At 41.7% G+C, this 288358-nt stretch overlaps 11 protein-coding genes across 28 annotated transcripts in view; 6 read left to right on the top strand and 5 right to left on the bottom strand.

The window, feature by feature from the left end:
* Positions 1–251: 251 nt before the first annotated feature.
* On the bottom strand, positions 252–9595 carry tab3 (TGF-beta activated kinase 1 (MAP3K7) binding protein 3). Of its 3 annotated transcripts, none has more exons than XM_061778874.1 (7): positions 9385–9595; positions 8628–8820; positions 5455–6700; positions 4375–4508; positions 4135–4228; positions 3303–3386; positions 252–1153 (listed from the first exon to the last, which is right to left on the bottom strand). In XM_061778874.1, exons 2-7 carry the CDS (start codon positions 8727–8729, stop codon positions 1008–1010), a joined length of 1806 nt encoding a protein of 601 aa, XP_061634858.1. In that variant the 5' UTR covers positions 8730–8820; positions 9385–9595; the 3' UTR covers positions 252–1007. The 3 variants fall into 3 exon arrangements, with proteins under 3 accessions (XP_061634858.1, XP_061634856.1, XP_061634857.1); XM_061778872.1 differs by having other exon boundaries at positions 4348–4508; positions 9385–9594; XM_061778873.1 differs by lacking the exon at positions 9385–9595 and adding an exon at positions 9168–9316 and having other exon boundaries at positions 4348–4508.
* Positions 9596–14821: 5226 nt separating this feature from the next.
* Positions 14822–39826, top strand: nexn (nexilin (F actin binding protein)). Of its 3 annotated transcripts, XM_061778869.1 has the most exons (15): positions 14822–15028; positions 16123–16455; positions 16544–16741; positions 18636–18720; positions 18794–18942; positions 25190–25390; positions 25463–25636; positions 27010–27201; positions 28894–29085; positions 30986–31030; positions 32358–32552; positions 32700–32921; positions 38347–38535; positions 38619–38976; positions 39115–39826. In XM_061778869.1, exons 1-15 carry the CDS (start codon positions 14837–14839, stop codon positions 39126–39128), a joined length of 2739 nt encoding a protein of 912 aa, XP_061634853.1. In that variant the 5' UTR covers positions 14822–14836; the 3' UTR covers positions 39129–39826. The 3 variants fall into 3 exon arrangements, with proteins under 3 accessions (XP_061634853.1, XP_061634852.1, XP_061634854.1); XM_061778868.1 differs by lacking the exon at positions 39115–39826 and having other exon boundaries at positions 38619–39011; XM_061778870.1 differs by lacking the exons at positions 30986–31030; positions 39115–39826 and having other exon boundaries at positions 38619–39011.
* Positions 39827–40726: 900 nt separating this feature from the next.
* On the top strand, positions 40727–60991 carry mindy4 (MINDY lysine 48 deubiquitinase 4). 3 transcript variants are annotated; one of them, XM_061779758.1, is made up of 19 exons: positions 40727–41010; positions 43672–43791; positions 44507–44736; positions 44809–45073; positions 45156–45358; positions 45429–45478; positions 48043–48221; positions 48299–48415; positions 48489–48580; positions 48772–48873; positions 49014–49077; positions 52956–53021; positions 53652–53719; positions 53831–53894; positions 55756–55917; positions 56328–56508; positions 57216–57294; positions 58136–58151; positions 59202–60991. In XM_061779758.1, exons 1-19 carry the CDS (start codon positions 40951–40953, stop codon positions 59232–59234), a joined length of 2151 nt encoding a protein of 716 aa, XP_061635742.1. In that variant the 5' UTR covers positions 40727–40950; the 3' UTR covers positions 59235–60991. The 3 variants fall into 3 exon arrangements, with proteins under 3 accessions (XP_061635742.1, XP_061635743.1, XP_061635741.1); XM_061779757.1 differs by lacking the exon at positions 59202–60991 and having other exon boundaries at positions 40728–41010; positions 58136–58212; XM_061779759.1 differs by lacking the exons at positions 43672–43791; positions 59202–60991 and having other exon boundaries at positions 58136–58212.
* An 8881-nt stretch (positions 60992–69872) lies between these two features.
* alkal1 (ALK and LTK ligand 1) lies at positions 69873–96250 on the bottom strand. Its single transcript, XM_061780253.1, has 6 exons — positions 95995–96250; positions 95542–95796; positions 86754–86807; positions 86082–86165; positions 83291–83364; positions 69873–70472 (listed from the first exon to the last, which is right to left on the bottom strand). Exons 2-5 carry the CDS (start codon positions 95792–95794, stop codon positions 83300–83302), a joined length of 456 nt encoding a protein of 151 aa, XP_061636237.1. The 5' UTR covers positions 95795–95796; positions 95995–96250; the 3' UTR covers positions 69873–70472; positions 83291–83299.
* On the top strand, positions 80879–105321 carry zgc:153738 (uncharacterized protein LOC558115 homolog). Of its 4 annotated transcripts, none has more exons than XM_061780250.1 (22): positions 80879–80951; positions 88280–88371; positions 88477–88574; positions 98109–98175; positions 99268–99595; positions 99676–99795; positions 100422–100601; positions 100668–100739; positions 100875–101080; positions 101155–101239; positions 101306–101404; positions 101518–101593; positions 101697–101803; positions 101917–101994; positions 102092–102153; positions 103116–103198; positions 103637–103744; positions 103813–104012; positions 104351–104437; positions 104538–104715; positions 104799–105037; positions 105126–105321. In XM_061780250.1, exons 4-22 carry the CDS (start codon positions 98165–98167, stop codon positions 105240–105242), a joined length of 2436 nt encoding a protein of 811 aa, XP_061636234.1. In that variant the 5' UTR covers positions 80879–80951; positions 88280–88371; positions 88477–88574; positions 98109–98164; the 3' UTR covers positions 105243–105321. The 4 variants fall into 4 exon arrangements, with proteins under 4 accessions (XP_061636234.1, XP_061636233.1, XP_061636235.1 ...); XM_061780249.1 differs by lacking the exon at positions 80879–80951 and adding an exon at positions 87997–88201; XM_061780251.1 differs by lacking the exons at positions 80879–80951; positions 88280–88371; positions 88477–88574 and adding an exon at positions 96221–97343.
* A 4283-nt stretch (positions 105322–109604) lies between these two features.
* Positions 109605–163337, top strand: obscna (obscurin, cytoskeletal calmodulin and titin-interacting RhoGEF a). The gene is made up of 81 exons (XM_061779184.1): positions 109605–109760; positions 112247–112338; positions 112419–112685; positions 112875–113036; positions 113132–113236; positions 114382–114648; positions 114865–115134; positions 115232–115498; positions 115585–115848; positions 115951–116217; positions 116295–116564; positions 116644–116910; positions 117108–117374; positions 118400–118672; positions 118751–119014; positions 119124–119390; positions 121076–121342; positions 121418–121687; positions 121900–122166; positions 122657–122932; positions 123052–123318; positions 126041–126307; positions 133453–133719; positions 134337–134603; positions 136019–136285; positions 136365–136631; positions 136705–136971; positions 137247–137516; positions 137619–137897; positions 137969–138226; positions 138300–138566; positions 139132–139398; positions 139467–139733; positions 139882–140148; positions 140268–140531; positions 141903–142169; positions 142313–142579; positions 142677–142943; positions 144429–144695; positions 144942–145208; positions 145309–147417; positions 147488–147560; positions 147629–147723; positions 147800–147912; positions 149452–149652; positions 149757–149839; positions 149957–150130; positions 150276–150435; positions 150518–150619; positions 150717–150881; positions 150979–151137; positions 151223–151400; positions 151508–151621; positions 151700–151867; positions 151977–152079; positions 152728–152857; positions 152925–153030; positions 154528–154633; positions 154905–155041; positions 155127–155239; positions 155968–156136; positions 156232–156319; positions 156401–156601; positions 156702–156762; positions 156825–156902; positions 156975–157147; positions 157259–157285; positions 157389–157541; positions 157739–157784; positions 157880–157957; positions 158071–159799; positions 159884–159985; positions 160068–160190; positions 160308–160475; positions 160566–160671; positions 160760–160999; positions 161455–161678; positions 161766–161780; positions 162003–162099; positions 162184–162333; positions 162724–163337. Exons 2-81 carry the CDS (start codon positions 112299–112301, stop codon positions 162902–162904), a joined length of 18738 nt encoding a protein of 6245 aa, XP_061635168.1. The 5' UTR covers positions 109605–109760; positions 112247–112298; the 3' UTR covers positions 162905–163337.
* On the bottom strand, positions 163093–173219 carry guk1b (guanylate kinase 1b). 2 transcript variants are annotated; one of them, XM_061779182.1, is made up of 9 exons: positions 173114–173219; positions 171240–171354; positions 169744–169785; positions 169331–169450; positions 167890–167986; positions 165777–165915; positions 164294–164378; positions 164116–164201; positions 163093–163988 (listed from the first exon to the last, which is right to left on the bottom strand). In XM_061779182.1, the coding sequence occupies exons 2-9, from the start codon at positions 171349–171351 to the stop codon at positions 163956–163958; spliced, it is 714 nt and encodes a 237-aa protein (XP_061635166.1). In that variant the 5' UTR covers positions 171352–171354; positions 173114–173219; the 3' UTR covers positions 163093–163955. The 2 variants fall into 2 exon arrangements, with proteins under 2 accessions (XP_061635166.1, XP_061635167.1); XM_061779183.1 differs by lacking the exon at positions 169331–169450.
* Positions 173220–173528: 309 nt separating this feature from the next.
* Positions 173529–213404, bottom strand: rnf220b (ring finger protein 220b). 6 transcript variants are annotated; one of them, XM_061779178.1, is made up of 17 exons: positions 213101–213404; positions 211572–212186; positions 205941–205979; positions 190921–191050; positions 189272–189314; positions 189089–189181; positions 187150–187192; positions 186800–186889; positions 181897–181940; positions 181496–181583; positions 177414–177510; positions 176338–176397; positions 176173–176231; positions 175983–176067; positions 175292–175400; positions 174198–174272; positions 173529–174115 (listed from the first exon to the last, which is right to left on the bottom strand). In XM_061779178.1, exons 2-17 carry the CDS (start codon positions 212164–212166, stop codon positions 174044–174046), a joined length of 1722 nt encoding a protein of 573 aa, XP_061635162.1. In that variant the 5' UTR covers positions 212167–212186; positions 213101–213404; the 3' UTR covers positions 173529–174043. The 6 variants fall into 6 exon arrangements, with proteins under 6 accessions (XP_061635162.1, XP_061635159.1, XP_061635160.1 ...); XM_061779175.1 differs by having other exon boundaries at positions 176173–176234; XM_061779176.1 differs by having other exon boundaries at positions 176173–176234; positions 213097–213404.
* Positions 213405–253279: 39875 nt separating this feature from the next.
* dmap1 (DNA methyltransferase 1 associated protein 1) lies at positions 253280–264146 on the bottom strand. 3 transcript variants are annotated; one of them, XM_061780027.1, is made up of 10 exons: positions 263718–264146; positions 263410–263501; positions 262549–262744; positions 262301–262459; positions 262019–262186; positions 260040–260225; positions 259220–259291; positions 257924–257996; positions 256900–257240; positions 253280–253918 (listed from the first exon to the last, which is right to left on the bottom strand). In XM_061780027.1, exons 1-10 carry the CDS (start codon positions 263811–263813, stop codon positions 253859–253861), a joined length of 1443 nt encoding a protein of 480 aa, XP_061636011.1. In that variant the 5' UTR covers positions 263814–264146; the 3' UTR covers positions 253280–253858. The 3 variants fall into 3 exon arrangements, with proteins under 3 accessions (XP_061636011.1, XP_061636012.1, XP_061636013.1); XM_061780028.1 differs by lacking the exon at positions 259220–259291; XM_061780029.1 differs by lacking the exon at positions 263718–264146 and having other exon boundaries at positions 263293–263426.
* Positions 264147–264841: 695 nt separating this feature from the next.
* Positions 264842–272999, top strand: hnrnpm (heterogeneous nuclear ribonucleoprotein M). The gene is made up of 16 exons (XM_061779551.1): positions 264842–265060; positions 267029–267210; positions 268679–268731; positions 269421–269428; positions 269539–269632; positions 269713–269931; positions 270029–270182; positions 270295–270344; positions 270432–270489; positions 270630–270734; positions 271292–271336; positions 271419–271490; positions 271573–271668; positions 271768–272348; positions 272437–272488; positions 272584–272999. Exons 1-16 carry the CDS (start codon positions 264987–264989, stop codon positions 272745–272747), a joined length of 2007 nt encoding a protein of 668 aa, XP_061635535.1. The 5' UTR covers positions 264842–264986; the 3' UTR covers positions 272748–272999.
* Positions 273000–274933: 1934 nt separating this feature from the next.
* timm44 (translocase of inner mitochondrial membrane 44 homolog (yeast)) overlaps positions 274934–288358 on the top strand; it is a 15231-nt gene continuing 1806 nt past the window's right edge. The window contains exons 1-12 of the mRNA XM_061779909.1: positions 274934–275164; positions 275614–275718; positions 275907–276110; positions 276197–276277; positions 276371–276520; positions 277325–277461; positions 277591–277676; positions 280827–280919; positions 281338–281462; positions 284816–284866; positions 286645–286734; positions 287396–287506. Of these exons, the coding sequence (XP_061635893.1) occupies positions 274949–275164; positions 275614–275718; positions 275907–276110; positions 276197–276277; positions 276371–276520; positions 277325–277461; positions 277591–277676; positions 280827–280919; positions 281338–281462; positions 284816–284866; positions 286645–286734; positions 287396–287506 (1449 nt within the window). The 5' untranslated portion in view covers positions 274934–274948. The remainder of the gene's footprint in view (positions 275165–275613; positions 275719–275906; positions 276111–276196; positions 276278–276370; positions 276521–277324; positions 277462–277590; positions 277677–280826; positions 280920–281337; positions 281463–284815; positions 284867–286644; positions 286735–287395; positions 287507–288358) is intronic.

Here is a 288358-nt window from a genome sequence, read left to right on the forward strand (position 1 = left end):
GATGATTGTAGTGGAGTAAAAGTACAATTTATTCTTAACATAAATACTCCAAGTCAAAAGTATGATGCATTAAAACTACTATGACAAGTTACTTGAGTAAATGGAACTGAGTAAATGTAGCGCGTCCTACCCACCTCTGGCTATCACTGACCTACTGACAGATAATAAACATGCACCAGGTGGTGAAGTATGTCTTTGTGTGGAAGGAGCACCCACTCACTCAAACAACTGTATGCAGACATGGCAGCTGATCATGGTCAAGTCACGTAGCATCCGCTCCTTTATTAAGTACAGCAAGTTGAGGCATCCGCACAAGAAATTATCTTTTTATCACGTAACACAGGGTGACAATATGCATAAAAGTACAAGGAATATACTCATATCCATGTGTTTTTAGTGTTCTTTTTTCAGCTCTTACACAGAGCCAAATACAGTGTAAAGTCTACATTTGCATTAGTCAGACCTTTTATAACGTTGCTTTCATTATTCCATTATCAGAAAGAGAGAAATAGACACAATTCCTGGATTTAAGAGCATTTAGAGTTCAGGAATGGATATGGTCACGTAAACAGGGCAGTTACTCTTTCTGCGTGGAATGTTTGCAGGTATAGCACAATTTCTTCTCAGTCCTAATTTGCTTTGACCTTTTGGATGCCCCATGACAGCCACTGTCACAGTCTTAGCTTGTATGTCCTTTTATTTCATTAGCTATTGGATTCACCAACCCCCCTGAAAAAGAGTTTTTAAAATCAAAGTGCACAGGAGTAGCAGATATAAGAGCAGGATGAGTGGGCGGGGAGGCATGGTGGCTCTTCCTCAGCAGGTAAAAGGGTCTTAAATATAATATGATTGAGGCGAGGTCCTCTGGGCAGGGGCAAAAAAATAAAAATAAAAACAATAAAAAAAAAACTGCAGATTCTAGAGGGTTGGGCCTTACGCTAGCCAAGGACCAGCAGGGAATCTGATGGGGTGGGGAGGTACTGGCGCATGACAGTGCGGCGTTAAGCTCAGGTGTAGCGCGGCATCTCGCATTGTTCACAGCGGTTGAGAGCAGGGTGGTTGAGGAAGGTGCAACTGTCGCAGCTCCACTGAGCGCCTTCAAAGTCTTCGTCCCTCTGTGGCCCCAGCACTGGCTTGGGGCAATGGTCCCCTTCTGATAAACATACAGGGAGAAACACACTATTAAGAATATTTCCAGTTATATATGAAAAAGAAATAGTGGTAAATTGACTTAAGAGTGCCCCAACTTCTATTGTTTTTTAAGTTACAAGCCTTTGCTAGGTAATTTTTTTGCTTTGTGATGCGAACCAAAACGTGATATGAGTTGTAAGCACAAATGTACTTACGCAGTGTGAAATTTGGACCTTTTCAGTCAACCACAAAGGAAATGAAAAAAGACACACGAAGATCTTAACCTGCTCGGATTCTTTTTTGTTGTTGTTATAGATGGGTCGATACACAGGTTCACTGCACCTTCTGCCATGTAGTGGTAGAGTATTTAATTGTTCTGCCTGTCAGTACATGTTGCTGGCATAGATATAAATGAACATAGATACAGGGGTACCTTGAATTCTGAGTGTGTTCTCAGAGTTACAAACCATCGCTTGGTCGACATTTTATTTTGTTTAGTGAGCAAAAACTGAAGCTAAGCGATTATCAATAAAACTAAAGCCCAGTTTCATCAAGGAGTTCAAAAGTGTATTGCCTCACCTGGAGAAAGTGAATATTTTATTTTGCACTTTAACTGTGTAATTTGTATTTATTATTTGTTGAGGTTATTTTTCATGGTTTCCTAATTAATTTTTATTTCAACTATTCAAATATAGAATGCGCTTACATTTAAGGTGGTTATGTTGCAATTGAAATACACTTTTACAGATGCGCGGGCGCGCACACACACACACACACACATTACAAATGTCCAAAATATTAGCCCCTGAGCTCCAGTGAAAGGAATGGAAAGGAGGAAGGAATGTTTCAGCATACCAAGAGATTTTGGACAGTCAAACAGTTTGGGGATTACCCCTTCCTGTTCAAATATGTCTGCGCACCCGTGCACAAAGCAGGGTCTATTCTATGGATAAACTTGACTGGCCCGCACAGAGTCCCGCCCTCAACCCGATAGAACACCATTGGGTTGATTTCGAGTGGACAGTGAGCCAGGCCTTCTGGTCCAACATCAGTGTGTGACTTCACAAATATGCGCTTGGAAGAATAGGCAAACATTCCCATTAACTAACTCCTAAACCCTGTTGAAAGCATTCCCACAAGAGTTGAAGCTGTTGCGGCTGCAAAGGGATTTGCAAGATGGCTTTAGAATGTGATGTCACTTAAAATCATATGGGAGTCAAGGCAGGTGATCAAATACTTTTGGCAATATAATGGATATATTTTTTATTTGTTTTATTTGTTGCATTCAAGGAGCGAGTCCGATTCCAGCTCCCTATGTCACTCACTAAACCACGCCCTTTAAAGGCACATATCCAACACCTGAATACTACAGTAGGAAGAGTAGTTACACTTTATGAAACCAGTTTATTTCATTACATACTCTTTTATTAAAATGTATTACGTGCGAACGGTGCCCTAAAGGTTAGCACATACTCATCACAGTTCTGAGTTTGGGGTTTGGATTCGGGCTCTGACGTTCCTGCAAAGAGTTTGCGTGTTCTCACCATGCTTGTGCGGGGTTTCTCCGGGTACTCCGGTTTCCTCCCACAATCCAAAAACATGGTTGTTTGGTTAATTGAAGACTTTAAATGGTCCTTAGGGGTGAATGTGAGTGAATGGTTGTTTGTCTATATGTGCCCTGTGATTGGCTGCCCACCAGTCTCCCAAATTCAGCTGGGATAGGCTCTAGCTCACCCAAAAACCTAATGAGGATAAGTGGTGTAGAAAATAGATGGATGGATATTTATTTTTTATAAAATACAGTGCCTTTTCTTTTTATTCAAAACGTAAAGAATTAAGGTGCTTTTTGTGCGGCTGGTATGAGCTTGGTCACGGAACAAATTAAACTTGTAAGGCAAGGTACCACTGTATAGGGGGTTGTCGGTTTACGATAGCATTCCGGCAGTGAGGTAACCAAAATTTGTACGTCAATCGGAACTCGCCGTAGTCCATCACTAACCTATACTAACGCAGTAGTAAAGTCGGTTTTACAGTAAATATTTGTGTGAAACTGGACACAAAGTATCGCGTCCAATGTTGCAATAATTTGTCATCAAACTATTACAAATACCTGCACTAACTCACGATAAAAAAAAGTCTACGTTTAATGTACAGCTTAGCAACTCGCTCACCTTTCTTTCCTGGCTTGGGTGGCACCACCGGGCCAGGCTGAATGTTGTCATAGAAGTTGTTCATTGCTTGTGGGTCGAACTTCCCTGTGGACGAAAGAGATTTCAGGGACATTTGTAGGCAGGTCACATGACATGTTGACGTGAGTCTAAGGTATTTTAAATAAATACTTAAATAGATTTTAAGACCTCTGCGGGGCAACCTACATGAATGCAATAATGTTTATCATCATATATTGTGACCTTCTCTGAGGTTTGAATTGATTTTAGAATTGCAAGGTGAGATGGATCAAATTTTCTCTCAGACAGTAGGTTGAAGATTAAGTTGGTAATGTCTCCATAAGCCCGGTGAAAGCAGTTTTATCTGGACAGCAGAACACTAAAAAAAAAAAAAATAAATAAATAAAATTCTGTTGGAAATGAAAAGTGCTCCCTTCGGGGAAGAATTAATTTGAAGAAATACATTATGGAATGTCGTTAATCGTATTCAAATGGGCTGCTCCTTACACAAAAATTGCTGCAGTTGATCTTTCTATGCCCCACTCTTAGGAGACGACGGAGGGAGTGGTGACACACAGCAGCTACACACTCGTCATTGACCCAGTAAGCAATCACCCGTGGACCAGACTAATTCCTGTTACGGATCATCGGAAGACTTTCGAACGCTGCAATTGCATGAGGATGAAGCTTCATCCATCACTTCTGACACAAGTGTCTGCTTCTGGGCTTGGCTGTTTAAAATGCCATTACTTTCAAACAAATCAGAGTTGTTGTTCAGTGTTATGGGTGTTGTTGCATATTTGGTTTGAGCGGTTGTGCATGTGTGTCTGTATACCTCTTGACTGCAGCAAATCTGTCTCCTTCAGGCTGCAGTCAATATCAATCTGAAGCTGTCTGTTAAGACTTCGCAATCGAGTCATCTCCTCAGGCTGCAGTGGATATTGCAAAGACACGACCACAAACAGATATAAATTATATTCAAACATTCATTCTCGACACTCGGGAAGCTCCTTTAAACACAGCTGGAATAAGGTTCTCAATCACGCACTCTCGGAATAAGGTTGGAAGAACTGACTCTTCGGAAGCGTCTCTGTAGGGCGTCGTATTCCATGTTGTTGACATCGGACTTGAGCTGCTCCAGTTTCTGCCTCTCGAGCAGCAACTCCTTCAGAAGACGCTCCATCCTGGCCCGCTGGTGGAGCAGGAGAGCTAGAGCGAAATAATTAGATGGGAAATACATATTTATATATTTTTTTCCAATATTTATTTTTGGACAATAATTTTATATAGGTTACTAGCAGCTTGCAGGTGGCAGCATTTACATAAACTACTTAATTTTATTCAGATCTACTCAATAAAATGAAGCACTTAAACACAAAGTGTTAAAAAAAAACTAAATAATTTCATAGTCTGATAACAGCCAATTCTCGCTCAAAGGTTTGAGATGTGTAAAAACTAATTACATTTAATATAAAACTCAAGTTTAAGTTTGGTGTTATTTTAATGTTTTACTTTTCTTTTTCTTTCCAGGGTGAGGAATAAGATTTATGCTCGAACACGGTCAAACAAGAGTATATGCTGCGTGCATTTGAGGTCATTAAAAAAAACTGGAAAGCAGATTTGGCCATGGCACAAAAAATTCAAAGGGGTAGTCAAAAAGCAAAACTTGAGTCGTGTCACAGGCGGTACACATATTGAACATTTGTGAAGCTTTGTAAAATCCTTTTGAACGTGTTGTTGGAATTTTAATTATTAATATTTTAGTTTTCAACATGTAGCCTATTTAATTTGATTTGCCTAGGAGAAGTAGAAATGCAAATGTTTACATTACAAATTACCCTGTCATTACCAATTAAACAAAAATAGATGGTTGTGATTTTGTTATGCTAAAACACAAAATACAAATTTGTCAAACTCCACAATTATTTTTAAAGAAACCAGTGTTGTTTATTTTGTCTGCAGTGTTTAAAAAAAGCACATTAGAATCAAGGATTATGTTTAGGCCTTCATTTTGGAACATCAAATTTAAGCCTTTTTAAGGATTTACAGACACCCTGTTTGCACTCACTGTTAAAGTTAATTCTCCATTAACTCCAGTCAAATCCAATAACAGCGCACATCAGCGGTTTCACAAATGAAACAACCAGTCCCATACCTTGAGTGTAGGCATAGTCATCAGAGCCTGAGCTGGATCGTCGTGGTATCTTTTGCAACTGACTGGCTACTTTCCCTGGTAGAGCCGAGATTGGGAGGATGGGTGGAGGGGCAGCGCTGCTGGCCCCCTGGTCGACGATGTTGAGCAGTGATTCCGCCTCTGCCACGGGAGGCGAGCTGAGTGTTCTCTGGGCCTGCCCTCCAGGGGACACTTTGATTTTGAAGGTGTAGGCCGACTGGCCCGGCTGAGGTGAGGAGGTGGGCCGAGGTCTTACGGGGACCTGCTGAGGCAGGTAAATTCCGGGGTGGAAGGATGATGGTCCTGTAGGTCCGGTCATTGAGACGCCCCTCGAAGGGGAGCCGGGCGACGGACTGGTGGCCATATAAAGTGCTGCCTGGCCATGGGGGGTGTGAACGGGAGAGTTGCTGCGAGGCCGTGGGCCCTCCAGAGTAATCTCTATCTGGTTCTTATGGGAGCTTTTTGGGTGATAGGGCCTGTAAACAGGGGGCTGCTGCTGGGGTTGTTGCTGGTGATGGTAGGGCATGCTGGGAAGGGTTGGAGAGGTAATGGGGAGGAAAACATATTGCTGGTGCTGGGATGCCTGCTGGGGTTGGGGCTGATGCTGAGGGGAGCTGTAAGGCGAGCCGTAAGTGGGGGTGCTATATGGAGACTGCTGATGGTGATAAACAGAGGTGCCTGAGGAGGACCACGGTGACGGCTGTGGGCTCTGGGAAGGTGAGGGTCGAATATAAAGAGTGGTGTTGCTGCTGTTAGCATAGTGCCCGGGGGGTATCTGCAGAGCTTTTGGAGCATTGGGTATACTTTGCGAAAGCGTGACAGTGATAGGGTTCATGGTATAGCGTGTGACAGGGGAGAACGTGGGGGACATACCCTGAATTGTGGGCGGAGGAGTGGGAGTGCTGGCTGAACGGCTCTGGTCATTGATGAAAAAAGGATTGTAACCCGGGGAAGGGGCCATGGTGGCGGGGGCCGACAGTGGCTCAGGGTAGCTGTGTCTCTGGGGATCGATGTGACTGTCACTAGTGCTGTGAACGATGGATCGCCCCACTCCGGCGGCTCCTCCATTTGGCTTGCATGCTTCCGAGCCCGGGTAGCCCAGGCTTATGTGCAGCATGTGATTTCGACCCAGGCGCAGTTCTTCTGGACTGTGATGGAACTCTCCATAGAGGTATCGATTACTCTCCTGGGCCAGAAGGTGGCAGCAGAGATCCAGGTTATTGTTGTTCTAGAACAGACAGCACAAACGAAACCATTTAGTTTAAGTCAGTCTGGTGATATTTACTACAGCGTGGCACTGCCGAACATTTTCCCTCCCAGTATGATACTGCCTCTACCAATGTCTCAACTAGCTGAGACCAACAGACAATGAGACAAAATAGCTCCTGCATTCCCTTTATTGTTATGTATTTATATCTCCACAATTGCTACTGAAATGATGGAAGTTTCCTCATTGAAGGACTAATAAAGTATATCTTACCTTATATTACAAATATTTAATATAAATAATAAATTACTTTTAACCTGACCCCATTCTCAGATAACGTCTCCAGTGACGTTTTAATTAATTTCCGGTTCAGAGTGCGTCTTGTGAGGCTGTGAATTATTTTACAGTTTTATTTCCACATGCATATTATTTGGCTTGCTTTTTTGTTGTTCAAACTTGGTTACGCTCTCCTTTGAAGCGGTGCCAACCAGACCTATGTGACAAGTGGACTGGAAGAACCAATCACTTATTTTGGCGTTTTGCTATTTTATGACACGATACCTTAGCAATTAGCATCATGCTTTCCCGTCTTTTCCTAACCACTCCCCGCCCTCCCCTCGTGATAACGTAAATGATACGTGTAAGTGTAGTTTATTCGCTACTGTGGAGGCGATGATTAGTGACTTAAAATGCATTGACACTGGACCCGATCAAATTTGTTGTGTTGAACCATTTAGATGACGTTCCTGACGACATCAGTTGTGCACAAACTGCAAATAACTTGTCTGTTGTTTTTCTGAGACACCGCCAAATACTCCCACACTGACGACGTGTTTTTTTCACCGACATGATTGAAAAAAACTTAATTGGCCGTCAGATAGTTACAGTACAAGACATGGAACAAGGCTAAAAATAAACTAGCTTTTGGATTTATACACGACGGCGATGCGGAGTAAATGTCTTTTGCGGAGCCGACCAATGACGTCATTGATCGGATCGGCGAATTATGGCATGAAAGCCAATCGGCCGATAGCATAAAATGCTGATTGTCGGCCGATACCGATCAGGCCGATCAGATCGGTGTAAAGTCTAGAAAATACACACTATAATGGTAGTGTGTTAATGTTAATTATTGATTATGCCACATATATATTATATTCCAAGCAGCCACATAGACAAAAACGGAATGGATTAGACAACTCTGAGGGTACAGGATGAGCAAATATAACAGGTCGTGAATGCCTGGCCAGATTAGAAACCTTGTCGGCCATAGCAAAATGTGGTCTACGCAATAAAGTGGATACAAGGGCATAATAAAACTTGGAGGCAGGGTAGAGTGGGATGGAAAGAATATGTATTTCACAGGCATCTTGTGGTCCTTTCAGGTTTTGTCACGTTTCTGCCACATTCAGTACGCGTTTTGTCCCATTTCGCACGGCAAGCTTGGGCTGCCGAAGCCACCGGGAACAGAGTGTAAATGTACTTCCATGTTGTCACTGCCCAGTATTGACTCGTGTGGAGGAGTTTGTCACCTTCTGCCACGTTCAGTATGGGTTTTGTCTCATTTCTCATGGCAGGCTTGGGCTGACGAAGCCCCCTGGAACTGAGTGTAAATGTACTTTCATGTTGTCACTGTCCAGTATTGACTCGTGTGAAGTTATTTACATGCAAGTTGGGCATCAGTGCACGTGGGCAGTTTTGTGTGTTTTGCCAATATAAACACAGCTATATCTGGTATGTGTCACTTGAAATGTACATGGAATTAGAAACTCTAAAAAATGGAAATAGGCATGATGATTGGAATTGGGCATTTGGACCTGCAGTGGAAATCCAGCCTGAAATACTGCAGGTGTACCAAATAACGTGTTCAATGAGGCCATGCTTCTCAAAGTAGAATGAGCTACATGGATACATGGTTTCTTTACACGTTTAAGGTTTATGCATGTACCTGCAGAAGGTATTGCGACACCACTCCTTCTGGGATCTCGGGGAAGCGCTGCTTGAGGTCCTGCAGGATGTGATAATCCAGCTGAGATCCCCCCTGCGCCATCCTGACCCAACACACCCGCCAATCCACCGAGTCAACGATCCCACAGCCGCAGACACTCAAATGGCCGATGTCCTCTCATCCCCTAAGGAGGCTGAGATGGCGAACAAGAGACAAACACTGTCACTGGGAATGCGTGCAGAAATCATCTTAAAACGAGTTGCCTCTCAAGTGTTGTACCACACAGTGAGTCAGCTGAGACTGCGAAGATCATAGACCAACTTAGAAGGCCGAAAAGCAGGTTTTAAATTATTTGAGACTCAAAAAGGAGTAGTTTATCTCGTCTCATGATCCCACAACTGCATTAAAGTGTACCTAAAATTAGCTTGTTGATGGTTTGACTACCTTGTCGCACCAAGCAACAACGACATGCCACGGCTAGCGAACCAACCGGATCAGCACCAGCTCGCCTTCGTTTAATATCCCCGCAAATAAAAGTACCGTGAAACTGCAAGCGAACAACCGCAAACCACAGACGTGAATTGTGAAGTTTTTCCTCAGTGGTCTAGCAGCTCGAATGGGATTAGCCTACTGCTTCTACTTGACTCGAATGCTAATGTTAGCTCGGTGTGTTGCTCAGCTGTCAAACGCTCGGCTTGTTGATAGACTGGCTAAGCTACATGCTAATACTAGCTAGTGACTACATCGTGAAACGTACCATTCTTAAAGAGCTTCCTTCATGCGTCGAAACATGGGAGAGTTCTGAGTGGGAGTTGTGCTGTCTCGAAAACAGTGCAGAGGGTGTTGTCAAAAATAAGTGGAGGCAATACAACTTGTAGTTTCACATTCCACTAGGCCCCTGCCACTGGAAAGCATTGCATACGGGATGCTGTCCTCTCGCGATAATTGGCTTTCCCGGACTAGGAAGTTGTTCAAAATGCTTGCTGTCAAAAGTGTGCATGCGTGATGTGCTTGCACTTACATGCTAGTACAAGGTAGCAACTTTTACATATATTTAGTATTGGGAACCTTTTTGGTATTGTTACTGTATCATTGTATGTAAATTGTATACAAGTAGGTTTCTAACTGTCAAACTGTATTTACATTTGTGTATATAAAATTTTGCCCTTGTTATTAACACATTAGTTATGAAAAATTCATGTTATTTAACATGCTTTCTAAAATAATAATAATAATAAGTTTACATTTTAAAGAAGTCTTTGTAAAGAAGCATTATGTCAAATTTATTGAAATGTTTCCAAAAAGAGCGGCACGGTGGGTGACTGGTTAGAATGTCTGCCTCACACTTCTGAGGACCGGGGGTTCAAACCCTAGCCCCGCCTGTGTGGAGTTTGCATGTTCTCCCCGTGCCTGCGTGGGTTTTCTCCGGGCACTCCGGTTTCCTCCCACATCCCAAAAACATGCATGGTAGGTTAATTGAAGACTCTAAATTGCCCGTAGGTGTGAATGTAAGTGCAATTGGTTGTTTGTTCCCTGCGATTGGCTGGCAACCAATTCAGGGTGTACCCCGCCTCCTGCCCAACGATAGCTGGGATAGGCTCCAGCAGTCCCGCGACCCTTGTGAGGATAAGCGGCTTGGAAAATGGATGGATGTTTCCAAAAACTGTGAACAGATCCAGAAGAGGTGTTGAACTGTTTCTGGGTGGCTTCCACAAAAAGAGCAATTTACATCGATGTCCCTTTAAAATGTAGTTATGTTATGGTTGGCAGGATAGTATTTATGTTAAGTCTCTTCTCTCACTTTGTTTTTAATCAAGTACTTATTTGGTGTAAACCAATTAATATCATTTGCAAAGCTATTCCAATCATTCCACAACATGTGGAATGCAGACAGCATCTTTCTGAAACAAGGCATGAATCTTCTTGTTACAGTCTTTACATTGAGCCAAACAAACATTACCAATCTCTGGCTCTAAAGAATTTGGGAAGAAACAGGATGGCTTGGTGGCCTATGGCCGCAACCTATGGTCTGGTCATGATGCGGAAGGCTCCGTGAGATGGTGTTTCCTCACCGGGATGCTCTGTACTCAGCCTCAGGTTATTAGGTCATTACGGTATCGTTTTTAACCTGTATGTGTGGGTGTGCCTGTGTCCTTGTGGCCAAGCGGCAGGCGGGTTTGTTTGACTTTTATATTTTACTTAAGGTAAAGCGCTTTGTGTTGCATTCCTTTGTATGAAAAACGCTTACAAATAAAGTTTTATTGATTGACTGATCGATTGTTTGAGTAACTGAATAATAAGAGGTATTGTATAAAGGTCACAAAGCAAAGGCAAAACCGATTAATTAGCATCCTCAATGTTTTGCTTGAAATAAATATGCAATTAATTTTGAAAAAGATACGAAGGAAGATAAACGCCTGCGTTCACTTCCGGGTTAGTCAGATTTATGCTTTAACATTAAAATCAAACTAATTTCCTCGTAAAGGGAAACCACGTCACTTTTTGTATGTATAAATTAATTATTTAAAGAAATCTACGAGGGATCTATAAGGAAACACAAAGAGGCTAACTACAGGAAGAAAAATAAGACTAATACTAGTGAAAGAAGAGAAAAATAGGAGTGGAAAAAGGGAAATTCATGTGCTGCTGGGCTAAAAATGTGAATGTGAGTGTTTAATGCGTTGAGTCAGAGGGAGAGAGCAAAGTTGGGCTTTTGTGTGACACTAGTAATTTCCCCCAAATTAATAAGGCACTAATATTGCACATCCTGGCGACAATTGCAGAGTCTACTCACAAACGTATATCAGCTGGTCGGTGGGGTGGTCTGTCTCAGTTGTCTCGGGAAGCATGGAGACAGGTTTGGTCAAATGAGAAAAAGGATCCAGAAGAATGAAACAAAAACAAAAGAGTCAGAAGAAGAAAAATTGTTGTTCGTCACGCCTCGTTGGGAGAATATGACCATCTCTCTCCCCGCCTTTTTCCGGGATTTGCTCGAACTCACATTTGGCTGGGAGCCTATCTGGTAGCTCAGCAGCAACTGTTCTGGAGGCTTAGCAACGGTGATCCACATGGGCTAGGGAGCTGGATCTCCATCCCCAAGGCCCGCGGTTACTGAGCCGTGTGCCCGAACAAAGAAAGGGAAGGGGCGGCCATAGCTACACACGTAGCTGGGGAGCTGATAGCAAGAGCCGGAAGCAAGACAAGCATGTAGAACCAAGAGCGTAATTTGGCGGTGGGAGTCAGGTATTAAATACCCAGGGGGCGTGTTCACAGAGGACTGAGGACCAGACAAGACCACACCCATCATCTTGAATCTAATCTACAATTTTGACCCAGAAAATTGATTTAAAATCATATTTTAATATAAAATACTCCCAACTTTGTATGCTTTACTCATAGGTCAAGCATATAAAATGACTGCTTACACTTTAGCCTTGGCAAATAAACTGCTTATGGTTCAAGCCACATTTCATGCTGCTTGGGGGTTTCAAATCAGGACAAATAGTTCCCAAAGTCTTGCAGCTGCACCGGTATAGTTGACATACTGACACAGACCTCAAGGCACACATTTGGAATATTTCTGCAGAGTTCGTGAAATATCAAAACAAGTATTTGGTTAACAAACAACTGAATGGAAGTTCACGGGTTGCAGTACTCTCAAACGCCAGTGGGTGGCGGCTTGCGTGCACATTTGTCACTCTGTCCCTTTTGGCTGCTGTCAGTTCAAACGAAGAAAAGGACTCTTTGATGACTGTAAACCAAGATTTCGAGCGCACCTGCTAATTACTTTAGGGTCCAGTAGGCGTCTTCTTGTGGTAGTCTCACAGCAGGGCCGCTTGGAAGAAAGCAGTTTATCAAGTCGTGGGTGTGACACCTCAGGTTGCGGGGAGCATGTCCACTACATCAGTGTTGTTGCCCAGACTCTGGATGGTTATTAATGATGATGGAATGTCTCCAAAGACATACAGTGTCGTTGAAATAAATGACAACATTTGTCTATTAGAGGATATTAGGGACGTTATCGTCGTAAACTATATCCAAGTATCCAGGATCTTCATCATGTATGATGGGATCATTCTTCGTTAGTCCTAGAGTTGGAAAAGTCATGTTTTTTGACAAGAACAATGAGAAGATATCTTCATTTTACGGTCAAACTAAAGATAAAACGAAAAGAATTACACGTATATTTAAAACAACCACATACCGTGCCTTAAAGTGCGGTAGCGTTCTGCTTACACATAATGGAAAACGTCATAGACGGCTATTAAATAGCAGGGGTGTCGTGGTGTTATAGCCCTTTAAACAACGGATATTTAAACACAAAAGGTGGAGCAACACAAAGAAACAGATAATATAACAATACTCACAGCACATATAATTTATCCTCTGCGAAGAACAACTAATATTACTGCAGCTTACGGAGGCGCTCCATGTACAGTATATCTGTATGTCTGTATTAAACTGGCCACAGGTGGCCCTGCTGCACATACCAGGAGTTGAAAAATGTCCACTGAATAGAAGCAAAACGTGTCAAAAGCTGTTTCATTTCTTTACACTTTATTTAATTGTCATTACCCTATGCTTTGACGTACGATATTATATAGTGTTATATTCATTCATTCATCCTCTGTACCGCTTATCCTCACTAGGGTCGCGGGCGGGCTGGAGCCTATCCCAGTTCTCTTCGGGCGAGGGTTTACATTACAAACTTTTCTGTTTATTTATTTTTGCCAGGCTGGAACAGATTAATAGCCTTTCCAACTTTCAACTGTGAGTGATGATGAGTGTTTTGAGTTACAACCAATTAAACTCCTAAGTCAAGACACCACTGTATATGGACCAACCAAACCCTTAAGAATGTTGAATATTGCAGTTCTGGTTCCATGGTCATCATCACACATACAGTAGATAGATCACAAATAAATGAATATACACTATTGCATCATCTATCCAGATAAAACAAATGTATTTTTGAATATTACATATTCATGGGCATGTAACATGTTGAATGTTGTATAATTAGCATTGAATTGATGGATATCCTTATTATTACTGCGTGATTATGTGCAAAGTCGCTCTCTAAGAGCCTCCTGTATACTCACTGAGTCAGTGTGTGTGTGTGTGGGGGGGCACGCGGGGTGGCTGTACCACCATAAGAAGAAGACAATGTGAGGCTGCCGCCTGTTGGTGTTGTCCTCCAGCAGCTGAGAGGTAGAGCCCCGTCTGATTCAGTTTAGCTGTCGTACAGTGTTGATTTGCTTCCACAGCTGTGATGCTATATAAAGCCGCAGCCTTTTTGTCCCTTATGCCCCCCGGCACAGTGGAAGACGGAGCCAAGTGTAAACTTTCAAACACACTGGGGAAAACCTCAAAAACAGTATGTGTGGGTTTTAGGTACATCTACTCAATTGATTAAGTTTCATTACAACTGATGTCTAAAAACTGTTTCAAAATGGAACAGTATCATTTAATGGATACTTCATTAGGTATACAGTACTTGCACATTATGTGCAATCTCATGAAATCCTATAATGAAGTCTAACGATAATGATGCTCAATTTGTTTGACACTGTCAGAAATGTATCCATTGTATCTGTTCATTGATGTGGCTATAGTTAGGGATCATTATGTGCATCACATAGGTTATTTACCTATATGCAATGGTCAGTGTATTAGAAATAATTCACACCACTGTGTGCACTGCAAACTACAACCCCTATAATAAACATATTTTTAAATCAATATCTCTGACAGTGTCAATTCAAACTGAGCATATTTATATTTAGATTAACTCTTGTGTAGGATTTCCTTAGCTTGTGCAAGTAGACCTAATAACATGTCTACTAAACTGCTATATTGTTCCAGTTATGAAAGGTAATCCATCTCGGAAAAAGCTTTTAATTCACAATAATTTTGCACAGATTGATTTTCTCACCCGTATGAACTTTAACTGCAGACACTGCATTACGGCTAAAAGTAAACTAAATTTGTACTCATACAAAACTAATGACAACATTAGTAAGACACTTAGCCAAAATAATGATAACGTGAATATTAAAATAAACAACATACAATCCAAGGGTGCAGATATGTGGATTTTGTATTTTAGGCTCCATGTATTTTTGCAGCTGCGACTGCATGCAATCGGGACGAGCGTGTGTGCGCGTTCACGCGCGCGAGGCAACAGCTGAAACGGGCACGAGCGCGGAATGCGCATCCACGAGAAAGTCACCAACTTTTTTATGGAAAGTGCATGTCACCAACAGCGGCCATTCCACTCTTCTGTGCACCAGCGGACTGGACGCCTTTGGCTCCCCACGGACGCGTTCGAGGATTATAATTTTTTTCTTCTTGAAAAAAAACCAAACAAAAAAAACAAAAACAAAAACAGCCACTTAGAGGTAAATCCGCTATTTTATCTTATCCCAAATATGTTGGAAGCTACATGTATATGTATACGGCAAAAGAAAACTACAACACTAAATTTTAACACTAAATGTAGCTTGTAAATGTTATGCAGGTACAGTTTTGTGTTATTATATTGAGGGGAATAACTGGAAAAAAAAAAAAAAAAAAGTGTTGATTTGAATGAAAAGGCCAATTATCCAAAAACAGGCCTTCTTAGTGGAATTTTATAGCTTATGGTTGTACCTGTGTCTCAATGTAGCGTTTGGAAGGTTGTTCTGCTACAATAAACAATAATGTTCCACTTAGAAATACTACAGGTTTGACTGCAGACAAGTGTAAAGGTTATACAAAGTTAATATATTTGACCCTTTATAGCGCAATAAATCATATTTGGTAGCTCATGAATGGATTCCACAGGCCTCACTATATGGAAAACCATATGAAATATCCTAGCCAATCAGTAATGATGACGCTGAAAATGTTATTATTTATAGATATGAACATATCCCAAAGATTGAAATAAAGTTATAACACAATAATTATTTTAAACATTGGGCCTTGAGTCTGCAGTAACAATAGTTTAGTTTTTATGATAAATTGTTTACCAATTAACCGCATCCCACCACACAATGATCCTCCGACTTGGGCACAAAGTAGTTAAGGACATTAATAAACAGTGGCGGTTTTAGTGATGGCCGACTGACGGTCCTCAGTCCATCCAGTAGTCTGGGCCTTAGTCTGGCCATTTTGTCAAAGGCTTGTGGGTGCCAGTGTAAGCTCTGTGCAACTGCCTATCACTCAGCAGAAATAGCAATGATCACATGTCACCCCAGCCCCCAAAATGGGCTATAGATAGCAGCCAGCACTATGCTACTATTGAAGTCTTCCCCAACATACTCGGAAATGGGGCAGTTCTCTTTGCTGAAATGGTGGAGTTTCCATGAAAAATCATGCCCCACAAAAGAACCTGGAAAAAAATTGTATTGTGGACAAATTAGTAGCTTTTTATTGTAGCATTTATGTCGAATCATATTTTTAAAGGTTTCAAATTTTTTTATTTTTGTTTTGTTCTCCTTTTGTTTTGCAGCTCACATTAAAACCAACTTGTCACTGTGGTCCAAAAATGGCTGAGGTGGCACAAGTTGAGGCTGTGGTCGACATGAAAGCTGTCCGTCTTAAAAATGAACATGCGAGTGACGCAGAGGCCAAGAATGATGAGCAGAAAAGTAAGGAGACGCCAAATGCGCAGGACAAAACGACTGGTAAGGGACAAATGAATGGCATGGAACAGAAGGGAAGGGACAAGGCTAGTGGTGATAAGAATAGAAGAAGGAAAACCGCTAAGGCTGCGGAGGAGGAGGAAGCCCCACCTGACACAACTGAGAAAAATCATATTTCTGATGTTATGCTTAAAAAAGAGGTGAGACAACCATAAAAGCTATTACCATTCATGTTCACCAATCACGTAGCTTCACCAAGTTTCTTATCGGTCCATTTTTATACTACAGAAACTGCTCAGATCCAGAAAGCTCGTGGCCAGAAGCTACGTACCCAACACGAACAAAGACAAGAGCGACGTGACGGGAAAGTTTGAGGCTATGCAGAAGGCCAGGGAGGAGCGCAGCCGGCAGAGGAACAAGGACGAGCAGCAGAAGAGGAAGGAGCAGCACATCAAGGAGAGGGAGTGGAACCGTAGGAAGCAGCAGGTCAAAGCCTGATAAGCCCATTAACCTGCGAGTGTGACCTGCATGGCATGATGGATGGCACGGCCCAACCAGGCCGCCACTACCCGTGAGACCCTGCGACATATAACACACATTGTTTGCTCTCTGTTAACATTATAATTGTATGTGTTTTTGTGATACACTCACATATGCCTGACTTAAAATCTGTCGTGACTTTAAGTCCCTATGCACTTCCTGTTTTCTGTCTCCTTTAAGGTATCATTCGGAGAGACGTGAGGCCATCAGCATTTGAATAGCTGGGGATTTGCAATTTTTTAAAGCTTATTATTCCCTTGCCCATGGCTCAACAATTGACATTGGTGCAGGGTTCCAAAAAATGTTTTTCTTTTCCCGAATGCAGTCCAACACCAATTTGAGAAGCTTTGTGGCAGTACGCTATCCATGGCTATTTTCTCGCTTCAAGTGTAAGATTATGATGCCGGACAACCTGAAGTAAGCTTTATCACACTCTGTAGCATCCCCTAAATGGGGCTTTTCTTGATGCAGTTCCATTACAGCCGTCTGGATATACTTTTCCTGGCTGTGTGAAAACGGTTGCTGCAGAAGTTCATGCCTTCCACTACATGGTTTGTCAAGACCAGATCCTGCAATGAGAAACTTGCCAAGGATGGCATAAACTTTACAATGTCTTGGAGCAGTGTGACAACCATAAAGCTTCTCAACCTGCCGCTGAACTACAACAGGGACAGAAAAGCGTCTTGCCAGGCGGCAATTTTGCAGCACTAATCCATATACTTACAAAAACTGCAAAGCCTAAACTGTCAAATGTTGATGGCCGATATAGAAAACCAATGTGTGTACAGTAATCCTTCGTTATATTGTGGTTCAGGCTTCGCGGTCCTGCTATATGGCAGATTATTGTTATTACAATTGTTGCTCTGCTTTTGTATCCTGTTAAATATTTTTCATTTTATCCATTGCTTTTGCTATCTCTCAATATAGTTTATGCGTTGAAATGTGTTTGTATTGTTTTAAAAGTGTTTTTAAAGACCTTTAAAAAATTACGTGCTGTAAATGCTATAAAAACAAACCTAGGGTGTATTTAAATAGGGTATTTCTTTATTGTGGATTTCATTTATTGCGCGCGTGGTCTGGAACATAAACCCAGCAATTTATGGGGGATTACTGTAGTGATTTGGGACACCCTGTACAGTATAACCCTTGAAAACACACACAGAGTGCATGATGCCGAAACTGAGATTCGAGGCACTAACGTCACAAATGTTTGACAGACATGCTAACCACTACACCACTGTGCTTCTTTCTGCAAAACCCAATTATCTTATTTCTTTGAATTTCCAGTGTTTAATTAAAAAAAAAAAAAGGGTTAAACATTGATTATTAGGTCACAAAACAAGAGGCCGATTCCAGTGGAACCAAGATTCATGAGAGGTAAACAATGCTGGCTGGTGGCCAGCACAAGTGCAATAGAAAATGGAAGGATGGATATTGGCATAACAGACCAGCATACAATGTTGAATAACAATTTTCTAGACTCAAAATTAAAATGCCAGAGATACAGATGTCCTGTTGAGAAAAATTGTTTCCGAGATTGATAGTGGTGAAATAAAAGCATTAATACTCTGGGATGAGAGCAGATTAGCAGTGATACTCAAGCAGAACAAATGTTCATGTCCCCTGCCCTTCACTAACTGGCCAGGCTGGACACACACAGTATGCTCATCTGCTGTCAGCACAACAGCCCAATCAAAAGCCTACCTGCAGGTCACATGACCCACTTATTATCAGGGATTAGGCCTCTTCTTGCGGAGAGCAGCATGGCTCCTGAGCGATTGAGGAGATGATCCCGTCTAAAGTGTAAACACTCACTCTTTTTCCAACTGATCCTCGGCAGATAAAAGAACTTCTTGCTTCCAGCGATGAGGAGGAAGAGGTGAAGCCGGCAAAGGTGGAGAAATCCTACGTCCCCAAAATCACAGGTGAGACACTTAGTTGCCAAAAGAATTGGAACACAAAATCTTAAAATGTGAACTTGTCTTATTGAATCCTCAGGTAGTGTGAAGGGGAAGTTTGCCGAAATGGAAAAGCAAAGGCAAGAGGGGGAGAGGAAGAAGATGGAAGGTGAGAGAAAGAGGAGGGAAACCCAGGACAACATGGAAAAAGACAAAATCAAAAGGGAATTGGCCAAGAAGGCAGCTGAGGTAAGTACAAATTGAGAAAGTGGATCTTTGTCCAAGGTCGGAAGTAAAATCTATAATGATTCACATAACCCTCAGCTTTTTTTAAGACAGAAATGGTGTACTGAAAACCAAATGCCTTGTCATCAAACGCGAGTTACGTGTGTTTTCATGCCTTCAGACAGTCTGTAATGGTTATGTAATGTTGCCAGACAGGTGATTAGAACCCATCAACATGCTACGTCTTTACCCTCATTCTAGTCTTATATTAGACTACAGTACACAATATTAATAGCAAGTTCATGAGATTACCTGCAGTAGGTTCTGTATCAAATAAAACATTTATTCTCATGGTTAACTGAAAAAAGGACTTCTTCTAATTTGACTAGCTTGACAATCTGTCCGGTAGTTTTTGTTAAAACTGTTAAAACAACCTTCTTTTTAGAGGTAGTAACACCAACAATAGTGTTTTTATTCACCAAACCAGAACCATTAGGGCACAGGTGTCAAACTCGTGGCCCGGGGGCCAGATCCGGCCTTCCACATCATTTTATGTGGCCTGCGAAAGCAAATCAAAATCGCTAATTGTGTTCTGGTGGAATACCATTGAGATATTTGAAAGCATTTCTTTGTTACCAATCCCCCTTTAAAAACAAATGTAATAGTTGAAAAACATGTTTTTATAGGCTTCTGATTTCAAAACTGGTTATTCATCAATGTGTTATGTATACTGTAATTACAGTATATGAGGTTATCTTTTATTATTTATGGGTCCAAAGTCGTACGGACCTCTGAGGGAAGTCATAACTGTGATGTGGCCCGTGACAAAAATGAGTTTGACACTCCTGACGAAAGCTGTTTGGTTAACAGACCTCTGTATTTGTTTACTTTTTCATTCAGAGAGCCGCCATTATGCGGCGTTATGCAAGGCTCAAAACAAGAGGATTAAAATACATTGAAAAGCAAAACGGTGAAACACTGAGGCAGTGACACAGACCTCGCCGTGGGCTTGCGGGGAGATCTGCTGCCGCCCTGGCATCAAGTTCTGCCGCTGACCGGCTCGATTCCGCTAAGGGGCAGAGGTCCGAGCCCAAGTGGGCGTGTGCGTCTTCCTCGGCCGAGGCTGAGGGGTGTGAGGCTTCCAAACACGATCTTTACATTTTCCCACTGAGTCGCACTTGGTGGACAAGGAGCAGGGTGGACAAACTCTGTGCTCGCCGAGTTTACGTCACCACTTCGGCCCGGCGATGAGCTGTGGCGTTGGACCGGAGGTCCGCCACTGCCACGGGCTCAGCAGTAAGATCCGCTGCCGCCCCGGGGGCAAGGTCCACCGCTGGCCGACCCAGTCCCGCTAAGGAGCGGTGGTGCGAGCCCAAGCGGGCGTGTGTGTCTTTCTCAGCCGGGACAGAGGGGCTGAGGCTTCCAAACGCCGAGCTTTATGAATTCTTGCTGAGCCGCACTTGGTGAACAAGGAGCAGGTTGGACAAACTCTGTGCTCGCCAACAGCAAGGTCCACCGCTGGCCGACTCAGTCCCACTAAGGAGTGGATGTCCTGGCCCAAGCGGGCGTCTGTGTTGTTAGAGATTAGGAAAAGAGAACAAAGAAAAGTTGTGGTCCACGTTTAACCTGCTGATCGTGCAAACCTCTATTGCCCGGTTCTTTTATTCTGCTCGAGGTAATACTTCAATGATTTAGGTCGGATGAAAAGTTTAACAATTTATTCGAAAATAAAAAGTCAAACAATAAGGTTGGTGAAGGTTCAGCGCTGGGCTCTCCTGGGATCTCCTCAGATCAGCGTGGAGGCAGAAGAGACCGAGCAAGCTTTCATACGCGTGTTTTGTGGCCAAAACTGCTTCCTGTGGTGATGTCATGCAGTCTCGGACCAATCCTAGCTTCGTCTCGGTGTTTGGGGTCCGGAAATTCAGTCAGGCACTACCCCAGCGCCCTGAGATTGTGGCACTCAGAGACTGAGCATCCTCCATTTTCTATAGCTATACTAATAAACGTGTTGGCTATTGGTAGGGATAGGTCAGTACATCCGCCATATTGAATGTGTCAGTTTTGCCTGTATTAAGCGGCACACACACACACTAACAACACACTGAGTTACCGAGGTTTCCAGGGTGCAGTGAACTTCCCAACGCACCGTATGTTGATATGTTGTGCATTTGTTGTGTTAGGGTGTGTATCTGTAATGGGATGTATCAAACAAAAGTGTATGGAGTGTTGTGTAAGCGTGCAGCCAGTAATTTCTATCTATCGATCTATTTCTATTGTGTCCGGCTAAGTTTTAGAGTTGACCTGTTCATGTAGAAACAAGTGCGGCAGCACACTCCCAGAGCTGCGAGGTGTAGACAGCATATGACTGCCAACAGTTTACCACACTTCCTGGTGGCTGAAGACCTCCTTACCGTGTGACCGAATTAGACTGTCTTATCTTTGACTGTCACTCACATCGACACACTGCAAATGGTCACACTGGTTCAACAGAGTTACTCTCTCTCCCTAACACTCTCAGCCACACAACTATGTGTGTGACTGACATGACATTTTCCAAAGTAAAGGAACATTTGTAGGAAAATGTTGTATGTTTAAATAATTATTAGTCAAGTAGTAGTAATGTGATATGACAGCTATGTCAAAGTTCCAAGGCTCTCCACCATCAGTGACCACTAGGCAAAGACTATTCATTCATTCCTTTTCCGTACCGCTTATCCTCACGAGGGTCGCGGGCGTGCTGGAGCCTATCGCAGCTATCTTTGGGCGAGAGGCAGGGTACACCATGAACTGGTCGCCAGCCAATCACAGAGCACATATAAACAAACAATCATTGACACTTGCATTCAACCCTATGCATTTATCCGGGCTTGGGACCGGCCTACAGTTTGCATTGGCTTGTGCCCTCCATAGGGCTGCATTGGAGACAAGCTATTTAAAGATGCTAAACCATCCATCGCAGTTTGTTCGTTTTGATAAATCCGATTACGGTTGCTAAATGTATCTATTTGCATTTTGCATATACTCCTCCCAAAATGCGCAAAATGAACTGTGTAGCAAGTTTGCACATTTGCAGACGCAATCCTGGGTGCGCCCGGACAGTAGCTCAGCTTCTATCTATTTTTATGAGCAATCAAGTTTGCACCTATTTTTGAAACTAATATACCTGTAGTAATTCAGACCCTTAGTCCGTAAAGGGTCTTACTTGCCGTGGCCACGGTCTCTTAACTGGAAGTCGGCTCCACAACTGGAATCCTCGGGTGTGTTGACATCCGGCTCGAAGGACCAATTTAATGTTGGATTTATCTTACCCAACATTATAAAAAATAGACACAAAAGGAATGAAGACGCTGGTTTCTTTTTCTCATGAGGAGGGCGTATGGGAGATTGTTCAGATCACAGCCTCTCAACACGCTCTAAACAATCCCCCCCCCCTCGCTCCTGCATTTATTTGAAATAGGAGGGATTTACAAATCATAATGTTCTAAGCAATAAGACACAACACAAAATATTTGATACTAAGAGGGTTTTTCCCAGACATAGTATTCTAAACAATAAGACACGACATATATTGGACCAACACTTGTCCCGACCCGACCACATCCGATCACGTCCTTGGTCCAGGCGCCCTTCCATCGGATGATGCTGAGTCATCTTTTCGAAGGCGAGACATCTAAAATCGTCCATAATACTAATGCAAGCTAAGCAAATAAATGATAACTTCTACAATTTATCTAACACTTATATATTTGTGTAATTAAGTCTGGCTTGTTGTTTATGTTCTGACATTTTCAAAGCTATTGTGAAGTCTATGCTAGCTGATTTGCAGCAAATAATCAATTGCTCACTTCCGTCAGGCGAGTTTCCTAAAGCTCTGAAAGTAGCTGCCATTAAGCTTCTTCTAAAAAATAGAATGCTGGACGCTTCCATGTTAACAAGCTATAGAGCCATCTTAAATCTCCCTTTCATAGCCAAGATTCTTGAGAAAGTTATTTTTAATCAACTTAGCCATTTCTTGAACTTAAATTTTTGACAAATTTCAATCAGGTTTTTTAACTCACCACACTATAGAATCAAATCAAAGTGCTAAATGATATAAGGTTGAATACTGACTCAGGAAATGTGTCAATTCTAGTCTTGTTGGATCTCAGTGCGGCTTTTGATACGGTAGATCATAATATACTGCTGAACAGGTTGGAAACGTGGGTAGGACTAAATGGAACAGTCCTTAAATTGTTCAGGTCCTACCTGGAGGAAAGGCGTTATTTTGTAACCATTGGAAGTGTTCAATCTCATCGAATGGCAATGAGCTATGGGTTCCCTCAAGGTTCAGTTCTTGTACCCCTCCTGTTCAGCCTGTATATGCTATCCTTGGGTCAAATTCTTCAGAACTTTAATTTTGACTATCATAGCTATGCAGAGGCGGCACGGTGGATGACTGGTTGGAGCGTCTGCCTCACAGTTCTGAGGACCGGGGGTTCAATCCCCGAACCCGCCTGTGTGGAGTTTGCATGTTCTCCCCGTGCCTGCGTGGGTTTTCTCCGGGCACTCCTGTTTCCTCCCACATCCCAAAAACATGCATGGTAGGGTTTAATTGACAACTATAAATTGCCCGTAGGTGTGAATGTGAGTGCGAATGGTTGTTTGTTTGTATGTGCCCCGCGATTGGCTGGCAACCAGTTCAGGGTGTACCCCGCCTCCTGCCCGATGATCGCTGGGTTAGGCTCCAGGAATTTTAAACTTCCCTAGTGAAGAGAAGCGGCACAGAAAATGGATGGATGGATAGCTATGCAGATGACACACAGTTATATCTAGCAGTGTCTCCAGATGACTACAGTTCAATTGAGGCGTTGTGTCACTGTCTAAAAGAAATAAATAACTGAATGAGCCAAAATTTGCTTCAATTAAACCACTACTAAACTGAGATATAGTTTTTTTCAATAAAGAAAAGAGGATAGCTGTTAGTAAATACCTGGAGTCACGCTCTTTAAACACCAAAGACCAAGTCCGATACCTTGGTGTACTGATAGATTCCGACCTGACTTTCAACAGTCATATCATATCAATGACTAAAACTGCCTCCTACCATCTGAAGAACATATCCAAAGTGAAGGCTTGCACGTGCCAAGCAGACCAGGAGAAGCTCATCCATGCTTTTATCTCAAGTAGACTTGACTATTGTAATGGTCTTCTGACTGGACTGCCCAAAAAGAGCATTAAACAGCTCCAACTCATTCAGAATGCTGCAGCTTGTGTTCTGACCAGAACAAAGAGGTCAGAGCATATTACTCCAATTCAAAAGTCTTTACACTAGCACCAGTCAGCTTTAGAATATATTTTAAACTTTTGCTACTGGTCTAGAAATCACTAAATGGTTTAGGTCCTGAATACATGAAAGAAATGCTAATGGAATATAAACCCAGTAGGGCTCTGAGATCAACAGACTCAGGTCAAATAGTGGAGCACAGAGTCCAAAGCAAACATGGTGAAGCAGCATTTAGCTGTTATGCTGCACACAAATGGAATGAGTTGCCAACAGAAGTGACGTCAGCCCCAAGTGTGAATGTTTTTAAGTGCAGGTTAAAAACTCTTCTTTTTTCTCATGCTTTTTAGAGCATCTCCACTTTTAAATATTTCTTGCACTGTACGCTGTTTTAATCGTACTTTTCCCCACTCTCTCTTTGTTTCAAATGTTTATAAGCTGTTTTTTTCTTTTTTTTAAATTGCTTTTAATCATGTAAAGCACATTGAGTTACCTTGTGAATGAAATGCAAAATATAAATAAATTTGCGTTGTGTTTCAAAGACAATAATTGATGGTGCAACAGAAATTAACAGGTTGATGGCAAGACAGAGTTCCCTGTTATTGGTGTTTGTTTGTGGCTTCACAATTAAGTCCATTCAATGGCATCTCTTTTTTGTTAGTGTGCTGCTTATTGTATAAACTGCCGCTCTCGCAAACACTTTTGTCAATAGTTCAACTTTAGCAGAAGTCTGCGCTTGAGTGATATTCTACTGTAGTTTTTCCTCTTTTGTTAACAGTTTAACTTTGGTGGAGGTCAATGTAGAAAGAAGCGAGCATATATATAAAGAAAATTCACACTAGAACATGTTCGAGATTCGAACTGTGAGGTAGACGTGTTAACCGCTAGGCCAATATGCCTGACAGCATTATGGAAAATGAAATCACTCAGTAAAATAGTGCCATGTTCAATTGATAAAGCTTTTGACTCATGGCTGACACAGGATTAATGATAAAAAAATGTACATTATAGGAAGGAGATGACACCATCCTGGTACGGGTGGTTCCTGCTAAGCCATCGCGAGCTCCAGGCAGAATTAAAATGAACTTTGAGGACATGGAGAAGAGTCGAGAAGAGGAGCTGAAGAAGTCGGCTGAGGAAGAAAAGAAGAGACGCTATGATGAAAACAGACGCTCTTTCAGGGAGGCCAAGCGGCGCTCGATTGTCCCAGAGGTTAAGACATAAAGACCAATTAATAATCAAGCTTTAGTATTAGAACTAGCTTCAAACCTTTTTTCCTTTTAGGAGGAAGAGGAGAAGACTGTGGAGAAGGCGCAGATGTCTCCGGGAAAGCTGAAGATGACGTTTGAGGAACTGGAGAGGGAAAGGCAGGAGCAGAGAAGAAAGCAAGCTGAAGAGGAAGCCAAGCGTCGCCTCCAACAGGAGAAGAAAGCTTTTGAAGAGGCCCGATTGGGATTGGTAAATTTAAATTTAATACAGTTTTTTTGTTTTTTGGTTCCACAGACCTGATAAAATAAGCTTGGACAAAATCTAATGTTATCAAAGATTCCATTAGTTTGCATTTGACTATAAAAATAATGACTGTTTTACCAATTGAGATATGAATACAGGGCATATTAAATAAAACGGGTTTGTCTTTTTGTGTGTGTTTTTGTTAGTTGTTTGTCCTGTTCGGCTGTTAGGTCAAGTAGATAGGAGGATCTGTATCCCTTTCATGCCGGAACTGTTTTACTGTGCCACAGTGGAGTTTTTAAGATGCCACTGTGGCTCGTTGTATTCTGATGCATTATTATTGACAATTTAGTCGGACAGAACAAAGTTTTATAGGGGAGTGACAGAAAAAAAACAAGTGAGAGACAGTGAAAAGATAACTAAATAATATAGGACGAGAAGACAACAAAAGACAGGACATTAGAAAGAAAGATAAGGAAAGGCAGGGGCCCAAAGCCACCCCTCTCGCCAACCAAACCCCACCGCCCTATGTGCCCCACCACCGCCAACTGGCAGTCAGTGGCCCTATCCTCTGAATAAGTGGCCCCTTAGTGGTGTAGTGCTAAAAAATCTGGAATGGCCCATGAGGATGGGGGGAAGGGTAGGGCTGTCGGGCATTGCTGCTCCACAGCCAAACCTTCCCAACCCAAATCCCACCACTCCACAAAGATCTGTGCATTAAAAAAAAAAAAAAACGGTGGGGGGGATGGGTGTGTGTATTGCATTTAAAAGATCTGGGGGGCAGGCAGGGCACAGGAGCAAAGTGTATAGATCGGGTTTGTTGATGTGGTTGGAGTTTGGTGTAGAACCGAACTACACACACAGTTTTAACTTCTATCCAATCATCCATTTTCTGAGCCGCTTCTCCTCACTTGGGTCGCGGGCGTGCTGGAGCCTATCCCAGCTATCATCGGGCAAGAGGCAGGGTACACCCTGAACTTTTTGCCAGCCAATTGCAGGGCACATACAAACAAGCAACCATTCGCACTCACATTCACACCTACGGGCAATTTAGAGTTGTCAATTAACCTACCACGCATGTTTTTGGGATGTGGGAGGAAACCGGAGTGCCCAGAGAAAACACACGCAGGCACAGGGAGAACATGCAAACTCCACACAGGCAGGTTCGGGGATTGAACCCCCGGTCCTCAGAACTGTGAGGCAGACGCTCCAACCAGTCGACTACCGTGCCGCCCTGTTTTAACTTCTTAAAACAAAATGTTACCACAGTTCAGAAGTTTTTGTACTGGACCTTATCAAGTTGGTGTGCCTAATGTTGTGGCCAGTGAGTGGATCTCTTCTGCATGGTTAGTACATGCAACCTGTTTGTGTCTTTCCAGGAAGAGGAGGAGGAAGGCACTCAGGCACCATCCCCGGACGACAAGGAGAACTTCCGACCTGGAAAATTGAGGTTGAGCTTTGAAGAACTTGAAAGGGAACGGGTCGAGGAGGAGCGGAAGAAAGCTGAGGAGGGGGCCAAGAAACGAATGGAGGAGGAGAGAAGAGCTTTCGCTGAAGCCAGAAAGAGCATGGTCAATATTTATTGCAATTGAATACAACTAAAGTATCATCTGCGTGCAAAGAGAATTAGATTCTCTCTGTTATTATCTAACACCTTAGAACAGTTGTTCCATGTTTTTAAAAATACAATTTATACTCTAGACACACTTCTTAAGCAATACTTGAATCCTTCATGACCGCTTACTTTCCTCTGAATTGGGATCATGTCATTTATTTTAACATTTGGGACAGTTGTATGCTTTCAAGGCAGCACAGTAGCGTAACTGTTAGCACATCTGCCTCACGGTTTTGAGGTTCTAGGTTTGAATCTCGGCTCAGGCATTTCTATGCGGAGTTTGCGTCTTCTCCCTCTGCCTTTGTGGGTTTTCCCTGGGTACAAAGGCTTCCTCACACATTCCAAAAATCTGCACGTCAGGTTCATTGAAGACATACACCAACTATATTGCCGAAAGTATTCGCTCACCTGCCTTGACTCACATATGATTTTAAGTGATATCCCATTCTGAATCCATATGGTTTAATATGATGTTGGTCTACCCTTTGCAGCTATAACAGCTTAAACTCTTGTGGGAAGTAAAAATGTTTTACAGTGATTTATGACCATTAAATATGGCTAACGTTGCCAGATGTACTGCCAAAACAACAACAGAGACATCGGCAACTTACCGCAAGGTATTTTCTCAAGTTATAAGAAGGCTGAAAAATCTATGCAAGTTTGCACTGCATCATTAAACTGTTGTTTTTGGAGTCTGTAAAGTTAACAATCGCGTAGGTGATTTTTTTTTTTACCAAAAGGAGTCATTTTGATTGACCCACGAAGGCTTTGCGTGCGGTCATCTGACTGCCTTGTGCCTTCTGATTGGTAAATTGGAGTCAAATGACACTAGATCACGTTGGATCGGCGCAACGGCGCCCTATACGAAAGTCAAATTGAAGTCTAAAAATAGATCATGCACGCAATAATGGAAAAATAAAAGTAGCGAGCGGCATGTCGATCATTTTAACCGAGTAAAAGTATCTTATTCTTTTTAACATAAATGCTCAAGTAAAATGTATGGTGCATTCAAACTACTCTGACAAGTACAATTTATCCAAAATGTTACTTGAGTAAATGTAACGGAGTAAATGTAGCACGTTACGATCCACCTCTGGTGCCCGATGATTGTAACCAGCTGTAGGTGTACCCTGCCTATCGCCCAAAGTCAGCTGGGATAGGCTCCAGCTCACCCAGGAGCCTAATCAGGACAAGCGCTATAGAAAATGGATGGATCGATATATGCTTCAAACTAAGGCAACAGTTTAGGGGGGGGGGGGGGGGGGGGGGGCTCTTGTCTGTTCCCGTTGCACAAAGCCAGGTCCATAAAGGCATGGTTAGATGAGTTTGGTATTGAAGAACCTGCCCTCAACTCCACCAAACACCTTTGGAATGAATTAAAACAGACATGGCAAGCCAGCAGCAACACTCGGGAAAATATCAGTTCCAATTTATTCCATTGTGTTTGAGGGGTTTGGCTGGGGCTCTGTGGGTCTCTTCACTAAAGTTGTGTGTATGTGACTGTCAAATACAGTATATCTTGGTAAGCTAAATGATGAAGATAGAGACGGTGATTCATAGTCAGTGACCAATTCAGAGGTGTGTCCCAAAACTTTAGTCCATATGTTGTAGAGTAGACTGTTAAAAGTTGTTTTTTGTTGTCGCACAGCTTGTCGACGAGGATGACGAGGCTTTGATGGCCTTATTGAACCTAGAGGGCAGCAAACCTGGAAAGATCTGTGCCAGTTTTGAGGAGCTTGAGCGCCAGAGAAGAGACGAAGAGCAGAAGAAGGCAGAGGAGGAGGCAAAGAAGAGACTGGAAGAGGAGAAGAGGGTCTTTGCCGAGGCACGCAAAAGCATGGTAAGTCCTCACGACCAAAGACTGTGACTGTGTTTGGAATCAGTCACTCATTCCTTTCTCTCTAATCACTATAAAATGATTTTTATAGTGTGGACTAAATAGTTCACTCATCAGTCAAATGGAAATAGCTTTCGAACACTATTTGAGAGAGCTGTTAATTCCGTCCTTGCTTTCACAGTGTACAATGTAACTTTATGTCCATCCTTGTTGTGATGTGTTGCTCTACATCAACTACTTTACAAAATACATTGGAGGATACATTTAGGGTACATCGTGGAATAACCTGCTTTATACTCAATACACATTCGAACAGCACTACAAAATGGCAATTTCACTACATAGGGCGCTGTATAGTGGATAGGGAGGGATTTCGCACACAGCCTATTGGTCTATGTGTTTGGTTGATGCACTTGCATTGTCCTTCTCTGGCCTTAAACTGAAACAGGAAACAAGCAAAACCTAATCTTTTTTTCCATTTCAAGGTCCCATTCCATCAGAATCAATTTTTTCTACTGTTTTATGCATAACATAGGTCAAAATGAGTCTGTGACATGTTTTGAGTTTGACATCTATGCGGTTTGATGATTAAATGCAAAGGCAATAAACGCAATAAGGCTTGCAAAACGGGTGGATTTTAAATCGCTGACGGTGTGACGTAGTTTCGTCAATTAATATTCAAATACCTGCCCACTCCGTGGTAGGTACCCACCCACTCAACTCAACTGAACGGCAACACAGCCTTTTTAGGTTTTAATTGAACAAGTCTCAGCTACTGCCAAGCCATAGAAATACAGTGTATAAAGTTTACATACGTTGTGTTTTGCAACAATACTTAACTATATTCATAATTTATGATGTAACAATGGATGAAATAGCGACGCTTGCATTCATTGTCGGCAGCGATGATCATTGCAGCAGGTTCATTTCAAATGAATAGGAGCGGATGATGAGCATGAAGTCAAAATATCTCCCTCTTTTTTAATTTTCACCCACAACCCCTTTCAGATCACATTCCCTATTGGTGGGCCAACAATCCAACGCTTGGTGAATTGTGCTTCACAACCATAGATCGCTATAAATGTTTGGCAGCGCCAAGCCTCTAGATGCTATCAGATGCTGTAATGTGGACCAAAAAGAGGCAAGCTGCTTTCCATGTTTAAGTTGGGGAAGATGAGCGATCCAATCAGAGCAAAGGCATTAATGAGAAACCCAGCCGAACAAGAATAGCTTGAAAAAGGACATTTTGGGCATCCATCCATCCATTTTCTGAGCTGCTTCTCCTCACTAGGGTCGCGGGCGTGCCGGAGCCTATCCCAGCTATCATCGGGCAGGAGGCGGGATTCACCCTGAACTGGTTGCCAGTCAATCGCAGGGCACATACAAACAAACAACCATTCGCACTCACATTCACGCCTACGGGCAATTTAGAGTTGTCAATTAACCTACCATGCATGTTTTTGGGATGTGGGAGGAAACCGGAGTGCCCGGAGAAAACCCACGCAGGCACGGGGAGAACATGCAAACTCCCCACAGGCGGGGCCGGGGATTGAACCACGGTCCTCAAAACTGTGAGGCAGATGTTCTAACCAGTCGGCCACCGTGCCGCCATTTTGGACATTTCCAACCTAATTTATTTCGCAAACCCGATAAAAGGACATCAAAAATTATAAAAATGATGGAAGGGGACCTTTAATTCTCGAGTAATTGTTATGCACTGACACATAAGACACTCAATATCTGTCACGTCACAATGAACCTTGACAGAAGCAACTTTAATCAAGCTTCAAGCTAATATCTGTCTCAACCCTTCCAACTAACTATAAACAATTGATGTATTTTATTCTGATGGGCTCATATGGCCCACTCTGTGTTGTTCCCTTGTCCAAATTATTTCTTTAAGAGCCCCGGCCTGGATCATGACAACTCTTCATATGGAGATGAAACAGTAAGATATTTTTTTTCAAACTTCAAATGCATTTTGGCCCAATGAACGTAAATGGAAAGGTTTTTCTAGAGAAAAACACATTTTATTTTATAGTATACAGCGCATATTTACACAAAGAAATGAGGATGATTGCGTTTAGAATGCTTGATGACTATGAATTATAGGGATGGGCAAGTACCGATACCAGGTATCAGTATCAGGCCCATAAAGGGTATCCGTGAAGGCTGCAGATACCAGCCAGCGATAGTTAAGGCAAAAAAAAAAATCTGAGATCGAGTAAGTCCTCCTCACCAGTAGTTGGCGCTACACTGCAGCAGTTGGACACATCAGTGAATTATCATGCGCGTCAGAAAGAAAGAATTTAAGAATGGTCTTTGTTCAAAATTATCTGTCATAGTGTTAATTGAAATATTATGTATCAAAAGTACTAGTGGTACTCGGTATCAGTGAATACTGAGTGAATAATTGTACTGGAGCGGCACGGTGGCCGACTGGTTAGAACGTCAGCCTCACAGTTCTGAGGACCCGGGTCCAATCCCCGGACCCGCCTGTGTGGAGTTTGCATGTTCTCCCCGTGCCTGTGTGGGTTTCCTCCGGGCACTCCGGTTTCCTCCCACATCCCAAAAACATACATGAATTGGAGACGCTAAATTGCCCGTAGGCATGACTGTGAGTGCGAATGGTTGTTTGTTCCTATGTGCCCTGCGATTGGCTGGCAACCAGTTCAGGGTGTACCCCGCCTCCTGCCCGATGACAGCTGGGATAGGCTCCAGCATGCCCGCGACCCTAGTTAGGAGAAGCGGCTCAGAAAATGGATGGATGGATGGATAATTGTACTGGAATCGCTCTGAAAAAGGTCTGAAAAAGGTGGTATATGAATTATTTGACGATGATGGTTTAAACATGCAGCCATTTTACTTCACTCGTTTTTCGGTACTTTTGGTAATGCTACTGCCATGTTAGGCCCACGAAAGACTGGAAAAACATAACAATATGTATAATTTTATGCAACAAGATTTCACGTTTGCGCTACCAAAACAACAGGTGCATCACAATAAAAATATCGTTGCAGTAGTTCACTTCAAAGAGGAAAACCTATATATTAAACACAAGGCCCGAGGCTAGTTCTGACCTAGTTTCTATGTTAAAAATTATTTTTTTTTTTGTTAGCTGTAAGCTATAACTATCAAAATTATATTGTAAAAAATCATGAAAAATCTTATTTCAAAACTATCATGTCTATTATCATATGTATTTGTTGGTAGAAATTACAATCAAATGCAGGGACTCTGCTCTCTGACTTTAGACATTTTATCTATGTGTGCAGGTTCTAGATGATGAGGGTGAATTGGTGAGGACCGAATCGCAGGAGGCACTGCACCCGGGAAAACTGGAGATGAACTTTGAGGAGCTGTTGAAGGAGAAGGAGGAAGCCGAAAGGAGACGCAAAGCGGAGGAGCGCAAACAGAAATTAGAGCAGGAGAAGCAGGAGTTTGAGCAACTCCGACAAGAGATGGGCGAGGTTAGCCTCAATCAGATTTGAAAATGTACACTTAACAACTCCATATTGTCTTCCATTTCCAGTAGGTGTAATGGCCAGCTGTCCCAATACTTTTGTACAAAAATGAGGTATAGGGAAAGCAAATTAATATCTTTCTCTATTTCACAGGAAGAAGTGAATGAAAGCTCCAACGTTGTAAACAGAGAGTATGAAGAGTTGACGAAGCTCAAGAGGACGGGCTCCATCCAGGCCAAGAACCTGAAGTCCAAGTTTGAAAAGATCAAGCAGCTGACTGATGAGGAAATTCAGAAAAAGATTGACATGGAGCGAGCTCGAAGGAAGGCCGTCGATGATGAAATTAAAGAGCGAGAAGCTGAACGGTTCCAGGAGGTAAGACAACCCACAAGCTCAATAATTTATTAGGGTGCTACAGATGTTTGTGGGGTCATTTCACGAACATTGTGTGGTGAATTGATCCCAACTGGACTGTTCTGTCTGTCTTAGAAGACATTTTGCCTCTCATTCGAGCAGGCTTCATCAGTTCATGCAACAAGGCTTAGATATGATGTACGAGCCAGTGTTTGCACTGGCCACCTATCTTTGAACAGAGCAGGGGGCTTACGACATCACCTACAGTGGGTACAGAAAGTATTCAGACCCCCTTAAATATTTCACTCTTTGTTATATTGCAGCCATTTGCTAAAATCATTTAAGTTCATTTCCCCTCCTCATTAATGTACACACAGCACCCCATAATGACAGAAAAAAACAGAATTGTAGACATATTTGCATTTATTAAAAAAGAAAAACTGAAATATTACACAGCCGTATTCAGACCCTTTCCTCTGTATTTAGTAGAATCAGAATCAGAATCAGAATCAGAATCATCTTTATTTGCTAAGTATGTCCAAAACACACAAGGAATTTGTCTCCGGTAGTTGGAGCCGCTCTAGTACAACAGACAGTCAATTTACAGAACACTTTGGAGACATAAAGACATTGACAAAAAACAACAACAAACAACAATTGTGCAAAAAGATGCAGAGTCCTCAGTTTGAATGGCTAAAAGAAGCACCCTTTTGAGCTAATACAGCCATGAGTCTTTTTGGGAATGATCCAACAAGTTTTTTACACCTGGATTTGGGGATCCCCTGCCATTCCTCCTTGCAGATCCTCTCCAGTTCTGTCAGGTTGGATGGTGGACATTGGTGGACAGCCATTTTCGGGTCTCTCCAGAGATGCTCAATTGGGTTTAAGTCAGGACTCTGGCTGGGCCATTCAAGAACAGTCACAGAGTTGTTCTGTAGCCACTCCTTTGTTATTTTAGCTGTGTGCTTATGGTCATTGTCTTGTTGGAAGGTGAACTTGAGCATGCTGGAGAAGGTTTCCGTCCAGGATATCCCTGTATTTGGCCGTATTCATCTTTCCCCCGATTGCTGTCACTGTATGTGGTGTGGGGCATACCTCCAAGTTGGAGCATAAATAGTTGAGTCTTCAACTCAAACACTGGCTAATGCTTCCGAACTAAGCCTTGTTGCTGCTCGGATAAGAGGCGAAATGTTTTCTAAGACAAACAGAACAGTCCAGTTGCGATTGAGTCAATGCCCTTAGAATTAAATGACCTGGATGAGAATATTCACAGGCATTGTGTGGTGAGGCACATGTTAAATATAGATTTAGCATGTGCTTCTGCAGAAATATCCTACTGTAATTCAATCAATCTGATACGTCTTTTCAATGCAAACTACCGACCAGCTGCACTTGTCTTGGTTCGGGACGGTTAGTTTTCCACCACAAAGTTTTACCACTTAAAACCATGCATCAGTCGAAGTAAGATGCACAAAAATATTAAAGCGAGAATGGATTTCTAATATATACTTTTCATCATGTTTTGGGTTTGGGGGTAGGTGGGGGGGTGATCACACCACACTGATAGACAAATGTTCCTCCCGAAATCCAATCGTCGACGGTGTGGGGGTGGAGTTTCTGAATGAAATGTTTTGGTCCTGAAAAAGGGCACTGTGGCGGAGAAAAGGGGCACATCACACACATAGAAGCACATTGGGTAAAAAGTGTGGTTGCACGTGCCCCCAGTGCCCTTCCGGTTCCGCCGCCTCTGCTTATTTGTTGTATGAATGGCAACAGGTGGATACACAGGTTTATTGTACTTTGTGCCATCGAATGGAAGAGCATTTAATTGTTTTGCCTGTCACTATATGTCGCTGGCATCGATAGTCACGTTAAGTCAAGTTTATTTGTATAACCCTTACTCACAAAAGAGTCTCAAAGGGCTTCACAGGCCCACAGTTGGCAATGATTGACGACATTCCCTATTTTAAATGCCCCACTATAGATAGCTAGACAAGCAAAGATTTGTAACTAATAAATAATTTTAGGATAAATTAAATTAAACTGGATAGTTTATCCCCTGATGATCACTCAAGGCAGAATACGAGTGTGCCACGGCATCTCGCTTGTGAATCACAGGTGTAGACCGTAGACAGTGGCATCCAGCATGTGTTTATTTTTGTCATATCTTAACCATGCATCCTTAAATGTTACAATGACACAGCAATGAGGAATTTGTTCTCCCAATTAGTGATAAACAATGGCTTATATCACAGGTGTCAAACTCAAGACAGAGGGGCAGATCCGGGCCGCCACATCATTTTATATGGCCCGCAATAGCAAATCATGTGCATCAACTTCATGTTTTTTGCTAAAATCTGTTCCAAAATTGCAAATTGTCTTCACTCTTAATAATGAAGACGTAATGCAATGATTTCTTTTTACAAATAACCCTTTTACAATAAATAGAGTAGTACTTGAACAAACATTTTTGAATGGCTTGCAACAGAGGTGTGGACTTGAGTCACATGACTTGGACTCGAGTCGGACTTGACTCATGAATTTGATGACTTAAGACTCGGCTTGACAATACGTCACAATTCTTGGACACGAACAGCAATAACTTAATAACTTGTGACTTCACTCAGACTCAAGACTCACTGACTTGAAAAGACTTACCCCTTTTACCTAAGTATTGAGAAACAAACATTCTGCAGCTCTCTTTCAATAGCTCAGCATGCCAAAGTTTGTTTTATTACAGGAATTTCAGAATGATATAACCATTAAATTGATGCTCTCAACAGATATCACACAGGTGAAAGTGTGCCGCCATACTAAACTTAAATAGAGTTTATTTCTTTTAACAGTTAAGATCCTATTGGGCACACTCAAGTACAGTAATTGACCAGGAGGTCACTCTTTCAAAGACTACCTAAAGTAATGATTTTATTAATTATAAAATGTATTATTATTATTATTATTATGAAAACAAACAAACAAAAACGGTGCAACATAAATCAACAATAAATGTGGCAGTTACATAAGGTACATATTCCACGAAGAACTGGTAACATTAACAGAAATGACAATCAACGTAACAATAAGCACATTAATTATTACGGAAAAAAAATCCACATTGCATTGTGGTAATCGTGCAGCTTTGACGTCACATATGCTTGTTCGCGTTAGCATTAGCAGCTAGTTTTATGAGTGCTCACGCAACTATAGTGCTGTGAAAAAGTATTGGCCCCCTTCTCAAATTCTTATATTTTTGCATAGTTTCTCCACTTTAATGTTTAAGGTCAAACAAATGTAACTATAAGACAAATATAACCCAAGTGAATTTAAAATGCTGTTTTTAAATGGCCATTTCATTTATTAAGGAAAAAAAAAACTATTCAGTTACCTGGCCCTATGTGAAAAAGTCATGTTGAAATTTTTTTAGACCTTTTGTCCGACTTGATTTTGTCGGTACAAGTTCTGTTTAAGTGATTTCCTGATTGAACAGGTCTGTAGGTAATTAGGCTTGGGTGTGATCAGTGAAAATGAACCAAAATTGTGATTAGCCACAATTAATTAATGATTTAACAAAGGGTAATAATTTTTCACACAGGGCCAGGTAAGTTTCCCTTAAGAAATGAAAGCACCATTTAAAAACAGCATTTTAAGTTCACTTGGGTGATATTTGTCTGATATTTATATACATTTTATGATCTTAAACATTAAAGTGGATAAATGATGCAAAAATATGAGAATTTGAGAAGGGGGGCAATACTTTTTCACGGCAATGCAGTTACACGGCGGGCCGGCCGTGCGCTGTCTGGGCTTCCTGTTCATGACAGTCTGGGTTTAGTCAGTGTGGTGTTCTGAAGAATCAGCTTTGTATTTCTTTTTAAATTCACTTTATTTACCGATCAGCACAGAGCTAGCAACTATTCGACATGAAGCGACATTCTTCTTCGTGTCCGTTTCTTCTTCGCCTCTTTTTGATGTCATATTTTTACCCAGTAACCCTAGTGTTATGACAGCGCTACCACAGTTGGATAAAAGTGTGCCTTTATAACAAGATGACAAACTTGTGTTTCTCTTTTCTAAAGTAATTCCTGATGGGGTTTTTTTCACAAGAAATGCCAAGTTTAAACTGAAATCTATTTATTTTAGTATTTAATTTATTTGTATTTGTGTTTGAAATTGCCTCACTAGAAATGTTTGAAGACAAAAAAAACTGCAGTTTCTTGCTATATGCACAATGTAAATTTAAGAAAAATACTATTGATTATCTAAAAGAGGAAACCAATTGGACATTCATTATTAAGTGAAATGTTTCATTTTCTCTTGTGTAATAATAATTGCTCTTTAACCAAACAAAAATATATTTTATCTGAATACTTGATAGAATTGTCAGTAGGATACTTGATTACTAATTGCAGCACTACTAGATGCAAATTCTCATTTCTGGCAGGTCTGTTTAATGTAACTTCATAAATAGAATGAGAAAAAGTAAATCGTAGCATAGAATTTTCATAGAATAACTGAAAACATACCATCTATCGGATTTGAAGGGGCAAAAACTATTACTACTACTACTCACTTTGATCAGCCCCCTAGTTTTGTTATACAGGTTCAATGCACTTGTTTATCAAATTTGTTTTGATAAATGAATATGGATTTTAAAATATATTAAATATATAAATATATACGTACTTGAGGGTAAAGACTTGCAATGAGACTTAATTGTGACTTGCAATGCAATGACTTGGTCCCACCCATGGCTTGTCATTTCAAAAGTAGTCGTCCATCAATTTGTTGTGTATATGTAATAATATGAGGCGATCATACTTTTTTATGGGTTCACAGTGTCACAGGATTTAACGGACCTCCGAGAGAAAACTGTAACTACGATGTAACCCGCAACTAAAATGACACCAATATATGGTATTGACCCAGAGTGCTTGGAACCCCTGCTGGAACCTTCTTTTGCCAATGAAAAAACATCAGTACTTGTAGTAGAACCATGCGAAACTGAAAACCAAGCTGCATTGAGTGCGTCAGTCGAAATGAAAAATGCTAAAAAAAAATAAAAAATAAAAAAAAAACATTTAGAGGGGTTTGGGTTAGGGTTAGGGCTCAGGTTGGGTTTATGAAGAAGGCGGATCTCCTACAGTTACTAATTGTCAAATAAGAAACTAAAGGTAGCATTAAGTGGAGACTGTGGTGTCTAGCATGTGTATTTACTGTACTTTTGTTAATTCTAGTCATGCATCCTCAAATCTTAAAATGACAAATCAGTTTGACCAATGATGGATCAGCATTGATTTACATTGTCCTTACGATAATGGCTTGATGCCCTTGGACATCCGGCTAGTACAGTACCTGCATTTACAAATGGAAAAGTGTTTATATTAGTGGAAGGTGTACCATGTATTGGAAAAGGAGTACAATAATTTTCCTGTTTGCTGTTTTTTAGGAAGAAGAAGAAAGCCAAATGACTTCAGCAAGAGGTGAGGAGTCTCCATTCAAACAGAAGGTGGACATGCGAGCCAGGTTTGAACAAATGGCCAAAGCCAGAGAGGATGAGGAGAGAAGGCGGATAGAGGAGCAGAAGCTACAGAGAATGCAATTTGAACAACAGGAGATTGATGCTGCTCTCCAAAAAGTATGATTTTTACATTTAGAAATTAAGGTATCAAGAATGCTATGGTAGTCGATGATTTATTTATTTTTTTCATCCACTCACAGAAAAAGGAAGATGACGTAGAGGATGAGGCAAGCATTGTTAATGGCTCCTACGAGGACGACGAAGATCATGCCAGGTCGGGCGCCCCGTGGTTCAAAAAACCTCTCAAAAACCAGTCAGTGGTGGACTCGGAGCCCGTCCGCTTCACCGTCAAGATCACTGGGGAGCCCAAGCCGGAGGTGACATGGTGGTTTGAGGGAGAGATGCTCCAAGACTGTGAAGACTATCAGTACATCGAGAGAGGGGAGACATACTGCCTCTACCTGCCAGAGACCTTCCCTGAGGACGAGGGCGAGTACATGTGCAAGGCAGTGAACAGCCGAGGCACGGCGGCGAGCACCTGCATCCTCACAATAGAAAGTAAGACCACCCTGGTGTGATTGCATGCCTGCATGAAACATCATTCTGGCACTCCACCCTCCTTTCAAAGTGGACCACTTGCTCCTCTTCTTCGTTAAGTGAGCCACAGGTAACAGCGCCTCTCTTTCTGTTTTACAGCTTATGACTACTGAGGCTCTTCCACTTGCTGGAAACTTTCCCTGTTGTCTGTCCTTTAAAAAAAACATCAACTCATTTGTCCTTCATGGTCAAAAAACAGAGGAAAGCAAGTAACGGTATGCTCGGCATTCCTAGGGGAGGGATACACAAAAACACAAAATTGCAGAATGTTTACTTGTTAATCAGTTGGAAAGCTGCACTCCCTGTTAATATAGGATATGACCTGTGCCAAAACACCCAATAAGATTCTTGTATAAGTCAGTAGTCCCATAGGTTTGCCATGTTACTTTGATCTTCTGACATATCATACCATTTAATTCATGATGTGGTTGTGTCTTTTTCAACATACCAGCAGATGTTGTTGTGATGCTCACCTGAAGTGTCAGTGACATGATAGTTATCACTTACAGTAAATATAAATCCACAGGAGTGAGCCTCTTGACACGGATGTGATGACTTCGTCAAGCCAGTGGCATGCTGTAGGAAAAAATGGTATCATTATTTTAATCAAAAGAGTTCATTTATACATTCATCCTCTGTAATGCCCCTTAAGTTATTTTTAAGTGTAATACTCTTGTTACATTTGATATGCTGTTGTGCTGAACGGTAGGTAACTATTTAATGGTTTGATAATAAAGCAAGCATAGGCTCGTATTCTTCTTTGTGATACATCATATGAGAAAATGTTTTAATAAATTAAACAACAATAGCAGCACTTGGTGTCTTTTTTTATATGAGCAAGGTCTGCAGACCTATATTTTACTTTAGTTTGCCTTGGAAATCTTTATTTTTTTAAAATTACATTTATTTAATGTTTTGTGATGTACTTTTTCCGACCTGCAGAAGCAATGCCTCTTAATCACTCACTCAGCACGCTCTTACACCTTTCACTGTAAATATTACTCTCTTTTTTTCTGTAGTCACATACACATATTCAGGGTTTTCTGGGGGGGGGGGTGTCAGAGAGGGGGATTCAGTATGTCAATGCTGGTTCCCGCTCTTGGAGCTCTGCCTCTCCGCCCTGCCTGTCCCCTAAGATTTTAAGGCATTACACACATATCACATACATATGAAACATATCACATTAAAACAAAGTGAAAGTGATAAGTTACACGTTATAACGTGATTAATTTCACGTTAGAACGTGAAAAGTTTCACGTTATAAAGTGAAACGAATTACATTATAACGTAAAACTTTTCACGTTATAATATGAAATTTTTCCCGTTAGAACTTGTAATTTATCACATTATAACGTGAAACATATCACGTTATAACATGAAACGTATCATGTTATAACGTGATAGTGAACTTTTTTTGTTGTTGGTGCGGCAGCAATACGCTTCCGTAAATTTACACTACGCATTAATATGCCGTCTACAAATTTGTATCATCACCATAGTAACCGAGGTGGGCGTGCTTTAGCCGGACGGAGCTGCGCGCGCTCGTTTACTAGCAGTATTCCGTTCTCTTCAGTACATAGTAATGTTACTATTATACGTATTAAGATATGTAGCCTGAGACATTTAAAATTTTCCAAAGCGCGGAAAGGTGACAGACAGAGCTGACAAGGACGAGGACGTGCTATGACGTAGTACGTAAATTCTGCGTCATCACAGAAACTCCGCCCATGGAACGTTTTGCTCATCGCTTTTTTTTTTTTTTTTTTGGTGTTCACGGAGTTTTATCGTGGATGTTTTCTCCATTTTGTAAAAATACGTAAAATTTTGCGCGTGCGTGATTTAGCACATCACACAACTTGGCATTGAACGCCTAGCAAGTCGGCCGCATCTGGTGTGCTACATCGTAGCAAAGCTGGCTCAGCTTTCCCCACAACGATGGCCATTTGTGTGGAGGAGGTGTCCGCGTCCCTCGTGCGGGAATATCTGAGCAGAAAGGTACGTTCGCTCCGTCCAGGCGATAAACAAACAAAACAAAACAGTTCTACACTACCAGTAGCCACGAACGGTAGCCATGCAAAAGAGTTGTGATGCTAGTTGAAGTCTGTGTTCGCTTGCTGCTCTCAACTAGATCCCGTTTTCTATCTGTCATAAAATATTACTGTTAATTGAATAGGCACTAGTATCCGCATTGCCAATGTAAATAATAAATAACGTTTTTGTCAAAGGTTATGGCTATGTAGATGCTGTCAACTGTTCATTTCACATTGATCTGTCCAGTTTACCATACCATTGTTTACTAGCCTTTGAGCCAAGGCTCAATCTCATGGCACACCACCCAACAACAATGTCACCAAAAGCATTTACCCAATCCTGAAATCATACTGAGCTCCTCTCAATCACACATTTCTTTACAAAGTATGAAATCAGGGCCTCAAAAGTTCAACACAAAGTTGATACTTGCAGGAAATATAGTCACACGGAGATCTTCAACAGCTCTGTGTATTTGTCTTGTCGTACTTATTATGGCAGTCATGCTGACAGGTAAATACACAGGTCAATTGTACCTTCTGCCATCAAGAGCAATTATTTGTTCGGCCTGGCGTGTCATAAAAGATGTGTTTAAAATCCAAGCTATGAGTTTTCCCCTTCAGTGTGGGCCAGACGATCAACTAGCACATCTACAAAGAGATCCTGCGGCGATTGCAACATTCTGTGTGCGCGAAGTTGTGAGAGTTGTGGTACGACAACTTGTGGCTGCTTCACCATAACAACACACTTGCTCACAACATCCTCAGCATCTGACAGTTCCTGGCCGAGAAGAACATTGCCGTTCTGGAGCAAGCTCCCTGGCTCTGTGTGATTTTCCCCCATTCCCTCTTTTCCAAGCTCAAGGGGATCATCAAGCGGATCCGTTTTGAAGACGTGGACAGCATCAAGAAGGCCGTGACGACGGAGCTATGGAAGATCCCAGAAGAACTGTTCCCGGAGAGTATGAAGGTCTGGCATCGAAAGCTGAAAGGGGAAAACCTTTTTTTGTTCTTTGGAGTTTGGATTTGAACTATATCTTTTGTGACACCAGTCGTGTAATTTTTCTGACACACCTACTCGTATCCTGACTTACGAGTGCTCCAATTTACAAGTTTTTGGAGTTATGAGCCGTTGCTTGGTTAATTTTGTGAGCCAAAATTTGAGTTTTGAGTGATCGTCAGAAACGGAAGTGAAAACAAAAGGAAAGCAGCAGTCGCCAATGCACTTACAGGGTGATTAATTGAAATTTGATCATGATTTTGGCTACTCATGATCATAAAAACATTATAGTCGAAGAAAAATGATTAAAATGCTGAACGTTCCTGCGTGGTAAAAGCACCCTAAATGTACTTTTGTTGCTTGCAGCAAGCGTGTGACTTATTTGATTCTGCCCTCCCTGAGCGTGCTTTAAGCTGTTTATTCATAGCCCGGTTGGCCTTCACTGTAAAACTAAACACACAACAAAAATATTTACACCCATTGTATATTTAAATATTTGTTTTAGAAACATTGTCAGCTAATTGCTAACACTCACTGTAAAACCCTGTTGACGGGGTAACAGAAATTATCATAAGTTGTCATGGGAGGGATTTACTATCAAATAATGAATATTCACTCACAAACACTGTAGTAACACACACAGACAGGTAATATAACAATACTCACAGGCATACAGTAAATTCTTCCTAAACTGTGAAAAATGAGCTATAGTAATGAAGTTCAATCGTGACTTTCTTCTCCTCCTCATGTCAATGTGTATCACCACACTGCCCCTAAGAGGCCAAGGCGTGCACTGCAGGAAAAGCAGGTGTTTATTGTTATTGATATTATTTTAATGTACTATTTTACTTAATTTTCTGGTTGTTCTTTTAAGTTATTTTTAAAAGTTTTGGTAATTAAATAAATAGAGAGTTTTGAAATCAACGAATCATCTTGTTTATTAATTGTGTTTCAATATCAGTCAAAATAATTGTGATTTTTTTTTTTTTTTTTTTTTTTTCGATAATCGCCCAGCTGGGCGAACAGGACAAACAGTCAAACACACAAAGACAAAATGAAAACTCTTGTAAGGAGCATGGAGGAGACGCTCACACTCGCCAACCCGACATAATTCACCCACTAGGACTAGGCCATGCCCTCTCAAGGCTCACATACACGCATGAATGTAGTGTTCTGTGTGTGACCTTCGGCATTACACTTTAGAAAAGCAGTTAATTTCGTTACGTTCTGTTTTTTTTTTTTTATTATGTTTTTATATTGAGCTACATCACTATTTTTCTTGAATCAAAACGTAATCAAATAATATGTAGAATATTTGGGAGCTTGTATGGATCGGTGTAATAGCATTTCAATTAATTTCAGTAGGGAAAAGTTTTTTGATTTACTGGTACATATAAATTAAGTTTACAGCTTTGTCACGGAACAAATTAAATTTGTAAGTCAAAGTACAACTGTACTTTATTTGTAGTCAATAAATAGGATAATTTCCCACGGCACACCTGATGAGCTCTCATGCAGAATCTTGCCCACCATGTCCAGAGGAACAGTGGTTGGGAATCATTGCTCTATATACATCAGCAGTCAATCCTGATGTTCAGCTGTAACGGTATACATATCATCAACGCTCAGGGACTCAAGAGGACGATTGCCTGCATGGATGATGAGCGTCCACGCACACAGTCCAGCATCAACAACAGATCCCACTTGAGACAAGTCCTGCACATTGAGGATCTGTATAGGGCAAATAAGGTAAAGAAAGCAAAGCAAAAGTATTTTTATAGCGCAATTCATACACAAGGTAACTCAATGTGCTTTACATGATTAAAGCCCCCAGTAGGTATATAGCGCCGGGGTGTGCATTGTGGAAGACCGGTCTGGACTGCAGGCAGGCCAGTCTAGTACCCATACTCTTTTTCTACAAAGCCACGCTGCTGTAACGTGCAGAATGTGGTTTAGCATTGTCTTGGTGAAATAAGCAGGGGCGTCCCTGAAAAAGACGTTGCTTGGATGGCAGCATATGTTTCTCCAAAACCTTTCAGCATTAATGGTGCCTTCACAGATGTGTAAGTTACCCATGCCATTGACCCCCATGCCATTGGCACTAACACAGCCCCATGTTTAACACAACGTCCCAACTTCATTGAAATTGGGGTTGTACATATCAAACATTAATGAGAAATCCATCCGCCTCAAATGCCAGATGTACAAGACCAACTAGAATAGCTTGAAAAGGGGCATTCTGGGCATTTTCAACCCATATTTTCTTGTAAACCCGATAAAAGGACATCAAAGATTAGTAAAAAAAAATAAAAATAATAATAATAATGGCATCTGACCTTTAAAGTGTAAACTGCTAGGTTTACATAAATCCCCATATCTGATGCCTCTAATTGCAAAATACAGGTTGAATTCATTTGAATCGTTTTACCATCATTACCATCTAATGACATTTGTGTCACTACAGGTTCATAATTCACCTCTGAGGACTTTACTGGAGATCATTGTCAAGTATCACATTGAAGGTCACAAAGATGATAACATGGCCTGTAAAAGTGATGAAAATGATTCTCTGCAGTCTGCTTTTGTAATCAGCTCACTCCGTCTTTCTCCTGCAAAAACTCCATCGGAAATCAACGAAAGTGACTCAGGACACAGCACACTGTCCTTTGTTTCTGGTGACCGCCTCAAATTAAGGTAGTCCATAACCAAGTTTCTTACAAACTTATGTTTTGTTTGCCTGAAAACTAAATGGAATTTTGCTCAAAGATCACAGGACAAGGAATTCTCCACCTCTCAAATGGCAGTATTGTCACTTGATGGAGAGAGACTCATGGACCACAGTGAAACAAGATCGTGGTTATATACATCAGTGGATGAAAACGGCCACTCTAAGATGACGTCTATGCATGATAACGGTTGCCTTGCTGAAAAACCTGAAAAAAAGCCTCCTGTCAATGAACTAATTCAAAGAAGACAACCAAATCGGGTTAGACGTGGCATGATGGCTGGACCGATAGCCAGCACCCTTCAGGTAGCACCCAGTTGGACAAAAGCAGTCGCCTTTTCTCATGGCGACAGCTTGATCATGATCTTCTTTTATTATTGTGTCTTAGGAGTCAACCAAACAAAGGCAGAGTCGAAAAGTGGGCACGCCTCAGATGCTATTCAGGAAAGAAGAAGAGGAGCATCGGCAGTCTCGGGATGAACTGTCAGGGAACAGTTTACAACAAAAAGTCTTAGAGAAATCCCCAAGCAGTGCTATAGAGAAATTGAAGAACTTGGAGAAAGAGGGACAAGGCAGAAATGACAGAAAAATGTAAACCCGTTCAACTAAATTGCATGGAGTCAAACTATTTTTGTGCTCATAATTCTGTCCTTTCTCTTAGAATTGAGTCCAAGATGCAGCCAAATATGATATTGTCTGAGATGGTGTTAGGTAAGTTTTTTATTCCTCCGCATCTTTTTCAGGGACAGCACATAGGTTTAACGGTTAGAAAGTCTGCCTCACAAATGAGAAGTTCTGATTCAAATCTTGGCTCTGGTCTTCCTGTGTGGAGTATGAATGTTCTTCCCAAGCTTGTGTGTGTTTTATTCAGTACAATGGTGCCTTAAGGTATTAGTTTAATTTGTTCCCTGACCACGCTTGTAACTCAAAACACTTGTATCTCAAATCGTCTTTCCCAATTGGAATGAATGGAAATGCTATTAATCGGTGCCTCACAAAAAAACTATTGTTTCTTTTAATAAGAAAAATAGCAATGGGTATAATAATATTATATTTTATTAAAAAAAATCATACATTACTGACAATTAAATAAATAAAACAAATAGTTTTTGCACAATTTTGTTTATTCAATGGACATTGTGCTGTTCCTTCTGGTGTGGACACCTTGCTTCCTGTGGGCAGTATAATACAGACATAAGGATGTACATGGAGAGGGAGGGGGCGATCACAACTCCTCATTAAGGTGCAGTAATTATAGTCTTTCTTTGCAGAGAATAAAGAATATATGCCTGTGAATATTGTTATATTATCTGTTTAAGTGTTGCTCCACTATGTGTTCAAATATTCATTCCTTAAAGGGTTATAACACCGCAATACTGCTGCTATCCGTAAGTCTGTCTGTGGCGTTTTTCTATGTTTGTTAGCATTAAGCTCGCAGATAATTCTAAGGGAAAGTTATGTGGTGGTTTTAAATACACAAACTGTCATTCTCAAACTCCAGTTGGGAATGACAATAAACACCTTGAAGCCTCTTTTTTGAAGAGTTGATCTGCCAAAATGTTGCTTGATTTGAAGTGAGTTGAGTTTATTGCCACTAAACAGTGCCCTTATCTAAAATTTTCTCTCAAGTCAAACCAGAACGTTGGCCGAACGAAGGCTCGTATCTCAAAAGGCTCGTAAGTCGGGTCACTCGTATCTCATGGCACCACTGTACTCCAGCTTCCTCTCTCATTTGAAAAACATACACGTAAGGGTACCGTATTTTCAGGACCATAAGGCGCACCGTATTAAAAGGCGCAGTCTCAGTTACGGGGTCCATTTCTGCATTTAACGCATCCATAAGGCGCACCGCATTATTGGGCGCAGGCATGGTAAAACATACGCTATCTTAAAACATACGGTAGCATGCATGCACGCTAAAACAATCTTTTTAAAAAGGCAGCGGGAGCCAAACTGAGTTGGGTTGCACTTTATTGAAGTATTTAACAATGTACTCATGTTATTTTTTGATCAATCCTCATCCACAAATTCATCAAAGTCCTCATGTTCTGTATCCGAAATGAACAGCTGGGGAAGTTCTCCATCAAACACGCCAGGTTCGAGTCAGTCTCGTTGCCGTGCGGCTCCTCAGAAACGATGCCCGGTATTTACAAAAGCTCGAACAACAGTGCAAGCAGACACGTTAGCCAAGGCATCCACAATCCATTCACATATGGTGGCGTAACTCGCCCGGCGTTGCCTCCCAGTCTTAGTAAAGCTGTGTTCTCCATCTGTCATCCATCACGCCCACGCCAGCTTTTCCTTGTAATCCGCCGGAAGTTGCTGCGCCACGTTAGTCCTTGCCCGGATGGATAAATGGCACCATTTCATAAAACGAAAGCACCAAGACGGACCTCCTTGAAAATGTTCGATTTCCATTTCTTCTGCATGCATTATTCCCTCAGTCGAATGGTGACTGTAGATACGCTTCTCCCGGCTGTTGTTTGCTCATTAATCCATTGCTCGAGTTGGTCTTCCAACTCAGGCCACCTCGCCTTGTTTCCGCGGAAACTCAGCTTCGTCTTCTTGACTTGGCGAAGCTCGTTTTCCTGCTTCCTCCACTTGCGAACCATGGATTCGTTGATCTTGAATTCTCTCGCGGTTGCTCGATTCCCATGTTCCTCCGCGTAACTGACAGCTTGCAGTTTAAACTGTGCTTCATAAGCGTGTCTTTTCGAAGGTGCCATTTTCGGGGGTCCTTAGCCAAACCGTTTTGCACAATGCACACCCCGGCGCTATATACCTACTGGGGGCGTGGCTTTAGCGTCATCCTTCACACACCCTTCCCCCTATACGTCCGCATGCTGTCTTCAGCCACATCCGCTTTCCTCTGTATAAGCAGCATGTCGGCAGGAATTGCTCCCAGTCAGTCAAGCGGTCAAAAAAAAAAAAAAGTTAAGCGGAGCGCTCATCAGACAACAACATTTATAGATGTTGGAACCCGGTGCACACATAAGGCGTGCCGCATTATAAGGCGCCCCGTCCATTTTGGAGAAAATGTATGACTTTTAAGTGTGCTTTATGGTTGTGAAAATACGGTAATTGAAGACTCCTAGTTGTCCACTGGTGTTCGTGTGACTGGTTGTATATGAGTCCTGCGATTGGCTGGCGAGCAGTCCAGGATGTACCCCTATTGAGGGCAAGTGCTATAGAAATTGGATGGATGGATAAATCCTCTTGAAACACTTTTTCAGCAGCCATAGCTGACGGTGCGTGTTAATTTATTTTATTTTCAGATGACATTGACGATGAGCTGCCAGAAATCTCGAAAATGTCCTTCGAGAACACCGCAACTGCAGGGAGCAGCCACACAGCACGCCCAATGGACCAACACACCGCCCGCCCAATGGACCAACACACCGCCCGCCCAATGGACCAACACACCGTCCGCCCAATGGACCAACACACCGCCTCGGTTTTTGTTTTACACCAGTCTTTAGATAAAAGCTGGAGATATATTTGTTAATTTATTTTGTTTTTGCCTCTCCTTAGGAATTGAAATTAGTTCTCCTTGGGTCAAGTCTCAAATGTTTCACTGCTGAATGGAGAAATCAGGGTTTCACATTCTCCGAAACGCATGACCTGAGATACGGAATGGTGCAGAAAAAGGTGGCCATAATTGAGTTTGATTTTCGTTGAGTTTCGTTTTGTGCTGTGTTCTTAATATGTTGTCTTTTCTTAGGCTGGGCCTTGTGGAGTTCTAGCTTCCATCCAAGCTTTCGTTTTAAAGAAACTTCTGTTTGAAAACAAAAACAGTAGTAATGCAAGACTTCAGTATGTTGTTCTTCCCTTACATATTTTCCATTGTGTAATGTATTATGTGTAAATCACGTCTTCGACTCCTAATGCATGTCTAGCGTAAATAAGCCTGCACTCGGTAGCCACTTGACCTTTTAAACTTAGGTGTTAACAGTACAATGACCCAGAAAAGCTTGCTTTTCACTCAAATGCTGCTTTGTTCTCAGGCGTTTAAGACCAACAAATGCAACCAGAAGAAAATGTCTGGTCTTAGCTGTGGCCGAAGTACTGTGGAGGGCTGGTGAGGAAAAACAAGCCACTGTAGCAATGTAAGGGCCTACTTTTGAATCCTCTTTAATCGCACCCTGTACCTATTGTATCTCTAATGCACAGCGTAGAGTCGTCATGCTGATGGACCACCATCTCAGGCAGTGCATTGAGCTTTACATCCTGTTTTGCTTTCAAACAGAAATACGGGACGTACACTTTTCACTTCAAGCAGACACTACAAATCCGAAGGAGTCCTTGAAAAGGTATAAATATGTTTGTGACCTCAGTAACTATTTATATACAGTAGAACCTTAGAAGTCAAACACAATGACACTGGGCAATTTGTTCATTGACAAAAATTTGAATTGATGTAATCATTTCTAGTGTGAAAACTGTTACCCTCATAAAACCTTTTTTTAACTTGCAATGTTTTAAATATTTTACATTTTTATTATTTTGTGATTCACCTTTTGCAGAAGATTTACTTGATCTATATGACATTCTTAACTGTCATAAACAAGAAAAAGATGTTAATTTCTGTTCAAATCAAATTTGGAAACAATTTCTGTATTCGCCCACCTGTTTGTAGCTGGGAGGTGAGTCTTCATTCTTTCAAGTTGACTTTGCGTACATTTTGTTTATCGGCTTTTATTAACATTGATATCAACTTATTCTCACTTAGCTATAGAATACTGAACAGCCAGGACTGGACAGAGATGTGTGTACGACTGTCCTAAATTGCAGCGCTAAGTTAAATTTCTGGTTCTGTGGTCACCATCACACAAAAAAAAAGAAAAAGAAAAAGTAAAACACACATCTAATCCTTGATCCTCCTCACCAAGAATAAGAAGACTCCCAAGACAGGGCGATGAGATATATGATATATAGATGAGATAGATATGAGAGTTGTTGATCTTGTGTGAATGCAACTCAAGAGGTGTGTTTTGTTGTCGTTGTTGAGAAAATTATTTCTATTCCAAATTGTACAACTTGGGGTGCAATCACACGATTAGAAATATCTTTACATCGTCCTTCACCTTTATATTTCTTAACATGCATCCTGGGTGTTCTGATCTTAAATCGACAGGAAACATTATGCTTCAATTGGATCACACGGGGCTTAGCTTTATAAACTTAAAAGTATTGACTCATGTAATAGTCATTCATGACAGCATATGTAAAACATGAAGACATTGACTTCTTATGTTATTTGGTTTTGGAGGACAGGAAGCATAACCTCTTGTCTTTGAAAAAGATTTAATATCAGCAAATGGAGATCGATGTTCATATTTATTTGTGGAGCCAGATGTTGAAAAGTGAATGGCAAAGTTTTGGCTCAATCACCAAGGATGTCTCTTATTGCAGGTCTGAAGAGGGTCAAACATTACTCAATGGAAACATTATTATTAAAAGTTGGATTTAATATTATTGTTGTAGCTGTGTAGCCATACCTGGACAATTAGGACCTAATTTACTAAAGGTTTACACATGCAAAAGTGCTATGCGAACTGGTGTGGAAGCTGATCTTCTAAAAAGAAAAACAATTGCAGAGTGGCCGAAGCGCCTGGGTGACGTTGCTTGCCACGCGCTCAGAGAGAAATTGCGCACGCAAATTCTTCCTGCCTGATTACTCTCGCTGGTGACTCGCCCTCACACAAAAGTGTAGTTGGGTAGTTGGCTGAATGTCTCTGCGGTCAGCGACTGTCGGAAGATTTGGCCGGTCCTAGCCCATCTTGGTTTACCCCCCCTAGTGGTGAGGAGTAGGGCTTTGGCTGGGATCCAGCATCTTCGGCGGAGCAGGAAACAAGTGAAAGAACGGGCGGCACGGTGGCGACTGGTTAGAGCGTCTGCCTCACAGTTCTGAGGACCGGGGTTCAATCCCCGGCCCCGCCTGTGTGGAGTTTGCATGTTCTCCCCGTGCCTGCCTGGGTTTTCTCTGGGCACTCCGTTTTCACCCTGCCCGATGATGGATGGGATGGGCTCCAGTACGACCGCGACAATAGTGAGGAGAAGCAGCTCAGAAAATGGATGGATGAATGGATGGCTGGGAGGAAACCGGAGTGCCCGGAGAAAACCCACGCAGGCACGGGGAGAACATGCAAACCCCACACAGGCGGGGCAAGGGATTGAACCCCTGTCCTCAGAATTGTGAGGCAGACGCTCTAACCAGTCCACAGAAAAAGGTCTTTGTTGGAGAAGCCATTTGAGAATGGCCTGGAAGAGGACTTTGAACCAGTTTATGGCTCAGTTGATATAAACCAGGTTTCCTGTGTCTTGTGGAAACAGACCAGCTGGTTGTGGGTCAGGAGGCAGGAATGCAAAGGTCAACAGCTCTTGGGGAGTGCCGTTGACAAATGTGCTTCATAGTTACATATGAAACAACCCTCATGCGCAGCCAATCAAATTGCACATAAAACTTCACAAGCGTTAATATTGGTGACAACACAGAAGTAAACAATAATACATGAATTATATGAATATTAAACATTACATAGCATTTAGTTGGCCCAAAACAGCCCCACCATTGATTCAAATAAGGGTAATCTCCACATTACTCCACAGTCAGCATTTATTTATCTTATTTAATGACACAATGAAATTAACTATATTTAGACTATATTTAATTTTCTATTCTTTCACTGTAGCTAAGATTTAGAGCAGGTATTGTTTTTTCTGTGTGTCCATTTGTGTTGTTTGAGCCGATGTGGGTGTGTCTAGATCATGAATCTGTGTATCTCGATAACGTGAAGCTCACATTGATGGGATGAATCTGATTTGTGCTTTTTTGCGCTGCACTTGCTTTTGCAGATGTTCCATCTTTAGATATCTTTTTATATGCTGTTCTGGATTTCTTAAATTCAGCTAGCTTTTCTCTAAGGTCCTTTGACAGTTTTTTTGCTTTCCCCATGATTCAGTATCAAGCAAAGTCAGTGCATCACTGGATGAAATGTGCTGTGGTCTCTCATGAGCTCAGAAACTCATTGAGTCTTTATACACAGCCACTAATTACAATCAAGTCCAAGTGTGGAAACTTACCCTTAACAGCCATTTAAACCGATGTGTGTCAACATGTGTGTATATTCCCTGAATAAAAGAGAGGTTTTCTGCATGTTCATTAATATGATCCCCATAAATTGCCAACATTTTAGAAATTACAACTCTATGTATAACATTCTCAGGAATACAATTTTAATCAGAGGCACCTGAAAATGTCAGTGGAAAAAAACAATACGGACTCAACATTTTCCCCACATTAACAGATAAATTATGGGCAACTCATAATCTTATTCAACATTAAAGACCAACTTGACTAAGAAAATCAAATTCCAACATCTTTAAAATGGCCTTTTCATTAACAAGATTTTCTGAAAAGTATTTTACGTCTTATCTCTCACTTTGGTAAAAAATCGATACATTTTTCCTTAAACACAAGATTTTAAAATATTTACATATTTATACTTCTAAAGCAGTTGTGCCTCCCATGAAGTCCTGTGAAGCGTTGAAAAACACTGGTCTATAGTTATAATATTGGGCCACCATGCAAGGCTCATGTTGTGCATGACACGTCAGCACTAACTTGGTGAATTAACTTGATTTAAATGACAGTACTGTATCGAAAAATAACTGTTTTAAGATACATATGACGGTGTAGTGGTACACTCGCCTGACTTTGGTGCGGGCAGCGTGGGCTCGCTTCCCACTCAGTGACGATGTGAATGTGAGTGTGAATGGTTGTCCGTGTCTATATGTGCCCTCCAACTGACTGGCAACCAGTTCAGGGTGTAGTCCGCCTTTCGCCCGAAGTCTGCTGGGATGGGCTCCAGTGCCCAGCGACCCTGAGCAGGATAGGCGGTGTTGAGAATGGAAGGATGGAAGATACATATGATGATTTCTTTTTGTACATATACAAATTAGCTTGTATTTTTAATCTGATGACCATATCTTTGTGGTTTAAAAATTCTCTGTGAAGTTGCCTTTGCAAATCAAAATGAAATTATACTCCATGACCAATGAAGACAAGGGGTATAGAAAATGGATGGATGAAACTATAGGGGGAGCATGGGAGAACTTTTGCTTTAACATGGTTTCTACCGTGTGTTTACTTTTAATGGGCATCTGTTCTTTCTCTCTGTTTTGTTAGATAAGCTGTTTTACAGTGGACAGTATCAAAGACCTGCAGTTGCTACTGGAGCAACACATTGAGCAGGTGAGAGATATCCCGTTTTGTCTCCCTTAACTCAATTCACCTTTCCAATTAAAGGGACTATATGCCCTTTTTTCACAATTTAAAACAATTCCCAGGTGTCTTCCTAAAAGTAAAAGATCCCTGACATTCTTCCATCAAAATACACAGCAAATAAAGAATTACAGCAAAGTTGTAATCCTTTGGTTCACATCACACAGTTTTGGGGGGCAGGCACGGGGAGAACATGCAAACTCCACACAGGCGGGGCCGGGAGAACCCCGGTCCTCAGAACTGTGAGGCTGACACTCTAACCAGTCGACCACCGTGCCCCAACTTACCCAATAATGTTATAATCATAATCTTCTTTTTCTTCTTCTAATGGGAAGACACAGAATGTGGCAGATATAAACAAGCCCAATTGTTACATTACAGTGGAGCGGAATTGCAAAATGGCTCACTCATAAACACATTTTCAGAAATACTGTTGGTTAATAAAAGATGAACTTGTTTTTTTAACTTCACACTTCAAAGGTGGGCAGGCTGTCCAGAGACCGAATTATTTGTGCACAAGTACTTAAAAGATCATTTGTCCATAATGTGTCCACTTCAAATATACTTATGTTCTGTTATTACTGTGTATTATTCATACAGTTTGAGACAGGGGAGCTGGGATGTCTGTTGCTGACCATATCTGCCGTCTTGTCTCGTTCAATTGATAAGTATGGAAAGGCCAACGTGCATACATTTAGAGTATAAAAGACACCTCTTTGTATAAAAGTGTCCGTTTTAATATATATATTTTTTAATGAAATGTGTTTTTCTTTTGTCAGAATGAGAGAGGATATGGATGTGGCTGCCACTGCACTCATTGGAGCTCATGGCTACTGTACTCAGGTATGACAAACTATTAGGAGGTTTAGTGAATTTATACATTCATTATATATTGTTTTATTGCATCCCTACTCTAAATTTGGACTTCTAAAATCTTTATTGCCTAGTAACTCTTTCAATGGGCAAATAGCATCTTGCAAATATATTGGTGTTTATTTTGTAGACCAAATAATATGGTGCAACAAACAGATTTGTGTGTAGGTCACGAAAGGCGATTGACATATTCAGTGGGGAAAAGAATTGTTTCATCCCCTGCTGAATTTTTAAGTTTGCTCACTTAAAAAAAGTACAGTCACTATTTGTATGGTTATTTATTATGGTAACAGAAAGAATATGTCTGTTATGCGCAAATAACACATAAACATAAAATGTTGTGCATTTTATTGAGTGAAATTATTTGATCCCTAAGCAAAAGTTAGTACAGTACATGCTTGAGAAATCCTTATAGGCAAGCACAGCAATAAGATTTTGTAGTTTGTCACAAGGTTTTCACAGAGCTCAAGAAGGATTTTGGCCTACTACTATTTACAGAAAGTCTCTAAATCCTTCAACTTACTTGGCCGACGTTGGAAAACTCAAAGCTTCAACTCCCGAAATATAGGTTTTCTATTGGGTTGAGGTCTGGAGTCTGACTAGGCCACTCCACTTTTTAATGCTCCTTTTTGAGACACTCTGTTGTTGCACTGCCAGTACTGTATGTTTTAGGTCACTCTCATGCCATAAGACCCAACCATGGCCCACATTCAGTGTTCTTGCTAAGGAAAGGTTTTCATCCAGGATTTTATAGTACAAGGCTCTGTTCATTTGACTCCCAATGCGGTGAAATTGCCCTGCAGCCTTGGCAGAAAAACAGCCCCAAAACAATGTTTCCACCTTCATCCCTTAATGCGGGGATAGTGTTCTATGAGTCATACTCCATTTTTGTTCTTTCTCCAAACACGATGTTTAACAACTTTGGTCTCATCCGACCATCCAAGCCTTCTGACTTTCAGCCCGGCTTAAGACTCATCATCTGTTTTATCCATCCATCCATTTTCTGAGCCGCTTCTCCTCACTAGGGTCGCGGGTGTGCTGGAGCCTATCCCAGCTGTCATCGGGCAGGAGGCGGGGTACACCCTGAACTGGTTGCCAGCCAATCGCAGGGCACATACAAACAAACAACCATTCGCACTCACATTCACACCTCCGGGCAATTTAGAGTCTCCAATTAATGCATGTTTTTGGGATGTGGGAGGAAAGCGGAGTGCCCGGAGAAAACCCACGCAGGCACGGGGAGAACATGCAAACTCCACACAGGCGGGGCCTGTGTGGAGATTGAACCCCGGTCCTCAGAACTGTGAGGCTGACGCTCTAACTGTTTTAGTGTTTTTTAAAATAGTTTTTCCGTTTTCTGTTTTACTGTAATTCTTTTTACTTCTTTAAATTGGATTCATATCTGTGTACAGCACCTTGTTTTCAGCTGTGGTTGTATTTAAAGTACTTTATAAAGTTGAGGTGAAATGTTCATTGACAAACTCAGTGGTCCTGTACTTGTCCACATCTTATAACTTTTATATCGTTTTATAAATGACTTTATGACTTATATTCTGTCTGTTATCACAATGAATGAACAACCATACAAATTTGAGACTTAGTGCATTAATTTACTAATTCAGCATTGGATCCAAAAAATTATTACCTTAACTGTATTTTTGCCATATCTAACAAACAAAACTACAACAAACTTTTTTGCACCACATATACTACTATACAGTATTTTTTTCTCAATCAAGCTGCTGTCACGTACAGTACATTCCCCTGCGAGGGACCATTGAAGTCCCATTTCTAGTTTGACTATTTACCTTTGTGTTTTGTGTTTTGCTAGGAGCTTGTCAACCTGTTGCTGGTGGGACGGGCAGTTTCTAACGTCTTTGATGGCGACGTGGAGCTGGACTCTGGCAACGGCAAATCTACACTGCTTATGGGAATCAAAGCTCATTGTAACATTGGCCTTCTGTCTCTGTTCGAACATTATAACGTCTTTAAGGTGAGCCACATTCACTCAACCACTGCCTGTCACAACAAAGTCCTGAACATTACAGTGAGATTCAAAATGTAGTTGTATGGAGAAATGTTCCCTTGACATTTGAGAATCTTACAACTCACCACTTTCCCTTTTTTTTTTCCACTTTCAGTTATAAAACTCGAAATATTTTCCCTATCATGAGCGTGTTGAAAGAAAGATATGATATAGTGGCCAGTTATTGTTGGCTCACTGTAATCAAGCAATGAACGATGCCAGAATGCGGTTTGAGATAACATAAGATATTTCAATTACTGTAATCACGTCTGTGATTGCCGTAATCTTCACATAAAAGGTTTCATAAGAGCAGCACTTTTCAAACATAACGTACTCATCTTGATCTATCTGGCTGTGTCTTGTCTATTTTCTTCCAGGTTGGAGACTATCTCAAGAACCCCCTTTTCCCTATCTGGGTTGTGTGCAGTGAAAGCCACTTCAGTGTGCTGTTTGGCCTCCAGGGAGAGCTGTCAACAAATCCGGACAAGGGTCTGGAGTTTGACCTCTACTACTATGACGGACTGGCCAATCAGCAGGAAGAGATCCGCCTCACTGTCTGTGAGTAAACATCTTTTGTTTTCAAGTTGAATGTGTCTTGAGGTACAGTGGAACCCAACATATTTGTGGTTTGGCATTCGCAAATTCACCTATTCACTGATTTTTTTTTTTTTTTGCGGGGGGGGTTCTATGGCAAACTACTGTTCGTAAGTATTAGAAATACTAAGAGCCTTTTCCAAAGTGTTTTGGGATCATAGTTTGTGGTATATTTATGGTTTAAACTATTAGGCAATTAGAATTATATTCAGTTTTTAGGTGACGTCCGGTATTCGCGGATTTTCACTATTCGCAGATTTTCACTATTGCGGTTGGGCTCTGTCTCTATCCCACATCATATTTACAGAAGAATTGGGACACCTGGTTATTACAGCTTCAGGGTGTGACTATATGGTTGACAAGCCCTTTAACAACTTTAACATTTACCTCTCGGAAGACTTTCTACAAAATGTTGGCATGTATCTGAGGGAATTCTTTTTTATTTTTGAGGTCATGAGAGAGGCGAGTGCTCCTCAGCGTAGTTATTCAATACCAAATTATCCAAGCTCCCCTTTATGAGGGATTTTCATTTCTCTATTCTATTTTTTTATTCTTGAAACACCAAGTATTCTTGGATTGTGCACTGGGGCTTAACACATACAGTACTTTGTTTTCACAACAGTTTTGCGGGAGGGGGGAAAAGGTAACGTTTAATTTGTCTCTGTTTCTAGCTCTCGGCAAATCAACCGTCAGTTGTCAAAATGTGAACGCTGATTTAATTCCTCCTCTGGAGCTCTGTATTCGAACAAGGTGAGCCTCTCTTTGCATTTAAAGCAGAATACACACCTACCGGTTTTTAAAACGTGTGAGATCCATGCACCACGTGACGAGGAAAAAAATCTCTTGCAGCTCTTAGACTGTGTGGTGTACTCGAGATGACCACCACAGCACACCACACACATAACAATGTCTGTTGTAGTACCAGGACTGACCTCTTAGGGGCAGCATGGTGCCACAGGGCATCCACACTGCTGGAAACTATGGAATAAATCAAAGAGTAGTAGTAGTAGAAGAAGAAATAGAAGAAGCAAGGATAACTGCTTGTCTCGGAACTACATTGTGTTTGCAAACTCTTCACCTTGACCTTTTTGTTGTCGTGAATGCCTTGGGCGACACATTGTACAAACACTCAACAGACCCACTTGCACAAACTTTATGTTTCTTCCCAATTGGCTATTGTTCCGTTTCACAATCACAGAGTCCGTGGATAGACCGTAGTCTGTGTTGACCACTCAAATCAGGATTTGTGATTGGAAATATTTAACGCACCCCACACCACAGGATAATCTCTTCAAGACATCCGATTACCGGGCTCGACACTGGTGGTAATCCAGGGTTACATTGACTAACATCCTGATTACCTCAGTGAATTCAACTATTTTTTAAAAGCATACTTAGAGAAATGAAGTAGATAATGGATGAAGATGCACAGATAATGAAGTAGACCCGTAATGAAGTAGATTGTCAAAGCTTCAGTTTAGTTGTTGTGGAATCGTTTCAACGTCCAAAACGGCAGACAATGGAGCTGTAGGCAGAATGTGTTGTCGGATGTAAGGTCTTGAGCTAACTTGCTGTAACTTTTGTCTTTCAGGTGGAAAGATGCATTTGTGAGTTGGAATGACACAGAGCCTATTCTCTGAAGTGTTATAAAATGAACAAATATCAATACATTTTTTGTCTTATTTTGTTCTGCAGCATGGATTATTAGTGAGACTTAGTGGGGCCTGTAGTTTTCCCTTTTCTCAATGCCATGGTTATAATTCATCATATGATGAATACCATCCATCCATCCATTTACAACACCGCTTATCCTGGTTAGGGTCGCAGGTCGCTGGAGCCTATCCCAGGTGATTTTGGGCGAAAGGCGGACGACACCCTGAACTGGTCGCCAGTCAGTCACAGGACACATAGACACGGACAACCATTCACACTCACATTCACACCGTCGCTGAGTGGGAACTGAACCCACGCTGCGCGCACCAAAATCAGGCGAGTGTACCACTACACCATCAGCGACTATGATGAAAACATAACTCATAAATACTTGGATGGCATGGTTAATGAGAAGACCCCAAACAAAACAAAACCAAAAAAAAAACTCATCAAGATCTATTTCAAGTGTATTAGCGTATATCAAGCGTATTATTATTAACCTGTTGCATCAGAAGGAGCCTTATATTAAGTATTTAAATATTAAATATATACTCTGATACAAATCTACTTTAATCTGATACAAATGTACTTTTATTTTCTATTTATATAAAGTCAGTTAGCAGCTTTTAAATGTTTTATTGACCTCAGAGGCCTTTTAGCTAGTTGTTATTCTGCCCAGATAGTTGTTTATATTTTACTGTAAAATAACTGAGATGAAAAAAATTTGATAATATTGTCACATGTTCTCTTAATGTACACAAAACTGACTGACTATACTGTATGTATTGACTAAGAGTGAGAGCGAGAGATGATATAACTTTTAGAAGTATTCTAGTGTGATGATGTTCTCACTTCATTTTCACTTCATTCATTCATTCTGGAACGCATACTGTAATTAAATGATTTAATTACATAATTCTGTTTGTGCATCTCCATCAATGCGCTGTCTCCGAAAATAATCATCCATCCATCCATCCATTTTCCGTACTGCTTATCCTCACTAGGGTCGCGGGCGTCCTGGCACCTATCTCAGCTGACTCTGGGCAAGAGGCGGATATCCTGATGCAAGTGGCAATTATTCTTCACTGATATTGTTTCACATAATAGCTAAATAATAAGACACAGTAGATGAGTCACTGTTTAAAATTATTGTAACATACACCTACCAGAAACCTGTGCAATCTAATGCGATTCAGTACAAGAGTTTTATCAACACTTCTGTCTTTACAGATATAATAATGCTCAGTCTTTATTGACAGTGTCAGAGAGGGTGCAATACTATCTGTTTATTTACTGTGCTGTAAAGAGTACCAGGTATACTTTGTATATTAAGGTGTTTTTTGGAGGTGGAGTTTGGGGGGGCGCGAGGACTTTGCTTACTTTTTTTGTTCTTTTTTATTTTTTTAAAGGGGACATTTTGCCGAACCAACTTTTCTAGTATTTGGGATGTAATATTTTCTTTATGGTGCCTCAGTAAACATGTGAAATATTCATTCAAATCATTCACGCTTTCCTGAGTTCCAGGCGTTTTTCCTGCCAAGAGGCCTGAAATCAGGTGATTCGAATTTCTCGAGCTTATCTATGTCACTAGCTAAGATCTCCCTCTATCTCTCCGCTCCCAAGCCAGCGCTGTCAACATAACAAACGTGTGCTCTCACAAGTGGGTCTTCTACACGGAGGCAACCAATCAGAGGAAAGGGGGCGGTCTTTGTCAAATATGGACAAAGCAGAAACAAAACTGGGTCAAACAGAAGTAGCTGTCAGAGGGGCCTTTTCTGGACACTCGTATCTCAAAACCAAGGTGTTTTTTTTTTAATGAAATTGACACTTTTATACTAAGTCCATGTTAGAGAGTCGCTCTATGGAAGTCTAAATAGCCAAAATATGTTTTTTGTTGGCGGCACGGTGGACGACTGGTTAGAGCGTCAGCCTCACAGTTCTGAGGACCCGGGTTCAATCCCCAGCCCCGCCTGTGTGGAGTTTGCATGTTCTCCCCGTGCCTGCGTGGGTTTTCTCTGGGCACTCCGGTTTCCTCCCACATCCCAAAAACGTGCATTAATTGGAGACTCTAAATTGCCCGTCGGTGCGACCGGTTGTTTTTTTTGTATGAGCCCTGCGATTGGCTGGCAACCAGTTCAGGGTGTACCCCGCCTCCTGCCCGATGACAGCTGGGATAGGCTCCAGCACGCCCACGACCCTCGTGAGGAGAAGTGGCTCAGAAAATGGATGGATGTTTTTTGTTTTTACAAACAATTACAGTTAAAATTACATAAATTTCAACTATGGCGGCACGGTCGTGGAGTAGTTACCACATCCATCTATGTGATCTTTCTGTGTGGCGTTTTCATGTTCTTCCCATGCTTGCATGAGTTTTCTCCAGGTATTCTGGCATTCTCCCACATTTCCAAAACATGCTTTTTAGTTTAACTTGAGACTAAATTATCTTTAGCTGTGAATGTAAGTAATATGAATGGTCGTTTTTCCATATGTGCGGTGTACCCTGGCGGTGTACCCTGGCTCTCCCATGAAGTCAGCTGGGATAGGCTTCAGGTCACCGGCCACCCTAATGAGGTTAAATTGTTTCTCATTAAATAACTGTCCTCCCAATCCTATATTAAGGAGAAGTAATGCTGTAATGCAATGCATTATAGAAATATGTTACTACAGTATATCACATTGTACAGTTTGTTTTACATAACTTTTGCTTTGTTTTGCTCTGCTGTCTGCAGCCAGGTCAGCATTGGAAATGAGAGTCTGTTTTCCATTGCCTTACCTCAATAAATGAATAAATAAGCTTTGTAGAAAATGGATTAATAAATGGATATACTTTAGTTACTTTGGGGGTAAAGGCTGTCAACAAGGGACCTCCAAAGTTGTGCGACCAGGTGCATCCCATTTTTTTTAGGTCTGACTGTAGATCCCTTCGCCAGGTGTTTTTGGGCTGACCATTCTTCAGACTCCCTTGGGGATTCCAGGTCAGGGCCTTTCTGGTAATGTTTGAAGTAAGTTTTTGAAGGCTGTGCCCAATCCACCACCATCTTTGTTTTCAAATTTTACCTGCAACTGGTGCTTGCTGTGTTTTTAGCTCAAAGCTCGTCGTTTGTGATTACCAAATAGACTGTATTTGCGTAAATAGAACGTTCAGAACATCACTTCAGGACATCAGCATTAAATGAGGAGCAGATGTGGCATCAGACACCATCTGCTAACAGCTAAACCGAAACGTTAATAAAAAAAAATACAAAAAAACAGCTGGACATAGATGATGGCAAACAGGATCAATCTACTGAGTGAACCAATAATTTGCAGAGTCCCAAGTTTCCAGATTGTAAGTCCTACAGGAACAGCGTTAACAATCATTTGAAATCACATGAAAGAAACAATCAAAACAAAATGTTATGGATACAAAAAATATTCCCATAAATAATTATACAGGTAGATAGACAGAAGGTGAGTCTAAGGAAGGAAATAACATCTGTAATAAACAGCCACAGCAGAAAATCAAAGGCAAAAGAAGAGTATAGTGAAGACCACAGAGCAGTGAAGCGGAGCATCAAGGTTCCATCCATCCATTTTCTGAGCCGCTTCTCCTCACTAGGGTAGCGGGCGTGCTGGAGCCTATCCCAGCTGTCATCGGGCAGGAGGCGGGGTACACCCAGAACTGGTTGCCAGCCAATCGCAGGGCACAGAAACAAACAACCATTCACACTCACAGTCATGCCTACGGGCAATTTAGAGTCTCCAATTAATGCATGTTTTTTTTTGGGATGTGGGAGGAAACCGGAGTGCCCGGAGACAACCCACGCAGGCACGGGGAGAACATGCAAACTCCACACAGGCGGGGCCGGGATTGAACCCGGGTCCTCAGAACTGTGAGGCTGACGCTCTAACCAGTCGGCCACCGTGCCGCGCATCAAGGTTGACAAGTTTAAAATGTTTTCAAAAACCGAGCAGACAAGTCAGGCAGCAGCAAAAACTGGCAACATGAAGCAGCTCTATGCCACAACCAGGACGTTGTCAGTTATCCTATACTGTAGCAGGCCAGAAGGACTAGTTTGGACAACGATGCCTTAAAAACAAAAGATGTCTTCAAAAGATGGGCAGAACACTGAAGAGCTGCACACAAGACCTCCACCAGAACCAACCCAGGTATCTAACCTGTGCAAAGAGATCACTTTGCAGAGTGGAGATCAGGAGAGCTGTGCCGAAGCTGAAAAGTGGAAAGGCAGCAGGGCCAGATACACACTTGCAGAAGCTGTAGCTAAAAGCAGACATTGACTACCACATTGGAACCGCTCTATCTGTTCTTCTGTAAGATCGGAAAAAAGCACAGCTGTCATCTAGCAAGATAGCATTATCTGTACTATAAGAAGGGAGATCTAGCACCTTATTCTCTCTGCTAGCTGAGATTCTAAACAGGATAATTTTGGATAGAATCAAGGATTTATTGGGCCAAGAAATTGGAGACCAATAAACAGGATCGAGAAAGAACCTTTCATGCACATATTGGGTTGCATATTACTTTTGAACAATCCATAGAGTGGAATTTAACCTTATTCGGTGAAGTCTTTGACAGCGTCCACAGAGAGACAGTCTGGAAGTTACTGAGGCACTAAGGAGTACCCATCATGTTGGTGAACATACACTATATTGCCAAAGGTTTTCGCTCCAACATGACTTTGCATCAGTGCACAAATCAAGGTTCATAAAGACACAAATCAGAGACCTTTATGTGGATGAACTTGACTGGCCTGCACAATCCTTACCTAAACCCTACAGAACACGTTCGGATAAATTAGAGCAGAGACTATTTGTAATAGTTAGTTATAGACTAGGTAATGACAACCACTGCCTAAAGGAAGAAGAATTGGAATCCAATGGGCTTTATGCATGACAAGACTGGATGACTTAAACTTTGCTGTTCCCAGATTGACTGGGTCCCTCTCAACTGCTACAATATATTTGATTCTGCTACTTGGCTTTCCAGCAAATAGTTGGTCCTTTTTTAGTGTGTCAGCAGTGTCTTCCTTTACCATTCTCAAATGTACAGCTGTCTTTTCCGGGAAGAAGCGGGAACCCCATCGATTCACTACAGGGACAGATGCAGATGTCAGGGCAAGGATAGATAAGGTAAGGGCTGCACTTCTTTTATCCAAACAGATAAAACAGCAAATCAAAATAGGCATATTCAACTCCAATTTAAAATCAGCCCTGCTATATGGAGCCGAACAACAAAGGCTGCAGCACAAAAAGTAGGCTACAAGCCTACTGTTTAAGAATCCTTAAACCCTTCTGGTCAGACAAAATCACAGGGAGGATATAGGTGCATAAATGAAATTGCGCATTAACTCACATGCGCAAAATTAAACAAACATACTCAGCATTATTAAAAATGCAACGTTTGTTTTGATACAACTCTTGTATTGCATCTCATTAGATTGTGCAGGTGTACTTAACTTGGATGGTAAGTGGCTCTGTAAAGTCATTTTCAACATTTAGGGAAATTGTTGTCTATTTCCAGAAAAGAGAAAAAAATAATATAATTACTATGCATAGATGCTGGCTATACTGTATGTGCCATGGGGGGCACACAGAGGGGGTGGTGAGGAGACCCTGTGCCAACACCTCCAGCTCAGCGGATCAAAGTCAGTGCAGCTGGCAGTTGCACAACTGCAGCAGCATTTTTTATTTTTTATTTTTTTTCTGTACATGAGCTTAATGAGTGTGTTTGAGATGACAAAGGTGCTGCTCATCTATTTTCATTCATCAAATTTCAAACTGAGAGTAATGTTGAGTGATTGTATATTATTGGTGAGTCACGCTGACATTCTTTGTGCTAAGAATTTTTAATGAGAACTGCTGTATATCAATGAATTTACAGCCATCAGAGCTGTAATAGGATTGCCATAAATAAAAGTGGCATGCTCGAAGGAGTCCTTGGGCACAAAGAAATTGGATTAAAGTGTTTAGCTTTGCCTCAGAATTTCTGGTGCATATTGCGGGGAGTAGAATATACGTCATGAGGAGCCATGTTTAGGTTTGAAGTCATATGTTAGTCATAATCTTCCCAGAAACGTTGGAGTGTGCAGTGTTTCAGTGAGAGCCAAAAAGTTTAACCAAATTCCAAATGTTTGTATGCTTTGGAAGCCACTCGACACCAATGTTTCATACGTGTGAAGAGATTCTTTGACAAGCTGCAATTGTCTCTCATTTACTGTATGTACCGACCTCAGCCTCCATCCATTTTTCATAGCGCTTTTCTTTGGCCAAGAGGCAGAGTAGCACCACCCCAGACTGGTATGGGTCTATGCTGGGATAGTTGGTACTGGGCTGCACAATATTCACAATTTAGAGTCTATAATTACCCTAACATGCATGTTTTTGGAAGACCAGAGCCCAGGACCGAACCCCCAATCTTAGAATTGTGAGGCAGATGTGCTCACCACTCAATCACCGTGTCACGTGCACTGAATACCTTGCTTTTATTTTCAACATTCTACCATTGTGAAGCGGTATTTTCTGCATTAACGGCGACCAGAGCAAAATTTGGAATAGACTGGAAGTAACACACTTTCAAGTGGCATAGACTCCCATTACCCCAAGATGGAAGGGGAACTAGCGCAGGAGTGCTCCCACTAATAACAACCACTACATTCAGAGTCATCTGTTTTTATTTGTGTCTATGTCCGTCTGTCAGAATATTGCTTTACTTGAAACCAGTCCATGGCACAAAAAATGTCAATTGAACCAGCATGAATGTTCTTTTAATGTGGAAGCAAGTGCCCGGAGATGCACAAGCAGGCACCGAGAGCAATGTTATATGCAGTTGTTAGTGATTGGTGGGTGGGAGTAAAGATTTGGTGCTACATGGTGCAGCCTGACAGGAAGGAAGTGGTTTCTCTGGACTGTTTATTGTGGTGGTATTTCTCAGCAGTACCAGAGGAGGCTTGGTGCTTGTGTGTAATTGTGTTACAGCCCTCCCACATGCTGTCCCCAGCGCATCTTCTGTCTGCTCTCCTAATCCGGGCCGTTTGTCTCCAGATAAGCGATATCCTCCTCAGATTACCAACGTGCGTCCGTGCCCCGGCCACCTAGAGGGGAAAGGGATCCCGAGTGTGTCCCCGTGAGGAGCGAGCTGTATTTTTAGCTGTCTAATCCTTTTATAGCTGGAGCAGAAGCCATCACTGCTGCCTGCCTATGGTCCCAGGTAATTATCACGTGTCAGAGAAGAGCTTTGATGGAGCTTAAAGTTGGGAAACACGTAGTCAAAACTTTGCCGACTGGTACTCTGCTCAACAGTAGACAATATTCCACAAAATGATCATCCACATTAGATGACATGGGGAAAAAAGTCTGTCTAGGACAGTGTTTCTCAAACTTTTACACCAAGTAACACCTAAAAAAAATACGTAGCTCTTTAAGAAGCACCATCACGACCAACTTTAAAATACAGTAGTGTAGTATATGCTTAATAAGTGTTAATCAAAATAGAGACAAAGATTTTACTCGTAAAAATCAGATTTATACCTTTGTAAGACACAGCAACATTATGCACTGTTTGAACATTTCCACTACTCTTAAATACAGGGGTGGGGGGGAACTATTTAAAGAATGATTTGGTTAACATGTATCACACATAAGTCACATGAAAATTTGACCTAAATGAATGATAGCTGGGATTGGCTCCAGCACGCCCGCGACCCTAGTGAAAAGAAGCGGCTCTGAAAATGGATGGATGGAATGTTTAAAAACAAGCGGTTCTTGACGATTAAATACAAATGAATTAACTTAAAAGTTAAATATAAAAGAACTGTACTCAGGCTGTGATTCCTTTGCATAACACTAGAGGAAGACCATGCACCACTTTGAGAATCACTTTAAGACATCTGCGTCCAATTTTGGCTCATTTGGAGGAATTCCCCAGAAGGAGTTCTTCAAAGTACGAGCCATAGAATTTGCTCAAAACGGCTGCTTCAAACCAAAATGCCCGACTTCCGCTGCAATTTTGGGTACGAAATGTATTTATTTGGTTGTCCGACCAGGATGAAGATGCCAACTAAAGTTTGTGTTGGTCAGTGGGCTCATTTGTTCTAATTTTTCAGAAAGCGTGAGTTTTGAAGGTTGTGATGGGGACCCCTAAATTATATACATTTTCACCAGGACACACACGTATGCAAATATTGTTGAGTTTTCGGGGATTGTTGAAGCCCCCCAAAAGGCGCTTCATTTGTTGAAAGAATAACAAAGTGATTCCAAGAAGGTCTTTGCCTGGTGCTCATGCCCAAGTAATAAATAATTTGGCAGCGCAGTGCATCGGTGTTGAACACGTCTGCCTCACATTTCTGAGGTTCTGCGTTAAAATTTTGGCTTTGTTCTTTTTGTGGACTTTGCGTGATCTCCCCGTGCTTGCACGGGTTTTCTCCCGGTACTCTGGCTTCCTCCCCCATTTGAAAAACATGCATGTTAGGTTCAGTGAAGACTAAATCGTCAATCGGTGTGAATGTGAATGGTTGTTTGTCCATATGTGTCCTGGCCAGGGTGCACCCAGTGGCAGTTTTGGATATGGGCCGTATGAGCAGCCGGCCAGGGCAGCATCCCCCCACCCCGCTGACGATCAGGCGTTTTGCTGTTTGTCGACTTTGTTTAACATTGTGATACTGTGGGGACATAATCTAAACCGAAACACACTTTCGACAATATGGACTTTGTTTATTTAACCTCAATACATTTCAACACTTAGCCTTGCTCTATTAAATTTTTGGGAAGCTTCGACGACAGATGCTGGATTTGCGGTTTGTGAAAACAAGCATTTTTCAAACTTGGGCCAAATTTAAGACATTCACCTCCAGTTTTCTTCGGTACACATTGATAGTTGTGAGGCTTCAGCTGTGGAAAGTTAGACGTGCTAATAATTGCAGGACACAGATGAGTGAGGAGGAACAAAAAGTGGAATCAAACAATCTGTTCAGGATGGTGGTTGACCTCAGAGTTGTTGTTTCAAAATATTTTTCCCTCACAGGAAATAATGTAAATAGAGTCAATCTCATCAAACCTTAATTCATTGTACAGGCAATGTTTGAAGTAAGCGTAAAACTAAGCTAGCCTCTGTAGGCTACAGTAGTAGACGCAAACAGCGAAATGTGTATTGCCTTTAATGACACAGGGAGGACCTAAAGAGGGAGGGGGATTAGTGTGTGTGTCTGGGAGGCGAGTCTCTTCCCATAAAGCGGCTGTTTTTGTGGTGCACACACTGGTGTTTTATTACCGATGTTGCTCTATTGTCGCTTTAGCCATTTTGTACTGAGCAGTCACGGCAGAGACGTGTGCAGTGCATCACTTTTCTGTCCCAAAACAAGTTGAAATAAGTAAGAACAATTTTCTGTTCTGTGGTTATCAGACTTTTCATACTACCATGCTCTGGTGGCATCACGAATAAGCCACAGAAAAACATACACTTTTGGAGTTAACCCTTTAGATCTGGAGTGGGCAAGCTCTCGCCCCGATGGTCCATTCTTGAATCTGGTACCTGAGCATTTACATTATCATAAGTCCTGTAATATTTATTGCATCCATTTTGCCGTTTTTCCTCTAAAATTGGTTCATTAAAATGTATGTATTCATGTTTTTATTTATTTGAACTCCTTAATATATTATATATAATTTATTTTATTGTAAATGTTATAATGAAAAAAGGAAAATCATTTCTCATATGCACGCAACATATTCTTTTTTTTGAACGATTGTTAATTATTACAATTAAATAAATGTCAAGAAACGCCAACTAGATCAACCAAAATTCATTTTGGGTTAATCAGAGGCAGTTGTGTGCTGACTCCCATTCAACAGGAGTTTGACTGTGTTTGGGTAATTCTGAACACAGCCTCATCCCCAGTTATAAGAGGGTGTGCACACTTGTTCAATCACATTATCTCCGGTGTTTATTTTTACTTCACCTCTCGAAAATCCCCCCCCCCCCCCCCCCCCCCCCGAGTTGTCACATTAACACTAGAATTTTTATTTATTTATTTAGGTATTGTTTTAAATAACACAAAAACCTAGCTTTTGAACAGGGGTGTGTAGACTTTTTATATTCACTGTGTATCTTGATACGATTCAGGGTGAAGGTGTCCAGCCAAGCTGCTAATGAATTAAGTCATAAAGATGTGTGTTCTTCATCCAAGAGTTTGCCAAACCAACATTCTGCTTAAGTCAAATTGCTCACCCCCCTCTTATTTCAACAGGTTCAGTGTCGATGACATCTAATATTGAACACTGCCAATGATAACAACATATCTGCCAGTATGTTTTCAGTGAAGAAGAGGAGTGGTTCTGTTTTGGGTAACACCTGCTCCGCCAGGTTACAGGAAAGGTGCTGAGACAGTAAGCAAAAATTGCAGAAAGTTGATGTTCAAAGTCGCATTCTTTAACACAGATGAGCCTGGATCCTTTGTTGAAACCACTGTAAATAAGCTAAAATACTACACTCTTTATACAGTGGAACTCCATATGTAGAATGCTGCTGAGGTAGAACGATTTGGAGTTCGGCACAAAAATGTCTGGAAAAATATTCCTTTGATGTTGGGTAACACTTCGCAGCTCCAACAGCTGTCATGCATAACATCACGAGGTGTCAACATAACTCGTCAGATCGACCATCATCGGATTGCACGGTAAAAGTTGAAGTTTGGATTCAAAATATTCTGTATCTTTTGTGAACAGTCCTGGAACCTTTCTGACACACCCCTTACTTTGGTAAGCTTTTATATTGGCAATGTCTTGCGATTCAAAAGACCTGACCTACAAGTTGTTCGAGATACGAGCTGTCGTTCAGCCGATTGAGAGCGAAACCCTGAGATACAAGCGCTGTATGGTGGCAGGGAACTCACTTCACAAGCAGCAGTTTGTCAATAAACACATCTAAAGCTATTCAATGCCAAACTAAACAAACATGAGCGCGGGCGGCGACTGCGCTAACGTCACTGCGGCTATCCCGCGCGCAGTTTGCCTTTATACTCGAGCGCAACCCACGCGCGCTGTTCTGAAAATGTTAGCTGGGATAGGCTCCAGTGTAGATGTGACAGTGCGACCCTGAATAGGATAACCGGTAGAGAGGATGGATGGCTCGATTAATGCTAACACACAATGGGAAACGGCATAGACGGATCTATGTGGTGGTGTTACACTACTTTCAGGAATGGGTATTTGAACACCAACGGTGCAACAACACTTGTAGACAGACAAAATAACAATACACACAGGCATATATTCTTCATCCTCTGCGACAAATGACTAATATTACTGCAGATTACTGAGTCACTAATAGTAGAGTGAAACGTTTCTTCGGGTGCCTGCAACTGTATTATACTGCCGCTCGGTGGTCAGGTCGTGAACACCGGTGGAAGCCACAATGAGACACATTTAATTTTGTTATTAGTATATGTTTTTAGAAAATACAATATTACAATACACTATACAATAGAGTGTCATTTTCATTATTTAAAAAAATACATTACAAATATTTTTGTTGTTGGGGGGGTGGCATTTTCATTCATTTCAATGGTGAATGATTTGAGATATGAGTGTTTTGAGTTACATGTGTGGTTGTGGACCAAATTAAACTATGGGAAAAACGATGGGAGTGGATTGTGTTGGACCTTAGAAAATTTGTCATCAATAACAAGTACATCAGTACCTTGAGTTCCATTTGCAGTCCCACCTACGACATCATCAACTGGATTTCATTTGCAAGAAGCTCAATGCACTGCATATGCTCTGCTTCAATAGTCTTTATTGTTCAATAGTGTAGTGTGGTAGCACACCTTCCGCACGTTCTCGTAGTCAGCAGTCACTCAAGTGCCAAATAAAAGGTAATTAATAAAAGAGCATGACAATTGCTTCAATACAAGGAAGGCTTCTCGTTTCACAACAATAGAGGACTTCGGTCTTAAGGAGAAAGGGAGAAACCTCTTTTCATCATCAAAGTCAAAATAATACAACTCAGACGGAAATATTATATACAATATACACCTTCTTAATACAGTATGTGTGATATTAAATAAATGTCCCCTTAAAAATATAGACAGTACATGTGCTGTATAGTATACTGCAGAAACATCCATGTGAAAATAATCAACATATCCAAAAGCATTTCTGGTAATGTCAAGAAGAGTAACAAAAATAAAAATATCATAATCCCCAACAATGTTCATACATATATAACCACTGTGGATTGGATGGGACTTCCTTGGCAACGCGTTCTTCCGTCAAGATGGGACCTGGCCGAACAAAAAAAAAAAGTTCAATTTAAGCACTTCGGAATAAGCAAATCTGTCGTAAATTTTCCCATTGGTCTTACTGATGATGTTGCCTGAGCAAAGATCGTCACGACGGGTCGTCCATTGCCAATTGCATTCGCAAATGATGACTCCACTACAAATCACTTAAAAGTCCTTCAAGTGTGATATATGGTACATTTGACAGATTTGTACAGATGAATGTCAAAGGCGCCTCATTACGTGATTCACTCGAGGATCTGTCATTTTCTCATCACACTTCCATCAAATATCACGTTAAAAAATATATATATTAAGTGAAGTACTATGGAGATGAACTCTTGCAGCAATCACTCATCAGTGGCTCCTAATTACATCCTCTGAGAGCACTTAATTGAGTCACGACGGATTCAGGACCAGACTGCAATGAATGTGAATCTAACCCGCTGTCATCACACATTGCCTCCACAAAGAACCAACCAGATTCTCAATTATTCTTCTTGCTCCCAAAACGTTTGCCTTTGACGTAAAATAGCTCTTGTAAAATGTTGACATGATAGGCAAAGTGTTCACATGTGTAGATTGTGATAAAGCTGTGTCAAAAAATGTCTATACAAAGATATAAATTGTTTTTTTGCAACTGACACTGATACTATAGTATGTTTATGACCACCTGTATAAAACAAATCTCTAGAATCAAAGCTCATCTGTCCAAATAAGACTCCAAAAGCTGGTCCAGCATGCTGCTACTCAAGTTCCTTCAAGTGCTAGGAACACTAGGATCACGCATACACTAGCTGCCTGTGAATGGTCTTGGCCAGAAATATATTCGAGAGCTTTTAGATCCCTAAGACAGTGTTTCCCAACCATTATTAGAGAAATGGCACATCACAATACAAACATGTCTTATCTCGATTTACTCATACACTGAGATGCTCAGTGTGAAATCTGAGAATGAATAATTGAGCACAAAGCCATGAGTTATTCTGCTATATGAATGACGACAGGTGGATGGATACTCAGGTTAGTTGTCCCTTCTGCCAACCAATAGAAGAGCATCTAATTGTTCTGCCTGTCACTATACGTCGCTGGCATAGATAGCTGAACAACGATATATTTGTAATGAATACAAAACAATTTTCAGACGAATGAAGTAAAATTTGATAATTTCCTGTGGCACTCCTGATGATCTCTCATCACACACTAGTGTCACAGCACACCGGTTTCACTGCCCAAAGAGACGTCCAGCCCCCTAAAGCTTGTCAGGTGAGGGATTGTGGTGTTTAAAGAATCACAACTAAATAAAGCGAAGCAGCATTCTTTCTATGCTCCTCGATGATGGAACCAACCTTTAGAACGCCTAACTGCTCAAAGTATCAGCACATTTAAATCTGCCCCTGGTTTCGTTTGATCTTTTCTTTTATCGTGCTTTTATGTTTCGATTTTATCTTGAGTTTCATCTTTTCATTTAATCTTGTTTTTAATCATTTTCTTTGCCTCTGTAAAGCACAATGGATTTGCCTTTTTTATGAATGTTGCTATACAAATAAACTTGCTTTGCCTATAATATAATACGACCTACTTTATAATATAAAGTAATCTTATACACATTGTACTGTATTATTGTACAATGTGTGTAAGATCATGTATTATGCATAATACTGAGAGGTGTTTCTCATATTTTGTACCATCAGAATATTATCTCACAGCATGGTGCAATGCACTTGTGCACCACAACTACAAGCACCATCATAAAATCTACTGTGAAATTAACACTTCTCTGTTAGTGCCATTTAAAAGTGAGCATCATTATTATATAAAACGCTGATCTTTTGATGCTGGATCTGCTCCATTGGATCTAATTTGACTGTGGTGTCATACCTAATCAAATGTTCAGGGAGTGCATAAGAATAGGGTCAATGAAAATAACAAAACAATACCATAGAAATTGTTCAACAAAACTGTCAGGTTCCAATTGTAATGTTAACTTCAATCTATGGGAACCATGTCATGTTGACAACTCAGGCACTGTAACAATTAAATATGTTGGAACATGTATAGGTCACAATAAACTACAGTGCTGTGAAAAAGTATTGACCCTCTTGTCAAATTCTTCTATTTTTGCATAGTTTCCACACTTTAAGTCCCCATTTGAAAACAGCATTTTAAGTTCACTTGGGTTACATTTGTCTGATATTTACATTTGCTTGATGATCTTAAACAAAGTGGGCAAACTATGCAAAAATATAAGAATTTGAGAAGGGGGCCAATACTTTTTCACGGCACTGTATTATGAACATATTTCTGTGATGGGTTGACAGTCAGTAACCAAGTTCCATATTTTGATCCACCACAGGTCTTTAACACGCCAACATCCAACAGACTGAACCACGAGCGTGACAGTTATCGCATGTAGCTTCTTTCTGCAAATAGTGACTTACTCAACTGCAGATGGGGCCAGCCTTTATCAGTATACATGCAGTTTTAGAATAATATCCATCCATTCTCAGTACCGCTTATCCCGTTGAGGGTAGCGAGGTGCTGCAGCCTATTCCAGCTGACTTCACGCACCTGAACTGGTCGTCAGTCAGCTGCATATAGACGCGGACATCCACTCGCACTCACATCAACACTGTCACTGAGTGGGAACTGAACCCACGCTGCCTGCACCGAAGTCAGGCAAATGCACCACTACACCATCAGTGACATGTTTTACAATAATAGTCAATAACATTACTAGTATATTACAATATGTATATTACAACCAGGAAGAGCTAATGCTTTGGATAGCTTCCCGGAACATAAATGTGGATGCATCTAACATTGGAGAGCAAACACATAGTCTTCTGAAATGATAATGGTCGCCACATAACATAACATCAGCATGTATACCATGTAGGGAACTTGTTTTTAACATACAGTAAGTCCCCACATTTATCGACTGTATGTGCTCCAGTGCTGCTGTATAGGTACTGTAAGCATTGGTGTTGGAATTTGATGTCATCTATGAATTGAGGTAATTACAGTTACTACACCCCAATACTTCTCTCATTGACTATCATTATAATATCAAGTGCCAACTTTAGATTGAAATTATAAGAACATGCTATCTGTTTTGCACCAAATTGAATATACCTCTGGGATAGTTTCACCTCAGTGACCACAGATAATAGCATGTTTTGGTCAGCTGAACTTGAGACTACATTGGAATTAATTAGACTTTCCGGGCTGGCTAAAAGTTAAGGATATCTCTTCTTTTGTTTTTGTGTTTCCTACATTATAAAATACCGGTACATTAGGCTTCCTGCCATGCCCTTCCACCAACTTATATTTACCTTCGCCAAGGTGACACAACAGCTCAGAATTTTTTGGGCCATAATATGAGGAGCGGTGTATAACTGGTTAAAGAACACTGCCTGGCACCATGGGGTCCAAGTTCAAACCCATGACTGTGGTGCCTTGAGCAAAGCACGAAACCCTTGAAAAAAGTGCTCCTTAGTGCTTAAGGTGCAAGTCGCTCCCTGCTCCAGTGTGTGCTACTCTGGGGGTTAAATGCAGATGACAATCCATCCATTTTCTGAGCCGCTTCTCCTCACTAGGGTCGCGAGCGTGCTGGAGCCTATCCCAGCTATCATCGGGCAGGAGGCGGGGTACACCCTGAACCGGTCACCAGCCAATCCCAGGGCACATATAAACAAACAACCATATGCACTCACATTCCCACCTACGGGCAATTTAGAGTCACGGGGAGAACATGCAAACTCCAGACAGGCGAAGCCAGGGATTGAACCCCGGTCCTCAGAACTGTGAGGCAGACGCTCTAACCAGTCGCCCACCATTCCGCCTAAATATTTACAAAGTGTATAATTCATAACACCCATCCATCCATTTTCTGCACCGCTTATCCTCCAGCTCCAGCTCACCCGCAACCTGAGTGAGGACAAGCTTTTTAGAAAATGGATGGATGGAAGGAGGATGATCCCCGAAAATGCTGTGAACATTGGCATTTATTTTATAGTTCTGGACATAGAAATAATTTCTGCAAAAAGAATCCCCCTCAAAAAATGTTTAGGCTTATTTTCTGCTGTTTTTTAACAGGTCTTGGCCTGCCCACATTTCAGTCAAAAACCTGTTTGAGCTGTGACGTCAGCACAAGAAGCTGATGTGATTCTCTCACACTAGTTAATGTGGCTCACAAGCAAGCCTGGGGGATAGTCATCACATATATTCAAAGTCTGGATGTTTTTTGTTTTTTTTTAGACAATAATAAGTGAAAATAGTGAGGTTAGATAAATTTGTGTAGACCGTGAGGATAAGCGGCTCAAAAAATGGATGGATGGATGTTTAAATCGATCGCTGTAATGCATCCTTAAGTGATTTATTTCTGCCTATTTTCATGAGTTTTGTGTGCTGTTTCTTGGGTTGATTGCATCGCTCACCTTGAAAAACAGCTCGGTAAGATGACATAACAAAGACATTTTCTTCTATGAAGTTTTTTTGTGTGATCGGCGGCGTCATGTACCCACAGACTTTGATGGGCATGGCTGGCTGTCACAACATGGCGGACACCTGCCTTCATGGCGCCGTGTTCGTTTTATCAGGCTTAACTGCTTGAAAAAAAGAGATTTGGGCGATGACATAATACTGGAGTTTGCTTTTGTCACATATGAAAGGCATTTTATATGGTCATGGGGCTCGGCTGACCGTGACCTTGATGTGCACGGCTTGGGGACTTTGATGTGCACGGCTACTCATCGCGACTTGTTAGTACCATTTTAATCAATGACGACACAATAAATTTGCAGTGTTTTAGCACGTTAAATTAGCGATTGAACATGCTTTTGAGGTGGTAGTTGTTGGGTTCATGTGAGTGTGCAGTGGTATAGGATAGCAATGTAAGGTTTAATACCAACTTGAATAAGGTAGTGTTAGGAATCTCAATCTTTATTATTATTATTTTTTTATTTCCTGAGAAGTTGTCATTTTGGAGGTGGGAGATTTTGCTCTACAGCGATGATAAATAAAATTACTAAATACTGCCACTTTACATTATAGTACATTCCTTTGTCCACACCGGCTATGGAGTGAATTTGGTCACACACCAAGACGTGTTGATTTTGGCATGAAAAAGGGGCGTTCCAAACTAAATTATTATTTAACAATTGCTCTGAAATGGATTGGTATTATTTGAAATGACTGCCAGTTTCATATTCTTAATCAATCAATTCCAATGAAGTTAGGATGTTGTGTTAAACATGAATAAAAACAGAATACAATGATTTGCAAATCATGTTCAACCTATATTTATTGAATACATCTACAAAGACAAGATATTTAATGTTCAAACTGATAAACTTTATTGTTTTTAGCAAATAATCATAAACTTAGAATTTTATGGCTGCAACACGTTCCAAAAAAAGCTGGGACAGGTGGCAAAAAAGACTGAGAAAGTTGAGAAATGCTCATCAAACACCTGTTTGGAACATCCCACAGGTGAACAGGCTAATTGGGAACAGGTGGGTGCCATAATGGGGTATCAAAGGAGCTTCCTTGAATTGTTCAGTCATTCACAAGCAAAGATGGGGCGAGGTTCACCTCTGTGTGAACAAGTGTGTGAGAAAATAGTCGAACAGTTTAAGGACAATGTTCCTCCTAAACCGCTCATGTTCAGCTGCATGGCCATGCAGAATGGTGGATCTGTATGCCTTTTGTGCTGGAACAGTTTTGCTGTGCAACAGGGGAGTTTGAAATACTTCCTCTGCTTATCTTTAACAAAAAATATATTATTTTGATGTTTATTGAAACGATTACAATTGCAAGGAATTTAGGGATTTCATTATCTACGGTCCATAATATCATCAAAAAGTTCAGAGAATCTGGAGAAATCACTGCATGTAAGCGGCAAGGCCGAAAACCAACATTGAATGCCCGTGACCTTCGATCCCTCAGGCGGCACTGCATCAAAAACCGACATCAATGTGTAAAGGATATCAGCACATAGGCTCAGGAACACTTCAGAAAACCAATGTCAGTAAATACAGTTCGGCGCTATAGCCATAAGTGCAACTCAAAACTCTACTATGCAAAGCACAAGCCACTTATCAACAACACCCAGAAACGCCGCCGGCTTCTCTGGGCCCGAGCTCATCTAAGATGGACTGATGCAAAGTGGAAAAGTGTTCTGTGGTCCGACGAGTCCACATTTCAAATTGTTTTTGGAAATTGTGGACCTCGTGTCCTCCGGGCCAAAGAGGAAAAGAACCATCCGAACTGTTATGGACGCAAAGTTCAAAAGCCAGCATCTGTGATGGTATGGGGCTGTGTGAGTGCCAATGGCATGGGTAACCTACACATCTGTGAAGGCACCATTAATGCTGAAAGGTACATACAGGTATTGGAGAAACATATGCTGCCATCCAAGCAACGTCTTTTTCATGGACCTGGCCTGCAGTCCAGACCTGTCTCCGATTGAAAATGTGTGCCGCATTATGAACCGTAAAATACGACAACGGAGACCCCGGACTGTTGAACAGCTGAAGGTGTACATCAAGCAAGAATGGGAAAGAATTCCACCTACAAAGCTTCAACAATTAGTGTCCTCAGTTCCCAAACATTTATTGAATGTTGTTAAAATAAAATGTGATGTAACATGACCCTGTCCCAGCCTTTTTGGAATGTGTTGCAGCCATACAATTCTAAGTTAATGATTATTTGCTCAAAACAATAAACTTTATCAGTTTTGAACATTAAATAGTCTTGTCTTTGTAGTGTATTCAATTAAATATAGGTTGAACATGATTTTCAAATCATTGTATTGTTTTTTTATTTATGTTTAATGCAACGTCCCAACTTCATTGGAATTGGGGTTGTACATCAAATCAACTTGTTAGTGAAATAGGGACCATTAAGACTCCATAGCTCATCAGAATCAGAATCAGAATCATCTTTATTTGCCAAGTATGTCCAAAACACACAAGGAATTTGTCTCCGGTAGTTGGAGCCGCTCTAGTACAACAGACAGTCAATTTACAGAACACTTTGGAGACAGAGACATTGACAAAAAACAATTGTGCAAAAAGATGCAGAGTCCTCTAGCACTTAGAGCAGTTCGAATGACTAATATTGCAATAGACCGGTGCAATGACCATTGTGCAAGGGGCGCTGAGACTTCAAGGAGTGTATGCGGTTTAAAGTGACGAGTAGTGCGATAATCTGGGACAATGTTGGTTGTGCAAATGTTACAGATACTCTTCAATCAGTGTGCAAATGGAGCAGATGCTACTCTGGCATGAGTGGCCAGTATATGCAAATAGTGCAGCATGGCGAGACAACTACAGTGAGTGCACGAGTAATACATAATTGGCCCCACAGAAATGTGACAACGAACGCAAGTCAAAAAAATTGCCAGCTTGTTGTAATGGAATTATAGGTTAGGTGTTTAAGAAGTTGATCGCAAGAGGGAAGAAGCTGTTGGAATGTCTACTAGTTCTAGTTTGCATTGATCCGTAGCGCCTACCTGAGGGAAGGAGCTGGAAGAGCTGGTGACCGGGGTGCGGAGGGTCCGAGAGGATTTTGAAGTCGCCCACTTCAGGTCCTGAGAGATTGTAATTCCCAGGAACTTGAAGGTCTCGACGGTTGACACAAGGCGGCTGGACAACGTGAGGGGCAGCTGTGGCGAAGGATGCCTCCTGAAGTCCACGATCATCTCTACAGTCTTGAGCGTGTTCAGCTCCAGGTTGTGTCGGCCGCACCACAGCTCCAGCCGCTCCACTTCCTGTCGATATGCAGACTCGTCACCGTTCTTGATGAGGCCGATGACAGTGGTGTCATCCGCAAACTTCAGGAGTTTGACAGTCGGGTTCGCTGAGGTGCAGTCGTTCGTGTAGAGAGAGAAGAGCAGCGGAGAGAGGACACAACCTTGGGGCGCCCCAGTGCTGATGCTGCGTGTGGATGAGGTGGCCTCCCCGAGCCTGATCTGCTGTGTCCTGCCCGTTAGAAAGCTGTAAATCCACTGGCAGATGGCAGGTGAGACGCTGAGCTGGAGAAGCTTGGATGAAAGGAGTTCAGGGATGATGGTGTTGAACGCTGAGCTGAAGTCCACGAACAGGATCCTCGCGTAGGTCCCTGCACTGTCGAGGTGTTCTAGGATGAAGTGCAGTCCCATGTTGACTGCATCATCCGCAGACCTGTTTGCTTGGTAGGCAAACTGCAGGGGGTCCAGCAGGGGACCTGTGACACTCTTGAGGTGGTCCAGCACGAGACGTTCAAAGGACTTCATGACCACAGATGTCAAAGCGACAGGCCTGTAGTCATTCAGATCCAAGATTGCAGGTTTCTTGGGGACTGGAATGATGGTGGAGCGTTTGAAACAGGATGGAACTTCGCACAGTTCCAGAGATCTATTGAAGATCTGAGTGAAGATTGTAGCGAGCTGGTCCGCGCAGACTTTGAGGCAGGATGGGGACACATGGTCCGGGCCTGCCGCTTTGTTAATCTTTTGTTGTTTGAAGATCCGTCTCACATCCTGTTCATGAATGGTTAACGCAGAAGTCAGAGGTGTGATTGTGGTCGCGGGTGCGGCCGGGTGGGTGTGTGGTGTGAAAGTGTCCTTTTCAAATCTGCAGTAGAAGGTATTCAAGTTGTTGGCTAGTGTGCTATTGTTCTCAGCTTGGAGGGATCGTCGCTTGTAATTAGTCAGCGATTGGAATGCATGCCAGACTGATTTAGAGTCGTTTGCGCTAAACTGTTTTTCCAACTTTGCTGCATAGTTTCTTTTTGCAATGTTAATTTCTTTAGTCAGCTGGTTTCTAGCTCGATTATACAGGGCCCTGTCCCCGCTCTGATATGCGTCCTCCTTAGCTTGGCGAAGCTGCTTAAGTTTAGCAGTGAACCACGGCTTGTTGTTGTTGAATGTGCGAAAAGATTTTGTTGGTACACAAACCTCTTCACAGAAACTGATATAGGATGTGACAGTGTCCGTATATTCATCCAGGCTGCCAGCTGAATTTTCAAAGACACTCCAGTCTGTGCAGTCTAGACAGCTTTGAAGTTCCATCTTGGCTTCATTGGTCTACTTTTTCAGTGTTTTCACTGTAGGCTTCGCGCATTTAAGTTCTTGCCTGTACGTCGGTATTAAGTGAATTAAGCAGTGATCAGACGAGCCCAGGGCTGCACGAGGAATAGCACGGTATGCGTTTTTTACCGTAGTGTAGCAGTGGTCTCAAGTATTATTTTCCCTGGTAGGACAGTCGATGTGCTGCTTGTATTTAGGGAGTTTGTGGTTGAGTTTAGCTTTGTTAAAAGTCCCTGAGAATAATGAGGGGTGAGTCCGGGTTTTTTTTTTTCAATTTCGTTGACTTGTTCGGCGAGCGTTAGCAGTGCGGCGTTCGTGTTAGCTTGAGGCGGGATGTAGGCTGCAGTCAGGATGAATGATGCGAACTCACGTGGTGAGTAGAATGGTTTACAGTTTAAGCCTTGGTAGAGGTCTGCAATCCTGAGAACTCATATTCACAAGTTTGTTTTAACGTGGGACTGTGCTGAGGCGAAAGTATGCCAAGTATTCCTTGAAAAATCTTGCAGAGTTGTGATCAGGAATAGAGGAGCCAACAGACAAGTCGAGAACTGTCTTAAGTGGCCTGACTTCTTCCACACGTTTGCGGTGTCCCCTACATGGCCTGTGGTAAACTGCAAACAGGACTTCTTATGCCTTTCGCTCAGCAATGACTTTCTTCTTGCCACTCTTCCATAAAGGCCAGGTTTGTGGAGTGGACTGTGAAGCTATTTTAATTTGTTTTAAACCTCTCATGTTCAGCTGCATGGCCATGCAGAATGGTGGATCTGTATGCCTTTTGTGCTGGAACAGTTTTGCTGTGCAACAGGGGAGTTTGAAATACTTCCTCTGCTTATCTTTAAAAAATATATATTATTTTGATGTATATTGAAAATGCAGCCAGACAGAAAAGGGTTTTAGGGGACAGACAGAGGAACAGAACGGACAAAGGGAATAGGGGTGCCAACCACAGCAGAATAAGAGTTAGTCTAGATATCTGACCAAAAGTAACGTTACAAAAGTCAAATAGTGTTCTTATTTGTGGACGAGAGGGGAACACCCGGTGAGGACATGCAACAACTAACCAAGAGAACAAGATGAGAGAGGAGCGAAAAGGGGAGGACAGGACAGGATGTGGGAAATGAGCAAGGCAGTGCTACTGATGAGCGGTGCGGTGGGATGTAATGTCTAAACACATGTAAGAACCTGTGTGTTGATATCTTAATATAACCTGTGTTATTATTAGATGTCCCAACACAAGCAATTAAAGCATATAGCGTGTCTTAACGTATTACTGTGTCTGAATTTATTAGTGAATAAAGTGGACTGTGAATTTCTGCAGCGCCTCCAGGTGACCATGGGCCTTTTGGCTGCTTCTCTGACCAGTCCTCTCCTCTCTCACTCTGTCAGTTTAGATGGATGGCCATGTCTTGGTAAGTTTACAATTGTGCTATACTTTTCAATTTTTGGATGATGGGTTGAATGGTGCTCCTCAAAGTTTGTGATTTATTTTTTTTTTAATATATAACCTAACCCTGCTTTAAACGTATCCACAACTTTATCCCTGACCTGACTTGTGAGTTCCTTGGTCATCACTTTGCTGTTGTTCATTAGTGTTCCCTAACAAACCACTGAGGCTTTCACAAACCAGGTGTACCGGTATCTATACTGAGAGTAAATTACACACAGGTGGACACTATTTATTAATTAGGTGACTTCTGAAGGCAATTGATTGCACTGGATTGTATTTAGGGGTATCAGAGTACAGGCGGTTGAATACCAATGCGCACCACACTTTTCAAATTTATATTCGCTTCAAATTTGGAAAACCATATAGTTTTCACTCCACTTCACTGTTACAGCGGCTGAAATAAGTATTTAACAAGTCACCATTTTTCTCACTAAATATACAGTCCCCTCCAAAAGTATTGGAATGGCAAGGTCAATTCCTTTGTTTTTGTTTTATACTGAAGACATTTGGGTTTCTGATCAAAAGATGAATATGAGACAAAAGTTCAAAATTCCAGCTTTTATTTCATGGTATTGTGTTAAACAACTCAGGACAGAGCACCTTTTGTTTGAAGCCACTCACTTTTTCAAGTGAGCAAAGGTATTGGAACAGACATGATTAAATTAACTTAAGGTAAATAACATTTAATATTTGGTGGTATAACCCTTACTTACAATAACTGCATCAAGTCTGGGACTAATTGGCTTCACCAGACTGTTGCATTCTTCATTTGAAATGCTTTTACAGGCCTTTACTGGAGTCTCTTTGAGTTCCAGTTTGTTTATGGGGGTTTCTCCCTTCAGTCTCCTCTTCAGGAGGTAAAATGCATGCTCTATTGGTTAAGGCCCGGTGATTGAATTGGCCAGTCTAAGAGCTATACAGAAAAATGCATCCAAACTAATTAGGAGAAGCTTCATCATGCTACAAGACAATGACCCAAAACACACTGCCAACACAACAAAAGACTTCACACCCCTGCTCCAGTGTGTTCCACAAACGTGTATGTGTTCATTGTGATGGGTAAAATGCAGAGAACAAATTTCGTGTGCATGCATGCATGTTCATGACAATAAAAGGTGATTCTTCTTCTTCAAAAAGGCATGGAAAGCCAAGACAACACCTAAAATCTATCAATAATCAAACAGCAATCCAGCCAGCAATTATTACACACAACTTAATTTCTGAGTTTATTTGTTCTACTTTCTTTGTATTTAAGGATTACTTGGGTTGTTCCCAATATCTGGTGAATTTTTCAGGTTAATAGCACCTTTGGAAATATATTTAATGAGACAAATGGTGACGTGTTAAATACTAATTTCAGCCGCTGTATGTGCTACTTTGTGTTGGTCTATCACAAAAAATCTCAACAAAGTACATTCAAGTTTGTCATTGTAAGGTCACAAAATGTGAAAAGGTTCAAGGGGTATAACTGCTTTTTCAAGGCTGTTAGCGTTAAATTGTTTTTCACCATTTCAATTTTTATTTTGGATTCCTTTTTTTGGGTGGGGGTGGGGGGTGCATGGCTAAAACACAGGTGAGTGATGCATTTGGGCGTCCGATATTAGTTGCCCCTCCCCCACTATATAAGAGCTAGAGCTGCCCAGTGACAAAGTTTAGCATCTGTCATAAGTCCCCTCTCCCCCACTACAAAATTTCTACCACCACACTGTGTAGTTAGCTAGCTAGATATGCCTACACCCCAGAATATGCTTCTTCCCTGTGTGCCACAATTTACAGAACAGCTTGGTGTGTTTATTTAAATTCCCAAGCGAGGAATGACCCTGCAAACGAGCCCACCGCTCATCCGGAGCTCCGAAAGCCTGTTGGCTCTCTCCGTGACGACCCAGTGGGATATATTCCACCTACCGGAGGTTTTTAGCGGGTTTATTTTTGTGGTTCAAACTTGTTGGGATGTGTAGGCATAAGTTGCCAGATGAAGTATTTTATATACTTGGCTATTTTTTTTAATCATTCAAATTTGGCAGGGTTGTTAACAACACTTTACTCTGTGATATGTCAAATTTATGAGGCATATTTATTTCAACTTTACAGAGACTTTAAGATGATAAAAATAATTAGAAACTGTGTACCCCGCTTCATTTGCTAACGTGGAAAGACAACACAATGTTTTCTGGGCCTAAACCTGCACAGGTTACTTTCCAAACCTACTGATAAACGGAGATGCTATTGGCAGCACTAAAACAAAAGTGAATGTACCAATTAAGAATTTTGTATTATTATTATTTTTTTTTTGTAACTTACATATGAAATCTATGATTGCATGCAGAGTGGACTCATTGCTAATCGTGTCAGCAATCTTGCACATCTTTTATAATCTGAAAAACAAAATGGACAAAAGTCATTAGTAAAGAGCACATTTATATACATATACAACACATACACACGCTGTACTGTACTGTAACTATATATTGCAGCTACAGTACATTGTTCAAACTCAGAGCTTGATGCTAAAAATCAAATGACCTTTTCAAAGTTGAACCTCTGAAAATGCCTCTACAACTGCCCTACCATTACGAATTTGACCAATATTTGTTAAGAATGTTATCTTCTTTTTATTTATTTATTTTCCTATACAATGCATAAAGGTCACCATTATTACCCAAGGGAACATTGATAAGGAAATCTGAACAAATCTTGAGTCGACCAGCATCAGGATTGTGTCCAACATTATTGGTTCCACAGTAATATAATCTCTTTCGAAGGATGTAACACTAAAATATAGCTCAGTGCAAATTCCAAATTTACATTGTAGACAATTATCGCAAGGTACAATCTCAGCAATAGTTTTCACTATACATTTTTTATTATTATTTCCACCAAGTATGAAGGCCAGAGGTATATTTTTGATTGCCATTGGTTTGTCAGTTAGCACAATTAAGCAACATATACAACCAAGTTGCATGACATCAAGTACAGAATACAAATGGTAGAACTATGGTAGCTTACTAACTAATGGATGGAAAAGCAATTTCTCTCACTTTTCCTACAGCATTCTTTTGTTCTCTTGTTGCTCTTTAGGTCACAATTGAACTGCCCTTTAATAGAAAAAATGGCACAGTGCTGTGGTTTTACATTATGCTCCCTAAACTCGTAAGTGGCACTTTAAATTAACGGTTCAAACTTGGTTGAAAGTCTATGCTTTACTATGTGCTAATCTATTTCATAATTATTAAAAGTCTTTATTATTCTAACCTGAATGGTTTGAGACAAATCACACTGATAGTGATGCAGTTGAAATCTCATTTAAGTTCAGGTAGAACCTTTTGATAACTTTCACCAGTACAAAAAAAATAAATAAAAAAATTAAAATAAATCTTCCAAGTATCAACAAGGCTCTAGATTTGAATGTTCATTTGACCATGCTTGGATGTCACTGGGTTGATACCTACATTTAAACTTGTGATTTTCCATTCAAGTAAAAGTATGACAAATATTCCTTAATTTCAAGGTCAGGAATAATTTACAATAAAAGAACCTTAAGGCTGTCATTCAACAAGACCTTTAGTGACCTCCATCCTGCATCATGTGTCCCAAAACTGCTATCTATCAGTTAGTATTCCAACAACTTTGTCCTGATGCTTTCATGATGGAGAATCATCTGCAAGGACTTTCAGATGTCATTGCCTTCGGTCCCAACTGTAAACATCCAGAAGAAGAAAACTTCTTCTGGAAACTAAAAAGGCTGTTTCAATATCAGTGGTTTCGTAGCAGAAATCAGAGTTTAACTTGAAATAATGACAGATTTTGTGGCACAACTTATGTTTATTTTTGGGGACATTTATTTATTATCAAATGCTGGGTTGGCTTACATCAACAGGATGCTAAAAACAATCTAGGTATACTTGAACCGTCTCATTGCGAGAGCTGTATCACAAATTATCGTATGCCTTTACAAAGAAAGAAGCAATGTTCAGCTTCAGCTCAGCTAACAATACGTTTATTATTGAGGTTGCAGAAATGCATGAAATCGTAGCTTGAGAGGTGTTTCTGATATTTTACTCATCTCATGTAGCTAAAAATAAACAAAGAAATAAATATTAGGAACAGTTCACAATGTAATGCAGTGCAACTCTTCACAATATCATTAGCTTGTGCAGCCAATACATGTACCTAATGTTATGGCCAGTTAGTCTCATAGCTTCAATTGATGCTGCATTATATCCTGCTGAGTGAACATTCAGTATGTTGTTTTTGTAGTTTATTTAGTTATTACAAATAGCTGCTTCATTAGAAACTGAACTTATTACTTATACTTATTATTACTGAATTTAAAATAATTCGGATGTTGGCTATGGGGAATTGAGCTGCAAACTTCTAATGAACATTAGTCTACTAAATACAATACAATACAACACAATACAATACTACAATACTGGCATTGTTGGGCTAAAACACAGTTTCAGAACATTCAGGAATATGCCTGTCCATTTAAAAAATCAAACACACAAAATAATTGCAATTATAATTTATAGAAAATTAAAGTTATCTATAATTCATCCATCCATCCATCCATTTTCTAAGCAGTTTCTCCTCACTAGGGTCGCAGGGCGTGCTGGAGCCTATCCCAGCGGTCATCGGGCAGGAGGCGGGGTACACCCTGAACTGGTTGCCAGCCAATCGCAGGGCACATACAAACAAACAACCATTCGCACTCACAGTCACACCTACGGGCAATTTTAGAGTCTCCAATTAATGCATGTTTTTGGGATCTGGGAGGAAACCGGAGTGCCCGGAGAAAACCCACGCAGGCACGGAGAGAACATGCAAACTCCAAACAGACGGGGCCGGGGATTGAACCCAGGTCCTCAGAACTGTGAGGCTGACGTGCTAACCAGTCGTCCACCGTGGCGCCAGTATTTATACATCTTTTATGAAATTTAAAGGACTCAGTTAAATTTGGGAAACATTCAAATTATTTGTTAGGAGTTCAACAGGCTGCTTTCAATTGCTGCGTGATGGCAATTTTAAGAAAAAAAAATCATTTACACATTATATGTTCTGAGATAGTGTGAAAAGAGAATGGAATACATACATGCTGGTCTTGAGCAATCTCTTGTATTGTGATAAAGTCTGTCAAAGTGTGTTCTGCATTCCGATGAGAACTTCACTGGTCCTGCTGTATATAAAAAAAGGTTTTATCAGCCAAAACAAATCAAGTTTATGGGCCCCATGATTTCTTCTTAAACAGTTCATAATCAAGCCTAAAGTGACTTTTTGTAGATAAAAAAATTTGGTACTGTGAAGGTTTGATGGTTGTAATCGTTTTAGTGACTGTGAAAGGTTGATTGTTCTAATAGATTAAGTGAATCGTCAATGGCAATACAAATTTCATTTAAGATCACAGATTTTCACACCACTAATGAAGTCTATCCAGGTCCTGAGACAACTAATGAGCTTAACCACGTGTCGCTGTTAACTTAAATCTCTCAGCTTCAGACCATGTGCCGGTGCTCTGCATTACTGCCTTATAATCCTCAAAAACACACAACAAAGCAGCTCACATGTTCTCAGTCATATAGTATATTGGCTAAGAGGAACAAAAAACATTTCTTAAAACATGCTCCAGGCTATTCTTGCATGGAAAAAGAGCCACGTATGCACCGCTTGATCTGTGTGCCAAACAAAATCATTTTGCAATATTTTCAAAGGCAGCAGTGCGCTTTAGTAAAGTATTAAACTGAACTCTTTGGTTTATTTTTCTTACCTGCAAAGTGCTGAATAAACTTGCTTTTCATGTTTAGATCGCGAGGAAGAATTTCTGGAAAGGATAATGTGCATTTGTTAGTTCACCCATAGTTCTTCTTTTTAAGAAATAAAAGGATGCAGACAACCGCAACAGGGTTAATGGTTTAAATGTGCTATAAAAACACCATGGCATTCGTCATGAGAGAGCATTTTGAATGCCACTGGAAGTTGTATTTGCAACACGCTAGTTTTCTTTCGATCTGCACTGATACTCAAATGCATTTGACGCAGCATATTTCAAAATATTGAACTTAGTTTACCATTCCAAAAATGAAATAGTTCATTGTTTTTGTTGTTGTTGTTGTTGTTTTTCTCAATATGTTGCTGATGTGTTATCCCCCTTAAGACACTGGCATTACATTTCCCCATTGTTGCCATCCATTCAGTCCACACCAGTAGCCAGCTGCAGCTTTCGCCCGACAATCTCAAAAACATGAGGAAAAACGTGTTCCTTGAATGGTCTGAGAAAACAAAAATAGGACTTTTGTCCTTCAGGTGCAAACAAAAACACACAACACAGTATGACAGGAACGATGGTCTAAGGACACTGATAACTTGGCATTCCTCACAGCTCTGGCTATATGAACAAAATATTTTGTGTTATAGTAATTACAAAAAAAATAAAAATAAATCCATATCATGAAAGTGTGATCATTCAGAGATTTAACTAAAGCATTGTGATACAAATCATTTTCCAAGTAATCAATTTTTACAATTATGTACTGCATTGGCATGGTGAACGACTGGTTAGCACATCTGCCTCACAGTTCTGAGGAGCGGGGTTTAATCCCCGGCCCCGCCTGTGTGGAGTTTGCATGTTCTCCCCGTGCCTGCGTGGGTTTTCTCCGGGTACTCCGGTTTTCCTCCCACATCCCAAAAACATGCATGGTAGGTTGACGGAAGACTCTAAATTGCCCGTAGGTGTGCATGGTTGTTTGTTTATATGCGATCGTCTGACGACCAGTTCAGGGTGTACCCCGTCTCTCGCCCGAAGATAGCCTCCAGCACGCCCGCGAACCTAGTGAGGATAAGTGGTACAGAAAACGGATGGCTGGATGTACTGTATTACAAAAGAACTACCAAAGAACACATTCAGTCCCATTTACGCAGTGTCCCTGAACGCACCTCGCGTTCCCGCGCAGCTGCGACGTGCCTGCCATGAATGGTGGTCGTGGCCGCACTGAATCGGGCGCCAAATACAGCGTTTGTCCGCGAACATATGAAGGTTCGTGTTCAGAAGGGTTTGTCCTGGAAGTCCCTAACAAAACCTGGCATTCTTAAATGAAAATTAACTTTCGTTCGAAAACTGTTTTTTTTTACGCCACCATGAACGCTTTCCGCAACCCACTTTGGGTGCCCACCCACCCATTGAAAATCACAGCTGTAAAGTATTAGAGCCAGTATAATGTAAATACACAATGTGCTGCAGCATTGCAGTAATAATGTATTTTTTTTTAGTAATAGTTGTATTTCTAAACTGCACAGGTCGTGCTTGGAGCAGAAGTAGGGACTGGTTTCAAGGACAATGGCAACCACACAAGAGCCCATTCGCCACCACTAATGAATGAAATTCAGATGTGGGTAAAATTACCAATTCTTTCACTTCAATATGTATTGTATATTTGAAAATATTGTGTTGAAATGAATTGATTGTATAATCATTACATTTTTATTGTCCTTAGTGTGTGTCTGACTTCCAATTCCTGCCATAGTCCCTGTACTTTCTCTGCCGTTTGGGGCAGGAGAGCCCGATACCCCAAGTTGTCAAGGAAAAAGTATAGTGAGTGGAACCAATTTTTTTTCAACTGCTCTTCGGAGCAGTTGCGAACTCTGCCTACCAACAAGTGACCATTCAAATAATGCATGTGACATGACCTTGACAAAAATAATCTGAGCAATTCTGTTGAGCAACATTTATGATAGGAAGTTAAAAATGCATTTCTGTGATGATTTACAATGATTAACACAATTTATGTTATCTGTGCATTTAAGTAGATTTAAAAATAGAGGGAGCAGAGAGCTTTGATGTGTTTCTTCTACCTTTATTTTAACATCAAAAGATTTAGGGCTCTATTTTCGTAACTCGCTTGAATCCGGCGTGGCATGTGGCATAATTCTGCTTGGAGGACGGTGTTGGTAATTTCGTGGACCAGCGTACCCCAGCGCATTTAAAAGACGCACGTCAGCGCTGCTGTGGGCGTGATCACAGCCGACTTCAATCCTGTCCAATCAAAGTGGCTCCTCTTGTACCCTTTAATTGTGGCATTGGACATGACAGAAAATGAAAGTTATTTTCTCAAGTCCGGGAGGTTGATGCGAGCAAAGAACGTTTATATGGAACTGCAAGCAGACCTCCATGGGTAGATAATGTAAAATTGGCTTGGAAGGAAATAACAAATCTGCGATCTGAAGTGGGCACTTGGAGACCTGACAACCCCCCCCCCCCCCCGGCCCCCGACCCACCCCACCACCCACTCCCAATCGTTCGTGTGCCCTCCAACCCCACAGCTGTGCCGCCCAGTGAGATGATTTGACAATATAATCCAGCCAGCCATCTTCCATACCAATTATCTCACTAGGGCCGTAGGGAACACTATATTAATGATGATATTAATAATAATAATGAGTTCAATGGATTGATTTCTACAATGATTCAGAGGAATTTCTAGGGAAATTCTTGGAGGACCATGTGCAGTGCCACCCAAATTCTTATGATACCTGATAGGCCTTTACTCTGTTATGTCAGGGCCACATACGGCGATTCTTACAGCATTGAGGTGCAATTGAATGTCGAATCTTGAACTCCAGAGTCGTGCAGTACTGTTGTACAACAGACTTTTCAGAGTAATCCACAACATATAATTAGTCACCTGTGAGACTTCGCGGACCCTGGATTGTGTCTGGATTTTGGCCAAGAGTTGCTCACATTCATCAGGAAGGATGCAGCTACTGACATTTCCCGCTTTGAAATTTGGGGATTGCTACAGAAAGGTAAAAATAAAGACTCCACAGTGAGTCCAATGATCTGGAAATCTTATAAAAGGAAAATGATGAAACTGCTGAAAACAATCCCAAATTGGGCTGATTTTGAGTTGTTAAAATCTGCTTTGTAGTATCGTAAGTGATCGATGTTGGTTGTGTCGAGATTGTGATATAGATGCCTAATTCGTATCAGATACTCTCAATGATTCTCACAGTGTGGTATGAGTACCACTATTGGTACGCAGGCTCTCCCTAGTGGTACATGAAAGAATGACTGCCCAGTAAGCACAGTTCCGTTTTAGTACCATACATTTGCATTTAGATAATATTGATGTTTTTTTTGTTTGGAATACATTTTTATTTCACTTTTGAGCAATAACTCATTTGAATCCTTTAAGTAGTTTTGCTGATTTTCCTATATTTAAGCCTAGTGTTAAAGTTCAATCTGCATAATGTTTCAATGGCTTACATCCATCCATCCATTTTCTGTACCGCTTATCCTCATGCGGGTCGCGGCCGTGCTGGAGCCTATCCCAGCTATCTTCGGAGGAGAGGCGGGGTACACCCTGAACTGGTTGCCAGCCAATCGCAGGGCACATAGAAACAAATATCCGCACTCACATTCACACCTACAGGCAATTTAGACTCTTCAATTTACGGACCATGCATGTTTTTGGGATGTGGGAGGAAACCGCAGTACGAGGAACCGGTGGGATATATTTAAGCAGGTATATTTCCATGGTTCAAACATGTAGGAATGTGTAGGCATAAGAAAGTTGATAGATGAAGTAGCATCCATTTTTCAGTGGTGCATGGTTTCACGCATTCAGCAGACAGTCCCATAACGTTCGAGAGCACATACGATGGGTTGATTTTTCAGGGTTTGAAGCGTTATTTTTTATATACTTGGTAATTTTTTTTAATCATTCAAATTTGGCATGGTTGTTAACAACACTCTTCTCTGTGGTGTGTCAAGAAGACATTCCACTTTACATGGACTTTAATTATTGCACAAATATAAAAAAAAAAGAAATTGTTAACACAAGTAAAACCCAAGATGCTGAGTGATTAGCATATAATGTACTGTACGGCTGGCGAAAGCTAATTTTTATTTGGGCTCTGGGGCAGGGATGATTGTCCCCCATGAATACTGCCTAAGTGGCCATACAAAAGTTGCGGCAATAGGAAAACAAATCTAAGCTATTCTGTTGATCTACATTGCTTCAAGCTTACCACTCTTGTGCTACATGGTCGGTTCCTGAATCACCCCAAGTAAATGTTTTGAATCTTCGACTGAATCAGGACTCACGAGTCCGAGTCGCCATTAGGATCTTATGAGTGCTCTGGCTGGCTACTGATAAGTATACAAAGCGAGTTAGCTGACTCATCCTAAACACCACAGAATCTGATGTATTGTTAAATATGTTTATTGACTTTTAATTCGTGGATTCTCGAGAGACACAGCAGACGAAGATAAATCTCTGAATCTCGTCACTGACTCAAGGGAAAGAAATCACTTTATCAAGTGACTCAAAGTAACCCGAGTCCATCTAATTAGCCCAGTTTATCGCCTTTTCCTAACACTCTTATTTTGGAAAATCTCTTACTCTCTAACGTGGTTGTGTTCAGAATTAACCAATCACATTTGTCAGCACATACAGTACCTGCTACCATGCAAAGTACGTCCGATTAATCCCAAGTATAGTTCAGGTGTTCTAGAAGGCTTTTCCTGTCATTTTTGTAGACAAATCTTACATCACAAGCCATGGTCTGCACAGCTTCAGTAGCAGTAGCAATTTTTGGCAGGTACTTCATGGTTAGTATATAGTATGTGACAACAATCTTACATCTTCTTATGTTTAGCGCAGACATACAGTATGAAGAAGGTGAAGATTGGGTCGGGTGACAAGAGAAAAACATCCAAGCCTAGTTACATTTTTCAAAAACACACTTCAAATCTTCCAAACGTGGGAAAACTCCATGAACTCAAGATTCAACTTTTGCGATATTATTTCAAAAGGTTTGGTGAAAACACAACACTGCTCATCACCAAAAGAACAACATACTGTTCAGTGAAAAAGGATGGTGGCTGCACAAACCCTATCTTGTTTTTCATCTCCTGGAACAGGGGCCTTAGTAGGGTGGAGTGAATTATGAACCGTTCCAAATAGCAGTCAGTGTTACCACAAAACCTTAAGGCATCTGCTAGAACTTAACTCTAATTTATCTATACAGTTCTTTAAAAAGAACCACAGCTGGAAACCAAGTGCTGTACACTGATAAAAATCAAACATAAATAAAAACATCCATCAATCCATCCAGCCATTTTCCTCTTGTCCTCATTAGGGTCATGGTCGTGCTGGAGCCTATCCCAGCTGATTCTGGGCGAGAGGCGGGGTACACCCTGAACTGGTCGCCAGCCAATCCCAGGGCACATATCAACAAACAACCATTCGCACTCACATTCACACCTACGGGCAATTTAGAGCCTTCAATTTACCTACCATGCATGTTTTCGGGATGTGGGAGGAAAGCGGAGTACCCGGAGAAAACCCACGCAGGCACGGGGAGCACATGCAAACTCCACACAGGCGAGGCCGGATCTGAACCCAGGTCCTCAGAACTGTGAGGCACTCACCCACCGTGCGCCCATAAAAACATTTAAGATATCACAATGGATACAAAACAACAATATATATATAGCAAAATGTCAGGAAAAGCCTACTAGGACAGCTGGAATTTTTTTTGGGGGGGTAATTAGAGGCAATTTAAATGCTGGCAGGTGTGTGCTACTCCCATTTAACATGGGTTTGAATGAGATTGGTTAATTCTGAACAGCCATATCCCCAGTTATAAGCAGGTGTGCACACTTGTGCAACCACATTCCAACATTTAAGTTGTACACATTATTGGTCGCATTAGTGGTGGGAAAAGTTGTGTAATGAGTTATCTCGGTCTCATTTTTTATATCACAAAAACCTGGCATATGAACAGGGGTGTGTAGACCTTTTATATCCACGGTAGCTGATGTTGTTGTCTACACCCACACACCGTAACTTATAGTCGCTAGTTCCTTACAGAAGTTTATTTTCCATCAAGGCAACACAACTTGATCCAAGCACCCAATTGTTAGAGTTCTTCTTATTCTTTCATTATTTTCAAAAACATCCATCATTGCGTGACCGCCGCGCTTTGGTAGCATCACATGCATCATTTGCTGATATGCTTAATTTTGTGTCCTCAAAAGATAAATTCCATCCACCCACTGGTCTGAGAAAGGTGCTTTTCCATTTGCGCAGGCTGATGAGAGACTGAGCTGTGTGCCTGAGCAACACCTCTCCAACACGAGCAGACTCACTGGCATGTTGGGATAGAATCTCCACGGTAGACAAAGTATATTATTTCCAGTTAATAAACCCCAACTGCACATACTTTGCCAATGAGGTTTATCATAGTCACTCAGGCTATATTCGTCTGCAGTTCTAGTTTGTTTCATAATATCAGGGCAAAGCCGAACTGGCCAGATGTCCATATATGTAAGTAAGGACATGAATAACACAATTTACCTGTACCCTATATTAAAAATACCCCACCGACAAAATAAATGACCCAAAGGCACAGGTGTCAAACTGGTGGACCGGGGGCCACATCCGGCCCGCCACATCATTTGATGTGGCCCGCAAAAGCAAATCATGTGTGTCAACTTCATGTTTCTTGCGAAAATATCAAAATTGCAAATTGTCGTCACTTGTAATAACATTGAAATATAACAAGCATTTTTTATGTTCCCAATCCCCCTTTTAAAAGAAGTTTAATAATAGTTGAAATGTTTTAGACATGTTTTTAGAGGCTTGTGATTTCAAAACTAGTTATCCATCAATTTGTTGTGTATATATGAGATGGTAATTATTTTTTATGGGTTCACAGTCATAACAGGCATCAGAGGGAAGTCAGAACTACGATGTGGCCCGTGACAAAAATGAGTTTGACACCCCCCTTGATCGATTATTAAAAGAATTATGTTGATTGTGTGGAACTGATTGTGTGGAACTGATCGTTGATGAATCGCATCTTAAAGCAATCAAGGCAAAATTGAGTGCACTGCTAGGCTGCAACCTGTAGAGGCGCTGTTGACTCAACTAGTTTGAGATCTAACAAAGAAGTATTCCAGGCAGAATTATCAAGCAATATGAAACTGTCATGGAAACAGGAGATAAGATTATTCATCCGATTAAAGACATTTACAATTACAATGAATCAATTAATTTAGACCAATGCAGTCAAAGTAGTAATTGATTAACTAGTCAATCGGGGATTAGATTTAGACTCCTGAGCATCTTTACAGACCTCAGGTTTCGTGACTGACGCATTTATGTACACACCTGCTTAAAATACCAGGCCTTTATTTGTCTTTTTAATTAATTGGACGAACCCCCGGGCGACTTTTTAATAGTTTTTCCTAGTCAGCCACTAAAGCTAAGAAGGCCGAATACAGAAATACTTCTTCTGCCCAAACATTTTGGACAATTCTCCACTTGTAGCTTTGTGGTAACAGTTTGAAGAAGGCCATTTTCTGTTCCAGCAAGACAAGGCGAGATCCAAAAACACTTGCTCGGGCGAGTTTGGTGTGGAAGGCCTTGATCTTAGCCGCCTGAAACAGGCCCTATGTGAGGTCCACCCTCAATAACATATGACCTCATCTGGACAAAAACCTTTGCATGGAAAAAAAGGAGTCCATGTGTCTCCTTTAAGGTATCCTTTAAAGGTACCCTAGAGCTAAGGTAACAGTTTTACAGGTGGGCAGCATGGTGTGGAGAGTGGTTTCCGCATCTGCCTCACAGTTCTGAGGTTCGGGTCTGAATCTGGGCTCAGCTTGCGTGGGTTTTCTTTGGGTGCATCAGCTTTCTCCCACATGTCCTACAAGATTCCTCAAAGACTGAATTCGCCACAGGCTCGAAGGAGAATGGTTGCTTGTCTATGTGTACCCTGCGATTGGCTGGCGACCAGTCCAGGGTGTACATCCGCTCTCACCCAAAGTCAGATGGGATAAGCTCCGGCTCACCCGCAACCCTAAATCAGAACAAGTGCTATGGAAAATTAAAGGATGAAAAATGTACAGGTGTGTTTCAAAACCATCAAAAAATCCATGCTAAAAAAAAAAAAAAAAGCATTGCCTTTGAAAGTAATTTAAGGGAGACTTCACCCCAACTTTCACTTTTTCATGCAAACACTAGTCTTCTTGTAATTATCATCAGCAGAATTATTTTTTTGTCATCGCTCAAGAAGCTCCAGCATGAATGCAGCGACGGTCATCATTCATGCTTTCGGATTCCTCACTGAATCACGGTGAATGAGTCATTCGCCTTTGGCAATGTGACACTCCTCCTTGATGGTGTTACGCTTCCCATCTTCACTCTCTCCATCCATCACTAAAGCCCAGCTGGAATGAGGGTGAAATTTTCCACTGACAATCGGTGGAAATTTGAGAATATCGCAAAGAAAAACACGTTTGCCTTCAAGTGCATCAAATCCATTCTCAAATCACTTTAAGTCGATCGTTACGATAATTTGGCTCACTCAAGGCAAATGTACTCTTCTGTATATGCACAAGAGATGTCGTCCATATTCCACACGAGCTTTCAATTCAGCCAAACTAACTCCGGCTGTAAATTGGACAGACGCTGACAATGACAGCTGTCTCCCACGCTAAAATGACGGATTATGCTTTGATCATCACAAACTAAAAATAAATCTTATCAGCTTACCGATGAGTTTACTGTTATCCAGCCTGGGAACGTACCAAGGCTTTTCACGGGAGGGCATCTTCAGATCTTGAAGGGAGCCAAGGAGTCCCCGACTGCTGCGTCCGGAAATGTGTTTGTCCCGTTGCTGGCTCTCTCTGATCACCTGCAAGATTAAATCCATCAGGGTCTTCTCCTGCTTGACCGCACACTGGCTGGAGGTGACGAGCAGAAGGAGGACAGTCAGGACTATGTGCCATTTCCTCTCCACCTGCATGACTTGGGGTGCAAACAAGGCAACAACAACAAAAACAAGTTACTAGTCCATGGAATCTCAGAAGCAAACACGTCTAACCACTTTCAATCATGTCATTGAATCCCGAAAATGTTGACTTTCTATAAATGTGCCCCAAAAAAAAAAAAAAAAAAGTGCACTGAAGTGGAAAATAAATGAAAGAAATGTGACAGCACACTTACTAGTTTTGAGAGTGGACGCAGTTGACTTCGTCAAATGGTTTGAAGTCCTGGTCGCAGCGAGCTCTCCTTGTTCAACGCGGTCTTTGGAGCGATATTCTCCCGTCTCTACTTATAAGTGGTGCAGCCGGCTTGTTGGGGGTAATACAATCGATTTGGTGTGGGTGGCAAAGCAAGGTTGACATCTTTGGTGCAGTTTCCTCCGGCGGCGTTCGCTCACTTTGGCACGCTGCGCCCCTCCTTTGCGCAAATCACAACTTCAACAACTCATTAAAAAAAAAAAGAAAAAAGAAAAAAAAAAGGGCGTCCCCGTGCGTGAACATCTTACAACTTACATCATTCCTCTTGTATTTGAACTCAAGAAAATAAGCAACCGGGACCAAGTAGCCTTTATAAAGACGTTGTTGTTGTTGTTGGGGTTTTTTTTGTTTTTTTTTTACCTGTTGCTTGCCAGCTTGACAATAGCTCCACGCAAAGATGAGAAGGAACGAAATTAATATTTTTCACCTGAATGAGAGGTATTGATTGAAGAACACTGAAAATGATAACTTATACTTTTTATTGCTTTCAAGTGTGTTCTGGGGATTCGGAGGAAAACTACAGATTTCGAAATTATCCTGTTGGCAGTTGCAATTCGCGTTAAAAAGAAAAAAAAACTTTTACTACTGTACATCAACGGTGGGAAAGTACATAATATTAAAACATTTTTCTCGAATCAAACACTTTAGCAAGTGACATAATTCTCCCTAATGACTCGTAATTGCCCATTATCACTCTCATCTATTTATTTTCTTTTTCTATTATTATCTCGAGTTTGGAATAGTGATATGATATCGATATTTAGCGAGTTATTGTTTTTCGTCCAGCATTCATTCAATTGTATTTACTAAGTTATCCTGCTGCATTGTCATGAAATGCTATTATAAACGCCAACGTTTGATTGCTTTTTTTTGTTGGAGGAACTCCTGTCCTACGTTACATTCCGGTTCAGTAGGTGGCAGTGTGACACCTTTAAGAAAATTGCAAATCCTTCCAAAGAAGAGCTGATGTTGTTTGCCGTGTCCATGGCAACGTAATCTCGCGGTAGGCGTTTTGACTTTCCAACGTTAGCGTAACGTCAGAACTCATGGTTGCGTGTAGGAACGGCGGTTAACAATGACTTCGAATCCTACTTTCCTTTCACTTAAATGAATTTCCTTTGTATGTTCTTAACTTTAACGAAGCAAACAACGCGGGCGTTCAGCCTACTCGCGTTGAAGATGAAGAGAAATTAAATGCAATTCAACATCCCTGATGACGTACGGGGTAAAAAAAAAAAAAGAAAAAAAGAACAACAAACAAAAAAACATGGCGTAAGTAATCGTTCCAAGATTGATCATTGGGCGGCATTTAATTCATGGAGATCTCTAACTAGGGAGGTGATGGGAGGTGCAAACATTGGATGTGAGAGTTACACATATGAAAATATCAATTCTGTGTATCCTAATCTGCTTGCCGTGGTCGTCTCTCTGGTTGTAATGGCTCGACTGTAAATACTTGTTTTGGGATTTAAAGGGCTCGGATTTAAAGGGCTCTGCTCCATTACTCTGCTGCATTGGTGTCAAACTCAAGGCCCAAGGCCCGATCCGGACCACCACATCATTTCATGTGGCCCGCTAAAGCTAATTATATGCGTGTACTTCACGTTTCTTGCTCAAATCTGAACCAAAATTGAACATTTTCATTTTGAAGATATTGCAAGCATTTTCATGTAGAACAAACTCGTTTCTTTGTCTCTAATTTCAAAACTAATAATCCATCAGTTTGTTGCGTATATGTAATAATATGGTGAGGCGGCTATACATTTACGTGGTTTCAGTCATAACGGCCCTCTGAGGAAAACCATAACTGCAATGTGGCCCGCACCAAAATTGAATTTGACACCCCTGCCTTCTGCTTATATTTAAATGTGGCCTGTGTTAATGTAGAATCATAATATATCATCATATCTGTTGTTATGTATTATTCATATATCTTTCAAAAAAAAAAAAAAAGTGAAAATTGAATCTTCACTCTGGGGAACAATTAAATGTTGTTTTCTTCCTTAGATCCCAGTTTTTAATTACTTTTTCTTACAGCTCCCACCCACAGGAGTCTTGACTAAGAGTTAGCCCACCTCTGCCACGGAAAAGAAATGTCGCAAAGGTAAAGTTGCGAGCATATTCCTCATTTACGCCAATACAGTAAACCAGTGATTGTCAAACTTTTTACACCAAGTGCCCTCTAAAAAAATTGCTTAGCGCTCCAAGTACCAATTGGATCACCATTACGAACATCAGTATTAGTAGTAGTAGTAGTGCAGGAGGCCTATGTGTTCATTCAAAAATGAGAGACATTTAATTCCCAAGTATATTATTATGAGCCTCTGTAACATTATGTGCTTAAGTATAAGAAAATAACAAAACTGTACTTAAATCATGATTAAATTAAATTGTATTGCACAAGCTATATAAAAACTGCACGCAGATAAATGCTGCAAAACAAACCGTTTTTTTTTTAAAGATTGAATACACATACATTTAAGATAAAAGTTAAATACAACTGAACTGTACTGAGGCAATAATTCTTTCAGGTACACCTGAGAGAGAGCCGGCGTACTGTTGGGGCCACAAATTGGAAATCACTGCTCTAAGCCAATGGGCTGGCAAAAGTTGGATTTAATAAGGAAGAAGAAATTCAACACTGAATTGAAGTGTGTTGCATGGTGGAGCATTTTGGCAATTTGCTTCATATATTTGTCAGCTAGCTGCAAGCAATTTTGTGAGTTAAACAAAACAAATTGTCTTAATTTTGGATCAGTTTAGTACCTTTTACGTAACGAGAAAAATGCGTGTAACCTACAAAAATAAGTCAATATTTAGTTCTGATTGATGGCTCTTTGATACTCTTTTTGTTTGACCAAGTCCAAAGAAGACTAAATACGCATTAATCATTATCTGTAACACAACTGTTTTTTGTAGTTTTTTTCTATTTTTCTTATGATTTCTATCATGTCTTTCGTTTGGGCCAGATGCCAACAGTATGACCTGGAATCATAGAAATATGTAAACTTGCAAAAAAGATGCTCAGTTACATTACATTACCTGAATCTGGATCCTACTAATTAAAAAATGAAGGCCGTACATTACAGTGTCAGAATGGTGTCATTTTGCTCGTATCAAAACACAATATTTCCGACATTAAACCCATTGTCTTGGCGTTGGGCGTTTTTTCCTTATGACTGAATTTGCATCCCAGGACATACAACGAACTGTGGGCCGAGGCCCAGGTAGAGTTGAGTCGTCTGCTAGTCGAGGAGCTTCCCGCCCAACCTGTTAAGCCAGAAAAGGACCGAGCGGTGTTCTTCCAGAGACTGGCCATGCTGTACGTGCGCTATCTGCAGATCCTCAGACAGCTAGAGAAGGTCTACGACCAGGTGGTGCACCCGCAGAAGAGACGGCTTATTCTGAACACCCTTGAGGGTGTGATGGGCCGAGTCTTAGAGCTGAAGAATGAAATGGTGGAAAAAGAGTTCTCTGAGTACCATTACATGGATGATGTCCTACATGACCTGAAGCTCACACCTGTAAGTTGTATTCCCGAGAGCTCGATTTACTGAAGATCCAGTCGATTTGTCTTCCGCCAGTAATGAACTTCTCTCTCCAGGCCGACCTCGAGGTTCCGATCCCTCAGTATTTTTTGAGTGAACGCAGCAAAGGCATCCGAGAGCGAACGTCAATGCTCACAAATATCCTTCAAACGATGGAGACTACAGTAACGGAAAAAGTGAGTATCTTTCAAAACTCCATTGGAACATCTCCAGACAGTTTAGAATGCCGCCACTAGGGTTTTGTCGAGATCCCGTAGGTTCAGCCACGTCACTCCCATTGTGTCATCTTTCCACTGGCTCCCTCTTCATTTTGGGATTCAGCACAACATTTGAAGTCACTTCGAGTCAGAGCCCAGTTGACATTCCAGTAAGACTAGAATGTTTCACTTGTTTTTAATTTTTTATTTTCAGTAGAGTTTTTATTTGTGTTCTTTTTTAACTGTAAAAGAGTCTGTTTTTTATTTTATATATGTATGACAGTTAGAGTCCCCTGTGAAAAGTGAAATCACATTTACTAACTTACTTACAAACACTCACCAACGTCAACATTAGGCATACTCGCACAATCTATGGAGATTCAATTCAAGGATAGGGGAAGGAACGGCTCCACAATCGGCAAAAAGAAAATACAAGTCTCATTTCTAGTTTCACAGAAACAGGTTCTGTAATTTTTGTTGATTTATTTATTTCGTTTTTTTTATACAGCCATTGTATTGGACTCTGTAGATTGTACCAGTCCCGAATGATGTTTCCAATGAGCTTAAGTCTGTATTGTGTGTGTCTCTTTCAACTGGTCCGTTAGCGTGTGACAAAGAACATGAGTCAAGACGAGGCCATCAGAATCATTCAAGTGGCAGAGAGAGCGCGCCAAGGCCGTCTGAGGGCAGCCTTGAATGAAGCCAGCAGAAGGTTGAGCAAGATACCCGTGACCGAGGCCCCGAAGCCCGCTGACATGGACCGAGCTGCAGTCCGCATTCAGAAGGTGCTTTGTCGTCAAGAGATCCCCCTCAAACTTGGTGCTGAAAAGACTGCTGATTTTCATTTGCAGGTTTGGAGGGGCTATGTCGAGAGGAAGAAGGCAAAGGCTGCTCGAATTGAAGATATGATTTTCCTGGGAATGGTAAGCAAAATGCCATCTATGATGCAGACTGAATGAGCTCTGTTGGCAGAAAGTTCTGCTTTTCTCGTTCTGTGCAGTCACCCAAACTGCTTGACAGTACTGTATGTTGTTTTATTTTGCAAACATTTCTGTCAGGCCCCGCATCCAAAATACCAGGCGCCGTGCGAGGCCATAGTCACTGCCCACGCAAATGAAAGAGCCACACGTAACAAGCAGAAGGAACATGAGGACGACTACCAAAAGTCCGTGACGGCAATCGCAAACCACCTCCTAGAGGTGGAGGGTCACGACTTAGGCAACAACATGAAAGAACAAATCAGGCAGTGGTTTATTGAATGCCGGTCAGTTGGACACAAAGGTCTTGTCATGATTTGTGTTAAAATAGTTTAGGAACTTGTTCTCCTTCGTCTTTCAGCAATCTAACAGGGGTTTTCCCAGACTTTCCAGACGACGATGAGGGAGGCTCGGCCATCCTTTTTGCTGAAAAGGATTATCTGCAGGTAAAACACACTTTCAGTCAAAAGAGGATTTGCTTGCAGGCATCACGTGTGCTGTCTTTTTTGTAGTTACTGGAAGAAATGGCTGAAAACGAAGACGATGGCAAAAATAAAAAAGGAAAGCCAGAGGAGAAAAAAGATGCTAAAAAGTCCAAGGGGAAGGATGCGGTAATGGCTGTATTCATTCATGTTTACTTCCCAAACAAATCAGACAATGCAATTATTAACTGTCCACAAAATAAATCCATCAGAATGCACAATAATTGGTTGCTCAACCACAGGAAGAAGAGGAGGGCTTAGTGATGCTACCTTCGGCTTTTTTGGCAGACTTGGAAATGTACAACAAAACCTTTGTTGGTAACTCAACTTCAGCTGCTTTCAAGTCATTACACTTTGTATGGAAAAGACGAGAGAATCACTTATTCGCAATGAACAAAAAAAATGTGAATGTCCCCACAAGATTTCTGGGAAACCCGCACTGAGTCTCGAAATTTCAACCAGCGGCACGAGGTGGAGCTGATCAAGGAGGAGAAGAGGGTGGACATTGAGTCAGAGATTCGAGTGAAGGTGAATATTTAGGAATGCGAAACAAGATCTCAACAAAAGCAATGATTACATTTGCTCACATTCACAATCATTGGAGATGGATGCCATTGGCAACACTGTTGTGCTTTCCTTAGGTGGATGAGCAAATGAGACAGGAACTGGCGGACTGGAGACTTGCTGTGGAAAAAACCCCAGCCAAAGTTTATGCGAAGGTGTCTATGGCTAGTAAAGACAAAATCCATGCGTCGCCTCATGTAATACTTGGTCGCTCTGCTTGGATTCAGGCCAATTGTGTCACTATGTTTGCAGAAAAAAGCAGGCAAGGGTGATAAGAAGAAGAAAAAGGGGGAGAAAGATTTGACAGCTGATAGGTGAGACCAACAGTGTCATGTATGAGGCGTAGAACTCAAGTCAAGCGGTCGATAACATTAACAGAGGAATAAGAATACACAAAGTGGATATAAAAAGTCTACACATCCCTGTTCAAATGCCAGTGATTTGTGATATCAAACAATTAGAACAAGATAAATCATTTTCATAATTTTCCCCTCCATTAATTTGAGCTTAAAACCTGGACAACCCAATTGAATTATATAAAATAATAAAAACCCTCTGACAGGCAATATAAATAACAAAGAACTGAGATAATGTGGCTGCATACTTTATAAAAGTTGACAGTGCAACCTTGGTTTCATTAAACCCCAACAACACCACAAATGGGAAAAAGTGTTACGCTTCGAAGAAATCCAGGTTGAACTTTTTCACCGTAATTCCAAAAGGTATGTTTGGTGCAAACACAAGACGGCTCCTCACACCATCCCTACAGTGACGAATGGCGGTGGCAGTACTTTGCGGCTGTTTTTCATCAGCTGGAACTGAGGCTTTAATAGTGGTACTTCTTCTGAACCGCAGTAGCAGTCATGTTTGCACAAAACCTTCAGGCTTCTGCTGAAAAGCAACAATAACAACAAAAAACAGGAAAAGCCTACTAGAACATCTGACATTTAGCTGTGGTTAATGTAGGGGACATTGAATGGTGGCAGTTATGTGCTGACTCCCGTTTAACCTGAGTTTGAATGGGATTGGTTCATTTTGAACAAAGCCAAATCCTAGTTATAAGAGGGTGTGCACGTGTGCAACCTCATGATGAGTCGTTTATTTTTACTTCTACATTCTATTGGGCTGTACAGGTTATAGGTTAACATTGGATTCTTTTTTTTTTTTTTTTTTAAAGGGATTTATCTTGGTTTATTTATATCATTAAAACCTGGCATTTGAACAGGGGTGTGTAGACTTTTATATGCACTGCATGTAACTCATTCCTGCCTTGTAGGACTCTTGAGTCTCTGTGTCAGGAGATGGTGGAGGAGGGTTTGTTGAAGCAGGCAAACACTGTGCGGTTGCACGACTACCTGGGTAAGTCAAAGTATTTATTTTTTATTTTTTTCAGCCAAAATTGACAATTATTTATCTCATTCTCATTATTTTTTTCAAGAATTAATGTGACGCTCAGCACTACATTGTACGCTCACTGACCTGACATAAAGTACACCTTCCCAATCTAACGAGAGTGTACAGACAGTTTGCTGAACCTGTAATAATCTGGTCAATTTATTTCCCTACACAAGAAGGGTAAAACATGACAACGTTTAAAACGTAGGAACTATTGCATTAATAGAGCTATGATCAAAACTGAGCATTAATAAATGCTAATGTTTTGACCAATTCAGATTAGGTTGTCCACGAGCACCTAATGTTGTGACCATGAGTGCATATTTTTAGTGTATAGCAACAATGTGCTGCCCTCTTCTGGTATGAAAGTTGATAACGCCAAGTTGTTGTTTTCTTTCAAAGGTGACTTCAACTATCTCGGAACCACGCTGAGACAGAATGACATTGAACCCATGCCATCAATGGCAGATGTGCGGCAAATCATATCTCTTTATGGAATTCTACCTTTAGGTATGTGACTCACACGTACAATAGACACTAATAGTTTCAAGTGATCATGAGTTGTTTGCGCTTTACAGGCTCTCATGCGGTCCATGAGAAGGCCCCCCTTACCAAGGCCATTCTACTAGCGGGGCCGGCGGGGGTTGGTAAAAAGATGTTGGTCCATACAATCTGCCAGGAGACTGGTGCCACCCTGTTTGACCTGTCTCCTCTCAATATTGCTGGAAAGTATCCAGGCAAGAGTGGCCTCACTATGATGCTCCATTTGGTCTTTAAGGTAACATAGCACATGGGAAACATTGCTTACGTTTGAGATGTTTTTTTTTTCTACCACACACACCTACCTATACCTATCCTATGTCTGCCTACTGTATCAACACACAGTACGCAATTGCCAGCCTGCCTACTAATACCTGCTTGCTTATCAGCGGTGGGAAGTAACAAAACTGTACTTAAGGAGAGTTTTCCCGTATCTAAACTCGTCCTGAATGTGTGCAAATACGCAGCTCGAAGAGCACTATATAGTGGATAATGTCTGCAGGCAATCGCTATTTCAAAAGGTCTGTTTTATGTCTCGGCAAACAGTGAGTCCTTAGATGATCACTTTTCACACAGGTCGCAAGACTGATGCAGCCTTCAGTGATATGGGTCGATGGCGCAGAGAAAATGTTCTACAAGAAAGTTCCCAAGGAAGAAAGAGCAGTATGGCTGATGAATTTGAAAAAAAAGAGCTCCTAAATACAGCATATAATTCATTTACTCTATCTGCCATTGCTAACAAAATTATGTTCTACATGTCCAGTTAGAACCTAAACGCTTGAAGAAAGATTTGCCAAAATCACTCAAGCTGATCAAAGAGGAGGATCGTGTTCTCATAATAGGAACAAGTAAAGATCCCATTAGTGCGGATGTCAAGTCGCTGTGTAAGATGTACACAAAAGTCATCCTCATCCCAAGACCCGACTATGGATCCAGATATGGTATGAAAACACACTAACACTAAGATAGCGCAAGCATATCTATTGTAATCTCCAGTGTTTGTATGAATCGGAAATGATTTCAGTTTTGTGGAAGCAACTGATCCAAAAACATGGAGGGGAGATAACTGCAGCCTTGGACCTCAGCTCCCTGTCAAAGATTTCAGATGGCTACACCGCAGGTCACATGATCCAGGCAATTCAGCAAGTTATTACCAAGCGACGAATCCTGCTGCAAGAAAAGAGGCCTTTGACTGCTGTTGAGTTTGTGGCCCCATTAGCCAAGTTCAGCCCTGTGTTTCAGGACGAAGAAGAGGCCTTAAAAGTACATTGGATGTTTGATTTCATGGGAAAGTAATACATTTAATACATTTCTTTATCCGATTAAATTGTGTTTGTATTTGTGTGTCTAGAAATGGTATGCAAAGACTCCCTTGGGGAAGAAGCGGAGTAAGGCTGCTGCAGAAAGGGAAGAGGCACAGCAGGCTCAAGCTAAAGGAAAAGGTGCACCAAAGAAAGGAAAGAAATAGTGTGCATTGTCAAGAAAATGCTAATTTTATATGTAATCTAGGTATCATTTTACATTAAAGAAAAAAAAAAAAAAAAAAACATCCCCAAAATAATAACAATGTTTATTTCTTCATTTAGGAAGAAATAAACATTGTTATTATTTTGGGGATGTTTTTTTTTTCTTTTTTTTTGAGACACTGCACATTGAGAAAGTCATTTTGGCCCTATGTATATTCCACAAAGTGTATATTGAAGGTTCACAATACAAGCATAAAGTAATCATAATCATGACGTGTGCATCTCATTTTAGCCACTAGAGGGCAGAAAAACGCTTGCAGCTGCAGTCTGAAAGCGTTTTGGTGGCACTCATGGAAGATGGTTGGGCATGACAATCTTTCATACCTTCCCAAAAGTTAGCGTCATAAATAGCAATGATACTTGCTCTTACCACTAATAAATGTGAGTGTGGGCAGCACAATAGAACAAAACATGTAGGTTTAAGACTAAATCCTCCGTAGGATGAATGTAAAACGGTTGTCTGTATGTGCTCTGTGATTGATTGGCAGCCAGTCCAGAGTGTACAAGTAATATGCAAAATGGATGGACGGTTAAGATGGAAATGTAATGACTAGAGAGGTTAAATGAGTGGTTAGGCTTTTAACTAGTTGTCAGCTTCAAAGCTGTGTTGTAATTAGACATGCAGGATTGTTGACCTGGTTTAAGTCAAGGACATCAAATGTTATTTTGCTGCACGATGCAGCTGCCTGGGTATGGCACACAGCAAAGTATGTTATTACATCCACCTACAGGAAATGACTTTTAGACCAGCTTCTCAGGGCTAACAATTCTAATGGTACATGTTTTTTCACTTGAATATCATCTGCTTTTAGTTCTTGTTAAAGCCACTGTTATGTCTCTAAGGATGGTTGAATGCGAGCCAAACCATCGGCTTGTTCTCTTACGTGTTGGACTGAACCAAACCTACTATTTATCACATAACAAAACCAACCTTTGTATACCTGGGCTGGTGGAACTTTGGAAAGCGAGACTGGCTTGTAGGCTACTATTCCACTCTTGGTGATGACAAGTTGTTGTTGTTGTTTTTTCTTTGGGTTTTTTTTAATACCACAGCAGGACTGCAGAGAATACCGTGTCGATAAAGTTTCACTGGATTAAGGAGTGCTCAGTACCACATGGAGCTGTCTGTCAAGTGGAGCAAACACAATGCCGGGCTGCCTGTTTGCCTGTTTCTGTTCTGTCTGCCAGTCTAAATTAGGAAACACATATTTAAGTTTGGTGTAAATCTCACTTTTTAATAGGATGTCTGTTGAGGTACTATTATCTTTAGCTTGGACACCATACAGGGGTAATCATATCTATCCTTTGGACAAAATACCAAATGACAATACCCTGTGTAAGTGTTTTTGTGTGTGTGTGTGCGTGTGAATGATGACCCAATGAAATGCGAGCTCATTATTGCATAATCTTGTCATGACCTTTCAACTGTGACGGTGGAGGAGGATCCCTGAGGGGTGACGCGTATTATGAAGTGTCAAACAACGGACAAAGGACAATGACAGATTCCCTCATCACAAATCAAACAGTAGATTGCAATGATTTGCAAATCATTTTGGACCTGAACTAAACTGAACGTTGACACTTGTACAGTGGAACATGCTGCTGAACCCAACTGTACAACTGAAGTGTGGCGGCATTAACTATGTGAATTATAAAAGTCGACAGGACGAGAGTATAAGTGAGGGGATACACACGCGATTTGCATTTTCATGATTTATTTGTCGCAGTAAGTGAGTGACCCCACACCCAGTGAAGAGTCCTAGGGGTGTGTGTCTGCGGATACATGCAAGTGAATTGATACCGTTTTACATGCACAAAGACTGACAGAAGTGTCCTGTAATTGCTGTGGCCGCACCGCGCCGGCTGAGGACCCCACCCAATCAATCGAGGGGCGGGATCGGGCCCAGGGGTCCACCCGAGTGCAGCCCGGCGGAGGGGACACGTCCCACACCGAGGAACCCAGGGCGGTCCGCCGGCCCCACCGAGGCGCCCCGACAACTGGCCAACCTGTGGGTGCCGCAGGGACCCAATGCCACCCCCACCAGCCAATCCCCCTACCCCACCCGCTCTCTCTCTCTCTCTCTCTCTCTCTCTCTCTCTCTCTCTCTCTCTCTCTCTCTCTCTCTCTCTCTCTCTCTCTCTCTCTCTCTCTATATATATATATATATGTTTTGGGGTTTTTTTCTACCTCAATGCTGCAAATTGTGAGATGCCTAACTGATATTCATTGTTCCTGTGACAATAACATCAGCATGCTCCCCTGTGCTTGTGTGGGTGTCCTTCATGAGGTACTCCCACATAGATTAAAAATAAAAATAAATAATGAGTGTAAATGATTGTTTGTCTATATGTGCCGTGTTATGGACTGCCAACCAGTCCAGGGTGTTGCTGCAGCTGGGAGAGGCTCCAGGTCACCGAATGCTCTCCCCTGAAGATGATAAGTGATAGAAAAACAATGGGTGGAAATTAATTGAGGAAAAATACATAAGAGCATATACGTAACAATCCCCAGAAATAGGATAGGCATGCATGATGTCAGAGCTTCTCTGCCTACTACAGCGGCTGAAAGTATTTAACACGTCAGCATCTCTAAATATATTTCCAAAGGTGCTATTGACATGGAAATTTCACCAGATGTTGGGAAAAACCAAAGTAATTCATACAAACAAAGAAAGTGGAACGAATAAGCTCAGAAATTACGTTATGTGGAATAATGTGAAATGACACAGGGAAAAAGTATTGAACACGCCAACTGGTATTTATTTCATACTTTGTACAAAAGTCTTTGTTTGCAATGACAGCTTCAAGGTGCCTCCTGTATGGAGAAACGAGTCGCATGCATTTCGCTGGTGTGATTTTGGCCCATTCCTCCACACAAGCAGTCTTCAAATCTTGAAGGTTCCGTGGGCTTCTGATCCTGCTTAAATTGCCACCTTCGTTTCATTTTCATCATCCTCGTGGATGGCAGCAGATTTTTGTTAAGAATGTCTCGGTACATTTGCCCATTCATCCTTCCTTCAATAGTGGGAAGTTTACCAGTACCATTTGCTGAAAAGCAGTCCCACACCATCATGCTCGCACCTGCGAACTTCTCTGTTGGCATGGTGTTTTTGGGTGATGTGCAGTGCCATTTCTCCTCCAAACGTGGTGTGCATTATGGCATCCAAACAGTTCAATTTTGCTCTGATATTTTCCCAGTATTTCACTGGCTTGTCCAAATGTTGTTCAGCAAACTTTAAATGAGCTTTGACATGCTTTTTTTCCCCCAGCAATGGGGTCTTGCGTGGTGAGTGTGCATACAGGCCATGGCGGCGGAGTACATTATTGACCGTTTTCCTTGTGACAACAGTACCTGCTAATTCCAGGTCTTTTTGGAGGTCTCCATGGATGGTCCTTGGCTCTTGGACAGCTCTTCTGATGATTCTTTGCATTTCTCTGTCAGAAATCTTGTGAGGAGCACCTGATCGAGGCAAATTTATGGTGGTATGATTGGCTTTCCACTTATTACGTATTACGGCCCCAACCGTGCTCACTGGAACATTCAGAAGCTTAGATATGCGCCTGTAACCAATGCCATCGTTATATTTTGCAACAATTACTTTGCGATGGTCTTGAGACAGCTCTTTGCTCTTACCCATCATGAGATGTGTCTTGATTCACACCTTGGCAATGAGACCTTTTTATAGGCCATCAATTAGGACTGAACCAGCTGTTATGCATTTGCACTGACAAGACAATGGACTGCTGTTTTATTATTGCTAGATTTTGCTGTTGTCTTGGCTTTCCATGCCTTTTTGCACCTCGCTTTTGTCATGCGTTCAATACTTTTTCACATTTTTACACACAACTTAATTTCTGATCTTATTTTATTCTAGATTCTTTGTATGTATGGATTACTTTGGTTGTTCCCAACATCTGGTGAAATTTTCAGGTCAATAGCACATTAGGAAGTACAGTCTCCTCCAAAAGTATTGGAACGGCAAGGTCAATTCCTTCATGTCAATAGCCCCTCTGCAAATATATTTAGTCAGAAAAATGGCAAATGCTTATTTCAGCCGCTGTATCTGACCAATACAATATTACTACATTTTGGCTGAATATACTGATTCTATTGATGCCAGTCGCATTCTACTTAACACGATTGAAGCTATCTTTGCCTACATGCTGACAGAGAGCTATTTGGAGGTCAGTATGTGGGGAGGGATGTGTCAGCTGTTCACTAAATCACCCCATCACAGCACAGGGAAAAAAAAGTTCTGGAAGCTGTCTCCTTCAGGGAGTGAGACTCATATTCTGAATGTATGCATGCTGACTTTGTTTGTTAATATTGTAGGCTTTGTTAAAAAGGACATTTGCAATTTTGTGTGAGAGTGTTTTTTTTAAACTATATATATATATATATATATATATCTCAAGCCAGTGTGAGGACGGATTTCTCTTAGAATACATCTGATTTAAAGGTACGTACATCACTGCTGGTGTTCTGTTTCTTGGCATGTGTCTTGACATAATTCCACAACATCAGGGAGGGACAAATTCTATTTTAATAGTGTAAGATAAACATATGGTATATATTTTATGGTATTTGTTAATCATAAAGACACTCTTGGGAATATGGTATTGCTCTTGCGATGTTAGGCCTAAACGGTGAGTTGAGCCACATTGACTCCAAATTCAGAAGGTTTTGCTCTGTGATGCTGTCCGAGATGGCAGCTAAGAGAGCCTTGTAAACATCCCGGTTCTACCGATAGTGAAGTTAGATAGTGAGTTCGTTTTTTTTTTTTTTTTTTTAGCTTCCCTTTCTCAATTGAGGGCATTCAGTCTGGTAGAGACAGCATCACAGCTGAGTCTATATCGGTGGTGATGATCTAAGTCAAACGAGGTGACAGAGATTAAACTGCTCGTCATTACCGGGGAGGTCAGGCATGCCACTGCGGCGATCTGCCATACAATACTGAAGCCATAAGTACTGATTTTTACGCAGCCATCTTCGATTTTGTAACATTCTTAGCAGAGTCAATATCACCATAAAGTGCCTTTTAGACTTCCCCATTTCACCCCCCATAATTGCGATTTTTCAATTTACTTCATATTTATTGTATTAGGTAGCTGTTATGCTGTTAGAAATGCATACTGGTCAAGCTCCCACACCATCTTTATATATTAACTGCAAGCAAACCATGTACTGTACATGCAAACTGCTGATAGGGTGGACAATGACATGATGGATATTTTCAGCATTTCGAATTTCCAAAAGGTATTCCAAATGATTTTTCACTTTGAAAGAGTTAAACTTGGCAAGAGCTACACTAAATATGATGCAAATGATTAAAAATAAGTATACATATTTTTTCTGCAACTATCACTGTTTCAGCCTGAAGAAAGACAAAATGCTGGTTATAGTGTCAGTGAAAACAGAGGGTTTTTTGTTGTTGTTGTTTTTTTGTTTAAGGGGCAAATACCCCATAATAATACCCCATAGGGTGGAATCATACAGCATGTTGGACTTTCTTCCTTCTCTTGTGGGATTTGGAAGCCAGTCCTCTCAGCAGCTCCTTATCAAACCGGTTCTCACCTGTTCTCAGCTTGAATGTTAGCAGTATGTCTGTGGTGCATGTGTGTGTGTGTGTGTGTGTGTGTGTATTCATAACATACAGGTAGTGTGGTCAGTTTTAACAAACAAAGGCTAGTGTGTGTGTCCTAGTGTCCTGTAAGCAGCAGCATAGGAATATATTTAACAATTTCTACACCAAATGCATAGAAACTGTATAAACATTCCAACTAGTCAAGATCTGTAGAGCCCTTGTTCTCAAACCGGGGTCCCTGGACTCCTGGGGGTCCACGAGCCGTAGCTTGGGGGTCCATTTTTATGTTGTATCAAATAAAAAATTGTGTACCTACATATGGGGACTGGTTACATATGGTTAAAACAAACGTACTAAATACATTTCTCCTCCTTCCTGTAGCTTTGGGCCAAATATAAGCTCTGTTATGATTGTGACGTATTACGTAAATCCAACATCCCTGCATGCACACAGCATTTTTCAATAGCGGTGAGGGATACATACATTTTTATGTGGTTTTTTTATTGTGTTTATTTAATGTAATGTTTAATTCGGTGAAGTTCCTTTCTACTAAACTGATCATGGACATGAGTTGAAAAGTAAAACAATAAAAACAAAAACAATTGCTATGGCATTTAGGGGTACACATGGTGGTTATGTGGACTGTAATTGCCACTACGATTAAGAGGGGGGATCCTTGGCAAACTATTCCCCTGTAAGGGTTACCTGTACCACTGAGGTACAACAGATGCAGATTGAATTTGTGGTTACTTGAAGTTTTTACAAGTAGGCCTAAGCTAGTGGTTCATATTTCCTCTCACCCATGACAAAATACTTATTGGTGTGGTTGTCGTGCAAGATGGCTCCAAAATACATTTTGGAAGGACCTCTTGGTATGATGCATTACGGTTTTACAACTCTGCTAACTACAAAAACAACAATCTAATAATATAACATTTGTGTGTGTGTGTGTGTGTGGGGGGGGGGGGGGGGGGGGGCTTGGCTGATATCACAAAGTGCTCATCTTGCCACTGAATGGGTTTGAGGCTAGGTTCCCCCTTAAGTCTAATAACCTTGAGCAAGATGTGGTTCCGCTAGTCAAACAAACCTGACAATGTCAATCAGGTATAAGCATGATTAGTTTTGTAAAAACAGACTTTTAACACAGGTCCTGTATTGGATCTCCTTAGTAGTCTAAGTAGATGATGTAGGTCAGGTGTTCATAATCGTTATAGTTACTATTTTGTAGAGCAACTCAGGTACAATGATTAAAGTTTGCTCGCTAATTTAGCTACTGGCAAAAGTATAATGAACTGTATGTACAGTACATCTTTGTCGCCACATTATCCACAGATTTACCAGTAATCCATATGTGATTTCAGAGCCACACTGAAAGGCTTCAATCAATCAGAAGCCATCTGGATTGCAAGAAGTATGGCAGACAATATACCTGGTGGAATAGTAGCAGCTGCAAGTAAGTTCTTTATTTAAAAGCAATTGCCAACATCTGTTATGGAGTGCATACACCAAACCATTTTTGTCTTCATGGTTCAGAGAACCGTCTGCAGGTGGTGAGAGGCTTAGAGGATGTGGAAGTGTCAGAGTGCGAGAGCTGCTCCTTTGAGGTGACCCTTAATCTGTCATACATCGAGGGAGTGTGGACCAGGGATGGGATGCGGCTCAAGTCCAAGCCCAACTGTCGCATCAGCACACACGGGAAGACGCATTCTCTCATATTAAACAGAGTGGCTTTGGCAGACGTGGGCTTGATCTCTTTCCAGGCCAATGGCATTCAGACCTCCGGCAAACTCACTGTTAGAGGTAGGCTAGGACAACCGACTGCGACCTCTAGGGTCCAGGACAATGATGTGATCAAGTTCAGGATTTAGGTTGATTTAAGACTGCTGAACAGAAACAACATTATGTGGCTTTAATATGGACCATTCATGAAAACCTCATTGATTTTAATATGGGATTAGTTGTGGCTTGTTTCTTTTAATTTCCTCCTAGCTAAAGACATCCACATCATCAAGGAACTAGAGGATGTTGATACTGTGGAACGTCAGTCCGTTAGTTTCCTGTGTGAAGTAAATCAAGTGGATGTTGATGGTCGGTGGTACAGAGATGACTGTAGGATCCGACCCGGGGACAACATTAAGATCAGACATCAGGGTAATATATATATGCATATATGATCTCAACATATTTAATAAAATAGCCTTAAATAAGGCTGAATTGTATAACTTCTGTTCTGAAACTGGTTTCAGGTAAAACCCACACCCTCTCTTTTAAGTCGGTCAGGCCAGAGCACGCTGGAGAAATCAGATTCACTGCAGAGCGTGTCTCATCTTATGCAAATCTTACAGTAAAAGGTGAGTCTGTTGGTGGCTCAACAGTTGTAGCATTAAAGTGTAACCAAACAGGAGAAACTTGTAAATTTCACACATCACAGAGAAGAGTCTTGTGAACAAGCCTGACAATGAATGAATGAATGAATTAATTAATTTAAAAAAAATCGCAAAGTATGTCAAATCAAGCTCCAAAAATTGTCAAGAATTGAGACAGGCTTTCAGCTTACAGACGCTGTCGGTGTGTCTCTGAGAGCTCTGAAAATCCTGCCTCTCCTGTCAATCAAATGCACGTACCACCTTCTTTCTCTCATGGAAATGGGCGGCGGGGAGGCGGCTCTCGTCCATTTTACTGCTGAAACACAACATGCTTGGGTCCAAGATGGCAAGACATGTTGCCCAAATAACACAAAACACATTACAATTCAGGGAAGATGTATGTTTTCAAGTTGTGGGCATAGTTATACTGGTAGAACAGGATGAAGTTATTGATGACCAAGGAAGTCGAACTCCACTGAATGGCCACTGCATGGAATAAAGGCGCTTGGTGTTTATATAGGGGGTATAGACCCCAGCCCTGTGATGTCACAGGGCTGTTTTCTAGCCCGCCCACAAAATCAGAAACATTTAGAAGGTGAAAACGAGTTTTAAACCATATCTCAACAATTCAGTACTACAGTATATTGTTCTCAGTCATTGCACATGTCTCCGAACATATTTAATGTATTTAGAAACAAAACATGAAAATGAGCTTGGTTGCACTTTAAGTCATAGGTTTAAGTCAAAGGTTTAGTGCATTACATACAAAACCATTTCAGAGCTTCATGAGTGCCACTGCATCTAAGCACAGTCTGTGTATATGTGGAAATTCAATAGTGACAAACTAAAAAATGCTGAGTTGTTTGCAAATTTGGTGGACATGCCACAGAAATAATGTGGAAAAATCATTACATTTTGCTCCTGTATATATATTTGCTTAGCAAGTTAGGCAAATTATTTTCACAGTATGTAAGTAAGACAAACCAAAAATTATGCAAATTCTCTACTATTTTGTAACAAATTCTAGTTAATTCCAACAGGCAAACAGTTTCGAGATGCTGGTTCTTTGATGTACACTAACACATACTGCGCCGAAAGCAATTGCCTGAGCCTGTTCTTTCAATCGTCAGAGCTGCCAGCCCAAATAGTGCGTCCCCTGAGAGTCAAGATCGCCATGTACCACCACAAAGGACTCCTGGAGTGCCAGGTTTCTCGGGCCAACGCTCAAGTCAAGTGGTACAAGAACAAGAAGGAGCTTGTGTCTAGCAAAAAGTACCAACTTGTCAGCCAAGACGTCTACAGGCAGCTCACCATTGATGACATCTGCTCCTCAGACGAAGACACCTACACCTGTGACACAGGAGATGACAAAACCTGTTGTCAGCTTCTAGTTGAGGGTGAAATATACACAGACATTGTAATGCACAACATTTGCAAGTTTGCATATATAGACAAAGTGGAAACGCTAAGGTTGAAAGCCATGTTAGTTTTGTTCTGGATTTCAAAACAGCTGTTCCCAGGAAATAACAGAACTAATCTTAAAGCATTTATTATCTTAATAGTAAATTGTGTCAGTAACAGAATTGTACTGTATATTATGACTGTCCATGCAGAGCAGGCTATGAGCATAGTTCGGGGCATGAGCTCAGTGGAAGTGACAGAACCAGAGCCAGCACTCTTCCAAGTGGAGACCAGCTTGAAGTCAGGGAGGCCACCCAAATGGACCCTGAATGGAAAGGTGTTGGAGCCTAGTGAAGAGGTGGATATCTACAGGGAGGCCACCATCCACAGCCTCTGCCTCACCTCGACAGACAGCTCCATGTCAGGGCCTGTGGTTTTTGTCGCTGGCAAGAGCCGTTCTTCTGCTGAGCTTACGGTAAAAGGTGGGTAACGCAGCCCTCCCCCAAATACATCCTCTCCGTGATCGTGAGAAGGTTGATGGTATCGCTTTCAACTGGTAAACTATCTCTCTCCCTGTAGAGCGGCCCCTCCAAGTTGTCCGCAATTTGGAAGATGTAGAAGCCAAGGAGAACAGCTCTGTCACTCTGAGCTGTGAGTTTGCCCCCTCCCCCAGGGTGGTGAGGTGGTTTAAAGGTCGTACAACTCTAAAGACTTCAAACAAGTACAGAATGAGGAGAGATAGCAAACGTGCAGAGCTGACAATCCATGGCTTGGTAGGAATGGATACTGGGCAATATCGCTGCACGGCGGGGGGTTCACAGAGCACGGCACATGTTAAAGTCAAAGGTATGTAAGTTAAGGATGATTTATTGTGCTCAAAGCTGAGCTGAATACGCCATTTGCATTGGATTCACTCCCTTTTTTAATCATAGTGCGAACGCTCAAGCTGGTCAAACACCTTGAACCAGTGGAACTTGAAGAGGATGGCGTCGCCAATTTCACTTGTGAGCTCAACTATGTGGTTCCCAACGTGGAGTGGCTCCTCAACAATGTCCGCCTCTATTTTAACGCCATAAACAGAATCCAGCACATGGGTACCATGCACAGCCTCACCATTAAGAAACTGAGACCCCAGCAAAGCAGGGTCACCTTTAAAGCTGGCCTTCTTTCAGAGACAACAACTTTAAAGGTCAAAGGTCAGCTACAATAAGACGTTTTCTGATAGTTTTATTTATTTCAGAGAAATATTCTGATTAATCCAAAAATTTTGTTTGTACTACTGCTACTATTACCTTTAGAGCGCCCTGCGGTCTTCCTTAGACCTCTGGAGGATGCAGTTGGGGAAGAGCAAGGTGAGGTCTGCCTACAGTGTGAAATTTCCAAAGAGTCTGTGATTCCAGTCTGGAGGAAGAATGGCATTGTCCTGACACCTGATGAAAAACACGAGTTGTGTCAGTATGGAAGATCCATGGCACTGATTGTTCATTGCTTGAGCAAAGATGATGCTGGACAATACACCTGTGATCTAGGAACCAGCCAGACCAAGGCTAAAGTTTCCGTACATGGTTGGTTGAAGAGCAGTACACATGAAATACCTGGACAGTGCATATTTAAATGATTGTATAATTTAATGTATTTACAGATTTACATATCACTATTATCCAGCGCTTGAAAACCACATCCGTGCTGGAGGGTGAAAGCTGCACTTTTGAATGTCACCTGTCTCACAATCTTAGTGATGAGCCTTTCTGGACCATCAACGGTCAAGTGGTTGTCTCCAACAGCCACTTCCGGGTCGTCAACAATGGTCGCAAGTACAAGTTGAGCATTAAAGATGCAGTTTTGTCCGATGCTGGAGAAGTGATATTTACAATTAAAGATTTAAGCTGTAGGACCATGCTCTTTGTCAAAGGTGAATACCCAGTATTGTAATGAATTGACTGTATATTAAAAAAATTAAGTGTGCCCTAATGTATTTTCTGTGATGTTAGAGAGGCCAGTGCACATTTTTAGGGATTTGTTGAATGCCAAGACAGTGCCAGGTGAAGACGCGGAGCTCAGTTGTGAGATCACCAAACCTGAGGTCAGCATCCACTGGCTGAAAAACGGCCATTTAATCAGGCAGAGTCACAAATATAGGATGAGTGTGGAAAAGAACCTCGCAAGGCTGATAATCAAGAACACCACAATCAGAGATTCAGGAGAGTACTGCTGTCAGGCTGATGGGGTTGCCTCCCGTGCCAAGCTAGAGGTCAGAGGTAGGAACTGGAGAAAAATATTCTTCTGGATTATTACATTTTCCCTCATGAAGATTTATTTAAGATTGATCACTGACAGAAAATAGGTTGATAAGGCAATGATGTCTTGGCAAATTTACCCTACTCAAGGCTGCAAGATTGGTAGGATTGCTATGTTCCGTATTCACACACGATTTCCAAAATGTGTATCATTCCAGAACTGCAGCACTCATTTGCAAGGGAGTTAAAGGACACCCGAGCAGAGGAAAAGGGTAAAGTGACCTTGGAGTGCGAGACCCGACAGCCAGCCAAGCGAGTGACCTGGCTGAAGGGCATGATGGAGCTCAAGTCTAGTAGGAAGTATGTCATGAGGCAGAAGGGTGTGGTGCTGTCACTCACCATCACTTTTCTGGAGAAGTTGGACTCAGATATCTACACATGTGATGTTGGGACCATGCAGAGCCGTGCACAGCTGACTGTGCAGGGTGAGGAAAACACGAGACACTGCATCACTGTGGCTCAGTGATGTTCATTTAGACCATGGCAGTAATTTAGCTAGGACTGTCCAGTGGGAATAAATCTCAATTAGCAAATTCTAGTCTGAGAATGTAGCTTGCATGACTCTTAAGCCTGCCGCAAACCAAGCGATGCAGCCATAATAGACGGAACTGGACGATTGCAAACAAATTGCCCCTCAAGTACCTATGCCAACTTGCTGCAACAAAAATTGCACCCCTCATGCCGTTCTTATCAGGAAACAACCTCTTGAAGCCTTTTGAAGCGTCATTTAACCACAAACAACGTGGTGCGATTGTCAAGGAAAAAGAGGATTCCCCCAGCCACTGTATATATATTTTTCTGTTGCAGGAGAAGAAAAGAAGAAGAAAGGAGAGACGAAATATTCGAGTGGCTGCTGGCAATGAAGGCTTGATTCATTGACTGCATGAATGCAAACTTTCGTACCTCCATTTCAGGGGCAGAAAGACTCTCTTTACTTTCTATACAATATATTGGTACGGCTTTGCAGCAGTGGGCTGGATCTCACTTGGTACTCGCAAACATAATTTCTGTCGTGAAAGATTGTGTGATATAACCTAACATTTTGATTGGCCTCAACATCTATGCTGCTATGACACCATTCATTTGCGATTTGATATTTTAATTCAGCCGAACTAGTTGCACACGGTCGGCAACTTATGAACGCCAGTTGCAGTACCCAGCACACTGCACGATGCGACTGAATTATTCAGTGGTGTTCGTCCGTGTCACTTGCTGTGCAGTTGACTGTAATCTTCACAGTAGGAAACCGTTGTAGAGGTTTGGGGTTTGGGGTTTGGGGTAATAAAATGTAGTTTCAGATCAGGACATCGATGTGAATTCGTATTTAAAAAAAATATGTATCATTGATCACTGATTCCTGTGCTGCCTCACACTGATAGTTTCTAGTACTTTGATAACCTTAGCATTGGAGCAATGTGAGATTTATAGTCCATTTTTCTGTTTCTGTCAGGCCAGAGAGTGGTGATCCTGGATGAACTGGAGGACATCGAGTGCCTTGAAAACGACACAGTCACATTCAAGTGTCAAATCTGTCCCAGTGACTACACGGTGGTGAAGTGGTACCTGGACGAGACTCTGCTGTACAATAATGAACTTAATGAGATCCAGATGCTTGCGGGAGGCTACCACACGTTGACATTTAGACAGCTGGCCCGCAAAGATACTGGCACCATCTCATTTGCAGCTGGTGACAAACGATCATATGCGTCACTGTTGGTTAGAGGTGAGGTTTTGTCTTATTCTTATTTTCTTGTTCCATTTAATTAGGTAATTAGTGGGTTTGACTTGTTCACATTACTAGAGAGACGTCCAACCATTTGTAAAGCGCTTGAGGACTGTGAGGCTATTGAAGGAGGGGGTCTCGTTTTGTCCTGCGTCACCTCAAAGCCATGTCACATCCTGTGGTACAAAGATTGCTGCCTAATGTGGAACTCCTCAAGGTATTTTGCAAGTCGTTCGGGGTGCGAGGCTCGGCTGGCAATTCGGGAAGTTTGCCAAAGTGATGCTGGAGTGTATGAGTGCAGTGCTGGATCTGTTACAACAAGGGCTGTTGTAACCGTAAAAGGTATCATTGGGAATTCTTTATCAAAACTACAAATGGAATATTGTGGCGTTATAATGATAATGAATTTGCTTTACAGTGTTTGTCTAATTATGTTGCTGCTTCCTTTTAGGTATCCCAGCGGAGTTTACTAAGCCTCTACAAAACATAGAGTCCCGCGAAGGTGAGACTGCTACCCTGACATGTGAGTACTCTCTGCCGGGGGTCCAGTTCCACTGGAGAAAAGGCATGGAGAGCCTCAGGCCTGGAGACAAGTATGTGATGAAACAGAGACAGACCGTCAATTCACTCATAATCCGAGAACTGAAGCCGGAGGACTCAGGGGAGTACACCTGTCAGTGCAGAGGCCACCACACTACTGCAAGGCTCAAAGTACAAGGTAAAGCCATGCTCCTGATTTTGGTCTACGTAGTTTCTTTAACAGCCTACCCCACAATACGTTAAAACTGCACATTTTAGCGTGGCCTTTTATCGTGGGCAGCCCAAGACACAACTTTGCAAGAATCATGCTGTCTAATCAGCATCTGATCTGCCACACCTGTGAGGGAATGGATTATCTCGGCAAAAGAGATGTGCTGTATAACAGAGATTTTTACAGATCAGTGAACAATATTTAGGAGAAAGGGGATGTTTGATGGTGGCACAGTGGATGACTGGTTATCACATCTCCCTCACAGTTCTGAGGACTGGGGTTCAAATCCAGCCTCACCTGTGTGGAGTTTGCATGTTCTCCCCGTGCCTGCGTGGCATTTCTCCAGGTACTCCGGTTTCTTCCCACATCCCAAAAACATTGCCCTATGACTGACTGGCGACCAGTTCAGGGTGTAGTCCGCCTTTCGCCTGAAGTCAGCTGGGATAGGCTCCAGCATGCCCGTGACCCTAGTGAGGATAAGCGGTTCAGGAAATGGATGGATGGATGGATGGATGGATCCCAAAAACATGCATGGTAGGTTAATTGAAGACTCTAAATTGCCCGTAGGTGTGAATGTGAGTGTGAATTGTTGTTTGTTTATATGCGCCCTGCGATTGGCTGGCAACCAGTTCAGGGTGTACCCCGTCTTCCGCCTGCAGTTAGCTGGGATACGCTCCAGCATACCCGTGACCCTAGTGTGGATAAGCGGTGTAGAAAATGGATGGATGGGCTGTTTGTGTAAATTAAAAAGTCTTTCTTTACATCTTTGAGTTCAGCTCATGAAAAACAAGTGTTTTACATTATATTTATATTTTAGTTCAGTTCTAGTTATGAAGCCATCCTACCTCAAACACACTATGACTGTTGTTGTTAACTGTGTGTCAATATTTGCAAACTTGAAAAGTAGTTAATAGGTTGTTCTTTTTAATAAAATTTTATTTTAGAGGTAGTGTCATATTCTCACATATTGGACATAAAGCATTTTTTTATTTATTAGGTTTTTCTCACTAAAACTCAGTCAAAGACTATCACTATTGTGTAATAATTGATGTACAGTAGTTTGTAGTGGTGTAGAACTGAACCAACCCATATTGAAATATGGGTCTAATCTGTAATTATTTCAATATTGAGCTATAAGAGATGTGGAAAATGAAAAAAAAACACTTTGATGCAGTGCAGTTGTATTGTACACATTTGTAAACTATAACAAAAGTAATGCTACTAGATCTATTTGGTCATAGATGACCATGATCTAGCTCACCGGGCATCCCCCAATTATTTAAGCTACTGGTACTGTATATGTAACATAAAAAGATGTACAACAAAACAATCAGGTTTTAGCAAAAAGCCCTGTTCAAATGAAATGGTTAATAATTTTTTTATGGATATTGAATTGGGAATAACATAAAAATAAGCATACCGGGTTCCTCCATTGGAATAAAATATTGTTGAAATACATATTTTGGAATTAATTAATACCTCTTGAATCATCATTTAAAACTGACCATTATTATCTTTCCAATAGATTTTTGTATTCCTCTCTTCATTTGAATCTTATTATATTGTGCAGGTGTACATATTGAAGTGTCCAATGAGAGTAAAGATTTCCCCTTTAACTGACCTCCTATCTTTATTTGTTTCTTCTTTTCCAGCTATTCCGATTACATTCATCCAGCAGCTGAAGAACATGCATGCAGAGGAAGGGAGCAATGTCATATTACGCTGTGAACTCTCCAAATCTGGAATACCAATAGAATGGATGAGGGGGCAAGAAGTGTTGAAGAATGGAGTGAAGTACCAGATGAGAAGATGGGACACAACCGTGGAGCTTTTGATATGGAAAGCTGTTCCTGAGGACAGTGGGTTCTACAAGTGTTTGTGTGCTGATCAAGTCACATCCGCCACTGTCAAAATCAAAGGTAGCAAATAGTCAATTGATAAAATACCATAAAATCTTGATTCATTGGTTCTAAAAGTTTCTGAACCTTCCACAGCTCTGCCGCTCACCTTCAAACAGAAGCTGCGTAACATGACCTTCGAGGAGGGCAGCACTGCAACTTTACGCTGTGAGCTTTCCAAAGCATCTCTCTCTGTGGGGTGGAGGAAGAGGGGGGATGAGCTCATCAAGAACGGCGACAAATATCACATTCGCCAGAGGGACACACTGATTGAACTGAGTATCCTGGATGTGACGCCAGAGGACAGCGACATTTACACATGCATTTGCGGGAGCATAGAGACCACAGCGACTCTCACTGTGAATGGTACAGTACTTAGTTAAACTGTTGTCAGTTTACTGTCTGCAACAATGGTACTAACATTAATTTATCAAAATACAGTACAATATACATTTTAAAGACCTTTGATGCTTTTATGTTTCCATTATGTTTTAGTGAAGATAGATATAAAATACACTTTCTTGTGCAATTATTTATTCTTTTTTTTTTAATTTCTATTCATACATACACATTTTTAGCATTCCCAATCACGTTCAAACAAAAGCTGAAGAACCTTCAGGTGGAGGAAGGACACAACATCATGCTATCTTGTGAGATCTCTAAGCCTGGCGTCGCTGTGGAGTGGAGGCTGGCCGGTGAGCTGCTAGAAGATGGTGAGAAGTACCAGATGAAGCAGAGGGGCTCGATGCTGGAGCTGACCATCAGAGATGCAATACCAGAGGACAGTGGCATCTACACCTGTGTCTGCAGAGACCAGAAGACAAAGGCCACTGTTAAAGTCAGTGGTATGTTACACAGTATGCAAATGTTGTTTGTTCTGACGAGCTTGATACATTGGTTTTAAGCATAGAGTTATCGTAAGTGCAAAAGTTCTTATGGCTATGATTGCTTAGAATGATATCATGTCTGTTGTAAAAACGACATGTATTTCAAGAGACTTTAATAGTCTGAAACTGGGATTTCAATCCTTTAATTTTGGGGAGAAGCTCCTCAATGTGAAAACCACTGGTCTAAAACATTGCATAGATCCCTGACCTCACAAATGGACCCACAGGCACACCCCAAAATCTTATAGAAAGTCTTCCCAGAAAGGTAGACGCTGCAAACGTGATACCAACTCCATATACAGTATTTGAATCCAATGCACCTCTTGTTGGTGCTAGTGCTGGGTGTCAGTGTGACGGTACATTATGTCCATATAGTGGATCATCGGTAATTAGTGCTTTTCCTTGACTATATGCCACAAACTGAAACATCTATTTTGTTCTTGTGAAGCTGTTCCCACCACGTTTAACGGGAGTCTGAAAAGCCAGGAGGCAGAAGAAGGCAATAGTGTGACACTGCGCTGCGAAGTGTCAAAAACAGATGTCCTGGTAGAGTGGCAGAAAGATGGAGAGTTGCTGCCTGAGGAGATGTCTGGAAGAAAATATCAGCTGAAGCTGGAAGGGAAGACAGCTCAGTTGACCATTGTCAATGTTCAAGCGGAAGATGCGGGGAGGTACAGCTGTATTACAGGAGATGAGAAAACCACTGCTGAACTCAAAGTGAAACGTAAGTCAGTACATACAGTATAAGAGTAGAAGATATACAGTACAGAAGTACAGTACAAGATATGATATTGGAATATTTCTGGATTGACGACATAAATCTGTGTGTGCGCTGCCAAACAGCACTTCCTGTCACATTCAAACGTAAGCTCCAGAATTTGGAGGTGAAGGAAGGTGGCAGTGGACTTTTCTGCTGCGAGCTCTCCAAACCTGGAGCTCCAGTGGAGTGGAGGAGAGGTCGAGTGCTTCTGAGCAGTGGAGGCAAGTATGAGATGAAGCAGGAAGGGCCGTACACAAAGATGATCATCAACAACGTGCAAGATAGCGATGCTGGGAAATACTTTTGCAAGACAAAGGACAGCCAATCAACTGCCGAGCTGTCGGTCCAAGGTGACTTGACAAAGTCGGACACAACCCAGTCACGTTATTACATTTTACTTTACTTTTGTTTTCCTCATGAATTATCAAGATAATAAATGTCATTAATGTACTAATCTAATATGTAAAACTGAATGCAGCAGATGGACAAATGATTTTACATTTTGCATAAAATCACAGCACAGCAGTACCGTGCCCTTGGAATATTTGTTGTGTTCATTGTCATTCTGAAGAAATAATATCAGATAATGCAATGCACATTTGGAATATTACAGTCAGAATGGAAGTCTGGAAGCCAAACCTCAGATTCAGGAGGAGCAGTGTGGTTTTCATCCTGGCCCTGGAACAGTGGACCAGCTCTACACCCTCAGCAGGATCTTCAAGGGTGCATGGGAGTTCACCCAACCAGTCTACAAATGCTTTGTGGACTTGGAGAAGGTGTTGAACTGTGTCCCTTGGGGGGGCGGGGGGGGGGGTGTCCTGTGGGGGGTGCTCCGGGAGTATGGAATACCGGAACCCTTGATAAGGGCTGTTCGGTCTCTGTATAACCGGTCAGTTTCCAGTGAAGGTTGGACTCCGCCAAAGCTGCCCTTTGTCACTTCTGTTCATTACCTATAGACAGAATTTCTAGGTGCAGCCAAGGTGTTGAGGGGGTCCAGTTTGGTGGCCTCACCGTTGCGTCTCCGCTTTTTGGTTCTTTTGGCTTCATCAAGCCGTGATCTCCAACTCTCACTTGAGCGGTTCTCAGTCGAGTGCCAAGGAGCTGGGATAAAAATCAGCACCTCCAAATATGAGGCCATGATCCTGAGTCAGAATAGGGTGGATTGCCCTCTCCGGGTCAAGGAAGAGATCCCGCCCCAAGTGGAGGAGTTCATGTATGTTAGGGTCTTGTTAATGAGTGAAGGAAGAATGGAGAGGGAGATCGACAGGCGGATTGGTGCAGCCTCTGTAGTGATGGAGACTGTATCGGTCGGTCATGGTGAAGAAGGAGCTCAGAAGAAAGGCAAAACTCTTGGGTTACCAGTCCATCTATGCTCCTACCTTCACCTATGGTCACGAGCTGTGGGTTGTGACCGAAAGAACAAGCTCACGGAAACAAGTGGCTGAAATGAGTTTCCTCCGCAGGGTGTCTGGGCTCTCCCTTAGAGATAGGGTAAGAATCAGAATCAGAATCATCTTTATTTGCCAAGTATGTCCAAAACACACAAGGAATTTGTCTCCGGTAGTTGGAGCCGCTCTAGTACAACAGACAGTCAATTTACAGAACACTTTGGAGACATAAAGACATTGACAAAAAACAACAACAAACAACAATTGTGCAAAAAGATGCAGAGTCCTCAGTTCGAATGGCTAATATCGCAATAGTCCGGTGCAATGACCATTGTGCAAAGGGCACTGAGACTTCAAGGAGTGTATGCGGTTTAAAGTGACGAGTACTGCGATAATCTGGGACAATGGTTGTGCAAATGTTACAGATACTCCTCAATCAGTGTGCAAATGGAGCAGATGCTACTCTGGCATGAGTGGCCACTATATGCAAATAGTGCAGCACGGCGAGACAACTACAGTGAGTGCACGAGTAATACATAATACAGAAATGTGACAACGAACTCAAGTCAAAAAATTGCCAGCTTGTTGTAATGGAATTGTAAGTTAGCTGTTCAAGAAGTTGATTGCAAGAGGGAAGAAGCTGTTGGAATGTCTACTAGTTCTAGTTTGCATTGATCGGTAGCGCCTACCTGAGGGAAGGGGCTGGAAGAGCTGGTGACCAGGGTGGGGAGGGTCCGAGAGGATTTTGCACGCCCTTGTCTTAGTTCTGGCAGCGTGCAAGTCCTCAAGGGTGGGTAGGGGGGTACCGACAATCCTTTCCGGAAGCTTGGTCATCCGGGAGGGGCTCAGACTCGAGCCGCTGTTCTTCCACATAGAGGGGAGCCAGATGAGGTGCCTCAGGCATCTGATTAGGATTACCCCTGGACGCCTCCCTGATGAGGTGTTCCGCGCACGTCCCATTGGAAAGATGCCCCGGGGACAACCCAGGACACGCTGGAGAGAATACCTCTCCCGGCTGGCCTGGGAGCGCATGGCGGGGAAGATGGAAGTTTGGGCTTCCCTGCTTAAGCTGCTGCCCCTGCGACCCAACTCCGGTTAAGCAGAAGAAAATTGATGAATGGATGGATGGATTCACAGTCAGAATGGATAAGAATAATTTGTTTCCTTCCATGTATCCTTAATCTAATTTTACATCTTATTATCCATCCATTCATTCTCAATACCGTTTATCCTGTTCAGGGTCGCGAGGAGCCTATCCCAGCCAACTTAGGGTGGAAGACGGACTACACCCTGAACTGGTCACCGATCAGTCACAGGGCACGTATTATTATCCCTTAAGGGAAAATTCAACACACTCTTGGCTGTATTTGTCTTGCACACCACACAGAACCAGATCACATACACAATTGTGTCCAGTGCTACACTTCTTAAGGTGCCTCAATTCTTTCCTTATATTAATTCAGGTATTATTCAGGCATGGGCAGTGTAAGGGGTGCAGAGTAGGGGAGGGATTGGGGAATGTTTTGTGGTTGGTGCAGTGGTGACAATTGAATATTGACTGACAGAGTCCCTGTATATAGAATTTTCAATTGGCATTGATGTGGAGGGCCCAAAATTCCTGGCAGCGGCCTGTCTTCCGGTATTCTTGTGCCTTACTTTTTTTAACAGTTTTCCTACCCGACAGGTTTACCATCACATTTCACGCTCATGCTTGCCAACCAGGAGGTGACTGAGGGCAACAGTGTGTTTCTGCGCTGTGAACTTAACAAACCTGCCCACTCTGTCGAGTGGAGGAGAGGAGGGCTGGTGTTGAGGCAAGGAAACAAGTACCAGATGAGGAAGAAGGATTTGCAGCTGGAGATGACTATTGGCGAAGTCACTCTCGAAGACGCTGGTGATTACACTTGCATTTGTGGTGAAGAAAGTACTACAGCTCGGCTCGCAGTGAATGGTGAGTATACAGGAGTTCATGAAATTAAAAAAACATTAAAGCTAATCTGGTTAAACCTATTGCCCCCAATTTTGGGCAGTGTTTTCTCTTGTGAGTACCTATTACGTAGTAACCTGTGAATATTCTCATTCATCCAGGTCATTTTATTCTCAGGGCATTGAATCGATTTCAACTGGACTGTTCTATTTGTCTTAGAAGACATTTCGCCTTTCATCCGAGCAGGCTTCATCAGTTCATGCAACAAGGCTTAGTTAGGCAAGAGTGTTTGGGTGGAAGACTCAACTATTTATGCTCCAATTTAGAGGCATGCCCCACACCATATATGGAATCTTTCTTTTGGAATGCAAAAAAGGGGGAGAGCAGTGCAAGCCTTCACCGAGCACATTAACTCAGTAGACAATAACATCAAGTTTACACATGAGGATATCAAAGACAATAAGGACTCACACCACCCTCTGGAACACAAATTGTGCATTAATCTGAATCCTACAACCTAGAGCTAATAACGTTCCAACCAGTCCACAGGCCAAAGAGAAAGCGTACAGAGATGTGAGGGAGGCCCTCCAAACCTGTGGTTACCACAGCTGGTCATTTGTGAAAAGTGCATCCAATTCCAGAAGGGGCAGGAGCAAGGTGGATGAGACAGAAAAGCGTGACAGACACAACAATATTGTCATTCCGTATGTATCAAGTCTGTCTGTGAAACTCTGTGAAATTTTCAACCAACACAACATTCCGATATGCTTCAAACCTGGTAACACCCTAAGACAAAGGCTGGTACACTCCAAAGACCACACATTCAGAAAAGCAATCTGATGTAAGTGGTCAAGTGCAGTGAGGAATGCACAGATACATACAGTACATTGGGGAAACCAAGCAACCACTGAGCAGACGCATGGCACAACACAGACGGGCAAACACCTCAGGTCCAGACTCAGCTCTCCAGCTGCACCTCCAAGAGAAACAGCACTCTTTTGAGGACAAAAACTGTCATGAAAGGAACAGAGGATAGGACCCAAAAATGCACGACTCCAAAACAAATGGACAGTTTCCAAAAAGAGAGGTTTAATAGACAGGCATAGGTCGGTACACAGGCAGGCAATCCAAGAAAGGCAACAGTATCCAAAAACATGAGGCAAAGAGGCAAGGTCGATAATCGGAACAGGGTCAAGTCTTACTGTGAGTCTGTGACGTGGAAACAAGGAATGCTGGAACGCGACGACAAGGTACAACGAACTGGCAACGAGAGGGAATAAGACATGAGGTTAAATACAAGGGGTAATTAGGTTGAACGAGGCACAGGTGGTGAAGATGCTCACAGGAGCAGGTGTGTGAGGACAAAAATCCGGAACACACACACATGACAGTACCCCCCCCCCCTTAACGGCCGGCCCCAGACGGCCCTGGAGCCCCTGGATGCGCAACGTGGAAGTCCCGAATGAGTGAATCATCCATGATAAACGCAGACGGTACCCATGAACGTTCCTCAGGCCCATAGCCCTCCCAGTCCACCAGATATTGAAAGCCCCTCCCCCTCCGACGAGACGACAACAGCCGCTTCACAGAGAACACAGGGCCCCCATCCACAAACCGGGGGGGAGGAGGGGGCCTGGAAGGCAGGACCAGAGGGGACTCCTGGGCTGGCTTGAGTAGGCTGACGTGAAAAGCAGGGTGGACCCGCATCGACCTTGGGAGCCTCAGCTTCACGGTGACAGGGTTGATGATCTTTATGATGGGGAAGGGCCCAACGAACCTGGGAGCGAGCTTTTTGGACTCCACCTGGAGTGGAATATGTTTGGTCGAGAGCCAAACTCGCTGACCCACTTTGTAGTTCGGGGTCGGTCTCCTCCGACGGTCAGCAGCGGCTTTGTAGGACCGTCCCTGGCGCAGCAGCATCTGGCGGGCTCGCTCCCAGGTCCTCCTGCAGCGTCTCACCAAGGTTAATGCCGCTGGAACTGTGGACTCTGGGGCTATGGCAGGAAACAGAGATGGTTGGTAACCATGCACAACGTGAAAAGGCGATAGACCAGTGGATGCAGAGGGGAGGGAATTGTGGGAGAATTCGACCCAAACCAGTTTCTGAGACCAGGATCGCGGCTCCTGTGAAGCGAGACATCGGAGCCCAGTCTCCAGGTCCTGGTTCAGCCTCTCGGTTTGGCCGTTGGTTTCAGGATGAAACCCAGATGACAGACTGACGGTAGTACCTATGAGATTGCAAAACTCCTTCCAAAATTGCGAAATGAATTGGGGACACCACATTCTTGGGGATACCATGGAACTTGAAAACGTGATTAATCATTAGCTCGGCAGTGTCTTTAGCTGAGGGGAGTTTTGGAAGTGCAATGAAGTGTGCCATCTTAGAGAACCTGTCAACAACTGTAAGAATGGTGGTATTGCCTTTAGAGGCCGGTAATCCTGTCACAAAGTCTACGGAAATGTCTGACCAAGGACGTTGTGGTATTGGCAGGGGTCGCAACTCCCCAGGAGGACGTTGATGAGAGGGCTTGTTAGCAGCACATACCTGGCAAGCATTGACGTAATTGATAACATCCCTCCTAACATTAGGCCACCAAAAGTGCTGTTCGACCACTGATTGTGTCTTGGCAATGCCTGGGTGATATACAGTTCGGTTCGTGTGAGCCCAGTGGATGACTCTTCCCCTTAAGGTCGGAACCACATAAAGCCTGTTTTCAGGGCAATCTTCAGGGCTAGGAGTATCTTTCAGAGCCCCTTTAACCGCAGTTTCAATGTCTCAAACAAAAACAGAAATGAAACATGACTTAGGCAAAATAGTCTTAGGGTCGGACAAAGAATTCTCTTCGGAGAAAATACGTGACAAAGCATCTGGCTTACCATTTTTAGAATCAGGTCGCTAGGATAACGTGAAATTAAATCTAGTGAAGAACAGAGCCCATCTAGCCTGCCTCGCATTTAATCTTTTAGCAGTTTTAATATACTCAAGGTTCTTGTGATCTGTCCATACTAAAAACGGAGTCTGTGCCCCCTCTAGCTAGTGCCTCCACTCCATCAAAGCCACCATGACTGCCAACAGTTCACGGTCACCAATGTCATAATTTTTCTCAGCTGGGGTCAGTTTTTTGAGAAAAGCACAAGGATGTAATTTATCATCCTTGAGAGATTTCTGGGAGAGCACTGCTCCTATTCCGGCAACAGACGGATCGACTTCTACCACAAACTGCTGTTTGAGATCTGGCAAAGTAAGGATGGGAGCGGAGGTAAAGCTCGACTTAAGTTTTTAAAAAGCTGCCTGACAAAGCGGGTTCCATACAAAAGGTTTGTGTGGCGAGGTAAGATCATGCAAAGGAGAGGCTATATAAATTTCTGATGAATTTTCTGTAGAAGTTTGCGAACCCTAAGAACCTTTGTACATCTTTGCGTGACGTGGGAGTAGGCCAATTAATAACTGCATCGACTTTGCAAGGGTCCATCTTGACTTCACCTTGAGCCAGGACGAAACCCAGAAAAGAAACGGACGCCTTGTGGAACTCACATTTCTCACCCTTGACATAGAGTTGATTCTGCAGTAACTGCTGCAAAACAGAGCGGACATGAATAATGTGAGTCTCCTCATCCGGAGAGAATATCAAAATGTCATCTAAATAAACAAAAACATAAACATTCAACATGTCACGCAGGACATCATTGACAAGGTTCTGGAAAACAGCTGGAGCGTTAGTAAGCCCAAAAGGCATTACCAAATATTCATAATGTCCCGTTGGTGTGTTGAATGCTGTTTTCCATTCATCCCCCTCCCTTATCCTGACTAGATGATATGCATTTCTTAAGTCCAGTTTGGTGAAAATCTTGGCTCCCTCCAGGAACTCAAAGGCGGTGGATATGAGAGGAAGAGGGTACCTGTTTTTTACCGTGATCTCGTTGAGACCCCGGTAATCGATACAGGGTCGAAGGGTCTTGTCTTTCTTGTCCACAAAGAAAAATCTTGCTCCCGCAGGGGATGAAGATGGGCGGATGATCCCGGCTGCCAGTGATTCCTCCACGTATTCCTTCATGGCCTTGTGTTCCGGCCCTGAAAGAGAGAACAACCTCCCTCGTGGGGGTGTGGTTCCAGCAAGTCAACAGCACAGTCATAAGGTCTGTGGGGTGGAAGGGATTTGGCCTTGGACTTGGAAAAAACGTCTTTAATATCCTGGTAACAGGTGGGCACTTGAGATAAATCAGGATCCCCAGATGGGGTCTGTGGATTGTCCTTAGAAACATGACCCTGAACATCACATGGCGGTTTGAAACAGTTCCGGGCGCAATTGCTGCCCCATGAAATAACCTGCCCAGAGGACCAGTCAATGTGGGGGTTATTTAATTTCAACCATGGGTTCCCTAAGATAAGGTCATGATTCATGGCGTCAAAAACATGAAAACTAATGCGTTCCGAGTGAGAATCAGGCAATGTCAATGTGAGTGTTTGGGTGCGGTGAGTGATTTTGCCCATAAAAGTGCCGTCTGCAGCATAGGTGTTGCGGTGGCGTTTTATTTCAAAGGTTCTAAGGTGCATACGTCTAACAAGGATGGAGTTGAGTAAGTTTGCGTCAGAACCAGAGTCAATTAATACAGGTGTATGAATTTCTTGATCAGGAGAGCATAGTGTCACTTTAGGAAGAACCCGTGTAGGGTCTTCCTTAATGAAATTCAGACTCACCTCTCCCGTGCCCTTGCTACCGGCACCGGCAACTTTGACGTGACAGTTGCTCACGGAATGACCCAACTGACCGCAGTAGAAGCACCGCCCTTCCCTCAGCCGGCGTTGACGTTCCTCAGGGGAGAGACGGAACCTGCCCAGTTGCATGGGTTCATCCGTGGGGACGCTACCCAGTGGATTGAGACCGGAACCAGGGGATCTGCCTTGGTTTGGGTGGTCACCGAGGCTCATCCTCCAAGTGCGCGGTGACCCAGCCCTCCGCCGATCTCCATCTCGCTCGCGATCCAAAATCCTCTTGTCGATCTTTACGGCGAGAGCGATGAGAGTGTCCAAGTCGGTCGGCAGGTCTAGCGGGACTAAATGATCCTTGACGGCAGGGGATAGTCCTTGAAAAAAGGCATCGAGTAGCGCCCGATTATTCCAATGACTCTCAGCTGCTAGAATGCGAAACTCAATCGCGTAATCTGACACCCTGCACTTGCCTTGTTGTAAGTGTCCATAGTCTTTACGAAAAAAGCCCATGAATGACACGCGGCGGAATTGCGGCTCCATTCAGCAGTAGCCCACGCCTCCGCACGACCAGTCAGGTGGGAAATGACGAAAGCAATTTTTGCCTGCTCGGTGGGGAAGGCAGCTGCCTGCAGCTCAAAGTGGAGTTCGCACTGCGTGATGAACGGCTTAATGTTCCCAGAATGTCCAGAGAACCTCTCCGGTCGAGAGAGCTGTGGGCAGACAGCATCGGAGGTGGCTGCATGGTGACTACTTCACATGGAAATGCCGTGGCGGTATTGGGTGTGGTGCCAACTGGTTCCTTCTCTTGAATAATTTTCATAAGAAGTTCAAACTGCGAGGCCACCTGTTTCATCATATTGTCCTGATGCCTTGACACTCCCTCTAGATGAAGGTGGAGGGCAGCAATCTGCTCATCCTGCTTCCAGAGGCGTTGACCCTGCGCTTGAAGGGCTTTGCGCACCGGATCTGAGTCTGCTGGGTCCATGTTATGGCCAGTTCGTTCTGTCATGAACGGAACAGAGGATAGGACCCAAAAATGCACGACTCCAAAACAAATGGACAGTTTCCAAAAAGAGAGGTTTAATACACGGGCATAGGTCGGTACACAGGCAGGCAATCCAAGAAAGGCAACAGTATCCAAAAACATGAGGCAAAGAGGCAAGGTCGATAATCGGAACAGGGTCAAGTCTTACTGTGAGTCTGTGACGTGGAAACAAGGAATGCTGGAACGCGACGACAAGGTACAACGAACTGGCAACGAGAGGGAATGAGACACGAGGTTAAATACAAGGGGTAATTAGGTTGAACGAGGCACAGGTGGTGAAGACGCTCACAGGAGCAGGTGTGTGAGGACAAAAATCCGGAACACACACACATGACAAAAACGTGCATATTCTGGACAGGGAAGACAGATGGTTTGAAAGAGGGGAGCGAGAGGTCATATACACAAAGGTGGAAAAACCATCACTGAACACTGAGGGGGCTTACGACATCACCTCATCATCTCCTACTTACAATGCCATCCCTTTGTACATTCCAAAGAAACTCAATAATTCTGCCTCCAACAAAAAGCACGGCCTCCTTGATCATTAGGTAACTCCACAACCAATTCACAACTGAATGGAATATCGATGAGCGAGTTTCCACCCAACAACTCTGGTGGACTGACAATGCCTCACGGCCAGACGGCTTAACGGCTCCCCCCTTTTTTGCATTCCAAAAGAAAGATTCCATACGTGGTGTGGTGCAGGCTTCTAAGCTGGAGTATAAATAGTTGAGTCTTCCACACAAACACTGGCTAGTGCATCCTAACTAAGCTTTGTTGCATGAACTGATGAAGCCTGCTTCGATGAGAGGCGAAACGTCTTCTAAGACAAACAGAACAGTCCAGTTGTGAGCGAGTCAATCCACTGAGAATTAGCTACTAACCCACTCTATATGGAACATGCACTCCAAATTCTTGAATGACAGCCCATAGTTCTAGCTGAATTAATCCATTCTTTATCTCAAGACTTTTAGGATAATTATAGGCGTCCAAATTTGTGGGAAAAGTTTGGACACTGGCCATTTTTGTTCCAGCATGGCAGAAGTGCAAATGTCTATAAGGCATGCTTGGATGAGTTTGGTGCAGAAAAACTTAACTAGGCCCTCTCATCCAACACTCTGATACAATCAGGTAGAAACATAGCTACAAGGAGGCAAATAACTCCCTATTTTCTTTCATTTTTACATCATGTTGTTGAAACAGCCTAGTGTCCAAATACTTTTTTTCCCCAGTAAAGTGGATGATGTGATTTAGTGACACTCAAAAAACATCTTTACTTTGATAGAATACACAAAATTCAACATCAATTCAACCCCCCAAAAAGACTAAGCTGAGTGATACCGATTGTTACTCAGAATATGTATACAGTAGTGTGTTACCTTTGGTAAAAATATCAATACTTCTTGTTTTTAGAACGACCTGTCAAATTCCTCCGTGAACTGTGTAATCTTGAAGTGCTTGAGGGCAATGGAGTAATGCTTTGCTGCCAGCTCTCCAAAGCAGATCTCACTGCTCAGTGGATAAAGGGAGATGAAGTGCTGACCGATGGTGACAGGTACCAGCTCAAGCAGAGAGGCTCCACACTGGAACTGCTCATCAGAAAGAGTCAGCCTGAAGACAGTGGTGTTTACAGCTGCATTTGCGAAGACATTAAAAGTACTGCCACAGTTATAATAATTGGTGAGAGACACTGCACCTATGGGAACACAATTTTACATGTATTTAAAGATAAAGATAATTGCATGAACTTACTGACCACAGCACTAGCTGCATCAACAATGCTGCCTTTTCAAACATATGTGGCACAATGTTGACTTTTGAAAGATGTATTATTAATTAAACAATATGTTTATGCTTAATGGTTGTAGTGGTGTAAAAGTGTACTGCATCACACTGAGAGCTGTTTATAATATTTTTGTTATTTTATTCAGCGTTAGTAGAGTTATACGTGAGCTGAGTTTGGCCAAGACGTGGGTACAACCTGGACTCCAGCCAATTACAGGCCACATACAGACCTTAAGATAAGATAAGATAAGATCTTTTACCCCTACCTAAACTAATATGCATGTTTTAAGCACAGATAGAAAATGCAAACTCCACACAATAAGGCCAGAGCTGAGATTTGTACACAGAAGAGAAGAAGATTATAGGCTCTCAATGTGATGCAGCAGCAATAGAGAGCATTTTTCATAGGGGTATTGAGTCTCATTAGTTTGTAAAAGCGTATTTACTGTTGTGGTTAAGTGGTGTTGTGTTATGGTTAAGTGTACATTCATCACAGTAATGTGCCCCTTCAGCAATTCCAGTGACATTCAAGCAAAAGTTGAAGGACCAAGAAACAGTGGAGGAGAGCAGTGTGACGCTCCATTGTGAGCTCTCCAAACCAGGAATCCCAGTTGAGTGGCGAAAGGATGCTCAGCTCCTGAGGGAGGGAGCCAAATATCAAATGAAGCAAGAGGGCAGGGTGTGTGAGGTGCTGATCAAAAATCTAACTCTCAAGGATGCTGGCGAATACAATTGCTCTGTTGGTACAGCTGTGACTTCAGCTGATATCAAAGTAAGAGGTAGGCTTCATTCAAGTCCATACAAGTTACCTGTGAGCACAAGTCACAGTTTACTTGGTTAATGTATGTGAAAACAGCCAAGAATTAGAAATGCTGTTTCACCCACTTAATTAATAGTAGAAATCATCCACAATCATTAGTCACACAGCTGGTCAATAGTAAGTGTAATGTGAGGTATATCTGCACCATCTACAGCAGTGATACCCAACCAGTGTGCCGTGGCACATTAGTCTGCCATGAGCAATCTTCGGGTGTGCCCTGAGAAATTATCAAATTTTACTTGACTGCTCAAAAAATTATTCATTTACAAGAAATAGTGTATCTTTGTTCCTCTATTTATGCCAGTGAGGCATAGTGACAGACAGACAAATAAATGCTCTTCTATTAGATGGCAGGAAGTATATACAGTAATTACTGTGTATCTACTTTTTGTGACATTTTTGTTTGTTGGTGTGCTGTGAGATTTTCCAATTGTAAAATATGTGCCTTCGCTCCATAAAGGTTGGAACTTACTGATCTACAGTACAGTAAAAAAGATCTATCACAAGAGCTTAATCAAAAGAACATCCATCCATCCATCCATTTTCTGAGCCGCTTATCCTCACAAGGGTCACGGTAGTGCTGGAGCCTATCCCAGCTATCAACGGGCAGGAGGCGGTGTACATATAAACAGGGCACATATATACAAACAACCATTTGCACTCACATTCACACCTACGGGCAATTTAGAGTCTTCAATTAACCTAACATGCATGTTTTTGGGATGTGGGAGGAAACCGGAGTGCCCGGAGAAAACCCACGCAGGCACGGGAAGAACATGCAAACTCCACACAGGCAGGGCGAACTGTGAGGCTGACACTCTAACCAGTCGTACACCGTGCCGCTCAAAACAACATACAGATAATAATTATAATAAAAGATACTATTGCTCATTTTGATTAGCACTGTCAGAACTTTAACTTACGTAAGTTAAAATGAGTATAAGATCTCACTTCCATACCAACTTTGCCCAGCCAACTAGTGATGAAAGCTATTCATAATTAATATATATATATTAATATATATATATATATATATATATATATATATATATATATATATGTGTGTGTGTGTGTATGTATGTATATAAGTATTTCATCACAAAGATCTTATATAACTAACTTTTTTGCTGGCCTTTTTTGCTATACGGGCAGAATATTAGAAACAGTTCCCAGTATGATACAGTCCAGTTCTACACAACGACAAACTGCAACCACAATCATCAAGATAATGTTGAATCCCCGTCAAAACTATACTGTAACCTTTTAAGAACTTCTAATAGCTGTCATGTATTGGATCCTATTACATCGTGTGTACCTAGTCTAGTTTGTGTCGAAAAGACTTTGAAAATTGTTTGATGTTTTGTTATTCTCCAGCCCTTCCTATTACATTTAAGCAAGAAGTTCAGAATTTGGAAGTGAAGGAAGGTGGCAGTGGAGTGTTCTGCTGTGAGTTGTCCAAACCTGGAGCTCCCGTGGACTGGAGGAAAGGAAGAGTGATCCTGAAGCCCGGTTACAAATATGAAATGAAACAGGAGGGAAATTTCACCAAACTGTTCCTCAATAATGTAGAAGAGAGTGATGCGGGGAAGTACACTTGTAAAACTATAGACAGCCAATCCACTGCTGAGCTCACAGTGAAAGGTGAGTGATCTCACATTTACTATAATACACCCAGGTGCCCCGTCCAGATGTTCACAATAAGATCTACAAATATTTCCAGCACCTCCCATCACATTCAAAACCAAGTTAAAGAACCTGCAAGTGGAGGAGGAGAACAACGTAACGTTGACATGCGAATTGTCCAAGCTCGGCCTTTCTGTTGAGTGGAGGAAAGGCCAGGAGCTTCTGAAGAATAATTTCAAGTATCAGCTAAGAAATCGAAACAGCATGCTGGAGCTGACCATCAAAAACACTCAGCTGGAGGACAGTGGAATCTACAGCTGTATCTATGGCGACGCCAAGACCGTAGCCAACATCACTGTTACACGTGAGACATGATTGCTATGTGTAAGCATGTGTGTAGAGAAATATTACTAATTTTCTCTGTCTCACATCCACAGCTATCCCACTCACCTTTAAGATGGGTCTAAAGAACCAGGAGGCCGCTGAGGGAGGCAACGTGACTCTGCGATGTGAACTGTCCAGGACTGGGGTATCTGTACAGTGGTGGAAGGGAGAGGACCAGCTCTATCAAGGTGGGAGGTATCAGATGACTCTCAAGGAGAACATAGCTGAGATGAGTATCAGAAACATCCAGCCTGAGGATGTTGGGGAGTACAGTTGTGTTTTTGGCGAGCAGAAGACGACAGCTGAAGTGAATGTGAGAGGTATAAAAAAAACACGCACCATGTTTTTCCCTGCAGAATCTGTTCTTACAAGAATTTAGGTGGATTTGGTACCAAATGTAGTGAACTGAAATTATTATCAATGAACTGAGTTTTTGGCACAGAGCTTGCACACACACGCTGGTGATCCGGTAGCTTGTTTGAGAAAGCTTTTAAATGTTATGGCCTGAACTGATTGTCTTTGAAATTATGGAAGAATATACCATGTAGCTTTTTCAAAAGTAACAACTTAATTTATCTTTTTTTCCTGATGCTAGCGGCGGCATCAGTGTTCTTTGAGAAGGAACTGGACAGCCAAGCGGTGATGGAGGGCAAATCTGTGCTGCTGTCGTGTGAAGTTTCCAGTACGAATGTCCCTGTCACTTGGAAGAAGGACAATGCTGTAATTGAAGAAGGGGGACGCTTAATTATTACAAAAAAAGGACCTACGCATATGCTTGAGATTAAGCGGCTGCACCTGGAGGATGCAGGCGATTACTGTTGCATCACAAGGGGCAAGAAGACCACCGCCAAGTTGATTGTGAGGGGTATGTGGAAACACAAGAATCCCTTCCCATCATTATCATTATTGTAAAAATCTCCCACTCCGTCACTACGAAAGTATCTTTCGCTGTCTTTCTCCTCCACAGAGCGAGTGCGAATTGTTACAGAGCTTAAGGACATTACTGTGGCTGCGGGGGAGGACGCCGTGTTTGTGTGCGAACTTAGTCACGCCCATGTGAATGAGGGTGTGTGGTGGCTGGGCTCCAGTCAACTGCAGAAAAACGAAATGAACCAGATGACATGCCAGGGTCGCCAACACCGACTTGTCCTCACCATGACAACACCTGAGGAGACGGGCATTGTGGCATTTGCGGTCGGGGAGGAAAGGACATCAGCGAGTCTTTTAGTGGTGCCCAAGCCCAAAGGTGAGGAGAGGCATATCTATTGAGCCCTGTTGTGATGATTTTTTAAGCTAAAGAGATGTTTTAATGTTCAGTTTTATTTGAGGAGAAGCCTCAAGATGTTCTAATCTTGGAAGGAGAGATTGCTACTTTGTCCTGCACAACCACTGACTTCACCACCACTGTTACCTGGAGGCGCAACCATATTCCTCTCAGAAACTGTGATAAATTTGAGATACGCAAGGAGGGAAAAGTGAATTTACTGCTCATCCATGCTGTAGATCCCCTTGACGCTGGAGTTTACTCCTGCGATACAGGCGATGCGCAGGCCAGTGCCAAGCTTAGTGTGAAAGGTATTATCGGAAGTGACGTGGCATTACAAAGTGAAGGTGTGTCCATTTGTGTCATTTATCTTTTCTTCTCCAGAGCTCCCACCATTCTTCCAGGAAGAGTTGCAAAGTGTTGAGACTGAAGAGGGAAGCTCGGCCGTCCTGTACTGTGAGCTGTCTAAACCCGGGCTGCCGGTACAATGGAAGAAGAACAGATTGCCACTGAGCGCTGGCAGGAAGTACGAGATGAAGCAAGACGGTTGCTTCCTCCAGCTTCACATCAAGGAGCTTAAACTTGAGGACAGTGGCAGCTACACGTGTCAAGCAGGAAATGCAGAAACTGCTGCAACTGTTACAGTTAAAGGTAAGGTCGAATGCAAACTTGATCAAGCACATACAGTACATTAAATAGACAAAAGTACAGTACTTCCCAAAACTATTTGATTGGATTCATGTCCGAGCTCTGTGTGGGCAAGCAATAGTATTTATAGACAGGTGCACATCTGAGAACTGAAAAGAGGCTTCCATAAACTCTTCCCAAAAAGTTATAGCATCTAACTGTCTATTTGTATTGGTTTGCTGAAGAGTTTGCATTTTCTCCTGTGCTCTCTGAGTACTCCAACTTCATTCCACATTCCAACTACTGTATATGCCTGACATTATGGTATGTGAATTGAAGACTTTAAACTGTCCATACGTGTGATTGTGAGTGTGAAGGGTTGTTTGCCTATATAGTGTATGCCCTGCGATTGGCTCATGACCAGTCCGGGGGTACCCCGTTTCTTACCAAAAGTTGGTTGAAATGGGCTCCAGCTCATTCGTGACCCTAATGAGGACAAGCAGTGTCCAAATGGATTGATGGATGGATGGGTTCAGTTTAGTTTTCATTACATCAACATTTTGGACTTTGGCTATCCCTTATTGCCCAGAGCTACCTCCATTCTTCACGAAAGATTTACGAAATGTGTGGATGGAGGAGGGAGGCTCAGTTTCCTTGAGCTGTGAGCTGTCCAAACCTGGTGCGTCTGTGCAATGGAAGAAGAACAGACTGCCTCTGAGGGCCAACAGGAAGTATGAGATGAAAGAAGCTGGCTGCCTCCTTCAGCTTAGCATTGTGGGCCTCAAACCTGAAGACAGTGGCAGATACTCGTGTCATGTAGGAAGTGTAGAATCAATTGCTACTTTGACAGTCAAAGGTAGGTACAGTGTCTCCTTCAATTTTCTGCTCAGGGCTTCTCTCACCCTTGAATCAAATCTTTCCTAGAACTTCTGCCATTTTTCAAAGAAAACTTACAGAATGTAACGGCTGAGGAGGGCAGTGTTGCCTCCCTCTGCTGTAAGGTATCGAAGACAGATACTGCAATACAATGGAAGAAGAACAAGATGCCATTAAGAGGCGGCGACAAGTATGAGATGAAGCAGGATGGCTGCCTCCTCCAGCTTAAAATCAAGGAGCTGAAACCTGAGGACAGTGGAAGTTACACATGTCAAGCAGGAAGTACAGAAACTGCTGCAACTGTGTCAGTAAAAGGTACTGTTCTTGTATCTTTGAAACATGACTGCCTTTTTTGCTCTCGAAATGATACAGTTATATTGGATATCAATAATTATCCAAACAGGACTCTTTTCTGACATTTTTGTGGGCCATATTAATCACGTGCTATGATTAATTTCCCCAGAGTTGCCACCATTCTTTGTTACAAACTTACAAAGTATTGAGGTGGAGGAGGAAGGTTCAATCTCCCTGTCCTGTGAGCTGTCCAAACCTGGAGCGACAGTGCAATGGAAGAAGAACAGACTGCCTCTGAGGGCCAATAGGAAATATGAGATGAAACAAGATGGCTGCCTCCTTCAGCTCAATATCAGTGATCTCAAACCTGAGGACGGTGGTAGCTACACATGTGAAGCAGGAACCGCAGAGACAACTGCAACTGTTTCTGTAAGAGGTGTGTCCTCTTGACACGATAATAAGCATTGTTTCTTTACGATGTACATTATTAATCACTGTTATCACATTTTATGTAGCTTTGCTCATGAACTGAATATTTGTATAATCCTTCTTCAGAACTCGCTGTTACATTTAAAGGTGACTTGCAAAGTATGGAGGCAGAGGAAGGAGCTACAGCCGTCCTTTGCTGCGAGCTCTCTAAACTTGCAGTGCCGGTATGGAGAAAGAGCAGGTTACCTCTGAGGGCAAATAGGAAGTATGTAATGAAACAAGATGGCTGCCTCCTTCAACTTAACATTATGGACCTCAAACCTGAAGATAGCGGAACCTACACATGTCAAGCAGGAAGTTCAGAGACCTCTGCAACTGTAGCTGTGAGAGGTATTTACATTTTGTCAATGTACATTGAGAAGTTGAATTTAAAAAACTCATAATAATGAAGGCAAATGCACATCAAAATACTTAATGCACAGCATGCATGTATATTAGGTGGAAAAGTCATTCTATTCTATTGTAAGATTAAAATCTACAGTATAACTATTGTTCTAAATCAAGGATGTCCAACTCAAATTCACGGTGGGCCAAAATTAAAAAATTGGGACAACGCCGCAGGCCAAACTCGATGTGCATTGTTTAAAGTTCATCATATCACAAAAAATTTTAATTTTGCTTAAATACTGAATCTGGAATAAACAAATTTAATATTATAAACATGAGAAATCCAATTTGCGATAAAGACATCAGTGGTATGTGATTGTTGTTTTGTATTTAAATAGATAATATGAATTCTTCTGTCTCTCCATCTTCTATTTATCTATCTCCAACTACCTTTCTTTTTTATGTAAATCTTTTTTCAAAGGCCAACAACAAAATAACCCACAAAAAATAAGAATGTCCTTCAATAAAAATCCAAACTATTACGTCCCTGCCTAGGAGTTGATAAAGGGCATATTAAAAAAAACAATTCAATTAGGCGGCACGGTGAGCGACTGGTTAGCACAGCTGCCTCACAGTTCTGAGGACCGGAGTTCAAATCCTGGCACTGCCTGTGTGAAGTTTGCATGTTCTCCCCGTGCCTGCGTAGGTTTTCTCCGGGTACTCCGGTTTACTCCCACATCCCAAAAACATGCATGCTAGGTTAATTGACAACTCTAAATTGCCCGTAGGTGTGAATGTGTGCGTGAATGGTTGTTTGTTTATATGTGCCCTGGCGACCAGTTCAGCGTGTACCCCGCCTCTCGCCCGAAGATTGCTGGGATAGGCTCCATCAGCCCGCGACCCTTGTGAGGATAAGCGGAACGGAAGATTTATGAATTATGTTATATTCTTTGTTACAGCCATGTTGCTCCGCACACGACAAACAGGTCTGTCTTTTAATTTAGTGAACAGATAATCTGCCTCCCACCTGTCTTGGAAGTTAAGTGTTTTCCATCTTTTGTTTGGCCATTTTTGGGAAGGGGAAGTGGAGGAGACTGGTAGCATAGTTGCTAACGACTGTAACAGAAAGGGAAGGGGTGCTCGCCGGTCTAGACTGATGGGCCAACACACTAGCAAAGGATTCTGGGATTTGTAATATTAGTGGCGCATGTGCTATATACTGGCGGGCCAGCTGTAATACACATTTGATATGGTCTTGCGGGCCAAATATAATTACATCGTGGGCCAAATTTGGCCCCGGGCCTGAGTTTGACATATATGTTCTAAATAGATCCCAAACATCTAATGATGTTTGATCAATGGTTTTCCCAATAGAGCTCCTGTTATTCTTCAAAGAACAATTGGAAAGTGTGGAGACAGAGGAGGGAGGTTCAGTCTCCCTGCACTGTGAGCTGTCCAAACCTGGAGTCCCAGTGCAATGGAAGAAGAACAGGTTACCTCTGAAGGCCAACAGGAAGTTTGAGATGAAACAAGAAGGCTCCCTCCTGCTGCTCAACATCAGTGACCTCAAGCCTGATGATAGTGGTTGCTACACATGTCAAGCAGGCAGTGCAGAAACCATTGCAACTGTGTCTGTAAGAGGTGTGTCTACTTGAAGAAAGTATTTCACTTTAATGCTGCTTTGCATGCTGAGTGAAAGACATTGCTTCCGGTCCACCATTTCCTGTCAGTTTTGAAGCATTACCCTAGTTGTTTATAACTCTATTCTACAAATTCTTCTCCAGAGCGCCCGGTTTCATTCAAAGCTGACTTGCAAAGTATGGAGGCAGAGGAAGGAGATACAGCCATCCTGTGCTGTGAGCTGTCTAAAGCTGGAGTGGCAGTGCAATGGAAGAGGAACCGGCTGCCTCTGAGGGCCAACAGGAAGTATGAGATAAAACAAGATGGCTGCTTCCTGCAAATCAACATTAAGGAGCTCAAACTTGAGGACAGTGGTAGTTACTCTTGTCAAGCTGGAAGTGCAGAGACTGTGGCAACTTTGTCAGTAAAAGGTGTGTGTACATAGAGTCGGGGTGTCTCAATCAAACTTCGTCACCTAATCCCATTGGTCATCTTCGCTTGTCCTCTCTTTTTGTCAAATTCCCCCAGAGCTCCCTCCGTTGTTTGTGACAGACCTACAAAATATAGAGGTAGATGAGGGAGGTTCAATTTCTCTGTGCTGTGAGCTGTCTAAACCTGCAGTGCCAGTGCAATGGACGAAGAACAGGCTGCCTCTGAGGGCCAATAGGAAGTATGAGATGAAGCAAGATGGCTGCCTTCAGCAGCTTAACATCAAGGAGCTCAAGCCTGAGGACAGTGGTAGCTACACATGTCAAGCAGGAAGTGCAGAAACCATAGCAACTGTTTCTGTAAAAGGTGAGTGTACTGTATATTATACAAATTATGTGCTACCACTCCAAAATGTCATTGCCTGAAATGTACGCCAATGACTGCTGTTAAGATGCCCATCTTTCTGTGGTGAGAAATCAGGGCCAGTAAGGGCTTCTCTGCTGGCCTAAATACTATCAGAAGCACTCGCCTATATTTACAATCTATCCATCCATCCATTTTCCGTTTTGCTTATCCTGACTTCGGTCGTGGGCGTGCTGGAGCCTATCCCATGGGCAAGAGGCGGGGTATTCCCTGAACTGGTCGCCAACCAATCGCATAATTTACAACCTAAATTCTAATATTTACTCCATGGAGTATTAATTAATTCCTAACAGTCAATTTTCCAGTTTGGTGTGTTTCTCTTGGCTGCCCTGGTTCCAGTACATGTGGATTTATCGGATTTTGTCCAATCAGATTTCAGCCTCTATACGCTGCCATGTCAATCTATTCTGCCAAAGGCCTTCAAAATCTGAAGTGCTGGTTGATGTATCTTAAACTATGAGACTTTCTTTAACCAATCACATTTCAAATTCATCCTCACAGGGTCACTGCACTGGCCCTAGATGATGTCACCATTTTACCGTTCTCTGATTGGTTGGTCAGCAAATCTTGTCACAGCCAACTTCGATTAGTAAAATATTTGATTAGGCTGTAGTGATCTGCGCACATTAATACATAATAATTTGCATCTCCAGTGAGTATGATAATATTTTTTGTTTTTGTGTTTCGGTGGTTCTCAAACCTTTTATACTAAGTACCACCTAAAAAAATATTTAGCTCTCCAAGTACCACCATAATGGCAACATTAACACACATACATTAAAAAAAATACAGAGGCCGAGGTTTTAGTGATTAAAAGGACATTTGCTTTACTTAGGTTAAATACAAATGAACTGTACTTTAAAAAAGTACCGTACTTTGAAGTAAAAATTGTATTGTGCATGAAAAGTAAAAGAACTTACAGTAAATTACTGGATTTTGAAAAAAAAAAAGTTTAAATAAGCTGTTTCATAGCTACAAGCTTCATTCTGTTTGATTGTACACTATTTTGTGTTTTAATTGTTATACAGTACATTTTAATTGTATTACCACTAGAAAGAATGTACCACACTTTGAGAATCTCTGTTTAGATAACTATTGATCCAACTCAACAACTACTCCAGATGATGTATGTGGCACAGCTTTGTGCTGTTATATTGTGTGTTGTATTGTATGTGCCCTGCGACTGACTGGCGACCAGTTCAGGGTGTAGTCCACCTTTCGCCCCGCGACCCTGAACAGGATAAGCAGTGTTGAGAATGGATGGATGGTTTCTATAACTGCAACATAACAGTGGTGGTATTAAGAGACAGATTAAGCCGAGTAAGTCCCAACTGAAGGCCCAAGTACCAAATGCACGTCCCGCCACTGCCGTCTTGAAGCCTTAACCATTTACGATGATACAATAAATTATTTCAAAACTTTTTACAGACCTCCTTCTGCTGTTCAAGAAAAAGCTACAAAGTATAGACGCAGTGGAAGGAGCTACAGCTGTCCTGTCTTGCGAGCTGTCAAAACCTACAGTGTCAGTGCAGTGGAAGAAGAACGCACTGCCTTTAAAAGCTAGCAGGAAATATGAAATAACACAGGATGGCTGCTTCCTCCAGCTTCACATAAAGGAGCTCCATCCTGAGGACAGTGGCAGCTACACATGCCAAGCAGGAAGTACAGAGACCACTGCAACTGTGTCTATAAAAGGTGTCATCAACCTACTGAATTCCAGGCATAGTTTGTATTATAGCTGTTTTTTTATTTTTATTTTATTATATGAATCTACACACAGCTTCTACATTAGGTAGACAAACATGCCATGTGCCCTTACAGATATTAATGTTGTTTGTGATGCAAACATTGTACTGTATTGGCTCTCAATTGATTGTGCAGGTGAGTGTGTTATTTAAAAAGACAAGTAATGACTTCACTTCTTTTCCTAATGCATTCTAGAACTGCCTTGCTTTTTCAAGAAAGAATTACAAAACACAGAAAGTGAGGAAGGAGGTACAGTCATCTTGTGCTGTGAACTGTCCACACTCGGAGTGTCAGTACAATGGAAAAAAGACAGAATACCACTGAGAGCAAATAGGAAGTACGAAATGAAGCAGGATGGCAGTTTGGTGCAACTTCACATTAAGGAACTAAATCCAGAAGACTGTGGAAATTACTCATGTCGAGCAGGAAGTGCAGAGACTACTGTCATGGTGTCGCTAAAAGGTTGGTACATCTACTGTATATACCTAAATGTACAGCAACAAGATATAGTATTCTTTTTACCCTGAAATCTTTCGCCTCCCCTTTAAACTCCCCACTCTAGCACCTAAGACTACTTTACCAAAGGAAGATCCTCCCATGATACTACCGGAAACACAGACTACCGTTTCCAAACCTGACAACGTGAATCTCCCTGATCCTCATCCAGTTCCTCTAGAGCCTAAGAAGAGGACAATGCGAAAAGCATCAATAACAGCTTTAGAACAAGATGTAAAGGCCATGTATAACATAAAACAGCCCGTCCAGTCTTTGCAAAGAGAAACTAAAGACCAAAAAGAGATCAAGACTGAAAAACCTATAGAGACAGGCTTTGACAATGCTCATGATTTAAAGCTGTTCAAGGATAATACGAACAAAGAGTTAGAGATTTACAAAAGACCAACAATCTCAGTTGAGAAGGAGCATGTGATTGAAAAATTTGACATGGAGAAGACACAACCAGCAAAGCAACAAACTGAGGCAGAGCTGAGTCACCCAGGCACGATTCTTGGAGACAAGAGTCTTGCTGAACAGAACCAGCTATTTAAATCTCTGGAAACTGATCCAAAGCAAAATGTGAAACTTAGTGAAAATGACAGAGAAGTTAAAAGAATAGACGACCATCCAGAGACAACACTGTGGAAAAGAGTAGAGGAGGAGAAAAATGTAATAAAACCATTAGTAATGTCCAATGGGAGCAAAATAACATTGGAACAAGAAGCAAAGTCAACTAATAAGGATGGTGAAGTAGGGAAGCCAGAAGAGGATGTAAAACCACGTGTGAGGTCAAAAGGAAAAGCAGCAGGAGGAAGAGAGCCCACTGAATGTGTTAGAAAAGAAACCGAGGAGCTCATCGCACAGCCATCAAACTCTACAGTCAATGATTATAAGGAAGGGAATAAACAGAGAAACGACGTGAAACAACTCGTGACCACAGAGAGCGTAGAGGAGCAACTGATACAAGTGCCATCTGTAAATCAACTGGAGAGCCATTCTGTAAAAAGAAAAGAACTGCCTCAAGGTATAAAGATTAAAATAATTCCTCCAAAGCCACCTGTGAGATCAAAATGCAAAACAAAGACAGGAATGGAAAAACAACTGTCAAGAGACACTGAGACAGATCAAGACGAACAAATGGTGACATCATCCAGAGATCCGCTACTAAAACAGACAGCAAGGTCTTTGAAAGAAGAGGAACCAAGGCTTGAGCAAAACCAGTCAATACCAGCAGACACTGATCTGGTTGTGCCCAAACAGGTTATCAAACATCCAGTAAAACCCATGAGAAAAGAACCGGAAGTGGACAAAAATATAGCTGCTGGCTCAATGGGAAGGAATGATGAACAGCAAGAAGTACAAATGACAGAAGACATACCTCTCCTCTACATCTCTGAAGATGAAACTTTCTCAGAAGCTTTGACCGAGATCCCAGCCAACCATAGTATAATTCAACCTGATGGCTTTCTTGATGAAGCGTCAAGCCAACCCTACAGCCCGCCTAGCATTCTGGTTCTCCAGAAGACAGTTCAGGATGCTTCACCAGATATTCACATCAGTGCTGAAGATGAATCACAAATGCAAGAGGCTACTGTCAAGATGCAGACTCCCTTCAAAGGCTATGAAACTGACAAAGATATGCGGCCAGTCTTGAAAGAGGTCTTTAAGAACCAGCGTGCAGATATTGATGGTACCATCAGTTTAGTGTGTGCTGTAGAAGGACACTATGAGAGCGTGCGCTGGCTTAAAGATGGTCAACCTATCAGGAGTGATCAACAACATTGTATTGAGGCAACAGAGGGTGGCCTATGCTCTCTTGTAATCACTGAATTGACCCTGAGTGACAGTGGCATCTACACATGTGAGGTGGTCAGTAAATTTGGCGTTACGTCCTACAATGGAAATGTAACAGTGGTTTCGCCCCAACATCCTGCTCAGATAGTCTGCAGGCCTGTGCACCCACCGCTTGCCGCAATTACTCCACTGCAGTTGGCTCCACTGAGCCCTGAGGAAAAAACACTGATTCAATATCAGGTCGCAACTTCAGAGACTGATGCTGATAACTATGTGGAGAATGTGGATGTTTCTTTGTGGGAGGCCTACAACCTGACAGAGCAGCACATTCAGATGAGCCTACAAGAGAGAAGGGCATCGTCTCTCATCGCCACCAGCTCCGGTGAGCAGCACATGCAGTTTATTCTCAACATATTTTCAGTTTTCTTTATTGCAACCTCTTGCCTTAACAGTGTCAAGTCCATCTGATTATGACACTGCACCAGATGTGATGGAACCTGTAAAAATTAAGACACCTCCACCAAGGTAATGGAGCAGAAGTTTCATTTTATTCTCATTATTACAACTTATTTGTTTCATGAATATTATCAAAGGGGGGTTCCTGAAGCAACAGACCAAATGCCTCCAAAAGACTTGGATCAACACTTCCCTGATCCCTGCCTTCTTAAGAACTTATTAAAAGTCAAAGGTCAGCAGTGATATAATTTCTTCTTTCCAGGTTTCTATCAGGTATATTAATGCTATTGTGTGCTTCTTATTCATAGGCACTCAAGAAGGCCAAATGAGGACACCCTCTCCTAAACACCATAGGGCCCACACACCTTTAGCTAGCACTGTCTCTGGATCAGAATCTGAAGGGGAAGAAGATCAACGCGAGGTTCGTGCTTTTGACTGGAGAAACTGCAATTTCCACTGAAATTGAGAGCGAAAGTCTTGTTGCTGAACAAAACACCCCAAAAATACACATTGAAAATTGAAGTTAGGCCATCATAGCAGTCCCCAGATACCAAGCAAAATACCACCTTGGGGTTGTAAGTGGCATAGTGCTAATCAGAGCGCTCAATTAGTTGCTTATTAAATGCTATAATATTCCAGTGATGCTATGGCTCTTCCTTGAGGGGAAAAATGCAATAATTCGGAAACAATACATAAGGCCTGGGCGGCACGGTGGGTGACTGGTTAGAGCATCTGCCTCACAGTTCTGAGGAGCGGGGTTCAATCCCGCCTGTGTGGAGTTTGCATGTTCTCCCCGTGCCTGCGTGGGTTTTCTCCGGGCACTCCGGTTTCCTCCCACATCCCAAAAACATGCATTAATTGGGGACTCTTAATTGCCCGTAGGTGTGAATGTGAGTGCGAATGGTTGTTTGTTTGTATGTGCCCTGCGATTGGCTGGCAACCAGTTCAGGGTGTGCCCCGCCTCCTGCCCGATGATAGCTGGGATTGGCTCCAGCACGCCCGCGACCCTAGTGAGGAGAAGCGGCTCAGAAAATGGATGGATGTACATAAGGCCTGATTTTTTTAAATACTTTAGAACTACCTGTTTTTGTTCAAAAAATAGTAGAACTACTTACACAAAACAAAAAACTCCTTTCAAAAGTATACAAATTAATCTCAAGTACTAATTTAATACACTTACCAGTTGTAAAATGGGAAAAAGACCTCTCAGTGTCTACTGACATTGATTACTGGGCACAAATCTGTAGAAACACATTATCAATGACAAAAAACAGTAATTTACAGCTACTCCAGTACAAAGTACTCCATAGATCACACGTTACGCAATATAGCATGCATAAAATGGGCTATTCAAAATCAAACATATGCACTCGTACTAAAAATGCTCCAGACACTTATTTGCATGATCTTTGGCATTGTACACCCACACAGCACTTCTGGTCACTAGTTACACAGAAACGTTCCTCAGTTTTGAACTGGAGGTTTCCGATTTCTCCTAATCTTTGTCTGCTTGGTGATTTAAAATGTATAGATCTTCCAAATAAACATGCTCAACCAATACTTGCAATTGGGGATCTCATCCTGGTCTCCGGGTGGGGGTTTGGGGGCCGTGCTACTGTGTCCCGGGCCTGTGCGCTCCTCTTCCTGCTCCCCGGGGCGCTCCGCCGTGGTTGTCGCCCTTCTCGCCCCTTGGGCTGCGTGGGGTCCCCGGCTAACTAGGGGCTCATGGTGGGTGTCAGCGCCTCCCGCCTCGGTCGGGCCCGCCTTCTGGCCCTGTTCTGGTCACTGGGCTACGGTTGGTTTGGGGGTGCTGGCACATCTGTGCTGGTTTCCGGTCTAGTCGCCCCCAACACCCTCTGCCTGCTCTCTGGCCCACAATGCCTTTCTCCCGTGGAATTTTAACATGTGCACATTATACTGTTAACCTCTTTAACATATAGTTGCCTTTTAATTCCCTTAGATATTTGAAATGTATGTGGCTCGAGCAGACTGCAACCCCAACAGTGGAAGCAAAGACAGTTTTCTACTGAAGGAGGGTCAGTATGTAGAGGTTCTAGACTCTGTCCATCCAGATAAATGGCTTGTGAGAACCAAACCCACCAAAGCCAACCCTGCTCGACAGGGATGGGTGTGCCCAGCCTACCTGGAAAAGAAGAGAAAGGTGGGATGTTCATTTTAACTGTGAAATAATCAGTTAAGGAAGTGTGTTGGAAATAAATGCAGCACTTTTCTTCTTTATTTAATTTTTATTTATTTTTTTAACAGGAGGCCTTCACACAATTGCGGGCACCTCAAAAGGATCTTGATGGAATTGGTTCCACAGGAGAAGAGTATAGGAGGGCTTTAAGGTCTGTTATAACAAAGCACTGTTATAATTTTCCATTATATAATTGTTTCATTATTACCTACTTTTCTGTCACTCTGATGACTCAAAATAAATTTTCCTTGCAACTTATTTTCTTTAGCCAACTGATTCAAGGGCTGATTGATGGTGAAGAGGAGTTTGTGAAGGAGATGGGGATGTTTATTTCTCATCCATTAAATTACTTGGACTCAAGTCGCCATGTGCCTATCAACATCCTCAACCAGAAAAATATTATTTTCAGAAATATAAAGGACATTGTCCTTCTTCACGAGAAGTAAATACGCAATACACAGTGTCCATATGTATATACAGAACACTCACCTGAAATATTAGACAAAAAGAGTATAATACAAACAGCAGACTATAATTTTCCACAGTTAGCTTAAGCCTTATGTTGACATTATGTGCTGCGGTTTTAGGTCTATTCTCCCTGGGTTAAGGGAGTGTACTACAGATGATGATGTTGCCATGCATCTGATCCATCACTTTGAGGACCTTGAAAAGTATGTTCACTTCATGCTGGGACAACCGCAAGCAGAGGCTTGCATTGCTGATAAAACTACCCAACAATATCTCAAAGTGCGCCCCTTCAACATGATTCTGTAACTGAGTATGATGAACAACATTGTCATTTTCAAGAACACCCCTTGCCATATTACAGGAGTTACCAGGATCTGGTAGACCTGAGGCTCCTGTTATAGATACCCCGACCTTCCTCCAAAGACCAGTTGAAAGGATTCAGACATATCAAGCTTTGCTGAAGGTCAATGCTGAATATTTTACTACCTCTTTCTTCCAAATATTGCTATTAATTGGCCGCAGTGTGTCACCTGGGTCCTGAATGAATGTTTTATCTGCAGGAATTAATTAAGAACAAGGCCAAAAGCGGCCAGAGCTGCTATCTGTTGGAGGATGCCTTCTCCCTTGTGTCGTGTTTACCTTGGAGGTCTGACAACCTGCACCAGGTCTCCCTCATTGAGAACTACCCCGCCCCTTTGACCTCCCTGGGTGAGCCTGTGCGGCAGGTCAGTGCGAGTTTCAGCACCATCCCAAAATTTTATCTCTAAAAAGTAAGTAAATGTCACGAGTTAAAAACATGCTGGTTTTCCATTTTTCTCCAAGGGAACCTTCACAGTGTGGGATGAAACTCCAGAAACAAAAAAGACGGCTCGAGGGCACCAGAGACAAGTCTTTCTATTCAAAGAATGCATTGTCCTATGCAAACTGAAAAGAGATGCCAGTAAGAACTGTGATACTTACACCTTCAAGAATAAAATGAAGGTAATGAAGTTTCTATTGTGGTGCTATCGGTGGTCACGTGTTGACATACAAATCTGTGTTGACTTTTTGACTCTGCCAACCCTAGCTGAATGATGTAGAGCTAAAGGAAACACTGGGAGGTGATGAGAAGACTTGGGAGCTGTGGCATGAGCACAGGGGCTCGGTGCGGAGATATATACTACAGGGCCGCTCACCACTGGTAAAACTTTCCTGGCTGAAGGACATGAAGGAGCTGCAGCAACGATCCATCCTGCCCACTAACAGTAGGCCTTTCATGAATACAGCAGTTCTAATGCAAATTGCTATTTGCTGTATTTTTCTACATCAATGTTGTTTTTCCCTGCTATGTTTGTGTCTGTCAATCAATTAGACCCCCCTGTGTTTCAATCACGGCTGTCGCACTGCACAACGAAGATTGGACATACCATCAAAATGAGCTGCAAGGTTACAGGGTTGCCTAAGCCAGTAATCACTTGGTTCAAAGGTCAGAATTTAAAATACAATTTTTAAAAAGTGACTCACACTGCATTGGTTTTACACAAATCGGATTTCTTCTTCTCAGATGGCCTTGTGTTGGAGGATGACCCTCGGCACATCATCACAGCAGACAGGTCAGGCACGTGCAGTCTGATCTTGGACAGCTTGACTGCAGAAGACTCTGGACAATATGTGTGTTACGCTACCAGCAGCATGGGCAGCGCTGGCACTCTGACTACTGTTGTAGTGCAGGGTGAGTCTCCTGAGAGATCACATTTAAATATCAGACTGTCATTCTGAGTGAATTTCATAATTTCAACATATAAACATTTTATTTACTATTAAAAATGCCTCCCTCTTAGCTCCACCCAGGTTTGTTAGTCGGCTGGAAAGCACTTGTCTGATCGAGAGTGAGGACATTCAGTTTACTTGCTCCACTCTCACAACCCCTTTGCCCAGAATAAGGTCAGTGTGCAATATTTCCAATACTGACCACTCACTGGTGATGACATTAATTAATAATTTAATACAGTAAAGGAGCATGAGTAAATAATTACTTTTCTGTTACAAGGCTATAACGATAATGTGGACCAACATGTTGTGGTTTCCCATTTTTGAACAATGAAAGTTTTCCACACTTATTTGGTAATTTAATCTTAAATGGATGCCTAAACAATTGTTCTAACCACCAACACCCACCAACCCGGAAAATGCGAGTGTATTTCCCACCACTGCCATTAGCCACTTTGGCTGGTTGAATTTTATATGTAAATATTTAATTTGAGGTTGGTTTTTTTCCAAACGGAATCTGCATCACAAACCAATTTCAATGTGAAACTACGACACTAAAACTTCCATGAGCACTGAAGAGAAAACCTGATGAGATGAAGGAAGAGGAGATGAAAAAAAAAAAAAAATCATGAAAAGTCTCTTTTATACGGCGACAAACTACAACCAAAATACACTTTTTTTTTATGTGTTCGTTATGATCATGTAATGTGATCATTATTATTCTTTTAATATTCAAAATGTCTGTTTGTGAAAGCAGAATTCTGACAGATCTTTTGTATTGGAGCTTAATTAATGAACTAAACTCCTCCTTTGCTTCTGCAGGTGGATGAAGGATGGCAAAGAGTTGACTGACAAGCGAAAATATTCAGTCGTGAACGACCATCGAAGTGGAATATTGTCTCTTACAGTCATCAGTGCAACAGATGCAGACATTGGACTGTATGAGTGTGAGGTACGATGCTCTTGTTTGTACAACGCCCCTAAAGACACAGAATGTGAAATATTTTGTTTTACTTCAGCTTTCAAATGAGTTTGGTTGTGTCAAGTGCAAGGCCGGACTGTGCCCCTCCTACGTGGCCCCAAATGACCCCGAGAGTGCCCAGGCGCATGACTTACCTCCTAAAGGTAGGACAGGTCAAGCTATGCAAGGTAATTATGCTATGCAGAACATAGCGGCCACTGGGGGTCTTTTGATAGGGACACATTTTAGTTTCTTCATCATGTATGAAAGAAGGAAGTCAGCACATGCCATCGTTCACAACAGTCCATGTCTGTTCCCATCTTATAATGCCACTTGACAGTCCACTGGGGCACTTCATCCATTGTGTCATGTTTATTGCATTTTGAGACATTACTTACTTTTCCTTTTATCCATTCTACATCCTTACACCTCAAGTTGTTTAACCTCGCATAGCAGTTGCTGGTTTACCAGGCTGTAGAAGAATGCCTACAAGAACCAAACGTGGATGAGATAAAAGTGCTCACCTATATTCGTGTTTTCTACTGCTAATGGTTTCATTTTCTGTGAATTATTGTCAAGGCTACATGGGAGGAGAAATTACAGTACACTGAGGGCACACTGGCATCACATAAATATCTAGTTGTAGTCCACGCTTAACAGTTGTTGAATATACTGTAAATGTTAACCAAAAACAAAAAAAACAAAAAAAAATCAAACTGTACTTGTCTAAATATCCTCCATTTCCTTAAACTAGTGGGAACTAGTAGCTACAAAATAAAAGCAATACATTTGTTTTATGGGATTTATCGAATGATGTCTCCACAAAGGATGCAGATTTAAACTTTTTCTCCACTAGATGGAGTCATCTGAACTACCGATCCATTAATTATTATCCTTCTCACTGGCCACAACAATACATACATTCAGTATATCCAATGGAAGTGCTGCATTTAAATAGATTACAAACGGGCATTTCGTATATAATTTACAACAACAGAAATGCAAGAGAGGCAAAATATGAAAAATAGTTCTCGGGTGTACACCTGCAATCGTGTTAAAATGTTAATTAATTCCTCTCTGAGAGTGTTGCTTGTGTTAACTGAACATTATTATCTTTGTTTAGGCATTATGTTCGATACACCATGTACTGGATCTCTTTTTTTACACTGTGCAGCTGCACCTAATGTTGTGGTTGGTGAGTTTTAAAACGATTAAGTGCATTAAGTACGTTATTTCAATGCAAAACTAGCGTTAGTATTTGACCCTTTCATTTTCTATAACCTTCATGTTTTCCATCTTCCCTCTGCTAGTCCAAAAGCAGGAGGTTTCTAATGCGGGCCGCTCCATGTAAGTCATCATTGTCATGATCACATATAACCGCTCAGTGTTCCCCTTTTTCCCCGATCGTCAACGCATGCCCAGCTAACTCTTCACCACCACAAATACAAGATGGCCATGTGCTGGGCAGATGTTCTCATACAGGAGTGGGCACATGCCCATATCTTCTTCATGTGGTGGGTACCGTACTATAGTTTCACTAAAGCCTGAAGCCAGCAGGTAAGAGACTCATTATATCTGTTCTCTCTTTCTCGGATAATGTACGTTTTACTCATATCTACTGTGCAATCAATACATTCAAATGGTATTTTCCATTTTTCTAGATGCAGACTCGGAAGGTTGGTCCTCTGCCTTTGTGAAGAAATGGCTGCAAATGGATTTCACTCCCTCCTCTATTGCAAAGACGTTTTTTCCACCCATTCATGAACAGTGAGTATAACATTTCAAAGATATTTTTTTTCCTTTAACCTTTGATTTTTTTTTTTTTTAAACAAAATTGTAATACTTTCTTGACTGGGAGAGGCTAAGAGAAATTTAGCTGCTTAAAATGAGGTGAGCAGTGTCCATGTTGAACACCCACCTAAGTGAGCAATCGTGGTTTCTCACCCATTAAATGGCCAGAACATACACTATGAACAATCTGCCAGATATTCACTTGTGAACTTACAACACTAACCCCTGATCGCTTTTGTGTCTCCAGAGCTGAGGGTAGTATTGCAGAAGTCCCTCACTCAGCATCCATGGCTCAGCCAGCACAGCAGCAGCCTCCGTGTTACTTGGAGGAGCAGGAGGAAGAAGAACTCTACATCTCAGAGCAAATGCAAGAAATTACAGACGGTACTCCTTTTCTTCTCTCCTAAAAAAATTAAGACTCCCTATTTTCAAGTAGTCATGTTGTCACCTTCTTTGCTGTCCTGTTCAGTTCCTCCTTTCATCCAAGTACCCCCAGAAGACGTGTGCGTTGAACCAGGACAGCCAGTAACATTTACCGCCATCATCACAGGAAGGCCTATGCCACAGATACAGTGGTACAAGGTAGGATGTGTGATTTAAGAGATTCAATAAGCAGTTCAGTTCTTTGTCATTTTTAATTACCGGTACATTGGCATTCAAAGATGAGATATGAGGTGATACAGTATGTAAAATTGTTTATTTTACTAATAGGCTTTCACCGTTTATCAAGCTATTAAGCTATTATCATTTGTATTCTTTATTTAATTCATAATTAAACTTTAATTAACCCTCAATATGTTTATTCTCTGATACACCAAACAAATCATGGGTCAACTGTTTTTATTTTGAATTAATTGTTTTGGTGAATATACAGTAGGAAAATCCCCAAAATATGCGAACAATTATGGTAGCATATAACATTAGCAACAACAAAAAAGTGTACAAATTTGACATTTCTGCACCCTTTTAATCTTAATCTTAATGCAGGGCAGGCCTGATTATATGCCATAATTTGCTAACCCCTAGGCCAGTTGCACTTTAGTCCACTGATCGATTGAGAGAGACACAATATGTTGGATGTCATCAATTGTTTTTTTGTTTACTGTGTCTACTATGTAGATTTCAAAGGAGGGCTACATCCTCTCACTTTTATAAGGCCACATATTTACATATACCTGCCCACACACCCGACAACCGTTGACCATTCCAGTTTCTAAACCTTACCATGACTCGCTTAAATCTGGGCTCCTGAAATCACTTCCTTACAATGACAGTTTCTGACAAATTTGACCTATGCACTGTTCCTGAAGGATGGAGAAGAACTTACAACCAGTGAGAATGTGGAGATAGTTCAGCATGCCGCCCGCTGCTCAGTGACCATCGTGTGTCCAGAATGTGAAGACAGCGGCATTTACACCTGCTTCTCCTACAATCACTCTGGCCATGTGTCGTGTCAGGCTCTGCTCACAGTTGAAGAAAGTGAGGCAACAGAACATCTTGCTTGTTGCTGTGGACACTAGCAAATATTATCAGTCATTTAAGAGTTCACCTGTTTCACCCTTCATTCTTTTTAGGTCCGCTGGGATCTCATGAAAGAGAGGTGGAGTTGGGGAAGAGAAGAAAGCTATTTGCCGTCTACGATGTCGGTGAAGAAATTGGAAGGTGAGCCCCTGCTTCATATCCATATTGTCATACCATCACTTTGCCCCTTGTTAAGGTTCACCTGAGTGTTTTCATCCTTAGGGGAACATTTGGTGTAGTGAAGTGTGTTATCCACAGAGGGACAGGCGAAGTCTTTGCTGCCAAATTCTTACCCCTGCGAAGCAGCACCCGCACTCGGGCCTTCCAGGAGAGGGACTTGCTCTCCCGTCTGGCTCATCCCAGGGTGGCTTGTCTGCTGGACTTCTTTTGCACCCGGCGCACACTGGTGCTCATTACAGAAATGTATCCATTCTGAAAAAAAAATGGTTTTTAAAAAATGTTTCCAATACACTTATGACTTGTGTCACAGCGGAAGAGCTTCTTTAACATAAACAATCAATAGCTGCAGTTTTCACGGCCTTGTAGACCATTTGTTACTCAGAGGATTAGTCTCAGAGAAAGAGGTAAGACGCACTGTATTTCTTCTTGTTAATTTGATGTAGCACTGTGAATTCTTGTATTTCAGGTTCAGTCATATATCCAGCAAATTCTTGAAGGAGTTGGACATATTCACAGCATGAACATTTTGCATCTGGACATCAAAGTAAGATTTTGGCACAAATTTAGTACCGACAAAATGACAATCATTCATTTTGATTTACGAATAACCCCTCAGCCAGAGAATATCCTCATGGTATATCCACCCAGAGATGAAATCAAGATATGTGACTTTGGCTTCTGCCAGGAAGTAGACGTATCCAGACATCAGTACAGTATGTTTGGTACACCAGAGTTTGTTGCACCTGAAGTTGTCCACCAAGAACCTGTCAGTGTGGGCACAGATATTTGGTGAGTCAAAATCCAAGTGCGACATTGCAATCAATCCAAAATGTTTATCCACTGACTTACCTACTATGTTTTATGTGACATAACAGAAACATATATTTCTATCTGTAACAGGGCAGTGGGTGTGATGGCATATCTATGGTATGTATATCGCCAGGCAAGATACAGTATATGATAGCATAAAACTGCCCATAATCGTAAATACTGTTTCTTTTCTTTTCTTTTCTTTTCCTTCTTTTGGCAGTCTGTTATGTCGTTGCCCATTTGTGGGAGAGACAGACCGTGCGACCCTCCTAAGAGTGGGAGAAGGCACTCTAAACTGGGATGTCCCTGACGTCATGAGTAGAAGTCCTGAGGCCCAGGCCTTTCTCCGTAGTCTTCTTCAACCAGAACCTGAGTAGGCCCTGTTCCACCCATGATTATTTCCTTCACCCTAATTGCAGTGGGAGTCGACATCATACACCTCAGTAGAAGGGACTACAACCCTTTGACTTATTTCATCCAATGAGCAAATAATGCTAATGACAATAATGAAACGGTTATTCACTTCAAGTGTGGAAAATATTCATTTTACTTTCCCTTTACCCTGTCTAGCAAGCGCCCTTCTGCTTTTGAGTGCTTGAGCCATGAATGGTTGCAGGTGAGACTTAACTAATGTATGGCAAACAGCTTTTTTTGTGTGAAACGTTTTTCCAACTTGTGAATGAAGGTTAAACAAAATTTAACTGCGACCAGGATGAACATGCAGGGGAAGACACGGATGAAATTAACACAAAGGGTTTAAAGGTTTTCATCTCAAAAAGAAAATGGCAGGTGAGTTGTTACAGTATGTGGCATTGGTCAAACTCTTTGGGGGCATGTTAGATTCTACGATTTGCCTTTAAGGGACTCTGTTTCAGCAGTCTGTTTTGCTTCTCCACCCCCAGCGTTCCTTGACTTGCGTTGGTTCCGTGCTTACATTAAGGCAAATTCCGGAGCTCCTGGATGCTCCTCTCAGAGATAGTGCAGTGACTGTACCCCGCGAACACCAGCAGAACAGCAGTACCTCCATGAGCAGTGGTTCGTCATCCGAGTATGATGAGGCTGACTCTTGGGACTTCTTCCAGCACTGCAGCCCAACTGAGGAAGAGGAGGAGGAGGAGGTTGAAACGGAGGAGGACTACAACCTTTTGAGCGAGAGAGCGCGGCTCCCAGAACCTTTTGCCAAACTTCATCAAGGTCTATATGAGGAGGAAGAAGTGACGTTTGGGGAGGAGGAAGAGGATGATGAGCTGGTTGGTCAGCGGAGCGTGCTAGAACGGAGTGTGAGTGGGCAGTCCGTTGCGTCATCAGATGTTTCGTACTTACACACACCTCAGAATGAACGAAGGTTCAACAAGGGCAGTAGTCCTTCTCTCAACATTTCCGATGGGGATGAAGGTTCAGGAAGCGACGCGGGTCGAATCCCTCGAGGCAGCGTGATCCGGAGCACTTTTTACAGCTCATCTCATCAGCTTTCACCCATGTCTGCCAGACACATGACATTACGGGACAAGTTTCAGGCCAAAAAGCAGGAAAGAGGTCGCAAGCCACTCCGGAGGAGCTTGTCAGGGCGTCTCAATGAACCTCTCATAGAATACGTAGAGGATGACACGGAGACCAACCGAAGCCAGAGACGAGGGTCCATCCAGTCCACGATGCTCAAGTCCACTTCCTTTGATGGCAGTGTAACCCGCACACAAACCAATGTGCCACCTCAAAGAAGGAGCAGGTCTCTTGATGAGTACTCTCGGCGATCCCCCAGTTCACCCAAGCCCTCAAAGCCAGGTGACGAAGAAGGTACACAAAGTCTGAAGGAGGATTTCACAGACGATGAAGTGGGAGGAAAGAAATTGCTGGCGATTCCAAGTCCTCAGAGACCCGCAAGAACAAGGCGTTGCATTGTTCCTGTGCAAGGAACTGTCACATTGGCTGGTGAATCTGCTCCCTTAAGTCTCCTCGTGAGTGATAGAATGAACCAGAGGTTGGATCAGGAGCAATCAGAGGGGGGCGCCTACGCTGGATCCCAGGGTTCCTTGGCTGAATCATCTATTTTGGAGCATGGTGGCTCTGAGTCCTCCAGTAGACTTGGTTCATTTGAGGAGCTCAGAGGGAGGTACAGATCAGGAGAGAGTGAAGGGTATGATGACCCGGTGGAGCCTCTGACTTCACCATCCCCTCGGTCATTTCAAGAACTCAAACCAAAAGGCCGTTTTCCTCAAATCCCACCACGCAACCGCACACGCTCCAGCCCCAACATATGTCACATGCAGACATCATCAACACCCAGTCCAAGTCCTAGCCTCTCCTCGCTCCAGGCTCCTGAAAGGCCTCCCAGGGCCAAAGATAAGAAAGTAGGCCACGGCCTTCAAAGACATGCATCTGCGCCAGCTCTGGAAGTTCAGCCACCCACAGGAAAATCCCCAAAGCCGGGACTCCTGAGTATCTTCCGCAGGCAGTCTTGGGCTAGCCATTCCTACTCCCAGCTGGACAGCACAGAGTTAGGACCAACACTGGGAGAGCTAATGAAGCCAGAAACACCTACCATGTCGCTGAGAAAGAAAATGAGAGCTTCAGCCTCAAGTTTGACCAAGCTGTTTTCAAGGTCATCCAGTAAGGAGGATCTAAGTAAAGGAGGTACGCTATTTGTATTGTTACACAGGTGTCTGTTTGAGGAACTACAATACAATCAGCTTTATTTTATTGTTTTTGTTACAACAGGGCCAATTGTTAAGGGCTCCATTCCTCCTGAAAAGAGTCCAAAAAAGAGGACCTCCAAGCGCTTGCCTTCTTTTAAGATACCAGCATTTAAGAAAGCAAAAGGTATAAAATTAGCCTTATTTAACGTGTGTATTGTTCATAATCATTTTGTTACCAATAATTTTGCCACACTTCATTGTATTAGATCTTCTAGTCCGCCCCAACAAGGCTGATGTGCTCCAGTTGGACGGAGGTGGAGTACTGCTGGTGTGGAAGCCCGTTCAGTCTAGTGACCCTGTTACCTACTGTGTGCAGTACTGTACAGATGGTAGGTTCACAGCCGAGACACAGCTATATATATTGGAGGTTACAAATGGTCTTCTAAGCTTTGAATTAAATTGCATCACCATGTTGTATTCTAAAGGAGTGCCGCATTCCTCCTCAGGAGGGGAGTGGACAGTCCTGTCAGAGGATGTGAGTGACAGCAGCTATGTGGCCAAGGACCTACCCAGAGGAGCTTCTTATGTTTTCAGGGTGGGCTGCATCACCAAGACAGGAGCGGGACCTTTCAGTGACGCTTCGGCCCCCGTAGTCATGGCAACTCACCCTGAAGGTGATGGCAATATCAACTTTCAGAAAGCAGGCCTTGAGAGAGCCTTGATCTCTCCAGCTATTCAATTTTTTTGGGGGGGGTTGTGTGCAGATGCTAACATTCCTCTCATCCAGACTGAGTGCCTTGGTTCAAAGGCGACTGGGTCAGAAAGTCAGGCAGCACAAAGGAATTACAACTTCCTCTCAGAGATCAACAGGTTGGGTTTCTTTCTTCCAGCTTGTATTATGTGAAGGTCCGCTCCCTGTACTCCATGCGTCGTTTTGATGTTGTCATCGTCACCTCAGGGGCCGTTTCAGTGTGATCAATTTATGTCGCGATGCTGAGACCAGCCAAGTGTTTGCCGCCAAGATAACGCCTTTCCGGGCGGCGCAGAGACAGTTGGTCCTGAGGGAATATCAGCTGCTGAGGAGGCTTCACCATGCCCACCTGGTACAGCTGCATACTGCCTACATCACCTCCTGCTACCTGGTGCTGGTGGAGGAGCTCTGTGCTGGCAAAGAGTTGCTCTACAGTCTAGCTGCAAGGTGACAGATGCTTGAAATTGCTGCAGCGCTAAAAAGCATTAATACAAAAAGGTCCTATTGAAAGAGCTCTATTTAATACCCTCATCAAAGTTGATAAGTATTGTTTTAATTGCTTTTAGTGTTGGTGGTATAGAGTAAATAGGAAGAACTCAGTTCAGTTCAAATACACTCAACAGTTTTGTTAGTCTTGTTTGAGGAACTGAGAACTTTGTTTAGGAGGTTTTTGGACACATGATTATTACAATAACGCTAACCCATGAGATAAAACACCATTTGAACAGATTTTTTTTTGTGTGTGTCTACCTTCTTATTTCCTCTTTTCAAATACATGCCCTGCCACTATTAATCACCAGATGCACTGTCCACTTGAATAAATAAAGCTGTTTCTGAAATAGTGAATGAGTGAATGAAGGCGGCACCAATACATACATGTGCATGTACTGTACGTTTCACAGAGATCTGTACTCGGAGGCCAATGTGGCCGAGCTGCTGGGTCAGATCCTGAGCGCAGTCGACTACCTTCACGGCCGGCGAGTGGTCCACTTAGACCTCAAGTCTGACAACATGCTAGTGGACGACGGCAACCACCTGAAGATTGTGGACTTCGGCTCAGCTCAGTCTTTCACGCCCGGTCAGCCTCTCCACACTGAGCACCTGCAGGGCTTGTCGGAGAGCAAAGGTGACTATGAGCCGCCGGTTTGGCAGCGTGTCGTCATGTTTTAAATCTCGAGTACACTAAACATTTGACTGTCGTGGCCTTCAACAGAGCACCGCAGCAAAGGTACACTTTCTTTACCGGAGGATGGATGGATGGATGGATGGATGGATGAGTGGGAATAACTTCAGCTGGTCCTAACATCCATAAGCACAATTTATCTTTTTTTTAATCACTATTTGTTCCTGATAGGAGTTATTTTTCTATGTCTCATGCGAGTGAACTTGTCAGTGCCAATAACACCACAATACTTTATGAACAACATCATGTTTCTGTCTGTTTTGTCAGTTTATATTGTCCTTCCTAAAGCTCCGGAAATCCTGGAGGGCCAAGGTGTTGGGCCTGAGACCGATGTTTGGGCCATTGGAGTTCTCCTGTTCATTATGTAAGCACACAAATAGATGTTCTATGAACTGTTAAGAATGCTTCTTCCTCTTCCTCCCTGATGTTTGTAATTTCTATTTTGCAGGTTGAGTGCCGACAGCCCTTTTCATGCGGAACTGAGCTGGGAACAAGACAGAAACATCAAGAAAGGGAAGATCCAGTTTGGTCGCTGTTACCCTGGTTTGTCTGAAGGAGCGTTGAATTTGATGAAGTGTAGCCTGAATAACAAATCCTGGTAAGCGTCTCATCGAAAATGTCGTCATGGTTAACACAAATATAGAAAACTGACTTACCTCGGCTTGTAGTGAGGGTATTTGTGCCCCCCAACCTGTGACCCGTAACATTCCTTGGGTCCACAAGTGCAGTATTGAGCCTTCTGGCACCACCATGACAGTCAGGTACTTTTAAAGAGAGTAGTGGTTGTTAAATGGAATGAAGGGGAAAATATTGTTCACAAATATAATAGCATAAATGTTTTTATGGGTAAACTGTGTATGTAAATGTAAGCACCAATACAAGGTACTATACAGAGGGTAAATTTCATATATGGGCATTCAAAAAAAAACAGTTTTGCAGTTAAAATGAAAGAAATGGTTATAATGGTTTTTTTTGTTTTTTTTTTAAGGGGGAGACCCACTGCGGCGGAGTGTCTCCAGAATCCTTGGCTGCGTGCTCATCGCGCCCCGCACCGATCGCGCCACTCCAAGGTGTGTTTCTCCACTGATAAGCTCAAAGCGTACCTCACGCAGAAGGAGGAGAAGCGAGACCAAGTGCGCACAAAACTTCAGGGTCCCTTCTTCCAGTAGGGAGTCAACAGAGAAGAACAATGGAAGGGTACAGTATAGCTTTAACCAAGTTTTGTGTCAATCAGCTGTCTGCCATTTAAGCCTCCTTTGAGGAAATTATGATGTGTCTTAAAAAGCCGTCTATCCCTGTATGTAAATAGCATAGTGGTAAGTGTTCAGTTTTTTTTTGTTTTTTTTTTGGGGGGGGGGGGGGGGCCTCCGGTTTAAATGCAAACATTTCAGGGATAATGTTCAGCGAGTGAGTGTGAACTTGATAACGTTAATTCTCTGTGCATGTCACATTTTAATTTAAATATCACATTGTTCAGATCTTTCTGTTTTGTGTGTAAATGAGATTTTTGTTAGGTTGGATGTTTCAGTAATCCAATTTATTGTCAACCACCTGCTTATATTAATTACCGGATGACAGGTGAAATAAATGGCATTAAATTGACCAGTAATTGTCATCATCTTATTTATTTAGCTTTACTTGTAAACAAACCAAAACCTACATCCGGATATTTTGAGTGCTGCAGTTTTGGTACACTCACCATCAACTCAATAGGTACTGCTGCACACTGTGACATCCAATATAAGATATTTTGAAATTAACAGTAGCTGTGTAATTGTATAGAGCCTCATTGCATCACACGGAAAGGTGATTATAGGTTTAAAAACGCCCTTTTAGTATGAGGCAGAATGTTTGATACGGACATAGTATTCTAGTGTTGGACTTAATATAATGTCAGATTCAGGCTCCCTCCCATTTAAGAAGATCACAACAATGGCAGGAAGAGAAACAGCAATAATCGTAGCCATCAAACATTTTGTCTTGACTAAATTACCATCTAACAAAAGAAAAACAGGGAGTGCAATGAGCTCCTCATATTGTTTCAATGTTAACCACTGGCTTAAATACATCTAATGACACCAACTTCCATCTCTCGCCATTACACACAGAGGGGAAAAGACAACATTTCTCCAGGGGAGACTTTATTATTTGCTTTGTTCACAGAAGTTGGTGAACATGCAGCACTTTGTCACACTCTGAGATGCTGATGAATTTCTCATTTTAGGATTTGGTCTCCTGAACCTTTTGGATTTCCTGCACACACACAAACATAGAGAGAGAGAGAGAGAGACATTTACATAAAGGAACAAAGGGTAACATTTGCGAGTCAGCGCTTTAAAATGATTTAATGTGGTTGGAACGATGTCTGGATTTCACTCACATCACTAAGGATCTCCTTCAGCTCCTCATAAGCGCGTTCTAAGTCGTCGTTGATAATGACAACGTCAAACACTCCTGGCTCCTTACCTGGAGAGAAAGAATTCAGTTGATGTATTGATACTTGATACTATTGATACTACTTTCATTTCATATTTTTCAATATGTTAGTCTGAACTTACTGAGCTCCATATCAATGCGAGCTGCCTCCAGACGTTTCTGTAAACTGTCCTCTGACTCGGTCTGTCGGTCTCTCAGACGTTTTTCCTAAGGAAATGGTTTAAGAAAATGTATTTACTTGGTATTATTAAAATGTATTTCCTCCTCATCTTGTCATGAGTATTTCACAGAAAGAAAAGGCAGATCTACCTGTATGTACACCTGCACAATCTAATGAGATCCAGTACGAGAGCTCTTACAAATACAGCGTAACAGTGCTCTGTTTTGATTGACACTTGAACAGGTATTATTGTGGCTCACATTCCAGAGGTTCTGGGTTCGAATCACTTTCTCACCGTGCCGCCGTGGCTTTTCTCCGGGTACTTTGGCTTTCTCCCACATTCCCAAAATATGTGCGTCAGGTTGAATGAAGACTTAATTGTCCATAGGTGTGAATGTGAGTGTGAAGGGTTGACTCTACGTGCCCTGGAATGGACTGGCGACCAGTCCTGTGTGTGCCCAGATGAGGGCAACTACTACAGAAAATGGATGGTTGGTTAGCAGTCACGTAGAACGGCAAGTTTCCATGATTTTGTCTCTTTCATGTCATCTACAGGTAACAAATACTTAATAGCGCTGTGGTACTCCATTGTATTAAAACTGTGATGCTCAAAGTGTGGCATTGTAGTTCGCGGGCTTCCTCTAGTGGCGTGTGAAAGAATCATCGCAAAAGTACAGTTTGGAAGTAAACTGGCCCCATCTTGGCCTTTAAGTAGATTTGCAAGAAATCAACACGCCTGAGGGAAAACAGTCAGACACAGTCATTTCTTATTCGCATTATTTTCATATTAGCACTGTACTGTATATAAAGTGGATCACTGACAAAAAATGTTTGTTGTTAAATATTTATTGTGGTCCATTTTTTGTTTAACTATTATGTGCAGTACATTTTAATTGAATCATTTGAGTTGACTTTGTTTTGATTAGATTTAAGTTTTGGTTTATGTTTTATGTTATGTTTTTCCCTGTGTCCCTTGTGAATGTTCATGTCTTGTTTCGCTCGTAAGGTTTTTGTTTCCACCTGTTCTCGTTAACCCTGCTCCTTGTATCTACCAATCAGCTCCCTCCAGCCACTCGAGTCTTGTCCAGGTGTGCCTCGTAGTCGCGTCAGTTTGCTTTTATTGAGTTGCCTGTCCCTCTGTGTTAGATCTCATTGTCGTTGTAAATCATGTTTCCCGTGTAATGTTACGTTTTTGGATGTGGTGAGTTCATCCCTAGTGTTTCTTTGTTAGTTTGAACCCTGCTTTTTGAACTTTTAGTATTTTTAATCATTCCTTGTGCCTTCTAGTTTTTGGGAAAATAAATATATGTTGGTAATGATGGTGGAACTTTTTTCCTTTTAGGTGATACTTGGTGTAAAAGGTTTGTCAGTGTTAGAATATGCAGGTGTGCCTGATGCTGTGGCCTGCTGTTAACACTGTACTGTATATAAAGTGGATCATTTACCAGACTCTCCATCGATGGAGGCTGGATGGAGATGTAGATGGGGTTCAGGTCCGTCTCTTTAATCCTCCTCACTCCTTGGATGTCCACATCCAGAATGCAGATCAGGTTTTTGGCCTGCACGTCTTCTATGGCAGCTTTACTATGAAACACCCACCCACACACACACGCACACACTAGTTGACTTCTCACACGAAGCCACCCGGCTAAGAGGATCGCGCCGTTGATCCGAGCCGCTCACTTTTTGTGCTCACCTCACAATAAGGAGGTGAGATTGAATGTGACACACACACTTGTGTTGCAGCATCAGAGGTTAAAGCTCCAACTGTCCCAAGATGTTTAATATATCCTCTTGATCCTCTTGAACCCAGTGGAACAGTCAGAAAGTGCACTCTTATACAGGCTAAGGCAACTAACCTCTTGTCTATTGAGTTAATGTGTTATTCATAGGATGTCTGGAAAGAGGTAACACACTATACCAATGCTGGGAAGTAACAAAGTACAAATGCCTGGTTACTGTAAATACTGGAGTATTTATACCCGTGGAGACTTTGAACTTTTACTCCATACATTTGAACATAGATTTCTCTACTTTCTACTCCTTACTTGGTCAAAATGGGCTTTTTACTTTTTTCAACCTCTGTGGACGACAGACATTGTCAATGGCGCAACAACCGCAAGGATCAATGACCGCGAGGAGCTTCGCCGCCCAACATGGAGCCGAATGCGTCCCGGAGGAAGTACGGAGAGGGATGAGAGCCGGCACTAAAATGCAGTAAAGTGAAGCGAGTGGAACTGTATGGGACAGGAGGATTGAATAAATCTTTCTGTTCGTGATAGTACTCGCCAACGGAACAACTATTGGCTGTTAGAAAACTACAGTTGCTTGTTTCCTGTCCAGCTTAGCTTGTAGCAAACCTGAGTGACGTGGTGCAGGCTAATTTCAGCTTCCCAGCGCCCTCGTACTGGTCAGTGGAGACTTCAATCTTGCTCCTCTCCATTTCTACTAAAGTGAGCTCTTGTATATTTGAATCAGAAAATAACACCACCGTACACCAGTTGACTGACATGCACATGATATGGCGTTCACGCTAATAACTACACGCTATAGGCTTTAATTGCTTGTGCTGGGACCTCCAATAGTAACACAGGTTGTATTCAGATATCAACTCACAGGTTCTTACAGGTGTTTCGACACTATAAAAGCATCCCACCACAATACTCATCAGTAGCACTGCCTTGCTCATTTCCCCACATCCTGTCCTGCTCTTTTCTGTCCTCTCTCATCTTGTCCTACTGGTTAGTTGTCGCATGTCCTCACTGGATGTGTCATCGGCTAAGCAGCACAAAAGCAAACAAAATGTCTGGGGGTTGTATCGAAAACAATGATTTCTCACCCATGCTCACCAAAATGTGAAAGATTTCAGTGTATGCATCTGACGGATTGGCCGGTTGAGTCTTTCTTTTGAGTCAATTGGCATTACGCTTGCTTTGTTGTTTTCTTTCAAAGCTTATTCCAAAAGAAGGAAGCAGTCTCAAGAGAAGTAAGAATACACATTCAAAGCAGTAAGACAGCCAAGCAGTGTCCCGATGCTTTTGTCCAGCTTCACCACGCGTCTGTTGTCACTTGTTATCCAAGTTAGTGTATTTTGTTTTTACATTTTATAACAGCTAACTTATTTTTATACCTGTATGATAGTTAAGAATGTCACTGGAAACAAACTCTTTATGAAAATTATTTTCCAGATCTGAACAAATCAGGTTCCACTGTAAGCTACTGAGGATACACACGCTTATACTGTAGTTTACAGCTGACAAAAAAAACAATTAACAATCAGGATTTTTAATCTAGAAATTAAGTAGGAATTGGTCTTCTCAAAAGTATTTTCCCATGTGTTTAATATTCTGCAATAATGACACAATAAAATAATATAATCTATAATATTCAAATGTATTCCGATGCATGAATCTGTGTAATCTTCGAGTTTCACTTTTTGAATTGAACTTCTGAAATAAACGTACTTTTCTGTGATATTCTAATTTATTGAGATGCGCTGTACTGCATGTGAAGGTAGCAATAGCAAGTTAGCAGCTTTCGGTGATGCCGGATGTTTACCTTGTTCCGTACAGGTTGCCAGAGAACTCGGCGTTCTCGATGAAGTCGCCGCGTTGGATGCCCTCCTGCATGGCCTCTCGGGTGGTGTAGTGGTAATCTGTGTGAGGAGATCATATATTATTGACTGGCACAATAAAAACACATGGAACCTGTTCCATACAATATGATGGCCATACAGGACTCACAGAATCCTACAGTATGTGGTCACTTTAACACCGCTCGTGCCCCCCTAAACAAACACATACCGCATTCTCCCATGAAACAATCATTAGCATTAGAATTGGAAGACATTTTAAGCGGGCTTGTTTAGTAAGTGAAGCGCGATACAACGCTAATAATGTGTAATGCTTTGTAACGGATTAACGTGCACAACAGGATACATTAGTGAGTTAGTTTGGCTATAATAATAGCGATGTTACTAATGGAACCTTACTGTGCAGTAACTTGAACTTGGATATATGCAAAAATGTTGTCTATTCACTGATGCTTGGAAGGATGCTTGAATTGAAAGCTTAAATGAGCCACTGAGAACGACAGTGAACTTAGTGAAGTTTTGAAGCTAAGAGCAGAAATTGAGAATAGACACATTTTTCCCATTTTAACATATAGTCCCTTATTGCATCCCAGAAAGTGAGATTCAGAGATTGACAAAAGACTCACAAAGTAAGATGCGCTTTAGTTTGGTGCCAATGCAGCTGTATGTTAATATGAGCAAATGTTATTCATCATCTTTCATGAAATATTGATCGATTTGACGGATGTTTGGACTTAGACCACTATTGCACTAACTATTTTTGCACTAAACAATTTGTTTCTTTTCTTTCAGGCAACCTTGAGGACACTGACCAGGGTCCAACCTATGAAACTGAAGATGATGTGCAAACGAAAGCAATAGGATCCAGTATGAATATCCAATAAGATTGAAGTCCAAAATCTTTATATTTTCCAAATGTCAAAATCTGTTCTGTAAAAACAAGTATCCAGAAGAAGTAAGATCTAAATATATAAGATATAATTCCCCCAGGTTTTATTGTAGTCATAAAACTTTAAATCACTCTCTGGCAAAATGACAGAAAATGAGTTCTCAGTGACTCAGATTGAATGTGGAAGGGGAGGGGGGGGGGGAAGGTTCCTGTGATGCTAATGATTGGTTGCAGGTTATTTACACTCTGATGAGGGGTGCAGTTTTAGTGGACAATCCTCCACAAAACAGGACAGGACAACAGGATTCACTACGGAGGCATCACAGGGGGCTATTTTCAAAAGCTTTTTACTCCAAAGTGTACTTATGTCTGAATGTGATTCCCCAAATGTTCTTCTCTTTTTTTTCATATCCAAAGGGCACTTCCTATTTATCCAAAGGGAGCTTTCCAGGGTGATGAAAGTAACCCCCATCCCTCTGCCTTAAGATATACGCATGTGGAATCACACCGGCGGTCACCTTCATGTGTGGTTTCTGATTCATTTGGACACGAAAATGACGTGTCTAAGTCTTCGGAGGAAAAGGCATCTGCTACGGGCAGTAAAGTAGCCCCCAGAAGCAAAGGGAGCGTGTTGAGGCCTACGGAGAAAGCAGAACAAGCACACACACACACACACACAGACACACAGCTTCATCCCGGTTTAAGGAAGGGAGATGGTGGGGGAGGTTACGGACAAAACCATTTTTGAAGTTCACTTGGGAGTAAGAAGTAATGCGGGAGCCCCGGGGCAGGCTGGGAGATGTCATACGTGGATGTGTAATAGTCTAGAGTTTCTTCAAATATTTCAGAATCACATGCAAATCTGTGTCTTGGGCTGCTATAGCGAAGGTGCTAAAACATCCAACAGGTTTAGGCCCCAACTTTGCAGTACCTTTGCCATTTTCCTCTCCAGGGCGAGGGTTCCTTGTTGTGTCTGTGTGGAAAACATAACATTAATAACAGTTAATAATAAAAATTGAAAAAAACAATTTCAAAAACAAAAAAATCATCCATCCATCCATTCTGTACCACTTTATCCTTACAAGGGTTGCGGGCGCGCTGGAGCCTATCCCAGCTATCTTCGGGCGAGAGGTGGGGTACACCCCTGAACAGCCAATCGCAGGGCACATATAAACAAACAACCATTTGCGCACACATTTACACCTAAGGGCAATTTGGAGTCTTCAATTAACCTACTACGCATGTTTTTGGGATGTGGGAGGAAACCGGAGTGCCCGGAGAAAACCCACGCAGGCACGAGGAGAACTTGCAAACTCCACACAGGCGGGGCCGAGATTTGAACACCATTTGACAGTAGTTCATTTAGTTTGACACGTTTATGAAAATGTAGTTAAAATACCTTGCACTTTGCATGTAGTGTTAATCAAGCATTCATGATGGTGATAACTAGAACCTGCATCAGATTAATTCTAATTCCATAATTTCCTATGGGATTGATTCAAAATCCCAGCAAATTGATTGTCTCGGTATTGCTGGCACTTGAACTTGGAGAGTAATAATTGTAAGAGCGTGTGTGTGTGCGCACATCCGTGTGTGTGACTTCCTGTCCATCGTCACGGCTCTGTCAGTCTCTTGTTTGTCATTCAAGCAGCCGAGTTGGCGCGGGTGGCATATGGCAATTTTCTCATTCGTCTATAGGACAACAGTGATCAAGAAAAATGCATTCTGTCCTGTTCACGTGACTGACTTTCATGCAGCCAGCATGGGGATGTTTCCTGCATCAATGGGAATGATGCTTTGTTTACATTTGCGCTGTGATTTGCTGGCGACCAATCCAGGGTGTACACTTTCCTTTAGCCCAAAAGCAGCTGGGATGGCCAGCACACATGATGTGACTGGGGAATAGAATCTGAACAACTTCCAATCTATGTCGCTGTGTCTAGATATTTCCAATAAACCGCATTTCAGTTGTAAAATGTGACATCCATCCAGCTGCCAGCCAATCGCAGGCCACCTAACATAGACAAACAACCATTCACTATCACATTCACAGCGGTGGACAATTTAGAGATGTCAATGAACCTGACATGCATGTTTTTGGAATGTGGGAGGAAGCCAGAGTACCCAGAGACAAGTGACGCAAGCGCGGTCGGAACATGGAAACTCCACACAGGAAGGCAGCTGAGATTTGGACCCTTCTATAAATCTCAATCCCGTGAGGCAGACATGTTTACCACGCGGGTGATGCCCATGAAATGTTACAGTAAATTAATTATTTTTTTGTGTGATTCTGATGGAATGGAAACTGAAATAAAAAGCCCATCAGGCAGTAAGAGAAATTCTTCATTTTTCCCCAAGATTCACAGTAGCTGTCTTAAGGGGTTGGTGCACCTGACTGCATTAGTTCATGATGGGGACAGGACTTACGTGACACACTGAATCCAAACACTCCTTCGTGGTCCTTCATGAGCCTCTTCATCAGTGTGCTCTTGCCCGCTCCGGACGGGCCACTCAGCACCACAGGCCTCGGTCCCGACATTGTCTGACATGGACACACAAGAGATTTTTTTTCACGAACCATTGAACTAGAAGTAGCGCAAACTGTACACTTTAATACTAATATCATTGTCAATATCAGTATCATTTCAAAATGAACTTACAAAATAAATGGCTTATAGCTTGACATTTTGAATAGCCACTCAGCAGAGGAAAAATGTACACAAGTGAGAAAGACTCTCCGTAAATTCTGCTAACAACCCAGGCTATACAAAGATCGTACAACAGTCAACATACTTCGTTGACACCCATTACTAATTTTCTATTAGCCAGGGCTTTGAAATCTGAGGACAGTCCTGTTACCTAAATTATGTTTTTGTATTTTGTATTTACTAATTCTATGCTACTTTCAGCCCGTTCACTCAAATTCAGAGTTTCAGTACAATAAAACAATGACATAAAAAGTAAAGTTGCCTGAGATGGGCCAGTACACATTTGGAGAAGTTCAGCATGTGTAAAAAGATAGGAATGTAAGTTTATCACATAATTAACACATAAACTGAAATGATAATAGATAAACATGAGTGGAAGAGCATTGAATTATTCTGCATGTCACTAACGTTTTCACTATAAACCTGTAGGTTAACTTGTGAATAGTGACCCGCAAACAGGCAGGGCTCCACTGTACTGCGATCTCCACAGAAATGCCACTAAACCGGGAGTTCTGTTAAGTCATCTGTGCTAATCTCTTGATCCCTGCTGTTCCTTTTATCCACCTCATCTCCACACACGCAAGCACACGCACACACAAACACAGGTTTTAAAGTAGATCATTTCTTTTTCATGATGAGAGTTTTAATTTATCCTAACAATTTACCGTCCCTGTCTCCTTTGAAACAAAATATGCAAACATGCTCCTCCGCCTAATTGATGTGGCCCACAGGTTAACGTTAAGAACGTTCATTAATGAAGTCATGGCGGGTCAGTCAGCACGATTAATTGGGTCTGGGCAAAGGTGCAAGGACAGGTGACCTTTTTATAGCTGCGGTGCTAAGAGAGTTCATTTACAATGCCCAATTATACAAGGAAGTCATGTTGCAGGCAGAACATTTTCATGCTCTTTCTATATTCAACTCAAATATTCCCAAAAGACTCAATTTGACAATTTGTTTTCTCAGGTTAACTTTCTGAATAGTTGATTACCACACCAGATCTTGTTTTTCCATTTACAGCAAGACAATATATTTAGTCTTTAGTGCAATTACGATGTATTTAATTGTTATATTAATTGAAGCACCCCAAAGCTGGCTGTAAATTTGCTTAGAAATACAGGTACATATAATTCCATTTCAAATTTCACAATGGAATATGTTGTCGTCCACTGTATTGTATTTAATTCATTGATGAAGGCATTTTCTGCTCAGTCTAGTCATGTAACCTTTGTCAGATTAGATTAAATATAAAATGTTTTGATGAAACATAAAACATACAATAAATAAATGTAGACTATTATTAAGTAACATAAAACGGGGTTTGAAGTGTTTTACTATACAGTAATACAATTCTATTTGTTCATGCCTCCCTTTGTCACTTGGAACGGGTCATGCAATCAGCAAATGAAAGGTTTTTTTTGTCCCTATTATTTCCAAATCAACTACAAATGTACGAACGACAGAGATAATCATTGTAATGTTTTATTTATTATCTAAAAACAAATGCAGTACAAATACTATATCATAGTAATATGATTAGTTTTACAATTTCCTAATCTCCCTTACGATTTTTATTTGAATGCATTTGCTTACCTTGCTGCACCGTTGAGGAGACGTGGAGTGGACCACTCAGTCAGGCGTGTTGTTCGCTGTGGGATTCGCTGATCAGCTCACTGTCAACCTCAATTACCGCCGTCTCCCCTACGCAACATTCACAGACCAATCACAGGGCTGCATCCTGGGCCGGCTTGTTCATATCCAGCCCATCCACACCTGTGAGGGTCCACGGGTAGCCCGCATCCAGCTGACATACGTTTACATGTCCGGAAGTGGCTCTATCTGGAGAAATAAAGCGATTAAACCTTCTCATCTCATATCATGAACAGATATTTGTTGAGGTGTGAATTGTCTGTGTGGTGTTGTCACCGACACTATGTAATCTCTCCAAGTCAAGGCACAGAGTGAGTTCACCTTTGGCTCCAATTGAGCCGTGCGTGGGCTCCACCCGGCTAATCCTGCAGCGACCCACTTCTTAAGGTAGACACATCACAGCTTGACCCCTCATAATGCACTCTGAAGCGCCTTTTGGTCACAACTTTTATTATAGTAACATTGATGAAGACAAAAAGTGAGGAAGCTGTATGAGAAGAAGAGAAGGAGCTAGACAAACAATAAGACAAACTCTATACAGTAAATACAGCCAGGTTGTTCTCAACAGCATCATATACAAACAGCAATCCAAACACAAAAATTATATACATGTGCTTTGCGAGAAAACCGAAAAGAGGGGTTATAAAATTGATAAATATTGTCCCAAAGTTTGTTTTTCCAGGTCTTTCCACCAAACAAGTTACAGGAATTTGAAATAGTTCATGTTAAAATGTCGCTTTGGACCTGTTCAGGAGGTTTTTTTGAGTGAATGCACTGACTAAAAAGTAGGTCCAATGTAGGGTGAAATTGGGAAGCGGGTGGGAGTCAGGCCAGCTGCTCACAAGTCCACCCCTTATGACGGGCCTGCGCCCGTCACAGATAGACCCTCCTCAGGTCGCCGGGCGAGGTGATGGTGTTGCACTGAGGACACAGCTTCTTTGCTCCCTAATGCAGAAAAATCACACTGTAATCAACAAATGCTAAATGTTCCTTATGGTATATATATATTTGCAGAGGAGAAACATACTAGCGTTCTGAGCCAACATTCCTCACAGTGAACGTGCCAGCACTGGATGGAAGTAAGCGGGGTGGAGTAAGTGTCCTGAGGAGGAAAAACAGCAGGTCAAAACTTTGCATTTGTAATAGCAAATCTTGCCACTAGATGTCCATAAATAGCCTATTTTATGCAATTCAACGTCTTCTTGCTGTTTAGGCTATTTGCTCTTTTCATGGAAGTTTAAAGTGCTTTTTGCCATTGCACATGATGATCAAAACACATCACACATTGACAAAAAAAAAATATGTTTCTAATAAACAGTTTAGTTAAAAGCCTCGCACGTCAACTAATTTCCTTTCAGAGATTCAATTTTAGTGTCATAAATAGATACAAACACCCCATTATTTGCCCCACCATTGGGAAAATTCCAGGGGGAAAACACACACACACACACACAAATTAAATAATACAAACTTTAAAATATTTTTGAGAGAATTTTAAAATTAGTAACAGCTAACAAAATACAAATAATTGCATTTTTAAATATTCAAAATATTATATAGTCTTTAAATAAATAACGAACAGATTAGTTAAAAGCCCCACACATTGTCACATTTTCAGAGAAATAATTCCAGTTCCCATTAAAATAGATTAAACAATTCATTATTTTGACCACAAGAGGGAAGTTCTGGAAAAGTATGAATGAAATAAAAATGGAAATGAATAAAGCAAATGAAAATCATTTTAATTGAATGTTCAAATTGGTAACAGTCTAGAGAACAGTCAGTCAGAAAAATACAATTTATCTTCAGTATCTATCGGTTGGTGTATTTTTAAGAATCTATCAAAAATAATAAAACATCATCCCATGAAAACCATGTTCATCTTCAAATTTTGTGATTTAAAAAAATGCATTCAAAATTATGTGTTTGTATGGTTTCTGGTATACGGTAAACAAACACAATGCAATGTGCATGCTTTTAGTTGGACAGCGACCAAAGATTAACGATGTGAAAGGTAAAAAAAAAAAAGAATAATAAAAGTTCCTTGGATTTCAGAGAATACACTAAAATTACAAACACTGCCCTAATCAACAAGCACCCCAAAAACAGACATGCACTCACCATGCAGATGAGGCATTTAAATCTGTCTCCTTTACACAACTGTTTCTCCAAATCTCTTATCCGAGCTTTAAGAGCATCCAGAGATGTCCGCACAGAATCTTCTGAGAACCTTTTCACACACACGCATACACAGAGACACACACACACACAAGAGACAGCAAGTTAGACACTGCATCATCATTTATAAATCGAAGACATATTAAATTATCGTCTGGCCAACATGGACAGTGAGCATGAAATTTAGCAGCAATCACACTGGCTGCATGCGCTGTGTCATTTATCATAGGCTGAGGGAAGGTGATGAGGGGGGTGGGTGGTCGCTAGCCAATTGCAGTCACCATAAGCTCTTTGACATTCTATCAAAATCTAAAAAAATACAACATTTTCAGCAGAGCAGCATGTCTGCTTCTTCTTGAGGTAAAAAAGTTACATACCAATCTCCCTTTTTCTGGGAGTAAATCATTATGTGCTTGAGGCACATGGTCCAGTTTCATATGTGAGGAATATGATGCTTAACTTTTTTTGTAGGATTTCCAGCTACATTTTTCAAAATCTTGGTGTGTTGTACTCGGATTGAAGTGGCCATTCCAACCAGGTGCAGCATTTTGACAGATTGTTATTTTTTGGGAAATTTGGTCACGTTGCTATTGTCAGAGCTTACAGAGCTTTAAAATCCAATTAATGAACTTACATGTCTACGCCGGTGTTTTTGCAGGTTTTTGGGAGGACAGGTGTGCTTGCATCCACTTTATCACCACTGCTGGTGGACGGACTCTCTACATAGACGAGAATAAAGAAAAAAAGAAAAAAGAAAATTTTAATGCAGCGAGAGAATCAGTCAATGACTTTCAATTCTAATCGTTCCTTTTAGCTCAGCATACCTTCATTTGACAATTTGGAAATTTCTCGGTGGACTCCAGAGTCAGGCAGTGCACCGACACTGCTACACAACAACATTGAAATGTCAACTCACTTGATGCTGAGACACAGCGACGTCATAAATGTTTAGGAGCTTCAAAATTGTCTTGAAATGTGAACGAACATACTTAGCTGTCGTCTCCTTGACGTTTTCCCCAGAACACATGATCACATCAGTCTCTGTGTATCTAAAGAGAAAGCTAAGGAAAAAAAGCTTTAAAAAGTGAATAAATAAATAAAACAAAACAAAAAACCCAAACCACAACACTGTAAGAATGTAATGTATTTATATTTCTATTTGGTGATTTATTATTTAATATGATACAAAAAATACCGAGGCGATTTCAACAAAATCCAGAGCTTTTTTTTTTCACTTATTTTTCCCCCTCAAGATTCATAATAATGATGAGTCGTAAATTCAGAATTCCATGAAGGTATACAATTGGGTTCTGATAGGAAGTAATATTGTTTGGCCTTGGTGGTGGTCTGTGATCTATTGATTGCCAATTTTGGTAGCCCTATTTTGAGCCACGAATCTTATTTGCGCACTTAAAATGGACCCTGCAAATCTCACCATGAAGCAGCAGAACTACTTGAATTAGGTTATTAAAAATGTATAAAAAAATCATACTGAAAGTTGGCTTAACAATATAATAAAATAACTGGAAAACAAATATTTAAAAAGTTGCTAAAGTATAAAACTAAAATCAAAAGGAGTTCTTTGAAGCATTAAATAATGAATAAATTATTAATAAAGTCAAAATTGCATTCCCCAGAAAATTATTGTTGTGTATTATTTTCTCACTTTAGTAACTTTTTCAAATTATGTAATGATTTTCATTACATAATTATAATAAAACAGCGTAATATCATTTTTTTCCCAATCGATTTCTTTATCTTCTTTTACCTTGATTTGTTGTTTTATAGTGACGTGTGTGATAAGTTACTAAATATCGTTTATTGCCCTAAAAGGGTTTAAAGGAGATTTTCAAGATGATGTGACTGACTTAGGAGCAAATGTGAATTTGTATTACCGGTACACGTTTCAGGATATTACTTAACTATTAAAAATATTGTTCCCTTCATTTTATTAATAGCGCTTGTCCTCGTTAGAGTCGCAGGTGAGCTCGAGACTATCCCAGCTGACTTCAAGCGAGAGGCGCCAATCACAGTTAAAAGCGCTCCTTTAAGATTGAAAAGATACTGGGCTCGGCCGTACTCTAAGGTGTCGTCTCCATCAACGTCGAGGTCTGCGTCGCTGTCCCGACCCTCTTTAGACGTGCTGCTCACCAACATTGAACCTGACGACACACGGACATGTTCATACTGTGAGGCACCTCTGAACAAGAGGGAACTGTCCCATTCTGATCTCCCTTCAAAAAAGACTGAGGGCAGTAATTCAAGCAAAAAGTGCTTATTGTACTTGATGTTTTTTTTTTTTAAGTATTATATATTATACTACATCATCCTTCTTCCGAACAGATTTGTTTCTTTTTGTATTGAAATGTATAAGTTATCCATGCATCCATTCTCTATAGAGCTTGTTCTCTTTAGGGTCACGAGTGAGCTGGAGCCTATCCCAGCTGATTTTGCACTAGAGTCGGGGTACACCCTTGACTGGTCGCCAGTCAATCTCCAGGCATGTATATCAAATCAAATCAAATGTTATTTATATAGCACTTTTCATACATTAAAAATGCAACACAAAGTACAGAGATAAAAACAGACAATTAAAATTGCAACACCCCTCTGATCCCCACATATACTGTAAAGACAGACACACCCATACAAGCGCACACACACCCACACGTACACACAAAGACACAGCTGATATTGACTAATAATGTAGAGACATGACAAGGCACTGAGGATCCAGGTGAGGCGAGACAACCTGTGGGAGCCATACACACCGAGATACGTCACAGCCTGCAACCACAGAGGATGAAACCACAGAGAACACCACGACCGGGGTCACATTGTGCAGAGCCCCCCAGCCCCCGGCTCCGGGGAAACTGCAGAATGACATCCCCGCGAGTAGACCGAACACACCTCCCAGCATGGAGGCTCCCATGAGGAGACAATTGAGTTAAACATAAAAAAGACTAAAAGACAATAGGACAGGATAAAAACTGAAGGGCAACAGAAGATACAATAAAATAGGATAAAACATAAATAAATAGAGGAACGAATAAAAGAATGAGTAGATAAATGTCTAACTAAATATTTAAGAAATCAGTTAAAAGGTAAATAAGAATCAGTTAAATCAGCTTAACCAAACGGGTGAGTCTTGAGCCTCTTTTTAAAAGTCGCTGCATTCCTGATGCCCTCTGGCAGGCTGTTCCAGAGGTGTGGGCCATAATAGCTGAAATGCAGCCTCTGTAGGTTTTTGTTCTAGCTCTGGGAACAATTAATAGGCCACTGCCAGAGGACCGCAGGACCCGTGAGACTTGATATGATAAAAACGTATCAGATAGATTCGATGGCCCATTAAGACATTCAAAAACGAGTAAAATAACCTTAAAAACTATCCTGAAACACGAGTAGCCAATGCAGTGAATTGGCCCTGTGGCATCAGGAAACACGGGTGTGTATCATCTGCGTAACTATGGAACCTGATGCAGAATCTCCTCCATGCAGCTCGGCAAGGTCTGAGGAGGATGATTGGTGTAATACCACCACCATGGCCAGTGAACGTATCCATATCACTGGCAGAAGCCCAGTATATCTGCTCAACAACCTCAACTACTCCTACACAGATTCAAGACCAACAACTCCACCCAGCTTGCCAAGACCAGCTCTCAGCTCAGGCCTGCTGACCACCTTATCACATTCTACACCAAGCATGTGGTGAGGGCCCTCAATAGGACAAAAATGAACATTACACTTGGCGCCGACAACATCAGTGGCTGGGCTCTCAAACACTGTGGTGACCTCAGCCCAGTTGCCCTCACCTTCCACGTGATGAAAGCCACGGAGAGTGTCGTTAAACAGAACAATGAGCAAATCTCTCCCAGAGCAGTTCACAGCTTGATCCCCTCCAATTTGCATACCAGGTAGGCAGAGCAACACAACAACGGTTCCTCTCTGAGCACATGTGCCATGTTTTTCACCTACATGACTCAAAGTGTACCCACTTACAGATCAGATGGTAGTACAACACTGGCCATATGTCATACTGTGACTACAGTGAGCAAAACCTTTAAGCACCCTCTATGTAAGTAACGTTAGTGTTGGGGAAGTTCTTTTTCTACGCAAAATAGTTCAAAATAAGTTCAGTTCAGCGTTCCAAAAATGAACTACTTCAGTTCATAGTTCATAATTTTCGAAATTTCGAACCAAATTCACCGTTCCAAAAATGAAACAGTTCATATTTTTTTTTTCTTCTTAATATGTTTCTGACGAGTTATTACCCTCAAAATACTGGCATTTAATTTCCCCATGTTGCCACCCGTTTAGTCCACACTAGTAGCCAGCTGCAGCTTCCACTCTGCAATCTCAAAAACATGAGGAAAAACCTGTTGCTTGAATGGTCTTTTTTTTAATGAGGAATTAAAACAAAAACAGGGCTTTTGTCCTTAATGTGCAAACAAAAACACACAACAGAGTGTGACAGGAAAGATGGTGAACGGACATTGATAACTTTGCATTCCTTGGAGTTCTGGCTGACTATATGAACAAAATATTTGATCTGATCTATTCTTCTATTCTAAATTCTATTTTATGACAGTGCGATCGTACAGCGTTTTAACTACAGCATTCTGATAAAAAAAAATAATGAAAAACAATATAGAGAAATTACGCAGTGTCCCTGAACGCACCTCGGGCACTGACCAGCTGCGATGTAAGCATGAATGGCGGAAGCTGCTGCACTGAATCGGTTGCCAAATACAGTGTTTATGATAAACGAAGATGCCGAATATGACGACTGAGCCCCGGCTGGCTGAACACACTATATATGAGCCCTCAGCCCCCGACATATGAAGGCTCATATATAGTGTGTTCAGCTGCGGCTCAGACGTCACATTAGGCGTCTTGGGCGGTGAGAAAGGTCTGTGTTACAACCTTACATGTCACGGGTGCTCGCCTTGTATTTTCACTATGAAATAATACCACACACTCTTTTGCACTTTTCTTATCAATTAAGCTTTGCCCTTCTTGCGCCACCAACAAAGCTTTGCGTCACTTCCGCCTTTTCGGTGACGACGTTGTCACGTCCGTGCATCCGTTGAGCACAGCAAACAATCTGCGAGTCGCAGTTTTGCTTTTCAATGTGTTTTATGAGGCGTGAAATGCGAATTTTGACTTGCAAATAGCGATGCGAGACCACTTAATTCGAGCCTTCGAGAGCTAGCTGCAGCTGTCGCTACCACTGTCCATCGGGTCACCAGTTGAGACAGAAAACATCTTTGTTGACCACCTGACCTGAGGTTCTCTTCCAACACAGAGGTGATCATGGGGAAGAGCCACTAGAGGATGTACAGTACATCCTGAGGAAGCGGAACTCCTTCTCTGTCAGCAACAATATCCTACTGACATTCTTTTAGGCCTTCATCGAGCCTGTCACGTCATTCCCGATGGTCTGCTGATAACAGTCCATCACCCTACAGGATAAGAACTGCCTACACAGCATAGTCAAGGTGTGCTCCCAGATAACTGGACTTCCCACTCGCTCCCTGATTAATATTTCTGAGCAACAGGCAGCGGCAAGACTGCCCGGATCCTGAAGGACCTCTCCCACGCTCTCTTCCCAGCTGTCATCCGGTCAGAGGCTACGGTGGCCTGCCTGCAAGATCCAGCTTTGTCCCCCAGGCTCGTCCTCCTCCTGAACTCTCAGAATTCTGACTTCCAGTCGTACTTATTTCTATTCCTGGCCTTATTGATTGATTGATAGATTGTGTGATTGATCATTGTAAACTTGTATCAATAACTGTGCCGCTCTGTGCTCCCTTAAACTTTTCTATATCTGAATCAGAATATATCCACTAGTCCACAGGGCTACCTTGCAAAGGTTATAATTTGGGAAAAAAAATGAAAAATGTTTTTAATGTCTTTTTGTCTCTACAAAGAGAACAGCATGTCCTTTAAACAGGCGTGTGTTCGGTATATCTGTCTTGTGACAAAACTGCATGTCAGAGTCTGTCGTAGCGTGGATGCTAACCTTTTAGGCATGCTGTTCCTCTGTAATGTGGACTGAAAAGTTCAGTGCTTTTTCAACAACTGCCACTCAGTCACGTTATTACTGCCCAATGCACACCATCACACACACACGCGCGTGCACGCGTCTACCTTTGAACCTTCCAACTAGCGACATCATCTGTATCTTCCTCCTTTCGTTCCACTCATCCTCTGATGGTGTCGTGTCTGCAGGGACCTCCTAAACAAATGCACACACACACACACACACAAAGAAAAGCATATTTACACACACACACAACACTCACCAGGATGATTGTCTTTATATTTCCAGTAGCCTCTGGGAGCCTTTTCATGACAAGTGAAGTGTTTTCACATGAATACACGCTGACGTGACAGTGATCCTGATGCAGCATGGACAAAGGCAGCCAGCGGTGTCCTATAACATTCTCGGCGTGCTGATATTTGTATATCCAGTGACAATAAAAATGTCACGATGGATGGTTTCATTTCTTTTACTTGATAGGGGGGAAAAAAGATCAACTCAACCATACCTGACCATCCTCTGGTTTCCTCCGCTTCAGTTTGTTGATCCTGACTGAGGACACATGCCAAAGACAAAGTTTAAGGCACATTGACTGCTGTCATAAATTCTTATTGATATTCATAATTTGATTCATTTAAATCACAATATTTAGTGGTTCATCTGGTTTGGGATAATTCACACATTTTAAATCGTGCCTTTACATGGTTCAATTACATTATTTTACCTAAAAAGAATAACTTTTTCCACATAAGGCATCCACTAAAGAAGCTAGCTTCTTAGAACAGTTAAAAAGAAGTGTGATTTTATTTTTGAATGAAAACTAGGTACTGATTTTTTATTTTTTTAATAATTGTGTAAATCTGTGTGAATGTACAAACATCAAGAATGTATTGTGAATTTAAAATGAAAAACATCCCCGTAAATGTATACAATGTATCGCAGTCTTCAACAAAGCAATGTCTTTTTTGTGTGTGTTTTTTTTTGTCCTGTTTGGCTGTTAGCTCAAGCAGAAAGGAGGATATGTATCATTTTATGAATTTGAATGACCTTATAGTGCATTGTCGTCTTTTCCTAGAGAACGTTATCTTATTGGTAAGATTACCTCACACACAGATCCTGAAACGAAATATTACCTGTACATACAGTAAGAGCTTGAAAAGACTTGTAGACTAAAATGACGGTGTATCACTGCAACCCCACTTTCCTCCGTGATATAAAAGTTAACATGGCAGAACACCAGCAGCTCCTCGTTCCCCATTGGGACCTCACTGACTGCAGATAGCGAGCAAGGGACATTAAGTTTTAGGGCCCCTTAATTCCTGCATGACTGTGGCTCCTGACAGTGGGGTGACAAAGGGTGGTGGTGGTGCGCACTGACACACACACACGCACACACTGGGGCATGTGGCCGTGACCCCGAGTGCCGCCATGCCAGCAAATATAATGAGGGTTAAAGAGGTGCTCATAGATGAGGAAGAGCTCATCAAAACAGGAAAGAAGAGGAGAGAAGGAAAGTGAGAGGTTGATTAATCAACAGGGCACAGTCAAACACACACACTCACACACTCTCTTCTTCCTCTGACGTGGATTTAGAAAGTCATTATGGCGTCCTGTTATAAACCCAATAAAGGCTAACAGACCTCGACAGCAATGGCAGTTTGAAGAGTCAGTTAGAAGCTGAATAAACTGCAGTCCTTCGATGTGGGAATTATTCCTTCAATTCATTTATTATCACTATTTTGGGCGTACATGGGTTTTATGCCATGGATATGGATTAAAGCCAGATTGTGATGTGTTGATTCTGAATGAGTAAGAAATGACAGAGAAAATTATATACTGTATATTTGAAGGAAAATGTAAGAAATTGGGATTATCTTCATATTAAACTGTGTGTGAATGCCTATCTGTGACATACCTAATAAAATAGTACACACAATATTTCACTTTATATGGACACACATAAAAACGCCCCAACATAATATTTTAAGGTGAATTATTTCTTATGATGTAATAAATGCATATTATAGTTATTGTCTATTGTTAAAGATCTCTTTGAATTAGTATCATCAATTTTATTTTTAAAAGATATTTTGTTTTATCATTGAGGACTAATCAAGAAGGTATTATTCTTAAGGTCAATTATTTATTGTATGATATAATCATTAATAATAATTGTATTATATAATATACTAGAACTAAGAACTAAGTTTTTCAAACAGCACAAATTTGAATTTGACCCCAAAAGGCTTGAACAAATTAAATTTGAAGGAACTCAGGCAATTGACATGACCAACGCTAAGACACCAGAGCCCCTGTTTGCACATTCCTGCTGTGCTACAGACCTTAACTTAGTGGCCCTAACCATCCTCGACCACTACATGGCTTTCAGCATAGCCTACCTTCTCTATCGAAACTCCAATGCTTGCCTGAGGTCTTCCAGTGGAAAGGAATGGCTGAGCCTGAAAATGACCCAGATCAAATTGTGCAGGAGGTCCCCCCACTGACCGAACAGATTCCGGGACCTCCTCGCTTCCTCTTTTACTCAGGCTAAGGTTTCTTTCCTTTGCCCAGACTAGAACCCCTGTCTTTCACCTCTTCTTTTGGTTTGCTACTTGAATAGGTTTCACACCTAATAGTAGAATTTTTGTTTTCTTTTTTCGCGAGGAAGGAGCTGGGCTGAAATGTTTTCTTTTTTTCTTCTCCTCCTCTTTTCCTATTTCTGGAGAACGCTACAAGGACTCTCCGTTAATGCTCATGTTAGCTTTTTCCCTTTTTTGTTCAAGTGTGCAATCTCTTGACCTCACCACATAGATACACCTACATTGACATCTATATTCACATATAGACACACACCTTGAGTAAGATGTTGTCATTGACAACCGTGATAGCTGTAAAGGGGGGCGCTAATCTTGTACTCTGGTAACTGCATTGCTGTGTGTACCTGCCAACCTGTGCCACCTTCCAAGGGGTTGTCGCCTGGACCCGCCATCGAGCCGACGAAAAGGGGGATATTTAGCAGAAATGTTCCCCGCAACCTGAGGTGTCACAGTGACTCCCCCACGACTTGATAAACTGCTTTCTTCCAAGCGGCCCAGCTGTGAGACTACCACTAAGAGGATGCCTGGCGTACTTCAAGAGGACCAACCCTAAACTAATTAATATCTTCCCTAGAAATCTGAACTCCCAAGCATCAAAGGCCCCCAAATTTTTTCACCGGACCATTTTTCTTTTAATAGGAACAATTGCTGGGACAAGGCGACACTCGCTGGTGTCGAAAGGAACTGCAAAGCCAAACCGTGGACTCTCATTTGATCTTTAACCAAAGAAGAATTTCTGCTCTGATATTTTATAAACTCTGCCGAATGATTCCAAATGTATGCCTTAATGTCTGTGTCAGTGTGTCAACTTTACAAGCGCAGCTGTGAGATTTTGAGAACTGTTTGTCTTGATTTGACTCCAAGCAGCATGAAATGTGATTTGAACCATAAGCAGTTGATTTACCAAGACTAAAGTATAAACAGTCATTCTATAGGCTTGACCTTTGAGTAGAGAATACAAAGTTGGGACTATTTTATATTAATACATGATTTTAAACCCATTTTATCGGTCAAAATTGTAGACTAGATTCAAGCTGATGGGTGTGGTCTTGTCCTCTTTGAAGAGGCACCCTGGGTATTTAACCCCAGACCGCTGCCAGCAATTCTTCTTGGTTCTTCGCTCTTGCTCCCTGGGTCTTGCTATATATATATATATATATATATATCCACACACACACACAGTGGGGCAAAACAGTATTTAGTCAGCCACCAATTGTGCAAGGTCTCCCACTTAAAAAGATGAGAGAGGCCTGTAATTATTTTATCACAGGTATACCTCACCTATGAGAGACAAAATGAGGTGAAAAAATCCAGAAAATCACACATCTATGAGCAAATTATGGTGGAAAATAAGTATTTGGTCAATAACAAAAGTTCATCTCAATACTTTGTTATATACCCTTTGTTGGCAATGACAGAGGTCAAACGTTTTCTCTAAGTCTTCACAAGGTTTTCACACACTGTAGCTGGTATTTCGTCCCATTCCTCCATGCAGATCTCCTCGAGAGCAGTGATGTTTTGGGGCTGTCGCTGGGCAACACAGACCTTCAACACCCTCCAAAGATTTTCTATGGGGTTAAGATCTGGAGACTGGCTAGGCCACTGCAGGACCTTGAAATGCTTCTTATGAAGCCACTCCTTCGTTGTGTTTGGGATCATTGTAATGCTGAAAGACGCAGCCACGTTTTATCTTCAATGCCCTTGCTGATGGAAGGAGGTTTTCACTCAAAATGCCACGATACATGGCTCCATTCATTCTTTCCTTTACATGGATCAGTTGTCCTGGTCCCTTTGCAGAAAAAGCCCCAAAGCATGATGTCTCCACCCCCGTGCTTCACAGTAGGTATGAGGTTCTTTGGATGCAGTTGAGTTTTTACCAAAAAGTTCTATTTTGGGTTCATCTGACCATAAGACATTCTCCCAACCCTCTTCTGGATCATCCGAATGCTCTCTAGCAAACTTCAGACGGGCCTGGACATGTACTGTCGTAAGCAGGGGGACACGTCCTTTGTAACTTTGGTCCCAGGACTCTGCAGGTCATTCACGGTCCTCCCGTGTGGATCTGGGATTTTTGCTCACCGTTCTTGTGATCATTTTGACCCCACGGGGTGAGCTCTTGCGTGGAGCCCCAGATCGAGGGAGATTATCAGTGGTCTTGTATGTCTTTCATTTTCTAATAATTGCTCCCACATTTGATTTCTTCACACCAAGTAGCTTACCTATTGCAGATTCAGTCTTCCCAGTCTGGCGCAGGTCTACAATTTTGTTTCTGGTGTCCTTTGACAGCTCTCTGGTCTTGGCCATAGTGGAGTTTGGAGTGTGACTGTTTGATGTTGTGGACTGGTGTCTTTTATACTGATAATGAGTTCAAACAGGTGCCATTAAAACAGGTAACGCGTGGAGGACAGAGGAGCCTCTTAAAGAAGAAGTTACAGGTCTGTGAGAGCCAGAAATCCTGCTTGTTTGTAGGTGACCAAATACTTATTTTCCACCATAATTTGCTGATAAATTCTTTAAAAATCAGACAGTGTGATTTTCTGGATTTGTTGTTTCATTCTCTCTCTCATATGGGAGATATACCTATGATGAAAATTACAAGCCTCATTAAGCACAATTGGTGGCTGACTAAATACTTTTTTGCCCCACTGTATTATCTATCTATCTATCTATCTATCTATCTATCTATCTATCTATCTATCTATCTATCTATCTATCTATCTATCTATCTATCTATCTATCTATATCCCCTAATAACACATTTTATTTTTCTATTGTCTAAGTGTGCTTCCAGTTTGCATCTGTGTTGTGTCTTACCAGCTTGTGTGCAGTCTAGTTGGGCTCCTGCGCTGTGGGAGCGTAATGGGGCCGATTTGACATAGCACCTGCACCAGCAGAGGTCGTCGACTGTTAACATATCAAGAGGTCAAAAGTGAAAGGTTAATAACTCCTCTGCTCGTGTGGGCGCTAGGCCGGTTGAGGGTGGCGTGTGGGGAAATGGGCTGATGTGTGCATGCAACACAACACAACAAAAAGGGAAGATGACTGTATATTAAGATAAGCCATCTCCGTGCAGAGCTGTGAGTCTCTCACTCACTACTCGTTTTTATTGGTCAGCAGCAATGAGACAAAGTATTTGCTTTCGTGAGCATGCATCATCAACATACCGTTTAGTCTTGTGTGTCTATTGGCCCGCACACGCAGAAATGTCTGTATCAAAGAAAAATAACAATGTGTCAAAATATATGGCTCATTGTACTTACATGCATAATTCACAGTTGACAAAATAGCAATATGTTTTGAGTCGAATGTTAAGAGTTAAAGATTTGAGCAGCACGGTGGTCTAGAAATAAGCGCCTATGCACCACAGTTCTGAAATCCAGGGTTTGAATCTCAGCTCATGCCTGTCCGGGTGTAGCGTTTGCATGCTCTCTGTTTATCGTTATTTTTTTAACTGCACCTTTCTCACATAGTCCCCCAAAATGGCAAAGACTCTAAATTGTCCATAGGTTGGAATGTGAGTGTGAATGGTTGTTTGTCTACATATGCACTGTGAATCGTGACCCATTCAGGGTGGAACCCGCCTCTCATCTAAAGTCAGCTGATAAAAGTCCAGCTCACCCTCGATCCTAATGAGGAAATGCACTATAGAAAATGCATGAATGTCTGGAGTTATCGTTGTGGACGGCACGGTGGATGAGTGATTAGCATGTATACCTCACAGTTCTGAGAATCGGGGATTGAATCTCAGATGCGGCCTTTCCGTGTGGAGGTTGCATGTTTTCCCTGCACTTGTAAGGGTATTCTCTGGCTACTCCAGCTTCCTCCCACATTCAAAAACATGAATGTTAGGTTCACTGAAGACTCGATTTGTCCATAAGGATAAATTTGAGTGTGAGTTTTTGTTTGTCTATATGTAAATGTCCTAAGAGATTTTTAATCTCAACGAGGTTTTCCTGGCTAAATAAAGGTTAAATGGAAAAAAAAAAACATTGTTGGAGGAAAAAAGGAAGACTTTTTTGTCAATTTTGTACTATTTTACTTTTGTATCAAAATGATATTAATTTGGAGTAAAACAAATATGCACAGTTAAAAAAAGAACAGCAATTTGGACAGGAGAGGAAGTGTGAGCTCATTGTGACATCTGCATCTGATTTAATCTATTTCCTTACACAGTTACTCTGTTAGGAGCGAAGGGACCGGTACCACTGATGAACATATTACTTGTGAGTGTTGGCTGCAGCGTGTGATCAACTCGGAGCCCATAAAACTGCTGAGTCACTGGCACCACATCAAGACCAGCAACAATGTTTATGATGTCGCTAAGTACTAGCTGAGCAACCTTTGTGTTTGTGTGCGTGTGTGTGTGTGTGTGTTAATGAACATAACATGTGGCTGCAACGCCTGCAAAAATCAATGAACCTTCTTGGCTTTACACTTGCTGGCCACAAAATTAGGTATTCCTGAATCTAATGAGATCCAATAAAAGCGCTAAATTAAAAAAAAAAAAAAAAAAGAGAAAGAAAAATAATTACTGTCAGAGAGGTACAAATTCAACAATATATTCATTACTGTGATTTGTAATTCATAGTGGTGTAGTACTGCAAAGCATCATGTTGCTAAAAATTTTTCCCTCTCATTGTGCAAAACAAACATTCAAACACCATATTATATAGACCTGTACCTAATATTGTGATAGGGAAATAAAAAACAACAACATTTTTGTGGTAATTAAATATGACTGTGGGCAGCAAGTTGGCCTTAGTAGTTAGCATGTCTGCCTCACAGTTCAGAGGTTCGGGGTTCAAATCTTGACTGGTTTTCATCTTCTCCCCATGCTTATGTGGGTTTTGTCCGAGTACTTCTTCCTTACATTCCAATAACGTGCGTGTTAGGTTCATTTGAAGACTAACTTGTCTATAGGTGTGAATTTGAGAGTGAATGGTTGTTTGTCTATTTGTGCCCAATTGGCTGGTTACTGGTCCAAGGTGTACCTCGCCTCTCACCCAAAGTCAGCTGGGCTAGGCTTCAACTCACCTGCCATCCTAATGAGAGCTATAGAAAATCGATGGTCTAAAATCCGATTGTGATGAGTTAAAAGTTTACCTGATATCGGTCAGAGTGGATGTCGTCAGCCAATTGAGGGGGTGAGGCTGGAGACGCTCCTTCGCGTTTGATGTGCAGAGAAAATGAAAGAGACTAAAAAATAAGGAGCGAAAGGAGTCAGAGAAGGGATGAGGAGCAACGGATTAAATGCAAATCATGAAGGTATCATATAAGTGTGTTTACCTTTGGCGTCCTCATGAGGTGGTCGTGCTGCATCGAAGTGACGCTTGTGAGAAGAAAGGTAAATAATACATGAGCACACATGTAAACAATATGAAACACACAAACGCTGTAAAACAAACACAATATGGTTCTATAAACATCAGCTAGCCAGCTTTATCTTGTCTAAATTTGCATGTATGTGTGTTTGTAACCAACCCCCTTTCACATCTTTTCACTCGATCTATCTCACACACAGGGACACATGTACATGGTTTATATATATATATATATATATATATATATATATATATATATATATATATATATACATACAAACAGTGAGAGAGAGCGAGAGAGAGAGAGGGAGACACACACACATATATACACATACAGTGTCCCTGCGGGGTAAGTTAAATTTGAGACCATTACCGTCCACCAAGTGGTCTTTAAGCAGATTTGGAGTGTAATGTCTTTATTGGCGAGATCCTTCTTCTGGTCAAAGCTTCTGTGGAGTGTCTGTGTCTGTGTGTGTGTGTGTGTGTGTGTGTGTGTATGTGTGTGTGTGTGTGTGCGTGTGTATGTGTGCGCGTGTTCACAAGTGGCTCTTCCTATGTGTAGCAAGCACGTTAGCCTCCAAGCATCTATTAGTGGGACATTATTTGGCCGTCTATGATTTGTTACCTGGAGGCTGCAGTCTGCAATATGAAATATGTAGGGAACAATGAGGCAACTTGTAAACATTACACACAAGTGACAGAAGATGGGACATACCACTTGAGGAAACTACCAGGGTTGGAGGCTACTGTTCGAGATACTGCTTGCGTAAAATTATCAGGACAACATAATATGACAAACAATGCTGGAAATCATGATATTGTTTGGTGGCGGGGCCGTAGGCGCAGAATGGCAGCCACGCTAATGTCAGAATGCCCCAGGGAAGCTGTGGCTACACAAGTAGCTTACCACCACCAGATGTGACTGTCGAGTGAATGAATAATGTGTGCAAATGTAAAGCGTCTTTGAGTGCCTAGAAAAGTGATATCGAAGGCTACATTCACATTGCAGGGCATGACGCCCAATTCAGATTTCTTTGTTCAATCTGATCTTTTTATGTAGTCATTCACATTACAAAAACAAATTTGACTTGAACCGTAGACGGAATGCAGCCCCACGCGGCGGTCTCGTCATGACGCATTTGTGGCAATTTCAAGGATTTTGTACAACCGGAGCCAACATTTTCTTATATTTCCCAGTTGTAAAGCATTTTCTTTTCTCCACTAACTGTTTTCTGCTGCTTCTTCCCCCTATGCCGTTTTGCGGCGTGTCTGTTTTGTCAAACAATTGTGACTGTTGTCACCTTTTGATGCCGAGTACGTTGGATGAGCATGCCGCGACCTCCCACATTGCACTTGCGTCGGTTACATATCCGATTTTATATCCACATATGAAAGAGGCCTGGGTCGGCTATGAAAAAAAATCTGAATTGTACTGTTCACCTTGACATAAAAAAATTAGATCCATGTCACATTGGGAAAAAAAAAAACAGAATTGACCTGCTGTGTGAACATAGCCTCAGTGTAATACATTATTATTGTTATTATTATTACTGGAGCTTGCAAACATTGATATTCTGAGAGGTTTTGAAGCAATATCTGATCATATTGTGGTACCTGATTTGAATCTGACTAAGTTTGGCTAATTCCTGCTCCATGTGCTCTTTCAGCTCCCCTGGTCGCAGAACGCTCTGACACACTGGACACACTGGAGCCCCGGCATCGTACAGCACCTTCACCTTGCCACCTGCACAAATTCAAGAGTTAAGTTCGAGCCATGCAATGTGGAACACAGTGGGAGCATAATAGTTGTTCATGAACATCCTCCACCAAGTAGGGCGTCTCAAAAATGTAAATAAACATGTAAATAAACAAGCAATGTGTGCTTAGAAATGTGCTCACCCAGTACTACTGACAATAAAACAGTTAAAATAATCATTTTTTTAAAAACTTAATGCAAAATGGAAAGCAATTGTATCTATGTTCTAACTGTTTAAATCTAATTTAGATGGCTTATTATAGATGGGTGTTGTGGCAGGAAATGTACTGAACAAAATTGCAAAAAGCTAAATGGGATTATTATTCAATAGAAATATTTTAAACACCTTGTTGCGACTTGTGATTGTTTTTTTTAATTGTGTTATATTCCACCGAATATAGGTCAAAATAATATTTATATTTGATGTATGGTCAATTACAGGTTGTTGCTACTGTTGAGATGTTCAGACAACAATACTTCCCCTGTGTGGTTTTCTGTTTTCTGTTGACCGAAGTATACTAATTACAGATAGTGGCAGAGACTCGGCTACACACATACTCACACACCTACATACACACAAACAAGCATGCACACGCACACTGCAGTGTCCCTGCCATCAGTGTGTCGACATCATAGGCTGTCAATAGGAACATTACCCAGGAGGCCCACTCGGCCCATTGGGCACCACTGATGGATTACTGCCATCAGCAGCCAGCTGGGATCCCAAGTAGCTCCACTATATCAAGATTTTACCTAGTAGATGAGGTGATTTACTCCTGAAAGCCATCAATCACCGAGCGCGAGGAGGCAAGACGCACCTAATTTTCTGTTTCCGTAAAGAGGTGAAAAAGCCAATGGCTTTGCAGGTTATAATTTTTAAACTACGTAGATTATAACAAGCAGGTATGGATAGTTTTGTGGATAGGGAGCACCTGATTATCCATCCAAAATCTATTCGTAAGAGGCATCCTGTGACATCAACAGCCACTTGTGCCCCCTTAATGCGCAGCTAAATAGGACAAAATGCCCTCGAAATAAAACACAGGGTGGGAAACAGAAAGTGGTGTCCTTGGGAGAGTGACAGTTCTCCTTGTGTCACCGCCTCCCCCATCACACCTTTTTTGCATCCCCTTGTGGAAGCCGAAATGACTTTTCCCGACACGCATCGAACGTTCCTGCGCTTGCTGCGCTCTGCCGCCCGCAACATGTCGGCATCAGTAAACAATGAAATTTTGGCGCTGAAATTGAATTTATAACCACATTACCTCAACAGATAACGTCTCTGAAAGGCGCCACGATAAGAGCAATGGGATTTGATTTTCAGGTGTTTTATTGGTCCACTTTTGGGATTCCACTCCTCAAACCCCCTCCAGTTGTAGCCTCACCCTGCATCCGTCACCTCTGATCCATACTAACATCAGATTAAATGTGCATTTTGTTGGAGTGTGTTTGCTGAGTCGATGCTTGTGCTGCGAAAGTGACAGTAGCTGGTTCACGAGCACTTTTTTACACGTTTCCAAACGCATTGCCCCTGCCCACATAAATGTTGTCAGGTTCAGTCAGGCTCAGACCCTCTTCAGCCTGGGGGGTCTCAGACACACAACAACGGGGGTGTTGTAAAACCTGCTTGTGGGCCTTGTAAACTGTTCCCTCACTACAGCAACCAGCTCGGATGGATTGCTGGCGCGCTATTGTTGGGTCTTGCCCAGTTTGAAGGGCCTATCATCTAATGGCTTCACTGTGTGAGTGTCTCTGATTGTTTCCTTTCTCTTTCCTAGAGGTGTCTCGCCAGTTCAGGACCTCCTTTCTTGGCTGTCTAGTATACAGTGTGTCCTTCATTTGTTCACTTCAAGTGTCATTCCTAGAAACATAATGTGTGTCACAAAGAAACATCTTCATTTTCTACTGTGTTGTAGCACCTTATAGATTTAACTGCAAAAAAAAAGATGCATTCCAGAACACTGAGAAGAGGCAGTGTAATTTCAAGCCTAACAAGCAAAAAACATGGCTGGCGATGGTGATAAATAAGGGTGTTGTCTAGATTAATTGTCATTATGCAGAAAGCACAGTCGATTGATGAATTGAGCGTTAAAATTCATGTCGATTGTGTGGAACGGATGGTTGGGTAATCCAGTATTCAAGCAAGTGAGGCGAAATCGAGCGAACTACTTCGCTGCAACCGAGGAGTTGGTGATTGCTGTCGCAAGAAGTACATGAAATCTACAGAAGTTGAGCAACATCCATGCAGACCTCCGCTAAGCCATAACATCTCCGGGCAGCATTATTGTGCTCAATACAACACAGGAATCAAAACAGTGGTTTAAAACATTCTGAGATTATTCAATCCCATTAAATATAATATTTTTAAAATAACAGTTAAGGAAATATATACCAGGTACTAGGTGACATTCACAAATAACATAATGCAAAAAAGAAAGAGCGACTTATCCTAACAGCGCCCTTTATGAAGAACTCGTTATGCTATTGTTCGTATTTTAGTATGACCAGTAAATACAGATACAGAAGATTTTAAATTTGACTTCTGTAGTAAGAACTCCGATCAACATTGCACTGAACTTCTCCTGGTTGAAGGTTTGAAATTGAGTTTTCTGGAATGCTTCTAAACACTACGATTAAAAAGGAAAATGAGATCAGACCCAGCCACAGATCAGAATTTACACTGTGACACAATGTAATAAAGTACATCTTTGATACTACATTCTTTTCCCCTTGTAAAGCTGAAAGTGTGAAGCAGGTCACAGCTGCAAAATGTCCAGTACTCAGCCTTGCAGCAACAAGATCAAAATCCCTCTAAAAAAAAAAATCCTCAAAACATCACGTACCCACCCCTGAGGGCCTTGGTAATGGCCGATGCCAGCGCCCATATGACGGCTGCCACTTCAGCAGATGCAGATGGAGCAGAGATGCCTAACGTGACCTTTAGTGAATGCCACATCACATCAGGCTGGGATGTCACCCGCTGACATTATGCCAGGGCATGAAAAGGCTGTTCTGCAGGGAAAGACATTGTGACGAACAACCCAAAACCCACCGGCCCCTTCCCCCCTATTCCTCCTGGCGACAAACCTGTGGACGCGGTATAATTTTGATTGATGTGACACGGAACAGAAAGCTTTGAATGGCAGGAGACACGCGAGCAAACATCCTGTTGAGGACACGGTGCTTACTTTGCGCGAGTTGGGTTTTTCACTGCCGATAAACTGCTGAGACAAGTCAGTGCAACCGGCACCATTTTCCCAATCATCAAACAATTCCTTAAGCACATCAGAAAGTCCTCTATAAAACAGTAACAAGCACAGACTCTATATGTGCAGTGGGCATGCAGAGATTTGGGTGGGGGAAGGGGAGGGAGTGCAGTTTTAACGCCTGGTCTCTAACTCTGCGCTGGTTGGTAAGTAAGCAAGGCCTTGGCACACTTTCAGAGGAGATGGAGGCCTATAAAAGCCACTGGCTCCCGACACACCTGTGCCACACCCTACGAGACTGCCTGCTTCCAATTTAAAAGCATCATGCAGGATATTAGTCAGTACTTTTTGCCGTCTGAGGTAGATCTACGCTCCACAGAGGGGGGGAGGGGGCTACGCAAGCCGCCGTTTGTTTTTTATTGGGGAAATAATGGCCTATTGAGAGGTTTGGTATTTAATGAGCAACATAATAGGCCCTGTAGTAACACATCTGCTACCAGCTCACTCATTTCCTCCACTTTCAAAGCAGCTTTGAAACACGACGTGCCTTTGACACAGTATTTCAAGATATCTGCGCTTGTGATGATAGCGCTGTCACAAGCGTGAACAAAGAAAAAGAAATCCTTCTGCAAGGCTTGACCTCAGATCGCCTCTATCTGTCCAATCTAATTCCAGCATCCTTCAAAAATATCCCTCCGACTGAGCAATCAATTGTATTTCATGTGTTAAAGACACTGGCCACAATCACAGCAACCTTTGCCCCTTGCACAAATCAATGCATCGTTAGATCGCTAATGATGATTCAATGACTAATAAGATCTGTATCAACCTCTTGTAGAACATTGATTGGCCTTTGTCCTCACTAGTTCTTTGGGATTTACGTCGAGCTGCCACATGTGATGGGAGGGAACAGCTGCAAGTCCTGGGGAATCAGTTGATGAAAAAGCTCCTGCTGGGAATGGACAGGAATCCTAAACCTAAAATGGACTCATTCTGAAGCACCTCAGGCTAAATCCCTTTTTCTCTCCTGACCTACAGATCAATGGACATAACCTCTCTGACCACAGGTCAATCAGCACACAACCCCAAATTTATCTCAGTCTTCCTCTTGCCCTTTCTCTCTCTCATCTTCTCCATTTGTCACCACAATTGTTCAATCAGGTGCGGGTGTGGCCCAGCATGCATGAGTCCAATCATGCCGTTGATGGAGAGTGGACTGGGTAGCTGCTGGACTCTGCGGCCACGTTTCCCTTCCCAAGACCGGAGGGCGAAGGATCGAACGCTGCCTCCGCTCTGTTCCAGCCAATCAATCTGGCCCTCATTGAGATGCATGGCTCAATGATCTGTGATAGTGAATTACAGATTGGAGTGAGCTAGTGCAAGTCAGGAGCTGTCCTCGGCCATTTGCGTGATATAAAGCTACTTATGTGCTCACTCACAGCAAATCTACACATCAGCTTGAAGACTTTTTCTCATGTAATTACATCAGATTTAAAAACATTAGAATAATAACCAGAAAACTGCAACAGTCAACAATTCGCAAAAACATTTGCTATTCTAACATTGGACTCAAAATCCTTGCATATCAGTAAATAGCCCTGTTTCACAAAGGACAACATTGGAAGACAAAAAGACCAGCTTCGATTAAGAAAAGGCCTCGTTTCATTGCCATTGTAGCAAGTGAGTGCCTGATGCTGTCAACCAGTCAACAGCATGTCTGTCGCACTGCCCTTTAGATTTTGTACCACTGCGGCTTGTACCCCAAACAAAGGGTCACAAAAAGCAATACTGTGCAGATCAATAATTCCAGCATCCTTCAGAACTTTTGTCAGCAGAAAAACCAAAGACCGAACTTTCTTGCTTGGTGGAAATGTAGCTTATGCCAGTGGGGGTCTTGGTAATCATTGTGACCAGGAGAAAGCTGAAAATACTCATGTATTATTAGTATTATTATCTCGCACCTATTTATATCATTAAAGAATCATCTTTTATTTCATTTTTGTTGACAAAAGTAAACAGGGGAAAAAAAAAATGTAATCTTAGAATTACAACCCAAACAAAGTAAACGAGATGCTTTTAAAGCGATTTCAATTGCTTTTAACATGCTCCCTTATTTCTACACTATATGTCCTTACTGATCTGCAACCTGATGGAGACGTCATGTACATCTGAATCAAACATCTGTTTCTAGTAATTTCATTCTTCTTCCTGAAACATTTTTTTTAGCCCGTGAGATGTAATAGACCTTTTACTAGGGGCACGAAAATGCCAAATTCAGCCTTTCGCCAATCCTTTTGCCGTGCCGTCAGTCTGACAGGATCAAGAAAGCCGGCGAGTGCAGAAAAGGATAGAGCAGTTCACCGGTGGCTTGTCACTCATTCTGATGCCATCAGCCTGCACTCACTCTGAAATATACTGTCACATTGTATCACAGTGCCAGCTTTTGAATCTTGTCTCAACACAATGAATCCATCAGTTGCCATATTTTGTTTGAGCGAAAAGAAAGTTGTAATTCACTGCTTTTCAGTTTCCATGTTCCTATTAAGGTGGCATTTCTTCCTCCTGTGTAGCATTCCTAGAAACCACTTTTAAAAAATGTAGTAAAGTTTATCCTTAGTTTACGTGTACGGTGCTTATGTGTTGGATATGATTGGTCCTTAAGGCATGTGGCAGACAAAACAATAATTTTTTGAAAGTGTGTGCCATTTTCAAAACTTTAAGTTAATACAACACCGTTTTAACCTAAATAAAAAGATTTTGAAAAATGTTTCACTTCAACCATTCATTTTGTAATTTTGGAACTTGAAAATGAAAATGAACATGCTATATTTTCCATTAAAACACAGAAAAGGGTTAGTGTAGGCATTTGTAGGAAAAGAACAACACAACAGTGCTTGTAACGTATTAATTACATAAATCATACTCAACAAACCAATACATGCAAACAAAGGGTATTCAAAAGATTTGACAATGTTGTTATATGCAAGCTTTCAAACTTTTCAAAAACCTCTGGATTTTTTTTTTAACAAATCTGTAAATGCACCATGATGTATCCTTGAAAGATGCGTCCCAGTCATCTGGCAGTTTGATCCAACTGAAACAAATCCCTCACACAACAGAAATCTTTGCTTTCGCCTCACACACACAGCTAACCCTCATACAACGTGTAGTGCAGGTGAAGATATTTGAAATCAAGACGCAGCACTTCACAGGTAAGTTGAAAGCTCCTTAAAACCACCAGAGTAAAAAGACAAATAAAACTGCCTTAGATAGTACAAGAGAATGTAACCACAAAAAGGCCCGCATATGTCCCTCCCGTCAGAACCTTTCAGAATTTCAGAACAGTGTCGTTTACCACCCCGCGACTGTTTTCAAGCCTTTCGGCCTCATTGGAAGACATGATTACAGATAAGCCACCAGTGGGCTCGTCCCTTCACCGCCTCACCGGATAACATCCGATACTCTCCAAAACAGTGTTGACTGCTGCTGGTACCTCGAGAGAACATGCACCTGGCACTCTGTGATGCACCTGTGTTTGGGTTAGTCACACTTCCTAAAGGATGCTATTGTGTCTGCCTGGATGAGCAAACACTTCCAGTAAGATACAGTATATATTTTACAGGATGTGATTGAGAGTCATGAGGGGGATTTAAACTGCTGATCAACAGTGTTGAGATGACAGCTGATCTTGTATCACTCCAGATTTAACAACACATAGCTAGATATTGTGTCCCAAAAAAATAAATAAAATTAATAAAAATAAAAACCGCTGCTGTCCAGTGAATTTTTTTCCCCTGAAAAACAACCAAAATAATTGTGTTCTGATTTAATTAAAGCTCGCAAAAATTGGAGCTACAGTACCTACTTTTTAAAGGACACGCAGATGAGTGGTCAGCAAGTTTGTTTCCAAAACATGCATGTTAGGTTAACTGAAGGCTCTAAATTGTCTCACGTGTGAATGGTTGTTTGTCTATAGGTGCTCTGGCGACCAGTCCAAGGTTTACCCTGCCTCTTGCACAAAGTCAGCTGGGATAGGTTCCAGCTTTAGAAAATGGATGGATAGATGCTTTTCAAAGGACAACAGATCATTCTTGTTGAATGCTTGAGTTTGTTTTTTTAACAAATTCAACCTCACACCAAGAAAAAAAAAAAGTGGTTTGCTCGTGACACATCAGTTCTTACTTTTTTCAGTAAAATTACTTCTCATCAATATTGACCATGAAAAGTGAGATTAAGGACAGATAAGCACTGATGTCATTGGAAAGGTCAGCACTTAAAAGCGTACAATCAGATGTCTTTAGTTGTTAATTTTGGCATCTGCACATGCAGGTTGTTTAATGTATTCCATGAAAGTAAGATATGTGTCATAGACATATGTACATGGAAATAGACAGTCAAAAAAATTGGATATAGGCATTCAATCAAATGTGGGGACATGCACCTGCAGTGTAAATCCCATCATAGTTGCATAGTTTCAGGAAGATGGGCACAAGTATGTAAGTATGCGTATGATATGTACATCTACAAACACTAGTGCAGTAATGTGTGCATACACTCATGAATATATCGCTTACAAATATACACAGACCTAACACGTAGGCTCGCTGAGCCCCCGTCAATAAGCCCCTCTGATCTGTCAGCAAACACAGAAGAAGAACAAAGGGGCCTGCGGCGCCGCCTGCGGGTATAGATCTTCTTGTCTGTGTTCACCCTGAGTGAGGTCAACACAGGAGCCGCTATCGTTTCAATCTCTTCAACTTGACTCATCAGAAACTTTGAGCTGCTGCTGCTGCTTTGGAGGTTGAATGCTCACCAGCCAAACCCGGCCCATCAAGAGTGTAATTTCTTGGAGGTTCACGCACATATACTGTATTTGGGATTAGATCTGGAGATGGAGTTTAATAGTGAAGCTATTGCACTAAAATGTCCACAAAGGGGTGAATCGCAGCCACGTATTGACGGACTTGCTCACTGGACACTTCATTAGGTACACCTATTTAATGAGAGCCAAAACAAAATAGCATGTGTCACGAAGGCTGCATTAAAAAATTGCTCAGTTTTGATTGACACTTACAGAGAGGTAGACCCTGGACTCACCAGTCAATCATGGGGCACATATGGCAAACAACCATTCAACCTCACATTCACACCTAAGGACAATTTAGGCAGGCATGCCCAGAGTCCGGCCCCTGGACCAAATCCGGCCCATGTCCGAATTTCTTCCGGCCCGAAGCATCCTGTCATAAAATCAATAGTTTCCCACAGTAAACAATACACGCATACAAAAAAGCAATTTTTTATTTCACCAGAGGGCGGAAGTAGATCTGTGGCCGCACTCTCATCGCGAGACCCCTGTGTGAACTTTTACCCCTGTGGTATATTTTTAGCCCATTTTTAAAATGGCAACTGAAACTAAAAAGAGGAACGTTGACGAGTGCTGCCGTTTCCAGGACAAGTCGAAATCGGAGTATTTTTTCACTGATATACGAAACAACTGTGTCTGCCTAATTTGCCAAGAGACTGTGGCTGTTTTCAAAGATTTCAATATTAAGAGGCACTATCACACGAAGCATGCTAACTACGACAAGCTAACGGCGAACGAACGCGCTGACCTTTTACTGAGGGTGAATTTATTAAAGACTGCGTGATGAAAAGGGTGGAGAAAATTTGTCCTGAGAAAAAGCAAGAGTTTGCCAATGTTAGCCTGGGTCGTAGCATTGTGGCACGGAGGATTGAAGACATTTCATCTGATATCAAGAGACAGTTAGAGGCAAAAGGAGTGGAGTTTGACTTTTTCCCATTAGCCTGTGACAAAAGCACGGATGCATCTGACACCGCTCAGTTACTGATTTTTTTGAGAGGAGTGGACAATGAAATGAACGTGAGTGAAGAGCTACTCGACCTTGAGAGCCTTAAGGACCATACGAGAGGAATAGATTTGTTTGCTTCTGTTTGTTCCACCGTAGATGACATGAAACTACAATGGAATAAAATCACTGGGATTATAACAGACGGCGCACCTGCCATGGTTGGTGAGCAAAGTGGGCTATCAACGCTAGTCTGCAAAAAGGTCAGCGAAGAAGGAGGCAAAGCTATAAAACTCCACTGTATTATTCACCAACAGGTTCTATGTGCCAAACATCTGAAATATGATCACGTTATGAAAAACGATATGATAAAGGCTATTAATTATATTCGCTCCAGAGCCCTGTGCCACCGCCAGTTTCAACAGTTTCTACTCGACATCCACGCTGAATATGGAGAAGTTGTGTATCACAACGACATGAGATGGCTCAGTCGGGGGTCTGCACTGCAGCGATTGTACTCCCTCAGAAAGGAAATCGGACCATTCTTGGTACAAAAGGGACAACCGATCCCGGAACTCTCTGATCTTGTTTGGCTGGCTGATTTTGGATTTTTAGTTGACATAACACGACATCTGAACGCGCTGAACACGAGCCTTCAGGGGCAAAATGCAGTGGTAAGCCAACTGTATTCCTACATTAAAGCTTCTTGATCAATTTTGCAGCATAATTCAACGTATCATCTGGTCATCTAGGTCCATTTGTTCTAGCAGGCACTGTTCCACGGTCGCCATTGTTGTTGCTTTGTTCCTTGTTACGGAAAGGAAAGTAAAAACAGCTACCGGAAATGGCCCAAAAAATGCAGAGGAAACTCCAACCTGTGGCGTCCTAGTCAATACTAGCCGTAGCGATACCCCCAACTTGGGGGAGAACTGCAGTACATTTTCAAAACTGTGCGCGTGGGTTGCGCTCGAGTACAAAGGCAAACTGCGTGCGGGATAGCCGCAGTGATGTCAGTGCGGTCGCCGCCTGCGCGACTATAAAGAAGAAGTATAAAGAAGCCTGATTTGACTATAGTATAGTCTAATCAGATGACAGAATAGTATAGTCACTATGCTATTCTTTGTCAAAACGCACTGGGATGTGATTTGTTAAAACAAAATCAATAAATATATGTTTATAAAAAATATATTTCATAAAATAGTTCATTTGTATTTAATTTATTTTTATTTTAACCTTTAACTATCCTGGTAATGCAATTGACAAAAGATTCTCATTTGCTATATCGACCTCGCTGCAGATAGCAAAGTGTTAATTTACAATGCTAATGGTTCGAGGAATGTCAGGCCGAGTGGGCGGCCCCCATACATTTTCATCTGACCAAATCCGGCCCGCTTTGCAAAAAGTTTGGACACCCCTGATTTAGAGTCTTCGTTTAACCCAACAAGGATGTTGCTATGGTGAAGTGCTACATTGGCGCTATTTGCGTTGAAACAATCCACTATGTGCACCCCATAATTATTCAGTGATTGGTAAATTCACTAATAGAGTCACAGCCCAGACAATAGGATGTGTGAAGCGGACTCCGCGCCGTGACCCAGCCCAGCGGCCTCACAGCAGTCCTGCCAAGCGCTGCCTGTGTGGTCTATGAGGACAATTAGCACAATCTCCATACTAATGGCATCTTGTAATGGACACTGCTGAGCCTGTGTGTGCGTGTGTGTGCATTTTTATGCGTGCGAGAGAAACTGATTGCATACGCGCATATCCTTCAGTGTAAATATGCGCGCCCTCTGGTGTGTGTCAGTGCGCTGAGTTCCTGTGTGTATGTATTTAGGTTGAAGAGATTAGTCAGCAGAATTTTAGCAACGTGACCACCGACCCAACACACACACCTTCATTCTCCTCCAAACTGGCTTGGCTTGCAGCTTCAACCCTGATGCCTGGCCACTCATTAGCACCATAATAAAGAGTTGAGACGACACATAAAAGGTTATATACTGCTGGACGGCTGTTTTCCTACCAATTATAAAGCATGTGATTTATGGCTGAGACTCAATGCTATTCTCTCAGGAGGAATGGGGGAGAGTGTTTACACCCCTTGCACGACGAGGTCGAACCTGGTCAACTCTGACCTTTAAGGCAGTAGTGGCGATTTTAGGATCTGACCTTTAGGTGTGCTTAGTCAGAATGTCAAGCAAACAGTAGCATTGCAATTACTGCAGCAATAATAATCATACTGTACTTAAAAATAATTTAGCAAATGTCAGTTCTACACAATATTGCACCATGCAAAACTATTAGGCACCATTGTTGAACTGTTAACAAATGTGAACATTTGTCATGTATTTGTTTTTGTTGGTCCATCTGTTAGGCTGATTTATAATGCAGGTTAAAATGCCTAATTCTCATTTCATGCCTACTGTGGATCGAAATCTTTGGACAGTCTTTTCCATGTACATGTACATTGCAAGCGACACATATTTCATATCCTTTTGCTGCTGGGTGAAGTTACAGCGTGTTAATTTCTGATGTTTTGGCGGGCATGACACATATTTTTATCCACATTTGGAAGAGGCCTGATTACAATTTTTAAATATCCATTCTGATTCATTTTTTTTCCTCCTACATATAGTATGATACCATGTCACATGAGAGAGCAAAAGAAAATAATTGTGCTGCAGTAGGCAGGAATCCTCACATCTCCAAAACCATCACTTTTCAGGAAACCAAAAAAACTGTTTGTTGAGACATTTAAATTGCATCGCCAAAGAGAGCATGGCATTTTCAACACTTTAGATTGTCAGTAATTGGGAAAAATAACAGACCCACGTGGGGACTGACGAATAGTATCGATTTGTGAAAATATATGGAATTGACCAAATTTGTACTGACAGTGACGATTAATTATTCTTCTTGAAATGTGAGGGCCAAATGAAAAATTACAATGGTTAAAACAATGTCTTAATATTAAATTGACATAAATGAAAGATTTAAAAATACCTGCACCACAGCTTGTGCTAGTGGTTACATGAGCTAAAAGGGATTTTCCCCTGCATGAGTATGTGAAGTGTAAAGTTTGAAGAGTTCAGTTAAAACATCACTTTTCAAGCATACATACATCTTGCCATGCTGCTTCATTAAAAAAAATGTATACAAATGAAAACAATGGCTTAAAGTCACACAATGATGTCAGAACAGTGTGCACTGGGGGAGGTAAAGCCATCAAGCCCGGCATGCCTTTTTGACACACTTGGCTTTTGGCAAGCTCCTCCACAGCTGGAAGACTCGCAAAAAAATAAAAACTACACAAGCGACATGCTGTAATAAGGTCTGTCTGTGACACAAGGCGTACACACACACACACACACACACATACACACACTGACAGACAGAGTGAGCAGCATGTGTTTAACCTCAACGTTTGCCCTCCCTGACATGTCGATGGGCCGACACTGATTTGTTGGGCTCGGGGGACGAGGCGAAGGATGTTGTGTGCGTGCGTGCCACTTCTGAGGAACACGCGATTCAATCTCCAGAAATCCCCCTTCCACCGTTACCCCGACTCCTTCCCATGCACGCACACATGTGCGTGCAGAACTTTGATGTGAGATGAGAAGCAGCTGCAATGCAGGTTGATCAGGTGCTTGGACAGAGAGGTGGAAAGAAGGGAAAGCAGTAGAAAATAGAGAGAGGAAGAAGGAAAGGCTGCCTCTGTTGAAACAAGGGTGTTATTTTAAAGACCCCTGGGCCTTGGACTCATTGTGAACGCCGCCCCAGCCCCCCCACTCAACACCCCACCCACCCACCCACGAACCCCTCCTTCCCTCTCTGAGCCCATCACAGTGGGACACTGAGGCAGATACAGTGACGACAAGTTGTGTTTTGACTCATGATGGTCTAACAGGTGCTGATGGTCATCACAAAAGACCTCAGCGTGCACACAAGACACGCACGTACACACACACACACACACACACACACACACGTGTCCCCCTGCTACTGTAAAAGCCTCCTTCCAGACTTATAGAGATCCTGTCTGTCTGCAGCAAGCCGTGTGGTCCACATCCTGACACACTCTCTTTTGAAAACACAATTGAGCCTGCAGAGACGCTTGACCACAGGCACACACACATGCACAAACACGCACCAAACGTCTGCAGTAGCATTCGTAAATAAAAAATATTAATAGTTGCCAGTGCTCATTCTTTCAAAATATATGGCAAGAGAAACTTGATGTATGACATGAAGAATGAAGGCCATGCCCATTAAAAAGTTGATTACAATGGAACCTTTGTGGGCGAACAAGCGGTCACACAACACTAGTCAACCTATGATTTGTTTAGATTTGGAAACAAAAATGTTCCAAAAGAAAATAATAGAAATATTCCTCGACGAATATATATCATTTCAGTGTTTTTAACTGACATAAAAATAAGTTAACCACTGTTCATATCAAGATGGAAAAACAATAAAACACAGGTCGTAACTTTAATGACAGTCATTTGGTCCTTAATGAGCTGAGCTCTCGCATGCTGGCGATTAGAAATCAGATGTTTTGTGTAACATTAAGGTTTGTTATTTTTATACAGTTTGTAAGCAAAATAACCTAATAAACAAGTATGATATCTGACATCATCTGACATCTGCATTAATAATAAATGTCACCAGCAAATTTCTGGAGTGAAAACAATCGATCGAGTGCCATGTCTGACACGACTTAGAGAGCTTCCCAATCAGAGTAACCCCAAATAATACAATTAAAACAAACAAACAAAATCTGTTATTGAAAAAGCACTAAACAGTACGGAGTTTAGATGGGCAATGATGTTGATAAAAGGAAATGTGAGGTTGAGGGTGGCACTGGCCAAAACGTTTTGCACGGTGCGACCACACAATCGGCGTATCTAAATATAAATATATGACAAGTAAAATTCCATCCTCCCTCTCACTGGCCTTGATGGAAAGGATGAGGGGAAGGAGGGAAAAAGCACTGAAGAGTTCCCCCTCCTGCCAAGATGAAAGCCTCTTTTACTTGGGAGAACATTAGGAGAACAAACTACTATCACGACAGGAGGGGAAACAGTCAACACATCAAACACAAGCAACCACTAATATTGTAATTCTTCCTCCCGGAGCGTTCGAAACGCACAAGACGACTACCGGTGTGGTCAGTCGGAGAGCTGCTTGCACATGGCACTTCACTGGAGCATGGGTTCCTATCTTCTTTTGGTCATAATGTGGATTTTGGTTGCCCTTTGGCTTGAGTCAAAGCTGAAGAAGACCAGATCCAACAGTTTGTGCAGCTGTCCTTTCTATATTTAATACAGAGCAATGATAAATGAATATGTATAAATAAACTCGGCTCGTAATCTTCATAGTACTGTTTTTGAAGTAATTTCTCTGACTTCTTGTTCCATGTCCCCCCATTTCTATATACAGTATGGCTGAGTTAGCATGAGGAAACCAAGAAAATATTGTCCGAGTCAGATAGTTTTATTTTACCAGCTAAGTTTAATTACTTACACATAATTTGTGTTGTGTTGAAATGTATGCCATTTGGAGGAAATAAACAGACTGTACATTAGAATGTAATGTTTTTTCTTTGTAGCTTACACACACGCCGATTATTAACATCTTAACCCTCTTAAGTTTTTGAAATGTGAAAGGCCCAACACATGACGCAGCAAAAAATCAGCATGTCTGTGCTTACTGCTCTGATAGATGTCCAACGCACCACACCAACCCAACACGGAATAACCACACACATACTTACACATATACTCACATACATACAACCAGTATCTCTTTTGACAATCGCGAGTCTCCTCCCCTAAACCAGATCTCTGTTATATTACCAAGACTGACCTGTGAGAGGAAACATGGTGCCACAGGGCATCCGGACTGCTGGAAAATACAAAGAAGAAGAAATAGTATAAGCTAGGCTAACGTTTAGCACATGCGTTTGCAATCGCAAACTCTGCTCTAGTCATTTTTATTGTGGTGAATGTCTTGTGAAACACATTGTACAAACATTCAGCATATACTGGACCGTTCCTCCTCTTTTTATGTCCGGCAACAGCGCGATCTTCAGGTCGCTTCCTTATTGGCTTTCATACTGTTTCATGTCATGATTACGGCGTTCGTGAATAGGCCAACCTCGTGATTTACGATCGTAAATATTGAACAGGTTTAACATACAGTATAAGATAACATACAGCCCCGATTGGTTTCCGAGCTGATCAGGGTCGAAAGAATCACTCTTAACACACTCCACACCACAGGATAATCATTCAGGGTAATGTAATGTTAGGGAACAAAGCCTTAGCTGACTTTGATCAGAATGGGGAGGAAAAAATGCTAAAATTCGTCCCGGCTAACTAGTTGGTGTCCCACAACTTTTAAACTTAAAAACCCAAAACACTCATTTAAAGAAATCTTGCTTTCTTCTTGTTACATACACAAGCTTCAGCTCGCTAGATAACACAACACAAAGTAATCCAAACCTTAAATAAGCATTTGGGGAGCGCAGCAGTTGGTGCGTGGAGTGCAGATGAGGAGGTGCGTGCATCCTGGGAATAACAGCGCTGAGCAGATACTAGATGTATATGCATGAGAATTGAGTGGTTGCTATTGATCCCCTTGCAGTCCGCCAGTGGGATGCAAACGGTGTCTTTCAACGGGAAGCTCCACTCAATAAGAGCGGACGTCTGCGACAAGCCGCCGTCCTTGTCATCATGTACTATGGGGCTTGCATTCATGTGTCAATATGCCAAAGCAACTTTTATATAGACATAAACAAGCATGAATTGCTGGTGGATGACAATTGTGAGAGTTTTTTTTTTTGTTTTTTTTTTTACTTCAGCCTGTTATTAGCTCAAACTGGCTTTGTTCAGTATGGAAAACTTGACAATTGGAGATGAATTCAAGAGAAGATGCAATGGTATCAACGGGAATTCATGCATACTCACACGGTCAAACACAACCACGTTCATGCACAAAACCACATTCACAGACACACACACACCCTTTTGGGCCCATTTAAGCCATGTATGCAGCAAGCTTAACCCGTCAAGCTTCACCGTGACCAATAATCCACGTGACAAATCTAACATGGTACTATGTAATATTGATTCTGTTTCAACAAGCCAACACCGGGCAGTGAGTGTGTGTTGCATTTTAATGCTCCCCTTCTATTAACCTTCTTAAAGATTGTTTTTCACACAATTAAACATTTTGTTCTAATAGACGCTGAGCCCCAGATGAGAACTAGTCCAATACTTGGAGTTACTGTTTTGTTCCTTTCCAGGTCTATCTGGGATAGACAAATTAATGATTTAAATGATGATTTACACCTCATTTTTAGTCAAGTGTTATTTCTAAAATTGCCTCGACTCTGATGTCCAGTTATGGTTTAGGAATGAGATTACATTTCTGTTTTGGATTAAACCTGGATTTGGGAATTTTCCAAATTTAGACTGAATTGATTGAAATTGTATGTTAATATATTTCATGCATGCTGAAGCCTATCCCAGCTGACTTTGGGCGTGCGCCGTGGTACATCCTCGGCTAGTCACCAGCCATGGAATGTATGTCTATATGTACATTTATGCATATGCAATCTAAATAAATGCTGTTTATGGTATATAATGTAGGTGTACCATTATTTCAAATACATGTCCATTTTTTTGCTCAAAATATGCCTTCAGGCTTTGGTTTTGTAGGGAGTTTGAGAACACACAGTTTTCTGTTGGTGCAGGCATGGAAAAAGGTCTACTTATCTTAAAATAAACTCTGTCTCTAAAATCTCAGAAGAAGTTAAAATGTAAGTAGCATTTGCTCTGCATTCAGCTCCGTTGAATTTTATCCAACACTGTCCTTGATATTCCTGTCAAGTTTGATGTCTTTCCCTCTGTTGGCAAATTTTGGAAAATCTTTTGGAAAAAATGATCAAGTGCCAATTGGGCAGGGGATTTAATATATAAAAATAATATTTAATGGTTATTTAGTGATTATTTGATGAATATTTTAAGTTTCTTGATCATTTGTTGTGCACAAAGCCCTCAAACTGTCTGTTTGTCTGGCTCTCTACCAGTGATGGCACCCTGATACAAATGCACACACATGCACGCACACACAAACACACACACACACACACACACAATCCATCAGACCTGGCCAATGGCTTCCAGTTTCCCTACTTTTGTTCCCGGTAAAGGGCCATTTTGGTTCCAGCTCGGCCCAGCAGCAGAGATCATCTCCCTGAGGAAAATAAGCACGACTCGCTCGGCTGCAAGCATCTGCCCTTTGAAAGGCGGCGAGACTGTTTGAACAGCTGTCAGCGCACGCCGAGCATCCCAGACCTTAACTGATAAAACTGAGGAGACTCTGGAAGGGAAAAATCAACAGAGGGAAGTCACTAATAGGGCAGATGGAGGTGTCTTGCCACCATGATGCATAGGCCAGATGAGAAGATTCATCCTTGCCAGATGTGGACACTGACCAGAGAGGCCTCCAACATTTGGGAAACATCTATGAGATACACTATAGGAGCTGTATCAAATAATCTCATTTTTCAAAGATAACTAAGAGTACACATATACTCGATAACTACCAGTTTAATATGCCTGAATTTTGTTTGAAGTATGTACAGTTTTGATTGACACGTTTATTTAAATATTTTTAGTCGCCTTATTTAGCTTAAGTATTAGAAACTGCTCTTAGCACGATCAGAGGAGTTGTACACCACGGCAAACTATAACCACAGAAATAACATATTGTTAAGTTAGAACTTCTCTGACAATGTCAATCAAAACTGGGCATTATTATCCTTGTACAGACAAAAATAATACCGATTGATACAGATCTTATCGTATTGGATGTCATTAGATTATGCAGAGGGCAGCACGGTGGTTCGAATCTTGGCTCCAGCCTTCCTGCGTGCAGTCTGTACGTTCTCTCCGTGCTTCCGTGGGTTTTCTTTGGGTACTCCCCTCCACATTCCAGACACACGAATATGTTGTGCATCGTGGTGAATGCAAGTGTGAATAGTTGTTTATCTACAGTATATGTACGTATGTGCCCTGTGAGTGACTGGCGATGGAGCAAGACTGAACCTCCAAAACAGAAACTAAGCTGATGACAAAGCGTTCTCTGGAGCATCACCATAAGTAGCAATCACATAGAACAGTAACTGTTCAAATATTTGTCCTAAAAATGAAGGAGCTCTACGGTTCTTTCTCCATCTTAGATGTGAGCAAGAAACATTTGCCAATGAGATGAGTCCACCAATGAGGAAATGTTTGACTTGCTTGTCTAGCTTGTACTTGTTTGCGTGCCGAGGGTTTGTCTAGTCTGGAAGCTGTGCACTCTCCCAGCCCGAGAAATTTCCAGGCTTAAAACTTAAGACTTGAGTTCCTGAAGTGACTGTCTGTTAGTCAGTCAAGAGGAACAAGTGCATGTCAGACTTGAAGCAAGTGCTGGGAGCTCAATTGCATTAATGCTCTTAAGTTTGCCTTCACTCCAAACTAATTGGATCAAGCTGCAAAAGCAGATTCCATTTTTTGTCCACCCCCAAACTTGAGCCGACCCCCCCACTTTCCCTTCCGTCTTTTGTCCTTGTCAACATTCCCCTAAATGAGATTCCCAAAAACCAAGAGGTGAGCGGCGCGCACATGCACGGTTGCACAGAGCAAACACCATCAGGCAGGCAGACACACCTCTCACGCCAGCACGCCGGCTGCCATCGCTTCGCGTTCCCTTCCCGTCCTTATTAAAATTCCATATTGAGATTCCTTCCCGCCGCTGCGCCTCCCAGGCCCTGTCACTCAACAAAAAAAATCAAGTTTCAAGAAAAAGACGCACACATGCGAAACTTTTCTTAAGACAACTTGTTCCTGCTCCTTGTCCTTTGTGTGGGATGAAAGTTTCCTTCAGGTGTATCTGTACCCCACCCCCCCCCCAACCCCCCACCACCACCATTCACCCAACCCCCCTCCCTTTTCTCATTGTCATTATTTTTGATAGTGTCCCCTCTGATCTGACGAGCCTTTGGATGCTGTCTTCCCTCTGTCTTTCTGTGCTCACTTTGAAGTGTCAGGCGGGCCCCGTAGCGGCCGCCGCTGAGGAGGGTTTGATTTCCCATCATGCCTAGCATTGTCCCCCCCCTCACCTTGACTCCCCCCAGTTCCTACCTCTCCCTCCTCTGTGCGGTGCCCCCGCAACGTCGGGCAATTATCCCCGGGAGTAATGAGGAGCGTCTCTTCCTTCCCCTGTATGCTGACTGACACCTCTCCCACTCATTTGTCAACAAATCAGATGTCTGGTGTGGGCGGCCATATTTGCACTGAGGGTTTTTGCGCAAGGAAGCCCGGGCTGAGGCGCTTTGCTCTCTCTCACACTTTTTCCCTCTTTCATTTTCTCCATCCTCCTCCATCCCTTCCTCTATCTCTGCCACCTCGTTATCTCTGACAGGATGTCATTCCTTTTCCGACGCGCACTCCTCCGACGTCTGCCCGCCATACGCTCCCGTGTATCTCTGCTGCTCAAGGAAAGTCTGACTTCCAATAGGCCTAATGGTCATAGGTGGCTAATGATCACTGAGCTAAACAAGTGCAGCTGTTCACATGATTTGTGCCAAAGTCGCTCACAAGCACGCGTGGACAGCAAAAGGGAAACTATAACGAGATATGCGGTGTGGACAAAAATCATTGGAGACACTCTCAATCAATCAAATAATCCATCAGTGGGTGGCTTGGACTACAAAACTTAATTATTCATTTTACCAAGACATTTGGGACAAAAGTAAGCTTCTGACTTTGTGGGAACGGTTTTCCTGTTTTATTTATTTATTTATTTATTTTTTAATCCCAGCATGACTGTGTCCCAGTGTATCAAGAGCGGTCCATAAAGGCGATGCATGGCTGAGTTTGGTGTGGAATAATGTATGTGCAAACACCTTTGAGATGAACGACAACTGAGATTGTGACCTCTTTTCTCATTGACCTCTTTTTTAAGTCAATGACCGACACACGGCAACATTTTGTAGAAAGCCAGAAGAGCGCAAGCTGTTGCAGCTGTAAAGGGGGCGACCAACTACACATTTTCCTCGATAATGTGGACACTCCACAGTGGTAATGCAAAGTGTTTTTTTGTTTTTTTTACATTGCCGTCCAATGAAAAGTGTGTAGCTCCAATTTTGTGTGGGTTTTAATCCATCGAGCCGGAGCATATCCTAGATGACCACTCGAGAAGAAGGGTACACCTTGGACTGGTCGTCAGCCAATCGCAGAATGTTTTTTTTTTTTTTAATATGTAAGATAAATAACCACAGAAAATGTGGAGATATGTGTAGAGACCTTTCATTGGACAGCAACTCTGCAAATCTCTTGAGCTGAATCATGTCAACTTAATCCATTAAACACAGAATGTTATCAAGCAGTCAAATGAGAGGCAGTGTGTGAATTTAAGAGACGCGTACGTTGTGTGATGTATACTCACTGTGCTCCCTGCGCTCCTCCGGGCTGGATGAAGCCTCACCATCAGAAAGCAGGCCAGACATGGAGAACAGCTTCCTTGCCGAGTCTTCTGCAGCTTTAATGGTGCCTCCGGGGGGGCCAAAGTCAAACTCCTTGCACTCCACTTCCGAGAAACAACTTTTCAGCCTCTTGGCAGGCGTGAAGGCCGAGTGGTACCCGATCGGCTCCCTCTCGTCATGCGGGGAGGAGAAAGGCCGGAAGGCGCCGCCGACCCCGCTGTGGTGGAGAATGCCCAGGGTGGAGCAGTCCAAGTTCGGTGGGGTGAACTGAGGGTGCAGGTGGACGAGGGAGGACGGGAATTCTCGGCCAGGAAAGGCACCGGACACTGGGCCCTGGCGCTGGTACATGGAGGCGAAGGTGTAGGATGCCGAGGGGAAGGGCAGGTGGAGGTCTTTCTCCACCGAAGCGGGGACCCCGAAGGGCCTGGGCGCCTGGCAGGGGACGGAGGCATCTCGGCCAGCCTCGGCGGTGGAGGCGAGGACCATGAGCGCGGGGGAAGCGAGGGGAGCTGGCATGTAGGAAGAGCTGTCCATCTTGAAGGGGCGGTGGAGGTCCATTCGCCTCCTTGTGAGCGGCGCTGAGAAGGAATGAAGAGGAGAGTTTTCAATGTTGAGTGCAAGGTCTGAGAAATAAGCCATCCTTCCATTTTCGATACCACTTAGCACTTTTTATTTACACTCCCTAAAATTTGCATATCACTGTAATATTAGGTTTTGTAAAATGCACCTTGTTGCAAATGTGGGTGCATTTTTTACAATCCCAGTTTTGGATTTAGTTTAAAGGGGTTCAGATTTGTAATAAAATGAACCCCCATGCAGAAACCTGCAAGCAATCAATGGTGAAGAAATCAAATATATTTTAAAAAGATAATATGATGGTACCGTTAAGAAAAACGTTTGCAATTTTAAATTTTCACATTATAATGCATGTATTATCATTATTTCATAAAAACAAAACTGAGTTTTATATTCGTTAAACGAAGTTGTTCAACATGTGTTTAAGATAATCTAATTAAAGTAATTATGAGCCAAATGTAGAATGATACATACAATTGATATATAAACATAAATTGATTAAAAGCGAAATGGTGACATAAAAAAACACAAATTAGTTTTAAATAAAACTTCATTAGTCTTTCCCGCGTTATGGGGAGAGAGAAATTTTTTTTTTTTGCCGAACGTCGAGTTGAAAGTGTTTGCAACAATTAAAGGCTTTATCAACACGAGCAAATTTCACGTTGAAAATGCACCATGAAGCGCTCACGTTTTAGGTAGTCATGCTATAAATCATAAATTAAACTGTAAATGGAGTGTTGCGCTGCAGTTTTTCAGCGAGTTGACACTTTCACAGCTTAATGCGCAATTGTTTCACGCATGCAATAAACGCGCCTGTTAAAGAATCAATATAAAAGCAATGAAACCCAATTCAACTGTAATCCGCGCAGATGCACACTCAAACAAACCTTACTTACTTACTTACTTACTTACTTACTGTGATGAAGAACTCGTGGCGCGATATGTACTCCACTCACTCTCTCAACTTCCAACTGTCCACGGACGCGCGACACTTTCCACGGGCGGGCGCACTGAGGTGCGTGGACGCGTCCTCCCTCCTTCCCTCCTTCCCTCCTTCCTTCCTTCTACTCCGGGATGCTCCTGCCAGATTTGACCGGTGTCCGTGGATCCGACCGGGATGAGTACACCAGTGGGCCGGCTGCGTGTGTCTGTCTGCGTCTCCCTCCTCCTTGCCTGTGAGACCCCCTCCTCCCCCTCTGCTTCTTTTCCACTCATACCGTCACCCCACCCATCGCCATCCTCGGTCGGACACTTTCAATTTCTCGCCTCCTGCTAAAGATACTGTTAAGTCAAGAAAGCCTGCAGTGGTTAAAGGAACGCACGAGTATACTCTACAACGATAACAACAGGACAATTCCATTCAGTTTTATTCATAAAGGCTACTTTTCCTATGGAGATGGTTGAAAACCACATGCAATAAATAGAGCCAACAGTGTGGCATGGAAAACTTGCCTTTGATGGGAAGAAACACTGGACGGTATATTTTCAAGTGGTTACCGTGTTTGCCTCGCAGTTCGGAGGTTCGGGTTTGAATCATATCTCCAGCCTTACTGTGTGGAGTTTGCATCAACTTCCATGATTCTTGCTCAAATCTGTACCAACATTTATAATAAAGAATAATGTTGAGCTATTGCAAGAATTTTCTGTTCCATAACCACTTTTTACAGTAACTTCAACTGTAGTTGAACAAACTATTATCCTTGACTTCTGATTTCAAAACTCGTTCTCCATGCATTTGTTGTGTATATGTAATAGGATGAAGCGATTGAACAATTACTGTATATGGTGTCACAGTCTGAGGGAAAACGTAACGACCATGTAGCCCGTGTCAAAAATGAGTTTGACACCCCTTAGTCTAATAGGCGTGATTGTGTGTGTGTCAATAGTTCTTTGGCTGCGATTGGCTGGCGACCAGTCCAGGGTGTACCCAGCCTCTCACCCAAAGTCAGCTGGGAAAGAATCCAGCTCACCTGTGACGCTAATGAGGATGCGCTGAATCGATGGATGCTTTCAAGTCACACATCCGATGCGACTCCACATAAACGTCTACACAACTCACATCAGGCAGCAGCAACACAGAAGCAAACGGTACGAAAAAAACATTTGCAAAACTGTTTTCCTTATTTAATGGCCTACGCCGCTCTAATGTACCATAGAGCGATCATAGTTAATGGATGAGAGGAGGCCAGAGTAGCCAAATATTGTTACTGTTACTTTTAAATAATATGACTCAAGTAAAAGTAAAAAGTAGTCCTCCAAATAATTACTTGAGTAAGCGTAAGAAAGTACTCAGTGAAAAAAAACTCTTCAAGTACTGAGTAACTAGGGAGTAACTTATGATTTATTTTTTAAATCAGAGTATGAACATCAAATAGATTCACTGAATAAAATCTGAATGTGCAAATTCAGATATTTCTGAACAATAGCAATTAATCTAAAACATAGTAAATACAATTTTATAAAATTAAATATTTGTAAAATAATAAATTAAGGCAAATTCAGCTTCAATAAATGGTCTTATACTGTTTCTACTTGTTAAACAGCACAATACTGTAGGCTCACCAGACAGATTAAAAATAGAGGAATGAGGCTGCAGTGGATATAAAAAGTCTACACACCCCTGTTCAAATGCCAAGTTTTTGTGCTGTAAAAGAACTTTGACCAAGATAAATTATTTTCAAAGTTTTTCCACCATTAATGTTACCTAGAGTTTGTACATCTCAACTGATTTATTTTTGTTTCTCTTTGAGAGGGAAGGTGAAAATAAACAACTAAAATAAATTGAATGTGACTGATTTGGAGTTGACGTTTAAGTTGCTGCCTTCTTGGCCAGATGAGCACTGCAAAAGAGATGTTATGTTTTAACTTGTCTTTGACCTGGTAAATAAAGTTTAAATAAAATTTTAAAAAATAAATAAATCTGGTTGCACAAGGATGTACTCCCTCTTACAACTGGCATGTGGCTGTGTTCAGAGGTAACACTTGAGTCAAACATCACTGGGGTAATCACGGTGGATTGGAGCAACGGCGCCCGATGCGGAAGTCAAAAACAAAAGTCTGAAAATAGATGGCACAAGCAATTATTGATAAATGAAAGTAGCGAGCGTCATCTAGATTATTGTAACGGAGTCAAAGTACCATTTCTTAACATAAATACTTGAGTAAAAGTAAAAAGTCTGTATGCTTCATTAAAACAACTCTGACACGTAGAATTTATCCAAAATGTTACTTGGGTAAATGTAACTGAGTAAATGTGACACGCTACTACCCACTCTTCCAGTGATTGCCAACCACTGTGCCATTACACATTAGTGTGCCATGAGAGATCATCAGGTTTTGCTGCAGGACATTTTTTAATTATTATTTATTTATGCGAAATAATGTATATTTGTTCATCTATCTATGACAGTTACATATAGTGACATTCATAACAATTAACAATTCACTGCCAGTCCTCCATGTTAAAATATTTGAATTCAACAGCCGTCAATGGCAGTATGCGAAATGTGTATGAAAATTGAGACGCGATCATTATTATTTCAATACATATATATACACATTACATTTTGTGACATTGTTGTTTGGTAGTGTGGATTTGTTCAATGTAAAATATGCATCTTGGCTCAATAAATGTTGGAAAACAACGCTCTGGCACTCCCATCAGTCTAGACGGGCGAGCGCCCCTTCCCTTTCTGTTGCAGTCGTTAGCAACTATGCTACCAGTCTCCTTGAGAAAATTTACACTTCCCCTTCCCAAAAATGGCCAAACAAAAGATGGAAAACAGTTAACTTCCAAGACAGGTGGGAGGCAGATTGTCTGTTCACTAAAGTAAAAGACAGACCTGTTTGTTGTGTGCGGAGCAGCGTGGCTGTAACAAAGAATATAACATAATTGAATTAATCCATCCATCCATCCATTTTCTGAGCCGCTTCTCCTCACTAGGGTCGCGGGTGTGCTGGAGACTATCCCAGCTATCATCGGGCAGGAGGTTCAGGTACACCCTGAACTGGTTGTCAGCCAATCGCAGGGCACATACAAACAAACAACCATTCGCACTCACAGTCACACTTACGGGCAATTTAGAGTCTCCAATTAATGCAAAACAACAAACAAATACCACTGATGTCTTTTATCGCAAATTTGATTTCTCATGTTTATAATACTAACGTTTGTTTAGTCCAGACGTTGTCCCAATTTTTTATTTTGGCCCACCGTGAATTTGACTTTGACACCCCTGCAGTAGACGGTCATCCGTATATTGCAGAGATGTCAGGCATCCATCGTAGGGTATATTTGGCTTGATTTGCGCTGTGCTGCCATGAGTTGAGGAGCTTCATTTAGAAAAAAAGTGGTGCTTTTCTGCCATCTTGTGTCAATTATAAACCTTTTAGGGGGTGTCAATCACTTGCAGGTTTTGGCTATTCTCTGCAGGGCTCGGTCCCCCTAAAGTTCTAGTTACCAGGTAAGATAGCAGTTACCTTAGCAGCGTCTATTTCTTCTTCCTCTTTTATTCCTTTTGTCACTCTGAATGTCCAAGGGGACCATGCTGCCTATCACAGGTGAGTCTTGGTAGTACGATAGACATTTGGTTTAGCGGAGGAAACATGCAAATCTCAATGGCGAAATGGTGACGTGTGGAGTGTGCTATAAGAGCAGTAAGAACACACTGTTTTCCTTGAAACGTGGGGTTTCTCACATTTAAAAAATCAGTTGATATGTTAAAAAGTGGCGTGTTTGTTAACTGTTTTAAGAGATCAAATGGCCTCCATAAATCCTGCACTCAGAGCTTTAACCCAGTCAACAAGTGCAGGTGTGACGAGGTGTCAGTGCTTCTGCGTTGTGAATGGCAGCGGATGGAGTCATCTCCTCCCCTGTGACGCTCTGAGACAGCACAGTCTGCAGCCTGTCGAGTGACTGACACTCTGGAACATTCCCTTTTGATGAGACACAAAGCACACCAATGGCATTATTTGTCAACCATAATCTGCTTTCAACCGCAGCGTGTTAAAGACGGTGTAATATCTACATAATTCATATCTGATTTCAAGCAAATTGTCAGAAAGCACAGCCCTCAGCTCCACAAATCAGCCCAAATCACTCTTAATTTGTTTTTATCGATATTGGTATTGCTTAAAGACTTTTTGAAATAATGTAATTGAAATAATTCTTTATTCCCCCGAGCCAATCCAAGGGCTTTACACTGCTAATCTAATGTGACACGCAATTTCCGTCTCTCAGACGATTGCTTCCCCTCAGGTCCCTGTCTTTAATGAACAGCCATTTGGCTGTGAGCCTGCACTGTGACTGTGTGTGTGTTTGTCTGCATGCGTTCGTGCGTGTGTGCGACCACTAGGCAAGTTTGGAGGTAGCAAATGAGTGAATGGGAAATACATCCACCATTGTGGAGAATCTGAACTGTGAGAATTTACTGGATTGTTGGTATACAAAAATGAATGTTTTTCATTAGTTTTCACACCCTTGTGTTCACACAACAAACTTTCCATGCATGCTCATCTCATAACAGCTAATGACCTTAAAAGGGGCACATAAACCAGATTGGCCCAGACCAACCATGTAACCGTCCTGCCCTCCAAGCAGCATGTAATGTGTCTTTCTGTGACAAGACAAGGTCATCGTCACTCTCCTGTTCACACATTGTTTGGGGGTTAATCTCCTTTAACTAAAAAAACAAATTCCAAATTCCTCTCCAGTCCCGTAGATGGTAGTAATTCATATCAAAAGTAGGTGTCAACTGCTACACACAACAAACTTTTTTTCTGTTGGATCTGGTGGGTTGTTACACCGCTTGGTCTGAGTACAAGTGAACTGCAACATAAAAAAAAAAAAAAAAAAAAAAAAGTCAAATAAATTCTATGGTCAACAACTTCATCCAGATTTACACCAAAATGTACAAGTAAAACAGCTCTCCCGAATAACGTAACCTTACGACTGTAGCACGAGACCTTGCTCTTTGTCCCAATGTGATTCTCCCCATGATGACACTCTGCAATGATAGTCGTTAAGTTTATGTTTACCAAACTGAGGTGTCGCATAATGTCAGTTAACGTTCCTTCTCTGACTAAATTGGCAGGTAAAAAGACCCATTAGCTTGCTAATTACATAGCATAATGATAATGTTTCATATTTTCCCCTTTCCACTGACAGTGTAGTGGATCACTCGTCTTCATGCAGGGAGCGTGGATTGTGTGTGACTGGTCGCCTGTCTCTTCATGTGTTCCAGTGACCGACTGGCGACTGGTATAGGGCGTAGTCTAACTTCCCCCCAAAGTCAGCTGAGATAGGACCCACCACGATGAAGAGGATACACAGTATATAAAAATGGATGGATGAATTTTCCCGGCCAAGGCAACCGGTGCAAATTAAATTGTGATTTTTATTTTTTGAAGTTATGGCCACAACTATATTTCTACTATTTGTCTTTGTTTGTTTTGTTTTATTTTTGTTCATTTTAAATTTCGGACCCTCAAATTTTAACATAGAAATAGTAATGGACATAAGGACAAAAATCAAACACTTCAACATGCAATCATGATCGCTCATGGCTAGTGGATTCTTCTTTGGTTTTCAGCAGGCTACGCACTACTGCCCCATGCTGTAAGACTTGAGTATTGCATATGTGCAATTGAAATTGATTTTGTTACTGTATTGTTTAGAGCAGCAACAACTGTGCTGTGGCACATTAGTCTGCCTCGAGACATCATAAAGTGTGCTCCGGTAAATGATCCAATTTCACTTCATTGTCCAGAAAATTGTTATTTATTTACTACTAATAATGGACTTTTGTTTATCAGTCCATGCCATCAACATATAGTGAAAGGCAAAACAAAAGAATTGCTCTTCCACTGGACGGCAGAAGGCAAAATTGACGTGCGTCAACCTATTGCCATTCATACATCAGGATAATAGCTTTGTGTTTGACTAAAGGGTACATTTTTGAGTAAATTGAAACATGATCATCATTATTTCAGTTTCTATACTTTTTGTGACGTTTTACCAATGTAATGAAATATGCGTTGGTTCAATAAAGGCTGGGGCCCCCTGGTTTAGAGTGATAAAACACTTAAGTACAACGTCCAATTCCAATGAAATTGGGTTGTTGTGTAAAACTTCAAGAGAAACAGAATACAATGATTTACACATCCTTTTCAAACTATATTCAATTAAATACACTACAAAGACAAGCTCATGTTCAAACTGATACACTATGTTTTTTGTTTGCAAATATTCACTCATTTTGAATTTGATGCCTGCAACACGTTCCAAAAAAGCAGGGACAGGGCCATGTATTCCGTTTTTATTTACGTCTTACATTCCAACTTCATTGAAATTGTGGTTTGTAAAATGCTTACAGGTTGTGCCAAAAAGAACATCGGTTGTATTGTTTTTGCATGATCCTGCTAAGTAACGCGATCACAGGATAACCTCTCGCCACACATTTTTCACACTTGGCAGAGGTAACAAGCGACAGACATGAGCAAACATGGCTCAAGTGTCCTCATTAGCTACCCATTAAGCGGGCATATACATTTTCATCCATCTCGCGGTGAGTGCGGGTGTGCAGTGGATGATGGTTGTGTGTCCAACAGGCCCACTGAAGTGTTAATGATGTCCCCGCTCCCTCAGCCAGGTTATGGCACAGGGGCTGTCAGGCGCCGTGGGTAAACTGCGAGGCTCCCAGAATAAATTGCCACCCGGAGCCACGCAGGTTGGTCAGCCAGCCAATTACAGGCCTGCCCACTCAGCTGAGGATGATGGGATGCGATGTTAATTGTATGTCTTCATTTTCTGGCAGGAGGTGAGTCACTTGGCTGTCTTGGTGACTGTCACACGCACGCAAACACACGTCAGAATTCGTGTGACTTGAGCTTTGAGTTCTCTGTCAGTGTCTTTGTTTATTGTGTGTCAACTTCTGTCGCACCCAACAGTCAAGTTCGGCGTTTGCGTGTGTGATCCAAATGTAATAGATAGGGGGAAATGCAAGGCTAAGTAAAGCCATAACCACACAAATTGTGATTTTTATTTTATTTTTTAAAGATGTATTTTTCAAGTGTTTAATAGCCTTTTGTCAACACACAAATTGCATTTTAGATCAGTTAAATGTGACTTTTTGGAAAATGGCAGCCAGGTTGAAGATTTTCCAAACCCAATTTTTTTTTTACTACTACGTACAATGCTTATCCTACAGTATATTGTGTGATTTTAGTCCACTATTGCGTTTGTGCGTTTTCTGGAAATTACTTCCTTCTGATATGCTACTAAGTCATAAGTAGTCAGTAATGGTTATAGCATCAACTGTTTCGTTGGCATCCTGTTGACATGCTGTCAAATAGGGTTTTTAGTGGAGTCTGGTGTTTTTATAAACATGAATAATTTAATATCCAGCCGTCTTGTATAGCGCTTGACCTCATTAGGGTTCTGGATTGGTTACTATTCAATCATAGTTCACACATGGGCCACCATTCACACTCACATTCACACTTATGAACAGTTAGCCTAAAACTTGTGCTGTGTTGCATTTTTAAGTCAAACTACTCCACAAAATAGCAAAAAAAATTAAGTAAAAACATCAAAAAATATATGTTAACGTTTGAACAACCTAACAATTTTGAGACCGAGTAATGTTAAGTCCATCAATCCATCCAATTTTTCTTGAGGTTGTCCTCATTAGGGTCGTGGGTGCTTATCCCATCTGACTTCCAGGCAAAAGGCGGGTACACTCTGGATTAGTCACCAGCCAAGCATAGGGAACAAATAGACAAACAACCATTCATACTTACTGTACATTCACACCTATAAACAATTTGGAGTCTTCAATGTTTTCATGTTTTTGGAATGTGGGAGGAAGCCAGAGTACCCGGAGAAAACTACGGTGGCCGAGACAGGTCACAACAAATGCAAACGCCACAACACACAATGGAACTGTAACCGCCACAACAAAACACATTAAAAGCACAACACAGCAACATTAAGGCACACGTACCAACCAACGGGTTTCCCCTTATCTTTAGAAGATTATCCTAATGAAATTATGGTTGGGATTAGAACTAAATACCTCACTCTACGTACATCACCAAACACTAAAGAAACACATTTCAAAACATTAAACAATATCTATCTTATTTATAAAGACGAGGAAAAAAATTTACTGAGGCGGGAAGTTGCACGTTTTACTGAACGAAGTTGGAAAAGTAAGTGAAAGTAAGCTATTTCGGAGCTATTTTGGAAAGTAAGACCTTTCAGATTCTCATACAGTAAATTATATATATTCCAACTTTGTTTATTAAAACTTGTGCAACTTGCTGCTTTAGTCACTTCAGCAATATGAGTCCCCGGTAACCCCATTTGTTGCGGCATTTGCAATTGTTGTGAACTGTCTCGGCCACCGTAGAACACCAACGCAAGCATGGGGAGAACATACACAACTCCACACAGCAAGGACCGATTGTCGATTGTAATTCACAATGTTCGTTGTGTTCCTTCTCCTTAGTTTCTATGTGTTGATGTTATAGTCACTGTATGATATATTTTTCTGAGATTGCAACTCGGGGAAGAAGAGAAAAACTACATCAAAGCAATGTAATTTAGCCCCTCATTTCTTTTATCGGGCTGCCAGAGGTCATCAGGTGAGTCTTTTGTTTTCATGATGTAATTATTCTCATAAACATTAAATAGTCTTTAGTGTGATTATTTTCTTTTTCTCTCTCTCTAACTCACTCAGTCCCAGTTAATGCATTGGGGGGGTGAAGTCAGTGTAGCTGTAATTATTTCCACAGACCAATTAGTGATAATTGTCAGTTGCTGTGGGACTCACGATGCTTTCTCACTGCCAATTGCCTTCAATATTTACACTGTGCTCTCTCTTACAAAGTGAAATGATGTGTTGTTAAGTAATTTGACTTTCTGTTGTGTTTGCCAAACTGAACAAGTGGTTGGAGAGGAAAGTTGGGGAGAGCGCTTTCAGTGTGTCAACATTGAGAGTGTCTGTACGGTAGCAGTGCTGTGGGAGTGGGGCGGTCTAGTGGTCTAGTATATTAACATAGGGAGAGCCTGAGCCAAAGCAGTTTGCCAGTGGAAGTGGGACAGCGAGAGAGGCCATCGACCAGACAGCTCCAAGATGGAGTGGAGGGGTACGTGTGAGAGATGAGCTGTCGAACATGTGACAATGTGTGTGTCTATGCGTGTGCGTGTGTGTGACAGCTCCCCAAAGCAGCCGGCCAGCGTGAATGTGACGAGGAATACAGAGAGGTGCATTATGGTCTCAATCATTGATCGCTTCCTCCCAAGGGGGCCGCTGACTGCCCCCTTCTCCGCACAAAAGCCCGTATCCACGCTGCTTCCACATTCATAGCGCGTGCACACACGCGCGCACACACACACACACACACGCACGCACGCACAGTCACACCACAAGCAAACTACACAAAGGAAGATCGAAACCAAGATTCGAAGCCCAAATCTCAAACTATAAGGCAGGAGTGCTAACCACTAGTTTACTGTGCTGCCCCTTTAATGAGTACGAAAAAAAGTAATGATTTTATGTTATTTTATTGCATAAGACGCATATGAAGAATATTAAGTTCACCAACCACAACATGCATACCTGTTTATTACTGTGGCTGTAGTTTACATGGTGTAGAACTGCAATGCATCAAATTGAGAGCGGTTTCTTCTCATGTTTACCCACTCATGTAAATACATAAGGAATCCTAAACATTAGAAACGGCTATCAGTATGACGCAGTGCAGCTAAACACCTCTACGACCTTAAGTAATAAACAGTTTTATTATTTACCTCCCGAAGAGTATCATTTAAAAGTGAGCTACATTATCTTATTATTTAATTTCATACAGTCCCTGTATGAGATCGCATTTGTATATTATGCAGATGTACCTAAAGAGCCAACCAGTAAATGTAGATTAACCGATAAAACAAACAATACCAGAATGCAGCTTGACATACATTTCAGTGAGTATAGTGGAAAAGATAGTTTAGTGGCTGTAATGTTGGTAATAATGGCGGAGCCAGACAGTAGCGCCACAAAATACACTATGACGGATGTTTTTTTTATGCGACTGTCAAAAGTGACCAAAATGTAAAATACCAGCAATGCTTTTTTTTCCTTGTCAATTAGGATGCTGCTTGTAGAAGAGCCTCACATCTGTATGTATCTGCTTCCATCCTTAATCTTTGGCCTTATGCAGCCAAGAGCCCAGCAGTCAAGAGCAGTGACAGGCTGCATCCTCAACCCACTACCACAGCTTCAATCTACAAACATCAACACAACACTGCCCACCGCCAAACATCACAGCACACCCCTCTCCTCTCTCCATCCACCTCCTCCCAGCCATCCAGCCAGCCGGCTGGGGCCCTCGTCCTCACTGCTCTTTCACCGCCACAAGGCTGACACTAATGTGACACTCTGGAAAATAATTACCAACAAACGCACTGCTGACTGCAAACAGCTCGCTCCCCTCAGTGGACTGTCACCAGTCATTAGTCTGAGCCCTGGGAGAGGAAAGGGCCACAGGGAGGGGGGAGGTGTGGTGTGGACCATGGCGAAGACTATACCATGTAGAGGGGAGAAATGAAGTGGATGGAGCACAAGAGCTGTGACAGGTGTATTAGGAATAACTTTATATTTGTAAAACATGGGAATAAAAGTGCATCTGTTGCACTTCCTTCGAATGGGCCTGTCTTCATCATTGGCCCCCTGTGGTGGTTTATATCACAATAACAATAGGGAGGCAACCAGTGCCATCTGATCCACGAGATCAGAATCAATGCAGCACTAACACTAACATGAGAAGTCTTCTTGGGGCTTGTAAAGTCTCAAAAGACTTTAAAAGAGCGAGACAGTCAAGAACACAACAGACTCTCCTGGAAAATATTTCCAGGTAAGCACAAAACTAAAATGAGGAAGAGCTGTTCAACGTAGCAACAATTCCAACACAATTATCCAAATGCCGCAGGGTGCATCAATTCTGTGAACACCAAAACCCCTCCTCCTGAAGACTTTAATTTGAGTTGCCTTGAGGGCTGCACACGTGGCAGTGAGAGATTAACATTTTTAGAGCTCCCACAACGGCCAATATTAAAATGTCTCAATACATCTGCCCAGCAACTTTGATTGCAAACTTAACCCCTGACTCTTGAGCAAAAAGCAGCCTGTTCTCTGAACTACTGTCAGCAGGCAAGGGTCTAATTCTCCTATGATTCCAGCTAATGAGCTGGTAATAGGTCTCCCTTTTGAAATGAGGAAGATATTACAATGTAGAGGAGGAGGGCAAGGGGACAGAGGGTTGTCATTGCTCAATAATGGAGGCACAAGGCTTAATCTTATGAGCAAGACACTGTTTTCCTGCACACTGAAACTCTTTGATAATACGCCACAAGAGTTAGTTATGACACATGAACAAAAGAATTGGGACACTTAGTTGTTACACCTACAGGAAGTGCAAATGGAAGTAAATATGCAGCTATAACATCTTCCACTCTTCTGGGAAGACTTTCCTTCAATATTTATATTGGGATTTTGGACTGTTTTTTGGTATTTTTTTCTTCCACAGATATCGGATCATTTCAATTCACCCACAATGTGTTTCATAGGGTTAAGGTTCCACACTACTAGAAAATCCTCCAACCAATCCAATGTCCCAGTAAACTGGAAACATTACATTGTTCACACAATGAGCAACTAAGGTCTGGTACACACATCGGGTTTATTCAAATCTTAAAATATATTTTAAAAATATATCTCTTCAATAAACCACACACAAATGAAGACAAAAAAAAAATATCAGGGATATGACAGTTTGGGTCGTTTTGTGTGTGGTGTGCGCCAATAATCTCAACACAAAACACCATACACATAAAGATCCTGTTTCATCGCCGATTTAGGAACAAGTCCTCCGAGGCAGAAGACTCAAGTGATCACACGTGATCTTAGAAAACCAAAAAAGAAGAAACACTTCTTGACATGTGTTGCCGGAGCCGGGAGCGTTGTGAAATGGGGACGTCCTGAAAAAAAGGACTTGCTTTGGAAAATACTTCTTGCCATCTGGGGAACCCACTTTTATACAAAAAAAAAAAAAAAGAAAAAACATATCGGGTAAGGCGTAGTTGTTTTTATTTACGGTCATTTCCGTGTTCGTCAGTCTAGGGCGCTTCTTTCATGGATTCATAACTCGAGTCGAGAGTAATCGGCTTTGCCCACACACCATGAAGAACTTTGGTTGTAAATATTGAATTTTTAATATTTAAGATTTTTGGCCCCAACCCATTTCGGAGCCTATTATCGGGACAAATCCACAATTAACATAGACGTAAAAAAAAGTCTGGCCTTTGACGTCCTTGGTCAGGAGGGGGCAAAATCAGGAAAAAAAACAACCCGATTATCTTTATGTGTGTACTGCGCCGAAGGGATCTAGTCAACCCTGATTGATTAGTTAATGGTTTAGGTTACTTCCGCTGTTCTTTTTCCTCCTAATATACATTCTATAGTTAACACAGAGCAGTCAATTAATTTAAAAAAGAATTTCTACACAGGGATCCTCAATGGTCTCGACATGACGTTTTGAGATTACAAGAAATATATATAAGAAGCAGTTGTCAATGTTAGCTTGAATGTCATGATTACTTGAGATGGCCCTGTTATTTTTTGATAAAGGTATTTTGTATAATTAGCTTCCTATATTACTAATATACAACCCCAATTCCAATGAAGTTGGGACATTGTGTTAAACATAAATAAAAACAGAATACAATGATTTGCAAATCATGTTCAACCTATATTTAATTGAATACACTACAAAGACAAGATATTTAATGTTCTAACTGATCAACATTATTGTTTTTAGCAAATAATCATTAACTTTGAATTTTTTTGGCTGCAAAACGTTCCAAAAAGCTGAGACAGGTAACAATAAAAGATTGAGAAAGTTGAGGAATGCTCATCAAACACCTGTTTGGAACATCCCACAGGTGAACAGGTTAATTGGGAACAGGTGGGTGCCATGATTGGGCCCGAGCTCATCTAAGATGGACTGATGCAAAGTGGATGGAAAAGTGTTCTGTAGTCCGACGAGTACACATTTCAAATTGTTTTTGGAAATTGTGGACGTCGTGTCCTCCGGGCCAAAGAAGAAAAGAACCATCCGCACTGTTAGGGACCCAAAGTTCAAAAGCCAGCATCTGTGATGATATGGGGATGTGTTAGTGCCAATGGCATGGGTAACTTATACATCTGTGAAGGCACCATTAATGCTGAAAGGTACTTACAGGTTTTGGAGAAACATATGCTGCCATCCAAGCAACGTCTTTTTTATGGACAACATTCAACATTCAATAAACGTTTGTGAACTGAGGACACTAATTGTTGAAGCTTTGTCGGTGGAATTCTTTCCCATTCTTGCTTGACGTACAGCTTCAGCTGTTCAACAGTCCGGGGTCTCCGTTGTCGTATTTTACGCTTCATAATGAGCGACACGTTTTCAATGGGAGACAGGTCTGGACCGTAGGCAGGCCATTCTCAATCAGGGTACAGACATACCAATAATTGCGCAGAATTTAAGCATTTTCTTCCTTTCTGAAGTCAGCAAAAGCCTGATTGACCAACTCCAACTGAAGTGGGACATCCAAACGAGTTTGGGTGGGCAGGACAACTGTCACCCCCCGACACTGTTGATGAAAATTTACATCTGAACCTGCCACTTTTCCTCGCATTTTACTACACGTGTATCCCGCTTAAGTGAATCTCCATGATAAGCACTATTACGCCATCCTCAGATACAGAAATGGGAGTGTTGTCCAAAATATCAATTCATTTTTGGATTTTGGTTTTCAACATTTACACACACACACAATCCAAGACAGGGAAGCCCACCATCCAATTGATATGCATATTTACCAGTGTGTGAGTGAGAGCGGAGCGCAGACTTCACCAGGAAAAAGTCAGACACTGCTACCAACTTGTACAGGATTGACAAACCCAGTGGATATGTTCCAATTAAAGCCTTTTGTTGCCTTTTGTCTAAATCGTGCAGTTTCCACCTAAACAAATGGACCAAACTGAAATATTTTCTTTTTTTAGGTCAAGGCAGCAAGAGTGCAAAAAGACAAGCCGTTAGAGAGAAACTGTGTGTGTGTCACCCTGCCAATGGCTTTATCCAGCCTTATCCTGAACCATGAAACCACAGTGCATGACACCCTTCTATGCTCTGCCCAGATATGCCTATTCACTGTTAGCACAGAGATTTGACAAGCCAGACTGCACTCACTCAAAAGTCCGGGTCAAGCGGATGAGTGTCACAATCTTTTTCTCGTCTAGCCGACATTCTGTTGCTCTTTCCCTCATTTTATTTCCATCTATCAACAAAGTTTGCCTGTGACAATTTAATACAAATTCAATCGTGACAAAAACAATAAATGAGGGAGTGAGAGAAAGAGGAGAGATCTGAAGGGAATAATCTTTACACAAGGATAGACATGGATGGATACAGTGGGTACGGAAAGTATTCAGACCCCCTTAAATGTTTCACTCTTTTTTACATTGCAGTCATTTGCTAAAATCATTGACAGAAAAAAAAGAATTGTTAACATTTTTGCAGATTTATTAAAAAAGAAAAACTGAAATATCACAGCCATATGTATTCAGACCCTTTGCTCAGTATTTAGTAGAAGCACCCTTTTGTCTTATATAGACAGGTGTGTGGCTTTCCTCATCAAGTCCAATCAGTATAATCAAACACAGCTGGACTCCAATGAAGGTGTAGAACCATTTTAAGGATGATCAGAAGAAATGGACAGCACCCGAGTTAAATATATGAGTGTCACAGCAAAGGGTCTGAATACTTATGGCTGTGTGATATTTCAGTTTTTCTTTTTTAATAAATCAGCAAGAATTTCAAAAAATACAGTTTTTTTTTCTGTCAATATGAGGTGCTGTGTGTACATTAATGAGGGAAAACATTAACTTAAATGGTTTTAACAAATGGCTGCAATATAACAAAGATGAAAAAATTAAGGGGGTCTGAAAACTTTCCGTACCCACTGTACATGGGAGACTTAACGTAAACTTTCATGCCAATATTTCTATTTCTGTGAGTGTACAGTACATTGTTTTTTTTAAGTCTATCTGAAAAGTGACAGCTATGCAAGGGGCATGTAAGCTTGATGTAGTTAGCATTTTTTTCTTTGTGACATTAGTCACATTTACAACTACAAATGGAAGCCGAATGTCAATTCTCTTATAGTGTCACCTTTAAGCTTCACGAGACCTTCTCCCCACAGCTTGTGGTTTTCCATGTGTCAAATGTCTAATCACAAACCCCCCTCCTCCCTGTGGTCTATTGGTGTTCAGTCAAGTAAAGGTCTTGTAGTTGTGCACTGTGAGTGGCCTCTGTTCAAACAGATCAATAGACACTGGCACGTCCCTGCACCAACTAAGGGAAAACAATTAAACGGCATCGATCCTATGCCAGGCTCCTCCATGAATATGCATGTGTCCTTGACCTTCCCTTGGAGGGGAGAAGGGAGAGCAAGATGGATAGACAGACAGACAGACAGACAGGTGGGAAAATTCGCTTCTCCCCCATCACTCACAATGTAAACTAGGTTGTGACTAGTGGTATGATTTCAGTTGATTACAATCGTCTCACGGCATGTTTTTGGAAGAAGCCCACATGATTATATTAACTCATTCAAAGCTGTGGACGTTTATTTTTGTCAACAGGGATCCAACCATTTACTGCCACAGACGACTATATTCGTCAAGTAAGTTTTCCAATGGTTGTACGTGAGATTCAGGTTTGTTGACCAATGCAATCACTAACAGATCCCTGTAGATGGCGGCGTTGCATCGCTTTGAATTTAAGATCAACACAACTTTGAGTACAAAATAAAGATTATGCAGTGAATATTCACTTGTCAGGTCAATTATTAGGGAATGAAATGCCAACACGTTGGAAGTCAGACAAGTTTAGGCACCTCACACTCAAACAGAGTATCTACTAGATCCCTGGGATTGGCTGGCGACCAGTTCAGGGTGTACACCCCCCCCCCCCCCCCCCCCCCCCCAAAATCCAGCTGGGATAGGCTTCAACACACCTGTGGCCCTAGTGAGGATAAGTGTTACAGAGAATGGATGGATGGATAAACAGACTATGTCGCAGTAGGTAGTAGAAAGTGTGTGTCGCAATTCTGACAAAAGATGACAAACGCCATGTTAAAAAGTTACTGACATCCAACTCGAGCCATGAGGTGACGTTTCTTAGTTATATATCTGTAAATAAATTATTTTGCTATCAAAAGCACTTTATCAGTTTGTTTTTGTTGTTTTATATTTTGAAGTGTCACAAAAGCAACAAAAAAAATCACTGTTCTGCTTGACAAAAAGCACAAAAAGCTTGTTTTCTCCACATTCTGTTCAGAAACCGATGTTTTGGTAAAACCAACCAATGTTATTCTGTTTGAATAGAAAAATTTGGAATTAAACTTTTTTTCTGGTGAAAGAAGAGAGTCTACTTTCTTTTAGTGGGTTTGGTGCTTATATTGTCACAGAACACAATATTCCCTGTGTAACTGATCTAAAACAGCTGGCAATATGGAGAACGGCTTTAAAAATGGCTGGCAGTGATTGACTTTATTGACAGTAATTCTTTATAAAGAGGCTTTGTTGATTTGGTTATTCCTATGTTTGTAAATTATCAGGATTACTTCATATGTTCCAAGCAAGGATCACTTAAATAGAGAATGTGTACAATATCAATCCATCCCTTTTCTGTACCGCTTGTCCTTATTAGGGTCGCAAGTGAGCTGGAGTCTATCACAGCTGACTTTGGGCAATTGCATAGTACACCCTGGGCTGGACTGGTCGTCAGCCAATCACATTAGACAAACAACCACCCACACTCATCTGCACTCCTTTGGACAATTCAGTCTTGGAATGTGTGCAAGCACAGGAAGAACAGGTAACTGCACATAGGAAGGCCCAACCGTAGAGTCCAACCAAGCACCTCACAAACCTAGAACCTCAGAACTGTGAGTAGCCATGCTGCTCACACATACAATATGTGAATATATTTTTTATTTTGAATTTACTGCAATACTCCACTTGAATTGGGGCAAAGTGGGGCAGAAATAAACTATAAATATAAGAATGTTTTTGCTTTGTTCACAGGAAGCATAAATATAACAGAAACATTTGAACGCATGTAATACTACCATAAAATTCTCATCCATAGGAGACTCATTAAAAAGTAATAAAAGGTTTTCATTGGTAATTCTGCAATGTTGACAGTCCATGGAGGACAATACTGACATTCGGATCATTATCATGATTAGTAATATTTCAAAATCCTTGTGAAGTGGACAGACACAGCGACAATGGCAAGATTTAATGCTGGTTATCTCTGATCGCAGTATCTCAACATTCGTATTATTGTAAAAAAGTGTAAGTGCATATAAATAGCAAAAATGGCTATGATTCAATATTTGATGTCAGTGAAGTGAGGGATAACTCCACAGTATCAATACATAATCCCTCCCAAAGTTGTTATTGTGAATACCTCATACGTACACATACATAGCAATATAAATATTTGATGCAAGTGTAATACTTAATGTACCGTAACAGATAAACATTTGATACGTTATAATATCGATGTTTTGTCTCAACAATGTGAATATTTGGTGTATCAAAGCTGTAAAATCAGAGACAATTATAACACACGTTGTCAATAATGCATCCCAATCCAAGTCGTGATTGTGTCTATTGCAGCTTCTCTCCTCGTGAATATACAGTAGTCACATTCAACATAACCTCAAGCTTGCGTCAGGCAAATCGGAGCATCAAAGCATGTGAACCAGTTGCTCTTTTATGAGCTCATTTTAGGCGCCGATTGCTCTTTTGCAGACCCATGTCGAGAACGCAGACGGAGTGCTGCGACAACAGCTGTCCCCTCGAGCCTGCATCTTTTCTAATTACAGACTTGTGACATGCACATGGGGACGTCTCCATGTTAGCACATCACTGTGCCTGTCCTGACACATCCCGTGGTCACAAGAGCAAAGCGGCTGCAGGGGACAGCCCTGCCCTGTCCCCCGTCACCGGGGATTAGCATTAGCATGCTAACAGGACCCGCAGGGGAGAGCCGTGCTAAGGGTCAGGCTCACAACTGTCAACAGCCCGCTTTAATTAGCTGAGCCTGGTTATAAAGGCTGATGTTAAAGTAAGGAGCTGCTGAACGGGAAAACAAACATGCTTTGAAGGTAAATGCATCACTTTATCCTTTTATTGGAGGGGAAAGTTTCAACATGACAGGTGATGGAGCTGCACATAAAAATATGATTGCTGCCCTCTCATTTGAAGTAATCCATCATTCATCACCCTGCCTCATGCACTCCCTTACACCTGCGCTTTGCTTTTATATTGTCCGTGTGCGTGTGTGTGTGTGTGTGTGTGAGCGCTACATGTCACACTAGCCGCCCCCTAACCTGACAGTATCAATGTCCCGTTGTCATAGGCCCGCAGACGAGGTGAGAAGCAGAGTGGGTGAGAGGTAGAGTGTATTGTCACTCAGACAGTGCATTACCCAGCTGTTCTGTGGCTGTCTACTTTTTCCTTTAGCGGCATAATGGGAGCGTCACACACCCGCAGACAGTTGGAGTCTTACTATTCAAGCTGAGGGGCCACTACACACACACACAAACACACACACACACACTAAGTGCCGAGTCCTGTCCTGACCCACAATGACTCTCGGTGGCAACTTGGGGGTCGGCAGGTGTGACTGTCACACATTGCTCTCCAAGCATTTACCTGCTGACAGGTTTACAATTAGTCCAGGGAATGTTGTTACTGCAAGAAAGGAGGGGGAAGACAGGGTTAGGGGGATTCTGTATAAATGGAGAGTGAGAGGTGGGTAGATAAAGAGGAGAGAAGGTGTGTTAGGGGGTGGCGGATGCAGGTGAGGGGAGATGTGGAGACAGCAGCAGTGGAGAGTGAAAAGTGAGAGACTGGAGGAAGGAAAAGAGTGGCGGCAGGGGCAAAAGATTTGATCTTTGAACCTCTGCTTGTGTGTGTCAAATATTTAGGCCATAATACATTTATGGAGTGACACAATCAGTTAAGAGAACCCTGAAGCTTTAGGATTTTGTTGTACAAAAAGGGACGTCTATCCCAGCAGTTGCTGTTGTTTTTAATATAAGTACAGTGCTTACACTGTTTAAAAAAAAAAAAAAAAAAAAAAAAAAGTCCAGTTCTTACCAATACAATGCTTAACTTTCATTAAGTGACAATGATGATAATAAAGTGCCCCAGTCACATCACCATATAAGAAATGCGGAATTAGTGGCATTTGGTAGCAGGATTTGGTACTTAAATAATAATGCACTGCAATTTGCAGAGTGCTTCGGGGATAATTGAAAAAGCTTAATTTTTTCTTCATTAAATGTTTAATATGTCATAACACTAACCCAGTGTGTCTCGAAGCGTGGTAAAAGTATTACTACTGGTAGTTGGGCTCCTCTACAGTAGTGGTATGCAAAAAAAATAAATAAAAAATAATAAATCAAAAATCTATTAAATTATCAAACTGTGCATGTAACGGTGGCTGAAAGTGTTTAAATCTAGTACAGTACATTTAAATCTTGTACAGTGCATTTGTTAAGTAAAGTTCAATTGTATTTAACTTTTGTGTAATGCATTTTAACAGAATCATTATTTCAGTTCACATATACAAAATGTTATTTTGCTGTATTTAAGCACAGTGTTAATTTTCCTAACTGTGCATAATGCTACAGTGGCTTAAATATACTTGTTATGCATAAAACCTCTGCCTTGTTTTTGATCAACATTTGGGCCTACTGCGCTACTGTATTGTAGTATTGGTCATTATGGTAGAACTTGTAGAGCTAAGTATTTTTTGAGGTGGTACTTGGTGTAAAACTTTTGTGAACCACTGCCCTACCCCATTAAAGCCCTCCAAGGTTAAAGTAGAAGTATTTCCGCCACATTTGATGAGTGTTGTGGGGCAGGTTTAACCATTTTGAGGCTTCATGTCGCTAGAAAATTTTATATTTTAAACATAATATAGTGCTTAATTTTAGTTACTGTCCACAGTAATGTCACACATGATTCTCAACCTAATTGTGTGGGGAGCTGTATTGAGCGCAGTTTAGAACCATGGACAGCGCTCCAATAACTGTCTATTTCCTGTAGTTTTTTGAACCCAGTTCTGCTTAACCACCACAAGGACTTGGAAAAAATAATGCGGGGTAGTCCTTCCTGTACATTTCCAGAGTACCCATGCTTAATAAAAGCCACCTCTACTCTTGGTGGATGGAACTCATCACCATCCTCTAATGACCTCTCTCCCTTTCTGTACAAGCAAGTAACCCTCCCCTCCTTTGCTTTCACTCCCCATCTCACTCTGTCCTGCACACTCTTTGTGTGTTAGTGTGCTCTTGGACTGATAAGAGAGTAGCTCGGGCTCCTCTCCGGCCCCTGAGGGAGCGACAGAGCGTGACCGAAACTGTAGTCCCAAACCAAACAAGTGGAAATTGGTCTATGGAGCTGGATCAATAGTGAATTAGCCAGTGCGCTGGTTCTACGGGCTGCTCACTCAGCTCCGATCCGATGATCCATTAAAAAGGCCATAAGTGGTTCCAACAGTGGCCACCACAGTCTTGTGTGAGTTGCTCACCAAGTACTATGCCAAGAAAGGAACCGAGGAAGTGCTGATAACGTCACAACTTAAAACATCCATCCATCCATTTTCCATACTGCAAAAGGCCTCTTTATGCGCCCGCATTGCATCACGTGACCGACGCATTTGACCCCGTGTCCCCTATGCGGCACTTGACGCGCGCACAGTACAAATTTTCACCGCGCGCAGAATGCCGTGGAGATCATCTCTCGTAATTGGTCCGTTTTAGTCACATGCTGTGATGACGTATTCAGCTTTCCCCTTGGTTCCACATACCACCTACGCCGCCGCCTTCTGGATCGATTTTGTCATATAATTAAACGCATCATCTGGTCATCTAGGTCCATTTGTTCCAGCAGACACTGTTCCATGGTCACCATTGTTGTTGCTTTGTTCCTTGTTCTGGAAAGTAAAGTAAAAACGGCTACCGGAAATGGTCATAAAATGGTTGCGCTCGAGTACATAGGCAAACTGCGGCTTGGATAGCCGCAGTGACGTCAGCGCGGTCTCCGCCCGCACGAGTATAAAGAAGCCTTTATCCTCACTAGGGTCGCAGGTGTGCTGGAGCCTATCCCAGCCGATCTGGGCGAGAGGCGGGGTAAACCCTGAAGTGATCGCCAGCCAATCGCAGGGCACACATACACAAACTATTCGCACTCACTTTCAAACTTGCGGGCAATTTAGAGTCTTTACTTAACCTACCATGCATGTTTTGGGGATGTGGGAGGAAACTGTAGTACCCGCAGAAAACCCACGCAGGTACAGGGAAAACATGCAAACACCACACGGGCGAGGCCCGGATTTGAACCCGGGTCCTCAGAACTGTGAGCCAGATGTGCTAAACAGTTATGCACTGTGCTGCCCAAGCTTAAAACAGTATGCTAATATTAATTCAATATTAATCTAGGGTCAAATGCTATATGTTAAAACCAGTCAGATGCAGATCTCATGCACTACATCCATTCATCTGTTTTTTTGTTTTTTTTGTTTTTTTTTTAACTGCTTGTCCTCATTAAGGTTGTAGGTAAGTTCGAGCTGACAGGAGGCAGGCTACACCCTTGACTGTTGGCCAGCCAATCACAGGGCACATATAGACGAACAACAATTCAAACTAATATTCCCACTTCGAGACATTTAGTTTTTAATGAACCTAACATGCACGTTTTTGGAATGTGAGAAGCAGCTGGAGCTTTGGATCATAGCATTTTGTTGCATTTTTTAGATCTTTTGGCCGACTTCATTTTGTCAAACAGACTCTATTTAAGTAATTTCTTGATTGAACAGCTATGGAGGTAAATCAGGCTTGAGTGTGGTCAGTGCAAATGAACTCAGATTTCCCAAAAATGTGATTAGCCACATTTAATTAATGACTTTTTCACACAGGGCCAGGTAGCTTTGTTATTGTTTTCACCTTAATACATAAAATCATCATTTAAAAACTGAATTTTTTTTTACTTGGGTTATTTTTGTCTGAAATTTATATTTGTTTGCTGATCTTAAACATAAAAGTGGGGAAACTATGCAAAAAAATAATAATTTGAAGAGGGGCCAAATACTTTTTCACAGCATTGTAAGTGCATGTACTTAATGCAGCCCTATGGGGGGCACAAGTCAGCGCAAACTGTAGACCGGTCCCAAGTCCGGATAAATGCAGAGGGTTGCGTCAGGGAGGGCAACCGGCTTAAAACTTTGCCAAACAAATATGAGTGTTCATCTAAAGAACTTCATACCGGATCGGTCGTGGCCCGGGTTAACAATGTACGCCCCCGGCACCGTTAACCTCCAGGGCGCCGGTGGAAATTCAGCTACTGTGGGTCGAAGACGAAGGAGAGGTGGAAAGCGGGTTCTTAGGCAGAAAGAGAGGAGGAAAGCACAGAGCCTAGAATTGAATGTGGAGACTTTGAATGTTGGCACGATGACAGGAAAATCTTGGGAGTTGGTTGACATGATGCTTAGGAGAAAGGTTGATATATTGTGTGTCCAGGAGACCAGGTGGAAAGGTAGTGCGACTAGAAGTTGAGGGGCAGGGTTTAAATTATTTTACCATGGTGTAGATGGGAAGAGAAATGGAGTAGGGGTTATTTTAAAGGAAGAGTTACCTAAGAATGTCTTGGAGGTGAAAAGAGTAACAGATCGAGTGATGAGGCTGAAACTTGAAATTGAGGGTGTTATGTATAATGTGATTAGTGGCTATGCCCCACAGGTAGGATGTGACCTAGAGGTGAAAGAGAAATTCTGGAAGGAGCTAGACGAAGTAGATCTGAGCATCCCAGACAGAGAGAGAGTCGTGATTGGTGCAGATTGTAATGGACATGTTGGTGAAGGAAATTGGGATGATGAAGAAGTGATGGGTAAGTACGGCATCCAGGAAAGGAAAATGGAGGGACAGATGGTGTTAGACTTTGCAAAAAGGATGGAAATGGCTGTAATGAACACTTTTTCCCAGAAGAGGCGGGAACATAGGGTGACCTACAAGACCAGAGGTAGAAGCACACAGGTGGATTACATCTTGTGCAGACGATGTAACTTGAAGGCGGTTACTGACTGTAAGGTAGTGGTAGGGAAGAGTGTGGCTAGACAGCATAGGATGGTGTTGTGTGAAGTAACTCTGGTGGTGGAGAGGAAGATGAAGACAAAAGCAGAGCAGAGAACCATGTGATGGAAGCTGAGAAAGGAAGATTTTCGGGAAGAGGTGAGACAGGCTCTCGGTGGACAGGAGGAGCTTCCAGAAGGCTGGACCACTACAGCCAAGGTGATCAGAGAAACAGGCAGGAGAGTACTTGGTGTATCGTCTGGCAGGAAGGGATAGAAGGAGACTTGGTGGTGGAACCTCACAGTACAGGAAATCATACAAGGAAAGAGGTTGCCTAAGAAGAAGTGGGACACTGAGGGGACCGAGGAGAGGTGAAAGGAATACATTGAGATGTGACGTAGGGCAAAGGTAGAGGTGGCAAAGGTCAAACAAGAGGCATATGATGACATGTATGCCAGGTTAGACACTAAAGAAGGAGAAAATGATCTATACAGTTTGGCCAGACAGAGGGATAGAGATGGGAAGGATGTGCAGCAGGTTAGGGTGATTAAGGATAGAGGTGGAAATATGTTGACTGGTGCCAGTAGTGAGCTCGATAGATAGAACGAATACTTCGAAGAGTTGATGAATGAGGAAAATTAGAGAAAAGTAGAAGAGGCAAGTGTGGTGGACCAGGAAGTGGGGATGATTAGTATGGGGGAAGTTAGAAAGGTGGCATTAAAGAGGATAAAAAATGGAAAGGCAGTTGGTCCTGATGACATTCCTGTGGAGGTATGGAAGCATCTAGGAGAGGTTGTTGTGGAGTTTTTGACGAGCTTGTTCAACAGAATTCTAGCGGGTGAGAAGATGCCAGAGGAGTGGAGGAAAAGTGTTCTGGTGCCCATTTTTAAGAACAAGGGTGATGTGCAGAGCTGTGGGACCTGTAGAGGTATAAAGTTGATGAGTCACACAATGAAGTTATGGGAAAGAGTAGTGGAGGCGAGACTCAGGACAGAAGTGAGTATTTGCGAGCAACAGTATGGTTCCATGCCTAGAAAGAGTGCAAACGATGTACTGTTTGCATTGAGGATGTTGATGGAAAAGTACAGAGAAGGCCAGAAGGAGCTGCATTGTGTCTTTGTGGATCTAGAGAAAGCCTATGACAGAGTACCCAGAGAGGAACTGTGGTACTGCATGCGGAGGTCTGGAGTGGCAGAGAAGGATGTTAGAATAATAGAGGACATGTACGAGGGCAGCAGAACAGTAGAGAGGTGAGCTGTAGGTGTGACAGAGAAATTTAAGGAGGAGGTGGGACTGCATCAGGGATCAGCCCTCAGCCCCTTCCTGTTTGCAGCGCTGATGGATAGATAGGCTGACAGATGAGGTTAGACTGGAATCCCCGTGGACCATGATGTTTGCAGACGACATTGTGATCTGCAGTGAAAGCAGGGAGCAGGTGGAGGAACAGTTAGAAAGATGGAGGCATGCACTGGAAAGGAGAGGAATGAAGATTAGCCGAAGTAAAACAGAATATATGTGCATGAATGAGAGGGGTGGAGGGGGAAGAGTGAGGCTACAGGGAGAAGAGATAACAAGTGTGGAGGACTTTAAATACTTGGGGTCAACAGTCCAGAACAATGGTGAGTGTGGTCAGGAACTGATGAAACGGGTCCAAGCAGGTTGGAACGGGTGGAGGAAGGTGTCAGGTGTGTTATGTCTCTGCTAGGATGAAGGGCAAAGTTTATGAAACAGTGGTGAGGCCAGCAATCATGTACGGATTAGAGACAGTAGCACTGAAGCGACAACAGGAAGCAGAGCTGGAGGTGGCAGAAATGAAGATGTTGAGGTTCGCTCTAAGAGTGACCAGGTTGGATAAAATTAGAAATGAGCTCATCAGAGGGAGGGCCAAGGTCAGATGTTTTGGAGGCAAACTTAGAGAGAGCAGACTTCGATGGTTTGGACACGTCCAGAGGAGAAATAGTGAGTATATTGGTCGAAGGGTGATGAGGATGGAGCTGCCAGGCAAGAGAGCTAGAGGAAGACCAAAGAGAAGGTTGATGGATGTCGTGAGGGAAGACATGAGGGCAGTTGGTGTTCGAGAGGAGGATGCAGGCTTACATGGAAAAGGATGACACGCTGTGGCGACCCCTAAAGGGACAAGCCAAAAGGAAAAGAAGAAGTAGTAAGTGCATGTAATTCTTAATCCATAGGGTTTAATGTGACGTCGCAGGGGTGATTCTAGGATCAGAGGTTTAGAGATGCTGAGCTCCCGGGCAAAACAGATGAATTTCACTGCTTTGAAAATTCAACGCCAATTCTATTAATAGGAAGCATTACACGTTTAAGGAAAGACTGTGACTAAAAAAATCTAATGAGATAAATGTTATTTAAATGTTAAGCCACAGCATAAAAAGCATGGCTGGATTTATAAAACAAAAACTGTAACCCTTATCATTTAAGGAAGAATACAATTCATTTTGATACAGCAGCACCTCTACAGACACATTAACAGTATGAACCTTTTTTTTTAATTTATTTTTTTTATTTTATTTTTTTAATTAACCAGCCCCCCATAGTGGTTACTAAAAATACCAAAAATGGACCTTGGACATATTTTTTTTTTCATGTGAAATGCAATGCACAACATGTATAAGACATTAAGAGAAATTTACTTTTGTGACTACTTCATTAATATATAAAACCCTCTCTTTGTGTCCAAATAGAAGTTGTAATTATGGGCCTGCTGCAAAGCAAGCAGCCCATATTACTATCCTGAATTTATATTTTACTCATTTTTATTATCCCCTCGCCCCCAAAATTTTGCATGCCCGTTTAACATATCCGCACAAATGAGGCACCAAAAGATGCATATCCCCTATTGTCAAAAGCCGCAAGCCATACAAGTAACAATTTGATACTTTTCTGGAAAAATATATCTTGAAGGCACAAATCTTGTAACCGCTGTCATACATCAAGTTATGCGAGAATTAATCTCACTGAGCATTCAAAGAATTAACTCCACAAGTGTGTTTTCCTTCTTTTTTAATGATGCCACTACAGTAGTGTAATATTGAGGGCATAGGGGGAACCAGAAACGAAACTTGCACTTACTTGCAATGTAAGCGTTGCACGTCTCCATCCTTGCTGATTTATTGCCCTCTGTACATAGAGTTCTTTATTTATTGTTTTTAAGATTTAATATACAGCCAGTTACATTACAATTAAGAACATTAAAAAGTACAATGACTGCCCTAGAATACATTACTACTACTAAACTAAGTTCAGTTTATGTTCTGTTTCAAAAAGCTGAACAAACATGATGACTAGCGTCAAGGAGAGGATTGTGTTTAACCTTAGAGCTTCCGCTGTACTTGCACGCGGTCGCCATGACTCACAACTGATTCTTCTTAAAGACAAACGTAAGCGGGGCAGTGGTTAGGGAGTTCTTCATGTTTGAAGCGCTGAAGATCTATTTTCTAGTACTCTCTCTGGTGCAGGTGTGAGAGCTCAACTGAACTGACCCCACTGTCCATCCCGATTCCAGGTGTGTGCGTGTGTGTGTGTGAGACTCTAATGATTAATGAGTAGCAGGGCCTGATGGATTGTCCTTATCACAGAAGGGACAGTGTACTCTGGAGACACACACACAAAGCAGGAGGCTACAAGTTGCTAAAGAATACACGCACGCACACACACGTAGATCTAAATGCAAACAAATGTATAAAAACTCAGTCACACCAACATGTGCAGACGTATGTACACACCAACATATATTCACACTTGCTGCAGACACAAATGCACAGCTGAGTCCATTGCATTAGGAAGAGTCATCTCAAGCACACCTGCTTCCTCACCCCTCTACACACACACTTCTCAGACTTGCACACCTGGTCTAGCAGAAAGAGCACGTGTGACCCGCGTGGGCCAACACCATCATCGGCGCATCTCTTTTGAAGGTTGTAATCAGGACATGAAATGTATCTCTGCAGCGGCAGGTAGGCACACCCACACAGAACAGATGAAACAATGCGCGTCATGTTAAGTCGCTGTCATGGCTGTTGCTTTGCACTTTGGCATGGTGACTGTTTGACTGAGTTCTTAAGATTTACATCAACTGAGCCAGGGCTTGCTCGGCTCCAGTGCATCACATTTTGTATGTCCCATTTCGCAACACATGCAAAAGTATGGATGCACCCGAACATACATGCACTCCCCCCGAGCAGACTGATAAGGCTAGCTTATCAGAAAAGAAAGGGGACGGGAGAAGAGGAGGGGTCGCCGTGTGATAATGGCTTTCACCAAATCCCACCTCTGTCACAGATTAAAATGCCTTGCTTGGAGAGCATTAGCAATCTCTCTTTTCATCTGTCTCCCCTTTTTTTCTTCACTCTGCCGCCGAGTGCCATCGGATTTCTGAGCCAATCTATTGTCACAGGCCTGCCACACATACAAGGAGAAGTCAACCTCAATCTGATAGGCCATTGTCTTATTCTCCCCATCGCTGATTCCTGCTCATGGTATCGATCGCATAGCTGTTCCCCCTCACATCTCATCACACCACTCTGTGTGAAGGAGTGAGTTTGTCTGTGAGCGCATACAGTGGGTACGGAAAGTATTCAGACCCCTTTAAATTGTTCACTCTTTGTTATATTGCAGCCATTTGCTAAAATCTTTTAAGTTAATTTTTTCCCCTCAATGTACACGCAGCACTCCATATTGACAGAAAAAAACGGAATTGTTGAATTTTTTTGCAGATTTATTAAAAAAGAAACATTTAAATATCACACAGCCATAAGTATGCAGACCCTTTGCTCAGTATTTAATAGAAGCACCCTTTTGAGCTAATACAGCAATGAGTCTTTTTGAGAATGATGCAACCTTTTTCACACCTAGATTTGGGGATCATCTGCCATTCCTCCTTGCAGATCCTCTCCAGTTCTGTCAGTTTGGATGGTGAACATTAGTTGGCAACCATTTTCAGGTCTCTTCAGACATGCTCAATTGGGTTTAAGTCAGGGCTCTGGCTGGGCCATTCAAGAACAGTCACGGAGTGGTTCTAAAGCCACACCTTTGTAATTTTAGCTGTGTGCTTTGGGTCATTGTCTTGTTAGAAGGTGAACCTTCATCCCAGCCTGAGATCCTGAGCACTCTAGAGAAGATTTTTGTCCAGGATATCCCTGTACTTGGCCGCATTCGTCTTTCCTTCGATTGCAATCATTCGTCCTGTCCCTGCAGCTGAAAAACACCCCCACAGCATAATGCTGCCACCACCATGCTTCACTGTTGGGACCGTATTGGACAGGTGATGAGCATTACCTGGTTTTCTCCACACATAACGCTTAGAATTAAAGGCCAAAAAGTTCTATCTTGGTCTCATCAGAGCAGAGAATCTTATTTCTCACCATCTTGGAGTCCTTCAGGTGTTTTTTTTTTAGCAAATTTCATGTGGGCTTTTTCATGTGTCTTGCACTGAGGAGAGGCTTCCGTTGGGCCACTCTGCCATAAAGCCCCGACTGGTGGAGTGCTGCATTGATGGTTGACTTTCAAGAACTTTCTCCCATCTCCCGACTGCATCTCTGGAGCTCAGCCACAGTGATCTTTGGGTTCTTCTTTACCTCTCTCACCAAGACTCTTCTCCCCCGATTGCTCAGTTTGGCCGTACGGCCAGCTCTTGGCTCTTCCATTTCAAGATTATAGAAGCCACTGTGCTCTCAGGAACCCTAAGTGCAGCAGAAATTTGTTTGTAACCTTGGCCAGATCTGTGCCTTGCCACAATTCTGTCTCTGAGCTCTTCAGGCAGTTCCTTTGACCTCATGATTCTCATTTGCTCTGACATGCACTGTGCGCTGTAAGGTCTTATATAGACAGGTGTGTGGCTTTCCTCATCAAGTCCAATCAGTATAATCAAACACAGCTGGACACCAATGGTGTAGAACCATCTCAAGGATGATCAGAAGAAATGAACAGCACCCGAATTAAATATGAGTGTCACAGCAAAGGGTCTGAATACTTATGGCTGTGTGATATTTCAGTTTTTCTTTTTTAATAAATCTGCAAAAATGTCAAAAATTCAGTTTTTTTTCTGTCAATATGGGGTGCTGTGTCTACATTGAGGGGGTAAAAATGAGTTTAAATAATTTTAGCAAATGGCTCCAATATAACAAAGAGTGAAGAATTTAAGGGGGTCTGAATACTTTCCATACCCACTGTATTTGGACTTTTGTCACTCTTTTTGCTAGAAAATGTGGTTGTGGTCGTATAAGAAGGATCTTCTCATTGTGGGAAAATGAAAACAATATACCTAATTTCAGTACAAATTACACCTAAATTAGGACTGCACACTGAGATGGCAGGCTTAAACCCAGGGGACTAATCTGGTCACTTCTGGTTTCAGTGAGGCAAAGCCAGTGGAATATACACACAAGACATTGCATTAGGTAGACTAGAATAAAATGAGATCCAAAAAGAAATACATACAAAATCAGCCAGAATGTATCATACCGGTTTTCTTGTATTAGGCTCATATCACATAGCCAACAAGAAAATTCAAAAAATGATGAAGTGCAATTCAACACTACTGGAAACTATCCATCAATTCATTTTATTGCACATAGCCCTTGCCTTAATTATAGTCAGTGGACCGAGTCTATCCTAGTTCATTTCGGGCGAGGGGTGGGGTACACCCTTGACTGGTCATGAGTCAATCACAGGTCACATATAGAGAAACAACTATTCACACCTATGAACATTTCAGTCTTCAATGAATCTAACATACACCTCGACTCTTGACTGTGAGGTAGATGTCTTATCCACTACGCTCCTGTGCTGCTACTGTAAACTCCAATCACAATTATAAATATATACAGTATTGTTATTCTGTACTAAAAAGCACAAAAAGTGAAAGGCGAGTTATTTAAGAAATTTGGGAAGATTGTTAATTTCGATGTGTAGACAACCACACAGTCCACAAAAATATGCACATAGGCGGGCCAAGGAAAAATCTATTTAATTTTGATGCAGGTGCAGATAAATGTGTAACTTTTAAGAATTTGAAGACTTTTTGTCTGCTTCCAGTATGGACAAATGGTGAAGTATCGGACAGAGCTGCGGTGAAACAGAATGGTGGCAGTCAGCACCCACTTGCATCTAACATACGTCACTGCAAGATACACAACTGGAGTGGAAGAGTATCATGAGTTTTTATTAATTCAAGTTTCTTTTTTTTTTTTACTTTTTAGTTTATTTTGAATATGTAAAAGAGAAAAGAAATAATAAAGAAAAGCCTCCTACAGCAGAGACATAAAACAGATTATAGGGGAAGCCCATACAATGATTTTATTTACAGTACTTATTCAAATGGAAGTGGGGAGAAACACAAAATAAGTAGACTGACATATTTAGGATTGTTTGGCGGAGGTCTGCACACTGCTGAATACTATTCTAGTTATCTATGTAAAGGGAGAATCTTGGTGCAGCACTTGTACTGAATCTCATTACATTGTGTAGGTGTACCTAATGAAGTGGCCAGTGAGTGCCACAACTCCACCACTAACACTTCCTCTACCCTTTCCTCCCACTCGTCCCCTCCACCATGCCTCACAGGCCCGTCTGTCACCCCTCTATAATTATGAGGAGTGAGAGTAATGTCTTGCAGTATGAATAGGATTGTCGGCCTGATTGTGATGTATAGGCTTTCATTACCATGTCCAGGGCTATGGCCTTCGCCATGTAGGAAATCTTATTTAGCCCCTAATTTGGGAGCCTCCCCGACCGTCCCGCCTGATAGCAATCACACACAGTAATTGTGTGCTGGGGCAAATGACAAGAGTGGAGACTCAGACCTGGAGGGAGGGAAAGAGAGGAAACAAAGAGGAAGGGGGGGGGGGCTGACAATGACGTAGAGTATCTGCATAGTTTTATATTGAAGTTACTCTGTGCCCAATATTTTTGTTTCCCATAGATGTATCTACTTGGGTGGTGTGCTAGCAAAACAATAATTTAGGGACCATATATGTAGAAGTGTATGTCAGCCCCCACCTCTTTTCCCCTCATCATTTCACCTACACAATACTACAAATTGGAAGGAGGGATTGCACTAACTCAATAATTATGATTCATGGGACAATCTCCAGATAATATCTCACATAATTTGACAACAGCATGTAGCCAGCCCTGGAGCAATCAATATTTACACATATTCCATGTCTAAGTAGTTAACATTAAAATATTTCATTAGTTCCGTTTTAGGCGGGACATATTCTCTGCGATAACATTGAAGCAGCTCCCACTCCACTTGCAGGCTTGGAGATAATGAACGTCTAATTGACTCATTTAAATACTGTTTGCCTGCAGGAAGGCCTTTGCATTAAATGTTTGATTGCCCTCATATTAACTGTCATTAATCCCCTCTGCTCTTAATAAGGACTTTATGTGGCTTTTATTTTTTAGAACTTCATCTATCTCACTATTCTCTCTGCATAATTAAGTAGACTATTCAAAAATATGGAAATGAAGAGGCACTCAGGATTTGACTAATGGTCTTTGAGCCAAAGAATTCCAATTACAGAAAAGCCTTTGCTTTTTATGTTCTGCATCGGGTCATGATTCATTAGCTTGGGTCAATGTGGGTTGAAGCCGTTGGCTCTTTTGTCCATTTTCTTTTTTTTTTTTACAGCACATGCACCACGATACTGATAGCAGTATGATTTTCCACCTGTTGTATTTGCTGACAAGAATGGTGGGACATTGGCACTTTACCATGTGCTTTGGAGGAAGATGTACTGCACAACAAACTTTAGACATTAGTTACAAACTTGTCTGTGTTTCTTGCTATTATTCTCTACTCCTGTATACTGTGCTGTGCCCTAATCTCTGTTGAGATCTTACTGGGCGAGCATGACAAATGGGGAGGAGAGGCTCAGACAAGCGTGGGCTCTGTTGAGAGGCTCAAGCTAGAAGTCTCACTAAGCCTGCTCAGTTCGCCCTGAATCATCTCTGCCATGGTCTGCTCTAACCCCACAAGTGGAGAGGCCACACTCAATTAAGAGTCCCATAAATGTATTGGTACACCGCATAGAAGACAACAAAAATAATTAGAACACCACATGGGTATGGCGCCTTGAGTTGCCGTATATCCACATTTGTTACACCAGCACAATCTACCAAGATCCAAGACAGGACTGCTATCAAAAGGTACAAAACAATAGCATGTACGATTGGGGGTGAGGATAGATACATGAGGTCTGTAGACATATTTAAATCGCCAGTGGTTATCACCAGGTCGTTTTGTATTTAATAATGGTACCCCCTCACACTGGCTCAAAACCAGCCAAGAGCAGTGACAATGCTCCAGTCACGCACAGATCGCTGCGATTACAAATCGTTCTCTTCCACACAGAAATGTCTCCATGAGACTCTTGCACCACATTTAAAAGGGAATGAGAGGAGCCGCTTTGATTGGCGGCGAAAGTTGGCTGTGTTCACTTCAACTGTGGCGCAGACCGCCCTCTTTTAGATAGGCCGGCTTGTGCACGTCTACGAAACTACCAAAACCCGTTCTAACCTCCCTCTGTGCAGATCAGTCACGAAAATAGAGTCCCGAGAGGTGATATGAATAATTTCATTGACTTGATTACAGCCACAGTTTTTAACATAGTTGTCAATCAATATTCAGTATCATTACTTTCATCAAGACAGCAAAGCGGCCTGCTGGTTAGAATGCCTGCCTCAGAGTTCTGAGGTTTGGAGTTTGGATCTCGGTACCAGCCTTCCTGTGTGGAGATTATATGCATGGGATTCAGAATCAGAATCATCTTTATTGGCCAAGTATGTTAACAAACAAGGAATTTGTCTACAGTAGTTGGAGCCAGTCTAATATGACAACAGGCTCTATGACAAAATATACGGTAAAACTTTATTTTTGTTACTGTACCGTAAAAAAAAGGGTTACCAAATATACATTTAGGACATAAAAACACAAAAGATGAATGATGAATGAAAGGGTATTTAGTAATGCTAATACAATGACAATTGTGCAAATGGTGCAGAGTCCTAAAGCATGTACAGCATATTGAGTCAGGCACCACTTGTTCAAGTTCTCCCACTTAAAAAGATGAGAGAGGCCTGTAATTTTCATCATAGGTATACCTCACGTATGAGATACAAAAGGAGAAGAAAAAAAATCCAGAAAATCACATTCTATGATTTTTAAAGAATTTATTAGCAAATTATGGTGGAAAATCAGTACTTGGTCAATAACAAAACTTCATCTCAAGACTTTGTTATATACCCTTTGCTGGCAACGACAGAGGTCAAACGTTTTCTCTAAGTCTTCGCAAGGTTTTCACACACTGTTGCTGGTATTTCGGCCCATTCCTCCATGCAGATCTCCTCTCGAGGAGTGATGTTTTGGGGCTGTCGCTGGGCAACACAGACTTTCAACTCCCTCCAAAAATGTTCTATGGGGTTAAGATCTGGAGACTGGCTAGGCCACTCCAGGACCTTGAAATGCTTCTTACGAAGCCACTCTTTCGTTGTCCGGGCGGTGTGTTTGGGATCATTGTCATGCTGAAAGACCCAGCCATGGTTCATCTTCAATGCCCTTGTTGATGGAAGGAGGTTTTCACTCAAAATGTCACGATACATGGCTCCACTCATTCTTTCCTTTACACGGATCAGTCGTCCTGGTCCCGTTGCAGAAAAACAGCCCCAAAGCATGATGTTTCCACCCCCATGCTTCACAGTAGGTATGGTGTTCTTTGGGTGCAATTCAGCATTCTTTCTCCTCCAAACACGTTGAGTTTTCACCAAAAAGTTCTATTTTTTTATTTCTAAGTTTGTTACTTTGGTCCTAGCTCTCTGCAGGTCATTCACTAGATTCCCCCCCCCCGTGTGGTTCTTGGATTTTTGCTCACCATTCTTGTGATCATTTTGACCCCACGGGGTAAGATCTCGCGTGGAGCCCCAGATCGAGGGAGATTATGTGGTCCTGTATGTCTTCCATTTTCCAATAATTGCTCCCACAGTTGACTTCTTCACACCAACCTGCTTACCTATTACAGATTCAGTCTTCCCAGCCTGGTGCAGGTCTACAATTTTGTTTCTAGTGTCCTTTGACAGCTCTTTGGTCTTGGCCATTGTGGAGTTTGGAGTGTGACTGTTTGAGGTTGTGGACTGGTGTCTTTTATACTGATAACGAGTTAAAAACAGGTGCCATTAATACCGGTAACGCATGGAGGACAGAGGAGCCCCTTAAAGAAGTTACAGGTCTGTGAGAGGCAGAAATCTTGCTTGTTTGTAGGTGACCAAATACTTATTTTCCACCATAATTGGCTCATAAATTCATTAAAAATCAGACAATGTGATTTTCTGGATTATTTTCTCATTTTGTCTCTTTGTGAGGTATACCTATGATGAAAATTACAGGCCTTTCTCATCTTTTTAAGTGGGAGAACTTGCACAATTGGTGGCTGACGAAATAACGTTTTTGCCCCACTCTAAGTGGCCAGTCGTGATCAACAACAGTTATGCAAATAACGTAGTGACGAAGCTACGAGTACAGTAGTCACTGTAATAATGTCCCAACAGAGATGTGCAAAATTGGGGAAAAAAATGGCAACATGTCACAATAGAACAGCTGTGATGAAGGAGGTTTCCACGTTCAGCTTTACTGTCTTGAGCGTGTTAAGCTCCAGGTAGTGTTGGCCGCACCAGGCGCTCCACTTCCTGTTGATATGCAGTTGTCACTGTCTTTGTTTAGCCTGATGACTGTGGTGTCATCTGAAAACTTCAGGAGTTTGACAGCTGAGTTTCAGGTTTTCTCCAGATACTCTGGCTTCCTTCTACATTCCAGAAACATGCATGTTAGATTCATTGAATAGGCTCTAAATTGTCCATAGGTGTGAATGTGAGTGTGAATGCTTGTTTGTCTGAATACGCCCTGCAATTGACTGGCGACCATTCCAGGGTGTAACTTGCCTCATAGAGATAGACTCCAACTCACTCTAATGAGGACAAGTCATTCGAAAATAGAGAGATATAGTTCTGATATTGGGATCTCATTTGATTGTGCAGTTGCACCTAATGAAGTGGCCCGTGACACACACAAAACCTTTCCCATTTCCAATTTACTCAAACAAACCAGGTCAGAACGACTGAATGAAGCCTTGCCAGCTATACTTTAGTACACATATTGCATGAATACAAGCATGTATAAATGACTGCAGTATAATGGGGTGGCTGTGTGGATGTACTTTGAGCCATGACAGTGACAGCGCATGGGAATATAACACATGGAAAACCGCAAACACATCCCCACCCTCTTTGTGCTCCACGCTCCTCTGCGCCCCGCTGCCTCTCAGCCACGGGATCAGCTGCAGACGCTAATGAAACGTCACTCAGGTAATTGAGGTTCTGGCGGTGGCGGGCCAACCAGGCAGGCAGTCGGCCCGTGAGGGTGATGACACAAGGAGGCTGGCAGCCTTAGGAACCTGGTAATACTTCCACCACCACCCCACCCCGGCTGCTCCAGAACCGGCAGGGTGTAAAATATAGTGTTTATGCTGACATTTCTCCATGTCTTTCTCTTTGGGGTTAAGGTGTGTGCACAACATTGTTAACCACATGTTGCACCAGCAGCCCCAGTGTTGAGAGTCAGAGGTTAAAATCCTTTGTTATTGCACCAAAGAGTGATGTTGCCAGCCTCCACTGCTTACTGACCTGCACAGCACCCCAGTGAGTTATGGGTAATGTTTAATTCGCCTGCTGTGACAGCTGTGGATCCACATGGCAAATTGGATCCCCCCCATTTCTTTCTCTTTGCTAGGCTTGTGGAGGAGATGGAAGACATTGGCTGCACTGCTTGGCTAAGGTCTGTCAATCAAATCAAGTTTCTTTCTGACTGTCGTTGGTTGACCTTAAGTGAAGCTGCTTTATCCAAGTTTATGGGCAGTGTGCAATCACATGTCTGACATGGGTGGGATGGTTTCTCTTAACCCTGACAGGATTGCTGACTTCATCAGGTAGTACATGCAATCATTGAAAACTACATGTGAACACGGTGTCTTGGGTATATCCTGTGCTGATGGCGGAGAATAAAAAGTTATAGTTTGCCATTTTTGTCACAGGTGAAACAGACAAATTAATACCAAGACATCCCTGTTCAATACTGTATATTAATAGACAACACTCACATATACTGTACATTAGTGGCCTTGTGATGAAGTGAACCTGCACAAGCTAGTGCCGTCCAATACAAAACGAACAAATATTCTGCGCAGTGGGATACATTAATGCGCCGTTTTAAATGACAGTGTCAGAAAGAAATTAATTAAGCAATTAGCTTATTCAGCCTCCACAAAAGAAGGCTAGAACTGCTTTAAATTTACTATAATTCACAATTGTGTGATGAGGGCAGCAAAATGGATGAGTGGTTAGCACTTATCACAGTTCTGAGGTTCAAGGTTCAAATCACAGCCTTCCTTGTGAAGTTTGTGCGGACCCTGTTTGCATGGGTTTTCTGCAGGTCCTCCCAACTTCCGCCCACATTCCAAAAACATACAGTAGGCTAAGTGACGACTCTAAATTGTCCTCAGGTGTGAATGTGAGTGTGATTTGTCTCTATGCGGTGTACTGGGTGTACCCCATCTCTCACCCCAAAGTCAGCTGGGATAGACTCTAGATCACCCACAGTCCAAATGAGGGCAAGTGCTACAGAAAAAGGATGGATTTTGTGCAGCGTCATACTTTTTACGTAAATACTCTACAGTGGATACGGAAAGTATTCAGACCTCCTTAATTTTTTTACTCTTTGTTATTTTGCAGCCATTTGCTAAAGTCATTTATGCACTGTGAGCTGTAAGTTCTGAGGACCCGGGTTCAATCCCCGGCCCCGCTTGTGTGGAGTTTGCATGTTCTCCCCGTGCCTGCGTGGGTTTTCTCCGGGCACTCCGGTTTCCTCCCACATCCCAAAAACATGCATTAATTGGAGACTCTAAATTGCCCGTAGGCATGACTGTGAGTGCGAATGGTTGTTTGTTTCCATGTGCCCTGCGATTGGCTGGCAACCAGTTCAGGGTGTACCCCACCTCCTGCCCGATGACAGCTGGGATAGGCTCCAGCACGCCCGCGACCCCAGTGAGGAGAAGCGGCTCAGAAAATGGATGGATGGATGGATGGAGCTGTAAGGTCTTATATAGACAGGGGTGTGGCTTTCCTCATCAAGTCCAATCAGTATAATCAAACACAGCTGGACTCCAGTGAAGGTGTAGAACCATGTCAAGGATGATCAGAAGAAATGAACAGCACCCGAGTTAAATATACGAGTGTCACAAAAAAGGGTCTGAATACTTATGGCTGTGTGATATTTCAGTTTTTCTTTTTTAATAAATCTGCAAAAATTTCAACAATTACGTTTTTTTCCTGTCAATATGGATGTGTGTACATTAATGTGGAAAAAATGAACTTAAATGATTTTAGCAAACGGCTGCAATATAAAAAAGAGTGAAAATATTAAGGGGGTCTGAATACTTTCCGTACCCGCTGTATGTGACAGCGGGTTAATCCTCCATATGTTGTGGTACAGTATAGTACTTTTATCTGACGATCCAAACTAGACAGGCACAGTTTGTGTTACTGTCTATAGCAAAGTAGGAGAGATTCAAGGACAAGGGCTGACCTGAGGCCAATAGCAGCATAGAATTGGGGAATAGGAAGTCTAGATTTAGTCCAGTCTGTCCTACATACACTACTCTCCTCTGCATCCCCGGGACTTTAATGGGAAGGGGGGACAGTGGGGTTAATGCTTCGCTCTAAGCACTGCTTAGTACGAGTGATTGGGTTTACATCGTAGCTGGACATCCCCCACAAGCAAAAAATCCAGTGGAAATGACTTCCACCGTCCAGCCCTGCGGGCACTTTCAACTCTCTCTTCTTCTCCCTTTGTTGTGGCTTGGCATCCCACAGAGGGCATGGGTGAATTTGATGTGATGATTAAAAGTTTTCTCCCTCAAGGTAACCTCAATACCGGTGGAGTTGAAAGTCAAAGTCGGAGACATGAAGATGAGAGACAAGCATGGAGGTTACAATATGTTTGGGACGCATGGTGAAGCGCTCATGCAGACACTACACAAGACACGCTCCTATTGTGGCCTCCTCCTCCCCCTTTGCTGCAATCAATGATTGTATGTGACATGATAGGTATAAAGTGCCGCACCTCGGAAAAGAAGCATCGACAATCTAATCATTGTCACATCAATGATTACCACAAGGTGTGATGCATTTGAAGAGGCTTCTATCACATCTGCAATTACCTGCCTCTCCCAGCATTAGGCCCCTCGGTACACAGCCTTTCTCTTCACTGTGTGTTCAATAACCGGTGACAGCCTATTGGTGCGGCCGAGCGACCCCTTCTGCCCGACACTGACGTATGCCCACGATTAGCCGGGATACAGTTCAATTATGACGAACAGCCTGCACACCTTTTAGGCCGTGATTAAAGCTTCAGCTGGGCCTTGATAAAGAGATCCCATCAGCAGCACATAACACACTCTACACACTCATGCTTTACACATCAGTGTAGCAGAACCTAGACCAAAACACCTGAATGTAGCTCTTCTTTATCATTCACACATGACTGCGCACCGATTTTCAATTAGACTATAGTATTTATTAATCTCCACATTCTCTAAGCCCAATTTAAACACGATACACCCGCCGCCGCCGCCGTATAATTTAGGATAGGTTTAGATATTGAAAGATAAGAGGGTGAGCAGTTTTGATGAATGGATGAGCAGTGATGAAAAGGAGCTATCAGAAAAAGAAGCGCATTAATCCAGCATTGGGCTGGAGCTATGGAGTCGGTGGAGTGGGGGTGAGGGAAAGAGGGCAAAAGAAAGATAGCCTCTTGGCTGTGTTCTGTCAAGGGAGAAATTACACATTTGCGGAGGTTTTTTCAAGCAACGACGGGCACCATAGATCAAACCACTGGATTTATGATCCAATTTTCAACATGAAATATAGACAGAGAATCAATTTTACTCATGTTTACTTGCCGTCTCTCTTTCTCTCTTATTCAAACAGCACATAGACAAGAGTTTGTAACCCTAACAGCGGACGTTGAAAATGGATAGGCAATTCAACTACATTACATGCGGAATGTTTGGATTACCCTTTTGCAAAGACTTCATAGTGTATATAATATAATTTAAGCAATTTTCAACTTTGTCTGTCACAAAGCATAGTGACAAGATTCACTATATGAATATACAGTACAATGTTCGCACACATAAAATGGTACAAACAGTTGTTACATAATAGTAGAAGGAACAGGTTTATGCTTGTTTAGCTCTATATTGTCAAACTCATCAGTGAGATTGGTATTTGTAATAGCAAGCTATAATTTAACTCCACAATTTAAGCACTTTTACAGTGTTTTAAAAGCCTGACATTTAAGCATTTCCAAACATCTGTGGGAACCCTATTTACACTATTAGTGTATGTAATTAAAGATTCCCAGTGAGCCCCTCTTCTGGGCCAACATGTTCACAATTTGCATAGAAATGATGTCAACATAGGTTAAACGACAGCATTGACACGCAATTAGAAGAATTATCAGGAGGGAAACTAATTACGTTCCCATGACTGTGCCAACACGCTGATCGCTGCTTAATTATTGCAGTAATGAAGTCTTGAGTTGTCACTTAATTGTAAATGACACATAAAGCAAGGAAGTCATGAGTCTACAGTCTCCCTTGCAAATGTGTATTCAAAAGTAATGGTCATAACATTAAAGTGTCGGACAATGGAAAGGTGCCTGAAATGTGAAACGTATAAAGAGTAAACACGCAGGGGCACAGCAGGTGAAATAACACAATGCGGTTTATTGAAACATTGACGAAAGCATCATCAAGGTCACCTGAGGACAAACAACAGAAATGAGTCCGCAGTGATGGAAGCAGAGCTAGTCAGCACTACAAGAGTATACAAACACATCTTCAGTCAACGTTGCAGCACTATTAGGACACAAAAACATGTCTAAGGAGCCTAGTGGATTGTGGTCTTCCCACTCCAGAGCCTCCCCTTTCATTCCAATTCACTTCAATTACAAAGTCATTCCCATCTTCCTCCCCATGTCCCGATTAGTTCAGCCTGGCAATTTACAGTTGACCTTGCCTCATCTAATGCTGAACATTGGTAAGGCAGGAAGAAGAGCAGTAATGGAATGAAATGTCACTCAGTCGTCGCCTTTGTCCCAATGATGGTGAGCAAGCTGAGCCCAGATGGCTCAGGCAGGTGCCCTTAGTAGCTGAGAAGTTTGGGACTGTGTGTGTGTGTGTGTATATGTGTGTCGCATTCTGCTCTGCCATGTCTCACATGTTCAGCTGGCATGTTTTCTTAAGGTGAGCCCTTGTTCCTTTTCCCACCTTGTACATGTCCTCATCAAGGCTTCTTCACCTTCTTCACTGATGAAGAGCTGGATGCTGATTCTCTCCGTTTGCGCTGGAATGTGATAAATGACACAATCTTGTCAAGGCCAACTCAGGAATAACTCCACTGTCGGTCCACATGTATACAGTAGACCCCCACTATTGGTGGGATATAGGGAACGAGCTTGACCACGAAGAGCGAACATTTGCTAATAATTGACACTCCCTGAGTCCCTTATAACTGCTATGACAAAAAAACATCTGAAAAAAACAATCAGGGGATTGGGTTAAAAAAAAAAAAATGAGCGAGGGATCGGGAAAAAAAGTGAAGAAGCAGGGATTTCCCCGAATAAGCTTAAGCTGCCCCCTGCTCCAGTGTGCTCCATCAACAAGTGTGTGTGTTCACTGTGATGGGTAAAATGCAGAGAACAGATTTTGTGTGCATGCCTGCATGTTCATGACAATAAAGATGATTCTTCTTCTTGTTCTTAATGGGGAATAGCAAATGCCAAACCATGAATATGCGGGTCTTCACTGTAATTCCATTTTCCTCAAATCACCATTGTTATTATTGCGCCTTTTCCAGAAAAGACTTTCCTCAGGCTTCTGGTTGGCTAAATTAGCCTGACAGTTGGCAAGCCTGAGAAATTATTTGTATTTAAGTGAGAAAAATGTTGCAGACAGAATATTTTTTCAGAAATACATTTTTGACATTATAATTGTTATATTTTTAATTCATTTTAATGTAAAGGATTATGCTCATTATAATCCCTCAAGGGGAAATTCAATTCTGCTGTATATTATGTGTTACACACCACACAGAGAACCAGATCACACACATGCAGACATGCAAAGAGAAATATCAGGGTGAAAGAGGCGCGCAAACAGTGCTGCACCTCTTGAGCTGCTTCCTCAAGGGTACCTCGACAGTAGCCAGGAAGCCAACTAGCATCCCTCCAACAACTTGTTTTTGTTTTTTTAGTTTTGTCCACAGCAGGACTCCAAACGTGAACGTTTGGCTCCATAGTCCAAGACCTTACAGATGAGCTACTGCTGCAAATACACCAAAGGTTTTACAAAATGGCCTGTAGAGTGTGTGCGACACTTCGTTAAGACATCACACTGGACTACTAACCTGGAAATATACCTGAAAATGGTAAGAGTGCTGTAAAATTATTTTCAGGTAGCATGTTAGATGAGTGTATCACATGTTTTTTTTCCCCATCATTTGTCCCTCTTGGCTGTGTACTATACCATTTGTGTCTTGATTTAACTATTTAAAATAATTATATCTGTATTTAGATCATCTCAGCTATTCTGACAGACAAGAAAATAGATTAGATACTGCATAAGCATAGAGAATATTAAAATAAAAGGTACCGTAATTTCTCGTGTATAAAGCGCATTTTACCCCCCCCCCCAAAAAAAAAAGGCAACAGTGAGCATTATACATAAGTATAGAGGAAAATGGAAAAAGTTTTCACATTTTATAAATGTATACCGCCATCTAGGTTATGAAAAAGCTGTACACTTTCATTCCAATATGCCACCGCCACCTAAAGGTTATGAGAAAGGTGTACACTTTCATTCTAATATGCCACCGCCACCTAGAGGTTATGAAAAAGGTATAGCCTACACTTTCATTCCAGTATGACAGGGGTACATATGACATCATATACTGTATATACAGTTGTGCTTGTAAGTTTACATACCCTGGCAGAATTTGTGAAATTATTTTATTTTTTTTTTTTTTTTTTTTTAAATACCACTCATGACTGTTTAACTATACTGCTTTTCTGAAATGCTTGACAGTTTAATTTTAATCCCATTAAAATAAAATTGGCGGCACGGTGGACGACTGGTTAGAGCATCTGTTTCACAGTTCTGAGGAACAGGGTTCAATCCCCGGCGCAGCCTGTGTGGAGTTTGCATGTTCTCCCCGTGCCAGCGTGGGTTTTCTCCGGGCACTCCGGTTTCCTCCCACATCCCAAAAACATGCGTGGTAGGTTGATTGAAGACTCTAAATTGCCCGTAGGTGTGAATATGAGCGCCAATGGTTGTTTGTTTATATGTGCCCTGAGATTGGCTGGCAACCAGTTCAGGGTGTACCCCGGCTCCTGCCCGTTGATAGCTGGGATAGGCTCCAGCACTCCCGCTACCCTAGTGAGGATAAGCGGCTCAGAAAATGGATGGATGGATGGATTTTGTGATTTTCTGGATTTTATTTTTCTCATTTCTTTAATAGGTGCCACCGCCACCTAGAGGGTATGAGAAAGGTGTAGCCTACACTTTCATTCCAATATGACAGGGGTACATATGACTGCATAATATGTACAGTCGTGCTCATAAGTTTGCATACCATGGCAGAATTTGGGAAATATTGTTTTTTTGTTTTGTTTTGGTTTTTTTAAATACGACTGATGACTGAACAACAACAATCATTCATTTCTTTATGGTTATGTTTTGTTTGAGGATCATGCTTTTCTGAAATGCTTGACAGTTAAATTTTAATCCCATTAAAATAAAATTAAATGTGTTTTGCCTGGCCCTTCATGTTTTCTTTAAGGTATTCTACCCATCTTACAAATTCTGCATGGGTAATCAAACATGAGCACAACTGTGTGTTTCCTCATTTCTAAATAAAAGTAGGGCTGTGAATTTCAAAATAATACCAAGTAAATAAAATGAAAGTATTATGTGCTCAAATAAAGTGCTTAACTTTAGAATAATTATTTGAAAAAAACTAATAAAATACATACAATACTTCCTGCTTTGATCATATGGGAAGAAGGAAAATCATGCATTGTAAAAATGCATTATACATAGGTAGAAGGGTTTTCCAGAATTTTGAGGTCAACTTTGGGGGTGCGTATTATACATAGGTGCGCATTATACACGAGAAATTGTGGTAAGTTTAAAAGTAAGTTTGGCCAACAGAACTTCAGTGATGATTTAGTCAACTCTGTTGTTTTTTAAATGTACTATATAAATAAATTGGATTGGATTTTCAAAGACCAGATACTAACTAGTGCGCCTGACAGATAGCAAACTCACTGAGTTGGGGGTCAGTGGAGCTCCCACCACATCAATGATCTGTTCCTTGGCTTCAACCTTGATGTCATCAGTGCTGGGCCACGTCTGGGCTTCCCCCACCGGAGTGGATGCAGTCATGCTGTTGCCGCCACCGGGTTCTACGCTTTGCGGTGCAGACGTCGCCATAATGCCACATGCTCCTCCGTTGCCGGCCTTCAGCAGGGCTTCATAGCGGTGACGCAGCATCTGTTGTTCGTACTCACAATTGCTGTGTGCCTGCTTCAGCTCGTAGAGGAGCACCAGGTCACTTCGCAGCTCGTTGAACATCTGCACAATTTCTTCTGTCGGCATTGGGTTGAGATCTGCAGTACAAAAACAACCATGTTAAAAAAGATCAATCAACTAATTTAGGGCAAAAACAAACTACAAATATCTGGACAAAAAATCTTAAAATATCTTTATTCCAAGGGTGGGCAAATGTTTGTGTTCCAGGGCCACATTTGATTCTTTATTTTAATAATACAATAATGCTAATTTCTAATGTTATTTGTAATTATTGCAATTGTAATTAACCAATTGTTAATCAGCCAAAACGTATATCTACAATTGTTCATTTTAGCAATATTTTGAATTATTTACACCAAATAAACTTAGTTATTTAATGAGGTAAATTAAGTTTTAAAAAAATTAAGAAATATATTTTAATTAACCAATTTGAGGAAAACAATTGTTCAATTAATGCAACAAATATTACTCAACTCAATTAATGTTTTGTTCAATTCAAGTTTTATTTATTTATTAATTTTATTATTAGATAGCACTTTAAGAAAAACCAACAGCTGGAAAAAAAGGGCTGTCCATAAATATAAATCAAACATAAGACAAATCAAGTACACATCATAATGTAAATGAGCAGTAGGCTGTAATGTCACAAAGTTCAGATACAATGAGCATGTATTGAGTATTTATGAATGTATATATTCACAGTAAAAGGCAAACTTTTTTAAGGTCTATGTATTCTGTCTGTTGCAAGTTTCCCACTCACCCACTCCTTGATCCACCAGAATCTGCTCAATTGCCTTGATCTTCTTCTGGCCTACCGATCCAGGCAGTTTCATCTTATATCACAAAAATACAGAGTGTGAGAGAGAGAGAGAGACACTCAACACACTCACATATGTGATTTACGGGAGGCAAGGGATATGATGATAAACAAATCAGACTTTTTAATTCGTATGAAATGCACTTCAGCGGGTCAGATCAAATTTTCTTCATTCACTGAACTCTGTCTGACTGATTAGCAGGAGGGGAACGCCACTCCTTAGTTGGGCTAATGCATTTCCCATAGAGAGCAGCGGCTCCTCATCAGTCTTGAAGATGAATAAGGCCCCACCATTGCTTTCTCTTAAAAATACTGGCATGTCAGCAGCAGAATTAATCATCATGGTGCTAATGAGGGACAGTGAGCAGAAGTCAAACGTTCTGGTAGGGTGTCATGTAACGCATAGTAAACAACATAGTAAAACATAGTAAACAATAATACAAATCCCACAAAATGTGAATCTCAAATAACTGGCTATGACAGCAATCCTCCAGAAAGAACAAATCTACTTAATGCATAAAAGTTGAGGACTCAGAACATTTGTATATATTCTAATTATATGTTTGCAAAGGGCGGCACGGTGGCCGACTGGTTAGAGCGTCAGCCTCACAGTTCTGAGGACCCGGGTTCAATCCCCGGCCCCGCCTGTGTGGAGTTTGCATGTTCTCCCCGTGCCTGCGTGGGTTTTCTCCGGGCACTCCGGTTTCCTCCCACATCCCAAAAACATGCATTAATTGGAGACTCTAAATTGCCCGTAGGCATGACTGTGAGTGCGAATGGTTGTTTATTTCTATGTGCCCTGTGATTGGCTGGCAACCAGTTCAGGGTGTACCCCGCCTCCTGCCCGATGACAGCTGGGATAGGCTCCTGCACGCCTGCGACCCAAGTGAGGAGAAGCGGCTCAGAAAATGGATGGATGGATGGATGGATGGATGTTTGCAAAGTAGAGACCAAAACATGTTTGCAAGACCGAGTCTTTACCAAAAGCAATGACACTATTATGGATGGAGGGTGTGTTTGAGTTTTATGTTTAAATATATCCTCACTGTCGGGCAGAAAGTGAAAAATCCTATGTCCAAATTTTGTCAATTTCATATTACACAAATCTATCTAATTGATCAGTCCCCACGTGGGTCTGTTACATTTTATAAATGATTGTTGAAAATGGCAAAAAACCAACGATATGTGGGAAGTGGGTGAAATACAACTAATAAAATGTGTTGGAGCAGTGGTACACACCCTCTGGCTGCGCAGTGTAACCCCAGAAGATTTAAAATCTGGGAATTTGATGCCTGCTGTCTCTGGTACGGCCTATAAAAAGAAAATAAAAAATAGAAATGGATTAACCTGTCGTGACAAAATAAACTCATTTGCCATTAAGTACACTTGCAAAGTGAACTGAGGGTTTTGTATCAGAAAGTATGCCTTTAATCATCGAATAATGCTCAGTTTTATTCACACTGTCACAAAGGTTTTGATTCAACATTATGATGTCGTAGCTTTCTGTATAGTTAAATATACAGGGTGATTGAAAAGTAACTCCGTATTTTAGTACTTGTAATTTATTTCTGAACTATATTTTTTACAAGAAATGAACATGAGAAGAAATGAACATGAGAAGAAAAGTGTATTGCATGGAGTTTTATTTAAAATTCGATATGGGCGCCAGCATTAGCCACCAGTTTCTCAAGTCGCCTGGGAACCGCATTAACTGATTTCACAAGGAACTCTCGTATTCGCCCTTCAAGTTCTTCCAAAGTCGTTGGTTTGATAGAATAGACTTGCTCCTTTAGCCAGCCCCACAGAAAAAAGTCGCAAGGTGTCAAGTCAGGACTTCTGGCTGGCCACTCATACATAAAAGAAATTTAGATAATTTATTCATATGTTGTAATATTTGTAAGTATTTTAAAATAGGGAGTTACTTTTCAATCACCCTGTACATAATAATACCAATAATAATATCAAGTCAAGTATACGCTTCCGTATCTCTGTTTTACAGTTATTCAATTAGATATGTTGTTAAAATCATGCCAGCCACTTTTAAGAATCCGTTGCTTACCGGTTTCTCTGTTTCTCTTTTTTGTGGAAGTTTCTTTTTGGATACTCTCTTTTCAGCTCGTCTCAACTCTGTGGTCGTGTCAGCCGCTTTGATGAGCTTCTGCAGATCCTGAGCGTTCTTTTCCCGCTCCTTCTTCCTTGTCTCAATCTTTCTCAGCTCCTGGAGCAGGTATTCCTCTTCTGCCACCTGTAGGCAAAAAAACAAAAGTACAAGTAATATTAGCAGACTGGTTACTTGTTTAAAATATTGTATTGTACTCTTTAGAATAAAACCTTGGAATCAATTTGAGCACATTCGATGTTAGCATAACTTTGCTGGGAAATTCTTAAATCTTCTTTCTCCTGTCCACTTCAAAAGTATTGGAACAGCAAGGTCAATTCCTTGTTTTGTTGTTGTTGTTGTTGTATACTGAACACATTTTGGTTTCAGATCAAAAGATGAGTATGTTCAGAATACCAGCTTTTATTTCATGGTATTTACATCTCGATGAGATAAACAACTCAGGACAGAGCACCTTTTGTTTGAATCCACCCACTTTTCAAGTGAGCAAAAGTATTGGAACATGTGACTGATGGGTCTTTCTAGTTGCTCAGGTGTTGCCTTTTAGATTGATTGCTTAAACATTAGATCGTGCTTGTTTTTGGCTTTGGGTTTCACCTGTGAAAACTGCATTTGCTGTTAAGCACCAGAGAGCTGTCTAAGGAGAAAAGCAAACCATTTTGAAGCTGAGAGAAAAAATCGCTCGGAGGTATTGCACAAACATTGGACATAGCCAATACAACAATTTGGAATGTCCTGAAAAATAAAAACTACTGGTGTACTGAGCAACAGACATTGAACAGTTCGGCCAAGGGTATCAACAGCAGTTGATGACAGAAACATTGTGAGCGCTGTGCAGAAACACCCAAAGACAATAGTCAGTGACATCACTGCCAACCTCCACAGGGCAAGGGTGAAGGTATCACAATCCACGGTTCGAAGAAGACTTTGAGGGAAGAAATATACAGGCCTACCACAAGATGCAAACCACTCATCAGCAAAAAGAATCGGAAGGCCAGATTGGATTTTGCAAAGTACAGAGATGAGTCACAAAAGTTTAGGAACAAAGTTTTATGGACTGATGAGACCAAGATTAACCTCTACCACAGTGATGGAAAGGCCAAAGTATGGAGAAAGAAAGGATCTGCTTATGATCCAAAACACACAAGCTCATCTGTGAACCATGGTGAAGGTAATGTCATGGCTTGGGCTTGCATGGCTGCTTCTGGAACGGGCTCACTCGTCTTTATTGATGATGTAACTCGTGATGGTAGCAGAAGAATGAATTCTGAAGTCTACAAAACCATTTTGTCTGGCAGTTTACAGAAAAATGCGTCCAAACTAATCAGGAGACACTTCACCATTCAACAAGACAATAACCCAAAACACACTGCCAACACAACAAAGTACTTCATCAGGGGGAAAAAATTGAAGGTCTTAGACTGGCCAAGTCACTCACCAGACCTTAACTCAATAGAGCATGCATTTTACCCCCTGAAGAGGAGACTGAAGGGAGAAACAAACAACAAGATGCTGTAAAGGCCTGGAAAAGCATTTCAAATGAAGATTGGAACAGTCTGGTAAAGTCAATGGGTCGCAGGCTTGATGCAGTTATTGCAAATAACGGTTATGCCACCAAATATTAAATGCTATTCACTTTAAGTTAATTTAATCATGTCTGTTCCAAAACCTTTGCTCACTTGAAAAGTGGATGGCTTCAAAAAAGGTGCTCTGTCCTGAGTTGTTCAACACATCTAGATGTGAATACAATGAAATAAAAACTGGAATTCTGAGCTTTTGTCTCATATTCATCTTTTGATCTGAAACCTAAATGTATTCAGTATACAACAAAAACAAAGGAATTGACCTTACCGTTCCAATACTTTTGGAAGGAACTGTATATGAAGCAGTTCCATGTTAGAAAAAGCAAGGGTTCTCACTTGCTCAGGTGTACGATTGAAGAGTTTGTCCAGCTGCTCTTTGCGTCGCCTTTCATGACCAGCGTCAAAGATGTATATTTTGGGCTCGGTCCCTGAAGGCGCACGGACCTTGGTCAGCTTTCCACAAATACCATAGTAGCGCTCTTTGAGGTCTTCTACGGACCGTTTCTGAAAGCATGTATAGAGAATGTTTATTACTGAAAATAAAATGAACCCTTATGATTCTGCTCTAATTATGTAATCCTAAATGAACAATAGTGCGGCAGAGGGAGCAGTGATTACTCTGTACTGCTGGTGATCATAGCGGTCGTGCACAACTACAAAGCGCAGGTCAAAGCGTTTGCACAGATCAAACAGGTGGTCCGTCTCTGCCTTAGTCCAGCTGTCGTCATGGAGATGAAGCTGGTATTCCTGCTCCGAGTAAACAGGTACCTGCACTGTCTATTCAGGGAACCAGTAAGAAGTGGAGATTATAGTACTTAATGGGGGAAACATATGTCGTCGGTCTCAGGAGAGTAATGAGTTCCCACCTTGTTGAAGCGGGCAAAAGGGTAGTCTTTGCCCTCCTCTGCCACCCGTCGCCAGTGGTGGAATATGGCACCATCCCTTCGGGCTGGATTACTGAAGGACATCCATTTCCATGGACGAACCTTTTTACAGCCCAGCTTGGCTTTGACTGTCCTGTAGCCCTGGGTGGTGTCACTGGGCAGCAATGGAGGCGCATCCCTGGGAAATGCCAAACACAAAACAGGATTGTTTTTGATATAATGACAAGTGTGTATGGAATTTGAGAAGGGAGATATGCAGAGTTAAAAACAAACACACACACAAAAATAAAGGATGGTCATCATTGAAACACACTGGATTACTAAAATGGATAGTTTTTTGAGACTCCTACTTTGGAAAGATTGTTGGTCCACCTCCAGCCACTGTATGCTGGTCAAAGTTTTTATGAACATTTATGAACAAAAACATCATACAATGTCAGAGTGCTGTTAGGGTGCAACTGCAGTAGAAGTGTAAGGGCACTTAAGTAATGTACAGCAATTAATAAGATACTGTACAACCCATTCATGTTAAATCAAGCTTAACCTGTTCCCACATTCAAGACAAAACCATCCATCCATCCATTCTCTACACCGCTAATCCTATTCAGGTTCACAGGGCGCTGAAGCCAATCTCATTTAACTTCGGGCGAAAGGCCACCTACTCCCTGAACTGGTCGCCAGTCAGTCACAGGCCACATACAGAGACAGACAACCATTCAGACTCACATTCACACCGTCACTGAGCGGGGACTGAACCCACGCTGCCTGCACCAAAGTCAGGCAAATGTACCACAACACCATCTGTGACAAAAGACAAAACCATTAACTGAAAAAAATGCATACTTTTTATCAGAATACAGCAGCGCATAGACTTCTCTGTGCATTCCCTCTGGCCTCTTGAAGGTCAACGTTTCAGTTGTTTTCTTGGATTTTTTCTGTGATAGATAAGAAATGGATTACCTTTCAACCAAGCACACCTTTAACATACTGTGTAGGAAATCATGATTCACATGGATGCTTTTCACGGAAATAACCTTGGTTCTTGAGAAATAGCTAATTTACGATTTCTCGGATTTAGGAGCACCATAGTTATATATGTACCAACTTCAATGAAAAGGAATACTGAACTGTTTTTTTTTTTTATCTCTCACCTTGTCAGAACTGATGAGGTCTTTCTTACTGATCGGGCCATCGTTATCCCCTCCCGTCAACTCCAAAATGTCCCTCACATCAGCACCGGTAGTCATGATTTAAATGCTGTAAAGTGACGCTTCACACAACTCGTAATTCCAGCGTAAATAAATACTAGCGCTTATCCATTTACGTCTACAGAACGCGTTGCTCGCTAAAGGATAATGCTAACGCTGTCATTTGTGCAGTATATTCAAACATAACTGCACATCACCACGAAATGCCAGTGGGCGATCTGTTTAAGTAAATTTTGTAGATAAATGTAAAAGGAAGGTTTATCAAAACAACTGCTAATATCTGGTTCGTTATTCAGTGCTATTGTTCAGGTAGACCAGCAAACAACTACCAGTTCCGGCTCGCTTGTGGCTGACGTCTTCTTCGTTGTTTTACGTATACGTTGGTTGTCAATACACGAAACAGCTCCACTAACAGGAGTGGAATGATTTTACCGTTACACAATTTGGTACTGTACTTCCCAAAAATGTAGCGTCTACGTCATTAATGTTATTCTAATTTTAGTTAATTATCAAAATTTCTTGTATTTTTCTTGCGGGATCATAATGATTCTAATAAATGTAAAATGAAATATATATATATATATATTCGTGAAGCCGTTCCCCCCTCTGCTGTTCATAACTTGGACGTACAACCATCACAGCTTAGTCAAGTATGTTTTGATAACAGTATGGAAACTATTCCGGAAGTGTGTTTAACTATTATTAACTTGGGGTTCACATAAGTATCATAAAATACGGTTTGAAATTAAAATAACACAATTTGCTAATGTCCATTAACGGTTTAATAAACTCAACATGCCTCCAATATTTTTCCATTTAAAAAAATAAAAATACATGTTGTTCGGCAAACACGGTTGGTGCATTTCTTTAAAAAGTCAGACTCAATATTTGCTGATAGCAAAATGAATTTCTTTCCAAACAGAAAACCAATAATAGTACTGTACATCCATGTACTGTAAGCGCAGTATTTTTCTTGTTCTTCACACTGTCCTTAATTTTATTTTTGGAGGAAAAATACGGAAGTAAGTAGCATCTTCTACGTTCATTTTCAAAATTCTGCATCCGTCGTCCCTCCCTCACAGAGTTTTTGTCCGCCATTTTCAGGAGGTCGTGCGCACTCTTTGCCCGCTCGTAGTCAACTGTAGTTACTCCGCCGATTTACTTTTTAGAAAAGTTCAACGCATTCATTTGCAATCACTTTATCGTCTAAAGATGTCTAACGAGCAGAGCGAAGATACTTCCGACAAGACTGGTCAGGAGCAGCAGCAGGCGCCGCAGCAACAAGGGTGAGGTCTATTCGTGAACCTTTCTTTGTTAGCACTAGCTAGCTAGCAGGCTAACGAACCACACGGTTGTGACGATTTGGCGACATCATGGAAACATCAGGCTAAATCGAAACTTTAGCGTGAGTGTGGGTATTGACAGTGTCCTTGTATATGGCTTTCATGCGGAACCGAGTCCGTCTGTTTCCTGGTTTAATGATTATTTGAATGGTTCGCTACGGACGAGCAGCCATTTTACGGTTGAGGGCTATGCGACGCTGCGTTAGCAAACTGCAAGCTGACTTCATTAATCCCCTTAACGCAGCAATTGTATTTTAGTGATGACTGTGCATTTATACACTGACATAACTAGTGGGTATAAGCGGCAAAGAAAATGGATGGATGGATTATTTAAATACAATTAAACACCAGGTTTTAAAGTGACCATTCCTCTTTCTTGTATGTCTTGTGTTACTACCAAGACCACATTGAGGCATTTGAAATAGACTGTTGGTTAACAAAAAATACATTAAGTACAGTAATACTCTGATATTTTATTCATTCTATATAGGTTATTGGTAGGCTTTACAGGATCCGGATTTTTGCGACCGATCAGCGAGTTTAAAAAAAACCATAACCGATCTGATCACAAGATGGAGCAATGTGTCTATTTAAATGACTTGTTCATTTACTGTATATATTTGTGTACTTAATTGCTAAAAAAAATATATATATTTACAATAAATAACGTTAGTTACAATAAATAACCTATATTTTCATCTATGTATGCCAGTGAGGTATAGTGACAGACACAACAAATGAATGGTCTTCTATTTGATGGCAGGAAGTACGTACAGTAATTAATGTATCCCCTTTTTGTGACATTTTTGTTTATTGGTGTGCTGTGAGATTTTTCAATTGTAAAATATGTGCCTTGGCTCCATAAAGGTTGGAAATCAATGCTCTAGTCAGCAGTCAGATCCAGCCAACATTACAACATGACAGAAATAATGGGTGCTAACTTACTGTAATTAAATTACTTCACACACACAGCAATCGCTTACAACCGTTAGTGCTAGCACTAGCTTCCTAGGCTACATAACGTTTTGTTGCCTGCTTGCAAGCCGTATCATATTAAACGTATGTGAACATACCTCAAGCAAGCCTTAAACGAACGTCCTCTCCCGAGAACCAGTGATCACCAACACACGTTTTCCCCCATTTTGTTCTTATAAACACACGGCGTGGTCCAATAGTGTCGTCGTCGCCATGGTAACAACTGTATCCGGTCGCGTTTGAGTTGACACGATGAAGCCGAGTGATCGTAAAAAACGGGATGCGATGGTATCGGAATACAAGATTTTATTGCAGTAGTCTGACATAGTGCGATTGTGAAAGAGCAAATTTGTCTTGTATTCTGATCGGGCATTACATCCCACGCCGCTGACATGTTTTTTGTTTTGTTTTTATTACTTTATTGGTCAGATATTTACAGTACTACGTCAAAAGACATGCGACAAGGCTAAAAATAAACTAACTTTTGGGTTCGAATATATTGTACACAACGGCGACGTGGAGTAAATGTCTTTTGCGGAGCCGATTAATGTCATTGATTGGATCGGCAAATTATGACATTAAAGCCAATCAACATAAAATGCGAATTGTCGCTCGATACCGATCAGGCCGATGTAAAGTCTAGTTTTAGGCATGTCAATATCTGTATTTTAGCGCTGTATGTCTTCTACGTTGGTGAGCTAAAGACAGTTTTGCACCTTGGTGGACAGATAATTATTCTATTCTTTAAAAAAAAAAAAGCTAGCCAGTACTTCTGTGATCTATAGTAGACTTAGTCTTTTACTCCATTTCGTCAAGCTAGCCAGTACTTCTGTGATCTATGTGACTTAGTCTTTTACTCCATTTCGTCTTCATCAGCATGACGAAAATGTTTTGTTTTTAAAGTTATTTTGTATTTATTTTTGCTTCTCCACACAGAGAAATGAACGGGAAGGCTAAACACGAGGGCAATTCTAGCAGGAAGGAGAGGCCCCAGAAGAGAGGTGGCGGTGGACGCTTTGAACCCTATGGAAATGTGAACAAGAGATACCGAGTTTTTGTCAGTAACATCCCCTATGATGTGAAATGGCAAGCCCTCAAAGACCTAATGAAGGAAAAAGGTATGTTTTCTGGATTAGTGGCTCATTCAGGCCATGTCATTGAAGTGGAGAGTGATAGTTTGGGCTTTTTGATTGGACTACTAGTGCTTTTAACAGGCTTTGGGATTTTTCAGTTACACACTCATTGGAGAACTTGTGTGGTTTGGAGAGAGGCCCCATCTTATTTTTTGTGGTCAGCTAATGATTTGCAGTAGGTTTGCACTGAGGCTGCCGTCCTGGACGTCTGACAGAACGGCCATTTCTTTTTGAATTTTTTTAAGCAGAAGCTTCTCGTGGTTTTTAAGAAGTCTGTTTAATTCCATATGGCGCACTACAAACGAGTAATAGCCCACGGTGTGTGTTAATGCGTGCTAAATGAGTTGAATTCAACTACAATGACTTGCATGACAGAAAATCTGTCTTGCGTCCACTTGACAATGTGCAATACATGATGTCTTTTTTGTTGTTGTTTTTTTTTCAAAACTTCCAGAAATTTGAAGAGTCTTAAGAGGGAGCTGGGAATTCTCTTTTCCTATGTACCCTATTGATTTTGGACTGACTTTTGGTCCACCATTGTGGGTCCCCCGCCACCCCCATTATTTATTTATTTTAAGTAATTCAGCATCTTGGTGCTTATAAAAGCATGTTCTGAAATGGTTATAGAGGACCCTTTAAGAAGAGCTAACTCGTATTTAACTGACTGTGGAGTTAAATTTTATTTTCTTCTTTTAGGTGTGCCCTTGACAAGCAAAATGTTTTCTCAGCAGGTCTCCATGTTGTGCCAATCAAAGATGTGTGTTGGGATTGTTTGGGGTACAGGTCTACAAAATGAAACAACTTCTTACTTCACACTGTCCTTGTCTTTTAGAGGTTTGGTCCATTTGTTGAACAGGCCCGGTATGAGGAGTGAATGCGTGGCTGTGGTCGACGCTGAATCTAAATTGTACTTCATAAGACAGTGCACTAAGAAAACAACTTTTAAGAGACTCTTCTGCTCGCCCATATCATTACTGTAACTGAGGCTATGGTCTGTATATTCCTAGGTTTACATAAAGACTCAGCTGTTTGAAAAGGTATTCATGCATTGACCTGAGGTTTACGATGGTGTCTCAGTGCACACAGGTTAGCAATGAAGTGAGCCATGGTTTTGAACAGGGTATGCAGACTTTCTAAAACATTTTGTCAATCATTAAGTAGGTGTTTTCTTTCCAAATGGAAAGACTCATGGCAAAACTTGTATAGCCTTAGTCCTTTGTTTTGGTGCTTTGGGAGAATCCGTAAAAAGGACAGGGTAAGGAGTACAATTTGTTTAAGAAAAAGTTTGCTTTTTGTAGACCTGTACCATATTGTGCTGCGACAGAGGTGCTGGAGGAAGGCTCGGGATTGCCAGTCTGAGCTCACCGGCCACCTTTCTTGTTTCCACTCTAAACCCCAATTGTTCTCTCGGCTTCTCTCCCTTGGTGTGTGTCGTCTGGGATCTGATTTGTAGTGGGTGAGGTAACGTACGTGGAACACTTAATGGACGCAGAAGGCAAATCAAGGGTAAGTGCAAATATATACAAATACACAATTTTTGAACTATCCTTGACAAACTTGTGTTTGTCAGCTTTAGTTTCTCTTTTCATTGTTGGGCAATTGTCAGATTCCGAAACCTGATGGAGCGGGTGAGATTGTGACATGTCGGAGGCATGTACTTTGTGGTGTCGACTGTGGCCTTGACGTGAGGTCATTTTAGGGTTGATGCTGTTAAAGGATTTCAGCTTTCTCTTTAGCTGTGAGATAGCTTTACACACAAACGTACGTATTTGGTTGCTGGAATTCCTTCTCATGATCTAGAGAAGGTTAAGTCTGCGAGTGGCGGTCGAATGTCTTAATGATGGTTGTTTAATCCAAAAATATTTTTAGATTGAAGAATGTCTTTCCTGGAATTGTAACCTCCAGTATCTCAGTTTTGAGGAATCTCTAATTTCATTGTGGATATCCTCGTTCGGGCATTGGACAGAAAAAAAAAGCACGTGACGGCTTTGTGTTACTGATGAGAGATTTTGTTAAGTTATTGAAAAGTTGTGGCGCCTGTTGTGGCCAAGTGTGTGGTAATTCATGTTTTGATGTGCATGATCTTCATTTAGTGTTCCCAAAAATTATCTTGTAAACTCTAGTTAAGTATGATTTTTCTAACTTGAACCTGTTTATTTTATTCTGGGTTGTTCCGTTGTCTTCAATCAACAAAGGGTTGTGCGTAAGTAACTTTATTACTTACATTACAGGACAATAATCTGTCATTATTTCAATCATGCACTTCCGTGACATTGCTATAAAACTTCTTACTGTTTTTTTCTGGTCTGCTAGTGTGGTAGAGTTTAGGACTGAGGAGCTGATGAAGAAAGCAGTGGAGAAGGTCAACAAGCACAACCTGAATGGCCGTCCCCTGAAAGTGAAAGAGGTACCCCACAGAACCAAATACTACAATTATTCTCCTTCTCCCCATTTTCCAAATGGTCACTGATGAATATTTTTGTTTAGGACCCTGATGGTGTTATTGCTCAAAGGGAAATCAACAAGGGACAAGGGGGTGGAGGACCCCATGGTGGCATGGGTGGAATGGATCGCATGAACATGGATAGAATGGGCCCTGGACCAATCAATATCCCTCCCAGCCTGATGAACAACCCCAATATTCCCATGGAGATCATCCATGGCCTGCAAGCGGGAAGGATTGGCAACACAGTCTTTGTTGCAAATGTAAGACTTTATTATATGGTGGTTGAAAACTAGATGTGACTTGCTATAAATCCATCCATTGTTGTAAGTCTTAACTGTACTTAATGTATGCCTTCAGCTTGACTACAAAGTGGGTTGGAAGAAGCTGAAGGAGGTGTTTGGTATGGCTGGCCTAGTGGTGAGGGCTGACATCCTTGAGGACAAGGATGGGAAGAGCAGAGGGATGGGCACTGTAACATTCGACATGCCCATTGAAGCAGTCCAAGCTGTCTGTATCCTTACAAATTGGTCACTCATCATTGAGGTGTTGGAATGATGTTTTAATCTAACTTGACAAAAGTCTCAAATACCTCCATTCTACAACTTTCCTTAATGATTTTGCAGCCATGTTGAATGGACAGCTGTTGTTCAACCGAATCATGCATGTAAAACTGGTATGTAAACCAAATATACACAATGCACAATATACAATACAATTGATCTGCTTTTGTGATTTCATACAATGTTTTTCTCTCTTTCAGGATGAGAAGTCCATGCCTAAAGATTTTGGACCACCTGACAGAGGTGCATCTCTTCCACGTAAGTGCAACATTTTTGAAATAACAAACAAATGCACCACACAGTAGCTTTCATATAGAATTCTGTTCTACCTGTTAAACCAAGGTTAATCAAATGAATGCCTTTTTTTTTTTTTTTTTTTTTTTTTTTTTTAAACCCAGGTGGCCTCAGTGGTGTTGGTTTGGGTTTAGGGCCTGGTGGTCAGCCTATTGATGCTACCCAGCTTAACAGAGGCGCTGGTGGAATGGGCAACGTGGGCATTGGAGGTTATCGCCAAGTTGTTACTTAAAAAGAGAGCAAGAATACAGTGCCATGAGAAAGTATTCACACCCCTACACGTTTTCCACATTTTGCTATGTTAGACTTATTCTATTCTTGAATCCAATCAAACATCTCTGGAAAGAGCTAAAAATGGCTGTCCACCGACGCTGCCCATCCAACCTGACTGACCTTGAGAGGATCTGCAGAAAATGCAAATGGGAGAAAATGCCCCAAAACAGGTGTGCCAAGCTCGTAGAGACATACCCAAGAAGATGGCTGCCAAAGGTCAAAATATTCAACAAAATATTAAGCCAAGGGTATCAATACTCATGCACCTATTATCTTTAAATGTTTACATTTTCAATAAATTTGCACAACTGTCTGAAAATGTTTTTACTTTGTCGTTATGGGATATTTTATGTAGAATTTTTAAAAAGAAAACTACTCAAATCATCTTTATAAGTCTGTAACATAGGAAAATGTGGAAAATTGAAGGGGTGTGAATACTTTCTGGTGGAATTGTACATTTGATTGCTCATTGGTCTCCTGTCTTCTCTCATAGGAATGGATGGAATGGGCTTTGGCAACATGGGAAACCGCATGGGAGGTATGTTCCAGTATTAAAATCTTCACAGGCACTTGAGTTCTGCATGTTTGTGACACTTATGTATTGTATTATGTGTTTTGAGATGGAATGGACAACTTTGGAGGAATGAATAACATGGATCGCTTTGGCTCTTCTGGGATGGGCAGAATGAATGGTAAGGTGAAATGTGTGACACATAAATAGCAAAAGTGTAATGATTGCTCTATGCCCAGTTCTTCCTTCTCTTGCGTTATCAGATATGGATCGAGGCATTGGTGGTGGGTTTGACCGGGAGTTTGGTCGAAATGAAATGGGCATGTCTCGCAATAATTTTGGAGATTCCTTTGATAGAGGTAAGTGATGATGTTTGTTGACAACTTACTGGTGCTGTACAAGGCATAAGGCATGCACATGTAACTTTTTTGTATTTTGACTTTTCTCCCCCGATATAGGAAATTCCATGGGTATGGACCGCATGAATTCTGGAATGGACCGTCTAGGATCAAGCATGGATCGCATTGGGGGGATGGATAGAATGGGCCTCGACAGGATGGACCGTGTGTCTGACCTGGACAGGATGGGCTCTGGCTTTGACCGACTGGGTTCCGGGATGGAACGGATGGGGCCTAGTATGGACAGGCTTGGAGGTGGCCTAGACCGTATGAGCTCTAGTATGGATCGCCTTGGCCCAACTGGGTTTGACCGCTTGGGCCCATCAAGTTTGGATCGCATGGGTTCCGCTCTGGAGTTTGGCTCCCCAATGGGTGTGGATCGCATGGCTAACACTGGGCTTGACAGAATGTCCAGCAACTTTGACCGCATGGGCTCTAATGTAGGTCTTGACCGTTTTCCATCTGGTGGCCTTGATCGTATGAGCTCTGGAATGGACCGAATGGGATCCGGTGGAGTCGGTGGTCAGTTTGATCGTTCTACTGACTTGGATCGTGGGTTCGGTGGAAATTCCTTTGGGGGAGCAGGAGGCCCTGGAAGTGGAGGAAATATCAGGAAGGGTTGCCAGATCTTTGTCCGCAATGTGTGTACCTCATCTTCTGTAAGGTTATCGGTACTACCAAGACTTTCTCAGACAATATGATTAATACTTTGGCTTTTTTGTCTTGTAGCTGCCATTTGACTTCACCTGGAAGATGCTGAAGGATACCTTCAATACATGTGGTACAGTTGATCACAATCGTCAATGCCACAGCATGGATAGGAAGCAGTTCCATATTAATTGGCATGTTTTGATGTTTCTGTACATTTCTTTGCAGGCATGGTCCAGTATGCTGATATTAAGATGGAGAATGGCAAGTCCAAGGGCTGTGGTGTGGTTCGCTTTGACAACCCAGAGACTGCTGACCGTGCCTGTCGTACCATGAATGGCTATCGTCTGAATGGAAGAGAAATCGATGTTAGGATTGATAGAAATGCATAGGTTTTTTTTGTTAGCAATTGTCATTTAGTTGCTGATGTTCATTACACTATGGTCTAAAATTGCCATACAGTCTCTTCATATTCACTTGGTTTGGTATTTGTCACCGTGAAATTGTTTTAGTAAAATGTTTTTAGTTTGTAAAAGCTCTTTTTAGTTTGTAAATGTTACTTTTTTTAGAGACCTTTTTTCTGTCATGCTTCATCTGGCCGCTTTGTTCTACAAGGTGTTTTGATAATAAACTTAAACAATTCATTTTGACTGTTTTTGTCATTGCATTTAACACACAAATACAACCCCAAATCCGATGAAGTTGGGACCTTGTGTTAAACATAAATAAAAACAGAATACAATGATTTGCAAATCATGTTCAACCTATATTTAATTGAATACGCTACAAAGACAAGATATTTAATGTTCAAACTGATAAACCTTATTGTTTTTACCAAATAATCATTAACTTAAGAATTTTATGGCTGCAACACATTGCAAAAAAGCTGGGACAGGTGGCAAAAAAGTGAGAAAGTTGAGGAATGCTCATCAAACACCTGTTTGGAGCATTCCACAGGTGAACAGGCTAATTGGGAACAGGTGGGTGCCATGATTGGTATAAAAGGAGCTTCCCTGAATTGCTCAGTCATTCACAAACAGATGGGGTAATGTTCACCTCTGTGAACAAACGTGTGAGGAAAATAATCAAACAGTTTAAGGACAAATGTTCCTCAATGTACAATTGCAAGAAATTTAGGGATTTCATCATCTACGGTCCATAATATCATCAAAATGTTCAGAGAATCTGGAGAAATCGCTGCATTTAAGCGGCAAGGCCGAAAACCAACATTGAATGCCTGTGACCTTTGATCCCTCTGGCTGCATCTAAAACTGACATCAATGTGTAAAGGATATCACCACATGGGCTCAGGAACACTTCAGAAAACCAATGTCAGTAAATAGAGTTTGGCGCTACATCTGTAAGTGCAACTTGAAACTCTACGATGCAAAGCAAAAGCCATTTATCAACAACACCCAGAAACGCTGCCGGCGTCTCTGGGCCCGAGCTCATCTAAGATGGACTGATGCAAAGTAGAAAAGTGTTCTGTGTTCCGACGAGTCCACATTTCAAATTGTTTTTGGAAATTGTGGATTTTGTTTCCAAAGAGGAAAATAACCATCCGGACTGTTATGGACGCAAAGTTCAAAAGCCAGCATCTATGATGGTATGGGCCTGTGTTAGTGCCAATGGCATGGGTAACTTACACATCTGTGAAGGCACCATTAATGCTGAAAGGTACATACAGGTTTTGGAGAAACATATGCTGCCATCCAAGCAACGTCTTTTTCATGGATGCCCCTGCTTATTTCAGCAAGACAATGCCAAACCACATTCTGCACGTGTTACAACAGCGTGGCTTCGTAGTAAAAGAGTGCGGGTACTAGACTGGCCTGCCTGGAGTCCAGACCTGTCTCCCATTGAAGATGTGTGGCGCATTATGACGCGTAAAATACGACAACCGAGACCCGGACTTGAACAGCTGAAGCTGGACATCAAGCAAGAATGGGAAAGAATTCCACCTACAAAGTTTCACCAATTAGTATCCTCAGTTCCCAAACATTTATTGAATGTTGTTAAAAGAAAAGGTGATGTAACACAGTGGCAAACATGACCCTGTCCCAGCTTTTTTGGAATGTGTTGCAGCCATAAAATTCTAAGTTCATGATTATTTGCTAAAACAATCAAGTTGATCAGTTTGAACATTAAATATCTTGTCTTTGTAGTGTATTCAATTAAATATAGGTTGAACATGATTTGCAAATCATTGCATTCTGTTTATATTTATGTTTAACACAACGTCCCAACTTCATTGGAATTGGGGTTGTATTTCTGTTTTTCACACTGATTACTTGTGACTTTAGTGATTGGATGTTTATTTATAGTTCAGTGTAGATTGATGTGTGTGTGTAGACCTATTTGGTATTATTGCTGCACAGTCGTATCACAAAAGTGACTGTGTTTGAATGGCCATTAGTTTTCTGTACCACTTGTCCTCATTAAGGTCGTGAGTAAACTGAAGAGTGTCCCAGTTGACAGGACAGGAGGGGAGTACAACCCTGAGCTGGTTGGCGGCCAGTCTCGGAGCACATATAAGCGCTCACATTAACACCTATAAGTAATTGAGTTGGTTTTAAAAAGTCGGTGAAATGTCATGCAACCACGGGGAGAACATGCAAACTCTCCGTCGCGCATTGCGCTGGACAGCCAGAGCCCGGATTCGAACCCGGTGAAGACTTGCCCCAGCACCAAGATAGCCAATGAAAAACGAAGACTCTCCCCCAGGTACATGGCAGGTCGACTCGATACCGGAAGAAGGTCAATAGTCACCACATTCAAGATGGCGGCCCCCTTGTGTCAGTGTTATAAGGTGAGGGTTTGGGTCGCTGGCCGTAAAATGAACTCTTAAAACTCAGCAAAGAGCGGAATATCCGTTATTTCGACGTATATAGATTGCGTGCAACTGTTTACTGGTCTGCCTGTAGCTTTTCGGTTTTCCTTCAAATAGCCGGTATGTGGACTGTAGCGAGAACGGTGAACTCGTCTTGCTACATTTTCCATCTTTGTACCATGGAGTCAAATACGCAAACTATTTCGAACAAAACGGACCACTTAACTGAATTGCTTACTCTTCCCAAAATACAACTTGTGATAGGCATCATTTACCCAAGTGGTTTAAAATAGCACAGATTCAAATCTAACTTGATTGCCTAAATTTAACATCTCGTCTTATGCTCGGTTAAACTGCACATGACGTGCGATCATATTTTGCATTTCTATCGAGTACAAGGTTACGGATATCATTGTGTGTCTCACCAGGTATGTTTAAGACGATACTCTTTGGCATTCCCCTCATCTTTCTTGCTGCTGCACAACAGAGCCAATGTCTTCAGAATACGGAGCATTCTCACAAATTCTTGTCAGGTGGGAATATCGATATGTCATGTGTAACTGGATGTTCTCCACCTTTGTATTATTGGCATTTCCATCACGTTTTGTTTTTTATCTCTAACAAACCTGTTTCTGATATTTATTTATTATTATTTTTTTTATATATATTTATTTAATCCCTGTGCTATTTTGGCTCTATATCTCCCTGACATTCTTTTAAGGTGCCTCAGTCCTCACTTCTCCAGGCAAGATATTTGTCAGGGGAGAGGGGCGGAGGAAGAAAAGGCTTCCTCGGTGAATTCCTCGACGGTTTGAAGCAGGAGATTAGCAAAAACAAGGAAATGAAAGAAAATATCAAAAAGTTCAGAGAAGAGGCCAAAAAACTTGAGGAGTCTGACGCATTGAGGCACGCGCGCAGGAAATATGTTAGTATTTGACCACGCACATTGCATTTGTGTCCATCTATGTTATGTATTTGGTTTAGTTTGGTAAAACATTGTGCTTTTCCTAGAAAACAATTGAGTCTGAAACAGTAAAGACTTCTGAGATTCTCAAAAAGAAGTTAGAGAACCTCTCAGACACAGTAAAGGAGGTAAATGCCAAAAGCCTCTCACTCAGCCTATTCATTGTCCTATGACCAGTGTGCGCTCCAAGTTGACTCCCTTTCTGTGTGTTTTGTGGCTAGGGACTTGAGGAGGTCACACGTACGGAAATTGGAAAGAAGATAAAGGAGGGAATGGAGGATGCAGCCAAAACGGCAAAGACCTCAGCAGAGAGCGTCTCAAAGAGTGGAGAGATGTTGGGAAAGACTGGTGCATTCAAAGCTATATCAGAGGTTTGGATTCAGTGCAAGCATACTGCTCTGTGAGATGGGGGGTTTTCAAGGTGTGAGATGCGCATCCCTAGGGGGCGCCAGTGGACTACAGGGGAGATGCAGAATCTTGAGAAAAATAATAATATTTTAATAATATTCCATCACTGTCAGACAGAAAACCTATGTCCAAATTGTGTCTGTTTTTTTCACAAATCTATACTATTGGTCAGTCCTCACGTGGTTCTATTCTTTTATTTACAAATTAATGACTAATCGTAAGTGTTGAAAATGGCTTGCTGTCTTTGACGATGCAATGTTAATTCTTCAGCGTTTTGGTTTCCTGAAAAGTGATGGTTTTGGATATGAGAAGATTCCACCCAATGCCAGCACTATTACAATTTGAACCTGCTGAACTAACTTAAGATATGAACCGGAACATGTAACGCTACATTGGAAGGCCAGAGCCGAGATTCGAACCTCAGAACTCTGAGGCAGATGTGCTAGCCACTAGTTAGTACACCGTGCTGACATTGTATATTCAAAGCGTTAAAATCTATTCTGGCAATATTTGTCGCTGATACATAAAATCCCAAAACCCTTGTGTGGCCAAATGAACTGTATAACATCAAGAACACAAAATTGTAGCTATCATATACATTTAGAGTGTATATCAGGGCAGTGGGGGAGGTCCAAGCAGTTTCGTATTCTCTGATGGGAGCTTCACTCTTACTTTGAAAACCATGGTGTAAAACAAATCATACCCCCTCCAAAACAAGAAACATTTCCATGTCGAGAAGCTCACTATTTTACTTTATTTATTTTCAGGGTATGGAGAGTGTAAAGAAAGAGATTGGTGACCTGGGCCACACTGGCCCCTACCGGCCCCCCGCTCGCCTCAGGAAGAGGAGCGAATTCTCCTCGAAAGGGTCATCGGATGGCAACAAGGTCTTTGAAGCCAACGAGTACGTGAGTGGCCACCTGCTTTGCTCTCATGCTGAGAGAGGCACGCCACAGCTATGTTCTCCTCTCTGGACCAGCATGTTTAATTAAATACAACGTCAAGGTTCTTATCTTTTGTGCGTGTTCTTCAGGGAAGCCATGGGTGTAGTGCTCCACAAGGACTCCAAATGGTACCAGCAGTGGAAGGACTTTAAAGAGAATAATGTTGTCTTCAATAGTAAGAACAAAAATACCTCATTCAATTTGCTTGTATGCCACTGTCACAGTGTAATGAGATAATTTATGTCTGAAAACTAGTGCTGTAACATTATCTGTTATTTTTAAACTGGTGAAAAAAAGTTTAGAAATATTTTGGCAATTTATTTATTTTTTTTAAACATTACAAAAACCAGGCATTTGAACAGGGGTTTGTACACTAATAGTCCATTGTAGGAATAATATACAGTATGTGAGTGAGCAAAAAGGTGCATTGTGACACCAACAGAGGAATGTTAGATTAGAGTATGTCAATATGTTTCAGATGAGCGACCATTAAAAACTCCAAAGCCATAACATTAGGTACGCCTGCATTTACATTTCGGTATATTTATAAAACTGCACAAAATACTTGACTTATTGTGCTCCACGAGGGACAAAACATTACAAGCATCCATCAATATGATGCCATGTAGTTCAGAACCACAATAATAACTAAAAAGTATACCTCTCTGACAGTGTCAGTATCAAATTTGAGCTTTTTATTCTTTTTTTTTTTTTTTTTTTTTGGAAGAAATATTGTGTGTTCAGAATTAACTAATCACATTCAAACTCATGTTTATTGGGAGTGAGCATAGACCTGCTACCATTTAAATTGCCTCCAATTAACGCCAAGGAAAGTTCAGATTTTCTAGTAGGCTTTTCTTGACTTTTTTTTGCCTTCTAGCAGATACCTGAAGGTTTTGTGCTAACTGGTATTTTGAAAATGTTCATAATTCCCTCCACCTTGACGAAGCACCCATTTCCAGTTGAAGAAAAAACACAAGGCATGATGCTGTCACTACAATGCTTAATTTGGTGTTGAGTATGGTGTGGTTTTGGTTATGAGCATTGTTGTTTGCGGCGCCAAAGAAACCTTTTGGATTTATAACCAAAGAGTCCAACCTTGGCTTCATCGGACCCTGACACATTTTTCCAAATGTGTCTGGGAAATTTCAATATTTTTTTTTGCAATATGGAGCTGGACTCGGATGTTTTTCTCTGTAACATAAGGCTTCTGTTTTGCCACCCTGCCAGCCCAGACTTATAAAGAAGACGGGCGATTGTTGTCACATTTTACGTTCTAAAGAGCCAGTACTTGCCAGAAATTCCTGCAGCTCCTTCAACGTTGTTGTCGCCCTCTTGGCAGCCTCTCTGACCAATTTACCTCTCGTCATTTCATCATTTTAGAGGAACACCCATTTCTTGGTAATGTCACTCTTGTCCAATATTTCTTACACATGATAATGGCTGTTTTCTAGTGCTGGGATGATGATACCTCAATGAGTGTATTGACACACTACACAAAATGTGTCGGCACTATATTGACAGTGTTGGCCACTCAATAGTGACCCCTGCAGTAGTTCTAAAATCATTGCAGGTAAACAAAATGAAAATAAGATGGAAAAGCTTACATGCTTCAAACCCAACATCAGCCTGTGAAATAATATTTAATCGCTAGTCCTTTACTTAAAATATGATCTCATCCTTGTATAATTTCATTTACTCAATTTGTTTGCGGAGTTGTTTGAGAAGAGTTTAAAATTTGCTTAAAACCTTATTTGTGTAAATGCTAAAATGAGTTGGTATGTAAATATAGCAAATTTGTCTAATAAAATTCAGTTAAAATGTTTAACTTATGTATGGGATTTTGTTAACTTAAGTGTTGGTGATGGTGAGCGTAAAAGCATTAAGTGCGAGTTGATGAGCTTCAAGACCTCCCTGAATCCCTCCTTTTTAACAATGGTGAGTGGCTGACAGTCTTTGATGATTATGTTGACCACAGCCTCATCCACTGCTTGCTTGTTAGGAACTGCAAGCCAAAAGTAAATATTTTTTTAAAAGCTTATTAAAGGACTGTAATTTTTACAAACACTATTACAGAGTCATACAAAGCCTTTTGTGTGTAATAAACTATTTTTGAAAATATTTTTTTTTTTTTGGTGAGAATTTCAACATATCGAGGGTACTCACACGAGTATCTGCCAATTATTCACTGCCATGCCGAGCTCTATAATTTCTCAGCATTGATGAAGTGTTCTTATTGATGTAACATAGCTCTGTGGAGCAGAGCCGACACGTCACCTACAATAAAATAAAAAGTTAATTTATCTGAAAACAATTCAAACCTCTTAACAGAAAAGAGTACAAACATATTTAATTAAAAAACTAACAGTAAACAATGCCCAAAGGAGAAAAAGATTTACCTTATTTGGCATCAAAAGATTAAAATTATTCCAGACTGGGAAAAACGTCTTGGAACGATCCATGAAGTCAGTGGAACAAGGAGAGAGCAAGCAAAAATCCAACAGCAACAGCAAAACGCCATCCAACAAATCCACAACATAGCGACACAGCTTGTTTCCTTATAAGCACAATTTGGCTCGGCACATCCAAACGACACACTTCCTTTATCGGTCCCATTATTTTTTTTTTCTTAAAACGATACGGGGTCAATACGGGGTTTCACTCTTGCGTGCTCGGCACAGTGTTGACGCACCAGTGTTGTTCGTCCCATCACTAGTGTTTTCTTTGTGTTTAATATTTTTAATGCCTTGGAAATTCTTCTGTACCCTTCTCCTGACTGATAATTTTTAACAATGACATTCCTTTGATGTGCAAGCTCGCTGTCGACCATGGCTTACGCTGTAAATTGTGAGTGAATACAAAAATGTCACAAGAACAGCTGAACTTTTTTCGGGGGGTTATTCATAGGCACTTTCAATGGTGGCAGGTGTGTACTGGCTCCCATTTAGCATAAGATTGAATGTAAATGGTTAATTCTGAACAGAGCCACATCCCCAGTCATAGGAGGGTGTGCACACTTGTACAACCACTCTATCTCAGTTGTTTATTTTTACTTTCCCTTAGATATTTTTTTTTTCAGTTAAATTGTACAAGTTACAGCTCACATCCATGGTGGAAAATGTTTTGAAATGGATTTATCTTGGTCTAATTTTTTTATTTCACAAAAACCTGCCATTTGAACAGGGGTGTCCAAATTTTTTTCATCCACTCTACGTCCTTTTCTCTTACCTGCTGACCCTGTAGAAAGTCAAATTTTTGCGTTTAACCTTATTGCATTTGTAATTTATGCGCTCACCTTTCCCCCCAAACTTCATTCCCTCTCCAGGGTTCTTTGAAATGAAGATGAAGTATGATGAGAGTGACAACGCTTTCATCAGAGCATCGCGGGCTGTCACTGACAAAATGACCGACCTCATAGGTAGGTTTGAGATCTAATAGTCTGCATTAGTCATGCTGTGAGGCTTATTTAAGATGATAAAGGAAAAGTACAGTGGAACTAATGTATCAGCTGTATTGTACTTGAAGTTATGGTAGTTTGATAAAAAATTCAGCCAATAGCCACCATTGTAAACTGTAATAGTTATTGACACTGTCAGATTAATAGTAGTTTTACAATGTGTTTTTGTTGTGCTCATAGTTTGCATCATTGTAGGTATTTATAATATTTAGGCCATTTCATGTAGCTAAATAAGACATATTTAGTAGTTTTAGTAAAATACATAGAAAAATATGTGTGCATGATGTGCCTGAATTATTCATTAGAACCGTCTTTTCAGCCAGTCTGTCGTCATTGGCTGCTCAATGCTTCACTGTGTTTCACCATCACACGTGTCCAGGTGGACTGTTCTCCAAGACGGAGATGTCAGAAGTGCTGACGGAGATTCTGAAGGCGGACCCGTCCTTCGACAAAGATTCTTTCCTCAAGCAGTGCGAACATGACATCATCCCCAATATTTTGGAGGTACGCAGCAAACAGTGAGTGTGTAATTGTGGAGTTTCGTTAATTCAGTCAAACAAGTTGAGACTTCCTGCAGGCCAAGTTAATGGACAAAATTGATTCCAAAGTATGGAAACTGTGGTTGGACATAAGAGCTATCAAAAATATTCCTTCACAAAATTACTGACGCTAACCTTTGCCATTGTTTTTTTCTAACTGGGGGAGTCGTTTGTTGTTGGAAAACATTCAAATGTTGTTTTTGTAATTTTACTCGAGATGTAAGTAAGTAACCATAAGTAATTATCTTTAATTTGGTCTGGTTTAATTCCCTATCTGCAGTCTTGAAAATCTGCCCATACTTTTGAAATATCGCAGTTCCCTGGGCTGTATTCTACAATGTAACATTATAACATATGCGTATGACGTCGTCTTTGCTGTCTGAGTCGGGTTATTTTCCTCTTCTACTTCATCTTTTTATATGGTTTTGCGTCTTCACTTTGTTTGTTTGCTATTGTGCAGTGCACCGACTGGGTGAAGCCTAAATCAGAATCAGCTTTATTGGCCAAGTATGTTACAAGACACAAAAGAAATTTGTTGGTAGTTGGAGCCACTAGTATGACAAAAAAAGCCACTATGACAAAATATACATTGAGGACATAAAAAACGCAAGTATGGCGAGTCATTGACCAATGAAAGTATACCACTAGTGTGGTGATGCTGATATAATGGCATTGTGCAAATGCAATTTAAACTGACTAATACTGCAATGATCAGGTACAGTGATGATTGTGCAAATGGTGCAGATTTCTCAAACACATAAGTGGGCAGTAGTAATCAACAACAGTATGCAAATAGTGCAGCGTGATATAAGTGTGTTGGAATGTCTGCTGGTTTTGCATTGTTCGATAGCGGCTACCTGAGGGAAGGAGTTGGAAGAGGTGGTGGCCAGGATGTGGAGGGTCCAAGAATTTTGAGAATTTTGCATGCCCTTGTCTTAGTCCTTGCAGCATGCAATTCCTCAAGAGTGGGTCGGTGGGTATCGATCATTTTTTTTCGGCAGTCTTGAATGTCTGTAGCAGTCTGAGTTTGTCGTTCTTTGTGGCAGCACCAAACCAGACTGTGATAGATGAACACAGGTCTGATTCAATGACTTCTGTGCAGAACTGTGATTTTTTTTTGGAGGACTATTTAATTGAGTCACATTATTGTCAAGTAACAGTACTCTTATTTGAGCACAATATTTGGCTACTCCACCCACCTCTGGAGCAGACATCCTCTATTGCTTCTCTTACGTTTAAGCAAAAATTTTTGCTCATCCGATCAGCCAGTGTCGTATTTGTTGCACTGATCCTTTGTATTTTCGTGTTGGGGTTGTGGTCCCAGGGGAACCGCGAAGCACACGTAACATCGTCGACAAGAGCTGATCTGCTAGTACATCTTGTATTAATTAGGAAATGCGCCTACATTTATCTAATTAGTTTATAGATGTTAATGTTTAATGTATTAAGCGACGGAGCGATGTTAAGGGTTATGTCACAACACAGAATGAACTAACTACAAATTCAGAAATGGCCAATCTTCTTTTCCTTTCGGCTTGTCCCTTTAGGGGTTGCCACAGCGCGTCATCCTTTTCCATGTAAGCCTATCAACTGCATCCTCCTCTCGAACACCAACTGCCCTCATGTCTTTCCTCACGACATCCATCAACCTTCTCTTTGGTCTTCCTCTAGCTCTCTTGCCTGGCAGCTCCATCCTCATCATTCTTCTACCAATATACTCACTCTCTCTCCTCTGGACGTGTCCAAACCATCGAAATCTGCTCTCTCTAACTTTGTCTCTAAAACATCGAACCATGGCTGTCCTTCTGATGAGCTCATTTCTAATTCTATCCAACCTGGTCACTATGAGAGCGAACCTCAACATCTTCATTTCCGCCACCTCCAGCTCTGCTTCCTGTTGTCTCTTCAGTGCCATTGTCTCTAATCCGTACTTCATGGCTGGCCTCACCACTGTTTTATAAACTTTCCCCTTCATCCTAGCAGAGACTTTTCTGTCATATAACACACCTGACACCTTCCTCCACCCGTTTCAACCTGGTTGGACCAGTTTCTTCACTTCCTGACCACACACACCATTGCTCTGGATGGTTGACCCCGAGTATTTGAAGTCCTCCACCCTTGCTATCTCTTCTCCCTGTAGCCTCACTCTTCCCCCACCACCCCTGTCATTCATGCACATATATTCTGTCTGTCTTCGGCTAATCTTCATTCTTCTGCTTTCCAGTGCATGCCTCCATCTTTCTAACTGTTCCTCCACCTGCTACCTGCTTTCATTGCAGATCACAATGTCCCCTGCAAACAACATGGTCAACGGGGATTCTAGTCTAACCTCATCTGTCAACCTATCCATCACCACTTCAAACAGGAAGGGGCTCAGGGCTGATCCATGATGCAGTCCCACCTCCACCTTAAATTCGTCTGTCACACCTACAGCACAGCTCACCACTGTTGTGCTGTCCTCCTACACGTCCTGTATTATTCAAACATACTTCTCTGCCACTCCAGACTTCCGCATGCAGTACTACAGTGCCTCTCTGGGTACTCTGTCATAGGCTTTCTCTAGAGCTTCAAAGAATCAGAATCATCTTTATTTGTCAAGTATGTCCAAAAAAAACACACAAGGAATTTGTCTCCGGTAGTTGGAGCCGCTCTAGTACGACAACAGACAGTCAATTGACAATAGACATTGACAAAAAAAAAAAACAGTCACTGAGCAATAAAGGGTTGCTAGTTGGCTGGTAATGACGAGACTTCAAGGAGTGTATGCAGTTTAAAGTGACGAGTAGTCCGATAATCTGGGACAATGTTGATTGTCCCACACAAGACACAATGTAGCTCCTTCTGATCTTCTCTGTACTTTTCCATCAACATCCTCAAGGCAAATAATGCATCTGTGGCACTCTTTCTAGTGGCCAATAAAAAATATTATACTTAATATTTTCCTGGAGGATGCATTTGGGAGTAGCCTTTGAAGTTGGTAATAGTGACAGTGATTTTAGTTAATTCTTTTCCAGAATGCAAGTGCTTAAAGAGGAGGATGCTATTCATATGGCACAGCTTGGAGCAGGCATCAGGTGCAGGTGGGAGATGGGCCTGGCTCAAGTTTGAGGCCAAAACAAAAAAGCAAAGAAATGAGGCAAATTTAATTTTAATCTTAAATATGTACATCATCTACTTGAACGGTGTAAATAAATGTTTTTTTTTTTTGGCTGTCTTCCAGACTGCTTAATTTATGTTCAAAGCCAAAAAAATATCTGCAGGGGCCCAGGGATCATTGCTCGGTTAGACATAATTATTTCTTGTTCTTTCTCCATGCAGGCAATGATCAGAGGAGAGCTGGAAGTGTTGAAGGACTGGTGTTATGAAGCGGTACAACCTTTGTCTCAGTCACTCTGTATACTACGAGTCTAGAAATGGGGTTTTGACAATTGAACTTTACAAACAGGAGTAAGATGTCCGGAATAGACTCCTGGTATAGCGGCTGAAATAAGTATTTAACACGTCACCATTTCCTCACTAAATATATTTCCAAAGGTGCTATTGACATGGAATTTTCACCAGATGTTGGCAACAACCCAAGTAATCCATACATACATAGTAGAACAAATAAGATCAGAAATTAAGTTGTAATAATGTGAAATGACACAGGAAAAAAGTATAGAACACGTGAAGGGAGGGAGGTGCAAAAAGCCATGGAAAGCCAAGACAACACCTAAAATCTATCAGTAATCAAACAGCAATCCAGCCCCTTGTCAGTGCAAATGAATATCAGCTGGTTCATTCCTCATTGATGGCCTACAAAAAGGTCTCATTGCCAAGGTGTGAGTCAAGACACATCTCATGATGGGTAAGAGCAAAGAGCTGTCTCAAGACTATCGCAAACCAAAACTTGCAAAACATAACGATGGCAATGGTTGCAGGAGCATATCTAAGTTTCTGAACGTTCCAGTGAGGATGGTCGGGGCCATAATTTATAAGTGGAAAGCCAATTCTACCACCATATATTTGCCTCGATCTGGTGCTCCTCAGAAGTTTTCCGATAGAGGAGTGAAAAGAATAATCACAAGTTGTCCAAGACCCAAGGACCACCTGTGGACAGCTTCAAAAAGACGTGGAATTAGCAGGCACTGTTATCACAAGGAAAATAGTGAGTCATGTACTCTGCCGCCATGGCCTGTATGCACGCTCATCACGCAAGACCCCACTGCAGGAAAAAAAAAAGCATGTCAAAGCTTGTTTAAAGTTTGCTGAACAACATTTGGACAAGCCAGTTAACTACTGGGAGAATATAGTCTGGTCGGATGAGAGCGAAATTGAACTCTTTGGATCCCATAATGCACACCACGTTTGGAGGAGAAATGGCACTGTACATCACCCAAAAAAACACCATACCAACAGTTCGGAGGTGCGAACATGATGGTGTGGCGTTGCTTTTCAGCAAATGGTTCTGGATGGAGGAAGGATGAATGGGCAAATGTACCAAGACATTCTTGACAAAAATCTGCTGCGAGCTACAAAGATGATGAGAATGAAACGAGGGTGGACATTTCAGCAGGATAATGCTCCAAAACATACTGTCAAGAAAACTCTCAATTGGTTTCAAAGAAGAAAAAAAATAAAGCTGCTAGAATGGTCACCTGACTTGAATCCAATCGAAAATCTATGGAAAGAACTGAAACTCAAGGTCCATAAAAGAAGCCTACAGAACCTTCAAAATATGAAGACTGCTTGTGTGGAGGAATGGGCCAAAATCACACCAGAGCAATGCATGCGACTAGTTTCTCCGTACAGGAGGCGTCTTAAAGCTGTCATTGTAAACAGGCTTTTGTACAAAGTATTAAATAAATACCAGTTGGCATGTTCAGTACTTGTAATACTACCTGTGTCATTTCACATTATTACACATAATTTTAATAATCTATTAAATAATCTATCTAGTAATCTTATTTGTTCTACTTTCTTTGTATGTATCGATTACATGGGTGGTTCCCAACATCTGGTGACATTTTAATGTCAACAGCCCCTTTGGAAATATATTTAGTCAGAAAAATGGTGACGTGTGAAATACTTAATCCAGCTGCTATAAATGATCATGAATGTTGTCATCTTTTTTTTTTTTTGTTTTTTGTTTTTTTTATAACGTGCAGACATACAGTCAGCTAGCACACCCGATCCAGCAAGCCAAGGCCTTGGGACTTCAGTTCCACTCAAAGATCCTGGACATCGACAGCATTGATGTAAGTTTCAACATGCTGCCAAACTGCATTGATTTTGCCAAAAGTAGAATAGCAACAGCAGCTTGCTCCTTCTGCTTGGAGAAGCCATCCTTAGCGGCTTCCCCCAAACCTCTGACAGATGGTCGCAACCGCTGGCGTCATGATACATTCTGTAAGGTAATTGCACAGAACTTCAGTGCGGGAGAAAAACAAAGCAAATCCCATGAAACAGCCTCACTTTTATCATGAATCATCTCGCCATGTTTTATTATTGAACAACTAAGGAGGGTAATCATCTGTGAAACGACTCCAGGTTGTAGTTGCAAATACTTTATCCAGTAGACAACTGGATGTAAAAATCTGGATAAACAATACACAACTGCATTTAAAAAATCTGCCTCTACAAAAGATAAAATACTCAGACACTGTCATCAAGGAATTAGTTTAATTTGTATTATTGTGGTTGTAGAACTATTTCTAATATTTTGCTCCATTGTGAAGCTCAATAAGTTGATTCAGTGCACTGCATACTGCAACCACATTAATAAACAATAATACAGTATTAAATGACTACCTCTCTAACAGTATCCATCCAAATATATCTGATTGATTATATTTTTTTATGCAGTTTTTCAAAAGCCTCAGTGTGAATATGGTTACTAGTGTGTGTCCTCTTCTCCAGCTGGCCATGGGGAAGATGATGGACCAGGGTCCGGTACTGATTATCACCTTCCAAGCTCAGTTAGTGACAGTAATACGAAACACCAAAGGAGAAGTGGTGGAAGGTGACCCTGTAAGTGACACAAAAAAAACAACGCACTTGCATGCACATTCCATAATTTCTCATGTATAATGCACATTCTGTGTGTGTATATGTATATACATTTTCATTGTGTACCCAATAATCAGGGTCTCCTCCCAGGCCCGTTATTGATAAAAAAATCCAAAATATTTGGGATTTCATTCTGATATTTTCAGAGGTTGAAGTGGGCATAATTATAGATGTCCACATACAAATTGGTGATCATTGGTTGCAGTTTTGACATTAAACAACGTTGATCTTATTTTTGTATTTATTTGTATTTTTTTCCCCTATGGGGACAAGAATCAAGGTCCCCTCCGAGGCCCATTATTTATATACAAATCCATAACATCCAAAATATTTAGAATTTTGTTCTGCTATTTTCAGAGGTTGAAGTGGGCCTAGGTAGAGATGTCCCCTTACACTTCGGTGACGAATGGATGCAGTTTCGTGACAATGTTACGTTTAGCTATTTCTATAGTGAGTGCATGTGAAGAGGAAAACTTTTAACATCCATAAAATAAAAAAATATGAGGGATTTTGTTCTGATATTTTCAGAGGAGGAAGGGGGCATAATTAGTGATGTTCCACATAGATTTTGCTTACAGTTATGTGACATTAAGCAAAGGTAAGCTTTTTTTACATTTTGCGTGCCCTGTCCCAACACGGGATTTAAAAAATAATAATAAATACATCAGCGCATGCATAATATTTCTTTGAAAAACCTAATAAAATGTGGATAATACTTTGTTTTGAGCACATGGATAGCAGCAAATCAATGGTGTGCATTATACATGGGTAGAAGGGTTTCCCTGATTTTGGGGGTGCGTATTATACACAAGA

This window comes from Phyllopteryx taeniolatus, chromosome 7, assembly GCF_024500385.1.
Source record: "Phyllopteryx taeniolatus isolate TA_2022b chromosome 7, UOR_Ptae_1.2, whole genome shotgun sequence".
Classification (NCBI taxonomy): Eukaryota; Metazoa; Chordata; class Actinopteri; order Syngnathiformes; family Syngnathidae; genus Phyllopteryx; species Phyllopteryx taeniolatus.

What these genes read in the sequence shown, in the direction of transcription:
- nexn (XM_061778868.1), top strand. Translation starts at nt 14,837, where the DNA reads ATGCGCATCCACGAGAAAGTCACCAACTTTTTTATGGAAAGTGCATGT. An exon ending in ACAAAAACAGCCACTTAGAG is followed by an intron (nt 15,029 to 16,122) that starts GTAAATCCGCTA and finishes TTTGTTTTGCAG; the next exon opens with CTCACATTAAAACCAACTTG. An exon ending in TCCGACAAGAGATGGGCGAG is followed by an intron (nt 32,553 to 32,699) that starts GTTAGCCTCAAT and finishes TCTATTTCACAG; the next exon opens with GAAGAAGTGAATGAAAGCTC.
- obscna (XM_061779184.1), top strand. Translation starts at nt 112,299, where the DNA reads ATGGCAGACAATATACCTGGTGGAATAGTAGCAGCTGCAA. An exon ending in GACCATGCTCTTTGTCAAAG is followed by an intron (nt 116,565 to 116,643) that starts GTGAATACCCAG and finishes CTGTGATGTTAG; the next exon opens with AGAGGCCAGTGCACATTTTT. An exon ending in GGCCACTGTTAAAGTCAGTG is followed by an intron (nt 122,167 to 122,656) that starts GTATGTTACACA and finishes GTTCTTGTGAAG; the next exon opens with CTGTTCCCACCACGTTTAAC.
- hnrnpm (XM_061779551.1), top strand. Translation starts at nt 264,987, where the DNA reads ATGTCTAACGAGCAGAGCGAAGATACTTCCGACAAGACTGGTCAGGAG. An exon ending in TGGAGATTCCTTTGATAGAG is followed by an intron (nt 271,669 to 271,767) that starts GTAAGTGATGAT and finishes CCCCCGATATAG; the next exon opens with GAAATTCCATGGGTATGGAC. An exon ending in GGATACCTTCAATACATGTG is followed by an intron (nt 272,489 to 272,583) that starts GTACAGTTGATC and finishes ATTTCTTTGCAG; the next exon opens with GCATGGTCCAGTATGCTGAT.
- tab3 (XM_061778872.1), bottom strand. Translation starts at nt 8,729, where the DNA reads ATGGCGCAGGGGGGATCTCAGCTGGATTATCACATCCTGCAGGACCTC. An exon ending in TGTCGCAATACCTTCTGCAG is followed by an intron (nt 6,701 to 8,627) that starts GTACATGCATAA and finishes TGTCTGTTCTAG; the next exon opens with AACAACAATAACCTGGATCT. An exon ending in ACCCAAGCCAGGAAAGAAAG is followed by an intron (nt 1,154 to 3,302) that starts GTGAGCGAGTTG and finishes TATGTTTATCAG; the next exon opens with AAGGGGACCATTGCCCCAAG.
- mindy4 (XM_061779758.1), top strand. Translation starts at nt 40,951, where the DNA reads ATGGCCATTTGTGTGGAGGAGGTGTCCGCGTCCCTCGTGCGGGAATAT. An exon ending in CCGAAGGAGTCCTTGAAAAG is followed by an intron (nt 49,078 to 52,955) that starts GTATAAATATGT and finishes CTGTTTTGTTAG; the next exon opens with ATAAGCTGTTTTACAGTGGA. An exon ending in AGAGATCCGCCTCACTGTCT is followed by an intron (nt 56,509 to 57,215) that starts GTGAGTAAACAT and finishes CTCTGTTTCTAG; the next exon opens with CTCTCGGCAAATCAACCGTC.
- alkal1 (XM_061780253.1), bottom strand. Translation starts at nt 95,794, where the DNA reads ATGCAGGTGGAGAGGAAATGGCACATAGTCCTGACTGTCCTCCTTCTG. An exon ending in GTTTATTCAGCACTTTGCAG is followed by an intron (nt 86,166 to 86,753) that starts GTAAGAAAAATA and finishes TTTTATATACAG; the next exon opens with CAGGACCAGTGAAGTTCTCA. An exon ending in AGATTGCTCAAGACCAGCAT is followed by an intron (nt 83,365 to 86,081) that starts GTATGTATTCCA and finishes TTTGTTTTTCAG; the next exon opens with ATTATAAAAGATGTGCAAGA.
- guk1b (XM_061779182.1), bottom strand. Translation starts at nt 171,351, where the DNA reads ATGTCGGGACCGAGGCCTGTGGTGCTGAGTGGCCCGTCCGGAGCGGGC. An exon ending in ATCAGAAACCACACATGAAG is followed by an intron (nt 167,987 to 169,330) that starts GTGACCGCCGGT and finishes CTCCTCACACAG; the next exon opens with ATTACCACTACACCACCCGA. An exon ending in TCGCATTGATATGGAGCTCA is followed by an intron (nt 164,202 to 164,293) that starts GTAAGTTCAGAC and finishes CTTTCTCTCCAG; the next exon opens with GTAAGGAGCCAGGAGTGTTT.
- rnf220b (XM_061779175.1), bottom strand. Translation starts at nt 212,166, where the DNA reads ATGGACCTCCACCGCCCCTTCAAGATGGACAGCTCTTCCTACATGCCA. An exon ending in ACTAGACTGCACACAAGCTG is followed by an intron (nt 181,941 to 186,799) that starts GTAAGACACAAC and finishes ATGTGTCCTCAG; the next exon opens with TCAGGATCAACAAACTGAAG. An exon ending in TTAGAGTACGGCCGAGCCCA is followed by an intron (nt 176,398 to 177,413) that starts GTATCTTTTCAA and finishes CTTTCTCTTTAG; the next exon opens with ATACACAGAGACTGATGTGA.
- zgc:153738 (XM_061780250.1), top strand. An exon ending in CTGCAGTCCGCATTCAGAAG is followed by an intron (nt 100,602 to 100,667) that starts GTGCTTTGTCGT and finishes TTTCATTTGCAG; the next exon opens with GTTTGGAGGGGCTATGTCGA. An exon ending in AAAGATTTGACAGCTGATAG is followed by an intron (nt 102,154 to 103,115) that starts GTGAGACCAACA and finishes CCTGCCTTGTAG; the next exon opens with GACTCTTGAGTCTCTGTGTC.
- dmap1 (XM_061780027.1), bottom strand. Translation starts at nt 263,813, where the DNA reads ATGACTACCGGTGCTGATGTGAGGGACATTTTGGAGTTGACGGGAGGG. An exon ending in ATGATCACCAGCAGTACAGA is followed by an intron (nt 262,187 to 262,300) that starts GTAATCACTGCT and finishes ACATGCTTTCAG; the next exon opens with AAACGGTCCGTAGAAGACCT. An exon ending in TCAATCGTACACCTGAGCAA is followed by an intron (nt 260,226 to 262,018) that starts GTGAGAACCCTT and finishes TTTTGCCTACAG; the next exon opens with GTGGCAGAAGAGGAATACCT.